The sequence below is a fragment of the Balaenoptera borealis genome, assembly GCF_965194805.1.
Source record: "Balaenoptera borealis genome assembly, chromosome: 14".
NCBI classification, from domain to species: domain Eukaryota; kingdom Metazoa; phylum Chordata; class Mammalia; order Artiodactyla; family Balaenopteridae; genus Balaenoptera; species Balaenoptera borealis.
In genome coordinates, this window is record NC_138875.1 from 48,801,553 (window position 1) to 49,022,528 (window position 220,976).

General features: G+C 43.1%; 1 protein-coding gene and 1 long non-coding RNA gene across 6 annotated transcripts; both read left to right on the plus strand.

Moving 5' to 3' along the window:
* Positions 1–18,551: 18,551 nt before the first annotated feature.
* Positions 18,552–201,103, plus strand: KCTD1 (potassium channel tetramerization domain containing 1). 5 transcript variants are annotated; one of them, XM_082355482.1, is made up of 7 exons: positions 109,473–110,633; positions 131,535–131,761; positions 132,073–132,167; positions 156,451–156,629; positions 180,430–180,574; positions 195,936–196,241; positions 200,182–201,103. In XM_082355482.1, exons 3-7 carry the CDS (start codon positions 132,084–132,086, stop codon positions 200,338–200,340), a joined length of 873 nt encoding a protein of 290 aa, XP_082211608.1. In that variant the 5' UTR covers positions 109,473–110,633; positions 131,535–131,761; positions 132,073–132,083; the 3' UTR covers positions 200,341–201,103. The 5 variants fall into 5 exon arrangements, with proteins under 5 accessions (XP_082211609.1, XP_082211608.1, XP_082211611.1 ...); XM_082355485.1 differs by lacking the exon at positions 132,073–132,167; XM_082355483.1 differs by lacking the exons at positions 109,473–110,633; positions 131,535–131,761; positions 132,073–132,167 and adding an exon at positions 18,552–19,206.
* On the plus strand, positions 20,973–24,351 carry LOC309611299. The gene is made up of 2 exons (XR_014234435.1): positions 20,973–21,058; positions 21,663–24,351. It is a non-coding gene; the product is annotated as an uncharacterized lncRNA (long non-coding RNA).
* Positions 201,104–220,976: the final 19,873 nt, after the last annotated feature.

Here is a 220,976-nt window from a genome sequence, read left to right on the forward strand (position 1 = left end):
TTTTGTGAGTGAGGGACATAAAATAGGTCTTAAAATTGATGTCTTCTTGGATTCTATGAAATAGAGTGTATTGCTTCATTACAGAGTCAATGTGGAGAAGCTCTGGTTTCTACTGAAAGTCTCAAACAAAAGGCCCCTTCACGATCCAGAAGAGTAAGACCAATGATAGAGACCAGAGTACAGGAATATGCAAGGCCTGAAAACTTTCTTTCATTGTCAGGAGGAGGCCCAGGGGTAGGCGACTCACCCTCCTGTTCAGCTGGGTAGCAGAGGAGAGCCTTGAGGGGCGGGGCTAGGTCAAGGTAGCCCCCCGAGGGCTGGGTGCCTTCCTCCTTACCTAGAAGGTGTGGGTATGTGAGATTCCTGGAATGCATTCTCACTGATAAAGTTGAAAGACTGGCCAAAGTTCACAATAACAAAAGCCCAGAAGCAAATTAAGAGTTAGAGTCTGGTACGTCCCTCAGATGAAAACTCTCCTTAATTAGAGACCATCTCCTGGAAAAAGGACCAGGGCTTATCAAGACTTCCTTATAACAATACTAATGTCTCTAATCAAGCTTGCACTTAAGCTAATATATGGTTACGTTTAGTAAGAGATGTATAAGCAGAACTGTTGTTATTTGATGATAAGGAAATCATATGCAGCCTAAATTCATGATCTTTCCTTTTCTAGGAGTCCTGAAGACTGAGAGTAAAGTTTAGAACAGGCAACAGCCTAAGACTATAATTCAAGTCTAATATTCATAAACCTCACAGCCTCTCACAGACTTTTCTCCAGGTATTTGTGGACTGACTGTAAGAATGAATCAATGGAAGAACGAATCAATGAGATGAGACGAACAGCAATATTCTCAGAAATCCAGGATGGGAGATGGTTTAGAGGAAACTGTTCAGAGTCAGGTGTTCTGAGATCATTGCTGGTCCCAGGAGCAGGGACATCTGGTTGACCTGAAGGTCTAGGAGCAGGGTCATGTTCACAACTGCAGCAGATTATATACTGGACCCAAGTGGTAAGTTCAAGATCTCCAGAATGTTCTCAGGCCCTAAAAACTCCAGGAAACCCCGAATATTTTGTCTATACACTTGGAATAGACTGAAAGATGGGGGGAAAAAAAAACTTCTCGCTGGTTTGGGGCTAAGCTGTTCTGCGGGACTGGGAAGTAGTGCCAGGCATTTCTGGAAAGAACGCCCTCTGTAAAAGCTCGGAGTCAAACGCAGAGGTTGACTTTTCAGCTTACTTGGATGACTTGAAGAATGAGCAGAGTCTTGATGCAGTGGTTGGGGCCGGCAGAGAGGAAGATAAGGGGGAAGAAAGCCTACGAATGATAAAGACACTTTGATTTCCAGTTAAAAGGAAATGAGGGGCAACAGTCATGCTTCTAAGAAGGTAAATGGAAGGAAGGAAGGGAGGGAGGGAGCAAGGGAGGAACGAAGAAAAGAAGAAGGGAGGGAGAGAGGGAGAGAGGGAGGAATGGGAGGGAAGAGTTCCCCACAGAATGAAGAAGATTGTTCTAGAAGCCCAAGGTAGCAACTTACTATGACTTTTGCTACCCAGGAACAAGCACCCTTCACCCCTTCACCCATTCCCCAATCTCAACAGCCCAAGTTGCATATGTCTCATAGGGTAAAATGCTACAAAAATAAAAAAGGTTTCAAAGCTCAATCATCCAAAAGATTCCTTTAAATATTATCAAAATAGGCGTATACCGAGTCACTGAACAATAACTTGAGTTGTTAAAACAAATAATAATAATAACAACAAAGATTCTCTGGGGTTTTTCCCTAGGAAGCATTCTAGGTGCCACCGGGGAGGTGATATACTGAAGCCTTATGAACGACTCCTTCTCAGTATGACTTGCTTGGGGGTGGGCTGGCGAGGAGGAGAGGATTCATCGTCTTACAGGCCGGGTACAGTGGGCAGCTGGATCCCCACCAGAGCCAGGTTTGATGTGGTAATTGAGGGTGACTCCCAAGAGAAAGTCTGTAACGGTGAACTTGAGGGAAAAGGGCAAAATCCAGGAATAAGAGGAAAATGGTTAATAGCAAGCTGAAGGGCAAAGAGAAACTCAACATTCAGAATCAGCTGGGGGCGAGTTAAGGCGCTGTGTAGAGGGGCTCAAGGTCTCCGTGCCTCTGAGCGCAAAACCGGAGTCTGCAAGAGACAGGGAAATGGGAGACTGCTAGACAGAAAAGTGTGTAGATTTATGAAAGCAGCCTTGAAAAACCGCACACTTTATCAGAAACTAATGAAACAGAAGAATCCTCCCCCTCTTCTGCCCTATTACCATCGCTAATCAAAAGAACTGACGAATGAAATGAAAGATCGTGAAATTCTGAAGGAGGAAAAAAAAGAAAGAAAGAAAAGACAGACAGGGAGGGTTTGGTAAGTGGAGGAAGAGCATTCCACATTTGAAGACAGAATCCTACAGGTAAGACTGGGGGCGAGAGTTTCCAATAACAGGGGAGGGTGAAAATGGCAGAGAAGATATGAAATACCGTATTTGTGTTTGTTCTGTACTGCAAATGAGGATCTTCCTACCTCAAGGACAATTTTCACAGAAAGCGAGACGGACTGTGAGGGAGGACGGGGGCTCTTTCCGCGTGCACCCTGCAGGCCCCATCAGGCTGATCCGCTCCGGTCCACAGCGCCCACCAGCGGCCGCACCGCGCACTGCAGCCACGAAGAGGCCCGGCTCTGACCACCGTGGGTCCTTCACAAACTAAAGCATTCACCCGGGACCCAAACACAGCTTGAACACACACACCCACGAAGGCGTCTCCTCTTTTGTCAGCAGCTAATATAGTTCTCTGATTTTTTTTCCCCCTGTTCACTCCAGTCCGTGCTACATTCTGATAAATCTGGAAAATTCAATCTTCTCTGCCCTTCCTATCACCCCAAGGAGGCCTCAGACTACATCGCAGGCTGACTCTGAACTATTACACGTGATGTTAAACGATCCACCTTGGCGGCGCCCCCCACCCCCAAATTCTCTCAAACCCACGGCTCAGCTCGGATCACATAGTCTGTGTCTCCTCTGCTCTGCCAGCTTGCTTCTCTCTACTTGTCCGAATACCTCATGTTTTTTAAGATTCACCTCTTTTTTTTTTTTTTCCCCCACAGCTTTATTGAGATATAGTTCACATACCATATAGTTCACTAGTTTAAAGTGTACAGGCATTTAGTACATTCGCAATGTTGGGCAACCACCACCAATATCTAATTCCAGAATATTTTTATCACCCCCATAAGGAAACTCAAATCCATGAGTAGTTATTCTCTTCTCAGGACCACCCACACCATCCCCTGGCAGCCATAAATCTACTTTGATCTCTATGGATGATTCACCTATTCTGGACGTTTCACGTAAATGGAATCATATGATACGTGATTTTTTGTGCCTGGCTTCTTTCACTTAGATTTCAAGGTTCCCCCATGTTTTGCGTGTATCAGTACTTCATTCTTTTCTATTACTGAATAATATTTCACTGTGTGGCTACACGACATTATGTTCATCCATTCATCAGCTGATGGCCATTTGGGTTGTCTCCACTTTGGGGCTATTAAGAATAATGATACTCTGAATGTTTGTGTACAAGTTTGTGTGTATATATGTTTTCACTTCTCTTGGAGTGGAATAGCTAGGTCATATGGTAACTCCATGTTTAATATTTTGAAAACCTGCCAGACTGTTTTCCAGAGTGGTTGCACTATTTTACATTCCCACAAGCAACGCACGAGGGCTCCAATTTCTCCACATCCTTGACAACTCTTGTGATTTTTTTAAGATTCACCTTTAACAAGAAACACACTTATATAGCCAATTTGTTGATCTCACTATGTGCCAGAGTCTGTGCTTAGTGACCTATATATGTTATCTTGTTTAATCTTTAAAACACCCTGAGAAACAAATATTTTCTTCTTTTTGCAAATGAGGTGATCAAGGATTAGAATTTAGTGAGCAGACAAAAACTACTGGTAGTGGTTCCAGGACTCATTCCTATCTGCTGCCTCCAAAGCCCACTTTCAAATACTACCTTAGGGAGCCCCCCAAGATGCCTTTCCAAGCCAAACCCCGCCCCTAGGACCATTTCTTCTGAAACGAGAGCTAGTTGGTAACGGCTTGCATACCACCTCGTATTGTTCTCTGGTTGTTTACTGTATAAAACATTATTTTCCCAACTAGACAGTAAACACTGTTGGCTGTAACTTCTTTCCCTCCATTTTGTACTGGGGAAATAAAATGTTTAATTAACACTTAATGAGTTGACAAAAACTTTTGAGAATTTTTTGTTTGCTTTCTTTATTCTGAAAGGTGAGGGATACGTTGAAGACATACGATTTCCCTTTCAGCTTGTTTCCATGGTGTTTGAGTGAAGCAAGAAGGAATAGACCATGACGATGCTCATACTCAAACTCACATACCCCTAGAGACTGTGGAAATCTGTGTTTCAGAGAGTGTCACCTGTTTTTTAAAAAAAAAACAAAAAACAAAATAACACAAGACTTTATAATGGAAAGCCTTGTCTTTTTCCCTTTGGAACCCAACACACACACACACACACACACACACACACACACACACACCCCACCCCATATATACACACACACTCCAGGCATACACATGTACATATATGTACATACACATGAGCAGTTTTTGCACGTGTATTACTTACCAGGGACTTTATATATGTTATCTCTTATCCATCTAACACAACTGCAAGGTAGGTATTAATGACTCCCATTTTATACATAAGCAAACTGCTGTACACAAGTTCATTTGACCAAGGCTACACAGCTAGTCAATGACAGAACCGACTTTGGCCACTAAGCTGATGTTCTTTTCACTACACCATATGCCTCTCTCAGATGTCCAGGAAGGAGGCATGTAGCTTGGTCTTGGAGCTTCAGTAATTCGTCTCCTTGTCTTCTTTCAGCACTTACCCCATGGCCGCCACAACCCGCCCCGCAAAGTCCAGCTCGGTGTAATCTAGCTCTGCGTTCCCATCACTGCACCCTCCACAACCAAACATCCTGATCAAACCCCGGAGATTTACATAAAAACATTCTGGGAAAAAGAGCAGGTGCAGTTTGGATTTATGGGCCTGGGACTTCGGGTTTTGAAATGATGCACTAGGACTAGACGTTGTTCAAGTAAACTCTTTTTATTTATTTATTTATTTATTTACTTAATTACTTATTTATTTATTTATTTAGCCACGCCGGGTGCCTTGTGGGATCTTAGTTCCCCGACCGGGGATCGAACCTGGGGCCCTGGCAGTGAGAGCACCGAGTCCTAACCACTGGACCACCTGGGAATTCCCCAAGTAAACTCTTAAAAACTTGCGCAGCCTCAATGGATTCCAAAGTGTTACCCAATAAACACTGTGGGAAGGAAAAATAATAAATTCCACAAGTTAAAATGGGGTCAGCTTGACCACGTTCTCATTAGTTACGTATCCTAGACAAATGGGAATGAGGACCACGGAAAGAACTTTCAACTAAATCCAGATAGCTTGGTTTTAATCCAGTGTGACATTAGTCACTAATTTCCCTGGGCTTCTGTTTCTTCTACTATTAAAAAAAAAAAAAAAGTTTGATTGAATTACATGATCCCGGAAGTCCCCTTTAAATATGAAATTATATGATTCTTTAATAATGAGCAAGGGCCTCTCTGGGGGGAAGAGGATCAAGAACAAGATAATTTACCTGAAGTCTACAGATGTACTTCAAGGGGACAAGAACCCCCGCAGAGGAAATGCAGAAAATTGTGTGAGTTCTTATTGGAAGAGAGAGGATTCCTGGTTTCCTTGGATTCTCAATAGAATCAGTAACCTGCCAAATCTGCCAACTACTGGCTGCAGACTGGGACTCAAAAGTGGTTTTGGAAAACTCTTTCCCCCAGAGGACTGAATTCATGTGGAGGGCAACTTCAAAGTCCTCTCCTTAACCGCTTACAAATACATAGTTCAAGACAAAATATTTAGACAATTCCCTGGCAGTCCAGTGGTTAGGACTCGGTGCTTTCACTGCTGTAGCCCAGGTTCAATCCCTGGTTGGGGAACTAAGATCCCGCAAGCCAAAGAACACAGACTTAGCTGAGCTCTCTAAGCTCTCTCTGTTCCTCCTCTAAGGCGGTGAGTTAGACCAGCAATGCTTGTGTGTGATGAACAGTACATAAGTCACAGGGTAGGGACTTCCCTGGTGGTCCTGTGGTTAAGACTTCGCCTTCCAATGCAGGGGATGTGGGTTTGATCTCTGGTCAGGGAGCCAAGATTCCACATGCCTCACGGCCAGAAAACCAAAACATAAAACAGAAGCAATTTTGTAACAAAGTCAATAAAGACTTTAAAAAATAGTCCACGTCAAAAAAATCTTAAAAATAAAAAAATAAGTCACGGGGTATAATTAGGAAATATAGTCAATAATATTGGAACAACTTTGTATGGTGATCAGTCTTATTGCCGTGATCATTTCATAATGCATAAAAATATTGAATAACTATGTTGTACACCTGAAACAAATATAATATTGTCTGTTAATTATAACTAATTTTTTAATGTCCTTACATGACAGTTTTGGACGCAGATTTTCACCATCACATGACAAATTTGCTGGGTGAGCCTTTTCAGGGCTGGGATCCTGGAAATCTACAGGGGATTTTTATCCATGTTGGAGAGGATCATTCTTCATCCGTTACAATGTTAGAGATTCATATACTAGCTATACTCCTTTGTGCATAATCCTAAGGAAAGTCTAGATTTGGCTTTAAACTGTCTTTTGGATTTTAGTTTATCTCTATTGATAAATAATAGATTGGATCTGAGAGGCAATTAAACTTACAAATTCGGAAGATGGAACACTGAATCAGGTAAGAGTGAGACTTGACGTCAGCGGCTGGATGCAGGAATGGGCCAGTGTGTGAGAGTGAACAAATGCCTGAAGCAACAACATCAAGGGAGTTGTTGACAAGAAAATCCTAATAAAAGGAAGTGATAACATGAAGAAGAATAAATCCATTTTCTATTATTTCAGCCATGTGGCTGACAGGGTCTTGGTGCTCTGGCCAGGTGTCAGGTCAGAGCCTCTGAGGTGGGAGAGCTGAGTTCAGACATTGGATCACCAGAGACCTCCTGGCCCCACATAATATCAATCGGCGAGAGCTCTCCCTGAGATCTCCATTTCAATGCTAAGACCTCCAATCAATGACCAACAAACTCCAGTGCTGGACACCCTATGCCAAACAACTAGTAAAACAGGAACACAACCCCACCCATTAGCAGAGAGGCTGCCTAAAATCATACTAAGTTCACAAACACCCCAAAACACACCACAAGATGCGGTCCTGCCCACCAGAAAGACAAGATCCGGCCTCATCCACCAGAACATAGGCACCAGTCCCCTCCACCAGAAAGCCTACACAACCCACTAAACCAACATTACCCACTGGGGCCAGACACCAAAAACAACAGGAACTACAAGCTTGCAGCCTGTGTAAAGGAGACCCCAACACAGTAAGTTAAGCAAAATGAGAAGACAGAAAAATGTGCAGCAGATGAAGGAGCAAGGTAAAAACCCACCAGACCAAACAAATGAAGAGGAAATAGGCAGTCTACCTGAAAAAGAATTCAGAGTAATGATAGTAAAGATGATCCAGAATCTTGGAAATAGAATGAAGAGAATACAGGAAACGTTTAACATGGACCTAGAAGAACTAAAGAGCAAACAAACAATAATGAAAAACACAATAAATGAAATTAAAAACTCTCTAGAAGGAATCAATATCAGAATAACTGAGGCAGAAGAACGGATAAGTGACCTGGAAGATAAAATAGTGGCAATAACTACAACAGACCAGGATAAAGAAAAAAGAATGAAAAGAATTGAGGACAGTCTCAGAGAGCTCTGGGACAACATTAAACGCACCAACATTCAAATTATAGGGATCCCAGAAGAAGAAGAGAAAAAGAAAGGGACTGAGAAAATATTTGAAGAAATTATAGTTAAAAACTTCCCTAATATGCGAAAGGAAATAGTCAATCAAGTCCAGGAAGCGCAGAGAGTCCCATACAGGATAAATCCAAGGAGAAATACACCAAGACACATATTAATCAAATGATCAAAAATTAAATACAAAGAAAAAATATTAAAAGCAGCAAGGGAAAAGCAACAAATAAAATTCAAGGGAATCCCCAAAAGGTTAACAGCTGATCTTTCAGCAGAAACTCTGAAAGCCAGAAAGGAGTGGCAGGACATATTTAAAGTGATGAAAGGGAAAAACCTACAACCAAGATTACTCTACCCAGCAAGGATCTCATTCAGATTCAAAAGAGAAACTAAAACCTTTACAGACAAGCAAGAGCTAAGAGAATTCAGCACTACAAAACCAGCTTTACAACAAATGCTAAAGGAACTTCTCTAGGCAGGAAACACAAGAGAAGGAAAAGACCTACAAAAACAAACCCATAACAATTAAGAAAATGGTAATAGGAACATACATATCAATAATTACCTTAAAAGTAAATGGATTAAATGCTCCAATCAAAAGACATAGACTGGCTGAATGGATACAAAAACAAGACCCGTATATATGCTGTCTACAAGAGACCCACTTCAGACCTAGGGACACATACAGACTGAAAGTGAGGGGATGAAAAAAGATATTCCATGCAAATGGAAATCAAAAGAAAGCTGGAGTAGCAATTCTCATATCAGACAAAATAGACTTTAAAATAAAGACTATTACAAGAGACAAAAAGATGCAAAATCTGAAAGTGAAATTAAGGAAACACTCCCATTTACCACTGCAACAAAAAGAATAAAATACCTAGTAATAAACCTACCTAAGGAGACAAAAAACCTGTATGCAGAAAACTATAAGACACTGATGAAAGAAATTAAAGATGATACAAACAGATGGAGAGATATACCATGTTCTTGGATTGGAAGAATCAATATTGTGAAAATGACTATACTACCCAAAGCAATCTACAGATTCAATGCAATCCCTATCAAACTACCACTGGCATTTTTCACAGAACTAGAACAAAAAATTACACAATTTATATGGAAACACAAAAGACCCTGAATAGCCAAAGTAATCTTGAGAAAGAAAAATGGAACTGGAGGAATTAGGCTCCCTGACTTCAGACTATACTACAAAGCTACAGTAATCAAGACAGTATGGTACTGTCACAAAAACAGAAATATAGATCAACGGAACAGGATAGAAAGCCCAGAGATAAACCCACGCACATATGGTCACCTTATCTTTGATAAAGGAGGCAAGAATATACAATGGAGAAAAGACAGTCTCTTCAATAAGTGGTGCTGGGAAAACTGGACAGCTACATGTAAAAGAATGAAATTAGAACACTTCCTAACACCATACACAAAAATAAACTCAGAATGGATTAAAGACCTAAATGTAAGGCTAGACACTATAAAACTCTTAGAGGAAAACATAGGCAGAACACTCTATGACACAAATCACAGCAAGATCGTTTTTGACCCACCTCCTAGAGAAATGGAAATAAAAACAAAAATAAAGAAATGGGACCTAATGAAACTTAAAAGCTTTTGCACAGCAAAGGAAACCATAAACAAGACGAAAAGACAACCCTCAGAATGAGAGAAAATATTTGCAAAATATTTGACTACCAATCCACCAATGTATCAGAGCAGGTAAATTCCTCCCAGGAAGCAGCCTCTGTCCATAGAGAGATCATCACAGAATCTCAGAAGACCTTACAGGGGGATGACAGCAGAGAAAGTACAAGAGTCAACGTCTTCATAGAAAAGAGACAGAGAAAGGAGGAGGGAGAGGAGGAAGAAGTCACTTTCCTGTTTCATCATTCAAACCAGGAGCTTAGCCTATGGATAAAGAAATTGGTTGACTTTTTTCTCTTGTTTTACTTGCTGAATATTGTGGCATAGAATGAATTATTTGAGAAGCTCATTCGCTATTTCACTTTATATTTGTTTCCTATAAGAGCCTGTTTTGGGTCTAAGAAGCCAAAGATGAGTTCAGAATAGACCAGATTGAGAGCAAAATGCCTGGTTATGAGTAAGACAAATGCGAGTTCTCATCTGGTGGAGAGAGCACTGGTCTTGGAGTCAGAAGAAGGCTCTTCCTCTTGCTACATGACTGTCTCTTTCTTCATCTTCAATACAACTGGGTAACACTCCCAGTTGAGAGGACCAAAGGAAGTAATGGAGGTGACAGTGTTTGGTTAATTGTACAAATATATCTTCTTATTGTCTCAGTCTGAATGAGGAAAGTTAGAAAGAAAGGGAAGTCTTAAAGGGAAACCAACAGGCTTAGGGTGGAATAATGGCAGAGTTAGTTAAGGCTAAATTTATTGTAGATTGAAATATAGACTCAAATCTGAGAAGTAGGTTTATTCATGCTCCATCACCCAACCCCAATCCTGCTCCCATAAACCTGCAGAGATGTGGGCTGCTTAAGTTGGGTCCGTCCCTTAATTTATTCATTATCAATTTAAAATTTTTTCTTACGTCTCTTCCATAAGGCTTAATTCTTTCTGGCCCAAATACGAGGAAGAACCTTCTATTCTGTTCAAGATTCTCCCTTTTGCTTCTGGGAGACAATTCTGGGAGGAAGAGTTGAATGTCTCAAAAAGACACTTCTCTAAGTGTGATTGTGATAGGCCCCTCTCCCATCAGCACCAACATTCCTTACAGAGAAAACACAGGAAAGAGTAAAAGATGAAGATGAAGACAAGTTTTTAGGTTGAATAGTTTAAAAACTAGTGAGTGACACCGCTATATAAAGAAGGAAATGAAGAAAACAGGAAAAAGCTGTGTTCTTACTCTTTAAAATCTAAAGGTTTCTCTTGCAATTGTTTCCAGAAACAAAAAATTCATTTCTGGGAAATAGAAGCGCACCAATAAAACTATAACAAATTACTACGAGGTTAAAGAAGTGGGTGTTTAAGCTGAATGGACAGATCCAAGCATCTTTGGATGCCACAAGGAAAGAAGCAAGAAAACTAAGGCTGTGGCATATATGGTTGATCCAACCCCAAGAGAAATTAAAAAATAAAAACATGGATTTTTAGTTTCATGAATTCTTAAAACAAAACAAGGCATCCAGTTCTGATTCCCACAACTTCCGTTCCATCCATAACGCAAGGCAAAGGATTCCGTTTACTTAATTATTTCATTAATCTGCAAACTGTTTTAGATGTTGCATTTTCAAGGTGCAAGGTACAAGGCCATGTCTACAGAATGACAAACATATAGGGCACATCTAAAATACTGTCAAACAGCAGGCTGTTTTGCCTACATAATTCCAAGGATTCAGACACAGATGCTTTCTCTTTGATATTTCTCTTGACTACATAAAGATAAATTTTAAATTATGTATTTCTTGCAGGCCAAAGATTGAGGCTTTCCCACCTCCCCAAAAAATTTCTTTAAGTAGGATTTACCAAAGGGAAAAAAACCTGGGAAAATTCAGCAATTTCCAGGGATTTGACCTGACTCAGAATATCCAAGTTTTCATAGCACAGTGAAGGAATCTTCAATGAACGTGGGCATTTTCGCTGAGCTGGGTACAGAATGGTCAGGTGGTCTGAGCTCACACTTGAGTTGGTAAAGAGATATTTGTATAGTTTTTCTTTTTTGTTGAGGTAGTGGTGGTAAAATATAGATAAGTTACCATTTTAATCATTTTTAAGTATACAGTTCAGTAGCATTAAGTACATTTACGTTGTTGTGTAGCTATCACCACTATCCATCTCCAGATCTTTTTCATTTTCCCAGACTGTAACTCTGTACCCATTAAACAATAACCACATTCCGTCCTGTTCCCCAGCGTCCAGTAACTACTGATCTACTTTCTGTCTCTATGAATTTAACCACTCTAGGTACCCCATGTAAGTGAAATCAGACAATATTTGTCCTTTGATCCCCATGGTATTTTGACATGACAGAGCATCAAAAAAATTAAAAATAGTAAACCCTAGGTGTAAGAAATAAAAAGAAAATGACAGATCTACTAATACCGACCATGTTCCAGGTTCTGAGTTAGATGCCTCTTCTTCCATGTTATTTCTCATTCCCACATAAAGATAAGTTTTAAATCAGTTATTTGTTGCAGACCAAAGATTTCGCCCCTCCCACTCCACCCCTAAAATTTCTCTCAGTAGGATTTTTACTGTAGGAGGAACACCTGGGGAAATTCTTGCCGCCGCCCCCCCCCCCAAACTTTGGGAAATGAGGAGTTACAAGATGATTAGAATGCTTTACTGATCAAAAATCTTCAGAAACAAGCAAATAACAGAAAAGACTGATGAGTTACTATCATTATCTTCTAAGCCCTTTCACAGAGCCTTTGTTTTGTTAGGGGCAACAATTGGGGAAAAAAGAGACACACAGGCTTTGTTTTCTCAGCAGGAGCTGCTGTACATTTGGTACAATGGATAGGGGGTGGGTTTTTTTTTTCCTTTTTAAAAAATTAAGATATCCATTATCTACAAAGCAACCTTAGAGGGACAGATCGAGGATTTTAGAATTTCATGTCTCTCATAGCCAGATGGTCTTTACACAATTGAAGTTCCCTCCCATCATTCGTAATTGCTTCTTATCACTACTATCATTAATGTTATTATTAAGAATAATGTTGAAATCATTTCAACCCCCATGTTGATAGTCCTGTGGCTTTCCTCCCCACCTCCCAGTGCCCACTTTAACAGATCAGGCTTATGCTCAGTAGGACTCTAGAAACTGCTTTCTCTTTTTTTTTTTTTTTTTAATTATTTATTTATTTATGGCTGTGTTGGGTCTTCGTTTCTGTGCGAGGGCTTTCTCCAGTTCCGGCGAGCGGGGGCCACTCTTCATCGCGGTGCGCGGGCCTCTCACTATCGCGGCCTCTCTTGTTGCGGAGCACAGGCTCCAGACGCGCAGGCTCAGTAGTTGTGGCTCACGGGCCTAGTTGCTCCGCGGCATGTGGGATCTTCCCAGACCAGGGCTCGAACCTGTGTTCCCTGCATTGGCAGGCAGATTCTCAACCACTGCGCCACCAGGGAAGCCCTGCTTTCTCTTTTGATAACTTTAAAGAAAGTACACAAATTCTTGCTTCCCGTGGCAATTTATTTATAGTGGCTCTTACCACATCTTGAAGAGTAATGTTTGTTTCTTGTTTAATTATCATTTTTTGACCAGACACTTTTTGATACTATTTTTTGACCACATACTTTTTATTGTTGTTCTTGGGTTTGCTTGTTTTCAACTAAAGCATATTCACGATTCTTTTTCTTTTAAATAAATGTTGTTTTTAATCATAGGATGATTCCACTGGATAAGTTTTATAGGGTCATTTTCAGGGGTGGAGCAGGGAAAGGTTTCTTAAAAATTGAAATACGACATCCATATCATTAGAGTTTTAAAGTTAGTAATGTGCTTAAGGCAGATTTTTTATGGTTAGCAAAGCTGAGATGTTCTGACACCCAAAGGATGCACAAAAAGATAACTTTACATAAATGTATACGGTGCCCCCGAGGGGCCTCAGTTGTATTATGGGTTTTCTCATGAACAGTCTTGGTTCAGACAGAAGAACAGTGAAGCAAAGCTAAGTGGCTCTGTACGGGATGGGCTGTGCATGAGATGTATCACACTGCAAATGGAGGAAACTTTCAATTCCAGCTAGTTTACTATGAGGCGCTGAAATATGACATGGAACAAAATATCTAATGAAATGTTTATCTTCTTAAAAATGTTTCCTTAAAAGAACCATTGCATAGCTTTAAAATGGATAGACTATGGAACAGTCTGAAAATGATATGGTCTAAAACTTGGGAAAGAAGAATATACCTAAACTGGAGAATGTAGAAAATTGGGTAATACGATGTGATTGACTGATTGGGCCATTTCTTAAAGATGTGAATCAGCCCTGAAGTTCACCTCTTCTGATTTTCCAAACTGTATTTTCTTTTTTTTTTTTAATTTTGTTTATAAAGCACTTGCTTGTACTGATTCTGTAATTCCTGAAAGGCAAAAAGCAAATAATTATGAAGAAAGAGCTTCGTGGCAGAATTCTAGTTGAGTCCTGTTTCCTATACAAGCAATTATACAAAATGCTTAATTAATTGTTGTCTATGCGTGAGACAGTCTTGTCAAAATCAAGGATCCTCAAAGGAACAAAAAGAGTCTTCCCTCATGAGCAGCACCATTGATATAGGATCTTTCCTAGCTTATTTCCCTTGGAGAAAATCTCATTTCCCCCATTATTTTACACGAAAAAGTGAGGTGCCTGTGTGGTTTCTATATGAAATAATAAAATGAAATTTATTAATCTTTAGGAAAGATCAGCCACAGCAATTTCAATAAATTAGGTGTTTCCCATTGCGAAAATATCCTTCTTCCGTGCTACTAACTTAAACAGTAATACTTTGCTATGGAGTATGTCATTTATTCAACAACTTCTATAAACCACAATGGTCATAATTGCTATCATTTACTGAGAACTCACTGTACACTAGGCACAATTCTAAATACTTTCCACATACTATCCCATTTAATCTCAAAATAAGGCTTCAAGTGGGGAATGTTCTTTCCTATTTTATGCCTACAGAAACAAAGGATCAGGCCACACTGAAAGTTGCAGAGCTACGATTGTTAACTCTATTAGAGTCATAGCACCTACTTGCAATTATTTATTTGAAATATAGAATGTGACTGTCCAGCAAAGAATTTTGAAGGCCAGTAATGAATATAGGTGCTTCCCAACTCTCTTCTTTACACATCGGCTTCCTTGCCAACGAATGTATTTCTCTATCAAATAAGACGAAGTGGCGGTCAGGGTATTCCACGACGCTTAAGTTTTATTTTTGCATTCACCTTCTGTGTTGCTTCATAATGTGAGATTCTAACCAGTGAATTTTGGTAAAAGACCAAACTGATTTAAGGGCCTCAGTACGAGGATCTGGTATCTGCTTCTATTCAGAATCATGGGTGAGATGAAATTGACGCCCATCAGCAGATCTGCCACCCTTAGAAGATCTGTCTTTTCGGAAACTGAGATATACAGACTCTTAATGTGGACAGTGATACAGAAAGCTAATCTGTTTCCAGAGGCTAATTATAAACAGGTGGTGGTTGGAGCCAAACCTCCAGGAATCACAAACCCATTCTGTTTGAGCTTGTTAATGCTTCTATTCAACTCCAGGAAAATGTGCGCATTCCACAGTATTATGGGGAGTTTCAGGTTGGCTGATAAAAAACAGGTGATTTCCTCCAAAAAACTGACTCAAAGATAAAAGAACATAATTTGCTTCCTGTGTTAAAGGGCCTGTCGGTGCAGTTTATAGGTGGATCCCTCTGGAGCCATGATGGAAATATCATCGTTTAGTGACATAAAGGGAGAAAAGTGTGGTGATATCCATGCCTGCCCAGGCTGAACCCAAGTGCTGAGGCTCCTTTCTTCCTCCTAATGGAAAGTGCAATGGAATTTTTAACTTTTATCTGGGTGTTTGGCTGCTTCAGTGGAGGGCTCTTCAATTTCACATTTCATCTCAGCAACTAATGTCCACATCTTGTCAAATGGCCACCAAGACTGTCCCGCAGGGCTACCCCTGGACAAAGCCATGATTTCTGTGCAAACGTGTGATATGAGGGTTCGGTGAATACGAGCTGTCCCCACGTTAATATTCCAAGGGGCCATTGCTCCCCTTAAAGAACATCTCATTTTCTCTTCCTCAGAGGTCCTAGTGCTAAACTTTTTTCCACCAAGCTCCTGGTTTCAATTCAAACTATCCTATCATTGTTTTTATGCCTTTAAAAACGGGTGGAACTCATTCTGAGAGCGAGACCCCCGGAAGATGGAAACAGAGGCCTGTGTTTTCTTTTTGATTGTTTCCTTGCTGACAATTTCATTGCCACTGTCTTTCATGTGGCTGATGGTTTTTAGGCTGCTGGTCTCGCTTCAACTATTTATTGAAAAAGAAGGTTGGAAGGATTTTTAATATACTCTTTTTCCCAGTTTCTTAATGACTGGCCAAAAAAACAAAACACAGTAGAAATCACAGAATGCAGAAGTTCACTTGCACAGGTTTTATTAATTAGATAAAAATTACTTTGGGTAATGTTATGATTGCAGGATTGATTGAGATAACATCAGTAAGTTCATATCCTATACTTGGCAAGATATGGACCCTGCTGTTCACATGCCATTTCATTAAAAATCTATTTTAAAATTTAAAATAAATTCTCATCATCCTTGATTTCAAGGTCGTGACGTTGGTTCATCTGTTTATATTGCACAGGACAAAATAACTTTTCACTCTGAATCCCTATAGTCTCAACTTTGAGTCTCCCTCAAAATACAAGAACGTAAAGGTCCTCACCACAATAAAATAAGACCTTACTCTGCAGGCTATTTGCCTCTGGATTACCACAAATTCAGGGATCAACTGAATAGGGTGGATTACTTTAAAATGTCACTGACCTAATGCCCAAAAAGTGCATCTTTTGGTAAGTGATGTCATTCTGAAGCAAGAAAACATCTTAAAAACGAACATTTCAGACCTCAATTTGCTCAAATAAATATTATTCCTTTCCAAGTAGCTATCCTGGAAAACAAAGCCCCAGTAATTCTACTGCTTAAAACATTTTGAGAACTGTCTTTAATCCATTTAAGTGCTAATAAAAAAACTGGCCTCATTGTTTTTAGTCATATTTTCTTTTCTGACTCTAAATAGCAAAAACTGTCTTCATCATTCATTTATTACTCCCCAGACCTGGTACTAATTTTTTTTTTTTTTGGTTGGGCAGGGGTGGGGGGAGAGGCATTGTTTCCCAAAGTTAAACATCAAAGGGCAAAGATTTGTTGACATCAGAGATATTAAAAAGAACAAGTTAATAGGCTTTTAGGACAATTCCAGGAAGGGAATTCCGAAAATATGGCTTAAGCCATGTCAGCAGAATTTGGAATGCTGTAAGGTTTCTCAAGGTGAGTGCCTTGGTCAGGGAAGGGGGAACACCATTCACCTTTCTTTTGTCCTGCCTCTTGTGGCCTCGTCTTGGCCCTGTCAGTGGCTGGCTTATGACCTTGGGCAAGCTGCTTTCCTCTCCTCATCTGTAAAATGATGCAAAGGACCAGATGCCCTCCCACAAAGGGTCTTCCCAGCTCCCACATTCCAGGATAATGATACACAGTTCTCCAGACTTGGGTTAAAAGTCACTTTAGGCTACACCTTTAATGTATTAAGTCATATCAATGAATTGAGAATGTTTCTTCCATGGTGTCTTTTCTTCTCATGTTCTCCTATATTAAGATTTAGAGCCATTTGGGGGCAAGAACAAAGTTTTTACTCAATTGAATTTGGGGTTTTGTAGCCATTAAAAAATTTTTATTGCAGATCAGAGACTATATCTACCTTGTGTGTGTGTGTGTGTGCGTGTGTGTGTGTGTGTGTGTGTTTAGGGGGAGATGGGGAGATTGAAAGAGAATGTGCAAAGAACAGCATAATTTTGTTTTGGGTTGTTTTGTAAGCCACCCTTTTTTTCTTTTTATAGGGTATTGATATTCTCAAACCAGATTCCTATGTCATAGGAACTTGTTATGTTTTTTTTTTTTTCAGTCTACCAATATCCCTGATTCTCCTGATGACATTAATCTCATGTCATGATAGAACCGATCTCATCAACTATATTTTTTAAAAGCTTGGCCCTTCCCTTTCCTGCTGGTATCGCAGGAGTTACTACCTTCAAGGTAAAAAATACTTCCTGTGAAATCCTGCCAATTGCAGGTATTTGCAGAACATGTCTGGTTCTATTTAGGGTCCCCCCTCCATTTCTTTCTTTTTTTAGTATCCTTGGCCTTACAGCCTGGTCTTTTTCGTAAGAAATGTCAGCAAAGTCTTTGAATTAATGAATTGTGAAGTGCTCAAAAAAAAATACCATTTCAAAAAGTATGCTGCGTGGATATAACACTAATGGGAGGTGATCCTTGAGTTAAAACCAAATATCCCACTCTAACTAAAAAGAATTAAGATAATGACTGGCTCCAGCACAATCTCTTTGAACAAAGACCCAGAGAGGAAGGAGAAGTGATGGGGAGTGGGGGAGGTCAGAACCAGGGTAGCAATCTGGGGAAATGTGTTTATGTTAGAGTCTCTTTAGCTCTGTTGAACAAATAATGGAATTATACAACCCCCCCCCCCCCATAAAAGATACCAGGTGGAAGGAAGCAAAGACAAGGGAGCAGGGGAGGTATGTTTACAACGTTGATCAAATAAACCTAAATGTAAGGTCCTTGGCTACACCTAATGTAGGTTTTGTTTTCTTTTAATTTTGCTATTTAAAAAAATGCAGTGTAACTCCTTCAATCTTTTTGCAATTCTGCATGGTTGAACATTTGAAATGAGTTTGTGTATCACCCCCAGGCGCTGATTCAGACTTGATTGGGGCAAAGCAGACTGCATGTGCTTATTTTTATCCACGTCATTTGGGACGTTATGTCGCCAAAGGAACCAAAAATGTGCTGCTCTATTGCCAAATTATCACCTATCCTTTGATCAGACAGGGCGGTGATCCTCATCAACAAGTTGCGCGACCTTAGTGTAACAGCAATGTCAGGTCAACTTGAGAAAGTGAAGAGAGAGCCCTAAACACAAACAAAAAGAAACAACCAACAATCCTTGTAATTATCATCATCTGCTGCTTTTCCCTCTTTTGGCAAAGAAACACTCCATCCATTTGCAGAAATCGCCTGCGGAAACGTTACATCAAAACTAATCACAACGATTAAAATCAGCTTTTCTGTGCAAGAGGAGGGTAAAAAGGAAGTTGGAGGCTGGAATAAGACTGTTTTTCCACCAAAAAAAAAAAATCTGGAAAAAAATTTCCTATATGTATATTTATCTATACGTCTATGTAGAGCTTTATTTTTGAAGGAGATCAATTGTCTGCCCTGTGATCAGTTAATTTGATTTAAGTTTTATTTTGGAGATTGATTTAGACTGGAGGTAGAGGCATGAGCTAATTGTATCCTGATCCTTGCCTTGAGGGGTTTCAAAGCCCTGGAGCAACTCTTCTCTGTATTTTGTTCTGTCTACCTTAGCCAAGCTATTGCATTTCTCTCTGGTGTGGCGAGCCGAGCAGATCGCTGGGAGAGAAATCGGAAAAGGGGGGAGAGGAAAAGGAAAAGGGGACTTGGAGAGAGACTTTGTGCTTCAATGTTTCAGGTAAGATCTGACGGTTTGGGTTTGTTATTATTTGCTAAGGAGGGTATGGCTGGGACTTTGGGCGCAACTCGCTTTTACGCATGTGCCAGGCATGGGGCGAGAGCGCGGCACACTCGCGCACACACAGCCCGCCGCGGCGGCTCGGGAGCCGCTCGGGCCGGCGGCGGGGCAGCGGCAGCCGCCTCCTCCGGGGCGGCTCCCGCTGCTCCTCGGCGTTCCTTCCCGAGAGGGAGCGGGCGCGAGCGGGGCGGAGCGGGCGGCAGGAGCGGTGCGGCCGCCGGAGCCGGGGCCGCGGCGGCCCGCGCGCCGGGGCCGGGCTTCCGGATTTTGGGGCCCGGTTCCGGCTCTCGGAGCGGAGTGGTCGCGGCTCTCGGAGCCTGTGCCAGCGCCGCCCGCCCGCCCGCCGCTCGCGCGCCAGCCTCCCCGGCGGCTGCTTTGCAGCCGCTCTCCCCCCCGCCCTCCCTCCCCCGCCCTCCTCGCCCGAACCGCGCGCGTCCCTTTCTTCCCCGGCGCCGAGCTCCGCTCCCGCAAACCGGCCCCGCCGAGAGCCTCCCAGCGCCGCGGGCCCCCACCCGCCGCCGCCGGCCGGAGCGCCCCCGGCCGAGCGCTGGGCCCTTCGGGGCACGCGGGGGCGGCGGCGCCCGTGGCTCCGCTCCTGCCAGGGGGCACCGCCGGCGCCTCCCCGCATCAGCCTCGGCGGCGCCCCCGGACGCCCCGTGAAAGACGCCATTGTGGCTGCCGAGTGGATTGGGTCCCGGGGCGGTTTTTTCTTCCCCCGGTGCCCGGGCCGGACCGCGCCGCTCCCCTTTGTGAGCGGCGCCGGGTGCCCAGCGCTGTCCGCCGTCCGTCTCCGGCCGGGCTGATCCGGATTCGCCGCCTCCGCCCACCCGGGTGCCTTTAAAGCCCCCTCCCACCACCCCCTCCCTTTTCCAGCCCCCCCCCCCCGCCCCCGCTTTGGGTGCAAATGTTTCATTTATTTTTTAAAAAGCTCTCATTCCTCTTCCTCCCCACCTCCTCCCCTGATAATGGGCATGGCACGTGCTCCGGATTAGAAGTCTCCTTGGGAGGCGGGGACCGGGGAGGGGGCGCCGGGGTGGGGGAAGAATGTGAGCTCTGCAGGTAATGGCTGTGGCTTTGCTGCGCTCGCCTCTGCTCCGCGGTGCCTGCAGCGCAGAGTCCGGAGCCCGCATCCTTCCCTCCCTTCTGGCGGCCGAGGTTCCCTTAAAGGGACAGAGTTTCCTGGCCGCCTCCCCTCCGCCGTCTGAACCGGCGCTTGGGGCACGGAGGTGGGCGGGAGGGATGCAGTTTGGCTCCTTTCTGACCTCTTCTCCCCGCCGCCAGCCCCCCACCCCCCACCCCGCCGCCCTTCTTTACTGAAATGTGAAGTATGCTTCCTCTCCCGCCCCCAAGAGGGACTTAACTGGAAAATAGAGTCCGCGCCTCCTGGAAAGTGAACCGGGTGGGGGGCGCGTTCTGGTGAATTCGCGTGAAAAGTGAGGTCGAGCCCCCAAAACATCCAGGAAGAGGAGACGGGAGCCGTGGTGCAGGAATTCCTTACCTGGACGCGTGCTCCGCGCCGCCGCCCCGAGTACCGCAACTTCCTAGCTAGCGCGGGTCGACGGTGTCTGCCTTTGTGCTTTCGAACACTTACACTGCCGTGGAAATGATTTTCTGGTATCAGAATGTTTTCACCGTGACTGTGCTTCGGGGGCCGGCTGGGCGAGAGCCAACTAAGTGAGCAAAGTTGGATGTCGGCTTTGTGCGTGGAGAAAAGCACGCAGGAACTGTCCAGTATAGCTATGCCATTGGCTTCCTCGCTCAGAGGTGCACCGCAGTGGGCAGAAGTAATTTGGTACAAACGCTGCATTACCTTTAAGATCATAGAATGGGCTGCTTTCAAGCAAATCCTTGACGGGTGTGTGTGTGTGTGTGTGTGTGTGTGTGTGTGTGTGTGTCCGTGGTGGAACTGGGAGAGACATAACAGTTTAACGTACTCATTCTTTAAGAAACGTTTGCCTTCTGTTTTCAATCAACTAAGCTGGCAGCTAGAGATACAAGTTTATTTGAGAATACCCTCTGGGTCCAAGCATGCTTGGATTGTTTAGCAAATTAAAAATGAGCAAAATGCTTTTACCTTCTCAGCAGTAGACTCCTTAAGAGACCTCCTGTTTTGTGTGTATGTGTGTGTTTTCTAGAGAAACATTTTCTATGTGTATCTCAAATGCGTTTTTAATGGGGAAAAGGAGAAAATAAAAGAGTTTTAAAGGCTGAGGCTGATGCCATCGAATGATTCATTAAATCTGATTTTACATCAAGGCATTTACCTGCATATATGGGAATCTGTGGAAACTAATCGCTAATCTACTTGGTGAATTTGAAATAGTGGTGGATCCATTTGTCTCCCGGATAACGGGCAATGTGCCGATCTGTTCCTTGTGTTTATGTTTGTGTGGCAGTTGTCGTACCATGAGGGGCTGGTGTTCAGAAGACTGCACACTGACTACAAGAATTTGGCTCAGGAGTCCTGCTGCTGCTTGAATGGAAAGAATTGTTAGCAATTGTTCTGATGACAGTAGGTTTCGTGTTTAGTAATTAGGTTGCAAAGGTGATCGTTGAATTTTAAAACTTTGCATCCCGGAGAAAACTTCATTGATAAGTTTATGTTTATAAAAAGAAAATCACTCATTAGGCAAAAATATCATACATTTGCTGGGAAGAAATTTTGAAATGAATCGAGCGTGAATGATAGTTGGCAAAAAATCTCCCACCACAGTATTCAAAATGACTGCAGTGATTTTGCTGTGTTAATTATGCCTGAAGCCCAATATAAAGTTCTCTAACACACACTAGAGGTCTCTCTTCTAGCTGTAAGATTTTCATGTTTGTAATTCTTTGCCAGGGCATGCATGCATCGTAGGGTGGGAAATGATAGCTTGCTTCAGACTTATTTATGTAATAGTGATTTACTGGCCGTTTACATTACTCTGATGTGAGGTATTTATTTTGGAGAATATTCAGTAATTATTGTACAAATTATACCACCTAAGTACTAGGAAAGTTACTGTAATGAGACTTCTACTACATGATGATGAAAACAGCTTATTCAATTTGTTGAATAGCATTATGGACCTTTTGGCATACAATTATTTATCCAGAGCAATTTGGTTTTAAATGTAAAAGTAATTAGCAAAAGATGTATTATATTGGAGAACTTTCTGAAAATTAAACTTTCATTTACCTCTAGGTTTAGGAGTAAGTTGCTTGCACAAATGCTTTTTTGTCTTGACATTTCTAAAATCAGAATGATTGTTTTCTAATCCTGAAATGTGTTGTTTTCTGCTAAGATATTTTCATTTACATTGCTTTGAGTCATTCAAAGGATGTTTGTGAACTATCAGTTCACCAAAGCTTTTATTTTTTTGTTTGTTTGTTTTGTTTTTTTGCTTTTTTTTTTTTTTTTGGCCACACTATGTGACTTGTGGGATCTTAGTTCCCCAACCAGGGATCGAACCCTGGCCCTCGGCAATGAAAGCACAGAGCCCTAACCACTGGACCGCCAGGGAATTACCCTCACCAAGGCTTTTATTTAGTTGGATCTTAAACTGCATTTCTGAACCTTCTTTGGGACTGCAATTTATAATTTTCCAAGCAAGTGAAGCTTTTATTTTCTTTATCTTTAGGATGAACCATCTTGGGGGAAAAAATGAAATGTTTGGATGCAAGCATGTATGCTTATTTTAATAGCTCATGCAGAAGTGAGGAAAAGTTTTTAAAAATTAATGCAGAAGTGTGAAACAATTCAGTTTTCTTTGGCACTGTAATAGTGTTCTGGTTTTTCATTCATAAAAACGTACTAGATGTAAATCACAGTTATGCTTGTTGATGACTTTGGTTTGAGATAATCGTGCAGAGAATGAAACAGAGAGATTATCCTTTAAGAATAACAAGCCAGTATTCATCAAGTTCATTCATTCAACAAATATTTATTTGTGCCTTCTGTATGCAAGGCACTGTGCTAGATGCCAGAGAGACACGATGGTGAGAAAAAGTATGCAGAGTCCCCAGTCTCCTGGAATTTGTGATTCAGATAGAGAGACAGACGTTAATCAAACAGTTGAACAACAGACAGAGAATAGTGCTTCGAAGGAAAAGAAACTAACCAAAGAGGGGCAAAATTGCCAAGACGGGTCAGGGTTCTGAAGGAAGTGTTACAGACTGAGATCTAAGTAAGTGATGAAGAAGCAGGGCAGGAGAAGCAGAGAGAGAACAGGAAGTAAGTTCCAGGCAGAGGGAAGAGGGAACAGCATTTGCCAAGCAGGGAGGGGCATGGCAAATGGAGAGGAACTCAAGGATTAACTAGCTTGAGCTGAGAGAGGGAAGAGGAAGTGATGAGAGAGCAAGTTGCAGGGAGAGACCTCTAGTCTTAACTCTAAGAGCAGAGTGAAGGGGCTTGGCCAGTATTGGCAGGAGGGCAACAGTGACATAATCAGACTTGTGTTTTGCAAGGATAATTCTGATGTCATTGTGGGCAGTGAATAGAGGAGCCCAGAGTGGATGAAGTATAGCCCTTGGAACGCTATTACAGTTGTCCAGGCAAGAGAAGATACAGCTGGGGTTAGGGCAGTGGCAGGGGAAACAGAGGGATGGGAGATCTATTTACAAGGTGAAATTGACAGAATGTAGTAAAGGATTGGTGATGCATAAACAAGGAGAGAGAAAGAGAGATGTCAAGTGGACTCCTAGGTTTCTGACACGTTAATAACTGAATGGACACTGGGATTCTGCAGACTGCATAGATTTTGTGTTTTTCACTTTATTTCTGGTAGACAGAATGAGGAGCAATGACAAGCCTCATTCACATCCTGTGTAACTGAATTCACATGGGAATTTGATCACCAGTCGTGTATGGGGCACCTAGTGTGTCAGGCACTGATCTCCCTGCTCTTGTCCTGTTGTCCAAGATGCCTTTTCGTTTATGAACTGCACCGCAAAGTTTCATTTCTCCAATTCCAGCTGAGTTGGAATGCATCATTTGAATAGCCTGTGTTTAACCTTCTGAAACAAAAATCAAGTCTGTACCTTATAGTGCAAATTAATTGTGCTTAAAAATATTATAAACATAAATTAAATGACTATAAAAATGAACTGCTCAATCATGCTTTCTAAAAGCCCATTTACATACAAATAACTGGCACAATTATTGTGAATCACTCATTGGAAAAAAAAACTTTTAAGGACCGTAACACAGTAAAGTTTGTTTGGTCTGACTTGAGTTTACTCAGCTCTGCTTTCTCCCAGTTAGTTAGATTTTAGTATGTTTGTCCTTCCCATGTCTCTAACTTTTTGTACTGATCCTTGGCTAATCTTGTCTCAATGCAACATTTTCATATTTTTCTTAAGTGGACATTGTTTTTGGTATTTCTAATATCTTGTCCATGCTTTCCATTTGTTCTTATTTTTCTAAAACTTTTCCCCTCACATCTGGCTTCACAGACATGTATAACAATAGGGAAATAGTGTTTTGGTGATTATTCAACACCAAAAGAACACTAGTTGATGAATAATTGATTAATTTTATTTGTGTGGGGTTTTTTTGTTTTTTGTTTTGCCTGTGTTGGGTCTGTTGCTGCGCACGGGTTTTCTCTAGTTACAGCAAGCGAGGGCTACTCTTCGTTGCGGTGCGTGGGCTTCTCATTGCGGTGCCTTCTCTTGTTGGGGAGCACGGGCTCTAGGGGTGCGGGCTTCAGTAGCTGTGGCACTTGGTTTCTAGGGCACAGGCTCAGTAGTTGTGGCTCACAGGCCCAGCTGCTCCGCAGCATGTGGGATCTTCCTGGACCAGGGCTCGAACCCGTGTCCCCTGCACTGGCAGGCGGATTCTTACCCACTGCGCCACCAGGGAAACTCTGATTAATTTTAGAATAATCTAAAATGAGGCATTCAGTTTTTCTTTCAACATCAAAACTTATTAGAAAGAGGATTTCGGGAAAAAAAATCTTCCATGAATGCTTTATAATTGCTTTTCCCCTTTCTGGTTGTACTGCTTCTAGGAAATTCCAGGTGGGAGCTCCTTCCAAGAAATTTGGGTTTTAGTTATTTCCAGGAAACAATTTGAATATCACTCTCTGTATTGGCGTTTGAGATACAATTGCAATTCCACAAGATACTTTTCTTGGTGGTTCTCCTATGGGTGGCCCTGAGGGCAGGCTCTGGTTGGAAAAACATCTTCATTTTAGCCAAGTCACCTGGGGATCCATTTCTTCTGTATATATGGGAATGATTAATATCTCTCCCAACCTGCCTTATAGGATTTTTGAGAGGAAAAATAAGAGTACATATGGCAAACTGATGTGCAAATAAGTAGCATCAAGCAACCCTAAAGGGCAGTTTTTCTGAAGGACCTCCCCCCCTCCAAATTCTGGCCCCTTGCTACAAGTAACAGAGGCCAGCCTGAACTACCTCACTTGAACCCCCAGAACAACCCTGTGCGGCAACCCCATCTCACAGGTGAAAGAACTGAGGATTCGAAAGATCACGTGACCTGCCTGAGGTCAAAGTCTAGGCTAGTGGCAAAGAGCAGGGATTGTAGCCCAGCAGGCTGACGACAAGCCCCTAACCTGCCATTAGGCACTTTTTTGGCCCTCCACACTCCTGGTTCTTTCTGTCCAGTAGATAGCATCTTAGCACTTTCACAGGCGTTTTCTTCTCTGCCACCAGCTGCTATTCCTCCTCTCCTCTCTTCTTCCCTCCCTCACCCCGACACCCACCCTGGTGTCATCTCCCCACCAGCACCCTCCCTCTTACACCAAGAGTGAGAAAAAATAAAAAGCAGTTTGAGGTTGGTGCTGTCAGACATCTGAATTGCTCCCAAGTTCGTGCTGAGCAAATCCATCACTCTCACATCTCTGTCATGTTGACCAATATACAGATTTGTTTTTCATCCAATGAGAACTGACAACAAGGCAGGTCTCGCTATACCAATGCTGCTATTAAGAAGGAGAGGTATGAACTGAAAAGAATGTTAACTAGATAGATTTCAAATGCTTGCTAGAGGAAGGGATAGTCTTCCTGATAAATCTTCCCAAAGCATCTACTCCTATCATCAGTTACTGTTTTGTAGCACTTTCACTTTGCTGGAAATCTGCTTATAGAACAGAAAGTGTGTGTGAAACCGAAGACCCAAGCTCTCTGTGTGGAGGGGAGCGGGAGGCCGCATGTTATCAACACTTCTCTCTTCTACATACTACCTCTACCCCATGTGCAAATGCCACTCCCAACTCTTCCTAATTCTATTGTCTTGAATAAACGAATTCAATCTCTCTAAGCTTCAGTTTTCTGAACTGTAATTGAGATAGTAATAGTCACTATAAATGAGGTAATAATATGAGACAGTTATAAGTGAGATAATAATAGATTCTAGGGTTGTTCTGAGGATTGAATTAGATTTTATGGGACGTACATGCCTGGCACATAATAAGCACTCAGAAAATATCCCTATAACATTATTAAGAGCAGGAACTATGTTTATTCATCTTTGCTTCCTCAGTTCCTGACACAGTTCCTGGCACACAGGATAAGTGCTCGATAAATAATTGTTGGGTACATGAACACAGAATTTCAGCGAAAGCAAGAATAAAACCAGCTGGTGATTTCACTTCCCTGTAAGTACTTTTTGCCTTTGACGGGAGGGTCCAGGTTCTGCCAGATGCCCTTGCCGAAGAGTTATGGGCTTTTCCTAACCAATTAGGTCAACTATTTGGGAGCAGACCAAATCTGATCTGGAGAAGTATTAATGCTAACTAGGACATTGCTTCAAAGATGTCGTCAGTTTACCTTTTGATGACTCACATGAAGGTCCTTCTATGCGCAGTTGTCATGAGATTTCCAAAATACGCAGACATCTAGAACTGATGCTATGAAATGATGAAGCCACTAAGTTCTGAACCCACAATGGGAATCAGTGAATTTGTTTATTACGCAGCAAGGAAAACATCGGAAGTGGTCTGATACCCATTCCATCCAGCAGATGGCAGCGCTACACATTCACAAGCCAGTTCTCAGAATAGCCTCTGGTCTTTCTCTTAGTTTCTCACTACTGCCCCACCTTCAGTGGAAAAGGAAGTCTGAACCAACTTTAAAAACCTCCCTTGGCCCCTCCGCAGGAATAACTGGGCAGCTGGAAGAATCTGCACCTCGGAGTTACCCATTTCCCCCTGTGCTGTGAGAAAGCAGGTACCGGGGTCTATTAGAATCCACTCACTCCCACAGATAAGTACAGAGTCTGTTTTGTTTGCTTAAAGCAAATCAATAGAAGGAATGGAAGTATGCAACTAAAGACCCACATGTAATGTGCAACTAAGGACCCACATGTAATCCTCTATGTAGGGTAGTGAAATGAGCTTTGGTTTTTGAGTTGCTTAGAACTGTGGACTCACTGTTAGCTGTGTGACCCTAAACCTTGGCTTTATTATCTGTACAAATAAGGATACTGACAACCACCTCAAAGGGTTGTTGTGAGAATTACATATGTAACACCCGTACAACGCTTCTACGTGCCAGGCTGTTTTCCAAGGACTTTACAATGTAGTATCTCATCGAATCCTCATCCATCATTCTAGAGGGCAGTATTCTTGGTATCCCTGTTTTTGAAATGAGGAAATCAAGGCAGGGAGAGATTAAGTATCTTGCCCAAGGTCACATAGTGGTGAGTGGGAGAACTAGGATTTGAATGATGCACTCAGGCTTCAGAGTCTGTGCTCTTAGCTCCCAGGCACTACTGTCTCTTATTAATGATTGTTACCAATAGCCAATAATTATTAAAGTACTTTCCCTGTGCTAGGAACTTCACGTATGTTAATGCCTCTCAGCCACCCTAGAAGGTGGATGCTATTCTATTACTTTCCGCATCTTATCAAATGAAGAAAAAATGTGCCCCACTCTGTGAGAAACACAGGAAAACAAATTAATGGTGAGACTGTAATATGTTAAAGCACTAAATGGTGAGTCCCACTGTAATTGTCACAGTGATTTAGAGATAAGAGAAATTAACAATGAAAGTATATAGGGTTATGTTCCAACTGTATATGATAAGGCACGTGGAAAAATGTTAAATGTCTAATCCTTTAAATTTTCCATCAGGGCCCTTAGGTATTTATAGCCTCGGGATCCTTTTCAGAAATGGTGAGTGGCCAGCAAAGATTGGGGTTGTTCCCACTCCTGTTTAGCACTGCTTTCCTCTCCTGAGAGTCACGGCTCATTATTTTACGAGGTAGGAAGATGCAGGTGCTTTGCTAAATGGCCATCGCCTTCCTCTCATACATGAGGGCCAGCTCTTAGCACATTTCGTTTGCCTGTGAGTTCCAGGAACTCACAATGGTGAAAGAAATTCACCTGCAGCATGAACTCGCTCAGCTTCTCCCTGATCAGAAACGCCATTCCAGTCTGGGACGGAAGAGAGGTTTTAGAGTCCAGAATATAATGACTTTGGACTCTACTTTCTGTAAGATGCTCAAATGAAGTTTGGGAGAACAGATAGCTCCTTTAGCATGAGGGCCAAATTTTTAGAATGAAGGCTTCCTCAGGTGGCTGACAGTACTGTGTTTCAAAAATCCAAAATATCTGAGAAGTGGACCATTCTAAGGTTGCAAAAGTCAAACTAGCTATATAAGAACTGCAGGTTCTAGACCTACCTCCAGTGGCGATCATTCGTAGAAACAGCCACAGAGTTCACGATCCATGGTGTCACGGGGACCCCGCCAGTCATGTATATTGATGGGCGGTGAGCCAGGGCTGAGTAAGTGAAAGATAGGATAGGAGTTCTACAAACTTCCACCTTAAGAAATCAGGGACATTTCTTATCACTTTTTTTCTTCCAAATAAGCCTTTGTGCTCATGCAAATCTTTGCATAATGTTATTCTTTCATTTCTGATTTGTCTTTATGTCTAAATGCATTAGAAATTAAGAATATTTCTAGCTAAAGCACTCAAAAGCTCAATCATTCAGCTCTGCATAATTGTTCAAGGGGCCTTCTTTGTTTCTTTTTCTCTCTTAAAGAAAATTGAGTCAAATGCATTTTTAGATTTAGACTTAGATTCAAATTTTTCTTTTGAAAAGATGCACCAAAATTCCTTTTATAGTCATAGTTTTTTTTCATTGTACAGTTGAAGCATTCATATATCCGAGTTTTTTGTTTTTTGTTTTTGTTTTTTTGGCTGTGTTGGGTCTTTGTTTCTGTGCGAGGGCTTTCTCTAGTTGTGGCAAGTGGGGGGCCGCTCTTCATCGCGGTGCGCGGGCCTCTCACTATCGCGGCCTCTCTTGTTGCGGAGCACAGGCTCCAGACGCGCAGGCTCAGTAGTTGTGGCTCACGGGCCTAGTTGCTCCGCGGCATGTGGGATCTTCCCAGACCAGGGCTTGAACCCGTGTCCCCTGCATTGGCAGGCAGATTCTCAACCACTGCACCACCAGGGAAGCCCTAAAATATGAGTTTATATAGCCACATATATAACACAGATACTTAGGCTCAGTTTTGAGGTGATTCAATAGCTGATGACCCAGTTTCCATATGATCTATCTTCTCTTATTCTTTTCCATTGCTGTCTGCCTTTTGGCCTCGTAATTACTTTTTGGTACCCCTGTCAAAGGATGGAGAAGGGGGAAAAACCAGGAAATAAATTTCAAATTTGTTTCTCTTTCTTTCCCTCTCCCTCACACAACTTGACAATGTATGTTGGTGAGGAATCAGCTCTTGATTCCTGCTAACGGAGAGACATAACAGAATGAATAATCCAAAGGAATCGGTGATCCAGAGTCATTTTTATTAATATTTTGATGCGACTTGTAACTAGGCTAGGATTAAATTTTGCAGTCTTCACGTGCACATTTTCTTCTCCGTTTCAACTTCTGCCGTCTTGCTATATGATTTCAACATTAGTGTGGATGACCAAATGCAACCCTTAATGAGTAGTCTTTCCCAATTATGAACATGCATCAGTCTTTTCCAAAGTATTTTCTAGCTCAGTGGTTCTGGACTTCGGTTTGCAGCAGAAGCGCCTGGAGAACTTGTTAAAACACAGATTCCTGGCTCCACCCTGAGTTACTGATTAGACAGGTCGGGTGCAAGACCTGTGTAGTTGCATTTCTAACAGGTTCCCAAAGGCTGCTGATGCTGCCGTTCTAGGAACCGCAGCTTGAGAATCTCTGTTCTTGGAAACGGTAGACCCTAGAGATGCTCCCGGAGGGAAATAAAAAGGCTTCATCAGTCACATAAATTTAGGAAACGACGTCCCTTCTCTTGAAGTCTTTTTAAGCATTGGAAAGATTTGTCGAAGTCTTGCAGTACGTGAATCAGTTTTTAACTCGTGTTTCCTAAACTTATTTGACCATAGAGCCCTTCCTTCTGTTGGTACCAGTCAACTCAGAATGACTATTCCTGGAGCACGGTGGTGCCTCCCTGGTGCCTTGATGGCTACACTTCAGCACCTCCCACCTGCCAGTTCCTGTTGGCAGTCACCTGCCGCAGACACAGGACAGTTTCATCACTCAGCACCTCTCCAACTCGGCAGTCTCCCACTCAGCTTTCTCCTTTTGACCAGAGTATCTCATCCTCCTACTCACGCCCCACTCAACCTGCTTTTGACGCTCCCACACTTCCTCTTTTCCCACCTCTCTGGTCCTCCCTGTCTTCCTCGTCATCTCTCCCTCCTTATCCAGTCCAGGCTCACTGGCACCCTTAATTTCTCCCTCATCTTGCCCTCTCTGTCATCCCCACCTTGCCAACACTCAGTCCTGGGAAACCTTTCTTTTGCCACACTTTTGACCCTGGGAGCCCAGGTGACACTGGTAGAAGGTCAAATAATTCTTCTCATTGGTGCCATTACAAAATCATTCAGCCAGCCGAGGCTTCTTTGGATTTTACTGTACCAGGCACTACCCTAAGTTTTAGAAATACAGCCACAAGCAAGGCTGAAAGGTCTAAGGTCTCATGGAGCTTACATCCTATTGAGGGTGAGTAAGAACTGAATCAGATATGATTAAGTACTATGCAGAAAATTAAAACAGGGTGGTCAAGCGAGACTTCCATGAAGAGGTGACACTGGAGCAATCATGTTATCTCAGTGTGACTGGCCCTTTGATATTGCATGGCAGTCCCCAGTCCACTTCTTTTTTTTTTTTAATTAATTAATTTATTTATTATTTTTGGCTGCATTAGGTCTTTGTTGCTGCACGCGGGCTTTCTCTAGCTGCGGCGAGCGGGGGCTACTGTTCGTTGTGGTGCGTGGGCTTCTCATTGCGGTGGCTTCTCTTGTGTGGAGCACGGGCTCTACGCACGCAGGCTCAGTAGTTGTGGCGCACGGGCTTAGTTGCTCTGTGGCACGTGGGATCTTCCCGGACCAGGGCTCGAACCCGTGTGCCCTGCATTGGCAGAAGGATTCTTAACCACTGCGCCACCAGGGAAGTCCCCCCAGTTCACTTCTTATCTCATTGCCCCATGGAGGCTCTTCTGGGTCTTTTTACTCTTCTTAAATTACAAACCCTTCCCCACTTGTCAGGAAAACTGGCCTCATGATTTACTGAGAAGTCGTCCACTCCCTGACACCAAAACTCCCATCCGTGGCTCTATGAGGCATCTCTTCCATTCCCGCTGTCCCTTCCTCAGTGTCTGATTCTTGCTCTCTCCACTGGCCCCTTCCCCTTAGCTTTTAACCACTAAACAATCCATCTGTTTGTGTCCCCCCAAAATTCCCAGTTTCAAGCCCTAACTCCCAATGTGACTGTACTTGGAGGTTGGGCCATTATGGAAGTAATTAAAGGTAAAGGAAGTCAGAAGGTAGGTCCTGATCTGATAAGATTAGTTTCCTTATAAGAAGAGACACCAGAGAGCTCGCTCTTTCCTCTGGAGCACAAAGAAGTCATGTGAGCAACAGCTAGAAGGCAGCTGTCTACCATCCAGGAAGACAGCCCTCATCAGAAGCCAAATCAGTCAGCACCTTGATCTTGGGCTTCCAGCCTCTGGAACTGTGAGAAATAAATTTCTGCTGTTTAAGCTACCCTGTCTATATAGTATTTTGTTATAGCAGCCTGAGCTGACTAAGGCACCATCCTTCATCGTGAAACAGAAAACTCCCTGCGTCATGCTTCTGCTTCCCTCGCCTCCCCTCACCGCCAGCACACAGCCACTTCTGCACACACCCCACCTACCACAATCTGGCTACTCACACCTCCTTCCTTCCTCTCCTCCCGCGCAGGTTGTACTTTTCAAATCACCTTTTATTTTCGTGCATGCTCCTGTGTCTTTTCAAAATGGAACAGCGTTGCAAAGCCTAGGATGTTCTAGAAGCCTTTATTTTTAACTTCTCTTGGGATCAGAACGTCTGTAGTCTTCCTGTGCTTCATGCCACTTAATTGTCCTTAAACACCAGATTTAATCTCTGCTTGTCCCCCAGACGCAATCATATTTCTCAGTGAAGTTCCCTTTTTTTTATTTCCTCACCTGAATGTTTTTGCAAACAATTTAAGGAAATAGGGAGTAGTCATTGCTCGATTTCGTATTTTTCTACATCAACACTATTGGTTTTCTGCCACTTTCCAACTGAAATGGTAATAGCCCTAAGTAGGCCTGGAAGTTTAAAAGTCAAGATTGGGAAGACGGTTTCTTCTTTTTAAGGAAACTTTCCCTGAACTCTGTCTTCTCTTTTAAATTTAATTAGAATTCCATCACGCATTGCTCATTTAGTGGAATATCGTCACAGTCACATGCCCCACAGGCACCGGATCTCTGGGGGAAAGTCAAATGTCATTACTTCCTCAAATCGACCTGTGGCTTCCAGACCCCAGTCACTCTCTCTGAGGGAAAGGTGATAAGAGGTAGAGCTGAGGCAGGATCAGGTTATCTCACTTCACTGCTGCCATGGATTTCCTCCAAAGCCTCCAATGCTGCTCATGGAAAGTTCCTGGGTCTACTCCCATCACATCCGCAAAGGGAAAGCCAAAAATTCGTATCTAACATTGCAGTGATTTAAGAGCAACCCCAAGATTCCACAGGGCGTGAAAGAACAGCAGTCAGGGAAGGGGGGATTAAGTGAAACAATGTCTGTAAAGCACTTTGCATAATGCCTGGCATGTGGTAAGTGCTCAGAAAATGGTAGTTATTATTATCAACACCATTGTCATCCTAAGTATCTCTGTGGCTCATCATACACACATGCACACCTATAGACACATACATACGTGATATGAGTGAGGATCCTCTCTGGCTTTACGTGGAACCTATGAGTCTTGAAGGACCTCAAGATGAAGCTGTGAAGCTCTTGGTGGAGATCTGTTACCTGCCACCCATTATAGTTGCCTAGAGGGCTGGGGAAATATCGCTGAGTTCTGTGCCAAAAGAAGGGGCATAGAGCACACTAGTCCCTCCTTAACCTCATCAGAGTTACTTGGTTACAAAGAGTCAAATGGTTAGGCAAACGTGGCACATGGGAAGGAATGCACCGTAGGTTCTAGGATGAGGCGATGACGTAAATTGGGAGTGAGGATGATTGAGGTGCGACTGTGATACAAAGTAGCGGGGAAGTGGGAAAAGGAAAGTGAACAGAAGTTGTCTCAGCTCCCGGGCGCCTGTGAGCCTTCAAGTAGCAAAATGCCAAGCCAACAGGGAAGAATCTGCCATGGGAAGAATCCACGGAGCTGGGACTGAGCTAAAAAGGGCAGAGGAGCTTCTGGTGCAGAGAAAGTGTATTTTCAAAAATTCAAGCTATACAAGTAAAATAATATGCTCTCTGCTGTGGGTTATGAACATCTAACTAATCAGCACCTTTTTGTCAGGCACTGTGGGCCTCCAAGGAAGGCAGAGCCTTGGCCCCAGATGCTTGGAATCTTGGGGGAAACAAGATCTATGATTGGGGGGTGCGCTTGTCGGGAGAGCACGTGAACAGAGAGCTGGAGGCTCAGTGGAGCCGGCTGGGAAGGCTTGCTGGAGGAGATGACAGTGTAAATAGGCCTTAGAGACGCAGAGGCACAGCACGACAGGCTGGGACAGTAAAGTGAACCAGAGATGAGTATGCAAAAATAATTCTGAAGGCTGCTGAGGGGTCAGCCCGAAACTGGGGTTTGGGGAGGAAAACAGTGGCTCCAGTGGCCTCTTCCTGTTCTCATCCCATCCTGCTCTGTGCTCTCTGAGTGTTGATCCCTCTGGAACCTAACCATCTGGCTCTGCTGTCCTCTCTGCCCGTGTCCCCAAGCTTCCTCTGCAGATCCCTTCTTTTTATTCTGTCCTTTCTTCCCAGGGAACCTCACGTCCCTCGACTTCAGTACGAACGCGCAGTGACTCCCCTCTGCTTTGCCCCCTCTGCCTCTAACTGCCTGGAAACATACCCACCCAGCAGCCAGCACCCTCTCATGGGGTCTCAAGGGGAACTCATCACCTTCCTGGTCTCCCCAACTCTTCTCCCTCCCACCCAGGTGCTCAGTAAAGAATCTCCATGATTTTCCTTCACGCCTTCCTTCCCCTCGACTCCCGCCTAGACACACGCAGACACACACGCTCTGAGTCATCAAGGTCTGTTATTTCTACCTCCTAAAGGTCCCCGTGTGCATCCTCTCCCCCGCGCCCACCCTTGCTGCATCACCCCCGTTCGTCATCTTTCACGTGACCTTTGCAGCTCCGTCCAGCTGTCTCGCTGCCACCACACTTTCTGAACCACTCCCCACCTACACAGCTCCTTCAGGCTCTCACCAAAACTCTTTTTAAAACCCCAATCCAGAAAATTAGGGTGCCAAACTCTATTTTAAAGGAAACTTCACCTCTCTCTGCGCATGTGTGTGTGTGTTGACTGGGTAATCGCCGAGCAGCTTAGGGGTTCAGAACTCAGGGGCCGGAGCCCCACAATCTGGTCCAAAGTCCAACTCTGCCACGTACCGACCGCAAAACCCAGAGAAGCTTCTTAACGCTTCCTCACCTGTTAAAAACTCTGTCTACAGCAAGGAGTTGTGGTGAGGATTACATGAGGCAAGCTCTCTATGCAAGACTCATCATGCCTGGTACAGAGTTAGCCCGCGGTCACAGTAGCCACGATGAGAGAGAGAGAAAGAATAAGAAGTAAATACAATAATGTCATCCATGTTTATCTCTGGGCCATTAAATTTTTATTTTCTAACTTTTACTTTTCTGTATTTTTCCAACGCTCTGTGAAATCCTTTTATGACCATTAATCTGATCTTGTCTTTGGAAATTACACGATGTTACACCCTTGCTTAAGATTGTTCAGTATCCTCCCACCGTCCACAGTCTTACAACCCAAAGCCCCAGGCTGGCCTTGGGAGTCCTGCGCCGCCCGCCTCAGCTCCACTCCCACCGCCCCCCATCACCCCAGGCTTCAGCCTCTCCAGCCTTCTTTGTGTCCAAATGCTGTGTCCTGCCATCATCTCCTCTTTTTACTGTGTCCTTTCTTCCCAGGGGCTCTCATCTCCTGTGACTCAGGCACACCCAATAGCCCCCTGTTCACCGGTGGAGACACAGTTCAGACCTCAGCCCCCCTGGGGGCATGCGTTTCTAACTCTGGGCTACCCTGGGACTCTGGGCCAGCACCACACCCCGCCCACTGGAGCGAGTGCTCCCCAAGTCTGAGGGCTGGGTCGCAGTCCTGTTGACATCTCCAGATGTCTGCAGGATCCCCAGATGTTTGAAGACAGGTGGAAGGAGGGAATTGTGAGGCTCTTCCAGGCGGAGCTCTCCACACAACACTAGTCAGGAGGGAATTTTTGAAGATTTTTTGAGTCAAAGGACAACATGCTAAATGTCCCATTTTAGAAAGAGAAGAAATTGGCAAAATAGTATGCAAAGTGTAAAATGTGGGGAGGCCAGAAAGATGAGATGAGGCTTTGCTCTCAGGTGGACTGGCCATGCCGCTCCTGGTCCTGGGCGCCTGCCGAGGGCCCCCCTCTGCCAAGTCCTTCCCCGCTTGGGCCCAGGGACCCCCACCAGCCTCGGGCAGGTACTAATGTCATCCCACATTACTGACAGGACTTGGTCACATGGCTGACTGCTAAGCAGGAGTGATATGATTCAAACTAGATACATCTGACCCCCAAATGAGGACTGCTGTCTAAGCTTTTCACACCCTAAATGGCCCCCAAAACACCTTCAGAACAGAAACACCAGGGGTGTTAAAGAAAACGGGAAGGTGTACTCAGCCCTGGAGTATTCTTGCAGGTGTACTTTAAGAAAGTCTTAAGGTTACCCGAAAAGCTGAAGTGAGAGATAAATAAAATGTTTAAAGAGGAAAAAGAAGATGTTCAAGTGTCTAGGAAATGATCAAGGTTAGGAAGACAGTGAACTTGGACCCATTCGCCATTGAACTGTGAGAGTGGGAGCTTTTGGGAAGTGAAAGAAGCTTCTATTTTACATAGCAGGCTGCAGAGCTTTTAAACTTTATTACGTGCAGGGATGATACAGGCTGGAAATAGAAACTGGGTGCAAAAGGTTTGGACATATTGATGGATGATTGATTTGAAACTGTTTTTTCAAAACTGACTACACATACGTGGGAGGTATTCCCCCAACTTTTTTTTTTAAAATTAATTAATTAATTAATTTTTTTGGCTGTGTCGGGTCTTCGTTTCTGTGCGAGGGCTTCCTCTAGTTGAGGCAAGCGGGGGCCACTCTTCATCGCGGTGCGCGGGCCTTTCACTGTCGCGACCTCTCTCGTGTGGGGCACAGGCTCCAGACGCGCAGGCTCGGTAGTTGTGGTTCACGGGACTAGTTGCTCCGCGGCATGTGGGATCTTCCCAGACCAGGGCTCGAACCCGTGTCCCCTGCATTGGCAGGCAGATTCTCAACCACTGCGCCACCAGGGAAGCCCCCCCCAACTTTTTGAAGTGACACCAGGGAGAGCCAGCCCGTGATTTCAGACTGTCCTCCAGAAGACCACATAAGATAAAAAGAATAATAATAGTAGCTGCAGTGTCCCTTGTATCAGGCACTGTACAAGCATCATCTTATTCAATCCTCACAACAACTGTTTGAGGAAGGAATTATTATCCCCACTCTTCAGATGAGAAAACTGAGGCACAGAGGGTTTGTGTAACTTTCACAGGGTCGCACAGCTGCTATACTGGCAAAGCTGAGATTCCAGCCCAGGTCAGTAGACGCCAAAGACAATGCTGTTTCCATTACAGACACTGCTTCTAAGGTAGACTCAACACTGGACTCACACAGAGGAGCCTTCCTAATAGTTTTGTGTTCTAGATTCTTCCAACAGCAGAAAACAAGCCTCATCCCACTGAAGCAACAGGCCTCACTCTCTCTCCTGAAAGAACACGGAGCCTCTTAGTCATGGGCAACCTCCCCGCTGTTTCTAGCTCTTGCAGCCGGCAGTGGGGAGGGTGACCACCCTAGATGGGCCGACCCCATAATAGAAGACTTAACGCACCTCTCTTTCCTGCCCACACTCAAGCACCCCCTCCTCACAGCTAACCTCCACACCACCCCCAGCCATCTGGAGAGTCCCCGTGCCATTCGAGAGAACATCCTGAGCTGTTCCCAGTCTCTGCTGTTCACAGGAAGCCCAGGTTAACTCTGTAGAGTGTTTCTATAGTCCTGTGACGAGCCTGGACTGGGGCTTAGAAGGCACAGGTGGGGGTCCCTAACAGTATCAGTTCAAAGGACGCGCAGTCGGGAAGAGAAAGGAGCAAAAGAGCAAAACGTGGAAGATGCAGGGAGATTTCCGAGTACCACGCAGAAAAAAAAAAAAAAAATTTAAAACCATTTAAGCGATTTGAAAAGCAGAAGCAGTGCTCCATTTGTTTATTTTTGTGTTTATTTTCATTACTCTCAGAGGGGGATCAAAAAAAGATCTTGCTGCGATTTATGTCAGAGAGTTTTCCTCTAAGAGTTTCATAGTATCCGGTCTTACATTTAAGTCTTTAATCCATTTGGAGTTTATTTTTGTGTGTGGTGTTAGAGAATGTTCTAATTTCATTCTTTTACATGTAGCTGTCCCGTTTTCCCAGCACCACTTATTGAGGCTGTCTTTTCTCCACTGTATATTCTTGTCTCCTTTGTCATAGATTAGGTGGCCGTAGGTTCGTGGGAGTGTTCCACACGTCAGCACAGTCGCTGGGGCAGGACTCATCCGAGACGCCCTGGCAGTTGGCGGGTGGGCGAGGGAGGGTGTGGGTTGGAGCACCCGCCCCAGGAGCAGATACTCCGGAGTCCACGTCCCTGCTGCACCACCACCAGCAGCTGGAGAATCGCTGGGGAGTGGCTTAAACTCTGTGAATCTCAGTTTCTTCTTCTTTGTAATGGGGGCGACAACGACTGAGACAGTGAAAAATGGCCCCAGGTAGCTGCTGGCTAGGCTGTGATGGGTGCAGCCCTTAGATGTGTGGAGCCCCAGGCAAATATATTTTGTGGGACCCCGTCTATATAAGCAATTTGAGTGGAGTCTAAAAAACAAAGTCAAACTCATAGAAACAGAGAGAAGTGGTTGCGGAGATGTGGCGGGCAGGGGATAGGGTGGGGGAAATGGGGAAATTTTGGTAAAAGGGCACAAACTTTCAGCTATAAGATGAATAAGTTCTGAAGATCTAATGTAGAACATGGTGACTGTCGTTGAGAACGCTTATTTGTGTAATGAAATTTGCTGAGAGAGGAGAACTTACATGTTCTCACAAAAAGAGAGAGAAATATGTAAGGTGATACATGTGTTAATTAAGTAGATGGGGGAATGCTTTCACAATGTCTGCATATATCAAATCATCACGATGTACATTTTAAATAGCTTCTAAGTTCATTTGTCAATCACACCTCAATAGAGCTGAAAATTTTTTAATTAAAATAATTAAAATATGCATTAAAAATAAATAAAACACTACATGTAAAAAAAAAAAAAGGTTACTCCAAATCAGCAGCATTCTGGCAGCTCAGTTTCACACAGTTCTGCAAAAGGAATGCTGTTATCAGCCCATGGGAACTACCTGCTCACTAGGCTGCCCTCATGGGACAGGCGTCCACACACAGGCCACGGATGACCACGTGGGCATGAGTCCTCGAGCATCTCAGGGCATCAGGATGATCCCTGAGCAGGGCAGATTCACAGGGTGAATCTCTGAAGGGGAGAAACATGAGTACGAGGCCAGGCTCAGGGCGCCCGGGCGTGATGGCACTGCAGCCCTGGCCGGTCTCGGACACCAGCAGGGACTCAGAAGATCCCAAGGAAGTTACTCCCACATGAAGGGGGCCCAGCCTGGGCAGGTCTGGACAGCACTGGCTGCAGTGTTCCTAAAGGCACATAAACATCGCTCACAGAATAAAAACAATAATCAGACAAGGTCACTCCATGACTATGTTGGAGCAAACCAGCAACATGGTCACTCGTGACACAAAACAGAGATAAGGGCACTCTGCAGACACAAACAGAATTAATACCCCCCTCTTCTGACCAACTACTCCTCTGTAATGGCGGTTCTATCCACGTTAACCCTCTGTCTTCCTGGGTCAAAAAGAAAAAAGAAAAAAAATTACAAGGTGCCCAATCATCAAGTTGCCCTTGTGCCTGGAGGGCACCCAGGTCAGAACTGGCGCCCCAGCCCTTAACCCTCCTGAGATTCCCCCAGTGCAAGACCAAATCCCATAATAAACCCCTCCAACTCCCTCACACGGTCCCTGGGTGTGTGTTCAGCTTGCAGCAAGCTGAATAAATCTTTGTGCAACTAGAGGTATGTTCGTGGTGGTCTTTGGCTGGTGGGTGTCAGCATAACAGAATCCACCTTACAGGGCTATCGTAAGGTTTAAAATGCTCACAATGATGCTGGTGGAGAGTGCGCTTTCATTATTTTGGTGCATTTTAGTTTTTCTGACCCCTCAGCACGTGCCCTGACCGACAGCTCCTTACCACACAAAACAAGTAAGATCCACGTACCAGTACCATGGGCATCAGCTGGGAGCTTGTTAGAAATGCAGCCTCTCATGCCCCATCCCAGACTGACCGAGGACCGAGTCCGAATGTGGTTTTGAACAAGTTTGAGAAGCACTGCTCTAGCTTAAGAGGTACCTCCTTGTGCCGCGTATTCAGACGGGGGGGCAGCGTGACTGACGATGACACTTACCTCAGGCATAACATTTAAGGGGGCACCAAAAACATTTACAGCACCTGAAACTAACACAACATTGTAAGTCAACTATACCTCAATATAAAATAAAAACTAAATTAAAAATTAAAAATATCAAATTAAAAAAAATAAATAAATATCAAAACCCTCAATAATCAAGATAAATAATATTCCAATGCAATATTAATGTAATTAATCAAAAGTAATGTAAACATATGTATGATGAACAAAGTATCAAATTTTTCAATAAAGACAAGGTCCAGTGGAGCTGGGATTAGGGTGAGGCAAGTGAAGCCAAGCCAGGCAAGTTCAGGGTGGGATCTTGTCTTTATTTAAAATTTTGATGTTTTTGTTCGACGTGGATTATTTTTCACTTTTTTTTCAAATATTATTTCTCCTGCTTTCAGAGTCTCTCAGCACCCCTTTAAATTGTTCCCCGAGATGAATGTCCCACTCGCTTCTCCTAAACTCTCAGAAAGCATTTAACAAATACTGAGAGTTGTACACGTGGCTTGTGGAGTTAGGCTGCCTGGGTTCAAATCCACGGTTTGCCATTTCCCAGCTGTGTTTGTTTGGGCAAGTCAATTACGCTTTACAGCTTAGTTTCCTCTCTGTAAAATAGAGAGGGCTAAAGTTCAATTCAATGTACTTTACTTTCAAGTGACAATAAAGAAAGACTGATATGATGTAGTCCAAATACATAGTTCCGAAGTTCGAGTTTAATCCAATGATCAAATTTAAAATATGTGCAAGATGGACAGCATTTTCTTTGAGTAGTCCTCTGCAAATATCAATTTTAAATACACAAATGAACAAATGTAACCGTATATACTGTTGTTTTTAGCTCATTCTTTTGTCTTTTAGCTTGATGCCCTTTCCTCCCTCTTTTCCTTCCATTCCCCACCCCTTGTAATTCATGTTAACATACCTAATACGTTATCTTCCGTATCTTCCTTTGTATTCCTGTAATGAGATACAGACACTACATCACAGGTATATACATGGATACACATTTAGATAGGGGGTGGAGTCATTGTTTTACGAACATGGGATTATATTGTTAATGCTTTTCTGCCCCTTGCTTATAAACAATACCTTGTAGAAACCCCTCCAAGCCAACTGGTACACATACCTCTATTCTTTTTCATTGTCTGTGTACTCGTCCTTGATGTGGATTACCTGATTCAATCAGTCATTCGGTATTAATGAGGATTCCGTTTCTTTCTAGTTTTTTTACCACTCTGCATAGTGCTGTGATGAAACACCTTGATACATATGTCCTAACACTGTAGATTAGTTTTTCCTGCTTTGGAAATTGGCATAAATGGAATCATACAGTCTGGACCCTTTTGTGTCTGGATTATTTTGTTAGCGTAATGGTTTTAAGATTGAACCATGTTGTTGCATGTAGAGTAGTTCCTTCCTTTTTATTGCTGAGTAGTATTCCACTGTATGCATAAACCACAGTTTGTTTACCTATTCTTTTGAGTATGTATATTTTAAATGTTAATAGATAATGCTAGATTTCTTTCCCCAAATGCTGTAAAATTTACATTCCCACCGGTCACATATTTTGTAGTTGTTTTTAATTTTGACTGGCTGATCATGACGTGATGTCTTATTATTACTTTCATTTGCATTTCTTCAACTATGGTAAATTCAAGCATCTTTTTGTATGTTTTTTGCCTATCAGGATTTGTGCTTCTATAAATTGCCTTTTCGTATTTTTTGATCATTTTTCTACTGGGTTGCCAATTTATAAAATCTTTCCATATTATATAAGTTAAATTAATCCCTATATTAATTTCTATGTAATTAATTTACACATAATTTTCTATACTATATGAAGTAATATAAGTATTATATAAACCAAATACTTATTACAAGTATTTTTTTCACAAATCTATCATTTGAGTTTTGAATTTGTTTATGTCTTTTACCATACACATTCTTAATGTGGTCAGATATATCTTTTCTTTTATAGTCTCTGGGTTTTCCAATCTTGTTATGGTTTCCTTGTCCCTAGATTGTACACAAAGTTTCCTAGATATTGAGGCAATATTTTGTTCTGTTTTGTTGTTTACTACTAAGATTAATCTCTGGGGAATGTATTTTGGTATATGGTGTAAAATAAGAATTTTGTTTTATTTCTGTTGGATAGCAGTTATACTGGTATCCTTTTAAAAATAATTTCTTATTTTCCCACTAAATTGAACTACCACATTTGATGTATAATATATATTAAATTCTCATATACAAGATTATTTCTGGATTCTCTTTTCTTTTCCACTGACCTATTTCTCATTCTCATACGAATACCATGTTTATTTCATAATGGCTTAATAATATACTCTGATGTCTGGTAAGGCAATTCCCCTGTTACTGTTCTTTTTTATACACTTGAACATTTATTCTTTCATATAAAGTTTAAAATCATTTATCCAGTCTCCTCTCTGACTCAAAAAAAAAAAAAAAGAAAACCTGAGCAACTGTAATTATAATGGCATTATATTTATATATTTGGGGGGAGAATTAATAATTTTGTGATATTTCACATTCTCATCTAAGAAGGCAGTATATCTTTCCATTTGTTCAGACTTTGTTTTGTGACCCTTAATAATATTAGTGCCTTTATTACTAACTGTATTCCTTGATATTTTTGCTCACTGTTTTATGAATAAAATATTTTCCCTTTTCCATTTCTACATGTTTATTATTAGAATAAATAAAAGCTAATATTTTATGTGTATTTATCTTATATCCTCTGATTCTTAAATTCTCTTATTAATTCTAATGCTTTAAGAAAACAGGATCGCTTGGAAATTCATATCATCAGCAATAATACCTAGTATTCATTTCTTTTCAAGTATTTATTTCAGTTATTCATTTTTTAAAATTGCATTCACTAAATCTCCCCAGATGAAGTCAAATTGTCATAACAGGCTTTCCTGTCTAGATCTTGATTTTAAATGAAATGGTTTTAATATTGCCATTAAGATATTTGGTGGAGGGCTTTATTTGGAAATATTTTTATTATATTTAAGCAGTTTCTTTGTAGTCATATTTTAGTGAGTTTTATTAGGAATATCTGCTATGTTGAATCAAATGCCTTTGAAGTATCTATTGATAAAGTCATATTAAATTTTCCCTTAATTTGTTTAAGGAAAGATATGGTAACCAATTTTATGATATTAAAATACTTTTTCCATTCTTGGAGTAAACACTAACTGGTTTATTGACATGGTGTTTGCTTCTATTCCAATTAGAATTTTTGTCTCTAAATTTATAAATATAATACAGTTTTCCACAAAGGACATTTTAATAAATTTCCGTGGAAGAATTAGAGATTATATTGTCTAACAGCTACCTGGAATATTATCACCATCAATTTTATCAGAAAGTATTTATAAGTATTGGGAAGATATCAAGATCACAGTAGCAGATAGGAAGGAGTCTTCCAAAATTCTAAAATTTTCACATGGAAGCTTGAATTTTATCATTGGCAACAAGTACACGTGTCGGTTGCTTTCCTTAAAGTGATAGGTATCCTTCATTCAGTTTTAAGCAAATGGCTGCCAGCCCCCCACGTCTTAATAACCATGGTTTGCCTGCTAATTATTTTTTCAAGTGTAAACGGCGTTCCTTGAAAAAGTAGCGAGTGCATCTCACAACTCAGTCGCACAGATGCTTTGTCTTGAGACAAACTTCATACTTCGGTGCTCAGCAGGAGTGCTCTCTACATACTTTCCAGTTCTGAACACAGAATATTAAAAAGATTTGTACTCAAGGGTCAAGATTTAATAAAGCTAATGATTTTTATTGCCTCATCAAGGACATTCTTAAGCAAACAGGCACTTTTTTAAACCGAGTGTGTGGCAGTGAAAAACTGCGGGGACTATTCGCTGTACTTTATTATTGTAAGGCACCAGCAATCTTACCCACCCTTGCTTTTGCACCATTCCTATAAATGTCAACACACACAAAAAAAGCAAATAGCAAATATCTCAGTGTTATTATGAACACAGTTTTGACCTTGCCGACTTCCTGACAGGGTCTCGGGGACCCTGTGGACCGCACTTTGGGAACCACAGCTCTAGACATCTTGGGCTCCTTTTTGGTTCCTTGGAAGGGCCTAGCTCTTTCCCACCTCAGGGACTTTGCCCACAATGTTCCCTCTGATTGGCATCTGATCCCACAGCACTTCGCCTCGTCAACTTTCCTCCTCATCTTTGAGATGCCACTTTATTTTATTTACTTACTTATTTATTTATTTGGTTGCACTGGGTCTTAGTTGCAGCAGGCGGGCTCCTTAGTTGTGGCATGTGAACTCTTAGTTGCAGCATGCATGTGGGATCTAGTTCCCTGACCAGCAATCGAACCCGGGCCCCCTGCACTGGGAGTGCGGAGTCTTAACCACTGCACCACCAGGGACGTCCCGAGATGCCAGTTTAAATGGCTCTTTCGCAGGACAATTTTTCCTGGGCCCACTGTTCAGCTAGACTCAGTCCCCGCATTCTGTGCTCTCAGTAAACCTTGACATTTCTATCGTAGCTCTTATTAGTTCTTAGTTTTAATTAACGTATTACCTGTATGTTTATCCATTAACGTCTGCTCCCCCGAGAAGGTAAGCTTCTTGATCCTGTGCACCTTTTCTGCCTCAGTATCCCCTTCACCCAGCACATTGCACTCAATCAAGATTATTGAGTGAATAAGAACCTACTGAATAGCACAGGGAACTCTACTCAGTACTCTGTAATGACCTATATGGGAACAGAATCTAAAAAAGGGTGGATATATGTATATGTATCACTGACTCACTTTGCTGTACAGCAGAAACTAACACAACGTTGTAAATCAACTATAAAAAAATAGTGTATTGAGATTTGTGAGTTGAGCTTAAATTCTTAAGGGAAACTGGGTCTTAAATATGTAATGTTAAGTAGATTTATTAAAAATTTACAACTTAAAAAAAAGATCATTGAATGAATGAATGAATGATTTGTTTTGCCTGTGACTGGTTAGCTCAGTGGGTTAACTTGAAAGGCTGAGGCTAATGTTGTGGGTTGGACCTACCTTATCCTTTTCCCCTTTACTACTCCAGTCATCAGCTTTTATTTCCCAAGCCCACACTGCAGATGAACTGGGATGAAGGATGCAGGTAAATAAGGGCAAATCCATCACCATTAGTAGGAAGAGAACTCAAAACGTCCTCCCTAATAATGTGTCGTGGATTTGTTGTCATCTGCAAAGCCAGAAAGGCAAGTACAGCACTTCCTGATTATCTTCGTGATCTCATCTCATCTGAGACCTACTTAAACTTCCTGAGACTGTGAAATCTTCCTTATTTATTCATTTGCTGCAAGTCGCCTGGTCCCCCAGCAAATACACACGCCTCACAGAACCTCGGAATGTCATCGCAAACTCTCCAGCAGTTATGAACCATAGTTTAAAAACCTCTGAACTAACAAAATTATCATTCCGTCCCAGATTTAAACTGAATTGTGGTGATTATAGCGTATACTCTGCAGTTCTGGTTGAGAGGGCAATTTAATTAGAAGCCTCTATCTTGAGGCTCTTATAACTCCACCCCATTCCCCCCACCCCCAAAAAAATAATTCTTTAGGATGAAATTTCTAATGCTCTCTCTCAGCCTAAAGGTATGTTTTCTTGTAGAAATTTGAGTAAGATTCCATTTAGGCTATTTTTAAAACTCAAGAAAAAGGGCAGAAAGGGAGATTTCACCACTTAAGAAATCACTCAGATATTTTTTTTACTATTTTTTTTTCCCAAATGCAAACTGCTTCCTTTAGAACTTTCGAGTTGTCCTTCTTAGTGCCTTTGGCATGTTTGAAGAAATTTGGTTGAGCTGTAATGAAGTTGTTCACAGAACGTGTGTTGCTCATATGAAGATTTATTTCTACTCTTTAAAAGAAATTTGCAAAGAGATGCTACATGGGGAATTATGATCCAAATCAGGTCTATTAATAAAAGTGTGTGTGTGTGTGCACGCGCACGTGCCTGTATCTACAAGACGTGCGTTCACACCTTACCAATAAAAAGTTATTGGTCAACCAAATGGTATTTGCTAAAAACAAACTTCGAATCAATGTGTAATAAAGTTGGTCAAAATATATATATGAAGATTTATTTCCACTCTTTAAATGAATCTTGCATGGAGATGTTACATAGGGAATTACAATCAAAATCAGGTCTAGAATTAAATATGACAGGATGTAAGAGATAGGAAAGAAGTAAAAACAAAAGATTAACCAGATTTGATGACTGTTTAGATATCGATGATGAATAAGAGGATTAAATGAAAGATGACCTGCCAGGTCCCTGAGAACAAAACTGTCCCTAGTTGGCCCAGAGGGCCCCGTGTGCCTCTTGCACCTACATCTTGTCCCTGTCTTGCTCACTCACTGCCCCGTGTCATCCAGGCCTTCTTTCGACTCCAGATGCTCCTCGGGCATCCCCTCTCCAGCCCCAGGGCCCCTGCAAACATTTCACCCTCCCGTTTCTGCAGCCCTCATCCTCCTGTTTCAGGTCTCAGATTAAATGTCGCCTTCTCAGAGAAACCTTCTCTGGCCACCCAAATTAGGTCCCTGTCCTCTCACAGGCGCATGTGCTCGCAGGCGCGCGCGAGCATTGTTTTCAATTGGGTCTTTTTTTTTACCTTTATAGAACTTATGACCATTTATAATGGCCTATGTGTTTGCTAACCCCTTATTGTCCTCCCTCACCAGACTTTAGTTCTAGGGTCAGAGGCTGGGAAGGATGCCTGGGTTTAGGTCTAGGTGAGGAGGAGGGAATTTAGTGAGCTGTCACCAGGCGAGGATGCTGGGAAAGACAGACATTTATGGGGAGAAGATGGCAGCTTTGATGTGGGGCAAGCAGAGGCTCTGGCAGACATCTAAGTGAAAATATAAAGTAGGAAGTACTAGAACGTCAGAATGTAGAGCTTGAAGAGACCTTAGCCCAGGGTTTTCCCGAAACGAGGCGCATCTTTCTCAGCCCAAGCCCGCTCACCGCCTCTACTCTTCCCCCTAGCTCATTATGACTTGGTTCCTCTTTGCCTTCCTCACCTCTTTCTTTTTCTTACTCCTGTGGTCTTTGGTAGAGAACTTAGATAGCTTGCAATCCACAGTTTTATTGGATTGAGAAATGTTGGCCCTAGTAAGTCCTTTTATTTTGCAAATAAGAAAAATATGTCCCAGAGATGCTAAATGACTTACTCAAATCCACACCGCTAGTTAGAGAGAAAACCTGGACTAGAATCCTTTTTTTTTTTTTTTTTTAATTACAGTTCACTGTCCTTTCATTACCCCATGCTCAGTACAGAAGTGTAGGTCAAGCCTTGGGAATTGACTGCCTGAAAAAAATCCATGGACTTCCTGGTTCCTTTCTGGAACCAATTTAATTCTCCTACGAGCCACAAAAAGTAAACGAGGACCCTCAAATGCGTATTTTGTTCCTATTTAACGTGGATTAAATGTGCTTTCTGGAATGCACGATGACACTGTAAAAGAAAGATTTGGCTATTCCAGTGCCTTTTAATAAAAGAAGGTGGATTTGCAACCAATTCCGTATTAACAGGTATTATTAAAAAAATAACATTACCAAGGATCAAAATATTCAACAAGGGGCTTCCCTGGTGGCGCAGTGGTTAAGAGTCCACCTGCCAGTGCAGGGGACACGGGTTCAATCCCTGGTCCCAGAAGATCCCACATGCCGCAGAGCAACTAAGCCAGTGAGCCACAACTACTGAAGCCCGCCCACCTAGAGCCCATGCTCCGCAACAAGAGAAGCCACCGCAATGAGAAGCCCATGCACTGCGACGAGGAGTAGCCCCCGCTCGCCGCAACTAGAGCAAGCCCACGCGCAGCAACGAAGACCCAACGCAGCCAAAAATAAATAAATAAATAAATTTATTAAAAAAAAAAAAAGTCAACAGGTTGGCCTTCACTGCCCATCTGAGCTGCCCCCTTGTGTCTATTTCATATTAGTGCATTTTGTTAGAACAGCGGACAGGGGATGGGGGTGAAAGTGGGATTCTTCCTTTGCCTTCAGGTCCTCCTCTCCCCACACATCAACCCTCCTTCTCCCGTTTCTCCATCTACAGTCCAAATTACAGAATCAGTTCACGGACAACTTGGATTTTTGTGTGACCCTGAATTCCCCCCTCAGTTTTTAGCCATCATTCAACAAATTGTGGAGGAACTAGAAAGTGCTGAATTCAGGGGTTGAGGGCAAATGTGGTCTCTGACTTCACAGAGCTTGCAGTCGGTCTAACAGGGAAAGCATATACAGAACAAGTGGTCACTGGCAAGATTGCTGTTCTGAGAAGAAAAGGACAAAGGGTGAGGGGAGTAGTTATGAGGGGGCTCATCCACATTCATCCAAACTAGTAAACCATATATTTTTAAAAAATGAATTCTTAGACACAGCTTTGTGAAGAATTCTTTTTTCAGTGAGGCATGGGCATAAGGATGAGTGCTACCCAGCACACGAAGTCACACCACGACCTTTCTCTCTTCTTTTAATATTGCTTAATATTCAATTATCAGTTTTGACCCTTATCATCACACAGTTTCAGGTTAACATGTTGTCATTTCTCCCTAAGATTTACCTTCACCAAATGCAGGCCCAGTGCGACTTTGGTAAGCACAGCTTTCTATAGAACAGCTGAGGACTCTATATCCATGCTCAATAATTGTCACCTACTGTCGGGTGGCTTTTTGGTCATCAATTTCCTCATTCCACAAAATCTTAGTGCCTGCATTGTGCCAGATATTGTACTAGGGTCTGAGCATGAGGGCAAAAACAAACGAAACAAAACAAAACTCACAAAACAAAAAAACCAACGAAACCCCTAATCTCTGCACTCAAAGAGCTCAAAGTCCTGTGGGAAAGAAGCAAACCAATCATTCCAATTTTGCAGGGTCTGCTTTTGAAGACTATTTTATGACAAGGAAAGTACACACAATATACTACTGAGAGAGTGAATGCATGGCGGGTAGGATGACTTTGGCTATAAGTAACAGAAACACAACTAAAAGTGACTTAAACAAGGCAGCCACTTGTTATCTCACAAAACAGGAAGTCCAGAGATGTCATTCTGGAGCCCGTGAATTGGGTGGCTCATCAAGAAGGGAGGTGCCCTTCCTTCCTCCATTCTGCCATTCGCAGTGCTGACATTGTCTTCCCTGATGACCTGAAGATGCAGAGTGCCCCCGTCAGTGAAGAAGGGGCATTCCCTCCCATGCTTCCATTTTACAAGCCTCCACCTATCTGCAGCTGTCTCCTCTGGTCCCATCACCCAGGCCTTAAGGCAATCGTTGGCCCAGCAACAGGAGACCTGAGAGTGGCTCCAGCCAGCCCCCTTCAAGCACATAGCTTTGAAAAACGTGAACACAACCAAGTTCTAAAAGCAATGAAGATGGGGAGAAATGGCCGTCTTTAGAAAACCTGTAGTATCAACCACACCACATCTGTATCACCTCCACAAACAGGCAGACGGCATGCACCAAAGTGTTATCAGTCGTACTGCTGGGAAGTAATAGTATGGAAAGTTTTCATTTTCTTCTCTTTACTTTTCTATTTCTAAATTTCCAAAAGTGAGCATATAGTCTTTTTATAATCAGAAGTAAAATCTATTATAAAAGTCAAGTAAAGAAATAAGCAGTACTTGGGGACAATTGTTAAGGAAACAGTCTAACAGGAAGAATGGAGTAGGAACACAAGTAGCATCTGATATATTTCTTATCTAAAAGGAGTTCAGTTGTTTGTAACAACTAGAAGGTTCTGCACTCAACTCCAATGTGTGGGGCTTGGGGATTTCCCTACACCAACAAGCAACTCTCAGATATCAGCTGGGTGTCCTGTAATTCAACTCAACTCTACTGGGAGATAGTATCATATCCCGCAGGTGAAGGGCTCAGTCCTACAAGATTGCCCCCTACCTCCCCCCATTTCAGACGCTAGTCACAATCCAGCTTGTCAACCTCCTCTTTGGGTTAGATTAATTTGCTAGAATGGCTCACAGACCTCAGAGAAACATTTTACTTACCAGGTCACCAGTTTATTATAAAAGGTTATAACTCAGAAACAAGCCAGATGGAAGAGACGCATAGGGCAGGGTATGTGGGAAAAGGGCACAGAGCATCCACGTCTCTCCAGATGCACCACTGTGTCAGCATCTCCACATGTTCACCAACTCGGAAGCTCTCCGAATCCCATCCTTCTGGGTTTTTTGGAGGCTTCATTACATAAGCATAATTGAAGAAGTCATTAGCCACTGGTGACATATTCAACCTCCAGCCCCTCTCCCCTCCGAGAAAGTGTCACCCCTCTAATCATATGGTTGGTTCTCGTGGCAACCAGCCCCCATCCTTAGGTGAGGCCCAAAAGTCACCTCATTGTCATAACAAAAGACACCTTTATTGTTCTTATCACTTATGAAATTCCAAGTGTTTTAGGCTAAGTGCCAGAAATGGGGACGAAGACCAAATATATATTTCTTATAAATCACAATATCACAACAACAAAGGCATATATTTATAACATATCTAGGCTAAATTTTTTCTAGTACTGAAAATTAGTATCAATGATGCTAATTATGGCAACTAGACAATAATTGTGCAAGAATCCAAAGAAAGCAGAGGATGTATAGAACGTCCATCTATGGCAAGAAGAAATAGGCACTGGCTTTTCATGGAGGATTGTAAAATACTGACCTTCATATTCTTAAAAAAAAATTGAAAAGTCATCATCCAAACAAAAGTGCACTTCTTCTATGTATAACTCCCCAAACGTCAATAGAAATGCAACTATACTTTAATTCTAAATAATAACAATCCTGATTTGGAAAACAGTTGAAACACTAAATGGATTTGCAGCCCATCAAGTCCTGTATAGGACCTAACAGAATGGGTCCACAGGGTCATTCCTGAAACAATTTCTTAAGGTCCTTTTCCATTCACATTTATCTTTGTCAGAGGATCTGAGTGTCTGAGAAAGATGAAGATAGAGGCATTGTTTATTTGATAATGTGTTTCCTTGAGTTCTCGATTTGTGGTCCTTTGAAGATGGAGTTAGAGGTGGTAGGTGGAATACACTGAGTCCCTGGAGTATGAGGTCCAGTCCGCTGGGCAGGTTATCTGAAATCACGTAGACACCATAATTTATCATAAAGGAGTACTGACCAGACGAAGTAGGCTGCTTCATCTCCCTAATGCATTCAGTTAACTTCCTTGAAGGTATATCTTCTGAACCTGTGAGAATCCCTCACACTTGTGTAACACTTGAAAATTTCCAAGGGCACTCACCTAGTCTGCACAATCCCTTGTAAGATAGTTGTCCCATCTATTGTACCAATGAGAAAAAATACGTTTTAGAAAGAAAAAAACAATTTGCTCCAGGTCACGTGGCTCTGAGTGGCAGAACCTATTTTTCTTAACTGAGGTTTTCTTGTTCATCCAAGTTCAGGGTTTGTTCCTTCATTAACATAGTCTTGATACACAGACTTAGGGAAGCAGTCCACAGAGAAGCACTAGGTACTTGGACTGTGTGGAGGAGGGTTATATTTCAAAAGTTCACATAGGGCTTCCCTGGTAGCGCAGTGGTTAAGAATCCACCTGCCAACGCAGGGACACGGGTTCGAGCCCTGGTCTGGGAAGATCCCACATGCCATGGAGCAACTAAGCCCATGCGCCACAACTACTGAAACCTGTGTGCCTACAGCGCATGCTCTACAACAAGAGAGGCCACCGCAATGAGAGCCTACGCACCGCAATAAACAGTAGCCCCTGCTCGCCACAACTAGAGAAAGCCCACACGCAGCAACGAAGACCCAACGCAGCCAAAAATTAATTAATTTAAAAAAAAAAAAAAAAGTTCACATAGACTTTCCTTCTTCCTTTCTTACTTTTTTTTTCCTTTCTCTTCTCTTTTTTCTTCTCTCCCTCCCTCCTTGTTTGTCCCTCATTGTTTAACACCAAGCTCAGAGCTGCAGTGTTTGGGATAAAAACAAGTACATTAAGCTAAGTTCTCTTTTCCACCCACACCCTATTATTGCCTCATCCAACTTTTGGTTCCATTACAACCAACATATGGGAGACTTGGACACCACATTCTAAAGGCCAAAACCATTCTCTGCCACACAGGAGACTGTGGCATCGTTTGAAAAATTAAACACATTAAAATTATATTGTTGGCTCCTTAAAATAGCTCTCATCATTTATAAAACATTATGCCCTTTGGTTTCTCTTATTTTTAGCTTTGTAAGTATCCAGTGGACCAAAAGACACTTACTTATTTATCCTGACTTTCCCATATCACATTTCAAAAGCTAAATTGTAAGTTACCCTACTGCAAGACTTTCCTCCCTGGACAAAGCATGGGAGAGAATTATGTTGAGAAGCTTCAGCTATGATAGGCATCTTTGTACAATGGTTGACAGCATACATTCCTCTTGGCTGATATAACTAGCTCTGTGGGTTATTGCAATGCCTGTTCCTTGACCCTGAATTAACTGTACTCCAGACATAATCTATTTCTTGAGCAGTGTTTTTGAATGGACTCAGCCTGGAGAAATGACCTTGAAAGATTATCTTGGAATGTCCAGTTTGTTTACAACACATGGGTCCACCACTCAAAGGTGTTAAGTGAGCAGAGAAAGACAAACTCAGCAATTCCCACCTTCTTTCCCTTCCTTCCTGCACCAAGTCAAGGTCAAGCAGGGTATACATAACAGTCTAATAATAACAGGACAAGTTTTGCTTGTTCTCCACATTGGTGAAATACAAAGAATTGAATTTCTATAAAACCCTACTGGACTGGATTGAGTTCCCACCAGGCATTCTCTAGGTCATGACTGGGAGAATGGATAAGTAAGGCATGGTGGAGTTCTAGCTTGCTCTAGAAGTAATGGATTAGACATAGACATAATATAATGGATGGGCCTTGAAGGAATAATACAGAGTGCAAAAAAGAAATAGGCATATAAAACAACAATCCATAATCCACATCTGGCAAGAAGGAGTACAACAAAGAAATACATCTTAAAACCCCTGAAGAAGGTGGTCTGTGGTGGGAGGGGATGGAGAGAAAACGTGCTCGATCAATGCACTGGTCACCCAATGGAGAGAGGGCCTGGCACAGACCCACGATGGTGAGCCAAGAACTGAAGAGTACAACTAACTTCAACTCAGCACCTGAGGTCCAACTAGGAAAAGAAGAGGACAAAAGAAAGAAAAACAATTTTTTACATTATGGTCTTCCATGACAATTAAAAACATTGATGATTTCCATTTCTACTGCTGTAGGCTAGTGCTGCAATGTTTTCTTTTTTTTTTCTTGCCACGCCGTGTGGCTTGTGGGATCTTAGTTCCCCGACGACCAGGGATCGAACCCGGGACCTCGGCAGTGAGAGCTTGGCGTCCTAACCACTGGAACGCCAGGGAGGTCCCCTGTAATATTTTCTTTAGAGTCCAGGGCGTATCCCTGGAATTTCCTTTTGTTTCTATCCAACAAAAATACTCCCATTTAAAAATAGGAGGGTGAGTGTTCAGTTCCAGTCACAGTGGAGTAGGATACTCAATCTCAAACTTTTTAAGTGACCAGTACTTTAAGGGGACAGAGTAGTAAGCCTGGAAAAGCCTATCCAAAGCAGACATTTCCTTGACATCTCCTGATCCAGATTTAAAACCCAAGTAGATTTTGCACTCCTAATCAAATAGGTCCTCACCTGAACATTAAAATGCTCAATACTACTAATTTCTTAAATTATTTAACTCCTCTCTCTCCTGCTCCACTAACTGTCCCCTCTCCAAAACTCTGAGTAAAACCGACAGACTAGAAAAGTGATCACTTCCATGCTGTGGTTTCCAGTAGCTCTGACATAACCCACTTGAGCCACAGAGATGAGGGGAGAAAGAGTTCTGACCTGATTCAGGTTTGGTTCAGCCTCTGAGCAGCTGGGCACCACTGGCCCCACCATTCCGCCTGGCTGAAGCTTAGGTTCTCATCTATAAAGTGGTGGCATTGCTTTGATCTGGATGGGGCTGGGAAGGGATGGGAAGTTATTTACAAAGCTCTGATAGTCTATACATTCTCCATCGGCTCATAATCTTTCCCTGCTTAGGTGGGGAGAATACTATGATTTATGTCCCCCTTCACTGTTCAGTCCTTCTTACATCGATTGCATGGACTTCACTGGGCACATGTAACCAGATCCAGAGGCTTCCTTGAGAAAATGCCGGGTTCATTTTTATGCCAAAACATAAATGAAGATCCCATGTAAGGTAAGTTTATTATTTAAAAAAAAAGAAAGTAAATAAATCAATGAGCAAATTGCCAATGAAAGCCCTTAATTACGCTTACAGTGGTGCCACACTTTTATGGTGTATCCTTGCTGAGAGAAAAGGTGTCAGTACATATGTGTAGGGGATCATGATAAGCATAGTCACCACATTAACGAGCTCAGGTTCAGTGATACGCTGATAAACACCCAGGTTTCCTGGGTAGGAGATGGACTAGCTGAAGATGGCTTTAAAATCCTACCTTACTTAATGCCTTTAAGATAAAATTCAAAAGCCTTTGCTGGCTTTCCATGATCAGGCCCCCAACCCTCCATTCTTGCCTCATCTCCTGCTACCTCTTCACAAACCGAAGGAAAACAGGCCTCCCACTGCCAGGACCCCAAATGCCTAGGACTCACTCTGTGTCTTCAGGATGGACTCCCCAGCCCTCCCCTCTCTGCCCATCAAACTCCTATCATTGAGGGTCATTCTGCCTCCTTCCTTTGTGCTTCCAAAATACATTATTTCATCCATCCTTCTGCTTTGTCCTGGATTTTTGTGCTTGTCTTCCTCCTGGAAGATGAAGTCTCCAAAAATAGGAATTGGGGTGATTCATACCATAGTCCCTCCAGGGCTTTTGCACAGAGTAGGAAAGCAGCAAATATTTGTTCATTCACTCAACAAATATTTATTGAATGCATACTGTGGGCCGGACACTGTTCTAGATGCTGAGACTATAGCAGAAATGGTTTCTATTCTCATGGAGTCTATAGCCAGGCAGGGGACAGACAATAAATAAATGCATATGTGTTGGATAAACATATATGCGTACTCATACATACTTTTTTCTGACTGTCAGATGGTGAGTGATAAATGTAAATGAAGAAAATAAAGCAGGGTAAGTGAAAAAAAAAGTCACATGGAGTAGGAGTGAGGGGCTGAAATGCTCTTTTGATAGAGTCATCAGGGAAGGCCTTGCTGAGAAGGTGACCTTTGAACATAGGCTTGAATGAAGTGGAGGAGTGAGCCTTGTAGATAGATAATCTGGGAGAAGAACAATCCAGAGGGAACAGTAAGTGTAAAGGCCCTGAGGTAGAGACCTGCTTGCTGATTCTTGAATAAATGTACAAAATTTTGTTATTAACACATTCTGTCAGCACTCTGGTCATATAAAAGTGCCTCTTTTCTCTTTGTTGAAAGTGGGACAGAAATTCCTGCCTGCCTTGTAAATGTTATATTAAAGCCATGAATCTAAAGCTATGTAATGCAGTTTATACTTGGAAGATCTTAGACCAGTTTCTCGTGTATCTTTGCCTCTCAGTGTACAACTTCCTTTAGCATTACAATAAAAAAAACAGTTTTTTAAAAAAATTTATTTAATTTATTTATTTTTGGCTGCCTTGGGTCTTCGTTGCTGTGTGCAGCCTTTGTCTAGTTGCCGCGAGCAGGGGCTACTCTTTGTTGCGGTGCCAGCGCTTCTCACTGCGGTGGCCTCTCCTGTTGTAGAGCACAGGCTCTAGGTGCACGGGCTTCAGTAGTTGCAGCACGTGGGCTCAGTAGTTGTGGCTCACGGGCTCTAGAGTGCAGGCTCAGTAGTTGTGGCACGTGGGCTTAGTTGCTCTGCGGCATGTGGGATCTTCCGGGACCAGGGCTCGAACCCGTGTCCCCTGCATTGGCAGGTGGATTCTTAACCACTGCACCACCAGGGGAGCCCCGAAAGAACTGAGTTATTTTTGAATCTTCAGAAAGAAACCAAAAAATCTGATTCCCTGTTACTCCTTTCATGCCCTTGTCTGGGAAATCCTGGATACCAAATAGCATTCCATCCTTCTTTGAAAAGAGCTGAGAGAAAAACAGAAATGATAGACTGGAAATCCAGATGAGCAGTGACAGGCTGTTCATTTTACTTCACAGTCTGTGTGGTTTGGGCCCAAGAATTCCTTCCACAGCTCTGTGCTCTAATGTATGTGGCTGTTAGTTTTGAAAGGAAATAGTCAGAGTGTCACTTCTTTGAAAACAAGATGGGAACAAAAATATTTTCGTTTTAGGCTATTTTTCACCACTAAAAGTAGCAAGTTGAGTAAGAAATTTCACATCCATTGATTTTCCATCATGAGTCAATCCTCAGTATGCTGAGTTCAAGGAACCAAAAATATGCTGGTCAACTCAGATGTGTGTTGCACTTTTGTTGTGTGTGGGGCACTAGCCCAGGCATTGTGGTCGGTACAAAGCAGTATTAGACGTGGCCTCTCATCTCAAGGGCTGTGATCCCATTGTCAAGGATATGATCACAAGAATATTAAAAAGTGATAGTGAGCACCACGCAATCAAGAATCAAATGAGGGTCTTCCCTGGTGGCGCAGTGGTTAAGGATCCGCCGGCCAATGCAGGGGACACGGGTTCAATCTGTGGTCCGGGAAGATCCCACATGCCACGGAGCAACTAAGCCCGTGCACCACAGCTACTGAGCCTGCGCTGTAGAGCCCGCGAGACACAACTACTGAGCCCACGTGCCACAACTACTGAAGCCCACGCACTTAGAGCCCATGCTCCGCAACAAGAGAAGCCACCGCAGTGAGAAGCATGCACACCTCAGCGAAGAGTAGCCCCCATTGGACGCAACTAGAGAAAGCCCGCACACAGCAACGAAGACCCAACGCAGCCAAATATAAAGAAATAAAATAAATAAATTTTAAAAAAAGAAAAAAGAATCAAATGAATGAGGACTTCTGCTTCCACCTAAGAGGGGACCAGAGTTCCCCTTCCGTTTGGAACAACAACAAAAAATCAAAGACGCTGGTTTTTAAGACACTGGCTATCAGACAACAAAGGACTGTGATCCCTGAGAGATGGGAAACTTACCCTATGATTGTTGCAGTGTCCTGCCTTGAGTTTCTAGAGCACAGTGCAAGGAGGAGGTATTACTTTCCTAGCACTGCCTTAGCGAAGTATCACAAACAGGTGGCTTCACGGACAAATGTATGGGTCACAGTTCTAAAGGCTGGAAGTCTGAAGTCATGTGGGCAGGGTTGGTTCCTACTGAGGGTCATGAGGAGCGTCCAAGACGGCTCCCTCAGATGGCGGGAGGCTCGGCTAGGGCTGGCTACTGGGGTGCCTTCAGACGGTCTGGGCTTCTCAATGGCATGGCAGCTGGGTTCTGAGAGGGAGCATCTCAAGAACAAAAAAGTCAAGAAACCCAGGTGGAAACAGTAAGGCTTCTTGATCTAGCTTCAGAAGTCCTGCAGTTTCTGCAGCAGCATACTTTTGTGCGAAGCAGGTCAGAGGCCCAGGCCAGATTCAAAGGGAGCGAGAACAGACCCCACCTCTTCCTGGGAGGAGTGCTAAAGAACGCTTCGTCACCTTTGATTACTATACCCTCCGTTCCCTGACACCCTCCCATGTGCATTTATATTTACTTATCCATAGGGTTACAAGGTAAATATGGACGGGAACCACGCACATCTTATGTCATGCCTCATTCTCTTGGCTTCTCAGATTTTTAAATAAAGCACTTTTGAATGAGTTGTTCAATGTTTAGTAGAGAAAATACTCACAAGGTGGGCATAGTGCAAATATCCCCATTTTGCAGCTTACAGACCAAAATCAGCAAGTTGACTCATTATATGTGTTTCAGAGGAGAAATTTAGCTCACTCTTGGCAATACCATTTTAGAAGTTTATGTCATTGGAGCCTCTGGAATTTAAATGAACGATACCAAATGAAAGGCAATTAGTTTTATGCTTGTAGAAGTCACATTTAGAAGGCTTTTTCTAGAATTTCAACCACTGAGAGAACAGAATATCCTGTTGGTGGTTAGATTGGCAGACATGTTAACAGTTTAAGCATTGGAGTCGATCCAAACTACCCCATTTAGAGCTCAAAAGCAAGGCTTCCATACCATTCTGAGAAATAATCTTAATGAGAAGAAAATCAGTCCATGATTTAAAAAGTAAATTGTATCCCGAATTTTAAAGAGCAAAGAACTTTATGTACAGAGAGACATCCCTATCCTTCAACTGTTAGCGAGATCCCACTTTTAGATAAGGTGGTCCATCACCAGGAAATATGGCCCCATTAACCTCCTGAGGGCTGAACTTGGTACTTGAGCAAGAAGCCTTTTGCTTCAATGCAGTTGGCTTGATCTGCCCAGCCTGGTGGTGTACTGTACCAGGGATGCAGGAGCTGAATTCATTTTAAAATCACAGCCCTTTAGAGAGAATTAGGCCATGTTGCACTAGTGCCAGGCACTTGAGATGTTTCCTCTTTTCATCAAATTTTTTTCTTCTTAAATATTTAATGCTTAGAAATTTTTATTTAAATGTATCAGACAAAAATGCAACGGCTGATGTGGCAGGACTTTTTCATCACATTATGTGAGGTCTTGGTACTATTTAAAAATTTATCCTATGAATCCAGAGAGGTCTAGTGGACGGGGCACAAGAGTCATCACCTCAATTTTGACATCATCTTCTCAGCCTTGGGCAAGTCATTCATCTCCTGTCTGTGTTTTAGTATCTATAAAACAAGCATCGTAATTTACTGAGCCTCACCAGAATACAATGGAGTATAACTAATTAGTGTTTACAGTCTGGTTTGATGAAAGGCGTTAAATGCTATTGTTGTATTTTTACGTAAATGATTGTTAACTTTGACATCAGAAACAATTGGCTTGTGACAGCAAAGCTTTCTGGTGAAATCAGATCTTACAAGAGGCACACAGAACACTTCTTGCCAGTAGAGTTCCTTCTTCAAAATAATTAAATATACTGTGTTCAATATAAAGTCAAAGAGGTATCCCTGCATAATAAGACATAGGACGAGATTAATTATATGTTCAGATGTTTGGGGACTGACACATAAAATACAGTCATGGGTAATGAAGGGGCAGTGGTTTGGGCTGGCAGCACAGAGGAAGAAGAACAGCCCACAAAAGTCCTTCTCGAATGTGGACCGGTATCTACTCCCAGACTCCTTCCAGGAATGCTACGGTGATTAGCAGGATCATTTTCATGCCTTTGTTCAGGTCCATTCTGTCACAACTTTATCATTTTGCACTAAGGACTGACAATTGAGCCATGTCCAACTGGCATATCACAAATGAAGGAATGGGGTGAAACCTAAAGAATTGGAAACCACAGGTCACAAAATCCTACCTAGTTGCCAATAAACCTGTGGTTAGAGCAACTTACTCAACCATCACTACTCTCACTTAGAAAATTAGTGAGGCAAAACAGATGAGAAAGCAAACAGACCGGGTGACTTTTAATCACTTTTAAAGAAGCTCATGGTGGGACATTAAAAGCAAATGTGGGGGCTTCCCTGGTGGCGCAGTGGTTGAGAATCCGCCTGCCAATGCAGGGGACACAGGTTCAATCCCTGGTCCGGGAAGATCCCACATGCCGCGGAGCACCTAAGCCCATGCGCCACAACTACTGAGCCTGCGCTCTAGAGCCTGCGAGCCGCAACAACTGAGCCCGCATGCTACAACTACTGAAGCCCGTGCGCCTAGAGCCCGTGCTCCGCAACAAGAGAAGCCACCGCAATGAGAAGCCTGCACACAAATACTAAATAAATAAATTTATTAAAAAAGCAAATGTGTACATTTTTAGTCTATTTATGAGGATGTGTGGTGAATGTGGTTGACAATTCAATTGAGCAATTGAGAAACTTTAAGGATTTGAAGTTTTCGGAGAGTATTTGTAAGTAACATGACTGTCCAATATGGGAAATCACCAATCGAGGAAAATATGGCACTGCATAGACTTAAAAGCCACCTGTGGAAAGGAAAAGAGGCATAAACGCATCAGCCGGCATGTGATAAATGACTGAAATTTGGGGGAAGCGTCACAGAAGGAAGGACCTAGGCAAAAAAGAAAGCATATTTATAGTTTGAAAGAAATAGAAAAGAGAAAGCATTATATATGCTTAGCACTCTAGCATTTGTTTATTCACTCACACAACAAATTTTTTTGGTACACATCATATGATGGGTCATCCTTGCCCTCACCTAGCTCAGCCTAAAGGAAAGACGGATGTGGGAACAAGCAACTATATCTTGCATGCTATAACAGAGGTGTGAAGCTCATTAAGAAAGTGGCTAGATCTGCCCAGATGGGGACAGGAAGCATTCCCACTTAATATTATATTTGATCTGCATCTTGTTAGATGAATTTAGATGATGACTGGACTCAAAAAATAGGCCTTTCAAGGCAAATGAATAGCACAAGCAAAGCACTGTATATTTGAGCTATTGCCACATGAACGTTACGGACAAGCCTTCCCAAAACTTAGTGGCTTAAAACAGAACCATCTCATGAGTCTACATGTCAGTGAGGCCATTCTGCTGATCTGAGTGTGGCTTGGCTGATCTTGGCTGGGCTGGCTCACTGGTCTAAGGTCAACTGGCAGGTTGACTGAGGGCTGGATGGCAGAAGCAGCCTTGGCTGGGATGACTCAGCACCACGCCACTTGGGCTCTCATCATCCACCAGGCTAGTCCAGGCTTGTTCTAACGGCAGAGACAGAGCCAAGAGGCAGCAGAAGTGCACAGGCAGCTCTATAGGCCTGGGCTCAGAACTGGCACACAGTGATTTCAGATATATTCCACTGGCTAAAGCAAGTCACAAGGCCAGCCCAGATTCAAAGAGTGGGGAAATAACCCCCATCTCTTGATGAGAAGAACTACAAAGTCACGTTGTAAGCAGAAAGGGTTAAAAAGTGTTGTAATCAATCTACCACAGTTACTAAGATGTAAAAGAATGTGGTATACTCAGGAGAAAGCCAGAATTTAGGTATGGCTTGAGCATGAAGTTCAAGTAGAGAATGAGATGAACAGAAGCTGAAGTTGTAAGCTGGAGCTAGATCCTAAAAGGACTTCATTCAGAAGTAAACCACATGTAGAAGATTGGATTTTTTTTATTTTTAAGGCAACTAGAAAGTTATCATGCAATTGACATGATTACATCTGTATTTTAGAAGAAATATAATACACAATTTTCTAGAGGAAAGAAAGACAGGAGTTGGAAAGACCAGTTAAGAAGCTACTGTGTGGGCTTCCCTGGTGGCGCAGTGGTTAAGAATCTGCCTTCCAGTGCAGGGGACACGGGTTCGAGCCATGGTCCGGGAAGATCCCACATGCCGCGGAGCAACTAAGCTCGTGTGCCACAACTACTGATCCTGCGCTCCAGAGCCCGCAAGCCACAACTACTGAAGCCTGTGTGCCTAGAGCCCGTGCTCCACAACAAGAGAAGCCACTACAATGAGAAGCCCGCACACCGCAACAAAAAGTAGCCCCTGCTCACCGCAACTAGAGAAAGCCCACGCACAGCAATGAAGACCCAACGCAGCCAAAAATAAATAAATTAAATTAAATTGAAAAAAAAAAAAGAGCCCTCTTTAAAAGTCATGAGGGACACAAAATAATTAAAAAAAAAAAAAAAAGCTACTGTGGGGGATTTCCCTGCTGGCGCAGTGGTTAAGAATCCGCCTTCCAGTGCAGGGGACACGGGTTCGATCCCTGGTCCAGGAAGATCCCACATGCCGCAGAGCAACGAAGCCCATGCGCCACAACTACTGAGCCTGCAAACCACAACTACTGAGCCCGCATGCTACAACCACTGAAGCCCATGCGCCTAGAGCCTGTGCTCCACAACAAGAGAAACTGCCCGTGCACCGCAACAAAGAGTAGCCCCCACTCACTGCAGCTAGAGAAAGCCCACGCGCCGCAGTGAAGACCCAACACAACCAAAAATAAATAAATTAATTAATTAATTTTAAAAAAAGAAGAAGAAGCTACTGTGGGATCACCCTGTGACATCTGCAAGCCTCACAATTCAGAGGCAGGCAGAGCTTCCAGTTACAGGTGAATGGAGCGCAAATCCCACACTCCTCACATTCCCACGGGAGGGAAGAACTTCCCTCCACCCTATGACTGGTGCTTCCCAGTGGCAGAGAAACGTCCTTGAGTCTCCTCACAGACTGTATATTGGTTGCAAAGGGAAAAATAGTAGTCATATGGTGGAGAAATCAGACAACCCCTTGACGGAGTGGGGTGATCACGATCAACACCACCAGGGAGGGGTAGCTGGGAACTGGGTGGCTCCAGGAGGGACACCCTGAGCCAGTTACCAGGTCAGCTAGGTAATACTGAATTCCCTCCTGACCACGACGAAACGGCAGTGAGCACGAAATGAAGACAGCTTGTCTTCGTTTCTAAAGGTGGGGGAAATCTATTCTGCAAAACTGTCAATGTTACACCAGACAAAGGAAGGCTATGAAAGGTTTTCAGGTTAAGGAAGACGAGAGAGACCCAATAACTAGATGGAAAACGTGGCACTAGCCTGCACGCCCCCCCCCCCCCCCACGGAGGAAAGAATCAAGGACATTATTGTTGGGTTAATTGTCGACATTGAAATACAGACAGTACCTTAAATAGAAGTACCTAATCCAAGCTAACTTGACCAAAGTTGATCAATACTCTGGTTCTGTAAGAGAATATTCTCATTCCTAGCAAATATGCACTGGAGTATTCTAGGGTAAAGGGCCACAATGTAGGCATTGTGTTTCAGAAAAAGAATTTTAAACATCTTAATAGCAAGTGAATCTCAGTGAAATGTGCTGTCCTCATTTTTATAACTTTTCTGTAAATTTGGAATTATTTTCAAATAAAAAGTTTAAAAAGCAACAACAACAAAAAAGAAGCTACTGTGGTAATTTGGGTGAGAATTGACTAGGGTTTAATACAAGGGAAGGAGGAATGAAGAAGAAAATGGGGGGACAAATTTGGGAAATTGTTGGGGACAGAATTGACAGATTGAATGTGTGGTAGGAACTACTTGTTATCTCTCCTCTTTTCCTGCAATAGTAAACCTCCTAATTTTCATGATCCCGTGTCAACTCAGAATAAAGACCACATTTCCCAGCTTCTCTTGCAGCTAAAGGAGACCATGTGAATATATTCTAGTCAGTGAGATGTAAACAGGTGTGTCATGGGAATCCCCTGGCAGTCCAGTGGTTAGGACTCCAAACTTTCACTGTTGAGGGCCCGGGTTCAATCCCTGGTCGGGCAACTAAGATCCTGCAAGCCGTGTGACATGGCCAAAAAAAATTAAAAGCAAACAAACAAACAAAAAAACACGTGTGTCATATAGCAGTTTCCTGGAACCTTTACTAAAAGACACTTGAGGCTTGCCCTTTACCTACTTTTTTTTCCTTCCCTTATCTTATTGCCTGGAATGCAAACATCCATTTTATATAAGGGGTGAGGGCTGCACTTGGGAATGGCAGAATAGTGAGCTAGAAGGAACCTGAGTATCTAAAGAGTTAATTGAATGAAGCCACCATACTATCCCTGGGCTGCCTGCCCACTTTCTGACTTTTAAATGAAAAATAAATAAACCACGATCACATTTAGGCTTCTATATATTATTTAGCGTCTCTGTTATTCACAGCTGAGCCTAATATGAACTGATACAGATGTGGAAAGGAGAATTTAAGGTTTGAATTGTGACGTTATTAGGCCAGGAGGAGGGAAGTTCATGAGTTCTACCATGTAGCTCATAAGTTTATAATGCCTAGGGAAGAAACGATAAAGGTCTTTATTCTCTGGGAAGAGGAATTGTGTGATGAAAACCTGAAAAGATTTATCTGATACTAAAAACATTTTGGTATCTTTGATATGTATTTTGTAGCATTTGCTTGTTTTACCTAAGCATAAATAAATATCAAGTGTCACAAACACTTCCAAAAAATAAAAGAGAACGCTTCCCAGCTCATTCTATGAAGCCAGTATTACTCTGATACCAAACCTAGATAAAGACATCAGAAGAAAACGACATCAATATTCCTAATAAATATAAATGCAAAACTCCACAACAACATGGTAGCAAAACGAATCCAGAAACATATAAAACCACAATAAAGTGGGATTTAACCCAAGAACGCAAGCTTGGTGTAACATATAAAAATCAGTTGTGTAATACACCATATTAATGGAATAAAAGACAAAAGTCACATGATCATCTCAACCAACACAGACAAATCATTTGACAAAATTCAACACCATTTTATGATAAAAACATTAAACAACTTCTTCAACTTGATACATAAAATTTTTATGGCTACATCCATAAAAAGCCCACAGTTTAACATCATATTTACTGGTGAAAGACCGGATGTTTTCTGCCTAAAATCAGTAACAAAACAAGAATGTCTGCCCTCACCACTTCTATTTAATATTATACTGGAGGTTCTAGCAAGGGCAGTTAGACAAGAAAATAAATTTAAAACATATGGACTGGAAAGGAAGAAGTAAAATGCTCTCTATTCTCAGATGACATGATCTTGTATATAGAAAATACTAAGGAACTCACCAAGAACTATCAAAATAAATGAGTTCTGCAAGGTTGCAAGATACAAGATCAATATACAAAAATCAATTGTATGCACTAACGATGAACAATCTGAAAATGAAATTAGGAAAAAAAATCCATTTACAATAGCCTCAAAAAGAATAAAATACCTAGAATAAATTTAACATATGAAGCGTAAGACTTGTACACTGAAACAAGTCTGCACAACAAAATTGGAAATTTTCTTTCCAGTGGAAAGATCCCATGTTCATGGATTGGAAGACTTAATTTTCTTAAAATTGCAATTTTCCCCCAATTGATCTGCAGATTCAATGCAATCTCTGTCAAAATCACAGCTGGTTGTGTTGCAGAAATTGACAAGCTCATCCTGAAATTCATGTAAAAATGCAAAGGATCCAGAATAGCCAAAACAGTCTTGGGAAAAAAGAGTAAAGTTGGAAGATTCACACTTCTTGATTTTAAAAGTTAGTACAAGGCTCCAGTAATCAAGATAGTTTGTTACTGGCATAAGGATAAGATATAGATCAATGAAAAAATTAGGAGTCCACAAATAAGCCTTACATTTATGGTCAATTGAATTTCATTGATTGCCAAGACAATTCAATAGGAAGGGATTGTCTTTTCAACAAATGTTGCTGGGACAACTGGATATCCACATGCAAAAGAATGTTACAAGAAAATTAAACAAAAGGTATTCTTCCTCATACCATACACAAAATTATATACATACCATATGCAGGATACCATATATACAAGTTAACTCTTACACCTAAATGTAAGAAATAAAACAGTAAAAGTTGTAGAAGAAAACATAGAACTAAATTTTTGTGACCTTGGATTTGGCTATGGTTTCTTGATATGACAGCAAAAGCATAAGAAACAAAGGAAAAAATAGGTAAATTGGATTGGATCAAAATTAAAAATGTTTTTGCTTCAAAGGAGACTGTCAAGAAAGTGAAAAGACAAACACACGAAATAGGAGAAAATATTTATAAATCATAATCTGATAAGTGACTTGTACCCAGAATATATAAAGAATACTTACAATTCAACAATTAAAAGATTAAGAAAACAATAAAAAGGTAAATAAACCAGTCAAAAAATGGACAAAGGATTTGAATAGACATTTCTACAAAGAAGATACACAAATGGCCAATAAGCACATGAAAAGATGTTCAACATTAGTTATTAAGGAAATGCAATTCAAAGCTATAATGAGACACCACTTCACACCTAATAGAATAGCTGTAATCAAAAACACAGGCAATCACAAGTGTTGGTGAGGATGTGGAGATTTTGGAAGTCTCAGATACTGCTGGTGGGAACATAAAATGATGCAGCTGCTTTGGAAAACAGGTTGGCAGTTTCTCAAAAAGATATAACATTACCATATGACCTCACAATTTTATATGCCCGAGAGAATTGAAAACACATGTCCACACAAAAACCTGTACACCAATGTTCGTACCAGCATTATTCATAATAGAAAACAGTGGACACAATCCAGATGTCTGTCCATCAGCTAATGAATGGATAAACAAAATGCGGATTATCCATACAATGGAATATTATTCCACCATGAAAACAGATGAAATTCTGATACATGCTGTGACATGGATGAAACTTGTAAACATTTTGTTAAGTGAAAGAAGCCACACAGAAAAGGCCATATGTTGTTTAATTCCACTTATGTGAAAAGTCCAGAACAGGCAAATTCACAGAGACAGAAAGCAAGTTATTGATTGCCAGGAGCTGGAAGAATCAGAGAATGGGGAGCGACTATTAATGTGTACAGTGTCGTAATCAGCCATTTCTCCAAGGAGTCCTGGTTTCTTGCACTTGAGAATAGTATTTAGAAGCCAAGATCTCAGTGCTAGGTATGCTCATTACTACTGGAATGGTGTTGCGCCCAGACAGTCTCAATATAAAGAGGGAACTCATGTATGTACACACACACACATAATTTGCATCTATATTTATTTCTGTATCTACCTATGTTGAAAAACTTGAGATTATACAGGTACCTTCAATCCCAATTCCTCATCTCAGGACTCCCCTGGTGGTGCAGTGGTTAAGAATCGGCCTGCCAATGCAGGGGACACAGGTTCGAGTCCTGGCCCTGGAAGATCCCACATGCTGTGGAGCAACTAAGCCTGTGCGCCACAATTACTGAGCCTGCACTCTAGAGCCCGCGAGCCACAACTACTGAGCCTGCATGCCACAACTACTGAAGCCCGCTCGCCTAGAGTCCATGCTCCGCAACAAGAGAAGCCACCGCAATGAGAAGCCCGCGCACCACAATGAAGAGGAGCCCCTGCTCACCGCAACTAGAGAAAGCCCACACACAGCAACGAAGACCCAACACAGCCAAAAAAATTAATTTTTTAAAAAGTGTGTAGCCAATCCCTTATCTCAGGGTAGTTTTCTCCCTTCCCTTATTTGTTAACTCCCTTCTCTGATGGTGAGAATCAACTCCCTTTATCCTTAATGCATTTACTTATGTGATCAATCCCTTATGTGCAGTCAATATCCAATCACCACTACTGCCCAACCCTGCATAGATACGCTCCTCTCAGTTTTCAGCACTTCAAGGCAGTCTACCCTTCCCACACGGATATCCTTGTCACCTTGCTCAGCCTCTGACAACCTACACCAGGTCACTCCTTTGCAGAGCTGCCCTCCTGCCCCAACTCCAGGCTCCAGCTTCCATCTCAGGCTTCCTCTCTCTGGATGTGTCCTCCTCAACCCTGCTTGGGCTCCAACAACGTGCGCCAATCTGCCTCTCCCTCCAGATGACCACCTCACCCAGCTGGGGCTCTAGTTCCTGAGACTGAGGGTGCGAGAGATGGAGATCGAGGCTTGAAGAGAGAAGAATGTTTAAAACAACCATTATGGAGAATAATAACAGTAGTAAAAACAATAGCAATGGCTACCTGTTATCTATTAAACCATTCCTATGTGCTGGGCACTTCGATTTAATTTAGTCTTCACAACAACCTTGTGAGTTGGATATTAATTATTATCTCCAATTTGCAGAAGAAGAACCTGATGCTTAAAAAGGTAAAGCAACTTGGTCAAGGTCACTCAACTCTCAGAGACAAAATGGAATCCAAATGTAGATCTACCTGAATTCAAAGCATGAGCTGTTTAATCGCTAAACTCTCTTGCTAGAAATCCCTTACCAGGTACAGTAGTTAGGATTAGGTTACACTGCATCTTTAATATTAAAGGTGTCTCTTCTTAAACATAAACCTTGGGGAATTCCCTGGCAGTCCAGTGGTTAGGACTCCATATTTGCACTGCAGGGGGCACGGGTTTGATCCCTGGTCGGGGAACTAAGATCCCGCAAGCCCCGTGCCACAGCCAAATAAAAACCCCAAAAGACATAAACCTTGGAACTAAGAGGCTCTAATTAAAAGTAGACGGAAGCCCAAGGTGTCCAGTGGTGTTGAGCTCAAGGTAGATGACGTTGCCACAGTGCTGGACACCCAGGCTTCTTCTGTGTGATTGCTCCCCTGTGCACGGCTTGATTGTCCCAGTCACCCCATGGAGATTGAGCCATCACATCTGCATTCTGCCAAAAAGAAGGAGGAAGGAAGACAGTGCCCGCAAGCTGCACAGACCACTTCCTCTCACACCCCATTGGCCAGAACATAGTAACAAGGCAACTCAGACCTGCAAGGGACACTCGGAAAAGTAGTCTTTATTCTAGATGGCCGTGTTCACCTAAAAAAGTAAGGATTCTGTTTCTACTGAAGAATGGAGAAAGGTTATTGGCAGTACACTAGCAGCTTTTGCCACACCAGAGAATGAGGAATCCTAAAGAAACTGAGGGCTGAGCTGAAGCCGGAAATGAGAAATGTACAGATGCTCGGAGCCTGTCACGGGGAGAGGGAAGCGGGGAGGGGGAAGACCCTATGCCAGGCCTGACATCATCATGAAGAGCCTCAGATTTAGACTTTATGTCTATAGCTATACACAGGGTCTGTATTAATCAGGGTTCTCCACAGAAATAGAGCCAATTTGATGGAGAAAGAGAGAGAGAGGGAGAAAGAGATTCTAAGAAATTGGCTCATGTGATTGTGAGGGGCTGGTGGGTAGGCTGGAAATTTCAACAGGAGTTGACATTGCAGTCTTGAGTCCAAAGGCTGTCTGGAGGCAGAATTCCTCCTCCGTCTAGTCTTTACATTTAAGGAACTAATTGAATAAGACCCACCCATATTATGGAGGATAATCTGCTTTACTGAAAGTTCACTGATTTAAACGTTAATCACATCTAAAAAATACCTTCCCAGCATCTTGACTAGTGTTTGACCAAACAGCTGAGTACCACAGCCCAGCCAAGTGGACACGACAATGAACCCTCCCAGTAACGTGAGGTTACACTGACAAGATTGAAATAATTCACCCAACAGCGTTTGTGCTGCAGTCTTCCAGATCTTGCTACCTAGAGAACCTAGAGTACACTGCAATTTTTTTTTTAACTTTATTTACTTATTCATTTATTTATTTTGGCTGCGTTGGGTCTTTGTTGCTGCCCGCAGGCTTTCTCTAGTTGCGGTGAGCGGGGGCTATTCTTCATTGCTGTGCATGGGCTTCTCATTGCGGTGGCTTCCCTTGTTGTGGAGCACGGGCTCTAGGCGCACAGGCTTCAGTAGTTGTGGCACGTGGGTTCACTAGTTGTGGCTCACAGGCTCTAGAGCGCAGGCTCAGTAGTTGTGGCGCACGGGCTTAGTTGCTCCACGGCACGTGGGATCTTCCCAGACCAGGGATCAAACCTGTGTCCCCTGCGTTGGCAGGCGGATTCTTAACCACTGTGCCACCAGGGAAGTCCCACACTGCGATTTTTGTTTCAATTTATCTATCATATGGATAGCACGATCATAATGCAAGATATGTGTATATATTTGGGGGGGTGCCAGTGTTTTTTTCTCTTCCAGTTTTATTGAGATATAATTGACATACAGCACTGTATAAGTGACTTACATACATCATGAAATGATTCCCACAGTAAGTTTAGTGAACATCCACCATCTCATATAGATACAAAAGAAAAAGAAAAAGAATGTTTTCCTTGTGGTGAGAACTCAGGATTTACTCTCTTAACAATATGTAACTTATAACGTACAGCAGTGTTCATTATGTTAATCACGTTGTACATTACATCCCTAGAACTCGTTTATTGTGTAACTGAAAGGCTGTACATTTTGACCACCTTCATCCAATTCCCCCATCCCCTTTTCTGTGAGTTTGTTTGTTCTGAAGTATAACTGACCTACAACGCTATGTTAGTTCCTAGTGCACAGCATAGTGATTCGATATTTCTGTACATTACAAAATGATCACCACATAATGCGCTATGTTTTTAACATTAAAAATCTAATTTGTGGGACTTCCCTAGTAGCACAGTGGTTAAGAATCCGCCTGCCAATGCAGGGGACACAAGTTCGAGCCCTGGTCCAGGAAGATCCCACATGCCACGGAGCAACTAAGCCCGTGCGCCACCACTACTGAGCCTGCGCTCTAGAGCCCGCGAGCCACAACTACTGAGCCCACGTGCTGCAACTACGGAAGCCCGCACGCCTAGAGCCCATGCTCCGCAACAAGAGAAGCCACTGTAATGAGAAGCACGAGCACCGCAGCGAAGAGTAGCCCCTGCTCACCGCAACTAGAGAAAGCTCCCCACGCAGCAATGAAGACCCAACGCAGCCATAAATAAATAAATAAATAATAATTTTTAAAAAAAAATCTAATTTGTTAAATACGAACTTTAGGATTTTTAAGGGAACCTAGAAGTCTTCACCTGACTACTAAGCATCGATTAAGAAACAAGAGTCAGCATTTGGATGCTAAAATTATACCTTTACTGCTGAATGCCCTTCTGTCGGGGAATGCGTCATACAGCCACAGGTGAATGAGCTTCCTGATGTCTTTCAGGCAAATTTACCCACGCTGTCGCTGGCAGCACTTGACCTAGGCCTTCCCCAGTTGGAATGGGTGGAAGCAACCCCTTTAAGGTGGTGGTTTGAAGGAGCACAGGGAAACGCCTGGAGGACAGAAAAGGAGGAACTGCTTCCAAACTCTCCTAGTTGATAAATGGCCACTTGTTATGTTAATGGAGTTTCTGGACCAGGGAGGGAATATTTTCCCAAAATGTAAACATTTAAATAGCCCACAGTCTTTGGACTTTTCTGTCTCCTATTCCTATTCCTCTCTGTACCCTTTCCTCTCCTCCTTCCCTCCCGCCTCGTCCTCCCTTTCCCCCTCTCTCTCCCCCCCACCTCTCCGTTAATAAATATATGAGAAGCTTCAAAAAACAGAAATGCCTAGGACCTCCTGGCCTCGCTGAATGCCCTCGGCAGTCAGGGAGCAAGAGTGAGCCATGGAAGTGGGGCATCTTCCCAGGGGTAAGTGCTAACCAGGACCAGGTGGTGAGACATCAGAGGAGAGAGTGAATAAAATGACTGACTTTGAAGCCCAGGGGGGGATGGGAGACTGGAAGGGTCCCAGGACCTGCCTTGTCTTTGAGATCTAAGAATAAAGTTGTAGGTGTGAGCACTGCAGAGAGTGAAGGGGAGGGGAGAAACCAGCTTTACTGAGCATCAACTAAGTGTCTTGCTTGGTGCTTTCAGTCCCAGGATTGTAACCCACATCACAATGCTGCAAAATCGGATGTTTCTCTTTCCCACATAAAGAATGTGAGGCTCAGAAATATAAAGTCATTCGCCTGAGGCTACACAGCTAGCAAGTGGTAGATCCAGTATTTAAACCCTCTTCTCTCTGGTTCCCAAACCCGTGTTTTATTTGCCCGTTATATCAGCTGCCTCCAGGGACATGAGAAAACTAGAAAATAGGAAGTTGCAGAGAAAAGAGGATTATAATGTTTAAGCTTTCAGAGCTGGAGCAGTTTCCAGTGAAGACAAACTCAAGGGTATGGCCTTGGGGTGGTTTGCTGAAGTGGAGTGGAGGTCAAGGTCAAGCTCTTTGGAGTAGAGAAGGTCACCATGATGGCTCATGTTGAATGGACTGTGGTGAATCAGCCTAGGAGGCTTGTCCAAGTAGAGACAAGTAACATGTCAGGTAGAAACCCCAAACGTATGTTGAGGAGGGAATTAGAGGTTGGTAAGCACGGAATGATGGGCACAAAACCCTTACACCTTGGTGATATGGTAGCCATGGAAATATTGTAAATGAACACTCCCGAGGTAACCACGGAATTCCGAGATTTTATCCTTTTCATGTTTTTCTCTGAAAAGGACATGTTTCAGTCTCACAGGACCACAGGCATCTTCATTTACTTCACTGCAGGAGAACTAAACGTGTTCTGCAATGAAGAACGGAACAGTTTTGAAGAATTATTTAAATCATTTTTCCAGCCAAGGCGGCGGGTGCAAGGGGGGAACCCTGTTTCTAAGTTTTTGTAATATAAGAGATTTTTTTAAAGGATGGGTTTTAAGAATGAAGATAATTCCACTCTTAACAGATAGAAACTGAGAGCTTAATCCTTTGTTACTGGAGTAACAAAGTAACCAGTAGTCATGGTTACTGTGTAAGTGTGTGATTTTTAGGCTCTAATGTTAAAAATAATTCATTGTCCCAGGATCTTTATTTAATTGCTTTCGATAGATAGGATGTAAGGGTAACTAGAGAATTAGTACAGCTGATTACTGGGTATGGAGATAATGGAGTTCTTTTCTTCTACCCTCTCCTTCTGTGTACCTTTTGAACAGTTTGCTACTTATTACAATTTCTGTAGACAGGAGACCATGGTGAAGGCAAGGGGGTAATTCTAGCATGCTGGATGGAGTTTGGGGTGCATCTGGGCTCTGCAGTCAGGTGAACCTGGAGTTCAGTCCCAGTTCAGGGCCTCTCCTTTACCAGCTGGGAGGCCTAGGGCAATATGCTTTAGTTTTCATCTTCAGGTACATTTGCTGAAAGAAGATAAAATAAGCCTTTAAAGACATGTAAAGGAGGTTGCAAAATAATTTAGTTTTTCAAAATATTTTGATATACTTTAATCAGAACCATTGATCTTTATATTCCCCTTAGTGTGAATATCAACAGTTAGCTTTCCCGGTCTGTCAAATAAACCAGCAATGACTCAGAGTTTACCATCAGGACTGTTGGACGTGGAAAAAAAATTTTTTTAATTAGATTGTTTTCTTTTAAAATTGGTCCCTGTAAAAGAGAAAACATGGGATCTGGCCAAAATCTATTGCACACATGACAAAATGGATATAATAGATCCAGATTTCTGGAGTGAGAACTACCAAAAATGCATAAAGGCAATTTTCACTTGTTAAGGAACATAAATAGTAACTAAATAACTGAATATCTGCAGCTGCATCATGTAACCTTTTAACATTGTTCTGCAAATATCAATTCGTTTTTCAGCAGGTACAAGGGTACCAGATAAGCAGAAAAGAAAGCCTGACTGAGTTTATATTTTCTAAGAGAAACCTTGCTAAAACAAAAGGAATGTATATTTTTAAGGTATTGCTTGATCAGCTACCTTTCTAAATAGATAGGGCAATACATTATAAGTAATCATGTCATTTAGGATGCTTTGGGCTACAAATAATGAAAGACTCAAAAATGATCTAATACATTTCTAAGTAAGAAGAATGTATTGTCACTTAAGAAGGACAGAGGTTGGGTGGTTCCAGGGTTTGCTAATTCAGCAACTCAACAACAAAAGCTTTGCCTCCTTTCAGTTCTGCCTTCTCAGATCAGCTCCCCTCGTGGTCACAAGAAGGCTGCCACAGATCCGGGTATCACATGTAGAATGACTACATGAAGTGGGAAAAGGGGCTATTTCTTCCCATGTAACTATTTATCAGCAGGAGCGTATAACATTCCTCCAGGAAACATCTCGTCATATCTCACTGTCCAGAATTGCCTTGTGTGCCTGTATCTGAACTGTCAAGGGGATGGAATCACCCTGATGGCCTTAAACCAGTCAAGATTGGTCCTTTAGGGTCAGGGAGGGGCCCAACCTCCCTTGATATCTGATGGCCACCAGATATCAGAATAAAACTGGGGTTCTGTTAGCAAGAAAGAAGGGGAATGGCCAAAGGGTAGCCCATTAATAGTAACTACTAGAATGACCAAGGTATTTTGAAAGCATTGTTGCCATGTCTTTGATAACTTTATTCCAGTTTATTTAAAGTCTGAAAGACTTTATATGACTTGTTTTCCTTGAAGATTTCAGAAACTTGGTGCTAATAATATATGAATATTGATTTTTTTTAAAGAATGTAATTTAAAATACCAGGACAACACTTAAATGGCTTTTCTAGGGCTTTCCTTAACCACTTATCACTTCAGAATTGTTTTTAATCACAATCTTTTTTTTTTCAGCTTTATTGAGGTATAAACGGCAAATAAAATTGTTATATATTTATAGTGTGATTTAATGTGACTATTTGATATTTTGTTACACATATACATTATGAAAGTATCCCCACCATCAAGCTAATTTACACATCTATCACCTCCCATATTTACGTTTTGTTTGTTTGTTTTTTTGGTGAGAACATTTTTCTCTCTTAGCAAATTTCAGTTATACAATACAGTGTTATCGATAACTATATCATCATGTTCTATATTAGATGCTCAGACCTTATTCATCTTAGAGCTGAAAGTTTGTCCTCTTTTACCAACCTCGCCCTATTTTCCCAGCGCCCTGGCACCTGGCAACCACTTTTCTACTCTTTGTTTCTATGAATTTGACTTTTTCTAAAATTCCACATATAAATGATACCATGCAGTATTTGTCATACAATCATCTTCTGTTGTCTTGGCTATGGCCTAACTACATTTCCAAAGCTGTGTCTCCAGCTCAGCCTCTATCCTGCTCTCAGTTTTCTGACTCAGGGCACCTCCAATTAGATGTCCTATAAACACTAAAGATTATATGTCGAAAACTAAGCTCCCTGAGGGCAGGGACCATGCTCACCGCTCTGTCTCCTGTGAGGTACTTAGTGGGCGCTTCACAGATATTTGTTGAATGGATGGTTGGAGGAATGGTAGAAACAGCAAGCTCACCACCATCCTTCCTAAACCAGGACGACTCAGTGCTTAAGAACAAGGGCTCTGGGATCACATTACTGAGTTCAAAGCATGGCTCCATTGCTCACACCCGTGCGCCTTTGCTCCAGTTATTTAATTCCTTCAAGCTTCAGTTTCTGTAAAATGTAGATGGTAATAAAACCACGTAGAGGCTTTGTGAGGGTTAAACAAGATCATCCTTGAAAAGTGCTTAACAGGATGCCTGGCATATAGTAAAGTTCTCGGTGCTAACTGTTACTAACCCTTCACTCTTCACAATGTCCTCACGTGGCCAATTGGCTGGCCCAGCGTGCAAGACTCAAACGCTGAGCCCCACGTCTGAGCCCCATCTCTCTGTTGCCATCCTATCCTCTCCCAGCTCCGGTCCCGCAGCCAGGGGTCTGGTCGGAGCCTTTAATTGTGATGTAGCCTCCCATAGATGTGCCTCCCTTCCAAGCCTTCCATTCCCTGTCTATCTCCCCCCGACACGGGCTCAGGGGAAGGGAGCCTTGGACCAGACACTCAAGAGTATTTACCGGTTCTGCTGATGGTTTGCAGTTAGATCAGAAGCCTCAGTTGTGCTGAGTATGTAACCCACCTCCTCACCCCACCCCTTACATGCTTCAGAGGAAGGCAACCCTAGCCCACATTTCAAGTTTAAGAAGTCCTGATTAATTTAAAACAATCAGAGTAGGGTTGTTCCCTTTGTCAGTGATTGGCTTGGGGCTTGACATGTGACTCTCTTCTGGCTAATGAGATGAGAGGGCAGGTGGGCTGGGGTTAGAAGTTCTTTTTGTATTTTTTTTAAAATAAATTTATTTATTTATTTTTGGCTGCGTTGGGTCTTCGTTGCTGTGCACGGGCTTTCTCTAGTTGCAGTGAGCGGGGGCTACTCTTCGTTGCGGACTTCTCACTGCGGTGGCTTCTCTTGCTGCAGAGCACAGGCTCTAGGCATGCGGGCTTCAGTAGTTGTGGTGTGCTGGCTCAGTAGTTGTGGCGCACGGACTTAGTTGCTCCGTGGCACGTGGGACCTTCCCGGACAAGGGCTCGATCCCATGTCCCCTGCCTTGGCAGGCGGATTCTTAATCACTGTGCCACCAGGGAAGTCCTGGGTTGGATGTTCTGAGAAAGCTTTCATTCAAACTCCTAAAGGGGCATTGGAAAAGACAGAATCCCTGGATTTGATGTTTCTTGGATGTGATGCCTGGAATAAGTGCATCATCTTGTGACCTGAAATGACGAGGTGGAGGGACTGAAGAACCAGAGCCCATGATGACATGATTGAGCCACTGGATTCACTAGCCTCGAAGTTACCCTCCCTCACTCCAGACTTAGCAGGTTGGAAAGCAGGTTCCTGTATTGTCCTAAGCATTTTGAGTCAGGGTGGTATTTCCAGATGAAGACATCAAAACTGACCTCATCATGTAGCTGAGAAGTGGCAAACCCAGATTTCATCCCAGGTCTGGCTCTGAAGCCTGTGTTCCTTCCACTTCATTCTACTATTTTTCAGAATGTGAAATTGTTTAAAACAAGGGCTAGAAACTTCTGAGTCCTGTGGGGGACGAAACAATGGCCATTGTTCTAAACCACTCAACTGTCTACTCTAGCACATTCTTCATACATTTGACAATAGATTTAGCCACTGCACAGGTAGATGTGCAGTAAGTACAACATAATGCTTAAGTATATTTTGTATTTTCTTCTGTACTGTCCCTATCTTTCCATATGAATCATAAGTTCTCTGAGGGCAGCACCCATGTCTTGTTTTTCCATAAATCTGTATTTGTCAGTTTTCTTTTCATTGCAAGTGATAGAAACACATAGTGAATTAACTCGAAAGGTGAAAAGTGAAGCTCTGGCTCCTGTAACCAAACCACAAGAATGGTGAAGCTGACCTCATGCATGAATGGGCCCAGGATTGGCTTGTGACTCATACACAGTCAGGCCTCGCTGCAACTCACAAGGCTTTCCATTGAACTTTATGCCTTCACTTTTCCCTGCTTGGCTGGGAACATGACTGCTGGCCACTTCCAAGTCACAAATGCACAGCTGCTAACAAGTGAGAAGTGATAAGGGTTTCTTCAGCTTCTACAGAAACCTCCTGGAGAAGCCTCCTGATTGGTTGGACTTGGGTCACATGCGCATCCCCGGACCAGTCACTGTGGCGAGTGTACCATGATTGGCCCATCCTGGGCTCTGTGTCTGCTCCCGTGTTCACAAGGTTGAGTATGTTAAAGAAAAGTATTCTGGGCAGATAAGGAAACGGGATACCCTCCCCTCCCCCAGGGCTTCTTTTCAAACTACTAGCTGAGTGGTGGGTAAATAGTGGTCACTCTGCAAATACCGAGAGAGCTTATGAAGACAAACTAGTCTCTCACTGGTCATTAATGAACACACACACACACACACACACAGTGCACCCTCACCAAGCTCTTTCCCAACTTCAGAACTCCATGCAGACACCATGGGAAGAGCCCTAGCTCTTCCCATATGGGTGCTGGGGCTCTTTTTTCGGCCTTAAGTCCTCATGTGTATTTTATACTTACAGCACATCTCAATCTATGCTAGCCATATTTCAAAGCTAGTGGCTACTTTATTGGACAACGTAGGTAGATCCACTCCAAGAAATTTCTGTCCTAGGATATTTCCGGGATACTGATGGCCCATTATAGCTATCCCTCCAATCCCAATATTGCTTCAGAATCCTGGTCTTCCAGACCAGGAATGATCTCAACCTTCTGGGCTGGCACCAGACTCATCTGGCATCTGGAAAATACAGAGAGGCCACTGTGTAGGACTTGCCCTTTGATCTTTGGACTCATGTCAATTCGAGGATGTAAAAAACAAGCTAAACTCAAAACTGAGGAAAGCCTGACGTTCATTTGGAGGGAAACTGGGCGGTGTGCTGTCCTGTACGGTGAGAAAGTAGATACCATTATGGAGATTATCATAATCTTCCTCCCAGGATCCTTATGAGCTGATTTTGTATTTTGTTAGACTGAGAAGTCCGACAACTTTTCCTAAACAGAAAGGATATTTCTAAATTTCCTAAAACAACTGTTAAGAAAATGTCATGTAATCAAAATAATAGCTGACGTGACTGACTGGTGACCTCACTGTATCTTTGTTGTGCCAAAGATTGAGACATAACAAGATCAGATGAAGGAAATTTTATCCATTTTAATTCAATTTATCAACGGCCAAGTGCTTGTGAATTCCTATAAGGTAAAGCAGAATGCATTAGATAGTACCCACTTGCATAGAATAAAGTCACATGGAGCCAAATTACATATTTTAGATGATATGTAAATCATATTCAGAGTATATTCATATACTCTGAATATGATTTACATATTTATGATTTAGTACTTGAATAAACAGAAGCCCATGCTCACTTTTGCTGTCTTACATCTTCATTATGACTTATTTTTTAAATTACTATCCACTGTTACTATCTATCCACTATTAAACATTATAGAAATATATAATTCAAAAGTGAAAGTTCCCTATAATGTTAATTGTGTACATTCTTTCAGATTTTCATATGTATATTTGCTATTTTTTTAAAATTAAATTCATACAATTCATATTTCAATGTTAATTACATTTATTAAATATGATATAAAAGGATCAAAAGGTATGAAGTAAAAGTGAGGCTTCCTTCCTCCCTGTTCCCCAGCCAAACAGTTCCCCTTTCCAAAGGCAACCACTGTTACCACTTCTGTATTTTTCTAAAGATAGTCTATGCAAGGAACTCCATATAATTCCTTTTCTTTTCTTTCTTTTTAAACAACTGGTATCATTCTATACATGTTCTTTTTATCTTTCCCCTTAATATAACTTACAGATCCTTCCATATCTGTACATGAAAAGCTGCCTCATTCTTTTCTAGGGCTGCCTGGTATTTTTTAGCCTGAACATTCATTTATTTCTCCTATTGATGGGTTATTTCCAATATTTGGGGATTGCAAACAATGCTGCAATTTAAAAAAATGTGTAATTGTATCATTTCAAATGTGACTGTTTCTACAGGATGACTTCCTAGAATTAGAGTCAATAGGTCAAAGGGGATGTGCACTTTAAATTTTGGTTAGACATGGTCAAATTGAACTCCCTAGAAAACTTTGCCAGTTTACAATTCCACTAGTACAATGTGTCTTAATTAGCTGAGAGATAAGATGGACATTTTTAGTTAAATTTGTTTTTCTCTGATCAGTAGCTTGATCATCGATTTGCTGTTTCCTTTTCTGGGAATTGCCTGTTAATATTCTTCATCAACGTTTCTATTGGGTTGTTGATATTCTTATGGATTTGTAGGAGTTCATTAAGGAATAGACTCTTGGTGCTTTTTTTGAGGTTTACCAGTAGTCTGTTGACTGCTCATGGTGGTCTCACCATGCAAAAAATATGTTTCTTATTTTTTAAGTTTTTATGTAGCCAAAGTTATAAATCTTTTCTTTTGTAGCTCCCTAGATGTTGCATTATATTCATTCATTTATTCATTCAACAAATATTTACTGGGAGTGTTCCATGGATCACAAGGTTCTAGGTACTGAGGATACAACAGTGAACAAAACAGACCAAGGACTACTGGAGAACCCAAATGTATTGCACTCAAATTGTTTCCATCTGTTTTACTTAACATATCACAGACATCTTCCTGTGGCAATAGATAGAGATTTATCTCATTCCTTTTCATGGTTATAGTGTTCTTTTTTTTAGCATATACCATAAGTGTTATAGTCAGTTCCTTGCTGAGCCCATACTCTTAACCAGAGGTCAGCAGACTTTCTTATAGGGCCAAATTGCAAAGACTTTAGGCTTGGTGATACAGTCTCATCACAGTGTTCAGTTCTACTGTTGTAGCATAAAAGCAGACATGGACAATACCTAAAAAATGAGCATGGCTATGTTCCAATAAAACTTTATTTATGACTGCTGAAATTTGCATTTCACATCATTTGCACATCACAAAATATATTTTTAAAATTTGTCCCAGGCATTTAAAAATGTAAAAAAAACAAAACAAAAAACTTAGCCCATGGCCATATAAAACAGACATAAAAACAGACAGTGGGCTGGATTTGGCACGTGGGCTATATAGTTAGCTGATCTCTGCTCTAAGCCAGCAGTGGGTAAGAACAATCGTTGTAGTAATAACCATAGTAATAAATCACATCCTCAACTGCAGAAAACAAAGGCTTGTTCCCAGCCACTGTTGTTTGTCCTGCAGTGTTGGTTATCATAGTGTGCCTTGTCCTTACTAAAATGTAGATCTGATTAAATGATTAAGGTGCCAGGTTCATTCCAGAATCACTGCTCATTGAGACCTGCGGCCACGGGGCACCCCAGGCTCCTTCCTTTCCAGCAGCAATCCCCGCCCACCCCTAGCGGTTTCCCCTCATCTCTATCCACCAACCTTGCTTTGTTTTTGCTTGTTGCACTGAATACAATTGACACCTGACAGTACATTATATATTCATGTGTTTCTTGTTCATCTCCCCCACCAGAAAGAGGGCAGAACTCTGCCTGCCCTACTCGCTGTTGATTCCCAGAACCTAGAACCAGGCTTGGCATACGGTGGGTGCTCAGTACTAATTTGTTGACTGAATGAATCACCTCTCCTCGCAAGTCACCCACTTGGCATTGGCCAGGTGGAGCCGGAACTCTCATAAACATAGAAAGTCTTGCTACAAATGGAACTTATCTGCTTCAGAGAGAATCAGTGAGGACCAAGTTACTGTTGGCCAGCATCTCCAGACAGCCGGAGAGAGGAGGAGAGGGAAAAACGGGGGCAGCTCACATTTTCTTCATTGTCCTACACTTCCTCCGTGACTCAAAGGATAAACAACGCTCCTCCCCTTGTCCAGAGACCTAAGCACCAATGATGAAATAGTTCAGAAATGGCCAAACTAGAGCCTGAGAACAATAGGTAGGCAACTAAGTGCTTTGTTTTGACTCAAGCTAGAAGGAGAAAACCAAAGCAATTTCTCTGGTTGGGCCCCTGCTTAGCTTTTCTCCTTTCAGCTTAATAGTGAAAAACAAAGCACTTAGGTGCCTACCTATTGTTCTCAGGCTCTGGTTTGGCCATTTCTGGACTATTTCATCATTACTGAATGTTTTCGCATGATAATAAAGAACAGGAATATGAAATTTCTTTTGTCTTGCTCACCTTTTTTTTAAAATGAAGTATAGTTGATTTACAATGTTGTGTTAGTTTCAGGTGTACAGCAAAGTGATTCAGTATATATATACACACACACACACACACGTTATATTCAGTATATAATATATATATTCATTTTTCAGATTCTTTTCCATTACAGGTTATTACAAGATATTAGAGTTCCCTGTGCTATACAGTAGGTCCTTGTTGTGTATCTATTTAATATATAGTAGCATGTATATGTTAATCCTAAACTCCTAATTTATCCTTCTCCCCCCTAGTCTCCTTTGGTAACCATAAGTTTGTTTTCTATGTCCATGAGTCTGTTTCTGTTTTGTAAATAAGTTCATTTGTATCATTGGGAATATGAAATTTTGATGATGAGAAATAACTTCTGGTTTTTGCATGTAATTTATGGGAAAATCTCTTTTCCAAAATATTTCTATATAATATTTATATCTTAAGTAGAACACAACTAAATTTGAAGAAGAAAATTAAGCTTCCTAGAGGAAGCAGTACAGAAAACCCTAAGTAAACTTTATGTAAATCAGGTTGCAAAACAGTTGTCCAATTTAATTAGTTCCTAAGTTCATGCCAAAAAATAAAACAATTACCTATCACCAAATAGCTTGTGATTGCCAAGTGTGTAAGACATTTTTGGAGACTAACTGGGAGTAAATATAGGTGAGGTCCAAGGCAGATACAAGAGTAATGTTTGATGATGTCTTTGCCTACAGGGTTACTATAGCCAAGTGGAGATTGTAGAGCATAAACCTAGGAAAGGGGCTTTTTGGCCTTGTAGTCACATTGTCACACTGAGCCTTATCCATACCCACTGTGAAATTTGGTGGGGGGGCAGTAGATTGTTAATCATTAAAGTAATTTCCAACTCTAGGGACTTCCCTGGTGGCACAGTGGTTAAGAATCTGCCTGCCAATGCAGAGGACACGGGTTCGAGCCCTGGTCCGGGAAGATCCCACATGCCGCGGAGGAACTAAGCCCGTGCCCCGCAGCTACTGAGCCTGCACTCTAGAGCCCGCGATCCACAACTACCAAGCCCGCATGCCTGGAGCCTGTGCTCCGCAGCAAAGAGAAGGCACCGCAATGAGAAGCCCGCACATCGCAACGAAGAGTAGCCCCTGCTCGCCGCAACTAGAGAAAGCCTGCGCACAGCAACGAAGACCCAACGCAGCCAAAAAATAAAATAAATTTATATTTTAGAAAAAAGTAATTTCCAACTCTAAAACTTTTTATAAATTTAAATGCCACCCTAGCATATTCAGGCCTTTGGATGCTTTTTTTTTTTTTTTTTTATGATGGCAAGAAAAAGCTCACACTGTAAAAAAATTAACTTCCTTTCTACTATATTTCTACTATAGGTATTTTAAAAATCCAATAGTACATTTAGAGCACCTACAGCGTGCACAGCTCAGTGCTGGAGGTACAATGGAATAAGACAAGTAACGAGTTTGCGGTCTAGTATGTTTCTTATTTCCTATTTCTTTGTCTTCCATAGTATTCAGTATTTGGTGGAGTAAAAAAAACAAAAAAACAAGTAAGAACAGATCCTGTGGGAGCTATAGGGGACACATAAAATAAGCCTGGCTTTGTTGAAAAGCATTCTTATTTCCTATGCAATTGGCATGTGGTAATTATATTTGCTTTCTAATTCCTAATGAGCACTTCTTGAGTAATTGGCACCCTGTTCATGCTCCCCAGAACTAAGAATTACACTGGATAACCCCCACGGAAGTGGTGTGTGTGTAATTTGAGGAACTGGAAGGGTAAAGCATCCACTGTAATTGAAATCAGTTTCCCTGTCGCATTTAATATTGGCATACTAAGAAGGGGAAGAGAAGTCATGTATAATGATGATTAAAAGGGAATTTGTCAGGCATTTCAAGGGATCCTTCATACAGTGACCTAAGGAAGAAATGGGTGAAGTCTTGCTATTTGCATGGCATAGAGACCAGAAGTCTGCAGTGGAGAATCTACTGAATCGGTTCAGTTAAGTTCAACAAACCTAGTCGAACACCAAATACATGGCACGCACTTTGCTAGGTTCAAATTAAAAAAAAAAAAAATTGGGAATTCCCTGGCAGTCCAGTGGTTAGGACTTTTCACTGCTGGGGCCCAGGTTTGATCCCTGGCCGGGGAACTAAGATCCTGAAAGCTGCACGGTGCGGCCCCCTCCCCCCAAATTAATAAGATGCAGCTTCAGAAGTTCTTCGTAGGGGTGGGGCGAGGGATAAATTAGGAAGTTGGGATTAACATATACACACTACTATATATAAAATAGATAACCAAAAAGGACCTACTGTATAGCACAAGGAACTATACTCAATATTTTGTAATAACTTTGAGGGAAAAGAATCTGAAAAGAAATACACACACACACACACACACACACACACATATGTATAACTGAATCACTGTGCTGTACACCTGAAACTAACACAATAGTATATCAACTATACTTCAATAAAAAAATAAAATAAAATAATAAAAATGAAGCAACAACCAACAAAAAAAGTTCTTTGTGATTCTTCAAAGAGTCTACTGTCTACTTGGGAAGACAGGACATAAGAACAAATGGTGACAATAGTTTGTGATACAAACCATTTCAATTCCTTGGTAGAGTTTTTGTTTTGTTTTGTTTTTGTTTGTTTGTTTTGTTTTCTGTTTTTTGGCTGCACTATGCCAGATCTTAGTTCCCCAACCAGGGATCTAATCTGTGCCCCATGCAGTGGAAGCCTGGAGTCCTAACCAGGGGACCACCAGGGAATTCTCAATAGAGTTTTAATTTTAGTGTAACTATGCTTTCATTAAAGCCAGTTCAGTTCTTTTATAAACAACATGATGCTACCAAAGTTTGTCCAAGTGATTTATGGAAGAGGAAAAATGCATCATTATTTATAGAAGAACTTTGCTGTTATTGCTTATTAGGAGGCAAAGTAGAGATAAATAGGAAAAGCTGTGGTGAGTACAGTGATGGCATGGAAATAATAATCTTGACTGACATCTTTCCAAATCCTTAAATCCTTTCTAACACAATTCAAATCACATACACAATTGTACTTACGGGCAATTAGAGTTAAGAGATGCTAATGAATTTATCTGAAAGAAACAATTACATTCAAAAGAAGCAAAAGAGCCCAGTTCAAGATGGCAGGCCAAGTACTTATCTCTGCTACCTCCCCAAGCCCCATCAAATAATAAAAAAGATATCCTAAAAAGAATTGGTTTTTAACAACTCTAACAACAAGATAGGTGTTATTAACAGACAAAAAATCTCATCTAATATCTGGATGCCAAAAGCAGAGTACAGGAGAAATGGAAACCATTAAAGCCCAGATATAAACATCATAGACCTTGACAGCAATGGTGTAGATGAGAGAAATTTGACGGAGTGGAGGGGTAGGAAAGTACAGATGCTCTAACATCTGCCAAGCACCAGCAGAATACCAGTATTTGCTGTCTAAGGTTCAAGCAGCAAGACAGAATTTTAAGGAGTTTATATAAGGTAATCAATATAACCACTAAAATAACTAAACACAAGGACAGAAAGAAAATCAGGAGGTGGAAGGGGGAATGAGATGGAGTGAAAGCACTAAATTCCTCAACTTTCTTATCAAGGAGTTGATAGATACTATCTAATGTTGAGAAATCAAGAAGTAATTTGGAGTTGTTGGGATAACCACCAAAAGTAGTAAAACTAAGCACGATTACAGGTGTTTGCCTCTGAGGTATGGAATGGCCAAAAGGATAAAGACAGTTTTACTTTACATTTTATGCCTTCTGGACTGTTTGACTTTTCAAGCAAGTATACTGAACATTTTTATAATGAACAAATAAGAAGATAAATACCTGAGCAAAGAAATATTCTGAGTTTAAAAATAAACAAGAATGAGATATTTTATATATTAGGTAGAAAAAAAGCAATACACAGAACAATATCTGAAATATAACCCTGTTGTGTTTCTTAAAATATTTTTGTTTTTATATTAAATATATGTTTATAAATGCAAAGAAAAATCTTTAACAGTGGTTTTCACTGGAGGAATGGAGTGGGATCGATGAGAAGAGATGAAAGGAGAATCAGTTTTTCCTCTTAATATACTTTTGAATTATTTGAAATGGTTACCAGGGGCCTCTGTAACTCTTGAAAGCTCAAAAACAATTTATTAAAATGAATACATTAATCAAGAAAATGGCAAAAATACATTAAAATCTTAATATAGGTCTACACACGTATGTATCCATTCGTCCACTTAACAATCGTATACTGAATTCCTACCATGGGCTATGCATTATACTAACCACAGGTGAAAGGGCAATAAACAATACAATCTCTTGCCTTCAAGGAATTCATTGTCAGATGGCTCAAAGGACAACAAACACACAATTACAATATGGCGATAAGTGCTTTGATGTAGGCAGAATGCTCAAGAAGGGTATAAAAGGGATATCTACCTTAAAGATAGATGGGGGGGGAGGGGGGAGGGGCAGTGTTAGTAAGCCTTCCTGAAAGTGAGGATGTCCAAAGGGAGGACAGGTGTATGAGAGTCAAGGCACACATGAAGGGTGCACTTCTGTAGGTATTTTATGCAGTAGTATTTGTATGAAGTAAAAGCAAGCAAGCCATGCCAACAGCAGGGTGATTCCATATATTGCCATGGCTGACATTAGAGCCTCAACCCTTGGCTCTGTTTTGGGAGCTCCAATGACCCCCAAAATAGGTGTGTTCAGTGAGGCTTTGGGGAGGGTCTAAGGGAGAGAAGATAAATTCTCAAATTTCCAAATGCTCCAAACTCCCTGAGAAATTTGGGGCCCACGATGAGGTATGACCGGCACAGCCTAAAAAATGAACAAATGTTTTCTTAATGGTTGAGTCTTCCCTTTGAAGATCCTAAAGCACTTTTGCAAATAAAGACTCTCCTCTTACAGATGGTGAGCCTGAGGCTAAAAAAGCCATTTCCCCAAGTCACAACAGACAGGCACTTGGAGAAACAAAACAGACCACACCATTTCTGGCTTCCCTCTGGTGTTGAGATCAGGCCCCTCCCTCCGCCACTGAAGACACGGAGAGGAAAGTTACAAGTGGTCCTGCTCAGGGGGGTGGTCACAGAATTTGGTGTTAACAAGTGTTTCCTGAGCCCTGATCGCACGCACACCTAGTTCTTCGGGACACGCCGCGTGTGGTTTCCGAGGAAGGCAGACCTTGGCAAAGCACTTAGTGTTTCAAGTCTGCACGAGCACCCAAGTTGCCACAATCGGCAAGGCTTTTCCGGCAGGTTAGTTATGCCCTGCAGTACTTTCGGTTGGCTTTTCTGATCTTTAAAGCCACCAAGAAAGTCATTGGGCCTGGAATTCAAAGTTCTGAGATATTTGACTCTGTTGCTGAGATTTCAGTGTTCAAACCTGTTTCTTTTTGCAACAGGAGTCTCAGCGTTTAAGACAAGATAAACATGATAAGACAATGGCAGAGGAAATTGTGGGTTTATGTCTCCAGGTGGGCTAATTTCCAAATTACACTAGGGAAAATTGCTCAGGATAATTTCACAGGTTTCCTCCATGGCTCGCGGTGGCAGGATTGTTGCACCTGCAAAATTTAATTACGGGTTTATTTATTTTTTTCCACAGCAAAGATATCACTATAATTGGGAGTTGCTTGCCTTAGCCAAACTTGTTTCTTGTAGGGCCCAGGAGAAATAGTTTTATCCTGGGAATGAATAAGTGATGACGTGAGGCTATCTGGCATAATTAATCTGCAGATTTCAGGTTAGTTCATTTTATCTGCAATGAAATCACTGGAAGAATACCTGCATGAAGAGTTTTGATCTTCATCACAACTGACTCATGTTTGTCTTCACTGATTGTAAGATGATGTACTTGAAAGTGGATCGTACATTAAAGTTCCATCTATCTGGAGGAATTGAAGCTAGGGTGTTTTGATTAATTTAATATTGGTAGTGACTATAAATATCTTACATGGGCAAATTCTAATCATTTTCATAAATATTTATTGAGTGCTTTCTGGGTTCAAGGCTACATGGGAGGCACTGTGAGAAACAAGAAAATGGAGAAGGCCTGACTTCAGGGCATTTGCATTCTTGAGAATTACATTTTTTTTTTTTTTTTTTAAGTGAAGAGACAACAGTAAAAGTTTGTGTTAACTCAGACCCATTTTGAATTTGAGTTAATCTTCCTTAAATGACTGGAGGTACTTCAGGTCACTGCACTTGCCCAAAGGCCAGTGGTGAGGAGTCCCTTGGCAACGTGCACCAAGAATTAACTTTTAGAACCAGTATCTGATATTGGCTTGTTGGTCACCTTTTATAAAAGTAGAAAGGAGAGTGTTTATTTACGATTCTCTATTATTTGGTTTTCAGCTAATTGGGCAATGCTCTTAAAAGCCATTTTATTACTTATGATCGATAAGAGAAAAGAGAATTATGAGCTCCAAGAAGGAGGAAATCATAGCGGAATGAGAAATCTTGAGACAACATCAGTGAGAGTGTGACTGGGTCTGGGGCACAAAGGATGGTCAGCATTTGTCAGTGGCTGTCCAGAGGAGGCATGATGAAATTTGGGGGGACTTTTGGTTGTCACAGTGACTGTGGGGCACTACTGGTATTTGGTGAACAGGGGCCAGGGATGCGAGATGTCCTGCAGTTCTTGGAACAGTCTCAAACCACAAAGACATATCCTGTGTCCTTCACAACCCAATATGTAAGTGAAAAATCTGCTCATAATTATCCAAGGATCCAACTTGTTTTACATATAAACACAATGTATCTTTGCATGATTCTAAATATGCTGAATTTACCCCAAATGCAATTCCCACATACATCGAGAGAAAATTGTGCTTTGTTTTGTGAACTTCCTGAGAGTCCTTCACCACTTGGTAAATGCCATCCTCAGCGTCGCTGCTCTGGAAACGCACATATCAGACCGAATCTGTACCACTCACATCATGATGATTCCATGGATAGCTAGCTTCTAACCAACTCCTTATGTTTTCTAACATAGGTGTGGCCAGGCATTAACTTTTTGTTATTTGTATTATTTCAGAATAAATTACTATCCCTTTATTTCTCTTGTACATTACAAGTAGGTCAACATAATGATTTTTTTTTAATTGTGGTAAACTACATTTACCATCTTAGCTACGTTTAAGTATACAGTTCAGTGATATTAAATACACTCACATTATTGTGCAACCATCACCACCATCCATCCATGAAACTCCTTTCATTTGCAAAACTGATACTCTATACCCATTAAATAACTCTCCTTTCCCTCCTTCCCCTACCCCGCTGGCAACTACCATTCTACTTTCTGACTCTATGAATTTGACTACTGTAGTACTCACAGTATAATTTTTCAGAGTCTGTGTGTAGATAGGTTATAGTATCCATGACTTGTGTTGCAGCAGGACAGTAAGGAGGAGTTACAAGATATTTGTTACAAAAAGGAGGCATTGAGTCTGATAGGGTTAGAACTACCAGTATCTATGAATCAGCTAACAGTACATTTGCATGGTCCGTATCTTAGAAAATCAACCTTTAACTTAGTAACATGTTTAAGATAAAATAAAATCATTTCCTCCAAACCTAAGCTGTTTTGAGGAGGGCCTTTGTTTACTTGAGCTTTTCCAGTATTGTTTCAATTCCTACACTAGCTTGATCTGATCTGAAATGACACCCATCTTGAAATTGAATTTAATCAACAAAAATGGGAGCTCCTTGCCTAGACTGTGGTCTACTTTATTTAGTACCTCGGGGTTCTCCAGCATACTGAGCCATTCCTGAATAAACAATTGCAGTGTGGTTGACTGAAAGACATTTTAAAGAGAAGAAAACTGGAGTGTTTGGCAGCCCTAACCCAAAAGGCTCATCAGTATCAATCCGTATCCCACTTCGCAGTTCCCGCCTTCCTTGTGTTGTGACCCCGCACACTGATCAGTTTGTTTTTTGTTTTTTTTTTTTGGCCGCGCCTTGCAGCCTGCGGTTCCCAGACCAGGGATCGAACCCACGCCCCTTGCAATGGGAGTGCTGAGTCTTAACCACTGGACCTCCAGGGAAGTCCCCTGATCAGTTTTTTGTTTTTTTTTTTAATGTATTTATTTTATTTATTATTTGTTTTTGGCTGTGTTGGGTCTTCGTTGCTGCACACAGGCTTTCTCTAGTTGCGGTGAGCGGGGGATACTCTTCGTTGCGGTGTGCGGGCTTCTCATTGCGGTGGCTTCTCTTGTTGCGGAGCACGGGCTCTAGGCTGTGGGCTTCAGTAGTTGTGGCACGCGGGCTCAGTAGCTGTGGCTCGCGGGCTCTAGAGTGCAGGCTCAGTAGTTGTGGCGCACAGGCTTAGTTGCTCCGCGGCATGTGGGATCTTCGTGGACCAGGGCTCGAACCCATGTCCCCTGCAATGGCAGGCGGATTCTTAACCACTGCGCCACCAGGGAAGTCCCTCCCTGATCAGTTTTAATAGGAGCACAGTACTGTCACAGTCATCCTGATGTGACATCCCTTAGGCCCTCTGATAACTGTGGCTCTAATAAATTACCACCCAGAACCAATAAAAAGAACTTGGTATAATCTGACTCATGCACTGGTTTGTACCATGCCTGTGACTTCACTCTCTTTGAATTACCCGAGATGATTTTCTCACATAGAGAGAAATCTCATTTGTCATTCTTTAATGGCGCCAGCTAAGAATAAAAAACCTTACCACTAGCATGAGGTTCGATTTTTTTAAATGGTTGCAGAATTAAGTACCATCTACTATTTTGCATTCAGTGTAAACTCACTCAGTGAGTTAATTTGTTCTTCTTGGCTACTACATCAAACATTTCATGCCCTTTTTTTTAAAAAAAAAAAAAGACAATATGGAACATTATATATGTAGGTACGTTTTAGCAAAGCTTACATTTGCTATCCTGTGATTTTTTTCTGGGTTATATTATGACTGCCACTTAATATGCATGATCACCATAAATGATTCCAGAATACCAATATATATAACGCTAACTTTTTCATTCAGATGTGGGCATTTTTAAAAACTGCAACATGGAGTGTTCTTGATTGTGTCTCCTCTTTTTGTTAAGGCTATGCCAGTTTTCCCAAAGTTTGGAATATCGGATCTCTGTCACTCATTTATTTATTCCTCCCTTCAACAACATTCATTCCTGTTAATGCACAAATGAATGGGACTCAGTCCCTGCCCACCAACCAGTGAGAGAAAGAATTTTTTTTTTCTTATTCGGTGGTTACTTGAAAATTTCCTGTTGAGCCCTTACATTCTGTAAAGGAAAGCCAGGGAATTTTAGATGCAACGGATATTCAACAGTAAAAATAGTTTATGATTAGTAGCAATAGAAGCAAAGAATTTGGAAATTTCATCTGGCAAAAATATCCTTTGAACTACGGTAGTGCCTGGAGCCCACTCAGAGCGTAATGGACTTATACCCAGAGTATGACTGGACATCTTCGCAGGTAATGGAGTTACTCAGAGGATGATTAAGACATCCTGACAGAGTAAGGAGCTACCAATGACTGGGTCATCCCCACAGAGTAATGGAGCGATATGCTCAGAGCCTACAGGGTATCCTCAGAATGTAATAGAGAGTTATAATCTTAGTAAGACTAGAACATTCTTAGACAGAATGGAGTTATACAGTCCCCTTGATGAGAAGCTTATTTTCGAATTTCCTCCTTTCAGTCAAGTGAGGCACCATTTTCCCTGTCTGCAAGGTGTGAATCACCAGAATCATAGAATTCTTTCATGTTAGAGAAAGAAGGCAACTTAGTCATTTTCAGATGAAGTCCAGAAAGGCTTGATTATTTGCCCGAAGTCAGAGGTCACATCATAAATAGGGAGAAAGCGCTCATGTTACAGCCCAGCTCCCCTGAGGAAGATGTCCTCACTGGATTCCTTCTAATCAATCGTCTGTTCTAGAAGCTGCTCCTTGCAATGTTCCTCAGATTTTGCCCTTCCTCATCTCTGCTTCTCCTAAGCATCTTTCTCCTCCAAATTTCTCTGCACGTTCCTACAAAATTAATACTCCCGGAACACAGCTTTCTTTGTGTCACTCCCTAGTGTGAGATTTACAATGACCTTAGCAAACACTTCCTGGAAGAGTAACACAAAGCCCTCCCCGCCTCCATGAAGCCCTCCCGGGTTATTCAAAAGTGTATTTAGTTCACCCTATTTGGAACTGAGTTGCTTTACTACCTAGCATGTGAGTACAGCCTGATTGGTATTGTGGGTCAGTGATTTTACTAATATGTCTTTTCTCAGTATTGTTGTCAAGGATCTTTGGTTTCAGAGAAGTTAAAGTCTCACTGCACAGGGACTTCCCTGGTGGTCCAGTGGTTAAGACTTCGCCTTCCAATGCAGGGGGTGCGGGTTCAATCCCTGGTTGGGGAGCTAAGATCCCACATGCCTTGCGGCCAAAAACCAAAACATAAAACAGAAGCAATATTGTAACAAATTCAATAAAGACTTTTAAAAAATGGTCCACATCAAAAAAAAATCTTGAAAAAAAAAAATTCTTGCTGCACATGGATTGTCTGTTCTGACTCATGGGCCCTTGGCTTCTCCCATAATTTTAACTTGCATGTGACTTTGGTTGGCCGTGGTGCCAAATCTCCATGATCTTTTCCTTAATTGACTGCTAATATCTAATGAATTTAGTTTCTCAATGTATTACTCAGTTATTTGTGAGTGGATAACTTTATAAGCTATGTGTCTTTCTGTCCAAAACTAAGTTCCAATCGGTGATTTCAGGTCTGAGCCAGGAGAGGGTTGAGATCCAGTTAGAGGAATTATTTCATAACCAGAGGTGAGTCGGGAATTTTCTGTTCTTTGTGAATAATCTGTGTCCTTACTTCCCCCTCAACAATGAATGCAAGTTTAGTTGCCATTGCCATGGGAATCAAGGCAAAGTGCCCTCTCCTCCCTGATTGGAGTCCCAAATGCTTTGCAAGAAGAATCTGACAGCCTGAATTGAAGAGTGTTGTCGGGGGCGGGAGAAAGGCGAGAGGGGTAGGAAGTGTTCCTTTTCCCTGACATTTGAGCTGTGAATTGTCAAGAAGAGAGAGATCTTGAGTGGGTTTTATCACTGAGTGAAGCTCTGCTCAAAGCACTAAGCTTATTTCTCAGAGCCCACGGGATGCTGTAATTTTTTTAGGTGGTAGCTGTAGTAGTGAAGGAATACAGGATTTGGGATCGAAGTACTGGGGCCACTGCATCTTAATACCTGGGTTAAATAATTTGGGGGCAAACTATTTAAATGCTCTCTGCCTCCGTTTTCTTCTGTGTCAAGTGGGGAATAGCAATAGCACTCCTTGGGATTTCCCTGGCGGTCCAGTGGTTGGAACTCTGTGCTTCCACTGCAGGGGGCATGGGTTCGATCCCTGGTCAGGAAACTAAGTTCCCGCATGCCCCGGGGCATGGCCCCCCAAAAATCCAAAAAACTAAAAAAAAAAAAAAAAAAAAAGCACTCCATTCTTTGTTGTGAAGTCGAGATGAGAAAAAGCATATGAAAGTGCTTTGTAAACTCTAACACATCAAAGATCAATGACACATTATTAAAGGTGCCTCAGCTCTGTCTAGTCCGTATGATAAAATGCTGTTTATGCAATGGAGGTGGGATCGATGAACAGGCTAATTGCCTTTTTTAAATGTTAAACAGTAATTCCTCTCCCTTCCCCCCAACCCAAAGCAAATTTTTATGTGAAAAAGAAGAATAACACTGGTATTTTCACAAAGAAGATACATTTGGAATGCAACTTTTGGTTTTTCAACAGTACCAGCAAAGGCCCCTTTAGCACAAGAAGATATCAGGGCCGTTTGCTGGGCTCCCGGGGTTCAGCTTCCACGCTATCGAGCTCAGTCTCAAAAGTATATCAGTAGCAGCAAATTAGTTACAAATTAATAGGGAGCAAACCCAGTGTTGGCCTTGGTTAAACTCTCAGTGGATCCTGTTAATTACTCTATTTTTTACTTGTATTATTCTACGGTGTAATGGTTTTAGATGGAATGATTATACAAATGGACTGCCTTTACACCTTACCTACCTACCTCTTTTTTTTTTTTTTTTACTGTGAAGGAAAAAAATCATTTAAAAACGCATGAGCTGGTTCATTTATATTGTTAACTTCTCTACTCTTTCCCCCTTGATAATTCTACTTATATTACTTCTGCTGTATTTGGGGTTTCATTTAGCACCACCTCTTGGAATCTGTTAATCATGCCTTATTAAGTAGAGACGAAACAGGTACAGAATGAATTTTCAAGTGGTCAGAGAAGAAAACAATCTAAAATATTCTAACTTAAAATCCTACAAATGTTTAAGAAAGTAAGGCCTGGGTTATCTTGATTTTGATTTCATAAACAATATTTTTCTGAAAAGATATCATCACTTCATTGTTGGTTTTCTTCTCATGGGGTCATAACACACACACAGAGACAACTGATTTTTTACATAGGTTAGACGAAATCTTAATCATCATCTTCAAAGTGTGTATTCAATTCCTATTTGCTATGGATTTTTTTAAAAAATTATAATTGACACACAATATTATATTAGTTTCAGGTGTACAATATAGTGATTTGGTATTTTCATACATTACAGAATGATCACCATAAGAAGTCTAGTTACCATCTGTCACCATACAAAGTTATGACAACATTATTGACTCTATATTCCTTATGCTGTACATTACATCCCCATGACTTATTTATTTTATAACTGCAAGTTTGTACCCCTTCCCCTACGTTGCCCGATATGATGGGTATTTTAAACGGAGAAGTACTAGATCTGTGTCTCTAAAACAACAGCAGTTCCCTCTCATCACCCCTAAGACAAGTCTTTCTTTGGCGTTATAACAATGCCTCTAGCCCCTTACTCTCAAGACAAAGTGAGAGAGTGGCATGGACATATATACACTACCAAACCTAAAATAGATAGGTAGTGGGAAGCAGCCGCATAGCACAGGGAGATCAGCTCTGTGCTTTGTGACCACCTAGAGGGGTGGGGAGAGTGGGAGGGAGGAAGATGCAAGAGGGAAGAGATATGGGAACATATGTATATGTATAACTGATTCACTTTGTTATAAAGCAGAAACTAACACACCATTATAAAGCAATTATACTCCAATAAAGATGTTAAAAAATAAAAAGAAAGCACGTTGGAATTGCAAATAGATTCCAGGGTGGTAGTTATGTAACTTGTATGTAAACAAACTTCCAAGTTCCACATTTTAGAATTAGTAACTCATTTCTTGAAACAATGAGAAATGCCTGGACATTTCTTATCCTTACACAGAGATTAGCAGAAACCATCCAATTCTAGAGACACTGATGTTTGGATACATCTTTTGTAAAAATAGTTTGTGGACTACTAGGCAACTAGTGTCAAGGGAAACCTCAACAGCATTTGAACTCCACTGGGAGACAGTGGGTTTGCAGGAGACCCTCTGAGTCATTCCCCTTCTTCCCTGGCTCCCAGAGGGCCTCCTGCAGCAGGGAAAACGTTCCCTTGATCTTTTGCCTCAGGAAGTGGCCCTCTGTGGCACCAACCTCTAAGCTGTTGCCTGACCAGCCCGAGGACACGGGGGCACAGATTCCTGGGCGGAAAGGAACAGATGGCTTTGTCACAACCCTACCATCTCCCCTTCAAGATCTGGCTTCCAAAACAGCACTTGGGGATTATTGTCTAAGATTCTGCAAGCCACCACGGGAAATGGCAGCTGTGCGGGCTGTGACTTTGGAAGCAGACCACAGAGCCTGTAGAGTCCAGGTGAACCTCCAGGTGCCAGCCTTGTGGATTTCGGCACAGAGGCTGCTCCAGCAGAATGTTCCTGCAGACGCTCCACGAACAAGCTCCCTCCCCCAAATGCAAATTCAGACCTCCCCAGCAGATTCGTCAAGTTGGAAATCTCTACATATACCCACTGTCACCCTCTGTAGGCAGGAGCAATTTCAGAGCTGTCTTTCTCAGTGAATTGTTAACCAACTCAGAGTGCGGCAGTGCGCCCGAAGTGGCAAGCTTTTGTTGGTTTGTTTTAGAACAGCCAGAAGGAGCTCGGTGGAACTGGTCTGGTGCCTCTGTAGTGCAGGTGTGGACCTGGGTGGGCGGGGAGGGGGATTGGAAGTGCAGCCAGGGAGAAAACTCAGGGCAGCAGACTGGGCAGATGGCAGCTGTCCTAGTGGAATCCGGCTTCCTACTTCCCTACCCAGGCCACAGATATAGCGCTGGGATCCTTGGACAGACTATGCAAGCTTGAAAATTGGAATTTCAGGAAGAAAAATGGTTTAAAATGCCAAACTTCTGAGTTGACTTAATGGAAGAGGAAACAACATTTAATTACAGCTACTTGATCACATTTCAAAATGGCAAGTCATTCAGATTCAATTCAGTTCAACCAGTGGTTGTAGGTCCCTACTACGTGCTTGGTTTTATGTTAGGCACTGGGTAGGAAATGAAGAAACAGACAGACTGTATCCCATAGGGTTCATACACTACTAAGATAAAAAGCTATTTTGGGTACAAAATGCAAAGAATACTTGTGAAAGAAACATATTTTTCCTAAATAGAACTTAAGATGTCAGAAATCCAGAGAGAAAATTATTCAATAATAAAATACTCTTTAAATGGTAAATTCCCACAATAATAACAAAAATGACATGTATACTTAGTGCAGATCTAATTTTGCCTTTCATCTAATGATTTCAAAGGGTTTAGCCACCACTGCTGAGTTAATCCTCAGTGCTAAACCTGACTCTTCCATTTTCTTTTGAAAAAAAAAAAAAAAATTGGCACTAACACTTAACATCCCACAGGGAAGAAGTTCTGGAAACAAAGAATGCTCACCCCCACAAAAGCATCAAGCAGCGAATTAAAGATAGTCTAATGTATTCAAAAAAGTTAGCTGGGACTCAGAAGAATCAAACCAATGCCCACAAAATGAAAGTCACTGGAAAAAGGAGTGCAAATTGTTCTTGCAGATGGAAATGACCAACTTTAATGTACTTTTAGACATTCTTGTTGGGCTTTCTGTATTTCTCAGGGACCTAAGGTCCTGAGTATATTCTGAGAAGTCTTGTTCCATATTCAGAGAGGGAACTGCTTCCTCCTGTTTTAAAAACAGAATGGAAGATAAAGATTTCATTTCCATAACATAATATATAGAGGCAACCTGATTCAGCTGATCTCCAAGCCCTTTGATGGGTCCCCTTAGAACCATGTTCATATGAAAGGAAAGGTTATGAATGAAAGAGTTCAATTGTCTGCAGAAATAAAGTGAGAGTCTGCCAGAGATGGAGGTGATCTGGAACAGATCTGATGGCTAATTACATAGTAAACTGACACTTAGCACCCTCACCTGGCAGTCTTCATCTTCAAAGGATCGGACCAATACTAATGAATTCTTCACCTCCTTTCCTCTTATCTACTCCCAAAATAGCTACTCTTTCAAGAAAATTGGTCTAACTTTTTAGCAGACCTGACTCTCATTAGCATATCATTCTAGGATACAGTTACAAGTATCTCTTTTTCCTTTTGATGTTCTGTGATGTTGCCTTTTGGCTTGTTTTGAATAGATATTGTATAGTCTATGACCGTGTTAAGACTGTTCTTAAAAAATACACACACATATAGGCACACTGGAGCCTCTCTGTGGAGATATTATTCTGACAATAAAATAATATGCAAGTATTAGCATAGGACAGAGATCAGAGATGGCTTCATGAAAGCCTCTAAGACATGAGCTGAGTCAGATAAGTACAGATCAGTGGGAACGTGTCAAGTAGGAGGGAAAGGCATCCTAGGCAGAGCGGAGTTGCACAGACAAAGGCCCAGAGCTAGGCACAATGCACTGAGCTAGAGCCCAGGCTGTGGATGTGGGTAATGTTAATTGGAATGAGACTGGAAAAGTGAGTTGTTCAAGGTTACCCAGCTCGGAAGTGACGCAGCCATGATTTAAAGTGGGCTGTCTAGCTCTGAGTCCACGCTCACGCTAACCTATGCCTCACCGCCCCTCCTTATTCAAAGAGTAAAATGGGTGCAGGGAGCTCACAGACTAATGGGTGGTGCAGGCAAGTAAACTCATATTAAATTAAATTCATTATAATACATGCAACAGACATCTATTGAATATCTTCTATGTGCCATAACTATGCCAAGCAAAGTGAGTTAAAAATAAAAGAATCAAGCTCCTTTCTTTTAATGAAGGCAAGGAGTCTGATTAAGGAGAGAACAGCAATTATAATACATGCAAATGCTAAACCACAGGTCTGTCCAAAATACCAGGAAGCGTAGGGAGTCAGAGAAGGTGCCTGGGAGGACTTGAGTTGGGAATGGAAGACTCGCCATTCAGCAGACGGGGCCATAGGTCCTGCGCAGGGTCACCATCAACGCTCACATTTATTAAGCACTTACAGTGTACCAGCCACTGTTCTGAGCACTTTGCCCATATAAACTCAGTTAATTGTCACAACAACCCTCCATTCTGCAAACAAAGACACAGGCATAGAACGGTGAAGAATTTTGCCCAAGATCACATAACAGGTAAGCAGCAGAGCCAGAATCTGATCTGAGTTGTTTGGCACCAGAGCCCAAGCACTTCACACCCACACTACACTCTCTTGATACAGAGAAAGAAAACCCAAGCCTGCTGAGTCAGGGCAGGCTTCCAAGAGGGGGCAACATGTGAAATCATTCCCAAAAGATCTCTGGGAGTTCAGCCACTGGGGGAGGGGATGAAAGAGATGTGAGGCCAAGGGAGTAGGAGCTAAAGTATGCGGGAGGAGAGACAAGCGTTCAAAAAATTCCTTCCTGGTAGGTGGAGGGTGGAGGCAGGTATTGGGGAATGGGGGGCCACTCACATTGGTTGGTTTTCAAGGAAGAGAAGCTTACACAAATAAGCCAAGTTAAAGGATCTAAAGGTATCCCGTGGACATCTCAGGACAAGGCACTAATCCCAGCCTGGACCCCAGTGGAGGCTGCTCCCTTTTCCGTGGTTGGCACTGCCTCAGTCTTGGCTTCTACTCTGTTCCCTAAATCACAGAACTGTGGAGGAGATGCCTGGATTAGGATGAAGGCATTGGAACCGCAGAGCACGGGCTGAATGAGACGGATAACACGAGGGAACAGTGATGGTGACCGCTGGGTTCCTAGCTTGGGTGCCCTGCAGAGACAAGAAATATAAGGAAGAGCAGGTCTGGAAGGTATCATGGACTGAATTGTGTGCCCCCAAAGCCATATGTGGAAGCCCTGATTCCCAGTGTGGCTGTATATGGAGATAGGGGCTTTAAGGAGGTAATTAAGTTACATGAGGTCATAAGGGTGGAGCCCTAATCCAATAGGACTGATGTCCCTATAAGAAGAGGGAGAGAGACACCAGAGATTTCCATCTCTCTCTCTCTCCACACATGCACAGAGAAGCAGCCAGCCGAGGACGCAGCGAGAAGGCGGCAGTCTACAAGCCTGGAGGAGAGGTCTCACCAGAAACCAACCCTGATGGCACCTTGATCTTGGACTTCTAGCCTCCAGGACTGTGAGAAAATAAATTTCTGTTGTTTAATCCACACTCGGTCTGTGGTATTTTGTTATGGCAGCCTGAACTGACTGATATAGAGGGAAAGACAGTGAATCCACACTTGGATGAAGATGGATTTAAAGCTAATGGTGACTTAGAATTAGCAGGTCTTGGTGCTTCGCTGGAAGTGGAGGGTGAGAAAGAGAACGAAGGAGGAAGAAGGGGAAGGGATGTGGTCTAGGTTGCAATCTTGGATAGAGGATGAATTGTGGGGACTTTCTGAGTCTGAGGCTTGGGAGCTGGACCTGGGCGGAGGGTGAAGGTGTAGATAGGATTTCTTGGTTGTAAGCACGAGAAATTAAGTCAGGGGTGATGAACCGTAGGGATGTAGTGTGCTTGTAATGGAAATGGAAGTTCATTGAAACCCAAGGTCAGGATTCCAGTAGGGTCACCCCCCTGGAGTCTGGAGACAGAGCAGCTCCGGGGCTGTCAGCAGACGCTCACTCCACGAGCAGGGCTGTGCTGCCTCAATGGTCTGTCTTCTCCCTGCTGGCTGACTTACTCTCATCATAATTCCTAGAGAGATAGAGAGATAGTTTGGCTCAGGAGTTTCAATGCTGGCTTCTAGATAGCTTAGGGATTGGTTGTATAGGGACCTATCCTTGATCCAATCTGTTAAGGCTGTTGGTCACGTGACAGAATGAATACTTGGCTTGGAAATCTGTCCCTTCATCAGTGGCTGTGAGCAAAGCAGCATCTTTTAGAAAGGTCTGGGGTATGCCAAGCAGTGTCACTGAAACATCTAGAATGGGGGGGGGGGGGGTTAGTAAGAAGATAATTATTTTGGTTTTAGGCTTGTTAGGTACATTCATAAAATGTGCATGTATCATTTTAGTTCAGTTTTTGCAACAAATGAACTCATACTTTACATTAATGTTCTTCACTCGTTTAATAAAACGTCTTGGAGATCTTCCACTCAGCACCTACAAATCTATGTTATTCATTATATCTGCAGCTAGTATTCTGTTGAATAGATGAGACATAAATTTTTTTATTCACCATCCACCTCTAGAGTTAGATTGTATCTGAGTCTTTATTACAAACAATGCTTCAAGAACATCCTTGTACATTTTTCTTTGTGTGCAGCCTAGATTCCTAGAAATGAATTGCTGGGTTGAAAGGGATGTGCATTTTGCATGCTGATAGCTACTGCCAAATTGTCCTCAAAAGACACTGTATCAGTTTATACTTCTAGCAACAGAGCATGCATGTGCTTATTTCTCCACATCCATATGAATGTTTCTTCAACTATTTTGAATCATAAACCCCTTTAGATTCTGCTGAAAGCTATGAATCCTTGTTGTAGGAAAATACACAGATGTACATATACAGAACATTTTGCATACAATTTCTATGAGTTCACAGACCACCTGAAGACCACCCAGGAATCCCAAGACTTCATATTAAGGGCCTCCGAATAGACATGTATGAATGGGTCTCCCAGTCTAGGTCAGTGGGTCTCAATCTTACCTGCACATTTGAATCACTTGGAAAGCTTTGAAAATTCCCCATGCCCAGGCCACTTCCCAGACCAAGTCAATCAGATTCTCTAGAAGAAGATCTAGGTATTAATAAATTTTTTGCCAGTTTTCTAGATGATTCTAACACATGCTCAATGGCAAGAACCACCTCAGTTTAGGAGAGGCCTAAAGAAGGATAAAAAGAAGTCATTTGAAGACAGAAAACCAGAGTCTACAAGGGGCTCTAGGGACCTCAGACCTGACTGCAGGTGTTTTTATTTTCATGGGTCGGTGTGGGGGGCAGGAGGGACGAGGACCTGGCATTGATACATATGTTCTCACTGAGAAAATGTTCCACATACACAAAAGTAGAGAACCTGAACACCCACATGACCTAAACTGAACACTTATTAGAATTTTGCACATTTGCTCTGTTCTTGGGAGGGCGGCGGTGGGTGAGGGCTGACCCTTCTCCCTCAAATAATTCGGTGATGTTGTTACTTTTTAAAAGCTGCCCCTGGTGATTCTAAGGTGTAGCCAACGTTGATAATCACTGTGCGTTGTGAAGCCTCCCAAAGAGAAGAAACCCCAAGAAATGAGAGTAGAAGGAAGAAAAGCTAAATGCAACCCTGAGAACTTGCGACTCAGAACCAACAAGCAGAGCAATACCCCTGTGGGTGGCACAGACAAAAGGCCTCAGCCAGGGGGGTCAAAAGCAGGGACAGTTGGCTTCAAGCTGCAAGGGTGAAAGAAGGCTTCATGGGGAAGGAGGATTTGGAGCTGGCCCTTAAAGAATCCAGACAATTTAGATCAGCAGAGGGGATGAGAAGAGGAGTTTCCCAGTCGGAAAGGAAGCTGGTAATTAGGGCTGGTTCAAGCCTCCTAACTGTTTCTCCCATTATAGGCTTAATCATAGGAGTCATATGAGAGGTTCCCTCCCCCCTGATCCTGCCCAATCAGCTTAGGGGTGCTCACCAGGTTCCACACCTTCAACCTCTAACCCCATCTTTCCTCCCTTCCTGCGCTGATTCTTCCCATTAGAAATGTTGATCTACCTTCTCCTAGGACGGTGGTTCTCAAAGTGGGGTCCAGGAACCAGCGCATCCGCGCACCTGGGAGCGTGCACATTCCTGGGTCCCAGCCTTGACGTGCTCCATCAGACACACAGGAAGGATGGGGGGCGGGGTCCGACATCTGTCTTGACGAGCCCGAGCCCTCCGGGGCATTCAGATGCACACTCAACTTTGAGGATCAATGTCGTGGGGACTCCCAGCCACATCTCCAGCACTGTTCTCTCTGGAGTCCTTCCCCACAGAGGGCTGGACTCGCCGTAGGGAGACGCAAGGAAGGACGTTGGGAAATTAGCCTGGGGCAAGATTATGGGGCGTTTGGACTTGAAACTAACGTAAGAAAGGAGCCATGAAGACTTTTGACCAGGGGAGGAAAAGTAGTCAGATGGTGCTGGAGACCACGCAACAGCGTTTTCAGAATGCAGGTGGCCCCCAATCCCACCCCACCCCCCCGAAATGGTAGGCAGAATTCAGTGTGAATGTGCATCTTCTGAGGAAGAGGTTTCATAACTTCCGTTCAATTTTCAAATGAATTATGGCCCCCAAATGATTTAGTAATCATTGCTATAGAGAGGAAATTATTTTATTGCTTGCTAAATTATATTAGCTTTTGAGGCCGTGTTTCTCAAAGCATGGTCAGATTAGTATCAGAATTATCTGAGCTGTGTGTTAAAAATATACCTTCTTGGGCTGTACCCTGGACCTACTAAATCAGAATCTCTGCAGTTGGCACCAAGAATCTGCGTTTTAAAAAATGTTCCCTAGGTGATTCTGGCTGATTCTGATGCATTCTGAGGTTCATGAACTGCTTCAGGCTTTAAATTCAAAAGCCAAATAATTCTAGGAAAGCTAAATTAATAATGAGTTTGGAAAGCATGTGAGCCATTAAAGCATGGTGCTAAGGCACAAAAAGTCTTACGATGCCCACAGTCCCACAGAACTGGGAACAGTAGCCAGAGCAAAGATTTTCCTGGGCTGTTCAGTGATCATTTAAAGCTAGGTTCTATTGGGAGTTTGGGAATGACATATACACACTACTACATTTAAAATAGATAACCAACAAGGACCTACTGCATAGCAAAGGGAACTCTGCTCAATATTCTGTAATAACCTAAATGAGAAAAGAATTTGAAAAAGAATAGTTACGTGTATATGTATAACTGAATCACTTTGCTGTACACCTGAAACTAACACAACATGGTTAATCAACTATACCCCAATATAAAATAAAAATTTAAAAATAAATACATTTGAAATAAAAAATACATAAAAATAAAATAAAATAAAGCTAGGTTCTATGTGTATTACTATATGGATGGCAAAAAAGATCTGAAGCGAGATTCATCCTCAAATTCTGAGTCCAACTCAACTTCCCACTGTTGGATAAAGAATAAGTTAACGTGTTTTAGGGACTTCCCTGGTGGCACAGTGGTTAAGAATCCGCCTGCCAACGCAGGGGACACGGGTTTGAGCCCTGGTCCGGGAAGATCCCACATGCCGCGGAGCAACTAAGCCCATGCGCCACAACTACTGAAGCCCGCGTGCCTAGAGCCTGTGCTCTGCAACAAGAGAAGCCACCGCAATGAGAAGCCCACGCACCACAATGAAGAGCAGCCCCCGCTCGCCACAGCTAGAGAAAGCCCATGCACAGCAACGAAGACCCAACGCAGCCAAAAATGAAAGGAAAGAAAGAAGTTAACGTGTTTCTTCTGTGGCAGATGGAAATAAGGCAGAAGGAAAACTCTTGACCACCTGGACCTACTGAAGGTTCACCCCTCCCTGCAGTCAGACCAGACATGTTCCTGGAGAGAATCTTCTGCTTATCCTGCCTCGTAGCATATACTTGGCAGTTTGCCAAAAATCCACTAATTACATATTTTGAATTACAGATTTTGAAATATGTAGTACTTAAACAGAAAACCACATAAGATCAAATTCATGGAAATATACTCGAGTAAAAAGAGTGTTTTTTTTTTCTGAGCAATGGAAAACAGAACTGAAGGACCTGTTCTGGTGGATTAAGAAAGTGTGTGTGCTCAAGTCTGACCCTCATTAGCTGTGTGATGTTGGGCAAGTTATTGAAACTCTCTGGGTTTCTCCTCATCTGGAAATTGGGAACAATGCTCACACGTATTCATGAGAATGACTTGAGAGTGTTAATATAAAAAACCAGACCTGCAGCGAGCACTCTCTAAACCTTAACAAGAACGAAATAGGGTGCATATACATTTCTCCAGATTTCTAGACTTTCTGAACCTGAAGACCCACTGCTTTTACAATCGGGAAAGAATGATAAACCACAGTTTTGCTGTGTTGTTGTTGTTTACTTGAAAGTAACAAGGAGCCGTAAAGAGAGAAAGGATAGTGAAACAAACAGATGCCATCACAGTCAGATGAGTCAGTTTTTATTTGGAGTAGTGACAACATGTAACCCCCGGAGTATCCTAATCTAAGCACAGATTGTAGGAAGAGTAAACACCAAGAATGATGAGTTCTGTACTGGTATCTCCCATGCCCTGGCTCTACAAATTTAGATCCCAAAATAGAGGGGTTAGGTCACAATGTTTCCTGCTTCCCCACCCCTCTCCAAGGCAGTCTTCTTCCATCAGGTTCAAAGCCTGTATTTCCAGCATCAAATTAAAGAACTAGAACAAACCCATCCCAGGGCTTCTTTAAATATTCAGATAAACCCATGTGCCCCTATCGGTTAAATTAAGCTTTCCTAAGAAAAAGTAAGTCAATTAGTTCAAAATGTGGGTTAGTGCTTCTGGGTATTTAAAAGGGGATTTTTTTTTTTTTTCTTTTTTAGTTCATTTAGAAACAGCCACGGGGCAGGTACATACCTACTCCTCAGCACGTCCTGTGAATTGCCATGACATACCTAGATACTAATTTCTGATATCTAGAGCTTTAAAATCTGGTCCTTAAACTTTCTCCAAGTCATGAAGATATTGAAATATGAGCTTTAAAATGTATCTTGCTTTGCCCTTTTAGTTCATATACTTTATCTTCACCTTCATTACTGTTATTTGTCAAAGAATGCTTGGCATTGCTATATAGAACATGAGAAGACAGGATTCTACCCTAATTGAACTTCTTCCTTCCTTCATTCAACAAATATTCTGTTGAATATTTGTTGTTCATTCAACAAATATTCTAAATGTCTATAAACAAAGGTCAGTGTCCAAGACACAATGAAATGTAGTTCTAGAGCACACTTTATGACGTATACTGCAAAACTCATTTGTCCGAGTGGTCCAGATGCAATAAACCAAACTTTACCAAAACACAATTACATATTTCTTAAGAAGATGAATTTCCAGAAGCAATTTCTGGGTCACAGAATATGAACGTTTTTGTGGCTTTTGAGAGGTTGCCTACTTGCTTTCTTAAAAGGCTATCTTAATTGATATTGACAATAAAAATACATAAGAATAACATTTTCATACCAACATTTGGGGATAGAGTGATGTTTGACATTTTTGTTGTTTGTTTTGTTTTGCTTCTACTAATTTAATAGGTTACTTTTTTGACATGTAGCTAATAGTTTCAGGAATATTTTATCTTCTGAGACAACTGTAAATAGCTCTTCCATTATGTAAAATACATGTATTAGTTACATGACATTAACACATATCTTTATCTCCTTTTCCACCTTAATTAGTATTGTAATGGCATTGAAATAAATGTTATTTAATACTAGGACTAACATCCACTTCAATCCTACATGCTCTTTAAATATATATGACTAGAAGATAAAGAAAGAAATGACTATCATTATTAATTTTATGTTTGACTTATCTTTGACAGACTTTACGTTTGACTTCTTTATTAGCCAAGAGGAGTTTCATTGTCAGAATATCATAACAAAGAGGAATAACAACACACTTTTAAGCTCTACAAAAACACGATTCTCTTACGGAAAACTACATTCCTCTCATATATTATTCGTTTTACAAACAGCGTAGGAGACTGGTAGGTGATTATTAGGTGGAAAGATCAAGAATTATAGTTACCAGGTGGCAATTAGAAACTAAAAATTCTACTCCTGCCAATCTGTGTGGTAAGTTCACTCAGACCTGTTTTCTGACAAAACATCAAAGATAAAAATAGGTAAAGCCCTCCTTACCCCCAGGAGATTTATGCAGGACAGCCCAGGGTGTTTCAACAGAAAACACCTAATTCTAGTCTGATTGAGTTTGTGGGTGTTCCTTTTGCCTCTAAAATCTTCACCATCATTTCTTCTAAGACACAAATGGGTCTCTACTTCCAATAGCCCAGGAAAATAATCCCAGTTTTTTAGGTGCCAAATGACAAAGGTGACAGCTTCTCAGGCTATTTCTGCTGTGCTCACTGTCCGAGGACTTGGCTTGGTACTGTTCTAGCTTTCCAAGATTCCCAAATCAAATGACACAGAGAAGTATTTTAATGATAGGAAACTGTTCCCTTGAAGATTTTTATTTTTATTTTTTTCATCCTTTGGTTTCTAGAAACTGAATGTGGCCCGCTAAGCTTGGGCTACAGAGCCAAACTTCCCTGCCCTCAGGAGGCCTGGGAGACCTTGGGCAAGTGGCTTAACTTTTGTGAGCCTTTCTGGCCTTGGTTTTCTTGTTTATAATCAAGCCTGGAAAATACTAGAGTCTTAATAACTAGGAGCTAACAGTTGAATGTTTACAATGTTCCAGACACTGTATTATGTTTATTCATATTAACCCATTTAATTCTCACAACAACCCTGTGAGTTAGGGGTCATTATTATTATCATCCAAGATAATAAAATAATGAGGGCAGCTGGTAAGGCCAAATTAGGATTCAAACTCAAAGATGCAATTTTTAAGCACGCTGCTCCATGACCTTTTGTGGTGGTTAGCTCTCTCCCCACACATAAATATTTGTATGTTTACTGAGTGTCTACTATGTACCTGCCACTCTGCTAAAATATGTGAAGGAACTGTACTGGAAATGAACCAGAGTTGAAGTGATAAGTAAGACACAGTTTCTGCTCTTATGGAGTTTTCTTCCACCTCACAGAGTTAGATTACATGGGTTCTATTTTCATCTGAGTTCAGAAAAACATTGCTCAAGACGATCTTCGATTAAATTCAACAGAATTTAGTAGTAATACTCTGAAACAAAGACATGTCAAAACAGCTTCAATTTGAATTCATATTTAACCTCCAAAGTTCTTTATGAATCTTTTGGTAATCAAATCAAGAAAGCATGACTTAAAAGTGACGAACTAAAAACAGTGATGAACTAAAACATGACTTAGACGATGAACTAAATGCTTTTTCTGGCCTCTGCCCTCAAGAGCCCACAAGATTTCTTGAATTTATCCATCTAAATCCTCCCCAACTCACATCTCTTGATACATAGCTACCTCCCTTCCCTGGTCCCTTGCTCCTCCAATAACTTCCTATAATGTGGTCCTCTAGAGAGGGAACTAATGGCAGGAAAATATTAAACCAAAGCAGGCATTACATTCATTTTAACTTGTAAACATTATTGCAAACAGTAATGTTGCCTTATGGTTACTTTTCATCCTACGAAATTTTTTTAATATAGAAGTTCAGATGCATGATATTTCTGATTTTTCCTCCACGTGTTTCTTCCTTAAAATAGGGGTTAACTAAGCACAGATCCTGTTCATGCATTCATTCATGAAAAACAACTGGAGTGTTCACCGCGTCCCCGGCACCAGCCTAAACTACACAGGTATATCGGTTTAGGAGAGGAAACATCAAAAGCAACTACATCAATTACATAACAGATGAGGTCAGAAGGCTGCAATCAAAGAGGAGGAAGAGGTGACTCTGTTTCTTTATGGCGTAACCTTTCATAAAGTGTGAACTGAATGGGAGTAAGTAGGGGGGTTATAAAATGAGGAAAAAACATTTGCAGTTTTTCCTTCCAAAATAACCATGTCACTACTTTCAAGTAATCTTAGAAATGGAGAAGCACGGATGGTACTTTATAATGATAATGAAAGAGACAAAAAAATGTGGAGCATCTTGTTGAAGTTGCAAACCTCTTAGGGTCGCTTACAGTAAAGAGTTCTCTGACAGTTACATCATTGCAATCAGTGTGCCACACAGTACTGGGATCGTTTTTATATAAAGAAGATATGTGTTTTATATGTGCAGAAGCTGTTCTACACAAGAAATAACTGTCCTTGCAAAGGAGTGAGGGACAGCTGTCAGTTTCAAGTGGCGAGCTAAAGGGATTTCATGATAGGGCGAAATCAAAGTGGAGGAATCAAGGCTGGGCTGATAGGCAGAAGATAACCAATATTGCCTGTCTACCAAAATAATTAGAAGAAAGCTCTTTTGATTCTGTCAGTTTGGAATTGTGTGGAACCACAGGATGTTTTTAAGGAACCATTTATTAAAGCTGGAATTGAACTCCTGTATGAACTCAACTGTAATTCTGTGTTATTGGGTTTTAAAAATTAAGCAACATTTGGGTGGGGAGCGTTGGTGTGTGTGTATGTTTGGGGGGGGGGCGGTGAACAGGTTTATAATTGCTTGGTTTCCCTGGGTGTTCTTCCTGGTAAATATTGTAGGTACTAACTTGAAGAGGTCTTTTCCAATATTTGATGAAGTATCATTACGGGGAAAGAATTCTGGTAGCGTTTCAGGAGCTGGTGCCACGAAGCAGATTCACAGTCGCCTGATAATCAGTCAAGGCGTACTTTCCAAGGTGCGTTTTTTCGTATCTAATATTAGCGGGGGTCCTGCCCGTTGTTTGCAAAGTATCCAGGCAGCCTCTGAAGCTGCTGTTTTTCCAACTCCGTTAAAAAGATATTTGTGCTTGGGGTTTTTTGGTTCTGCTTTTCCCCAACCCCGCCCCCTGGCTTTTGCCAGTAGAGACCTGCCCTGAGGGGGAAGGGGGGGAGGTTTGTCCTGGGAGCACAAAACCATTTTCTTTCCTGGAAATAAGTTGACGTCAACTGGGAGCTGTTTTTGGTTGCTTTGTTTCCCGGAGCGTCCAACCCAGCATACTGCCTTCGGCAAATTGCAAGCAATTCAAAGCAGCTCGCCCAGCAGGGAGGGGAACCGGGGAGGAGGGAGCGGGGAACCCCCGCCGCCCGCAGAAGTGGGGAGACCTGGGAAGCGGCTCCGCTCCTGGACTGGAATGTGGGTCCGAGTCCCCAGGCCGAGCCGGGAGCGCAGCCCCGAGCCATCGCGGCCCCTAGGTTCACTGCGTTGGCGCTGAGGGCCGCCGGGGAACAGCCCCTGGTAGGTAACTTGCCGGGCGCCCACCTGAATTCTCAGAACCGCTGAAATGCCCCGCCGGAGAGTTCCGGCGGCCCAAAAACCTGGCAACACCCCGGCACGAAGAGGCTTCCGGAAGTAGCCGGTGCTACTGGTGTGTGCCAACTCGTGTGCGCGGGCCCGCGTGTGCGACTAACTTAGCTGCCTACTGCCTTGGGCTCCTTTCTACACATTTCCGGGGGACAATGTATTTTGAACAAAGCGGGCCGCACCTCCGGGACGATTCCCGAGGAATGCCACCTCCGGATTCCTCGCGTCCCGAGACGGTTCTCTGCGGATGAGAGCGTGTGTGTGTGTGTGTGTGTGTGTGTTTCCCCGAAGAGCGGGAGAGGGCCCGCGATGCAGGGACTTGCTCTAACTTGTTCACACCTGGCGCGGTTTCCCCAAAGCTCGGCAGCGTCCAGGGCCGAGGAGGAACACGGAGAGCGAGGACTCATCGCTGGGGAGACAGTCAACTCCCACTTAGACGCCCAGGCGGCCCAGAGACCTAGTCTTCTTCCCTTCCTTCCTCCCTCCCTTCCTTCCTTCCTTCCTCCCGCCCTCCCTTCCTCCCTTCCTTCCTTCCTCCCTTCCTTCTTACAAATGGACAGATGGGTTACTTTTGATGCGCAAAGTTATAAACTGCCCTGAAAGCAAGACAGAGGGCCCCGGGGAGAGGGGGTCCTCGGGGGACCGGCAATTGACAAGACTCTCACAGCGGAACTGCTGAGAATTCAGACTCGGAAGGAAATCCGAGGACGCCCTCGAGGAGCTGGCGAGGCAGCCTCACAGGCTGGCCGGCTTGGGCCGCGCGCCGCTGGTACCTGACTCCGTAGGTTCCCCTAGCCCCTGGGACTCGGAGTTGACTAGCGCGCGGGGGGACACTCAGGCTGCCCGAGGAGGAGAAAGTTAGAATACAGGGCGAAATTCGTAGGTGGCCGTGGCTGTGCGTCCAAAGAAATCAGTCGAGGCCTCCGGAGGCTCTGGGGGCGCTGCCCCCGGGCCTGGAGACCTGGAGGCGGTGACGAAGACGTGCCCGGAGCCTGGGCGCGCCGGGGGCGGGCCTTTGGCTGGAAGTGGGACAGTGTCTCCGATGGGAAAGCGGGACCCGGGCGAACTCTTTGGCCGCCTTTCCAGTTTCGGAGGTGCCCGCCCCCGCGCGCCGAAGGCAGCGCAGCCCTGAGGGCAAACGAACGGCAGTTGGCAAACTTGGAACTAGAGCACGCTCCGGATCCCAATTGCCGGAATTGTGGCGGCGGCGGGGGCGGCCGAGACCCAAGTTCACTTTTTCCGCCCTCCTGCCCGACGGATCTTAGGGACCGGCATTGCTCGCTCCAACTAGGTGGAGCGCCTCGCCGGAGGGAGTTGTGTCAGTTTGCTCCGAGGCAGGAGGGCGGTGGCCTGGGCGGGTGGGGACGGTTCCCTGGGGTCCCCAGCGCCTCTTCCCGCGTCTCCCCTCCCACCCGCCCCTCCCAGTTTTTCTTCCTCGCTCCTTCCCCAGGCTGGCTGGACCGGCGCGGACTTGCCCCAGACCTACGGGGAGCGCCCCCGGTCTTTAATGACAGCTTAAAAGTGGCTGTTGGAAAAGTCGAAAGGGATGAGGCTGACGTGGGGCGTGTTTTGCTCCTTTGCAAGAGTCGGAAAGGGAGCTGGGAGCCTTGCGGCTGGCCGCAGGCCCCCGCGCCTCGCCCCCAGCAAGTAGGTGGGGGAGTCGCCGCTGCAGGCAGCCCCATCCCGCTCCCAAGCCTCGCCCGCTGCGCCCTGGCCGCGGGCGCAGAGAGGGTGCGGGGCCCCGCCGTGCCTCCTCCACCCTACTCATTAACCTGCCTGCTCCGCTCCGCTCCGGGCGGCCCCAGACACGGGCTTCTCGAAGTAGCATCCGCGGCCCACCGGGTGCTGCCGCCTCCCGGAACCCCCGGCTCCGGGGGGCAATGAGGGGGCGGTGGAAGGGGCACTGCTCCTCGGGCATTACTTAGAGAAGCGAGACCGCCCCTCCCTCCCGCCGGCCCTCCCTCTCTCTCTCGCCCGGGCCCGCGCGCCACTCCGCCAGAGGGTAAGTTGGGAGTGTTTCACCCCCACCGACAGCTCTCCCTCCCCTTCCTTTTTTTTCCCTTCAAAGTTTTCTTCGGAGTGGGGAGAGAGGTGGGGGAGGAAGAGGGTCCAGCCAGCCTCGGTCCTTACGCTCTCCCTGTCTAATTTACCCCCGCCTCCCTACCCCTCCATCCCCTGCGCGCCGCTGCCCCTCCGGAGCAGCGCTCCGAACTGACAATTGGAGCGCGGCTCCTTTAAGAGCCCGGCTTTGCCTCCCGGTAGCTGAAGGTCATTAAACACAAAAGCTCTCAGCGCTGCGGTCCAATATAGCGCATGCGCCCTGCCCGAGGACTGGCAGAGAGACGGCAATATGGCGAGAATGCCTGGCAGCGGGGACTGTAACACCAGCGCGGGCGGCAGCGCCAGCGCCGCCGCCGCCGCCGCCGAGAACAATGGGGAGCGGGGCGAGGGCGAGCGCGGTGCGGGGGGCCGAGGCCGCCGCCACGGCCGCCCGCACTACTGCAGCGCGGGCGAGGAGGAGGAGGAAGAGGAGGAGGAGGACGAGATCCAGGAGGTGCAGATAACGGGGGACGAGGAGGAGGACGGAGGTGGGGGGCTGGAGGAGGAGGAGGAGGAGGAAGAGGAGGAGGAAGAGATGGGTCTGGACTGGGACGAGCCCCTGGAGCCCGAGGACTCGGCCGGGGAGGAGCTGGAGCCGGAGCCGGTCCATATGATCAATATGGACCAGAGCGCCGCGCTGGAGCCCGAGGCGCCGCCGCGGCTGCTGGCGCCCCGGGCCCGCGGCGGGCCGCCTGGGGACGGCGCCGAGCTGGACCCCGACGTGCTGCAGCGCCCCGAGCGGGCCCGGCTGAGCGAGAACACCCGGCTGGCCACCCGCTACGCCGTGCGCATCTTCCGGGAGTACCTGAGCGAGAAGGCGCAGAGCCCGGACTTCGAGACCATGGACAAGGGGGCGCTGTGCCGCGTGCTGCGCTCCTTCTACGCCGAGGCCCGCTCCAAGAGCGGCCAGCTCTACAGCAAGTCGTCGCTCATCAGCATCCGCAGCTCCCTCAACCGCTACCTCAACGAGCCCCCGTACTGCCGCACGCTCGACCTCACCAAGGACCCGGAGCTGCGCAGCGCTAACCTGACGCTGGCCGCGGTCATCCGCAAGCTCGAGGAGCAGGGCGCCGGGCCGGTGGTGCAGAAGCAAGCCATCACGCGCGCCGACCTGCGCAAGCTCTACACCTCCAGCGTCTTCAGCACCAACACGCCCTTCGGGCTGCTCAACAAGGTCTGGTTCGAGACGTGCATGTACTTCTGCACGCGCGGCCGCGAGAACCAGCGCGAGCTGGAGGAGGACTCCTTCGGGCTGGCCATGGACGAGGACGGCCGCAAGTTCGTCTACTTCAAGTCCCTCGGGCCCTACCACAAGTCGCGCTCGTCGTCGTGGAGCAAGAAGCGCGCCGAGAGCAGCGACGAGGAGAACTTGCCGCGCATGTACGAGACGGGCACCGAGTTCTGCCCCTACGCCAGCTTCGTCAAGTACCTGTCGAAGCGCAACCCCCTCTGCAAGGCGTTCTTCCAGCGGCCCCGGGACCACTGCAGCGAGGGCGATGTGACCTGGTACGAGAACAAAGCCATCGGCAAGAACTTGCTGGGCACCAGGATGCAGATGCTCTCCAAGGCGGCCAAGCTCTCCAAGACCTACACGAACCACTGCATCGGCGCCGTCTCCATCGCCACGCTCAACAGCATCGCGGGCATCGGCACCAAACTGGGCTCGCCCGCCCCGCAGGGCTGCTACGCCGAGGCTCTGAACGGGGCGGCTCGCCACCACTCCCCCCATCCCCCCACCCATCCCTCTCACCACCACCGCCCCCAGCCGCCCTCGCTGGGGAACACCTATATCCTCCCCAGAGACAGCCAGGTCGGGCCCGACGTGAAATCGGAGGCTGCGCCCAAGCGCGCCCTGTACGAGTCCGTGTTCGGGTCGGGGGAAATCTGCGGCCCCTCTTCCCCTAAAAGACTTTGTATCCGCCCCTCCTCGGAGCCTGTGGATGCGGTGGTGGTGGTTTCCGTGAAACACGACCCCCTGCCTCTTCTTCCAGAAGCCAATGGGCACAGAAGCACCAATTCTCCCACAGTAGTTTCACCTGCTATTGTTTCCCCCACCCAGGTAACCAAACCAAACTCTATGCATGAAATGTTTCTCTGGTACCACTTCGAGACTAACTTGTGCTAACGCAGGTCTGGGTTGGGGGGAAGTTTTTCAAAGTAGCAAATATGCTGAGTCGGATTTGATTTCACCCTTAGAAGCTTAACTCTCTTGATGCTTTTCAGGACAGTTTACACCTAACCTTAAAGGCTGTGAGAGGGCAAGCTACCTAACAATCCCTGCTGCGCAGTAACGCTGAAAACGTCAAAGTTCGCAGAACAAAAGGGTCAGCTCAACCCCCGCAGCCTCTCTCCACCGAATGCCTGCGTTTATAAGGCAAAGAGTGCAGGAATACTGTGCATATAAATGAAGCAGTTACTTAAAATATCTTTGAATAAAGTAACCATTAAAATACTGTATTACATATTCGCCCTAACTTATGAAGGTAGAAAAAGTTATAAATTATTAAAAAAGAAAACATGCCAATCCTACTTACTGTAAAGGGGCGGGTTTTGGAGAGCCTGGCAGTTGAGTGCCAGTTTATACCGGAAGGTGTAGTTGAATGTCAAGCAACGTTTGGGATGTAGTTTTCATAAACTAAAGTCACTTGTTAAAGTTATGGAAAGGTAGTATCTCCACTGCCAGCCAGGCTCCCAACTGGAGCGTGCCCCATGGTGCCCAGCAGAGTGGGCACTGAAACATTGCTGTCTTTCCTAGCACCATGGAGCTCTCTGTCTAGGGGGCAGATAAGTGGTGGGAAGACAGACTACTGAGATAACAACACAGTAGAGTGGAAAGAACACTAAAGTAAGAGTGCTAGCCCAGAAGCTGAGCCACCTTGGGCAAGTCAGTTCACCTCTCTGGACTTCAATATCCTCAACAAAGATAAGGAAACTGTTTTTACACAAAAATTATTTATTTCTAAGCACTTAGAATTCTGGGTAGAGATTGGGGATTCAATTGGATGCTTGTCTTATTATTTTTCCTGGAGGAATATATTCATATTATTAAAACTAGATTCATCTTTTGGGTACTGTGCTGTAGCAGCCAGAAAGCAGAGGTCCTTGGGGGCTCTGCTCTATTCTCCAGGCAGGAGTAGCCACTGGGGGTTTTACAGCTTTGCCCTCCCTGCCATCAAGCAGAAGTAGGAATTTCAGCTCTAAGTTTGGAGGTGTAGTGCAGGCCTTTCAAGGAACAGATGTCAGGTACCTCTGTGCTTTTTCCAAAGTGGAAATTCCAGTTCTGGACACACTGACCCTTTCAAACGTTTACTTGCTAATCAGCAAGCCTCAAGGCCAACCGAGAAAGGGGCTGTGAAAGGTACTATAAACACCAAAGTTCTCTAAAATACACGAGACCCGGAGGCTATGTGTCTTTCTGTACTTGTAGTGTGCACAGTAGTTTCTGACAGACCAGGAGGTGGTTGTAGGGAGTTGTAAGGATGGAGAGGAGAGTTCTTTCTCCTCTTTGGAGAATTTGGGTTTGCTTTTTCTTTGAAAGCAGAAATAAATGATCACATTCTTCTGTTAAAGTAAAAACCCTTAAAATGCCCTGGTTTCAAGTAGCAACTGATTAATTAAGAGTTAAAAGCCTAAGAGAGTTTATTAAAGTATCTATCTGCTTGAATTTAACAATGAAGCAGTTTGTCCCCTGGCATTTGTCTACTGGTTTCTTGACACCAGTGTCACATAGAATAATGACTTAAGATCCACGAAAGATTAGGGGGGTTTGTTTAGTTGGTTTGGTTATGTTCTAAGAATTGCAGTCACTCTGTCACAGTCTTTCATTTTAACTGAGTGAGATCAATCATTTCTGTAAACCTGAACACTGATTCTTTTATTCTTGAGTGATTGTCAGGTAACTCCCAGGTTAAATGTAGATTTGAGGGTCCATATGTTGGTTATGTTATCATTATGCCTCTCAAACAGTATCTTAGCTAAGTCTCTTGCAGTTAAAACACTACAAAAAGTTGCTCTCTTTGCTTTCACTAATGTTAGAGTGGACAATTTTTTTATCAGCATTAAGAAGTTTAAGGGAACTCTTTAGTAACTCCTGTAGAACTCACTTTATGAAGTCTGAGCATTCTAAGTATGAAACAGGTGTTTAGTTTAAGTACAAAGCTGATATTAAACTTTTTCCTCCTGTATTTACTAAAATCACTGTTGAGGTTCAGGGCATTTCCTGGGGATGAATGATTGGCTGGGGTTACTGGCCGGGAGGCTTTGCTTTAGGTCGGCAACTCCTTTGACTGGTCATTAATCCCCAGGAAATGCCCTGTGTACCTTGAACTTTGGTCATTAGCACTTAATTATAAACATAGGCTGTCTAACCTTAATACAGGCTAGACCCTCGTCAAGTGGAGTGGCACAGAATTCCACTAAGGACCACTTGATGCCACAGTCCCACCCTGATGTTTGATTCTTTTCTAACATTGCAAGTTTCTCAAAAAAATGAAGAGCCTATTGCTATAAATGCATTTACTGTTTTTACTTCTTGAGGGTGTTCATAAGTGTATCACTTATGGGACTGGTTGAAAAATGAATGCACTCAAGGATTAATGAAGATTATGGAATTTGTGATTTTTTTACTCATGTGAAGTGCCTGGTGTTAATTGGTTTTGGAGTGGGTGGAGGGCTTGGTGGTTGTGATGGTGACCTTAACTGGTTCACTCATGAATTCTCTCGAAGGTCTGTATTCAAAGTAAGGGATGGTTTTAGTTCCCTCCCCTCCCCACCCAAGGCTGTTGTGATTTAAGATGATCCAGTTACTAGTACAACATCTAGCTCCCAGGTGGAGATAACGTGGTTCATGTGTAAAGGCTTAGCAAGTCCCATATCCTACCTCTTCATAGCTGTTCTCTTTGCATGAAAATGCAGCATTTTTCCTGCCTCAGTCAACAGTACTTCAGCCTAGATGGGATGATAGAGATCTGTAACTTCAGTCTTTATCATTTACAGAAAAAAGAATCCTAGTAGGAGTTTAGATCCTAAATATCATAGTTTTGTTCCTAAAGTTTTTATGGACTGTACCTTTCTCGGTACCAAACAAAAATGTGAAAATTAGCTCCCTAAAATATACTTGGCAGCATTCGTAAGCTTGTGACAAAGGTGCCTTCAGTTGGAGCTACTTGACCCTAACCCAGATTACTTCCAGAAATACTTTTAAGGAATTCTGTAAGTAGGAAATCTATTCGTGGAGAGATTTCTGGGGTTGATGGTGCACGTCCAGTGTTTCTGTTTCATCGACTTCACTAGGGGCCAGAGTCTGTCCTTAGAGTCTCCAGGCTGGAAATTAGAGCAGCTTCCCTGTGAGGCACACCCAGTGGTTCATGACCTTGCCTTTGAAGAAGCCAGATACTGATAGCACTTGGGAAACCAGTCTTCATTCAGGTGCTGTCATGTGGGAAGGGAGAAGGAATATTCATTCTATCTACTTACTAGAAAAAACATGCATTTTATGTATTATTGAAATTATCACCAAAATCTTATTTTGAATTTGGAGACTAGGCGGGAGGGATACACTTTTTTTTTTTTTCTTAAAGATGGAATCAAACTTCTGTAAACGTGACAGGAGAGTGTGTTTAACAGCTATGGCAATTATAGGTTATCTGGAGCAATTAGGATTAACCACCTTGTTTAAAATGGGTATTTTCCTGATTTTTAATAATATTTTGTGGCTGTATTATTTTTTCTGATGCAGGAATGTTTGCTCTCCTTTACAGAAAGTTCAAATTGGTGAAGAAACTAAATGGCATTAACATAAGTGTGGAACTTTTTTCATTCATTCAGGAAACAATTACTGAGCACCTACTATTTTGGCTTTGGTACCAGAATTTGGTGAGGATTAAAGGAGACCACGTAGCCCACTATTTTGGCTTTGGTACCAGGAATCTTTATAAACTAATCATTTCCCACTTGGCAAGTGGTCTCATTGGCAAGATTTTGGCCTCATTAAATATTAAAACGAGATTAAAATAAAGAAGGTTAAAAGGTGACGCACTCAGTGCAACAGTCACTTGGGAAAGAAATCTGTAGTTTTACTCTTGCATATTCATATTGCAGTGAGTACTCAGGTGTATTATTTTAAATTGATATGAACCTACATATATGTCAGCTCACTATCTATCATATCTGATCCAGGAAATAGAAAAAGAAGTATTTGCCGCCAAAGGAAAAAGTGGATGCCGTTCATCTAGAACGTAAACCCTGATTTAAAATCTGGTTCCCCTAACTAATGTCACCTAAAAGGCCATCCTCTCGTCATTGTAGATGGATTTCAAGCAAGAAGATCCCCTTCTTCAAATAGGACTGTGAGTTGTATGTGAGACCTCTTAGGTTTTCACCTTGATTTAGGCCAAAGCTCCACTTCAGTGATTTAATAAAAAGTTCACTTTCAAGTTATCTTTTGGTATCTCCACTGCCATTTCAAAAGCAGAATCGATATAGGAGTTGCTTTGTGGTTACGTATGTTGAAAATCTTAGGACCAGACATAAACTAGTAATCTAGAACCTATTTTACTTCTCTTGATTGATCTTTCACTGCATTGTACCAATTAGTCAGGATGCCATTTGAAAGACTTCTTTGGAGAATTTAGATAGGGGATAGGTAGTGGGAATTAATTGGTCCAAAAAGGGAGATTGATTGACTTTGATAAATGAAAATGAAAGAAAATGGAGCTTTAGAATTTGAAACCTTGTGCTGGTAAACATTTTTATTTAACACTAGTGATATTCTAAAGAAGCTGAATTCAACTCAACCATTGTATTTTGTTGTTGTTTTTCTTGGCCGCACTGCAGGACATGCAGGATCTTAGTTCCCTGACCAGGGATCCAACCGTGCCCCCTGCAGTGGGAGCAAGGAGTCTTAACCACTGGACTGCCAGGGAAGTCCCTCAGCTCAACCACTGTTACCTGAACCTCTTGCTACCTGCTAAGTACTGCCGAGAGGAGCAGGATTCAGTTTTCGCCCTCGGTCAGGGTTTGCAGAGGACGGGCTTCCAAGCTGAAGTGATTCTCTGCTTGATGCATGAACATCACAAGGGAAACAGATGAACTTGTAAAGTTTTAGGCCCTTTGGGTTTCCAGATCTGTGAAAGTTTCTCTTTGCCTTCTCTTCTCTTTCAAGAGAGGATGGTCTCTGAATGGTGTCGTCTTCATAACAGAGACTGAGCTTCTATATGGTCTAGAAATAAATGGGCATTTAAGCCATTCAAGGTACCTCGCTAATATCAGCTATGGGCTGAGATTGAACCTGCATGTGAGGGGATATTACCTAGCGCCCATGGCTGTGAACTAGACACTGGACCCCAGCGCATCCTGTCAGACTACCGGAGGCCCAACCTAATTAGACGTGTTTTAGGTTTTCAGTAATTCTGTTCAACACTTTTTTTCTTTACTGTTAGACTTTCTTCCTTTCAGCTTATGCTATAACAATCTGACGGAGCCTTTTTTTCCTTAAAAAAAAGATCCATTTATATCTGACAGCAAACTTTCCTTAGTGACTGATTTTTTTTTTATTCATATCATATCCTAAATTTGTCCGTGTCTTGGGTCACAGAATTTTCAAAACAAATGGAAGTGGAAACCATCTTCCAGTATTGGAAGGCCAGAGTGTCTGAGCTTTAATTGTAGTTTTCGTCACAGCAGTTTGCTCTTGGGCAGCTTTGCAAACCCCAGTGGGAACTTCCTTTTTTCTGGAAACCCACTACTTTCTGAGATTTGTGATTTGTGTTTAGCAACTGGAAACAGTTCAGCTCTTGTGGGCCCTCCAGGTAGTTAGTTTGGTTGTTTTTAATATGGGACCGAGTGGGGGCGGGAGGGGGCGGGGGAGCGGTGGGGAGAGGGCAGGGGGAGTACAGGGAAGTCCCACAGGCGTAAAGGAGCGGGGATGGGGGGCCGTAAGGGTCTCCTATGTCGAGTCCATTTCTGGAACCCTGGGAAACTGCAGGAACCTGGGGAGGCCTTGGAGGGAAGCCCCGGGCACCATCCAGGGCCACTCAGTTCTTCCCCCATCACCAGCCCCATCTCCACCCATAGACATTTGAAACTCATCTTTGTAATGCAAGCCTTTCCTGGGAGTGTCTAGACTCCTTCACACCCTGAATTACTGCTTTCCCCTGATCACCTGGCAGTGAACCCTGGCAGATGGGCGGTTTGATCCGGTCTGTAAGGAAGGAGGCAAAAATGTGCTACCTACAAAGGGCTGACAGATTTAAGAGATCCTTAGGCTGTAGGCTTCTGGGAAGAAAGAGGAATTCGGAAAGGAATGCCGGAGAATGACAGAGATAAGTGTTGCTTCCTTTGTGATAATTGGGTTACCGAATGTCAAGACTAGTTTGGAAGCTTGTAATTATCGATTTCTAGTTTTAACTACATGTCCCCAGTCCAGGGTAACTCAGTCCACGGTCTCACCGCTCAGTCCCCATCCTTCCTCTCTTAACACAAGACAAAGGGAACTGTTATTTTTAGCACCGGGTCCCATAAGGGCTCTTTCCACCACGTTTCTTAAGCTTGTGGATTAGTTTTGATACCTAAACTTGCTGTGGCTTTTGCCATGTAGTTTTTGGTTTTGGGGTTTTTTTGGCTGCGGCGCGGCAGGCAGGATCTTAGTTCCCCAACCAAGGATTGAACCCGCGCCCCCTGCATTGGAAGCGTGGTCTTAACCACTGGACCACCAGGGAAGGCCCTGCCATGTGGTTTTTAAGGAACTTAACATAGGTGAACCGTTTCACCATCCTGGCTTCTTCGCTGTTCTGGGTCAGGGAATGGACATTTGGACCAGATCCACGCAGGAGTGAAGGGAGGGAGCGCGCGGCCCCGAGGCTGCCATTTCACTGGGCTGCAGTCCAGAGACAAACGCGATTCCCTCCTCGAAGAGTCTCACGTCAACTGTCCCAGCCTCTAACTGACTCTGTAGTTAGGAAGTGGAATGTCATCATGAATAATAGCCAAGACGAACAGAGGGCTTTAAAGTGGTCCCCCGACCGGCAGCCTCTGCATCGCTCAGGAACAGTGGGCTACGTGGTCTCCTTTAATCCTCACACAGTCCTTCCAGGAGTTATGGTTATTATTTCCATTTTACAAAGGAAGAGTCTGTGAATAGATGTTGACTTAATTTACTGAAGGTCCAGCAACTGGTTAGTGACTATGCTGGGATTTGAGTCCAGAACTGTCAGATTTCAGAGTCTGCTTTTAAATCCATGGTCTGTTGATTCCAAAATTCTTAACTGTTCAAATAAAAGAATCCATTAAAGAGAAGATGATATGACATTAGATTCATATCACTGCCTGAGGTGCTTTCCTGGAGCAACTTAAGAAGAGCGAACTTGTTAAAATGCAGCAAAAAAAAAAAAAAAAATTGGGAACACAGAAGAATATTTCCAGTACTTAACATGCTTCCATTTTGCTGTGTGTGGTCCCAGCCTCTGACGAGTCTGGGGACAGTATCAGCCTCTTTTGAGAAGCCCCATCACATAGAACATGTTAAGAGTAGACTCCAGGGCCAAAGCTCAGCTCTGCCCAGAACCAACCTGGTCTTCAGTTTCCTCCTGGGTCAGATGGCGACACTGGTCATACTCACCTCCTAGGGTCGTCAGCGTTAAATGAATTACTGTTTAAAAAGTGCTTAAAACAGAAGTGCCCGATGAACGTTTTCTATCTTTTTATTATCTTAGCACAGAATGTGTGACGTATGAAAAACGGCTGATCTTGCTGATAAAGTCCCAGTCCCAGTCTTCAGTGTTTCTCTTGTGAATAGGTCGTCCAGGTGCTGCGCAGGGGCCTTTCTGCCGTGTCTCCTTCTGGGGTGTCTGTTGCCTTGGGCCAGTAGCACCCCCTCTGGTCTCCTAGGAGATGGGCAATCTCAGGAGGCCTCTGGCACTGTGGCTCACCCAGGCCCCCTCCCTCTCACTGTCACCTCAGACAGCCCATCCAGGCAGATGCTTTATACCAAAGCTGGTTTCTCTCCCCTCTACTTTTCTTTGAGATTTAGCCCCACAGCTTCTTCTAAGTTTGTTCTGCAGACCCTTCCCATTGCTAGAGGGGGTAGGGGGCACTCTCTGAGGGGCATAATTGCTGCCCAAACTCCAGGGGATTCACAAAAGTTGGCTTAGAAGGTGATTGACAGCTCTTCACAAGAGTAAATTTTATTTGGAATGGTTTGGGATTAGGGGAGCAGTCATAATACTGGGGTTCTTAAAACATTATGAAGGTCGTTATGGCAATGACTTCCGTAAGTTTTTTTTTGGGGGGGTGTAATTCAGATTTTATTGCTTATTATGTCATTCCATACAACTTTAAGTAAACAGACGTTGAGAAAATATACTGGAAGTACTAAACAGATGATGGCAATATTGGTGAGAATGTTCAAGTGTTTTACATAAGGTCGTAAGAGGCACCGCTGCCACTATCACCCCCCCTCCGAAATTTGTACATTTCATATAAAAAGAGTAAAAATAGTTCACTGGCATTTAACTAGCATTATTCTTTGTAATGACTTTCATAAATTTTAATTCCAGTATTCTAGAAGTAGGGCCTGTATTTGGCTAGATCTTCTGTTATGTTGTTTGCATTTCCCTAATGCATAATTGGATTATAATTTTCTAATTCCTTTTTTTTTTTTAATTTTCTAATTCTTAACTTCTGTCCTGGAGACTATATAAAATCAATAGAAGTTTTACTTGAAGTTGATGGGTACTAATATATGCTTTGAATAGGCTGCAGAATCAGGGTAATGGGTTGGTGTTCTTTTTTTTTTTTTTAATTATTTATTTATTTATTTATGGCTGTGTTGGGTCTTCGTTTCTGTGCGAGGGCTTTCTCTAGTTGCGGCAAGTGGGGGCCACTCTTCATCGTGGTGCGCGGGCCTTTCACTATCGCGGCCTCTCTTGTTGCGGAGCACAGGCTCCAGACGCGCAGGCTCAGTAATTGTGGCTCACGGGCCTAGTTGCTCCGCGGCATGTGGGATCTTCCCAGACCAGGGCTCGAACCCGTGTTCCCTGCATTGGCAGGCAGATTCTCAACCACTGCGCCACCAGGGAAGCCCCTGGGTTGGTGTTCTGATGCAGCATTGCTGACCAGTTAATGACCTCTTCTGACTTGTTCTTAGTTTGACAAAGCGAGCACTCTTATAAAGTAGAAACGATTGCTGTGATGATGTAGGGATCTGTCACCTCTAATTTAGTTTGCTTTTCAAATAATCAGTATTCAGCCACCATATTCCCAGTAGTATAAGTTTGTGGGTTTGAGAATTATATTAATTAAATTAATTAATTATTTATAGCTTTAATTAATAATTCTATTAATTTCATTAAGCCAGCTCATCTGGAATGTTGGTTTCTATTTTGTGACTTTTTTTCTGACAGAATTATATATAAATAGATTTTAGATATTTTCTTTCCATCTTGAACAAATATCTCATTGTTTTTTACTCCAGAAAAAAAAAAGACTGGCAGAATATTTACTTTACAGTGGAAAGCATGTTGCTGCAGAAACACACAGACCTAAATAAAAGTATAACAAGAATATTAGAAAACGGATTATGCTAGCTTCATTCTCTTTTCTTCTCAACGTGGTGTTCATTCACACGTTGAATTTTTATAATTAACAGTAGGATATTCATAGTGCTGGTGATTTCACTATTTTCAGGATTATTTTACGGGTGGGGTGGTAAAGTTCAAGGTATGTTTCTCAAGTTTATGTTTTTAAACTTATGAAGAGGATCATGGAATCCTAGATCCTATTCATAGCATTTAACTACTATCTCAAGTGATGTATTTTAGTACCACCTCTTGGGATGTGAGTGATGATCTGAGAACAGTCAAGATGAAGGAGACTGCTATACAGAAAAGCTCTGAAAATAGGATTCATTTATTGAGCACTTACTGTGTGCAAGGGCAGGAATTTGGAGGTAAAGTATAACTTAGAAATAGTTAAGATGCTGGAGAAACGACAGTGGGAATACCTGGGGCAAGTCAGAAGGAGGACCCAATGGAGAGGACGAGGGTCTTGTACCATCTAATGACTGTTCACAAGTAAAGCCTGGGTAGTAAACAGTGTGTATTACTTTCTAAGAAATGGGACCGAAGGTGGCCCGACCAAACTGAAAGACTAAACATTTAAGCCTTAAAAGTGTGTGAGGAGAAAATGTAAAAACTCAGAAGAAATAAAATCTTGCTTTGTCAAAATGTAAGCCTTTTCGTTGCTGTGACATTGATCTCTCTTGGGAAGGCCTTAGTATACTACTCTTTTAGATGTCCCAGCACGACGTAGGCTGCCACATCTCTCTCCATGTCAGCCCCTCTAAATGTTCACCCTGTGTTAATCCACGTGTTTTAAGACTGAGTATTTATGTAATAACCCAAAGAAATTCAGAACTGGTACTGTGTCCTAGTTTACATTTCAGTTCCAGCTCTTTGAATTACTAAAGCCTGGCTCCTTTGGTACCCAGCAGTATTTCTTTCACATCTCCAGTCTGGGACCATACAACGAGTAATCAATTACTAAGGTACATGAGAATAGTACTTAACGATTTGCAAACGGCTTTCTTGTATGTGACTTCATTCTAAGGAAGCTTTGCAGGGCCCTTTGTAGTATCAGATACTGGGTTAGATAGATGGTGCGGGCACAGGTAAATTCCTTGTCCTTGGAGGACTCAGTCTCGTGGAGGGGGCAGACAAGTAACCTGAAAGATAAACCCCGATGTGTGATAACTCCTGTGATACTCTGTACACACAGTATAAGCAAGCTGAAGGGGGAGGGGAGGAACTGTGATTATACCCATCCTACAGATGAGAAAAACTGACCCTCAGAGAGGTTAGGCAGTTTCTCAAGTTCACCTCACCACTGAGGAGTGAAGTTCCAAGTCCAGGTCCAGGCCTCTTTTACAGTGCTACTTTGGGGGCTGTCATTTATAGCTGAAGTTTTATTTTGTTGGTTTTTTTGGCTGCACCGTGTGGCTTGTGGGATCCTAGTTCCCCGACCAGGGATTGAACCCGCACCCTCGGCAGTGAGGGCACAGAGCCCTAACCACTGGACCGCCAGGGAATTCCCTAGCTGAAGTTATAAAAGAAGTGCAGTTAGGCATTAAAGAAAGAAAGAAAAAAAAAGGACCCTGAAGCACAAGCATGTGGATGGATGTGTCTTTTAAAAACTAAAAGAGGCTTAATGTGATTTTCATGCTTTTGGTGTTTCAGGACAATCCAAGGGAACATTCTGGATTAGGGTGAAATAGAATGGCCCAGCACAGGCTCCAGACATCAGTGACTGACAGCTCTAGCCAGACTGACTGGGGGATCTTTCCTTACAGTGAAGCCAAGCTCCTGGAACCCTTTCTGCAGTGGTTGAGGGCTGACCCCCAAGGGGAGCTGCACAGTTCTGTCTGATCCCTGACTGGTTGGCAGTTGAAGACCAGCTCCCCAAGGCCTTCAGTCTTTCCCACTTCAGCCAGAGCACTTAATTAAAACAAAAAGTGAACACAGCTCTGATGCAGGTATGGCTAGTAAAAAGAACCAATAAAAATGACAGTGAAGTGCCCGCCAAATGGAAGATGTTAATGATACTAAGCCGCTTCATGGGGCAAGTCTGTACCTCTTGGCACAGGACAACAGGCTGCCCACAGAGGCTTTTCCTCGCAGCGGCCCTTGGCCGCCAGCTCCCGCCCAGACTGCATGGGCGAGCTGCCCGGGCTCTGCTGACCTGGGGCCACCCGACTTCTCCCTGCAGGAACATCGCTGGGAAGTGACCACCACCGACATGTAGCCCTTTTCACTGGTGACAGCAGATAACACAAGGTTTCAAGGATACTTTGGTGACACGGGAGCAAAAAGGAGACAGGGAAAAGGCACAGGAGCAGAAAAGTAAAGGGGAGGGAAGTAGCCAAGTTACCTCCAAGTTTACTGGACATTTGGAGCAAACCCAGCATTCTCCATCAGTTCTAATTAGACTTACCAAAGGGCAGACCAAGTTAAAGCTAAGAGAATAATAACTCTGAATTACCCTTGGGCAAGTTACTTAGTTTCCCATCTGTTAGATGGGAAGAATGGGAATCCAGTTTTTCCTCGGTATCCTTGGAGAATTGGTTCCAGGACCCCTGCAGATGCTCAAGTCCCGTATGTAAAATGGTGTAGTATTTGTATATAACCTGCACACACCCTCCCTTATACATTAAATCATCTCTGGGTTACTTATCATAACACCACGTAAATGCCATGTAAGTAGTTGTAAATACAATGTATTGTTATAGTTATAAACACAAATACTATTATAAATACAATGTAAATGTTATGTAAATAATTGCTGGTGCATGGCAAATTCAAGTTTTGCCTTTTGGAAGTTTCTGGAATGATTTTTCCAATATTTTCGATCTGCGGTTTGTTGAAACTGTGGATGGGGAACCCATGGATATGGAGGGCTGACTGCACTCCAGTTGTGAGTGGTAAAAGCCCATAGTAAGTGCTCAATAACTGACAGCTTTAAAAAAATTTCGATTGGTTAGAGATTGCTGACAGGCTAGAGGAAAAGTAGAGGGATTGTATACAATTTCCAGCTGATCCTCAATATTCTCTTTTAAAGCTAAGACCGTGGATCCAAAAAAAAAAAAAAAAAACCCACAAAATATTTATAAACACAGGTGAAAGAATGGAAATATGCAAAGAAACCAGCTGGAGGACCCACATCTATGGTAAGAACAAAATAACGATAACAAAAAGGCAAATAATAAAAGAGAAAAATGTGTATTAAATTCTAGGTATCCCTGTTTGAGCCAGTGTATAACTCACTGAAGTATAAAAATAAAATTAAATCTGCAAGCTTTTATTCTCTCCTTTATACCATGAAGAGGATAATTTAAGTATATATAAAATGTTTAACGGATTAATTTTGGACTACCTTTTAAGTAGATCTTAGAAAAAAGTTGAAATGGCTTACAAGTATTGACAATATGTCTTCAGTGTTCAATAAAATTATCCATCTCATTAAAAAATACACAATTTGATTTCTTTTAATTATAAGCAATAAATTTATAGAAATTGATCTCTTTTTATTTGTAATTTTCATTAGAGTGTCGTGATTCTAGTAAAGTATATTCTAAATTGATTTGAATAAACAAAATATCTTAATCGTATAGAATATGGAACTGAGATCTTTTAAACTTTTATCATTAAAAACAATACATGTGACCAGATGATAAATTGCAGGTTTTGTTTTTTGGGTTTTTTTAATAATAGTTTTAAAAACATTCTCATGGCCACTTTACAACCAGAAAAGATCTCATCCAGATACAATAAAGAATATGAAACTTTCTGGCAATGTATTAAATAGAACAGTGGCACTCTTTGTGTCAAAGTGCTAATTTGAGAGACTATGTCATGCTTTTAACTCTCTTTTCCGACGTGGCAATAAAGTACTTGCTCAACTGACATAAATCATCAAATATTTCACATTTTAGTCTTAATTTAGTTTATACCAACATGTTTAGAAATGAAGTCAGTAAATATTATTTGCATCATGAAGTACGGATTATAATTAGATTATTAGCCTTCAATGCATTGCCTTTACCAAAGATACACATCTCATTCCTGAAGAATTCGTCCCCGTGATCCATCCAGTAGCTAACACATATGTGTGGAACTTGTTACCATACATACTCAGCATACATGATTCGATCCAATCGCATAACAATCTTGTACCCTAGAAAGATTAAGTAGCCTGCCCCAGGAAGTTCAGTTAGTAAATGGCAAACTCAGGGCGTATCCCAGGGCTCTCACTTGACCATTTATTCAACAAATATTAATTTTTTTTTTTTTGACTGCGCCACGCAGCTTGTGGGATCTTAGTTCCCCGAACAGGGATTGAACCTGGGCCCTCAGCAGCGAAAGCATGGAGTCCTAACCACTGAACTGCCAGGGGATTCCCATCAACAAATATTGAGTACCTACTATGTGCCAGTCACAGACAACCCAGTAAAGAACAAGACAGAAGGTCTCATTTCTCATAGACTTGACATTCAAGTGGGAGAGACAGACATTAAAACCAACAAGAGTATCATTGAAATAGACTGAAGTGACTGGGGGGCTACTCCTTCTCCATCAGTTGGGTCCCACCCGCAGAGGAGCGGGCCACACACACTGAGCGCAGGGGACCTCCTAATCCCAGAGGAGGCTCTGCATGAGCCCAGCGCAGACGGACCCGTGACTGGTCTTGTCCACTCTTCCAGGTACAGGTGGGCACTTTTAAATCAGACTTATAGTTTCCCTAATTAAAATACTGGGTTGGCCAAAACATGCGTTCGGGTTTTTCCCGAACGCACGTTTTGGCCAACCCGATGTTAGGGGAAGGACGGTAACCTGTATAGAACAGGTCTTAGTATCGTTTCTTAAGAGCTCAGGGCAGACAGCACATCTGAGCACCTCAGCTCGTTAGGCAGGGAGAGGATACGGAAGTCCAGAGAGATGGGTAGCAGAATCCGATCCAGAAGTCAGGAAGCGCTCCTTATTCATAGGCTCAGAATCTCCTTCCTGGTCAACAAAGCCCCCTCTTCTCACTTGCTAGGTTATGTGCAACCCTTACGATGTGTTAGTTTCAGACTTTATTCAGTTGATTCCCATCCCGGGCAAGGTCCTCCCATGCCTTCAGAGGACTGGGGTCTTTCTCTCAGGGACATACTTCCCCACACTGCCTCACTGAGGATATCTGTCAGAAAATCTGTGCTTTTCTCCCCACTCCTATACTAGAAAGCAGCCAAGGTATTATTGATGGAATCAAAAGAAAATATCAACATGGGTGGGCACTTGTTAGTCCATATTTGTGATGCTGAAGGATCGTGGGATTAGCATTTGAGAGTGAGATCACCTGGCACGGCTGCTGGTTACTGCCCTCACCTCACTGGGTGTTAGTCTAACTTACCTAAACCAATTTATGAGAAGTCCTTCTTGATGAGACAGGCATTACCGGAATACCTGGTCAGGTGATCTTGAGAATCCCTTCTGCCCTAAGAACCTATGATTCCATCCTGGCAAAAATGTCTGCAAATCAAAATTTTACAAATCAAATGTTTGTAAATTAGATCGCAGTTGAAAGACACTGAGTGAATTCTCTTTTGGAGCCCTCATTTGTCCTCGATGTGAATTCCGTTATTGGGTCAGGCTGTTTAGTTAACCATACCTTGGTATACTTTCTAGTGTCTGTTGCCATTCCTGGTTGGGATTTATGTTTCAAGGATGTATGTCTTTTTCTACAATATTCAACTTAATGTGATGTATAAAGTAGTGTATCTGATTTAATGTATCTCAACCTGCGGTTGAAATTTTCTTACTGGTTTAGGGTTGTTTCCTCTTTTATTTGCTGTATGCAGAGTAGCCTCTCAGAAACTAATGGTTGAATATTTTTTAAAGTGAGAGTTAATATTTTCATGATTTTTATTCATTGGACCCTTTGCATAAGGACCATTCCTGGGACGTTGCTTCCTTTTCTCACTGCTCTATTCTCAGTGCCTGGCACAGTGGTTGGCACATTTTAGGTGCTCAAAAGTATTTGTAGAAATGAATAAAAATATTCTGTAATAACAATAAAGGTGAATTTATAATCTTTGCCCTCCTAGCCTTGAGCAGAACGGGTCTAAATATTTTACTCTCATTTGAAAAAATGAAAACTAATTCTTCAGCTGTGAAGTTTAGAAATAAAAAGCTCCTCCAATGGCACATACGGAAGAAAAGTTTCCTTAAATATGTGTGGCACACCTACTGTGTGCCTGGCACTGTGCTGTGCTCTGAAGGTCAGATGATTAAGACAGTGCCCTGAAGATTAAATCGAGTTCTGTCCTGCATATGCTGCAGAAGCAGTTTGTTCTCTTCTGTTGATTTCTTAGCACACGACAGGGATCACATACAGCCAAATAAATCAGCAGCTAAGTTAAATGCAGTGGTGGTAGCGGTGCTGTCCTAGTAGAGGTGCAGGTCTGGTTGGTGAGTTGTGCCCTCTGGGGATGACGGTGGGGCGAGACGAAGATGGACTTGCCCCGAGGTCACCACACCTGGACTTCAGCCCATTCTGTGCTTTAGGTCTGGACTAGTGTTCACCTCTCCACCTCAGGCCTACACAGGTTTTCTTTTCTTTCTTTTTTTTTACCCCCAGAGCCCTCATTTCTCCTCTGCCTTTCCCTGGCTCCAACCCCATAACAACTAAGAGAAACCCTTTTACAAAGGAATCCGTTTGATTTCGTAGAACCATCCAATATGTAGTATTTGCTCAAATTATAGAGTTGACAGTGCACAACTGCGAAATTCTTAGGGAGGGGACTCCAACTTTAGGGGGTCAGTGTTATAATTTGGATTTAGGGAAAAGAGTTCCTTTTGCTTGTCTGTCTGTCCAGTTGTCTACATTGGGCTTTTGTGGTTATTCTGCCTCTTCTTGCTCTCCTATGTTAATTCTATCAATATTAGGATGTATCATATACTGTATTAGGAAATATCAATGACTATTGTCACTAATACCATTTTTCTTTTTTTTTTTTAATTTTATTTATTTTTGGCTGGGTCTTCATTGCCGTGTGCGGGCTTCTCATTGCAGTGGCTTCTCTTGTTGCAGAGCACGGGCTCTAGAGTGCACAGGCTTCAGTAGTTGCAGCATGTGTGCTCAGTAGTTGCGGCACATGGGCCCTAGAGCGCAGGGGCTTCAGTAGTTGCGGCACATGGGCTCAGTAGTTGTGGTGTGTCGGCTCAGTAGTTGTGGCACATGGGCCCTAGAGCACGCAGGGGCTTCAGTAGTTGTGGCATATGGGCTCAGTAGTTGTGGCACGTGGGCTCAGTAGTTGTGGTATGTCGGCTCAGTAGTTATGGCACATGGGCCCTAGAGCACAGGGATTTCAGTAGGTGCGGCGCGTGGGCTCAGTAATTGCGGCACGCAGGCCCTAGGGCATGCAGGCTTCAGTAGTTGTGGCGCGTGGGCTCAATAGTTGTGGCTCGAGGGCTCTAGAGCGTAGGCTCAGTAGTTGAGGCACACGGGCTTAGTTGCTCTGTGGCGTGTGGGATCTTCCTGGACCGGGGATCAAACCCGTGTCCCCTGGATTGGCAGGCAGGTTCTTAACCACTGTGCCACCAGGGAAGTCCCATTTTATCTTTTATGAGATTTGATCATGGACTCCAGACGCCTTTTGATTGATCACAGATACAGAAAATAAAATCAGTGCCCTCACAGTTATTTAATTCCGGTTGAGAACTTATATCTGTTCTGGCTTAGGCACAACCTCCTTGGGTTACGTTTTCTTTTAAACTTAAAGAATACTGTCTGAGAGGGCAAAGTACAGTTAGTAAAGGGATATAAACCAAACTGTCTGTTTTTCCTTCTTGGTGCTTTTTTTCAACTTACCTATTTCTCTTGGTTCTTATTCTCCCTTGGGCTTTACTCCTAGTTTTCACTTCAAGGGGGTGTAGAGAGAACAGAGAAGGGAGGAAGGAATTTGATCTGAGCGACGTGACACAGGGAGGTGACACAGGGAGACACAGGGAGGTGTGTGAGCAAACACCCGTGATGGGAAAGAGCATGGTTCATTCCAGAATATTCCAGAACAGAAAGGAAGTCTGTGGGCTTTGTGCATAGAGTGATGGGGACGGGGTGAAAGAGAAAGCTGAAGGGTTCGGCTCCAGCGCTGTGGCATCTAGACCGTGTTAAAGGTTTCAAACCTCATCTGTGGTCGGGGCAGTTGTGGAAGGGCTGTAAGCAGTTGTGGAAGGGGTGTAAGCAGGACAGGGTTCAACTTATTTGCCTTGTTTTGTTTTGTTAACAAGTTCTCTTTGGTTGAGAGATGTGGACCTTGGATTGCAGAGGAACTAGAGCAAGGGAGAGGTGACGGTGTCCAGGGACTAAGACAGCAGTAGCGGGAGGGGGGAGAAGTAGTAGATGGTTCCCAGAAATATATGGGTGGTGTACTCCATGGGACATGGACGTCAGTGTCCGGGGGACAGGAGTTCAGGTGATGGACAGGTGAATGGTGGTGCTACATATTGAAACAGGGACCCCTGCGGGGGCGAGCCCTTGGGGTAGAAGGTGAGTTCTGCTTGGGAGATGTTGGATTTGAGAGGCTCTGGGACACCCGAGGGGAATGTTGGCTAAGCAGGTAGATAAACAGGTCTGGCAAAAGTGGTCTGGAGGATAATATTTGGAAGTTCACCAGTTTGTGGATGATAATTGAAGCCACTTGGGGTGGATTATTTTGCTTTAGAAAGAAATCCTAGCTGGAGAATAAAAGAGAGCCCTAAGAAACTTGAATATCGGGTAGAAGGGTAGAGAAGGGGGGTGCTGGCATAAAGACAGGGGGGCAGAGGGCACTGGTAGGTTGTAGTGTATTGGGACCAGAGGGAGTAGTGGGCTTTGTTAATGCGGCTGAGATTTCCGGTAAGATGAGACCATGGTGTACGTCCTCAGGCTTCTCTGCAGAGCAGTTCTGTGGGGTGGTGGGCAGTGGGCAGAGGCCATATGGAGGGACCCGAGGGAGGGAAGAGAGGCGAGGAAAGGGGAACAGCTGGGCTGCTTTCAGGTTTGACTGTCCAGGAGAGGGGTCAGGAGAGCGGGAGCTGGAGGGAGCTGGGGCTGGAGACGAGTTTGTGGGGGGTTTTATATATTTTTAACATGAGAGACACAGGAGCATGTTTACATGCTGATGAGGAGGAGTCGACAGCAGGAAGGAGGGGGGCGGGGGAGTCCCTGAGGACAGATGAGGTGGCAGGTTTGTGGTGGTCTTGTTAATATTTTATGTACTTTTCTAAAATCACAGAAGGAAAACACTGACCCAGGTTAGACGCAGATGACACTGCGACCTCAGCTCCCCTGCCGGCCCTCAGAGCCCCTCCTCCTCCATCTGGCCCACCGTGCTCCCCAGGGAGTCTGGGATCCTGGTCCTAAAAGATCCTGGCTCCCACTTCAAGGGCATTCCTCATTCAACCGGAGAACATCCTTTGTGTTTTAATTGAGTCAGTGACAAAGTGGAGGATCACATTCAAGGTAGGGGCCCATTTTATCGAAAGGAAAGCTAGATAAAATAGGAACACTGTCCGAAAATGTTTCTCAGCCAGGGAGGGAATGAACAAGTTGCACGAGAATGAACGTGCTGGGTCTCAAGTTTCATAGCATGAAGATGGGCGCTTTTTTGGCATCACTTGAACTGATGTCGAGTATTGTGCATGTGCAGAGAGAGTTTCTAGATTTCAGGCTTCTATTCACTGGCTTTTTTCTAGGGGAAAAATTACTGTGACTTGCAACAAGTGTAATTTTTTAAATTTGTTTTTTTTTAATTGATAAACTTTATTTTTTAGAGCAGTTTTAGATGCCCAAGGAAACAGAGCAGAAAATTCAGAGAGTGCCCACGGATACCATGTCCCACACAGTACAGCCTGCCCCACTATTGATGGTACGTTGTTATAATTGGTAACCCTCCACTGACACTTCCTGAGCACCCAAACTCCATAGTGTACATTAGGGCTCATTCCTGGTGTTGTACATTTTATGGGATTTGACAAATGTCCAATGACATGCATCCACCATGTAGTATCATACTGAGTAGTTTCACTGCCCTAAAAATCCTCTGCTCTGCCTGTTCATCCCACCCTCCCCTCTATTTATTTCTATGTGTGTTTGTTGGCTTGTTTGCAGCCATCTTCTTCCATGTAAGCATAGCAATTAGATTTTCAGTCTCTCCTTCTGAAGATCTTGATAGAACCTTAATAACAGCTTTGTTTGGGTTTTGAGTACTTTTGTACCTAAAAGAAAAATTCAGTCCCTGACCTGGAATTATGATTTTAAAGCAATGACATCTAATTCTGGCTTTATTCTCCTCTCTGCAAGTATTCCCTGCCCTACTTTTTAAGCTCTCTGTAGTTAACATTTCAAGGAAAGTTTTTTTTCCGTTTCTTTGCGGGGTGGCCAGGAGAGCAGAGAGATTCACCCTTGGCCCTCCCAAACCACCACAGGGCAGCCAGCTGAGGAAGTGTTCTGGGCCTCTCCTGAGTCTTGCAGAGTAGATTTCTGTTCCTAAAGGGCCGGAGGAGAAGCAGAGAAGTAGCGCTTCTTAAAGGTACTGGCAACAATGTTGGCAGCAGGGGCCTTAAGAGATGGAGAAAGGTAGTTTGGGGATTAAGGGGTTAAAGTATTAGCGTTCAGGGCTCTGCTTTTTACTCATTGCTACTTTGTGCAGAAAATATGTTGCTTTAAAGCCTAGGGAAACTGGTCATTGTAAATTACGCGGTTTGAAAACTGTTGGGAAAAAATCCCAAAATGTGCAGGGAGAATTGGACTGAAAATACCAGTGCTTCAGAGAAGAGCCCCCTGGGCGTTAAGCTTCTTGATCCTCGCATTGTGTTTCCATTACCAAGGCTTTACGAAGGTCATCTCGGTTTCCAACATCCCTCTGGATGCCTTGGAGGAGACGGGGTGGGGCTGTAAAGTGGGGATCGCTTCTCCGACGTCGCAATGCAAGGACGTCGTGACTTTTGATGTTTCTCGTTTCGCCAGTGTTCATGTTTACCTGGCATTTTTCCTGACTATTTCCACTCATCCCAAGTGACAGTAGCCACGAAATCACAGGTTTGATGTGCTAGCTGTATATTCTAATACTCACTAAAACATCCAGAACTATTTAGAAGCAAGAAGATGCACGGTGCCCTGTTTGGGAACACCGGTGTCGACCACAGCCTCATAGAGCTGGAAGGTACCCCCCCCCCCGGATTTCCTGAATCCCATGAATCGAGGCCCCCCCGGAGGTTCATCGTGCACGTGAGGCACGGTGCCCCTTGTCCAGTCGCTCCCCGGTGCCCAGAAGTGTCAAGGAAGGGCTGCTTCCTTGCTGGTCTCTCCTCACATTTGGCTAACTCACAATTTTGTGCATTCTTGGATTTTTTTTTTTCTTCCCACGCAGAGGAAAATGCTCTCAAAGACTGGTCTCCAACATCCAGGATTGTGTAAACGGAGGGCCCCGCCCTGGGAGGGTGGAGCTTAGAGATACCTAAATCATTTGCATATGTCTCAACTACTCTTAAACACCTACCCGCAGGTGCTGCGTGGGCCCTGGAAAGGACAACTGTCCGTCAGACTGCCGAGGACGAAGCCTCTCCTCCAGCTTATATAGTCTAGGGGGTGAGACAGACGGAAAGGGGAAATAGGAAACAGCAAGAAAATGGGATACAGTAGCAATATGGTAGCATATAGTCGGATATGTTCTACAGAACATGAAACCCTGGGGACATGACAGGTGGTTATGGGCACGCGGGGCCACTTAGATGGGGCACGAAGAGACCCACCCTGGGAAGAGTGTTTTCAGGCAGAAGGAACAGCGTGTGCAAAAGTTTTGGGAAATCTTTGGGAAATGCAGGTTAGGTTAGTTTAATTCTGGGTTGCCAGGAAGAGAATGAGGTAGACAGTAGGTCGGACCTTACTGGAGGCAGTGGGGAGATAGGGACACCGGCTTACACAGGGTAATCATGTCCCAGAATTTAGCACGGGACGAAGCAGATCGCAAAGCGGACCAGCGCACGCGCGTTGGTGCAGTGTCTGCGGCCTGAAGCAGGTTATTGACCTCTAAACTGCACGTGATCTGTCCTGGCTGCTTACTAGCAGGGCGGCCTCATGCAAGGGTGTCTGTACCCCGCTTGGCACAAGGCCTGGCACACTGAAGCCCCCAGCTGCAAAGGTTTTGCTAGCCGAATCTTCCTCTTAACCCGGAGGCCTTGTGGAAAGTCCTTATGGGTAGAAAGAGATGCACGGTGAGAAATAAGCCAAGATTTAAAAGTTGTTTGGGTAATTCTGCTCCTTGCCAGCCTCATCAAAGGAAGGCTCTGGGGAAGAGTGCCTGGTATTGGCTGGGTTTTATAGGAGAGAGATTTTTTTTTTTAGGGAAATGAACTCTTTTGATACTCAGCATTCTTTCCAGAGGGCCTTTCTGGGCAGAGTTTATCCAGGCAGTACATATAAACAGTGAGATCAAGGCATTTTGTTTGGGGAAGAGTAAAAGTCGTGGCTCTAACAAATAAGTCTGGAAGGGCATATGTGGTTTTGTGTCTTTAGATTCTTTTCTTAATTTAAAGAATGTTTTATAATTTAACACATGCGCATATTAGATTTTTTAAATATGCCATGAAAAACGGCCTTGCCTCCTACTCCTGACTTCCGGTTCCCCACTTTCCTCCCTAGAGACGGCCACTGTTACATTTTCTTACAAATTCTTATGATTCAGCCATTTAATACGCGTATTCAAATATATTGCATGCATCCCATATGTGTTTTGAAAGGTAGTGCTTTCTTAAACGTTTGGGTGTATGGCAGCTACTCAAAGGTTTGGGTAAAAATCAGACGACATAGAAAGAAGATGGAATAATGGGATATTATTATTGGGATATTGATTCCTGAGCATGAGTGAATTTGGGGGTTCACATAAGTAATACAAATCGTTGCTAAGGGAAAAAATTAAAATCATATGTACAGTACAATGGAGCTCATTCTATCTGGAGAGACAGATTGTTTTGGAAATAAAACAGAACCTTGAATATTCTGGTTATGTATATACTCTTGGGGAATCTTTTGGAGTCTTTTCTTCTCTCTCTCACCAAAACCTGAAAGCGTTTGAGGTGCTCGTGAGTGCCTTCATCTTGGCCCCTACAGCAGGCAAATGTGGTCCACGAGAAAGTGGAGAGGTGGGCCTGGGAGCTGTCCTCAGGCCCCCTGCTGGAAAGCAGGCAGTTTGTGCAGGTGAGGACCAGCATCCTCATACAGATGTTAGGGTGAGCGCCTCACCTCCTGGTAGCCCCTAGGGGATGCTCCAGCTGGTGATCTCAGGGCATTTGCATTAGAAGCCACCAAGGTAACAGCTGGCAAGCTCGTGAGTTAATACCTCCCTGCCCCCCAGCGTTGTGTCCAGTGCAGCTCCTGAAGCCCTCAAATCCTGTTCGGCTGAGGTGTTCCAGGATTGCAGCTTCCAGTCTGTTCCCTGCTTGGAACCACCCTGCTACAGCTGGGTTCCAGTGAGAGCGGGCAGACCCCGGAGCCCGGGGGTGGTTCTGAATGGCGCCAGCCACAGTTCCATCACCTAAACCTTTATCCTTCTTCCACAAATGGCCTTTGCCAGTCTGCTAGCAGCTTTTCTTAAATTAGCAAAGAAGAATCAGCAGTAGGTAAAGGCAGATCTCCCCACCACGATTTTTCCAAACTGAAAAACTGGGTTAAATACAGGTAAGTAAGGTTTTTCACAAAACCACTCAAGGCTTGCCTTAAGTTTATGATTTTTCAGATTTTAATGTCCTTTCACGTATATTATATAATTTGACCCCGACAACAACCCGTCGTGACCATAAAACATTATTATCCTCCTTTGATAGATGCAAAAATCGAGTCTTGTAGTAGCCAAATCCCATAGCAAGTTCGAACAGAAAGTAAGACATTGTACACAGTGGACTTTCCCCAGAGGAAATGAAGGGAAACACTGGTTCTACAATAGGTTCCTAAAAAGTAAGGTTTCCAGGTCAGGTGCATTTGGGGGAACATTGCCATCATCTTGAAACCCTATGTAAGGAAAACTATTTAATTCAGTGTTTTCCAGATTTATTTGAATTAACTCGTCATCTTCCCCCACCTGGGATAACTAACACTACTACTTTTCATAACATTTTGGGAAACACAAGTCTACGTCACCAGGGAAAATGTAATTTTTTTGCAACTTTAAAAAAATGCATCTCTGTATATTTATTTGTACTATTTAAAATAATTTTAACTTTAATAATTTAGAAACTGCAAAAGATACCCACATGGCTATCAGCCACCACTAGTATTTTCTGATTCAAGGAGCAGTGGACAAGCTGTGGGAGATGCTTGAAATCTCCTTTGGTTCTCAGCCACTTACTGGCTTTGTGACTTGGCCAAATTACTTAACTTGTCTAAACCTCAGTTTCTCTGTCTGAAAATGGTGTTATATTAATTCTTTTTTTTTTTTTTTTGGGGATTTTTTTTTTTTAATTCAGACAGAAAGTCACAAAAATTATACTCATCCTCATCAGTTCACTCAGTCCCATGTAATTAATTTTTTTTATCTTGATCTTTTGTTAGCACTTTTATGAGTTCATCAGTTTTTCATTAGAGATCTGAAAATGCTTATTCATTCAGTTCAGCAGTACAGTCAGTTACCAGAAACCTGTACTTGTCCGAGTCTTTTCCATGAATTTCTTGAAGATGAAAGCCTTTTATAGGAACATATTTGCAAAAGCATCAGAGTACACCCAGAACTGTCTGTAAATGACAAAAGACTTAAAAATGACCACTGTTAAAGATTTGATGAAAGTTCATAATAATGCAGTTGACAAGAAAATTAGTTATTTCTGAGATATACATTTTAAAGTAATAACTAGGATTATTACTTATAACATTATACCAGAACATATAAGATTTTTAGAAATTTCATGTAATGTCTGAAACATTTATATTAACATATTTCCATACATATTTCCATACAAATACAAATATAAGATTTTTAGAAATTTCATATAATGTCTGAAACATTTATATTAACATATAAAGGCTTCAGTAGTTGTGGCATGTGGCCTCAGTAGTTGTGGCTCGCGGGCTCTAGAGCGCAGGCTCAGTAGTTGTGGCGCACGGGCTTAGTTGCTCCGCGGCATGCGGGATCTCCCCGGACCAGGGCTCGAACCCGTGTCCCCTGCCTTGACAGGCGGATTCTTAACCACTGCGCCAACAGGGAAGCCCACTTGTCTAAACCTCAGTTTCTCTGTCTGAAAATGGTGTTATATTAATTCTTACTTTAGGGTCATTGCAGAGATTCAATGAGTTGACTCACGTAAAGCACGTGGCACATAGTAAGTGCTCAGGAAACACTAACCTTTATTATTCCTGAGATCCACGCAGATTGCTGTTCAGCAGAGTCTGGTAGACTCTTGTCTGGGGGATAGATGCCATCAAGATTTGATTAAACTTGAGAAAATTACAGCTGAGTTTCCTAGGGCTGCCATAGCAAAGTACCATAAACTAAATGACTTAAACAGCAGAAATATATTATCTCACAGTTCTGGAGGCCAGAAGTCCGAGATAAGGTGGGTATCGGCAGGTCTGGTTCCTTCTGAGGGCTATGGGAGAATCTGTTGCATCCTGCCTTCTGGCTTCTGGTGGTTTGCTGGCAATCTTTGGTGTTCCTTGGCTTTATAGTCACGTCACCCCGATCTCTGCGTTCGTGTTCACATGGGGTTCTCCCTGTGTGCTTGCCTGTGTCCAAGTTTCCCCTTTTTCTAAGGATACCAGTCATACTGGATTAGGGCCCACCCTACTGCAGTTTGACCTCATCTAAACTCATTACACCTTCAATGACCCTATTTCCAAATAAGGTCACCTTCTGAGGCACCATTCTGAAGTTAGGGCTTCAACATATGAATATTTGGGGGACACAATTCAACCCACAACACCAACATAGTAGGTCAGTCCCACTGAGAACGTGCAAGAGGAAAGAGATCTGGTTAAATATTTGGTTGTGAAATTTTGTACTTGCTTTTTTTTTTTTTTCTTGGAACTACTTTTTTTCAATTACCTTCATTTTTTTTTTTTTTTGTCTTCATTGAATTTGTTACAATATTTCTTCTGTTTTTTGTTTTGGTTTTTTGGCCCCGAGGCATGTGGGATCTTAGCTCCCCAACCAGGGATGGAACCTGCACCCCCTGCTTTGGAAGGCGAAGTCTTAACCACTGGACCACCAGGGAAGTCCCTCAATCACCTTTATTAAGGTGGGATTACATACAACAAAATGCATCCAGTTTAAGTGTAAGTTCAGTGAGTTTTGACAAGCGTATACACCTGTGTAACCACCACCCCAGTCAAGACATAGATCATTTCCAACATCCTAGAAAGTTTCCTCTGGTCCCTCCCCAGTCAGCCCCCTGCCATAGCCCAGCCCCTAGGCAATTAATCCCTGGCCTGCTTCCTGCCACAGTGGATTAGTTATAGTTGTATCTTTTCTAGTCTTTCACATAAATGAAATTTTACAGTATATATATTCTTCTGTGCTGGCTTTTTTGCTTGTGTCTGCTTTTGAAGTGAACCATTAATCCACAGGAATCTAGTGTAGAAGTTTTTAGTAACTATAAATCCAGCCCTTAGAATTCTGTAGCTAGATGGAGCACAATTTTGATAGATCTTTTTAAAAAAACATTATTTCCTTAGTATGCCTGTGGTTCTTTATTAGAGACCTTATGCCCTCATTAAATCCTTAGATCAGCCTTGTGAGGTAAGTATTCCTTTCTTCGTTTATAAAAGAGGCAGTTTCTTGGTGCTTTTTTTTTTTTTGTCTTTGATTACTGCTACCTGGAAAACGTGTTTAGTTGAGGGAGGTCGAACGTCAGAATATTGGAATATGGCTGTAATGGCATTTTTAGTGAAATGTCACAAGGTCATTATAAAGATTAAGTGAGATCGTACGTGTCGCGTGTTGGGTATAGTGCTTGGCACACAGTGAGGGCCCCCAAGTGCCTCTTGTCGCTATGGTTATTAGTGGGCTCAGGGGCTGTCACAGCTGGAGCCCCTCTATGATAATCCAGGCCCAAGCTTTTCACCCTTCAGGGCCCAGGGAGGGGTGGGCCTGGTGGACAGAAGGTGGTCCTGTCCCCCCTCCCTCTCCCCCCTCCCCCAGCAGCACTGCCTTTTTTCTGCTTTTCAACTGCAACTCAAGTGTAAGCTCTCTTCTGAAAAGTAAAGGTTCCACGTGAACAAATGTGGGCGCTCCCCTGAAGTTCAGCCTCCTCATTGTATGGCAGGAGAAGGTTTATTGACTTCAGGCAGCAGGAGCACTTGAACTCAGCTCTCCAAACTTCCAGCCTTTAGGAAATTAAAACAGGGGTAATGCCAACCCAACACTGAGATGGTAACATTGTGCCAGTTCAAAACGAGGACTGTTCTCACCCATCTCGGCATTTCCCGTGCCAGCCAGGCTGGAGTAAACATTGATAGGCATGCATATTGAAGTTACTCACCTTGCAGTTTCTTGTGTGGGACGTATTAAACATTTTAGAGCTAAAATATGGAACTGGCTGACACCATCTTTTTAGCAGTCATTTTCATTTTGTTTTTTTAGTTCTAATTTGTCATATTTTCCTCATCCCTTACCCTTCATATCACTTTTGAAATACGTGTGAATTAAGGTCAATTAGCGTGTGTGTTGACACCCAGCTCCAACTAGATCTCCGAATTATCTTCATATCCACCTTGAAGAGGTGGTAATTTCAGCTTAAGTGGCAATTAAAAAGCAAAGAATTACACTTAATAACCTCCGCGGGGGTACCTGAGGTCTTCTGCTGTGGCGTCTCAACAAATGCTATTGGTCATCAATAATTTAGACGGGATAGCCTGTGACTTCCATGTAGTTTTACAAGATTACCAAGGGCGCCACTTCTCTCTGGGGAGATGGCAGAGAGGAAAGAGCCGTGTTGAAGCCCTGCTCACCGGATGCTTCTTAGCTGTGGGTCTGAAGCAAGTCTCCAAGTGTCCCTGAGCCTCAGTTTCCCTTTTTGGGGAAAACAATCACATACCAGCTCTTTTCCAGCCCTGAGGTCATTTGCTATTATATTATCAAAGTAGTAATGTACAAATTCTGTTTTAGAGCTGCTACCTCAAATATGATCCCATGTTACGGGATTAACAGTAATTTAGTTAAGCGTATTGTCAGAGTTGACAGTGAGGATATAGTCATGCTAATTAGAATAGGTACAGTGAATAGGATCTCGCTAGAGCTGTCTCATTAAGACTGAATTGAATTGATTTTGATGCTTTTTTACAGATTTTTAAATTAACAGTAACAAATGGCAGCAATTGGCTCCAAGTATATAGACTTTTATCTAGAACAGCCATAGTCCCTCTCCACGATGGTTATTTTTTTTACATTTCAAGGATGCTAATTTCTTACCTCCTATCTCCTTTTTTATCATCCAACTAAATTTATTAGTGCAACCGAATATAGCTTTAGAGAGAGACGTGGTAATCACTGCTTAATTTAACATTTTAATTTCCGTAGTCCAACTACATGCAACAGGATATATCAAGTACATTATAAGCAGATAAAATAATTCCACTGATGAAATTTATTTTGAGTCTTATTTTATATAAATGGTTGAGTGAATATTAATACTGAGATCATCTTCCCCATTATTACTAACTTCCTTTGATTACCTTTTAGTTTGGGATTTCCATTAGAAGGCCAGCACGTCTTTAAATGTGAAGATTTAGAATATTTATTTGTTTCAACATAACACTTTCCCGTACAATACTGGACTGACTTACAAACAAGTAATTACTATTTTAGCATCACTCTCATACCAGACTCTCATCTTTTGCTTATTTGTCATACATACAAGCTGCAGAAGGAGGCATGTTATCTATGTTTGAGGGCACTTAATTCACATGGGAATTCTTTAGGTGGGCTAACTAAGCCCCTCATCAGAGTGAGGAGTTTCTGAAGACATGTGAAAAGCAATCTTGTGGGATTTATTTTTTATTTATTTATTTTTTTAATTTTATTTTTATTTATTTATTTATTTTTGGCTGTGTTGGGTCTTCGTTTCTGTGCGAGGGCTTTCTCTAGTTGCGGTAAGTGGGGGCCACTCTTCATCGCGGTGCGCGGGCCTCTCACTATCGCGGCCTCTCCTGTTGCGGAGCACAGGCTCCAGACGCGCAGGCTCAGTAGTTGCGGCTCACGGGCCTAGTTGCTCCGCGGCATGTGGCATCTTCCCAGACCAGGGCTCAAACCCATGTCGCCTGCATTGGCAGGCAGACTCTCAACCACCGCGCCACCAGGGAAGCCCCAATCTTGTGGGATTTAAATAACATAATTGTGAAAGTCGGGCAAGTTTTCATTAACCAAGTGTCTTCGTTGAGCTAGAAGTTGTACTTCAACAGATTTGAGAATAAAGTAATAAAAGTAATAAAGTAATGAAAAATAAACTAAAAGCAGGAAAAAAATGAATTTACTGCTTACTGTTCTTGGCAGTTAATAATATCAGAAGTTCATCAATATACACTATGTGTATCAGTTAGAGTATATTCTCTTTTCTTAGCAGAAAAGATAATACTTGTAAAGTTTAAGTTTCTGGGTATTTGGATAGTACTGCATACTATGCAGTATAATGTAAGCTGGGACCTCACAGCAAGTTCAGAACCACTAAACAGAGGGAATGAGAAAGGTTGTATGAGCGACATATGTGTAAACAGGTATTTTGTAAGTATCTCTTAAAATAATCATTAAATCCTTTAGAAATAACATCATTTGTAAAATCTTTAAAACCATCATTAAAAATAATAGCTTACTTGTGGATTTCCCTGGAGGTCCAGTGATTAGGACTCCACGCTTCCCCTGCAGGGGACACTGGTTTGAACCCTGGTCAGGGAACTAAGATCCCACAAGCTGCGACGTGCTGCCACAAAAAGAAAAAAAAAATAGCTTACTTTTGTTAAAGGTTATATTTCAGGCACTAGGTAAGTGCTTTTCATAACTGTCTACTCTTATACATGAATTATTGATTTTTCACAATAATCACAAAAAGCATTATTATTCCCTTGTTAAAGATGGGGAAACTGAGGCAGAGAGTGGTTAAATTGCACAGTAGGCACGTGATGGAACTAGGATGGAAGCCCAGCGCTCTGGCCCTGGAGCCCTCCATTCCATTCTGCCTCTGTGCACCATTGCTGATGTGTTAGTAATATTTTTCTAAATAGAATTTAGAAAGAATAGCTGTCAATTCATAAGATTATACCGTAAAATATTTTACTTCATTTGCAAATGTTATTCTATTACCGAATAAACGTTCACCTAAGTTATTCGTAACATTTCTCATAGTGTCTGTGTTTAAATAATGTGCGGCTCTATGTTGCTCTATTGTGTTGCTTGAAGCGTTCTGCCTGTTCCAGCCCCAGGTTCATTTTCTGTTTCCCCTTCTGCTTCTATTCTCTGTACAAAAGTGGTTTCCAGTCCCTTCCATGATTAGCGCAGCCATGGTGCTCCCATCTTTCCCAGCCCCTCCTGGAATTCAGTATTAAATTATTCATCAAATGGTGGTTAGTGCCTGGTAAATGCCAGGCTGTGTGCTGGAGACTGTCAACAAAACACTGTTCCGGTCCCCGCGGAACCTGCAGCCTGGTTGATTTCCAGGGGTGACTTTGAGTACATCTCATTTGTGAAACGCTTCACCCCGGACTGGGACTTGGTGGCGTTTGACTCTCTACTCTTGTCCAGCCTTACCCCACCGACCCTGAGTCTGTACGTCGGAGCTGCAGGAACCCAGAATCAGCTCCACAGAGCTGGCCACCTTGTCATTTTATGTAAACCTCAGCAATACCAAGACTCCTCATGCCCTGCTTCTCCGAATGTGGACTGCTAACCCCCGAGGTTCCTCCCAGCGCCCGTGTTTTTATTGCGCTGTATGGCAGCATCGAGCTTCTGTCTTGGGAAGTATGCGTTTACTTTATTTCCACAAAATCCCTATCGCCTCATTAGTGTTTAATTTTTCCTTAATTGACATTTATGCCTATTAACACCATGGGATGGTGGGTTTTGTCTTTTCTTTTTTTTTTTTTTTGATGGATGGGATGGGTAAATAACAAATACAAAAGTGTTTGGGGCCACGGCCCAAAGGGAGAAATCACTGAGGTCATTTACTGGAAGGCGAGCAGAGCTCTCAGTGATGGAGCCTTATAGACTTGCTTTATCATCATCAGTACTGTTTATTCATTTTCTACTGTGTGCAAAGATAAAAAAGTGTTTCATTAAGTACTGCGGGGAGTTGGTAGGAAAAGTAACTGGGCAGGGCTTACCCGCCTCATTTCACTCTGATTGTGGCTGTAAGCTTTCATTTGATGCCTGTGATCTTCCATCCTGCGGGCTGGAGCCGTTGATCTGCAAGCTCATATATGGGGCCAGCTTTCCATCAGGGTCAAGGATCTATCTACTTGATTCTCTAAAAATTAGGCTTCATCTCCACAATCTTCAGAAGGAAGCAATACATAGTGGGATCATTCAGACTGATTATGAAGGAGACCAATGCAAACTGTAGGACCTAGAGAACGCTTCAAACCCTCCCCGCAAACCTCTCTCGCTGCTCCCCACTTAGAGGGATTAAGTAAGATCTACTGTGGAATAAACAAGAGGACCTGTGGTCCAGCAGCTGGGCGTTAGAAACTGACCTCCTGAATAGAAAAGTGGATAGGTGGTTGGGAAATGAGGAGATGAAACTCGTCCGATTCACCCCACTCTCCAAACACACACACTTTTCTTCCTGTCTCTTTCTTCCTGTCTCTCCAGCATTTCCCTTTTCATCAATTTCTCTTCCCGTCTCCCTCCCACATCACTGGCCTTTTCTCCCTTCCTGCCCCTCCTCCATCCTTGTCTCCTCATTTCTTCTTGGCCTCTGCTCTTGGGCTATTTTCTGTTCTTTTCCTGCTGCCCTAATGGCAACCGCTTTTCCCCTTAGACGACATTTCGTTACGCACCTCCTCACTCCGCCACCCCCTCCGTCGCTGTGGCATTATATAGTGTCTTGTGGTTAAATAACCATCTAATATACAAAATTGAGCCGGGGCTTTTAAGACTACCAAAGGCGTTCTGCTGCACGTTGCACTTCCTTAAGTGGAAATGCTCCAGTGCAGTGCTGTCTGCTGCTTGCAGGCAAACCAGAGGGCAAGAAAGGATGGAAGAGGGGCAGGAAGGGAGAAAAGGCCAGTGATGTGGGAGGGAGACGGGAAGAGAAATCGATGAAAAGGGAAATGCCAGAGAGACAGGAAGAAAAGTGTGTGTGTTTGGAGAGTGGGGTGATTCGGACTTGTTTCATCTCCTCATTTCCCGACCACCTGAGTCTGACCCAAGTGCTAGTGGGTCAGGCGCTACCAGATTGCCCCAGACCGAGGCAGCACATTTGAGAGGGGAAAATGCAAGCTTAGATCCCGGAATATTTTGCTTCTGACTTTTTAATCAACTAACTCTTTATGACCTCGGGCAACGATTGGGCCATCTGAATATTCCTGCTTCAGTTTCTCTTCTTTGCAAAAGACAGTATCGGCCTTCCTTCCTTCCTCTCTGGACCTTTTGGAAGGCTTGTGGGTTGTGATTGTTCATAAGGTCTTTGGAGTTCTGGGATCTCATAAGTTAACTGCTTCTTAGGCATAAGGCACTATGTTAATTCCAGGTATGATTTTTTTTTCTAATGCATTTCCATTTTTGTACCATACTTTTCTTGCCAATCAGGTTGATCTTTAAAAAGTTAGTTTGTTTTTTTTACTCTTATTGGTATTTATTTTAAGATACTTCTCCAAGAACACAGACGTCTCCTTCTTTATCGCGTGAAAACTGTAAGCAATAGCTTGTTGCAATAAAATCCGGAGGAGGGTGGCCGCCTTGCTGCTGCCTTTACTGCTCATTCACTTTCTTCTGAATCCGTGCTTTCGGTGCTATCTCCTCATCCATGTGCTCCTAAGCAGGAGGTTTCATCAATCAATGTCCCCTCTAAAATTTCCCAAGAAACAACTCTCATCCCAGGACCAGCAGTTCACCTGTAGGCACTGCTGCGCCTCCCAGGGTCACTGGCCACCGCTGGCTGCTGCCAGATCCGGCTTCAACCACGTCATCAGGGGCAGAGCCAGAGCAATCCACAGAGTCACCTCCACTCTTACTTCACACCAGTTCCCACTGGCAGCTCAGATGGGACTCATGGAACTCAGAGTCAGGATGACCCAAACAGCCAGAATCCGTCTCCATCTTCTGAGGACAGATATTCCACCTGGCACGAGATGTCACCCGGGAGAAGCATTTTTGGCAAGCCACTCGCCCTCTGGCATGCCTGTCAACATGACACGCCACCCATTGGTTCTAGTGTGGAAACATTGAGACTGTTACTCTCAATTGCCCCGATTTTTTTTTATGACTCAATACGTCTTTTTGAAAAGATGACACTGATTCTGCTTATAAGAGATTCTTACTTTATTAAAAAGCATTTGTTTTCTATCACTCAAATAACTGTTTTCTATTCTATAAGGGAATCTCAGATAAGCTGCTTTCAGACCACTCTAGTATTTTAGAACAGTATTGTTTATAAATATATAAACAATACTGCAGTAAAATATTGCACCAAGGAAAGAATATCTCTGAAGTAGGCATTCTGCTCATTAAGCACCATATTTTATTGGTCATTTCCTCCTGTCAGTGAAGGCAAATAAAAAGCAGTAGTGATTAAAATGTAATCTTCCTAATCAGCTAGAGAAAATGCTATGATTGTTAAGAAATCTCTCTGTGTTGGCTTCTTCTTCTTCTTTTTATTTTTGCCCTCATAGTTTTGGAATGCCTTTCATTTCATGACCAGTTCTTCTTTCTTTCAAAAGAATTTTGAATTCCAATTCTGACCTCCTAAAATGCTAACTTTCTTAAAACATTTGAATCTCTATGGTTTATATTTTTAAAAATCATAGAATTATTTTTAAAAAATCAGGATTGAAAAAAGCACTATAGACCAGCTGGTTCAATTGCATCTATTACAAATGGGAAAACTGAAGTGAGAAATGAAATAATTTGCCAAGGCCACATAACTCATCAGTAACACAGCTCAGACTAAAACTTGGGCCTCCACTCTGTCACATCCTCAGGAAAACATATCTGAGTTTAGAAACTTCAGTCGATGTCAACACTGTTAGAAACACTGCAACTGGTTTCCTTTTTAAAAGATAATTGGGTCGAAAATTAGGAGTATGATCCTTGTAATGTGGAATTACTAAATACAGGTATGTCTTATTTAAAAATAATGTACTCTGGACTCATAAAACCGAGAGTGATTCATTCCTTACTGTACCAAAGTAGTGTTTGCCCTCCGAATGATTTGCTTAAGTAGTTCTCAGGACATTTAAAATATAATTTGATTTTTTTTTTTTTTTTTACATGGGTCTCTCTTGTCATCAGGAATTCCTTGTGTATATGGTTTATTCCTAAATCAGACTCTTACTCCCTGAATTGTTCACTTCCACAGTACCCTAGCCCGGCACCAAACAGATTAGTGAGCCAACATTTTCTCAGCGAATGAACAAGTGAGCAAATGAACTTTTTGAACACACCTAGTATGTAAATGAGAGTAAGTCAGCATACTTACAAATTTGTGTATCTTTTTTATTTTTTAATGCATAAAGGTCGAGCAGGGCTTCCCTGGTGGTCCAATGGTTAAGACTCCGCGCTTTTAACGCAGAGGGCACGGGCTCCATCCCTGGTCAAGGAAGTTCTGCATGCCATGAGGCACGGCCAAAAAAAAAAAGAAAAGTGTTTCTCATAAAGGTCAAGCAAATAGGCATCTTAAGAGGAGATTTCTAAGGACTCAGTTAAGGTTAGAAGGCACCCATTTAGCTTTTGACACTCTACCGGACAAGGAATTTTTATGGCCACATCGAAGAAAACAGTAAGTCAAGCTTATTGTTTATTTAGAGGCAGATGTGTCCTGTAGGTAACATCTAGGACGAGCAGTTAGAGCAATCAATGAAATGCCAATTCTCTGTGCCGGGGAAACAGAGTCAGGGGCTGGGGGGAAGGTGTCTGCTTCCTAGACCAGCTGGCTCCTGCCTTGTGCCTGACCACTACCATCCATCCTTCAAACTCTCCAGCCAGTTGTCTTCATCCCAAAACAGACCGAGTGGAAGAATGTGGATGGGGCAACACAGATCTCTCCCTTCTCTTGTGAAAACCAGGGCATGGATCGCCTTGTAGTAGAGAGTGGCAAACTTATCCTGGTACACAATGGCTAGCGTGTAAAATATCACAGTAACTTCATTACTAGGTAATTATAGGCTAAGCCACTTGACCTCAGAGCCAACTTCCTTCTCTGTGAAATGGTGATAATACTTAACATTGTGCAGGGGTTTCTGGTTTCAGACTAGGCCCTCTCTGAGTGTCAGGTACTGTTTCACCGTCAACCTTTGCTGCCATCTGCATCTTCCTTCCAAGAAAGCAGGTGCAGAACCGACTTCTGGAAACACAGGAGGTGTGCGTGTGCAGCTTTTATCATCTTGCTGGGTTTTAGATCTGGGAATGGAGAGGACCTGGGGGAGGGGACAGATGACCAGATAGCTCCCAAGAGTGTAGAAATCATAGGCCCCTGCCCCTTTCTTTCAGGATCAAACTAAATAGACTTGTGTCAGCTAAATATGAGCTTACTGTGACCTGAGGCCCATTTAATTTTCTGTTCCGCACATTTCCTCCCTGGCAAGAAAATAAAGGGAAAGAAAGCATTACCCCTAAGTTCTGTTCCATTTCTGTATTTCTTCATTCAGTCCTTCATTTAAAAATGTCCAAAAAATGCTGATTATGAAAGTAAGATATAACAGTGTGCCAAGAGTATGTACTAATTGATTCGATTGAGCAAAATAGTGCTGTTTTTCTCCTTTTTTAAAATAATATTTTTTTTAATTTTGAAAGTAATAAATGTTCAACACCATAAAGCACAAGAGAAAAAAACAAAAACAAAATTTGCCTGTAACATCATCACCCAGTCCTGCCCCCTACTAATATTTTGGTGCATTTAATTTCAATTTTTTTCATGGTACATACACATATTTTTGCAAAAAAATGGCCTTTCCCTATAGAACTGTGACAGAGCCTGCTTTCGCTTTAATGCTATGTTTTAATTTTTAAAAACCAGTAATATCCATAGTTGAGCTACAGTGTCTATTTTAAAATACTCTGTGATGTTTTAAGTACATTTAAAAATATCCAAGAAATCTAATTTAAAAATTAATCCAGCTATAATAAACACAGCAAAACTCTATCAAAGTGTTCTCTTTTTACAAATTCACTTTGCTTTTGGGAAAAAAAAGCAGAGAAATCTTGGCAAATAGTTGTTCTTTTCATGGTCCCAGCTTGATAATCTAATACAGGAACTTCTTGGATATGTATTTCATTACTGGAGGGGAAAAAGGCACATTGAGGGCACTCACTCCATATCTGGCAAAGATTGTGCATTAAAATAGATAAACAATAGTAACCCCTACTCCTGGCCCAAGGCAAGAAGAGTAACATTTTGCTATTTCAGATTAGGAAGTAATTGCAGATTAATTTAACACAGTTGCTAGTCATTTTGAAACAACTTTGAAGTCTCCTATTTTTGATTTCCGTTTTTTTTTTAATCTGTGAAATTAAGATTTGATCTGAAAAAAATATTAATACAGCTCAAGTGCCATTTCATTTATGAACCTACTGTGATGATCTCATTCTCTACTTCCTTTTATAGGCTTTGTCCAAAGCACGTAACTCACATGTTGTTATGCTCTGTCCTATTTTGTTTTTATTTATCTATATCCCACTATGTAGTACTTTATCAGTGTAAAACGCTGTCTTTCTCACCCATGGGTCTTACCTCCTCAACTGCTTTAAAACTTCTCTATACTTCTCACTGGATCCATAGACATCTTCTCTGTACATCGTGTGTACTGGTGTATTAAATTTCATTTTTCACGTGCAGAAGGAAAGAAACTTCCTTTGTCTTTCTCTATGCCATGCACTGTATTGTATGCCTTCACAAACATCTCACCCACTGCCAGCTTTATCTCTCTGTGGGGTGGGAAGATTCATCCTGTCTTATAGATGAGGAAACTAGAGTTGCATAGGTTTGGTAACTTCTCCAAGATGACACAAAGGCTGAACCTGAACTCAAACCAGGTCTTCAGATTTCAAAAACCAGGGCTCTTTCTCCCGTACACTTGAGGTGTTCTGTGTAGGTGATTTTTTTCCCAGCTATATAAAGTTTCGAAAGTTGTCTTACCTTTAAAAAAAGTTTTTCTTTATCATATTTGGGCAGAAAATTTTCTTCAATATATTATGTACTTCCCAATCTAAGCTAGTCTGGGGTTTGATCTGGGGATGACTTAATTTTGGATGATTCTTGTATAGGCTAGAAAACCAATGACCACACTTGTTATACGTCTCTGAATTAAGAGTAAGCAGGTTCTATGAGTTTGAAGGGAGTTCCTGTGAATAAAGTGAATGGAAGATTTGATATCAAATTTGGATGTTCAGAAGACTTCTCAGCCTAATTCTCTGCTGACTTCAGAGATTGACAGAAACAGTCTTTTGAAATAATGCTAGGGCTTGGTTGTTTTTTTTTTAAACCTATATGAAATTATAAGAAAAGATTTTTTTTCTCTCTCTCTCTCTCCAGGGTCATTCTGCTATTTAAAGTCAGAAGAGACCATAAAGTTTGACACATAGTAGGAGCCCAATCAATACTACTTGAATGAAGAAACAATGAGGGCCCTTACAAAATATGTTGGCTTTATGGTTGAGAGTCTTACTACCCGTTTGAGTAACTATGGTCGGTGAAGGGATGTTTCTCTCTAAAAAACCTTCACTGTGAGTCCAACAGGATTGTGTCAGCTCTAAACTAACCCTCCCAAGGTAACCACAGATTTCCATCCTAGGAATCAGGATCCTGGTCTAAGACACTTTGATTACAGGCTCATGGCCTAAATGGTTGGCCAACTATCAGAAAACAGAATCAATCAGAACACTCCATTCTCCATGCATTCCATATAATTTAGAAGCTACTTGAGTATGCGTGTGAGAGTGTGTGTGATATAAAGACGTGTATTTTAAACCCAGGCTGAAATATGTGGAAAAGTTATGATTTGTGTTGGATTCCTTCGCTGCTCTACTGAATGTTATGAATTATAATATCAAATAATATAGATAAATATTTTACCGTAGCCATGCTTTTCTGGAAGTATCCCTAAGAAACCTGTTTCTTTTCCCAGTGATAGAGGTAATATAGTCCTACCAGATAGTGAAACGTGACATGAGACAGGGGCATACATTCTTAACAAATAAAGTCATTAAAACTTTCAGTTTAAACTTTAGCTCATTTGTTCTAGGCGGTGCCCCTGGGGCTCCTGTTTGAACAGCACACAGCAAGGTTAGATTTAGGAGGCAAAGTTTTCATTAGCTTCTTTTGAAAGATGCCTGAAGTCAAATCCCTTGAAGGACTATCCTCCCCCAAAATCATTGCCGCTCTGTTGGATAGGTGAGATAGATGATTAAGCTACAAGGAAGCCGCAGACTGAAAGCAGCTGGGAAATGGAAATTTTAAAGATAAACTGATCAACATGCCTGGAAAATATCTACAGGATAGAAATGAGGGAAAGAAGAATTAGAAATAGAATTTCAGGTGCTGTTTCATGTCAGGGTATTAGAGTCAGATTTGGTGAATCCTACGAGAGGGAATAATAGACGTCTTTTTGGCTTTTAAAAGAAGACTGTATTTCACAGAAATTTAAATGAGTATCTGAACAGGAAAGTGTTTTGATTGGAGGAGTTTCTTCCGAGATTATTTTTGGTTTATTTTCTTTTTAAGTATAATGTAAGAGTCAAGTGAATAGGGGACTTCCCTGGTGGTCCAGTGGTTAAGACTTCGCCTTCCAATGCAGGGGTTACGAGTTCGATCCCTGGTCAGGAAGCTAAGATCCCACATGCCTCCTGGCCAAAAAACCAAAAACATAAAATAGAAGCAATATTGTTACAAAGTCAATAAAGACTTTAAAAATGGTCCACATCAAAAAAAAAAAGAGTTAAATGAATAAATCTTAGGCATACATACGTATACAACTGTTTAACCTCCCGGATTAAGATTCAGGACTTTTCTAGCTCTCCAGAAGGCTTGTTCTTATCCCCTCCTAGCCAGCTACCCCCCGACCCCCAGAAAAGGTGGCCAGTGTTCTAAGCTTTGTCATCACAGATTCCTTTTGCTGTCTGTCACCTCGGGGGAAGGGAGTCGTTCGGGATGTGCTTTTACGTCTCAGCGCTGGCTCTCTGAGATCCAGAGATGTGTATGCAGTAGCCCCACTGTGTGGTTACTAATCTCTTTTATTTTCATAAAATCAGTAAAAAAAAGGGAGAAATACTGTTAGAAGGGGAGAGGGAAATGCATGTGTTGGGTGGGGGGCAGTCACAGACCATTTGTACTCACTTTAAAATGTCCCTGCTTCTCCCTGAGTGATAAGTTCAAGTTTACCATGATTTGGGCGTCCAGAGATTAAGAAAAATTCAAGCAAGGTTTACTCTGCTGTCCCATATGACAGCCACGAGCCACACTTGGCCTACCTACCTTAAAATTTAAATTGATTAAAATAAATTAAAATTACAAATTTAGTTCCTCAGTCGCCCTAGCGCCACTTCAGGGGCTCAAATAGCCACATGGGGTTCGTGGCCACCCTACTAAATGGTGCAGATATGGAACATTGTTTCCGTTCTTGCAGAAAGTTCTGTTGGACAGCGCTGTTTAGAAAACTGGCTATGAGCTTCCCTCCTCTTCCTCTTCCCCTTTTCCCTTCATAAGGATGTTACGGTGGGTTTACTTATGTTTTCATTGTAAGTTACCATTTAATTCTGTGGTCCTCAGACCATCGTCTTACAAGCTTCTGTTTCCTGCACTTTCCCTCCATACTTGGGAAGAAAACAAGTGGAAGAATTCTCACAGTGTACTGAAGTTTTAATTTCTAGAATGTACCGTGTGCTCTCCTTCCTGCATCCCACTGTGAGTTGACTTCTCATCCATGAGATCTCAGCTTAGACTGTCTCCAGGGAGCCTTCCACGTCCCACCTCCCAGCCCCCAAGACCGGGTTATGTATCCCTGCAGTTAAGCTGCCACAGTAAGCTGCTGGCCTTCCCTGCCTGTTTCCTGGCTTCTCTCTCCCACTGAACAGGGAGCAGCCTGTCCTGTTCGCTGGTGTATGTCCATCCCTGGGGACACTGCCTGGGACTGTGGAGGGAAGGAACAGTGGGCTGCACAAGGAAGGGGCAATAGCCAAGTAACTTAATGTTACAGTGGGGTTCCTTCCCCCAGCCCACCACCTGGATGAGGAGTTCCAGAAGGGGGATTATCAGAAACACATTTCTGTCTGGCCACCCTTCCGAATACACCTCGGTGCTCTGAGCTGTTTCTCCGGCAGTGATGATGGCACATCCAAGACGCTTGCCCTCTCTCTGGTTAAAGTTCATGGTTTCCGTCTCATCAGAAGTGAGAGGCTAAAAGACATATACAAACTGAGATGGTGCTGGGCGAGCAATTAAAAATGGGCAAGTGTAGTTGAAGAATGGTGATAATATGATAGAAAATTCTGCTGCATCTGGCAGCAGGCAGCTGTTCTTGGCCTCACAGGCCAAGTCTCGCCGAGCCGCATGACCTCTTGGGGAGGCGGCTGTATCCAGGAAGGGTAGGAATCAGGATCGGTAGCAGAAATCCCAACTCAGACCAGCTTTAAAGATGAACTTATTTTTCCAAGTATCAGGAAATCGAGAGATTGGAGGCTCAGAGATGGTTGATTGGGTGTCTCAGCAGTGCCAGGGAGGACCCAGATCAGCCATCCTGGGCATTGGCTTCCTCCTTAGGCTGGTAGGGAAGTGGCTCCTGTAGGCTCAGGCATCCCATCCGGGACCTCAGCATCTATAGATAAAAAAGAGAAGGTGTCAGTTCCGGTCACTGGTGAGGGGAAGGAGGTGGCCAGAGTTGTGTCACTGAAGCATCCGGAGTTGATGCAATAGATCCGAGGGTCTCCTACAAGCGCCAAGACCACCCGGCCCAAATATGCTCCCCCACCCCAGCCTATGCATTCTTTCAGCCTGCATCAGTGCAGAAAATACTGAGTGGAAACCCTTAACTCCATTAGCTAATAGCAGTTAATGCCTTAGAAATGATCTAACTAATGGGACAAATATGGAACACAGAAAGCTCCCAGGATGGGAAGAGAGAGCCTCGGAGAAGAGGTAGGAAGGCTCACCAAGGACCAATTATAACACGTCAAGTCTTACTAGAACCAACAAGGACCTACTGTATAGCACAGGGAACTATACTTTATGGTTTGTAATAACCTATAAGGGAAAAGAATCTGAAAAAGTGTGTGTGTATGTGTATATATATAAATAACTGAATCACTTTGCTGTACACCGGAAACTAGCACAACATTGTAAATCAACTATCCTTCAATTTAAAAAAAAAAGTCTTACTAGTCTGCCTGAGCCAAGCCATTAGGAAACTCCCTCCTTGCCCTTAAGGGTTAATCCCCCCACTACCCCTCACCCCCCAACTGAGAAAACACTGGTTTAATTTTAAATTTAGCAATATCTATACATACACGATTTTCAGCGTACATGGTATATATTCTGAGAAATCTGGAATCCTTCAACCGATCAGTTATGCTTTCACTTTTTCCTCCTTCTCCGTAGACCTCACAGAATTAGAGCTGTGCTGAGTGAGGTCACAGTCTAACTACAGTATTAACCCTGCAAAACTGTTCATTTTCGCCCGAGCACCCAGAGGCAGGATATAGAATGTGTCCAACTGAAAAACTATTACAGATGATGCGGTGCTGCGATGGACTGAATTGTAACCGAGACGGGGATGTGTGTGTGTGTGTGTGTGTGTGTGTGTGTGTGTGTGTGTGTGTGTGTGTCTTTAGCCAAGAAATCATTTTCTAAAAGGAAGTCAGGTAGTGCGTAGCTCTTAAAAGTCGAGGTTATATGATTGTATTTTTAAAGGAAACATGCATTTTCTGACACCCAAATTTTAAAATGCTACTTTGAATATTTCCCAGCCTTAACTGTTCTATATTTCCTACCAACTGTGTCCTTGTTTTTTAGTTTTTTCCCCTATCCAGTACCTCTTTCACTTTTCTCTCTGTGTTACAAACATCCCTTGTGTTTTTTAATATCTATTTTGCATTGTTAAAAATATACAGGAATGTATAAAGAATAACACAGGGAACATCCACAAACCCACCACCCAATTTAAGAAATAAAACATTAGCTCTTTTTTCTATGACTGTTCCTGAGCTCTGTTTAATTCAGCCTGGAGAAAAGCACCACACAGATGGTCAACATTTTGTGTAAAGGCCCAATCACCACCCCGTTCACAGTAGATGCGGAGTTTCAGAAAGCACGTGCGTTCCCAGTCTTGCCTGGACATGTGGTTAATGCTAACTAGTGTAACAGTTGTGCCCCAGGTAACTCCTAAAGCTGTATCGGATCATAAAATCTAGAATGTTTTGCAAATTTATATTTCATCATGCTGGGCTTTATGCACAAAAACTAGATGACTTCCCGTTTGTAATCTCCATCAAAGGCATTTCTCAAAATCCCTTTGTTATGCCTTATCACTGGCGCTACCACACATTGTTTGCATGTTTGCAAACAATCTCTGGCTAAATTATAAATCTGCAAGTATCCTTGTGGCGTTCGCCTCGCAGAATTCAGACATAAGTGCTATTTTAGCTTATTCCTCAATCGTAGATTCTAAATATTTGACCCCCTTCATTGAGTGCCAGAGACCTGACTTGACTTGTCTGTGGTTTGGGCTCTAATTTAAAAGCAATCAACCATGTCTGAATAGTGTTTGAAATATTTATATTGTATCCATGGAAAGGATGTCATATTTTATTTTCTCAAGAGTACAGTTTCTTTAGCACGCTCTCGCTGCCGTCACGTGATGCTCCGTTTGCTCCCGTGGTACCTTTGCCTGTGGGGCAGCACATTGTACACGGACATCTGCCTCAGCCCAGCCTTGGGAACTTGATCTCTTCCAGGAGCCCAGCATGCAGAAGAGCGGCTTGCTCGTGGCTCCCAAGCTCATGCTTAATCACTGGAGGGGACATTCTTTTCAAAGTGTCCCCAGCTCCGTAGTCTTATAGGGAGAGAGGCAGGAACCAGATGGGTAGAGTGTGGGTTGATTTTTTTTTTTTTTCATCTGTTGACTGAAGAACTTCTGGTGCCTTTTTTTTTTTTTTTTTTTTAAAGAATTTCACTTTTTTAAAAATTAATTTATTTATTTTTTGGCTGTGTCAGGTCTTCGTTTCTGTGCGAGGGCTTTCTCTAGTTGCGGCGAGTGGGGGCCACTCTTCATCGCAGTGCGCGGGCCTCTCACTATCGCGGCCTCTCTTGTTGCGGAGCACAGGCTCCAGACGCGCAGGCTCAGTAGTTGTGGCACATGGGCTTAGTTGCTCCGCGGCATGTGGGATCTTCCCAGACCAGGGCTCGAACCCATGTCCCCTGCATTGGCAGGCAGATTCTCAGCCACTGCGCCACCAGGGAAGGGAAGCCCCTCTGGTGCCTATTTGCAAGGTTGCTTTGAGTATGTGAGCTGGTGGCTAGACCAGTCATGTCCTCTTCTTCCTGATTTGGAAGATAGAAATTGAAGAAAACATTCTGCAGACCCCAAGTGCCAAAGGTCTGAATTTGTCCCGAGCCCACAGCAATAAGGACGTTTTCCAAGAGAAGGATAAAGCATATGTATTTTATTTAGAGTGGACTGTTTTAAGTGTTATCTTTTCATTTGGAATGAATAGTAGGTTCTCCACATTGCCATTAACCAGTTGTTAAATGTGAGAATTCATTAGTAAAATAAGCCATCACAGTGTGTGGGATGATGTGAGATGAACATTAGCTCAGCTCCTTGATTCTGAGCATGGGAAGTTTTCCTTTTCTTTGTTACAGATTTGGGGGGCTTTTTGATATTCATTACAACAAAAGCGAGAGCTTGCTGATCTTCCAGATTTTATTGCCAAACGAATATCAACACTAGTCACTGGCTTCTTCTGTAGGATGTATGGGTTTCCTTTCTCTCCACAAAAGAAGACATGTCTAAACTTGCTTATCTCTCTATAGGACAGTCGGCCCAATATGTCAAGACCTCTGATCACTAGATCTCCTGCATCTCCACTGAACAACCAAGGCATTCCTACTCCAGCACAGCTCACAAAATCCAACGCACCCGTCCACATCGACGTGGGCGGCCACATGTACACCAGCAGCCTGGCCACCCTCACCAAATACCCCGAATCAAGGTAATCCGAAAAGCCGCAAAGTCACGCTCCAAAGTGCATGTATTTGATGATCTAACTGTTTTTCCTTTGACCAGCTTAGCAGTGCAGCCTCGCCAGGGCCGGGGGTAGGACATGAAAGCGTCATGTGGGCCACCTGTTATGGAGGCGGCTCTGGGACATGACCGTAAATCTCCTACGAGTCAGGGTTTGATCCAGAGCTTAGCCAAGTACGTGTGAAAGTGTCACTGAGAATGGAGTTCTGTGATATTTCACTCCTCTGAGAGCTTCACATTTCTCAGCGTAGTAAACAAAGGATGATGATTTCTACCCCTGACCTTTCTTCTGTCCTCTTCTTCTAAAACACACTTTCTTATCAAGTCTTAGAATTTTATAGTTGGCCCAACTTGTGAACTGGAGAAAAAAAAAAATGAGAGACTCTTATCAGTAGGGCAGTATATTTAGAACAGTTGGCAGAAGTCCAGAAAGATAGCCTTGTCTGAAAAAAAAATGAAGGGCAGTGGAAGTTATGAACGCTCAAGGCAGATAAGCAAATAGGAAAAGGGTATGAAGGGGGAGAGTGGTTTATAAATGGGCATGTACACCACGCTGATGAAAACTCCCCTCCCACACCCCACTCACCCATTTCTTTTTCTTTTTTTAAAATTTTATTTATTTGGTTGGTTGGGCTGGGTCTTAGCTGAGGCAGGTGGGCTCCTTAGTTGCGTCATATGAACTGTTAGTTGCGGCATATGAACTCTTAGTGGTGGCACGCATGTGGGATCTAGTTCCCTGACCAGGGATCGAACCTGGGCCCCCTGCACTGGGAACGTGGAGTCTTAACCGCTATGCCACTAGGGAAGTCCCGCCACCCAACCGTTTCTAAAGGAGTTTCCAAGGAAACAATTTACTTTGCGCCCCAGGACACCCCTCCTGGCTCCACCTAGATCTGGGGGCTGAGGCAGATCCTATTAGGGAATTTATCTTCGGGCCACTCTGCTGGTGGGTAGAGGAAGAGGCATGAGCTCACGTGGGCTAATGTCAGGAGAAAGGGTGTTTCTCTGCTTGTTTCTGCTCAAATGGAATGGAAACACAGCACTTGGGCTTCAGAAAAGCACTCATTGCATTTCTGAGAACCTCCTACAGTATGACAGGTATCAGGTAACTTACAGCCTAAGAAGAGAGCACTGACATACAAATCACTGTCATAACTGCACAAAGACTGCTTTTTTGGTTTTTGTTAGTCTCACTTCACTATCTGATATTTTATGAAGGAATGTGAAGGTTGAGAAAAGATTAAATATTTTCCCTCTCAATTTCCAGATTTAATTTCTACAATAGACATGAAATGTTTTTTAAAAAGTAGATGTTATAAATTCAGTTACCCAAAACACCTGTATATTCGGAATTCCCTGGCGGTCCAATGGTTAGGGCTCCATGCTCCCACTGCAGGGGGCATGGGTTCTATCCCTGGTCAGGGAACTAAGATCCTGCAAGCTGTGCAGCATGGCCAAAAAAATAAAAATTAAAAAAAAATGTATATTTTAAAATGAAATGATCATATCAGTCAGTTGTTAGTATTACTGAGTCTCCACCCTCCCTAAATGCATTGTTATTGGATGCTACAAAACTGTTACATGATGGTTATATTTCTTAAGAGTATCATTATATAAGGAGGTTCTTTTTTTTAAAAAAAGTCTATTTCCATTCCTTCTAACCTTCTAATACCAACATCGACAATAGAAAATCACTGTGCCTCTTCAGATGAACACTTAATTCTAGGGGGCAAGTCACCAAACAAACATGAGTCAAAAAGCAAGTTTCGACGATAGCAGAATGCACTGGTCTGATCTGGTGGCCTTTTGCTTCAGTCTGATTATTAGACTGTGATACAGGAGGGAAGTTAGTCATTACACTATTTGCATGTGACGTAAATGGTAGGTTTTCTTGTGCTCATTGCAGCTGGGTGGGTCTCTTCCCCCTGACTAAGGCCCACCAGGGTTTTGTCTTTTGTGAAGCTCACTGGTGTCACTTGGTGTATTGGCAGTGGTATAAGATAGACAGTGAGGGACTCTGTGTATTCAGTTCCTCTCTCTCAAATCATTTGCCACTTCAATCGTTTCGATGCTTGGCAGTATTAAAGACCTCTGATAGTGTCTCATTTGGAGAGCCTTCCTCAGGCCAACTTTCCATGGGTATTTCTAAGAGTCCCCTTTTTGTCCCTTGTTATTTTCCCCCTGAGACGTGCATCACGTTTCATGGATCTCAGTACGGATCCAGCACTCTCGGTATCTGTACTGTCTCATATGGGAACCACTAGCCACGTGCAGCTTTGAGCACTTGATGTGTGGCTGGTCCAAACTGAAATGTCCTTTAAGTGTAAAATATACACTGGATTCTAAAGACTTAGTGCCCCCCAAATGTGAAATATCTCAAAAATTTGATATTGATTTCATGTTGGAGTGATACTATGATAATATGTTGAGTCGTATAAATAATAATAGAGTTAAATAAAATATATTAAAATTAATTTCACCTGTTTCTTTTTACTCTTTTAATGTGGCTACCAGAAAACACAAAATTACAGACGTGTCTCGCTCTTTATTGCTGTTGGACAGCACGGAACTATATATATGCACAGATTTTTTTTAAAATCTCATTAAACCTCCCCCTCCCCAAACCTGATACTTACATGCATCATAAATTGAATTTCTCTTTCACCAACTTAATTAGAAAAGATAAAATTGTTCATCTTTCTTTCTCGATCTTTCTCTATGCTTCACTGTCACCTCTATGCTCCCAGTGTCCTGGGAGCAACATCAAAAATAATATGTGTAGGGGCTTCCCTGGCGGCGCAGTGGTTGAGAATCTGCCTGCCAATTCAGGGGACACGGGTTCGAGCCCTGGTCTGGGAAGATCTCACATGCCGCGGAGCAACTAAGCCCGTGAGCCACTATTACTGAGCCTGCACATCTGGAGCCTGTGCTCTGCAACAAGAGAGGCCGCGATAGTGAGAGGCCCGTGCACCGCGATGAAGAGTGGCCCCCGCTTGCCGCAACTAGAGAAAGCCCTCACACAGAAACGAAGACCCAACACAGCCAAAAATAAATATAAAAATAAAATAAAATAAAATAATATGTGGTTCATTAGTCCCAGGTTTGAATGCTGACGCTCCCATTTAATAGTTGTTTGGCCATGGATAGGTCCAATTTCTAACTGCCTGTCTTCTGTCTTGTAAAATAGACACAAATACGTCTTCTTCCAGGGTTATTGGGAGGATTAAATGTGATTATGGAAAGCACGACATGGCCCTGTGCCCAACACGTAGTATTGCCTTTATACTTAATCTTCTGCCAAACCCAGCAATTGTTTCTTTTCAAACTGCCTTCCAAATTCCAAATATATACCATTCCTTCATTTCCTAGACCACAGAAACAGCCTCACTTCTGAATACTTGCCTGGATCCGTAAAGGCTCAAGGGCCTCCTTGCCTGCACCTTCTGGTCCTTTATCTTTAATGTCCGCACCTGTCTCGGAACTGCCGAGCTATTCCAAGATCATCTTTTTTGTTAGGAGATATTTTTAAGCCTGTGTCCAAACTTTTGGGAACAAGCCCTACAAGTAATTTCTGTTTCTGTTGCTTACACCTAAAGCAGACGACATTGGTTGGAAGACAATGCTGTGGATGTTGAATGGACCACTGTGTGTTGCTTTGCTTCCTCTTGGATTTGGGAGGGGGTGGAGGGGGTGCTTGGAAAGAAATTAAATGTTCATTTCAAAGCAGCAGTCAGTTTAATGGGACCCGTCCACAACTTTCAGTAGTCAAAGATATAGGGAAGAAATAGTTCTTCATGCTTTTTCCGCAGATGTCAGATGCTCCTTCCAACTTCTGGCAAAATCTCTCACATATATCAACCTTTTGGGGATAAATTGTAGGACATTAGGTTGCGCCTGACCATAGAATTACAAATAATTCCAAGTCGAGTTCTCTAGATCCTGGGTGTCTTGAACACGTCTCACCCTACTGGACCATTCCCTGCCCCCTCTCCCTCTTAGAGCACCCTGGTTCCTCTCTCACCCACACTTTCCTTGGTGTAGCCCAGAGGGGAAAAGGGCTTTTTCCTCGGTTTTCTTTTCTAGGATTTCAGGGGGAGACTTGTAGTGTAAAAGTGCTAAGTTGTTTCTAACAAGTGATCCTAAAAGATGTAGTGTCCTTCTATAATTTCAAAGGTCCTGCAAAGGGCCTTAACTCCATTTTGAAATATTGTGGGTGATTTTTTATTCTATTTCTATTTGTTGTCCTCTGGGCTAAAGACTACCTTTAGAACATTGTCCCCAGAAAGTGGTACATTGGACCACACAGCTAAACATTAGAAGCACCTGCAAAGCATCAAAAGGCCATGAGAGGCCACGCCCCAGACCAGTGAACCGGGAATCTCTGCGATTTTCCTAAGAGATCCTGATTTTAACCATATGGCTTTGCATGGTCCCTCCATGTGAACACAGGCCTCTTACTTAATGAATCTCCCATGCTCTATCATAATGGCCATTCCACCAAAGAAAATACATTTTGATCTTCATTTCTTTAATTAGCAAGGTTACCTGGTTCCACTGTCTGTGCACCCACATGCCCTATTTTTTTTTTTTTTTTTTGGCTTGTAAACCCTGAGTACGGATTCAATATGCAAGTTGACTTTTATATTTTACAACAAGGTTAATTACTTATGTTGTTATTCACTTCCATTATTGGGTGGTTTTTTTTTTTTTATAAATTTATTTATTTCACTTATTTTTTTGGCTGCATTGGGTGTTCGTTGCTGCACGCGGGCTTGCTCTAGTTGCGGCGAGTGGGGGCTACTCTTCGTTGTGGTGCGCGGGCTTCTCATTGAGGTGGCTTCTCTTGCTGCGGAGCATGGACCCTAGGCGAGCGGGCTTCAGTAGTTGCAGCACATGGGCTCAGTAGTTGAGGCGCATGGGCTTAGTTGCTCCACGGCATGTGGGATCTTCCCGGACCAGGGCTTGAACCCGTGTCCCCTGCCTTGGCAGGTGGACTCTTAACCACTGCGCCACCAGGGAAGCCCATTGAGTGGTTTTTTTGCTAACAGGACTGGACATAAAGGCTTCAAATTAACTGAAGTACTGCATACATCCGTGGTGTGGTCTGACTTTACCAACATTTCATGTGAGATGCCAAACAGTTCTTTGGAGGTGTTTATGAGACAGAGGCTGATCCACACTACCTCAGTGAAAAACACTGTTCCCTTTCAGGGGAGCCTACAAGTCTCCAATTCTGGTTGCTATTTTGAATTGCAGTCACCAAGAAAAACACCCAGTTCAGATCTGCAGTAATTTTACATCAAATAAGTAAAACCAAATATATATATATATTTTTAAATAGATATACAAAGAAGATAGAACATATTTAACAATTTGTTACCCTGATTTCTAAGTTGTAAATACCTAGACATGTGGGAGGTGGACCTCACTTGTACTCTTGCCCTGAGCCCCCCAAATTTTAAGGACAGACCTGATTATATCTGACTCAGAAATCCAAGGTACCCACTAACATCATTGGTAACAAAAAATCTAGGTATCTAATTTGTCATAAGTAAGTAATATTGGTACCAAATTACATGGCCTCTTTAAAATCTCCTACTGTTGACAGTGAAATATCTTCTTAGCCACACGTGTGTGTGATATTAAAGAAACGTTCTATGCTTTAAAAGAAGACGTAAGTCTGAGTTCAAAGTTAGGTCTGTTTCATCATTTACTGTCACCTCGAACAAAAACAATATTAACAGCAGTTATGTTGATGGTTATTCAGATGTGGACTTTTTAAAACCAAGAAGTGGGCAGATACTGCTGATTAACCACAGCTATTGGGTGGCAGTGAGGCAGGGGTCTTAGCTAAAAGAGCTACTAACCTAGAGGTGAAAGACACAATCTCCTGTTACAATCCCCTGAGCCATCCCATCTGCTTGCTTGACAGAGCTTTTGTATATTTTAAACCAAGTATATGAGTTAACGCCGACATAAGGAGATTATGCTGAACTGGTCTCTCCTAAATAGCAGCAGAGTTACTAAGCACACTGGCATATGTAGGTAATTGCAAAACTCAAGAGACTCAGCTTTCAACGTTGCAGTCGACACCCATGGCCACCCAAGGGGTGTGTGTATCTGGAGCTTTAGGATGGCGATGCCAGGCATGTGTGCCTTGCCAGTAGAGATCTGGTTTTGGCAGGCTTCACCCCCGATGTGCTGGCCATTCCAGAATGGTTTACGTGGAGCTGCACTGAAGGAAAAGTGGGGCACTTGCAACGTTAAGGGGCTGGTCCGCTGTCTCAGGACAATTGAATTCTAATGTCTGGATTTCCGGGTAACTGCTGGGCACCAGCCCCGGGGGTTTTCTGTAATCCCGCGTCAGGGCTGGGGGTTCTGTGCTCTGATTTCGACTTCACAGTTCCAGTTCACGCTCTGGTCCCTAGACACACATGGTGCGTCCCACGTTGTCATCACACAGGCTCACGCTTCAGGATCTCAACAAAAATGCCCCCAAATTAATGCATCCTGTTTGTTTGCCAAACAGTTCCCTGAACTTTCTTTCAGAATGATTGCGTGGCACTGAATACAAAGCTTTTTATTATGACCTGCTCTTTAGATCAGCATGATTTATAATTCAATATCTATCGCAAGTTTTTAAAAAAATCACAGAATAGGCTATTGGGGGTTTTTAGATGAGTGGACATCAACCTGGCCTATATAGTCTCAGCACAAATGGAAAAAGAGAACGTATCCCTGCTGCTGGGAAAACGCCTGTGGAAATGCGTACAATGAGGACAGTCTAATGGTGAGCAGTTCTGACTGGTTGATCTTAAAAAAAAAGAAAATTAGTTTACGGAGGGATGTAAAAGGAGGAAAAGCACTTGGCCAATGAAAAATGGAAAGTTTCTCCAGGATCACAGGGACAAGTTTTCCTCTGCTCTGTTTCTTCTTTTCATCTTACAATAATGCTTTTCCAAAACTGCTCCTCGCTTATATAGGCAAAGAGTAAATGAAACCAGCTTCAAAAGACTTTTTTTTTTTTTCAAAATGATGAAACTGGATTTTCTGTTTAGTGCTGAAAATCCAGCTTCAGTAACTTAGGCTGCACTGCTGGCAGATTCAGCAAACTTTCTTTGCCACTTGGGCACAACATAGGCCTAGCTTTTAAAGTAATCTAGCTCATCAAGTCTTTTTTTTTTTTTTTTTACAATTTAGAACACAAACTGAGTTTCTAATTTTTTTTTTAATTTTATTTTTTTATTTATTTATGTCTGTGTTGGGTCTTCGTTTCTGTGCGAGGGCTTTCTCTAGTTGCGGCAAGTGGGGGCCACTCTTCATCGTGGTGCGCGGGCCTCTCACCATTGCGGCCTCTCTTGTTGCGGAGCACAGGCTCCAGACGCACACGCTCAGTAATTGTGGCTCACGGGCCCAGTTGCTCTGTGGCATGTGGGATCTTCCCAGACCAGGGCCTGAACCCGTGTCCCCTGCATTGGCAGGCAGATTCTCAACCACTGCACCACCAGGGAAGCCCATCATCAAGTCTTATCTTAGACATTTAAAGAAAAATGCAGCCATATTACAGGTACTGGCCTGTAGTTTTCCCTGTCATGTTCTTTTTTTCATTCTACAGATTTATTCTGTGTTCCTTGTCAACCAGGGCATACACTGGCCAACAAAAGTCCTTGCTCTCTTGTCGTTTACTTGGGGGCAGGAGAGGACAGACAATAAACAAGTAAACAATCAATTAACAATATTTGAGTTGGTAGTAAGTAAAGTAGGAAGAAAAATAAAACAGGATGAATAGCCTTGGGAAGTAGTTTGCTTCCTATGTTAAGTCTAAAGATAATTTTATTCTATGGTTTGTTTCTTCAGGATACATCTTTATTAGTTCGTCTACATTTTCAAGACAAAATCTAGTTTACATTTTAGAGTCGATGTAGAAGCAGATTGTTGTTGCTTCAGTATCACAAGTCACACCTTATCGATGATCAATGGCCTCTTCTGAATTCTGTGATTCACCTCCTGTTATCTGATGTGTGGCAAATACATATGTTCACCCTTCATCTCAGCAGGAGGGAAGTACAGGGTGAAGTCTACTGTCTGGGCTATGGGTGTGGAACAGCTCCAGGCCAGACCATCATCTTCAGATCACCTTGCTAGTTATATTAACCATGATTTTTTTTTATATTAACTCAGTTCAAATGTCACTTCTTTATATTTTATTTATTTATTTATTTATTTATTTGGCTGCATTGGGTCTTCGTTGCTGCGAGCAGGGGCTACTCTTAGTTGCGGTGCGTGGGCTTCTCATTGCGGTGGCTTCTCTTGTTGTGGAGCACGGGCTCTAGGCCCGCGGGCTTCAGTAGTTGCAGCACACGGGCTCGGTAGTTGTGGCTCGTGGGCTTAGTTGCTCCACGGCATGTGGGATCTTCCCGGACCAGGGATCAAGCCCGGGTCCCCTGCATTGGCAGGTGGATTCTTAGCCACTGTGCCACCAGGGAAGTCCCAGCCATGATATTGTTTCTGGTACATTTTCTGTAATTTTGCAGTTGGTGGTGACTGAAGTTAGATTTGGTGTTGACCAAAGTAGAGAGTTAACAGATGTTAAAATAAATATGGGCAGAAGGCCCTGGGAGGTAAACAGTACCAAGGCCGGCGGATCCCTTAGCCTGATCCTTAGACCAGGAAGAAGGTGAGGGCCGCCTTGCCCCCACAGATGGTGCTGGTGCCTTTGATGGCAGAGCAGTAACAGTGGTTGGGGAGTAACACTGGGTATTCAGCGTGAAACAGCTCAGGACAGGACTGTAGGTCACGTTCTCGATTCTTATTAACTTCTCACTTGCCGAGAACTCAGCCTCAGCTTAGCTAGAAACCCTCTTCCTGAAAAACTCTTTCTTACTTAGTTCTCATCCCTGTGTTCTTGGTACCTAGTATCGGGCCTGCCACAGGGGACATTCACAAGTTTGCTTGATATATGGATTAATTACTGGGTAAGATACTGTACCCAGAGGCCAGATCCTCAAAACAATGAAGGTCACATAATTGAATAAAGCTATTCAAAATAGAAAGTTATGTTTAAAGCTGGGCTGGGTTCGTTAGCTATATCATTCAGTGTGCCGCCATAAGCTTACAGGTGGGGCTGTTACTGACCCCAGTTAGCAGATAAGAACGAGCAGCTCTACGAGGCTCAGCAACGTGTTCAGTCTTATTCGGCAAATGGGGAAGAGCCAGGATTCCAACTCCCACTCTGACTCCAGGACCTTGGTTTTTTAATTCTTTTATAGCCATGCTTCTCAACCCTGGGGGCATGTTAGAATCAACTGGGATTCAAAAAAAAACCTGGTCCTTCCCACAGAGATTCTGATTTCATTGGTCTGGACCCGGGCACGGGATTTGCTAACGCTTCCCGTGTTCAGCTATGCAGTGCATCTTCCCACCTTCTGGAACTGTGTTCTAAAGGTGAGCTTTAGCCAAGGGGGCAGCTCATCTACAATATCTCAAGCTATTTTATTCTCAAGGTGGCCTTCACCTAATTCTGGGTCAGTGCTGGGGCGTGTGTGAGCCCTGCCCCCCGCCCGTGGTGCCGGAGGTCCCAGCCTGGTCTCCTGCCGAGAGCAGTCTTCTCCTGCCGCCCAGTGTCATACAAACACAGTGCTATCATTTTCTGTGTGTGTCATGACTTTAAAAAGTCTGCAAAGCACCGCCTTAGACTGGGCAATGGGATAAATGAATCTTGTTCTTATTTGCCTGTGGGTTTCAGGAAGCTCGTTTTTTTCATGCCCCCATGTCCAGTGCACACAGTCATCCCATAGCAAGGGACAAAGTTGGCCTTGGACCAGTGACCTTGCCACCTGCTGATGGCCACTGGGTTGACCTGTGAAGAGAAAATCATTAGCACAACATTCAGTGACCAGCTTTGGCCCCAGCACGCTGTGCCCACGGGAAGGAACGGTCTACCGGATGCCAGGATAGGTAGGGCTGCTAACCAGGTTAGGGGCGTCTAGGTCCACTGATGTGTTAGTCACCGCCTCTCTGCTGGGCTCCTCCCTTTCCTGTTGCTACTGGAGCAGTGGACCCGAGTGCCCCGCGATGCAGCAAACTATCTCAGGTTCACACCACTGCACAAAACACACGTGCCTGCACCAATCAGAAAAATTGTTTTAAAAAGATTTTAAATTTATTTCTAAAACATGTCCTCTAAGCTTACGCTTTAAGTTTTAAAACAAATAATAGATCTACCAGTAGTCTTCAGTGCTTTGAACTGTGCCTGGCAATGCTTGATAAATATTTGTCGAATGTTGAATGAGTTTTGCTTAGTTGAGTTGAATGAGTTTTGCTCTGACCTGGAGCAGCTCAGCCATCACAGGGCTGCTGCAGTGTGAAGGTCAAACATTTTGAATCATCAGGTGCTAACAGTGATGTCAGATCGTAACGGCAAGCCTAGTCCAATCTGGGCAGCAAAGATTAACATCCTTTTTCCTTCAAGGCAGAGACCGGAAAGGGATTTTCTAGTCTAATTACGCTGAAGGGAAAAGGTAAGGAGAAGGGAATAAATCAATCCAGTCACAACCCAGAGACCAATGAGCCAGATTAACAGAAGGGTGACACCTGCCTTCAGAATGTTTTCCTCCAACTGATAATCTCCTCCCTGAGCCCCTCGGATCATCTCCAGATGCTTGAAAGAATGCAGATTCCTTGTCTCCAGCCGCCATCTGTATCCCAGGATGTGAGGGAAATGAGCAGTTTTCATTGGCATGCAGGTAATCCACCTGCATCTCCGAGTTTGGGCCACAGATCTGCAGAGAAGGGCAGTGAAACATCAGTGCATCCCCCTGCAGCATGGTGGGGACAGCGGTGGTGTGGCTAGAGACACAGTGTTAGAGCGAGGCTTTTCTTAGTGCTTCTGGCTTGATTCTCAGCACTTGGGACAATAATACGGACTGTGCTCATTTTGATCTGTCGTGATAAATGGTGTCACTGGGCAACGCCAGCGTTGTTTTTGCCCCGTGTTTGTTATCGTACTTTCATGTTTCCTGCCTCATCATACAAGTACTTTGATAATAAACTATATGTTTTATTTACTTGTTTGAAAAAGTTAATTTGTAGGTATTTCGTAGAAGATTCTGGTAATTTCGTACAAGGTTAATATGTGAAAAATATGCTCCACTTTACTGTGTTCTTGAGAACAGTTCCATCAGAAGGGCTTAAAATTGACAATGTTATTTTCCACAACCCAGCTCACATATCTCCTATGACTTTGGTTCCTTAAATCCTGTAGTTTCTGTTGGTCACATAACTCTGATTCTGGTTGAGTGCTTCGTTTGAGAGCTTTTTTATGGCAGATGAGAACCAACATTAATTTTAGGTGAATTTCCAAAAGACAAACCACATTTTGGCTATGTAGAGAGCTTTGTGGGCAGAATATCACACCCCAGAGCTTGTGCCTACCATATAGCTCTTAATTCCATCTTCCCAGACCGCTATGGTCTACTTTGCAGAGAGATGAAATCTCTCCGTATCTCTCTGTGCAGGATACAGTGAGGTGTCTATGCTGTGTGTATTCTTGCCTGGAATAAAACAATGCACAAATTATTCTAAAGTTGGGGGAGTCCTTTTTATTAAGCCAATGCAGAAAATAAACTTCCCCTCCCTTAATTTCTGAAGAGAAGCATTTATTCAAAACAAAATCACATGATGTTATAATTTGCATGTAAACTCTGAGGACTTAAAACAAAACTCTGAAAGTCACACTGAAGGATCCCTTATGGGTCCACTGAACACCCAGATGCCCTCTGCTGAAACTTGAGCTGTGGTCTTAGAAGAGTCCGTTTCACTGCATCTGCCATGTCTGGCAGTTTGTTCTATTATCAGTATATAAATAACCCATTAAAATGCCATTTCTTTTCATTAGAAATGCAGGATTTATTGACTCAAGTTGATGAATTATCAATATTATGCTTCTGAATGATTACTCTCAAGGTGCCTGGAGATAGAAAGTAGCAACAATTTGTCTCCAAAATAGCAAGCTGAAGTGGATGCATAATGCTTTACGTGTGGCTTCTGAATGTGCCCAGGGTGGTCCTGGTGGGAGGATGAGGGATGTGAGAGGTGGTGAGGGATGAGAAGTCAGTTGTGCTCTTACAAGGCGTATGCATTTCATGTGGTCATACTCCAAAGGCAGACACCCAGAAGTTCCAATTGGGTGGCAATTCCATTTGCAAAAAAAAAAAGTTAAAAAACAAAAAAAACACTTTCTTCAGTCCCACAGTTATAACAGTTTTTTGCTGGACTGTCTGAATCTAATCAAGATGCAGTGTCAGTAGAAATGACACAGTCACTTGGATAATGGCTTCCTGCTGCCACATAAACGCCATGTGTCGGTTTGCTTAGTAATGACCTTGCTGTTTATCTTTTTTGGTGGTAATGATTATTTTTACTCCTGTGCAAATTTTCTTATTGTGTTCCCCATATTCAGAAGATAAATTACAACTGTGCATAACAGCTAACCACCACTTTCAAACAGTGGCGGACCTCACCAGGCTCAGAGAGCTTCGTAACCGAGAGGTGAATCTGACCTCACCCAGACCTGTTTCCATGATTTGAGCTGAACGTGCTCCAGAACTCCCACCCAGCCTCATTAGGGCTTGGCTAGGTGCCTGCCACCCCTCCAAAAATTGATTTTTTTTTTTTTTTTTAAACAGCTTAGAAGGCCCTGAGGGCTTCAGAGCTTACCTAAAAAATGAAAACACTTCTAGTCTCAAAGCGGTGCAAAAGAGTTAATGTCACAGAAAAAAAGAAGGATCTTTTAAGTGTATCCTGCTGATCCGTAATCTTAGTGGTACGTAAGGTACTTCATCACAACATCACCATTTTGATGATACGTTACAGAAGGGACAAGGTGGCATGAAGGGTGGAATTCAGAGAAAATTGTTGGACACGTTAAAATGGGCTGGAATAAAGGTTATAACAGTGAAGCAAACCTGGGGAGCCATGATCAGTGTGAATGAAGCTCTGGTCTCCACTCTGGCAGACATCTGTGACGATTACAAAAACCCAACAGTGATGACACAGTTTGTATTTCCAAATACACGTCCTGACGGGCTCTTGAAGAACCCATTTGTAATCCTTTATGTGGATTTAAAAACTTCGAGAAAGTAGTTATTTGTAAAAGAAGATTTGGCTTTAGTGCACTTTCACTCAGGACTTGCAAATGAAAAGTTATGTGAACAAAAGATAGGGGAAGCAAATGGTTATCAAATGACTCCTGCAGTCTGTCCAGTTCTGTATATGATCACAGAAAGGAAGAAGAAACATGAGAAATTCTTGTCATTAGCTGGGATACTTTTGTTTCTTTAAACATTTTGCAGGTCAGGGCTTGGTTCTGGTTTTTGTTGGAAGGGACAGGGAGAAACATCGATAGATACACCTACCGCCCAGCGAGTCTATGGACCGGCTTGATGTCTTTGGGTAAATTCTTAAACTGTGATAAACCAAGCCTGAGCCCCAGAAGGGCGTGGACGATTACACAAGACACTCAACTATGACAGCACATTGTTGACCGTGGTACAGCCAAAGGCAGGTGCTGTCAACAGCCACTTTCCTTATTTCTCAACCCCACACACCCGAGAATGTTGTCTTTGAATCATGAGCTGATACAAACTTCATATTTTTCACATGTCATTTTTGATTTGGTGACTATGTAAATAACGTTGCGACATAAATTCGAAATCTTAAGCTTCTCAGAGTACAAAGCCAACCAGGTACATCATCCATCGTGGTTTGAAGAGGCAATTAGATGGTGTTTTCAACGAAAGGGTAGGGTGGACATTTTATGTATTCTTTAAAATGTTTAGATACTTCTGAAGCTCTGTAAATATGACTCTGGTCCAATTAGCAGCTTTCTTTCCTTCTTCTAAGGAGGTATATAACTCACAGTCCTGGGGCTAAATCTCCTCCCTTTGTCTTTGTCATCTCAAACTCAAAAGCCTAGTTTCTGAAAGTGTTTTTAAACCTCCTAGTCACTCTGAAGTCATACAGTGACAGAATAATTCATTTTCATTCATCCAACCACTTTTCAATACTCCTGAGTATTTGAATGATACTCTAAGGCTCTTGAACGGTGTCGGTAATGATGTGTGTGTGTGTGTGTGTGTGTGTGTTTGTGTGTGTGTGTAGCAGGATAGGTGTACAAAGGACACAGTATAGATTCACTTACTTTCTTCCATACATCTTCTGTTAGGTTTTCAAAAAGCATTTACCTCGCCTTTAAGTAAATTATATTTTTCTTGTTCTTTCTTTTTATATTGAGCACTACGTGAAGCCTCTGGCTTTTTCACTTTTAGGTACTAAGCAAAATATGTAAATACTTCACTGTAAACTGCTGTTTTGCTGGCTCCATTACAAGTAGGAAAAAATTGTTAAATTGAAAATAGAAACAGCTGGCTTCGCCCTAGCCCTCTCCTAGTGTCATATAATTAATAGGATGCTTTTATTTGAAAGGACTGCTGTGACGTACGGTAAGCCAGTTCCAACAGCCTGGGATAGTAAGATACCAGAGGAAATAGGGATGGGCTCCGTTCCGCATCCTGTTTTTACTGATAGCCTCAAAGTATGGTGGAGAGAGTGGGGCCACTGGGAGAGCACAGCCACATGGGGATGGGCTGAGTTCATGCCATTTGTGAGGGAGATTGAGGGCACAAATGGAAGAGTCAGGAATGTTTCATCATATAGGAAGGCACTCCTTCAACAGTTGGGGCTGCTAACACTCAGAATCCCAGGAATAAGAACAGTCACTCAAAAATAAGTTAAATTCAACGGGAACACATGCAAAAGAGTTTGCTTATGTAACAAGAAAACTGGAGTGGCGCTGCAAGATGCAGAAAGGTTGGCAGGAGGTGTCTGAGTGGGAAAGGAGCAGGAGTTCTGGGACAGACGGACCCTGAGAGTCGGAGACAGTGTCGAGGCTGGGCTGGCCCCCCCTCTTCCAGGACGGGAGGTTGCATAGTTCAGCAGTGACCTGGTGGCTCTGCGCCTCAGTTTCTCCATCACTAACATCGAAGTATCAGCTATAAATACTCTACCGTTGCTGTGAGGATTAAAGCAGATAATCCAGAGAGTTTTTAGCAGAGTGCCTAACACAGACTCAAAAAATGTTTTATAACATTTTTTCTCTGAATAGTAATTATCACTGTAAAATGGAAAACATATTCTAGAGTTTTAAGTCAAGAGAAAAAAGGAGTGTGTCACAAATACCTCCAAATATAGAACAGCCCGTTGGGAACAGTGGGGGTGACCTGGGGGGCCAACTCGTGCACACGTGCGGGCTCGCCTGCCCACAGAGAAAGCAAGAGGAAGCCTAAGCAAAAACCGCTGGAGCCGAAAATACCAAAGTGGGTTCCCATGGGACACCATGATGCTCTGATCCAGGACTGACCTTAAAAAGTAGCCCTTTGCCCTAGAAATCATTTTAAAACAGACACTTGCTCAAACCAAAGAGCAGGACCAGGTGATGTAAAATGTTGTCTTCCGGGACTTCCCTGGTGGTCCAGTGGCTGAGACTCCGCGCTCCCAATGCAGGGGGCCCGGGTTCCATCCCTGGTCAGGGAACTAGATCCCACAAGCCGCAACTAAGAGTTCAAATGCCGCAAGGAAAAGGTCCCGCGTGCCGCAGCGAAGATCCTGCGTACCACAACAAAGACCTGGCGCAGCCAAATAAATAAATACTTTTTTTAAAAAAAAGGGAAAAAAATAAACTACAAATTGTCTTCTGGGAGTTACCTGGTGGTCCAGTGGTTAAGACTCCGTGCTTCCACCACAGGGGGCGCAAGTTGGATCCCTGGTCTGGGAACTAAGATCCTGAATGCCCCGGGGCACAGCCAAAAAAATAAAAAGTCTTCCGATTCAAGATGCACAACAGGATTTTATATACCATCGGATTCTGTTTGGGCATTGCACGTCGTCTCCAAAGGATGAAAATCTGTCAACATTTACGGAGCCCAGGCTTAACCGAGGGGCAGAGCGACCACTGGGCAGTAAGGGAGCAGCTCCGAGCTGGACTCTGCAGTCCCACTGCCTCAGCGCTGGCAGACAGGCTGCAGTGCCTTCACCTGTAAGACGAGGGTGATGGTGTCTACCGAGCAGAGTCGTTGTGAAGGCTCAGTACCGTGCCCTGCATGTAGTGGACACCAAGTAAACGTAGCTCGTATTAGACATCCATTTATTCCTCATAAGAATTCTTTGGACAGGGTATTATCCCATTCCTCAGATGAAGAAATCAAAACTCAAACCGATTTGGTCCTGAAGATGGTAAAGCCAGGATTCCAACCCAGGCCTGTGAGTCAGAGCTGAACATCCAGGGGCTTCTGAGATATTACTGAAGGCACCGCGGCCAAGCTCTTGTGCCCTCACATGCTCTGCTCAGGTTGACCCTTTGAGAGAGATGCTCCCCACTTGTTGGTGCTGCCCACCTCACCCATCAGGCTCTTTCTTGCCTGAAATCCCTTCTCCAAGCCCCTGTCCCTTCCCCTTACACCTGGTGATCCTGAAGACCCAGCACAGGGTTGCCTCCTGCAGGAAGCCTTCCCTCCCTGCCCTGGGCTAGCTAGGTCCCTGTCCTCTGTCCTTCCATAGCACCCAGCAGGACCACATCTTGTTCATTTGAAGAGACCCGGCAGAGCACCAGGAACATGGTAGGCATTCAATAAATGTAAGAATAAAAAGGCTACTTTTGTAAATTCTGGTGTTTTTTTAAAAAAATCAAGTTAATTATAATACATTTTTCATAGTAAGCAGTTAATGTAATTTCTCCTAATTTAAACAACTTTCCCCATGAGTCAGGGGAGGACCATGAGATTCTTGGAGGATCTGCAGCCCCCCGAGTGGCTCTGGGCTCCCTCTGAGCCATCAGTATTGCCGTCAGCGATCAATTCTCCAAAACGCCGAGTTCCGCGATTGTTGGCGCTCTCATACATTTTCTTATATTTTAAACTTGCCTTTCCTTTCTCCCCTACTTTCTTCAGCTCTATGTATCATTAAAGAAAATGATGCTGCCACGGGGAACAGGTACTGGAAACGCTACTTCCCCATAAGTAGATATAATTTGTTCTGTTTGCTTTTACTTAGAAGGTATTTTCTTCCTTCTCTTAAATTACTTCCATCCATTTCTATAACAAGCTCTGAATTCATTTTTATCTGTGTTCATGAGATATAGACGAAACTTCCCAAGTCTGGAAACTATAAAGAACTATTTCTAGAATTTTGTTAACAGTTATAAGTGAATTAAATGCTGTGTGATAAGTAAGGTTTCAATAACAGTAAGTTAACTGGTGATTTTTTTTAACATTATAATAATACCCAGCTTAGCAATCTCCCCCTTTTTTTAAGAAAAACTTTTTATTATGGACATTTTAAAATATATGCTTGGACTTTCCTGGTGGCGCAGTGGTTAGGAATCCGCCTGCCAGTGCAGCAGACACGGGTTCGATCCCTGGTCCGGGAAGATCCCACATGCCACGGAGCAACTAAGCCCGTGCGCCACGACTACTGAGCCTGCGTGCTGCAACTATGTGGCATGCGCCTAGAGCGTGCACGCCTAGAGCCCGTGCTCCGCAACAAGAGAAGCCCCTGCTCGCCGCAACTAGAGAAAGGCCCGCGTGCAGCAACGAAGACCCAACGCAGCCAAAAATATAAATAAATCTAAATATATATATATGCAAAAACAGAGAATACGATATTGAACCCTCACATTTCAAAAAGTTTGAGATATCAACCTAGCACTTGTCTTCCCTTCCACCCATTTTGTTTCCTTCCTCTCCCATCTCAGCAGAAAGGAGGGAAGGGGACCCACTGGTTGCAATGCTGACTTTTCTGTCCCCATCTCCTTCCTTCCCTGCTGTTCCGTGTCCAGGTTCCACTGCAGTGACAGCTGCCCACACACCTCTCGTTTGTGTACCCACACCTACAAACACAGACCTCACACACACACACCCCCACACACGCAACTGCACAACACAAACACACACACCTTCACCCAGCCCTCTACCTCATTCACCATCTTCCTTAGGTATATGATATTAGGACAGAAACTTGGTTGGCAATCTACTAACTTGAGTTAGTAGACATGAAAAAGTATAAAGCCACAAGTGCTTCTGAAAACAAAATTACTCAATAGAAAAATACTCTGTAGATCAGATTTTTTAAAAAAGTAACATCCTACTGATCGGTGGACTCGTGGGCGGGTGTCCCCCATGGGCTTCAATGTGACCGTCCTCTGCCCATCCCCCCAGGGGCAGCATGGAGGGCTTACAGCCAGCTCTCTGTCTAGCCAGCTGTGCATCCTTGAGCATTACACTTCTCCATTTGTAAAACGGGACGTTGATCTAGGCCATCCTGGAGATTGTCACCTCTAAAAGTGTGGTTGGCTATTTAAGAAAAAGTGCTGTGACAGTTCAGAGTGACAGAATGACTAACTGAGAGCATCTCAAGTCGGCGGCGTTGACTTGCTCCTCTTTAGTCTCTCTGCTCATCCGCCTTTGCACTGGTTCTCAACTCAGCTGTTCATTAGACTTCCTTGGGGAGCTTTTTAAGAGATGCAGATGCTTGGGTCCCAAGCCCGACCAATAATTACATCAGAATATGTGGCACTGGGCATCTGTATCTTTTAAAAGGTCCCCAGGTGATTCCACTGTGCAGCCAGGGTTAAGAAGCACTGCTCTATACAAATGACAGTCAAAAGCAAAGCAAAGGAGGCAGGACTTGGGTAAGTTACAAGCTGCATCTGTGAGGAGATGTGATTTCAGATAAAGTGTTTTGATTGTCTCACTTCTAAAGGAGCTCTTGTCCTTAACATCGCTGAGAGCATAGCCTGACATCAGTCCCCATCGCCCTCAGAACCAAATCCAAACTCCTTGACCTGGCTTACGCAGCTCTTTGTGATCTGACTTTTGCTGATTTCTGCTGCCCCAGCCTCATTTTTCAGTTGGCCCCAGTGGAGAGTAATCACATGTCTGGTTTTTTCCAGCTTCAAGCCTTTGTATCTTCCCTACCCCTCTCCTTTCTTATCTAACCTTACCTCCCACCCCTGTACTTGGCCAACTTCTGCATATCATTCAGGTTCTCCAGTGGACTTTCTTTTTCTTCCCTGTGTACTCCCATAGCCCACTCTGCATACCCACTGGCACACTCAATCACACTGCACTTGATTCCCAGCCCCACAGACTGTTAAATTCCACAAAAGTCAAGAGTGTGGCTTATTCTCCACTGCGTCCCCTGTATTTCACATGGCCAGGTTGAGTGAATATTGGTGGAAAGAATGAATGAATAACTGAATGACTACACAATAAAAAAGGAAAGAGAAATTCTTAAGGAACTGAGTCACGGTAAATTAGAGAAACTAGGTCCTCTAAATGAATGACTACACAAGAAAAAATTCTTAGTGATTGATTCACACTAAGCCAGGTAAGTCAGGTCCTATCCCTATATTCTCTTTTATTTAAGACCATTCTTTAATGCCAGGGAGAGGGGGAGCCACAGTGAGGAAGCAGACTAACTTTCCACCAAAAGGAGCTTAATTTCCTTGGAGATTTGGGCTGCATTATTTCCTCCATAAACAAAAGTAGTCAACAGAGTTAATACCAAAAAGCAAAAAAGAGGAATGTATTTTAATATCCGTTAATGCATTTTTTTAGTGAACCTTTATAATTCTTTTAATTAATGAAATATTTGCAGATAAAAATGATAGTATGTTTGCAATTTACTTAAAAACTCCAGAGGGGGGACTTCCCTGGTGGCGCAGTGGATAAGACTCTGCGCTCCCAATGCAGGGGCCCAGGTTCGTTCCCTGGTCAGGGAACTAGATCCCACATGCATGCCACAACTAAGGAGCCCACAAGCCGCAACTAAGGAGCCCACGTGCTGCAACTAAGGAGCCGGCAAGCCGCAACTAAGGAGCCTGCCTACTGCAACTAAGACCTGACACGACCAAATAAATAAAAATAAATATTAAAAAACAAACAAACAAACAAAAACTCCAGAGGGGGAGAGGGAGGCATAGAGGTACAGGTGAAACAAGACTGGACAAGAATTTATAGCTTTAGAAGCTGGGTGGACACATGGGGGTTCATTATATTATTTCCTCTGCTTTGGCATAAAGTTTGAAACTGTCCAAAGTAGAATGTTAAAAAATAAATGTCAAAAAAATAAACTTGTAGAAGGAAGTTTTTCCCTGCATTGCCACTTGGTTCAATGAGTGCTAAAAAAAAAAAAAAAAAAAAAAAAAAGGCAGCCATACATCATCCGGAGCCAGCTTGGTCTTGGTCAGTTGAAAAACAGGAATGTTCTCCAAGGTTAGTAAACTGTAATCAGTTCCACATAGTTTTCAGGCACCAGAGTTTACAAGTCACTGCAGTTGATTTGTAACTCCATTCATATGTCCACAAGAAATACAGCCTGTGTCGATGTTCCCCTCTATTTGCTTAGCCAAACAATGCTTTTCCACAGCACATTCAATCTCGAAACCGACCCAGGACCCCATTTTACGATCACTGGCACCACCCTGTCTTTCCGCATTGTTTTCACAAATTCAAAACCTCCTCTTTTTAAAGTTAGCAAAAATCTGCAGCAGTGTCTCTTTTTATTACTTCTAACATTTGTTGACCCAAACGCAGGGATTCTTTCTTCTCCCAGGGGCCTTTCACCGCAGCCAGGAACGTGCATCCATGTGGCCACGGGTTCTTCCTTCCCGATCCCGCCGTCCTCAGCTGCAGCTGCTTCCGCCCCGCGCAGAAAGCGGGAGGGTTTTCCCACCTATTTCAGGCCACGCCCTTCCCACCTTCTGGTCCGCAGAGCGCGCCCTCCCCAGCCTGGCGCAAGCTCGGAGCGAAGGTTCCGGGCCAACACAGGTTCCGGGGCTTCGGTGGGTTTCTCATCTAACGCGGGGAGTCCAGTCCTTCCCTCCAGCTTCTCACCCCCTTTCGTCTTGAATGATTCCACCTACAGACTCCATTTTTCCCACTGCCTCGCCCAGAGGTCGCAGTCACCTCCCTGCCCCCACCTCCCCCCGCGCTGGGTCTCCTTTCAGATTTCCCTCCTCTTTCCTTTGCCTCTTTTCCTAGTTCATCCAAGTCAGATCTGAAGGCGCTTCTGATTGCAACTATGTGCAATTTCCCGTGTCTGCTGGAGGTGGGTTTTGTTTGTTTTGTTTTGATGGTATCCTAAAAACCACTTACGTGACACGTTTCTCCTGTCTTGGAAAGGTCTGTATCAGTACACTTAAGCCAAGATTGTTCCTTTTACTTCTTCAATCCTGTACTCTACTGTGCCCGTAGGCTTCTAAGAACTGTTTTCGTAGACATAGTAGTTTCGTAGTTTTCGTTTGCTACTTTGGGGTACCTTCTTTTGCTGTGTTGTTTTTGAGCGTGCCATGACTCTTTTTGTATCTTTCATCAACCCTGAGAAAAAGGGTACTTTTATAAAAGAAATGGAGACGCAGAGAAGTTGATTCACTCAGATTACAGCTAGTGACTGGCGGAGCCTCATTCCCCTCCTCACTCAGTCACTGCTTTACCCATTCACTCCGTGAAGATTTATTTAATCACTCATTCTGTGCTGGCGACCTTCCAAGTCTAGAGTTTGAGAATGAGTCTTTAAAAATTAAAAGCCTGGGATTTATTTAAGAATAAAATATTTACTTTTCATCTCATTAGTGAAGCGACTTGTAATCTTTGATATTAATTTATTTCAGGCCACAAAAATCATCAGTGTACACGCTTGGATTTCATTATAAAACTTTTGCTGAACAAATGTAAGGTAGAAATGAAAACCCTAGACCGAAAGCTTTCATTCAGTAGTGGCAATTCTTTTCATTCCAATCATTGTAGGGAGGCCCCTTTAAGATCAAACAGACTGTGCCCAAATCCCCCAATGCTACTTAACTAGTTGGGCAAGTTACTCATCATTTTGAGCCTATTTCTTCATCTTTAAAAGGAGGATAATGGATTTGTTGCATACATAAAGTGCTTAGGCGAGTGTAAGTTATCTGGAAAGCACTTAATAAATATAGTTCCCTTTTCTTCCCCTGTCAACTGTAAATTTATCATTAACAGTGAAGAGTAGAATGTTTTCATAATAGGCAAACAAGTCTTATTCTTTCCCATCCTGCACCAAACTGTCCTGGAAACAGTATAAATACGTGACAAAATGTGTTTTAGTTTCACTGCCTCTTCTTTCTATAGTCTACCATTTGATTGATGTGTTTATGAGAAATGAATGACAAGGTAGCATGCGGTGGAAGGATCCCAGGATGGTTGTAATCTACACCCTGGATGATCACCCTCAATTCGTGGAAAGTTGGATGAAAATAGTAGTTGAGAAAAATATACTGAGTTTTAAAAATATGATCTGACTAGTTGCTTTCTTCTTTGCGCTTACTACCTTCAGGTAGGACATGAGTTTTCTAATTATCTTTAAAAGATTTTTACTGAAACAAATTCACAAGTCTTTCTTTTTGGGGAGGGAGGGGAGCAGCTTTCCTATTTGTTGGTTGGTTTGTTGTATTTTAAGAGGGATGGAATTGTCGATTTACCATTACATCTGTCCCATTTCAACAATAAGATTAGAAAATGTATGATTTCAAAATCATCTTCAAATCAAAATCATCATCAAAATAATAAAGTGGTGTTCCAGATCAGAGAGAGACTTGTTATGAGTTCTACAAAATCTTTTCTTAAAAAATGGAACCATTTTCCAGCCTACACTGTTCATGAAAATCAAATGCACCTCTTGGCAAAGGAAGAGATTTCAAGTGTGTAAATTCTATTTTCTGATACAGGATATTTATTTGTCATTAGCCAGCACTCTACCTGTTCATACTATAGATGTGACTGCTTTCTATTCTGAGTATATACTAAAGTGTATAGTTTCAGCCTTCCTTAAACAGATAAATGATAATGGATACAAAATGCTTTAACTGTAGCACACTTTTCAAATGTTAACTGTAAAGAGGAAAAACATATTATAGATTCCTGTTTTTAAAAATTACCCATAGCCACTTATGTTCCAGAACTAGGTCATATTTTTTGGGTGGTCAAATGTTTATATTTTATAATGATTCCTGGCTGTTACAAATGATTTTTGCTGAAACCTAGGAAACCAGACTGCATATTGTTAATGGAAAACATATTCTCTTAGGTGAGTGATATTCTCAATTATTGTTTTTTATAATTAAATGTAGATGTTAGCATATAGGCATTGCTTTATTTTTAGACAATTTGGGATTCACGGGTAGGGAAAGCTCAGAAAACAGATTTCTTAAAAACAAAATAGCTTTTTTTGTAGAATCTGTTTAAAAGACACTTTGGAGCAATAATATATATATATATATGTATATATATATATATATATATATATACATATATACATATATATATATTTTAATGGCAGAGAGGGTTGTTTTAAGTAACACAGAGGGAAAGGCATGATCTTCCATTACAGTGACAGCACTTAGCCATAATCACCATGTCAGGACATCTTCTTTACAGGTAAAAGACATTGAATAATAGAATTTACTTGAGAAAGGCTGAGACTATTTTGAACTGTCTGGTCTTGAGATATTTATCAAGCAGGGGCCAGTACTTCTCAGAGAACCATAACTACTTAGTGGGTGATTTTCCCGGACTGCCATCTTCAAAAATGCTACCTTTGACAGTGACACAAAACAGTAGCTCTCAGTCTTAGCGGCCGAACAATTGATTCTAATTGTCTTCACTGTTCCCTCTTTCCTATCGCAGAATCGGAAGACTTTTTGATGGTACAGAGCCCATTGTTTTGGACAGTCTCAAACAGCACTATTTCATTGACAGAGATGGACAGATGTTCAGATATATCTTGAATTTTCTACGAACATCAAAACTCCTCATTCCTGATGATTTCAAGGTGAGGGATTCATATTAAATTACCAACAGCATAAATATGTGCTTTGTTTTGATATGCTCCAAAAAATATTTCCAGTTCTACGTTTTTAACATACACCAACTCTAATGGCATCAGAGGTTTCTGACATGGTTATACTGTCTTAATGAAATAGAGTATATGGTCATTAAAGTTTTACATGGCCAAAAGAGGACAACTTTTATGTGAAGAATAGAATTACAACTCATTTGAATACACTGAAAATAAGTTGGTTAAATTCAAAGCTTATTTCTGACAAGCCTTAGGTAGAGAATAAAAGGAAACCTTACCTTAATAAAGACTTTCTCTCCCAGAAATTTAAAGGAAGAATTATACTTATCAGTAAAATTTTAGAAATGTTCCCTTTTAAAGTTACTAACAAGTGTTAAAGTTAGTCCTACATGGTGCTGGCAACTCCAGGCAATGAAATTAGACAAGAACAAATAGAAAGTGTTAATATTAGAAGGGTGTATACAAAAATGTTATCTTTGCAACTGTTAATACTTCTCTAAATAGAAGATTCTAAGGGATCAATTAAATACTATTACAACTAATAAAGAACTCATTAAAGCATCCACATTCAGGGTCAATATATTACAATCAACAGCTTACCAATAGAAGACCGAAAGCCAATTATAAAATGTAATGGGAAAATGTACCACTAACAGTAACAACGAAAATTATAACACCCAGGAATAAACTTAAGAAATATGCAAAGCCTGATTAAGAAAACTGCAAATCTCTACATACAAGTTTAAAACAAGAATTGAATAGATGAAGAGACATCCTCTGTTCCTGGTTGGGAAGCTTCAATATTGTAAAGATGTCAGCTATGCCCAAATTAACTTATACATTCAGTGCAAACCCATTTAAGTCACAAATTTTTTTAATGAAATATGACCCATTTATAAAGTTTGTGTAGAAGAAAAGAATGCTTAAGAAGAGCTAAAAAATATTTGGTGGTGATAGTAATGGTGGGCAATAGTGGATGTGTCCTACCAGACATCACAACATACTATAGCGCTACAGTGATTAGAAAGTGTGATCCTGACAGGGCTAAACTGTACACATAGATCAATGGAGAAAACAGGGTTTGGAGACAGATGTGTGTGTATGTAGGAATTTGATATATTATAAAGGTGGTATTTCAAATCTGTGGGAAAAGAAAGGAGTAGTCAGTAATTGGCACTGAGACAATTGGCACTAAGACCTTTGGAAAAAATGTAAAGCCAGAGCCCTATCTCTGTCATAAGGTCACCAAAATTCCAGGAATAAACATAAAAATTAAAGCTATAAAAGTATTGGAAGAAAATAAAAAGGAACTTCCAAAAGTATAATTTTCAGGCAGTGAGGGCCTACTTAAGCAAGACTTACTACCCAGAAGCCATCCTTAAAAAAAGAAAAAAATTGTTGAACTAAAGACACCATATACAAATAAAAGACAAGTGTCAGACTAGTTGAAATATTTGCAACAAAAAATTAATATCCATCATAAAAGAGCTCCTAAAAATCTATAGGAAACATGCAAACAATCCAATGGAAAACATTTAAAAATGTAAACAAAAGCTTCTCAAAGAAAAGAATAGAAATTGCCAATAAACATTTGAAAAGATATTCAATCTCTCTAGTATCAAAGAAATAAAACTTAAATGAGATACCCCCTTTTATCCATCAGATTGGCAAAGATTAAAAAATTGGTAATATATAGTATTGGGGAACATACAGTGTGGTTGGGAGTGAAAACTATTAAACATTTTTGGAGGACAATTTAGTGGTAGTTTTAATTTAGTTTTGATTTAGCAATTCCATGTCTATTAATTTATCTTCTAGAAGTAACACATAAATATGCAAAAATATATGTACATAGAATGTTTATTATAATTATATTTGTAATAGTAAAAATTGGACACCATTAACAAATGTTCAACAATGGCAGATGGTTACAAATATTACACACTATTCATACTATGGATTAGTTGATGTATGGGGGGGAAAAATCACCAAGATTTTATTCAGTGAAAGCATTAAGTTGCAGAATATGTATAGTATGTTTCTATTTATGTAAAAAATTATGGGTATGTATGTGTCCATAGATAGAAAAAGATCTGGAAGAATAGATCCCAAATTAATAGGGGTTCGGGGGGCTCTCATCCATCCTCTCCTTCAGGACTTTGACCTGTGGGGTAAGGGCCAAGGGTGACTAGCCATATGGAAAAGGGAGTGTAGAAGGGTCATATCATGTACACATTTCTCTTGCATGAAAACAATATACACTTGGCAGAAAAATAAGAGAATCATAACTGCAACGAGTGTGTGCAGTGCCCCCGCAGCCCTGGAATGAATCGGAGGAACTCTTGTGACCCTGCTGTTCCCCAGCCAGTTGCGGGTTCCCGGGGGCCTCTCACGGTGCTGAGCAGGATTCCAGGGTTTACCCGACGTTGGAAGTTGGTTTGTGCAACGTGGCTCCTAAATGCAAAAGTCGGCAACTTTACCAAGGATGGTCTCCTCCAACTCAGGAAGGAAAACGTATTGCGAGTCTCTAATACGGCGCCTTCCTAGACGGTGTCCAGGGATGCTCTTCAACGTAGACACTCTTCTCTCCACTTGCCCTTTCCTGCCTTCCCCTCGTGCCACGTCATTCGTCTGCGAGCATCTTCCGCAGTGGCCGCAGGGGACTCTCCGGGCTCCAGCCCTCAGTCTAGAGCTGGGGACCCACCTGCTTAGACACGAGGGCAGAGCGAGCCGGCGGATTTAGACAGCGGGCCCCTCGCTGCAGGGACCCCCCCAGCTGCAGAGTTGACAGCCGGCCGCTTCGCACGCCAGCTGCAGCGGATCGGGAGCTCGGAGGGAAGTCTTCTAGAAAGCGGGCAGAGGCCCTACGTGGAGATGCGAAGCGGGGCTGAGTCCTGCACTGGGCACAGAAGGGAGGGAAGGAGTTGGGGGGGGGGGGAGAGGCCTGCTGCGCGTGGGCGGGGGCTTCGGCGGGGACCCCAGCCTCTCATCAGACCCGGCGCCCCGGGGGGCAGGCGTTCGCTCCCGGGTTAGGGCTGGGAGAGCAAGTCGGCGAGTAGAGAAAGGGCTGAAAGAATGAGAGCCACGGTTTCCTTGCTCTCTGGTGTTTTCCTAGAAGGAAGGCACTAGGAGTGGGAAAGGTGGTGGAGGAAAGAAATTTCACCTTTAGCTCTATTTGAAGGTGATTGCATTTCCAGACGCCCACTCAGAACATTGACCTGGGTAGTTCACTGGCTCCGTAAACGAGCTGCCCACCCAGGAGCGGCGGGGCCCACCTCCTCCTCCCCGCCGCCGCCAGCACCGTGAAACCCGCGCCTCTCCCCTTGCGTCCTGTCCATCGCAGTGAAAATGCCAGAATCCACCGTCCTGCTCCAGGCCCCACCCTCCCACATCCATCCATCGGTGGCTCTGTCTAGAGCACCCTCCAGATACTTCTCGAATCAATTCACCCCTCTCATCCCCCCTCCCTAGTCCAAGGCCCGGCAACTCTCTGGATGACTCAGGGTCGCTTCATAATTGGTGTCCCGTCCCCACCCTTACCCCTTCTCATCCACTCTCCATGTTGAAACCAGGAGACACTTTTTTCCATTAAACTTTTTATTTCGAGATCATGGTCGATTCTCATGCAGCTGTAAGAAATATTGGAGAGATCCTGTGTTACCCAGTTCCCCCCACCCCAATGTAACATCTTGCAAAATTATACTACAACCTCACAACTGGGATGTCAGCATTGTCACAGTCAAGGTACAGAACATTTCCATCATGGCCAGGATCCCTCCTGTTGCCCTTTTATAGCTATGCCCTCCTCCCTCTCCCCCTCCTCCATCTCCCACCCCATCCCTCACCAAGGGACGCTTTTAACAAACATCGTGTATAGTGACTTGCTCCTGCTTCAAACTCTGCAGGAGTTTCCCATTCCTCGTTCATGGAGCAAAGCAGCACATCCCTGTCAGAGCCCACGAGGCCCCTGCCCACCTCACCCGGCTCTTAACTTACACGTGTGCCACACCATCTTCTTGTTCCCCTTCAGAGCAGCCCGCTGTGTCTGTCTGATGCTCTTTCCCTGGCCTTTATTTGTCACTTAGGGCTCATCATATTCATCACTAAGCCATCGTGTGCCTAGTCTAGCTTAGATTTGCCTGTATCCCCTCTTCTCCGTGGTCACACACAGTGTATTTGTAATTATTTGTCTCTGTTGTTTAGCACTATGTACCCAGCTGTATGTTAGCAAATGCTTTCAGCTACAAGTGTTGAAATAGCCAATCAACAGCACCTTAAACTAATGGAGATTTGTTTTTCTCACATAAGAAATCAGAGGTCCATGGCTGTTGGCAGTGGTATCTGCTCAGTGATGGTATCAAGGACAGGACTCTCTCTTTTTGTTTTGTCACCCTCAGTGTTGACGTTCTGGCCTCATGCTTGTCACCTCAGGGTCTTAAGGTGACTGCCACAGCTCCAGGCATCACATCCTCATTCAAGGCAGGAAAAGGGGACAGAAAGCTTATAACTCACAAGACTTCGTCCTTGTCAGAAGATTCCCAGGTTCTCTTTATATCTCATTGGCTAGAACTGAGCCTCCCCTAGCTGCAAAGGAGGCTGAAAAAGTGAATTTTTTTCTTTTTCAGCCTCTACAGTGAGAGAAATGGGCAAAGGCTAAGGGGTTGGGAATAGCTTTTGGGGAAGCTAGCCAGCAGTGTCTGTCACACTTAGCTCAGCCCTGCACGTAGTAACATGTAAATATCTGTGGCATAAGTGAATGCATACACGGATGGATGAGTAAATGAATGAAATGAGTCTCACATTCAAACCAGATTCTCATTCATACCTGGTCATATACTTCCTTATATGTGAACTTTGGATATTTTGTATGTACATCCTGACTCTTTAAATACTTTGTAAGAATCTCACAAACAGGATCATTTTTATGTTTTTCTAGAGGACATTGTGTGCTGGACACGTAATAATTACTTAGTATTAATTAATTTAAACACAGCTGAAGAAGGTCAAAAGAGTCATAGGAGACCAGAAACTAACTATAAGTAGGCAGACTACACTTCCATTTAAAATCATATAGGACTAAATGGAAAATATAAAACATGTATGTATGTAATATCATCATCCTAAGCTACTTGTCAAGGTAGTATATTAATTTATAATTTCCATGATTAAAAGAGATGCAGACTCCAGGGAATATAAAACAATTTATGGGGAATTACAGTCAGAAAATGATAATAGCCATTTGTTTTTAGTTGCTTTATGTTCCAGAAACAGAGCTAGGTGTTTTAAACACATTTAAATGTGGCAGGCATTATTTTTCCTCCAAGAATATTCAGGTTGGATGCTGGGGAGAGAAAAACTGCATGGGAGATAAGCTGTGGCCCATTCCAGAGGACAGTCCCTGAGGACTCACCCAGTCACCACCCCCCCACCCCCCACCCCCCCCACCCCCCCCCACCCCCCCCACCCCCCCGGCTAGGATTGGGATGGGTGCTTCTCTGCTCCTTTGGTGCCCCCTTGGGATTCCAGAGCTCTGAAAGACCTGCTGTTCATCAATTCTAAGCACAGAACACGCCCTTTAATTGCCTAAGGTTCTAACTGTAGCCCACACTTGGGGGAAAAAGACAAAAAGCATGTCAGATGAAACTCACGTATCCCAGGGCCCTGAAATGTTTCCCACAGAACCTCTGGGTGACAGGCTGTAAATTACAGGGAGTCTGGAACCTGGCAGAGCAGCCAAAGAGCAGGTGATGATGGAAGTGCATCCACCGCAGTCTGTGCGAATCACAAACGCGGGCGCACACAGATGGGCTCAGTCTGCCCGTCCCTGAGCAGTACTATAGTGCTTTCTTCCTTGGCAGAGTTTATCTCCTGCCCTTGGAAAAGGGACACGGCATTTGGCTTGTGGAGAGAATCTCTCTTACTGGGTTTGCAGGGAGAGCATTCCTTGATGAGCTGCTCCCCTCTCCAGCTATTTAACGCTGGGTTGAGCAAATGCATGAAATCTTGAAATCACAGCATGCTACGACCCTGAAAATCTCGTTCTGCAAATGTGCCGTCTGAGCTAGATACCCATTTAACAATTTAGATAATTTCATACTTCAGAACACCACTTAAGTGGCAGCTGCTTGTGCGCTGCTCCCACTGAAAGGCGTTGGAATCTGTTCTCTAGATAAGTGATTGTAGAACTTCTCTGCCGTGTTTTATTATGGATAATAATAAAACTTCCCTTCATTTCCCCTCACCCCTAATTATACTGATTTGTTCACTGTTGCTCTGTCTTCTGCTCACTCCCGGACATGCATGGGCGTGAGTGGGTGCACACACCCATATACACACGCATGCACACAGCTGGCATTCCCAGCACATCAGGAGTCCAGAGCTTTGGTTCCTTTTTTGACGGGGAACCACAAAATTACCCCTCTCTAGGCTTCTATTCTGAACCCCTTTGGTAAGTGCCCCCATGTTGCTAACATCTTTTGCGGTCTCTGGATAGATGTCTCCCCTTCTTAGATAAAGAAAAATTTGCTACCAGACAGCCTCCAGCTTACCTCTCCCTGGCTTAAGTTCAAAAGTCTATTAGTTATTTCTAATAACCTTTTAATATTGCAGAAGAAGTATATGTACATTGTAGGAAATCTGGAAAAATAGACAAGCAAAAAGAAAAGTTTCAACAGTATATTCCCACCACTCAGAGATTGCCGATGTTAAAACTTTAGTGCATAGGCTTCTGGGTCTTTTGCTATGCTTATTTCAGACAATATCTCTACCTTTCCATTTTAATAAAATTTTATTTCCTCTAATACTGCAACCATATTCAGATTTCCCTGGTTGACCCCCAGAATGTCCTTTCTATGTGGGTTTTTTTTTTTTTTTTTTGATCCAGGGATTCTTTATTTTATTTTTGGCTGCGTTGGGTCTTTGTTGCTGCGCGCGGGCTTTCTCTAGTTGTGGCAAGTGGGGGCTACTCTTCGTTGCAGTGCGCGGGCTTCTCATTGCGGTGGCTTCTCTTGTTGAGCACAGGCTCTAGGCGTGCGGGCTGCAGTAGTTGTGACACACAGGCTCAGTAGTTGCGGCTCGCAGGCTCTAGAGCACAGGCTCCGTATTTGCGGTGCCCAGGCTTAGTTGCTCTGTGGCATGGGGGTTCTTCCCGGACCAGGGATTGAACCCCTGTGCCCTGCATTGGCAGGCAGATTCTTATCCACTGAGCCACCAGGGAAGTCCCTTCTGTGTGGTTTTTCCAAGCTGGTATCTGATCCGAGACCTCAATGAACCTACTTATGTCCCTTCCTTTTATTATCTAGCATAGTCCCTTTTAATATGATGCTGACTTGCTGAAGAGACCGGGCCAGTTGCCCTACACAATGTCCCACCATCTGGATTTGTCTGGTTGCTTTGTCATGTGAGCTCATTACGCTAACCTCTCATTTCCTGTAAACTGCAACTTGTATCTAAAGACTTGATAGGTTTAAGTTAAATGTTTTGGTGAGAATACATCTCCAGTGATGTTGGGTACTTCATATTATGTCACATTAGCAAACACATGTGGTTGAATCACCATTAATGATGCTAGGAGTGACCATTCAATCAGGGTGCATTCTGTGCTCCTGTAGTTGCAACAAAAATGATTCCTGTCTAGCTCAGAGTTTCTCAGCTCACAGTATTAACATTTTGAGCCACAAGATTGTTGTGGGGGCTGTCGCGTGCATTGTCGGATGTTGAGTGGCATCCCCGGCCTCTACCCACTACATGCCAGTAGCACCCAACCCCTCCCAGTTATAGAACCAACAATGTCTCCAGACACTGCAAAATGTCCTAGCTTAAGGAAAAGAGGAAGGAAGGATTTATGGGAAGGATTCTCGTTTATCTCACAGAATTAGTGGGAACATTCTCTCAGGGGTGGAAACACCAGGGCAGCTCTGACGACCTCGTTTGTGGGAGTCTGTGGGCTTCTAGAATGCTGCCCTTAACCTGGCTCTGCCCCAGCAATGCCCAGGGTCTCTCTCCCCTTTTTTGGTTCCACAGAGAGACCATCTGATTGGCTCCAGTTGGCTCCGATGCTGGTGCTTTAGCCAATCAGCTGTGGCAACACAGACATGGCTTCTAGGTACTCATTCCTGAGGAACGAACTTTCTCAGAGGAGGCAGAGTGCTGAGCTGGGGAGACCCCCCCCGCCCCCCACCGGAAGTTTCTTCTTCCCTAGCACCTGAGAGGGTGCCCACTCAGGATGTCGGCCCCCGCCCACAGTCTCAGCTCTGCCACCTAGAGTTTGCGTCCCTGCTGCAGAGACCGTTGCTCCTGGTACGCCTGCCGAGGCCCACTTCTCTCCCTCTCCCCAGGACACCCCCTCCGAGGCAGGACAAGCTGCAGTAACCAGAGGTAGCAGCCAGCGCCAGCGCCCTGTCAGATAGCATCCCAGCCCTGGCCACACGCCAGGGTGTGGCTTCCAGATGCACATGCATCTGCCATCAGCACCCTGTCATTGTCACCTGTGGACACCTTAGCTTTTCTCTGGGAGAGTCAGAGAGTGGGGGGTGGAGACAGTGGCCGGGTAGAGAAGGGACCTTGCCACCTCTCGCGTTACCTTCAGTAGCCATCAGGCCTGGGCATCCTTGGCCCAGGAAAAGGAGTGGTCGGGAGGAGCTGGCAGATGGTGTTCAGATGGTGCTGAACAGGGAAGAAGCCTCCTGGCCAGAGGTACCAAGTGGTAGCAGGGCAAAAGGAGTGAGTGGGCCAGTCCTCCTGGGCTTTGAAGAAAAGGAAGGGGTTTGGGGGCGGGGAGAGCAGACTAGGCGGAGCACAGAGGAGTTTTAGGGCAGTGAAACTACCTTGTATGATATTATAATGGTGGATACATGTCATCAGACAGTTGTCCAAACTCACACAATGTTCAACAGCGAGAGTGGACGTGAGGACTTCGGTTATGATGTGTCAGTGTAAGTTCATAGATTGTAACAAATGGACCAGTCTGGTGGAGGCTCTGGGTAGCCGGGGAGGCTGTGCGTGGGTGGGGGGAGGCGGTATATGGGAAGCCTCTCTACCTTCGGCTCAGTTTTGCTGTGAACGAAACTGCTCTAAAAAAAGAAAATTGAAAGGAAGGAGAAAAGGAAGGAAGGGAGGGAGGAAAGGAGGGTTATAGAGCCAGGGAAATTAAGAACCTTAGAGGTCCCAAACCTCAAACACTGAAAAAACTGTGATGGCCCACCTCCCCCTAAAAAACAAATGTTTTTAAAGCAAAGTTTTATAAGGATCTGTTTTTGTTTCTGATGACTACATGGATGCTATCGCTGAGATGTAAAATATAAAATCCTTTCATTTCCCCTCACTGTCTTGGCGCCTCCTCTTTGCAGGTGCCCAGATACATACACACCCTGCCTTCTGGGGAACCAAGCACGGCCCGGGAGACCCCGGAGCAGGATCCCCTGTCCCGAGCGTGGGTAGGAGAAGAGCTTCTAGAGCTCCGAGGAGGAGTTGGATGCATTCCTCGTAGAAAAACCTTCTTTGTGCCCACGGTACCTAGCATGGCCGCTGCACATAAACAGGTCTTAAAATGAATGAGTGAGTGGCTGAGTTGCCTTTTGAGTGGAAGGACCTGTGAAACTTCAAGTACATTAGGCGTGAAATAAGCCTTTCAACGGTTTTGTGGAGCTAGAAGCCATGTGTGGTAGGCTGAGTAATGGCCCCCAAAGGTGTCCACATCCTAATCCCCAGAACCTGTGAATGTCACCTTATGTGGCAAAAGGGACCTTGCAGATGTGATGAAGTTTAAGGGTTTGGAGATGGGGAGATGATCCAGGATAACCCAGGTGGACCCAAGAGAACCACGGGAGTCCTTAGAAGTGAAAGAGGAAGGCTGGAGGGTCAGAGTCAGAGAAGATATCAGGAAGGAAGTGGTGTGATGGTTAGCCACGAGCCAAGGAATGTGTGGGCAGCCCCTGGAAGCTGGAAAACACGAGGAACCTGATTCTCCCCTAGAACCTCCAGAGAAAAAGGCAGCCCTGCCAACACCCCATCTTTGTTCTGTGAGACCCGTTTCAGACTTCTGACCTCCAGAACTGCAAGAGAATAAATCTGTGCTGTTTTACACCACCAAATTTGTGGTAATTTCTGACAGCAGCAGTAGGAAACCAATACACTGTGTATATCACTTTCCTCTCGGTATGGAAAATGTCTTCTGAATTCAAATATTTAATCAAGAAATAAGCTTTTGAAAAATGGCCCATCTGCCTTTTGGAGTTCACCCACATTTACTTTCCTGTTCCGTGTGCTTCTCTCCAAGGTCTCAGGGAAGCCCAGTGTATTCACCTGTAAAATGAGATCTTGATCTTTCTGCCTCTCAGAATTATTGCAAATCTCAAAAAAAAATTTTTTTTTATTTTAAAAATATGTATTCTAGGATTTTAAATTATTTAAACAGGATAATAGGTCTGTGAATAACCTGTCTTTTACTGAATATGAGGCTAAGCAAGAGAGATGGTTGATGCTGTCTTAACGAGAGAAGGTGAAATCAGCGTGGGAGCAGAGAAGAGTAATGGCCACTAGAACATTCTGGACCTGCTCTGCTGAAAGCAGACACGGATGCTTTGTATTCACTTCCTTCAAAAGAAGAACTGGGGCCAAACCTGCTGCAGCCCCATAAACGCCTGCCCATTTCCACCTCGTCCCTTGGGAACAAGAGGCTGAGTCATCTAGAGTTTGTAAAAGCCAATGAAAGGAAAGCGGGCATCATCAGATCGGAACTGAGTCTGCAGGGAAAAAGACTTCAAAAGATTGAGATACCAGAAGAGATGAGCACAAGGCCAGAAAATCTAAAAGGAAACAGGATAAACCCTAAACAACGTGAAATGTAGACAGTAAAATTATATGATCCTGATGGAGGAAGGAAAGGAGGACGAGGTTTCTGGAGAGAGTGGCCGTGGAGACTGAATCTGTACTGCAGGGAGTTCTCGGATGAGACGGGAGGCGGGCGTCAGGAAGCAGAGAAGGACGGATGTAAAGGAGCCTGCCATGAAAAGAACAGCCAGTGTGAGCTTAGCTGTGCAGAAGATGGTTACAGGGTGACCTTTCTGGTGCTCGGGCTGGTGGGGGACGATGCTGGGAGGCGAGTCAGAGTGGGGAGACAATGGCCACGCCAAGCGCACGTGCTCGGCTGTTCTCCAGCCTTCGCTCCCTAGCGCAGGGGGCGGCCCTTCCTGCAGACCAGATGGCGCAGCGGTAAAGGAAGAAATGGAGCCAAGATAGTCAAGAGACAGTAAAAGAACACCTGGCAGCTTGAGGTAGTTCAAGGCTAGGCCTGTGAGATGACGTCCCAGGTGCAGGATGACCTTCAGGGGAGCCCTTTTAATCCTTCACTTTAACGACCGCTAACTAGCAGGGTCCTTGAGACGTCGCTGAGCAGGGCCAAAAGGCTGATAAGGGCCAGTGTTTCCCTAATTTTCCAAGAGCAGCTAATGATAACTGTGAGCAACCTTATGTAGGGAGGGGCTGTCAGTCCATGGGCGGACTTCAGAGTGGATTATTACACACTTGGTTTGTGAACTCAGAGGAAAAAAGGAGGAGGTCAGAGTCCGCATAGGGGGGACTTGTAACCCAGGCCCTGTGAGTCTCATTACTTTGGGGTTATGGTAGACAAACTGGTAGATCAGGGCATTGGCACGGACACAGGCTCATACAGTAGCAGGGCTGGAAGCAACTTGAATGCTATTGATTCCACTCGCTTGACAGGTAAGTAGACTGGAGCCCTAAACAGTTAAGGGGACTATCTGGCAATATGGTGACTTGGAGCCCCTCCCAGACCTCCAGCCTTTCCCCTGGAGTCCCACCCAAACACACAGTATTTCAACAAGAATCTAACAAATGCCACAGTTATGGGCTGGATTACAGATTGTATAACCACTTGGCAGCCAGAATCCAGAGACTTAATTTATTACCTGACTGTCAGCCTGAACAAAAGCCTGTACGTAGCCCTGTCCTCTCAGGACTTTTAGAAATGATTCACACATAGAAACAGGACACCCAGTTCAAAATGACACAAAAACGAGAGGGAGACCGAGAACATTGGGTGAAAGAATTTGAATTTTTCTCAATACCTTGGAACAAACTCAGAGCCTACAGTATGTCATTTAAAGAGGGATAAATAATGGAGGACTTAACATTTTTCACAAACGCTGAATGAGGAAGACCTAGCTCCATAGCAGCTTGGTGAAAAAGGTGTAGGGATTTCACCGTAAGCCAAATAAGCAGAATGTGAATAGCGTGATGGGACTGTGGGGGTGCCAGGAAAGCTAATGTGACCTTATGCCATGCGGTGGGCAGAATGATGCCCCCCAAAGACGTCCATGTCCTAATTCCTGAAATCTATCACTATGTCACCTCACACAGCAAAAGGGATTTTGCAGACGTGACTAGATGAAGGGTCTTGAGATGGGGGGATTATCCTGGATAATCCAGGTGGACCCAACATACTCAAAGGATCCTTACACGTGAAAGAAGCAGGGGAAAGGGTCAGAGTAAGAGGAGGAGACGTGACAACGGTAGCAGAGCGGGGAGTGATGCAGGACCAGAAGCCAAGTGATGCAGGCAGCCTCTGGAAGCTGGAAAAGGCAAGGAAATGGATTCTCCCCTAGAGCTTCCAGAATAAACACAGCCTCAGTGACTCATCGTGGACTTCTGATTCCCAGAACTATAGGAGAATAAGTTCATGTTGTTTTAAACTACTAAACCTGTGATCATTATTACAGCAGCAACAGAGAACTAATACAGACTGCATTCATAGCGGTTACAGTGTCCAGCCAAGCCAAGGTGGTGCAGTGCACTCATGAGATCACATCTGAAATGTTAGGTTCCATTCTGGTTTGGGTTTTAGGCAGCATGTTGACAAATTCAAGTACAGTTGACCCACGGACAATGCAAGGATTGGGGGGCCAACCCTCCTCGCAGATGAAAATCTGCATATGATTTAGTCGGCCCTCTGTGTCTGCAGTTACACATCCGCGGATTCAACCAACTGCAGATCATGTCGCACTGTGGTACCTATTTACTGAAAAAAGTCCACATGTTAGTGGACCCGTGTAGTTCAAACCCGTGTTGTTCAAGGGTCAGCTGTACGTACTAGATGTTGAAGAACTTCGAAGTCATAACAAATGAAAAGGAGCTGAAACGATTGGGTATTTTCAGCCTGAATAATATTTAGACATAACAGTTGTCTTCAAATGTTTGAAGGGTTAACATGTCAAAGATTAAGATCACTGAAACCCCAGAGGGCGGAATTAAGAACAAATATGTTGAAGTTACAGGAAATTCAGGTCATTCTAACAAAGACATTTACAACAATCACAGCTTCAAACAAAGTAAATACTGTGCCTTGTTAAGTAGTAAGCTTCCCATCTCTGGAAGCATTCAGTCAGAGGCTGAATGATCACTACTCAGTGATATTAGAAAGGATTCCTCCATAGGGTCAAGGTTGGTCAAGAAGACTGCTGTGAGCACTTTTAAGATCTGAAGACTTGATGGCATGTTTTTCACCAGAGTCCAGATTCTTTTTCATGCTAAAATTTGTAATTAAACCTCACAGGAAAATAAAAAGCAGTAGCAGAAGTTCTCACTTCTATTGCTTGTGTAACTCTCAGTACTGTTTACCTCTCCTTGAGAGCTGTCATCTTGATGAGTAAGTAAGATATTAAGGTCAGTATGTCACAGTTGGTGGACTTCAAAGACGGCCAGGGCACAGTAGTGGGGTCCCCAGGTTGACCAGGAGGAACCTGCAGTTCCCTCACTCCTACCCTCAGGCTGGGCTGGTCTGGGGGGCTCGGTTCTGCCCTCAGAGGGACCACACCTCAGCTTGGCTCTCAACACCTCAAATCGAGCAGTATCTCCTGTGAGACAGGAGGCGAAGCAGGTGAAATGAGATGATGGGAGAAGTGGGCTGCTCTCCTGCAGGGAGCCAGGCTCCTGTGGTGATGGGGTTGCTAGGAGACGACAGAGCAAAGCAGCATCCCCTTCTGCTGACCAGCGTCCAGGTCATGTCTTCCACCTGGCCCGAGTTTCTCAGCACGGAAGGTAGACGATCCAGCTAGGGGCCCACTCGTACTTTCTTGCCCCTCCACACTGTTTTCTGTGGAAGCCTTGAATAATGCTCCAGCTGTTGATTTGCAAGAAAAAGCAAAGTGCCAAATAAAGCAGCTCTCCTGAAGTCATGACCTCCTATGCTCCGTCCCGAGGCCTCTGGCGGCCCTCAAGCCCTGGGCTCAGGCATTGGCTCTCCTGCAGGCACCAGGCACCGCCTGCCAGCTCCAGCCCGTGGAAGGAAGGCGAAATGCGTGTCAGTTGATTAAAATGTTCTCAACCAGCGTGTCTGGACAAGTGTCCACGTACCTCACAGCCAGAGATGATTGTGGCCATAGCTACGTTTAGACATAATATTGACCTGCTTGATAACATTCTCCCTAAGCTGCTGCCTCCCCGTCATCCTCTTCTGTCCTCCCATTCAGTGGCTTGTGTGTGTTTTAATAGATTTTTTTTTAAAGACAAGAGAAAAAGAAACCACGCCCGAAGACTGGGTGACTGCATTTTCAGAAGTGGACTAGCTTCCTTTCCTGCACATCTGTCTTTCGGGAGCCCAGGCCTGAGGCTCTCTCACTCTGTTTGCCTCTCTCACTTCGTGATGGGGGCACCGAGGGCTGGTGGAGGGCAGTGGGTCCTCCATCAGCCTCCCCCAAACCATCACCCATCCCGCAAGTTTAGGTAATAACAGCATGCGTGCCCTCCAGGTGCCCATCCACCCGCTCTCCAGCCCCACCTCCACCATGGCCCTGCCCCTCCCCCTCCCGTGAGAAGTTCTGGAGCTGCCACTGAAGGCAACAAGGAGCATAGGCTCCTGGTGAATGGTGCACAGCTATACCTCCCTCGCCTGGACCCATATAGGCGTTCCATCCAGCTGCCATAAAGTGGATTCTCACGGACACAAACTGTAAACACCCAAAGGCATTTTTCTACAAAAAGAGAAAAGTCTTGGTGAATCCTTTCACATCCTAGTTTACTCATCTGCAAAATGGGAATAAAAATGGTTCCCAAGTCACTGGGCAATTATGGGGATTTCATGAAAGCACTTAGAAGTGTCCCACCTGCCCCTTAATACCCTTAGCTCCTATCATAATCACTGAATGAATGAATGAATGAATGCAAATTGAGTCTGTATGAAAGTGTTATAAGTGAAAAATTTACACCCAGATTTGATTATTGAAATAACAGGGGTGAAAAATTCACGTCTCACATGTGGACATTTTTGGCAGCTTATGTTTGCATTTTACACTGTGAAATACCTTTTTTTTTTTTTCAGGACTACACTTTGTTATATGAAGAGGCAAAATATTTTCAGCTTCAGCCCATGTTGTTGGAGATGGAAAGATGGAAACAGGACAGAGAAACCGGTCGCTTTTCAAGGCCCTGCGAGTGCCTCGTGGTACGTGTTGCCCCAGACCTCGGAGAAAGGATCACGCTCAGCGGTGACAAATCCTTGATAGAAGAAGTGTTTCCAGAGATCGGCGACGTGATGTGTAACTCCGTCAATGCAGGCTGGAATCACGACTCAACGCACGTCATCAGATTTCCACTGAATGGCTACTGTCACCTCAACTCAGTCCAGGTATAGTGTCGTCACACACTGTGTGTTATGCTGTTATCTTGCCTTCATGTGGTACCCTTCCTCCAGAGAGCTGGAGAACCCTCACATGGTTGGGGGGGCGTAAACTGTTCACCCCTCTACAGCAGTCATTCAGTCATTCCACAAACATTTATTGAACATCTACTGTGTGCCGGGTGCTGGTATGAGCACTGGAGATACAGAAGGGAAGAAAACAGACAACAGCCCTCTTTTCATGGAACTTACGTTACGGGAATGGGGGTGGGAGGGTGCAAACAATACCCAACCTAAATGATGGGCAGGTAGTGAGGAGAGGATGCCTAGGGCAGGGTATCCTGGCAGGAGGAGCAGCGGGTTCTGAAGCCCCCAGGGTAGGAGCCCGTGCTTGACATACTGAGGAGTATCAGGAAAGCCAGCGTGGCTTGAAGCGAGTAAAGGTGGGGTGGGTTGTGCAGAGCCCCCCCCAGGGGCAGATGGTGGAGTACCCCACAGAGGGTGGGAAGAGCTCTGGGATTCTTTGTTTTGGTTTCTTTTGGGTTTGGTTCCCTTGCTTGTATGAGTCAAATGGAAAGCCATTTGAGGATTTTGAGCAAGAGAGTGACACGTTGTAACTCGTATTTGAAAGTGAATATTCCAGCAACAGGTGGAAACCAGGGGGAGCAAGGGGACCAGTGAGAAAGCTGGTCCAAGCGATAACTGAGAAGTTTCCGACTCTGAATATCTTTTTTTTGGGGGGGAGGGGCGCTGCACTGCGAGGCATGCGGGATTTTAGTTCCCCGACCAGGGATTGAACCCATGCCCCCTGCAGTGGAAGCACGGAGTCTTAACCACTGGACTGGCAGGGAAGTCCCAAAGTAATCTTGTTTGTTTGTTTTTTGTTTTGGAGGCGCCGCACAGCTTGGGGGACCTTAGTTCCCTGTCCAGGGGTTGAACCCAGGCCCTCGGCAGTGAGAGCGCGGAGTCCTAAGCACTGGACCGCCCTGAATATCTTGAATGTAGAGCTGACAAGGTTTTCTGACAATGGCTCTGGGTTGTAGGACAGAAGCCAAAGATGACTAAGATTTTAGATGGAGGAACTGGGTGAATGGAATGAGTATTTTCTGAGATAGAGCAGTTTATGGGAGAAGAAGACTTAAGGGCAGAATTCAGAAGTTTGGTTGACAAGGTGTGAGGGGCCACGTGCCTTAGACGATGGTGATTGTGGTCACCGTCGTGACTGACGCGTGCCAGCCCTGGGCCAAGCGTTGTCCGTGCTTGTCTTCTTACACCAACCCTGACAGGTAAGCACTGTTAATTCCCTGTCTTGCTGATGAGAAAACGGAAGCACACCTGGGTCTTGACTCCAGGTCTGTGTGATTCAAAACGATTTGAAGTCAGTGGCGTGAGGGTTTGGGGGTTTTCTCTGTCTTTTTAATTGGAATGGGTCCATGGCTTTATTCAATATTGAACCAACAAAACCCCTTCCCAAACTCCAAGACTAGAAGCACCCACTCCACCATTCTGCCTCTTGAGGATGGTTTCGCAACTATTTATCATTTTAACGTTTTGTGATCAGGTGTCTGAGAGCACAGCAGCAGGAAACTGGCAGACACTGAGCCCTGGGCACGCCAGAGGAAGGCACACACCCCAGCAGGCAGCGGGTGGCCCCTGGGCTGTGCAGGCCCAGTGTCGCACCCTGAGCTGCCCTGTGCAGTTCCTGAGCGGGGCCTCAGCTATTTAGAAAAGCCTCTAGAGCCCTGAAAGCCTTTGCCCTCCTCCCCGCGCCCTGCCCCGCCCCCCTCCCCCAGCTCTCTCTAGACAGCATTTCGTTGCTTCTCTAGGGCCCCACCCCTCGGGCCACTGAATAACTATCAGAAATTCACAAGCCTGACATGTTTCCCAGTCATTCGAGTCTGATCAGATGTGGCTTTTCATCTGGATTAGTTTCGTCCTATGACATGGCCATACGGGCTCCTGCTCCATCTAGAGGACAGGCACCATCCTCTAGGCATTCAGAGGCTTTGGGAGAAGGCACAGGAGCCCCGATAGCTACCCAAGTGATTTTAATATTCCCAAATGATCACTAACTTTAAGGAACTTTGCTATTAACAAGTTGTGGCTTAAAAAGGAACGGTCAAGAAGCATAAGCTATCTGCATTACACTGGAATAAGCTTTACCATCTTCAGGGTAACATTGGATCATATTGAATAATTATCATATGCATATTAGACCCTCTGGGGAGGGAGCTTAGGGACTTCCTTATATTAGCAATTTAGCGACCTAACAACACTGAAAGACAAACGATATCAGAGTTAAGTTCTTTATTGTTCAGCTTCCTCTACCTTTGTAATTTCTCTCCTGATCAAGGCAAAAAATCCTTTCCAGGGCGGTGGTTTGGCCAAGCAGACTGGGGTGTTTCTTGCTGACAAGCTACATTCCTGCCTCTACCGGGGAAATCTCCTGCGAGAGAGCTATTCACCTTTTTATTCACCTGCCACCAAAGCACATCTTAATGTGCTTGATTCTGAACTTAGAGATTGTTTTCTTCATAGTGTCCTTTTGCTGCCTGGTGTGCATATGCATTGTGAATTTATGTACAGAAGTAGACATTGCAGGGAAGAGTGTTCATTTTGTTCCCGTAAGGACTTGTTTTTTTTAATTTGCCACCATTTGAAGTTTTAATTTTTAGAATGCATACTCTTGCTTTCCCATCCCATCTAGTTAACTGTTTTGCAAAATAGCAGATTATATTCCATGCAAAAGTAGCCAACCAAAAAATAATAATTCAAAAAAAGACATAGTAAGGATTCACTGTACATTACATTTTGAGAGTTATTTGGTAACATTTCACTTTGTTCCAAAAATTTTAAAAATTTGAGCCAGGCATTTTTTTCTAAAGTTATGATTGAGTCGTCTTGCCTTTAGAGTGGTGTAGATATAATTTAATTATATCCACAATCCTGGCAGGGAACATTTGCAAGTCTAATATTTGTTGGATTCCTAAAGAAACAGCATGCTCTAGATCAGTTTCCAGTATTTCTGCATATCTAAGAGTTGCAGGAAATGTTTCCTGCATTCAAGAGTGTCAGACAAGTAGTGACAAACCCAGGGATCTTTCTGGCATTAGGTATTTGATTTCAAAATCAGAGATTATATGGGTTATGTTTGTATGAGAAGTTTAGAACATCTTTATTTTTGGATATATTTTCTAATACAGATCATGTACAACCATTGCATTTATTCTTGCCTCCCTGGATGCACACAAGGCAATAGAACTATTTCAAAAGCCACAAACTTGAAAAGCTGTAGATAAACCTCGACTGTCTTTAATAGTCCATTTCTTCTGCTGTTGAAATTGCATCAGTCTTTCAAGCTGAAATATATTAACTCAGTATCAGGAAATTTGAACAATGGCCCAGTCAAGAGTGAATGAGTTGAGGCTACATCACCGATGGAGTAAATTCAGATAATATCACTGTCTCTCCATAGTCTTTATCATCTCATCGAATATATGTTAGTGGTAAATGAGCTTTGAAATGTGAACCCTCTCTTTCTGTAGAGAAGGTGGAGTTGCACGTTGCAAAAAACATGGGATTTGAGGCCAAAGAGACCTGAGTTGGAAACCCAATTCTATCACTTACTAGGAGTGAGCCTCAGTTTTCCCATCTGTCAAATGGACTAACTCCACCCATTATGCAAGGTGGTTGTAATGAGTAAATGAACTTGGCATGTGTAAAGCTAGCGTGTGAAGGAACATTTTAGGTGTTAAAAACGTTTGCTCGCTCCCTCCTGCCCTGTAATCCGGAGCTTTGTTTGAAAGCAGAAAAACAGAGAGATTTAAGGGTTGGATAAGATGAACCAGAGCTGCGCATGATCTCAAACTTTGGGACAGTCTTTGGGCTGTTTATGTGGCCAAAGGACCTAGCTCACCCCTAACTGCATGCTTGTCTCGGCCCCTCGCAGGTCCTCGAGAGGTTGCAGCAAAGAGGATTTGAAATCGTGGGCTCCTGTGGGGGAGGAGTGGATTCATCTCAGTTCAGCGAATACGTCCTGCGGCGGGAACTGAGGCGGACGCCCCGTGGACCCTCCGTCATCCGGATAAAGCAAGAGCCTCTGGACTAAGTGGACATATTTCTTATGCAAAAAGGAGAAAACATACACAACAAATAATGCAAACAAGAAAGGGACATTTATGTGCAGTTGGGACAGCAAACCAAGTCCTGGACCTAAAATTGAATAAAAGACACATTTATATCCAATAGAGACCACACCTGTATTCATATGGGAACAATTGGAATAGTGATATCCTCAAGGTGTAAAAAATATATAAATATATATATATATATGTCAAAAGGTAGGAAATGCAAAAAAAGAAAAAAAGAAAAAAAGGTGGTAGCTACAGTTGGTGCTGTGATGGCCTTGAAGTGTCCTGGGCCTCCCGAGGCCTCTGACCAATAAACAAGCCATGAGCAGTGAGGACGCATCTCCTTACAGTTTCCATTGCCAACAGCCATCCATTCTTTCTTTTTCCTTTGTCCTTCTTTTTCCTTTTTTAAAAAAACAAGAACACTTAGAATCGCATTTCTTTGCATATGGAAGTTTCATGTCTCTCTTTAGACGGGGGACTAGGCAGGACTTCAACTCTCCTGAGCACACTGCATTCGAAAGACGATAGACATGAAATTTTAAATGTAGTTTGTACAGAAGTCACACTTTTTCGTCCGCCTCACAGATGTGAACATGACTTTGTTTTTAAACCGATCAGTTTTGCAAAGGGGCCAGAATTATTACTTGTTAGAGTTGCTCCAGTTTGAGTCTGCTGCTTTCCTACAATTTTTCAAATTTTATAATGTATTAAATACAATAAACTCTGTTTAAAAAATAAGGTCTGTGTGAAACACACGTGTTGGGGTGAGGCTGTATTAAAACGGAATTTTTCTATTTTAAAACTTTCTGTGTCGAACATTAAAAAGAGGCCTAAAAGCTGAGGCCAGTGTTGAGATCCAAACCCACTAAAGGATAAGGATGTCGACCCTCATTCTGAACAGTTCTGTTCCTGCTCTGGAAGTGTTAGCTCGAGTGCTTTGTTATTCTGCATTGGTTAGCAACATAAGCCTTCCTTCCTGTGAGTTTACAAATTTCAGTTCTCTCTTGCTGCAGAGCGAACCACGCCCAAACTTAGCAGCTTACAACATTTTCTTCTGTCTCTTGATTCTGTGATCCTCTTGGGTGGATTGGCCTGCGTGTGATGTCATCTGGGGCGTGACCGGGGCGCCAGTCCCCACTGGCCATGGGCCTCTTCATGGGGTTTGGGCATCTCCCAGCGTGGGAGCTAGGTTCCAAGAGGGAGGAAGGAAGCCACGGTCCCCCGGAAGGCCAGGCCTGGAGCTACTCAATGCACTTCTGCAGGAATCTGTTAGTTCAGCAGATACAGAGCCAGCCCAGATTCAAGGAGGGGCAGGGGATAAAAACGCACCTCCTTTAGGGGAGAGTGCCAAAGAAGTTGTAGCCAAATTGAATCTACCATAACACCTGTCCAAAAAAATCCAAAAATTAAGGCATTAATGGCTTTGGAAGAAGTAGGGAAAAATCTCAGGGCCAGAATGATCACTTTCTTATTAGCCAGAGAGGCGAGAAGCCGGAGATGTCAGTACCACTTTGGAATTAGGCCCTCAGCTTTTCCAGGGTATTAGTGATTCTGAAGCCTCCTCTGTCAGTGCTGCCACCACCTTTCTTCCTTACTTCCTCTTCCTCATTCCAGACACTCAGAATAAACCTGGCATGATGATAAGATTGACAGGTAAACTATAATGTGTTTCTGAGGCAGAGATGTTCCTGTGGTGATGCACTATTTCCAACCTGAACTTTCTTTTTTTAAATTAAAAAGTCTATGCCTGAGGACACTAGTAATAAAAATATTTGGGGCTTCTGAAACTAAAGGTAAGCTGTTAATGGCTCCAATCACCCCGCTGAAACACAGAGGCAGCCCAAACACTGAATTACTCTAATGACTGCCAGCCAGGCTTTCACGTGGTTGTTTAATTTTCCCCTTATTGGCGACTAATACACACCACTGTATCAGATGGAGACAGCCAGGGCTGCTCCCACTGGCTGCTTGGTCATCCGCATCTGCTGAAAGGGAAACAAAATTGCTCTATGATTTTACTGGTAATCCATTCTCAGTGGGTAAAATTTCCTAAAAGCAATAAAGCAAGGGCCCCACTTTGGGACTTTGTGCTGATTATTGTCATCAGTGAACATTTACCCAGCACTCTCTCTGGGCAGGTAGTATTGTCCCAATCAAACACTCCACAGAATTATGTGTACTGTGTTCTTTTCTGAGCTCTTACGCCCATTGATACAACTACAACCCAGTTGTGCATTCTTTCTACAGAAACTCCAATCAACAGAGCAAACACGTCAGATGTTATGTTCAACAGAGCAAACACGTCAGATGTTATGTTCATGTTTTTAGGTCTTACAACGAATAGATTCCCAGACACCAAAGTACTTCAGGAAAGAGCTGGTCAATCAAAATATAATTGAGTTACAATCTTATTTTTTTCCCCTACGTTTAATTATCCAGTATATAGGGTTATCCATACTTCACCAGTTGTCCAAATAAGGATCTTTATAGCTGTGCTTATTTTCCCCACAAAGGATGGGATCAAGGCTCAGCACTGCATTGATTATTAATGTCTTTAGACCCTAATTTAGAAAGGTTTTCCCTTTTTTTTTTTCTTTTTCTTTCTTTCCTTCTTTTCCTGTGTTCCATGACATTGGTCTATTTGAAAAGCAAGAGTCAGTTGTTCTGGGGTTTGTTGCACAATCTAGATTTATGTGCTTGGTAGAGTCAATTTTTTTTGCAAGAATACTACATAGGGATGTTATTTCCTCATTATATCACATCACAAGGGTCTGTTTGGCCCATAATGGTGATGATAATTTTATTTATATTTTTTGTTTTTATTTTTTGTTATTGTAGATCTTATTGCATGTCAGTTGTGGTTTTTCTTTGGTGGCGGTAATTCTGACCCCTCAGTTGAGGTGACAGTCACCAAATTTCTCCAATGTAAAAGCAGTTCGTCCCTTTGTAATTAATAACTAATCTATGGGATGAAATTGTGAGATTGTAAATACCCTGTACCTCAACACACTTTCACCTGATGGTTTTAACATTCATTGGTAATCTCTTCCTGAATCAGTCATTACCTTGGTGGTTATAAAAGTGTACTCTTAAAAAAGCTACTATTGCTTGAACCTTTGGTATTTGAAATAACCATTTTTTTTTTTTTGAGCAAAATACATTTCTTTAGTCTAAGTCACACAAACTATCATCTTTGACCTACTCTTTACTAAGAAGTATTTTTAGAAAAAGTAGAATGAAGCAAAGCCAGTTCTGAACTGGTTTCTAAATATTAGGTGAGTTTTCACATAGTAATAATAATCGCCATGCACTTGATGTCTGCTCTGCCCAAGGCACTGTGCTAAGTACTTCACCTGCACATAACTCACTGAACCCTTATGACCACACTAGAGGTTGTATTATCCCCGTTTCTCAGTTAAAGAAACTATTAAGCCGTCAAGTAAATGATATGATAAAGGCTAATGTTCAGTTAAGCTTTCTAAGGAGGGCCCAAAACAAAATATTTGAGAAAAAGTAAGTTTTCATGTTGTAGTAGGATGAGGAAGAAAGTAGATTATGAGCTAACAGCATTTTCTCCTGAGGATGGAGATGTATTCCTATATTTAAATATTTTGATCATCCCTCACAATATATTGGGCTCTTGGTTTTGGTGATACTCTGAGAATCGTGACATGGTTTCTGCCATGGGGCACTGGGGGAGGGGGTGTTCCCACACATCAAGCAGCAGAATTAGGGCCCGTACCCAGCTAACCACTACGGATGTGCGTCACATTTACAAACCAACGATTATAGAAATGCCATTTGTCATTTACAAAAAAAAAAAAAAAGAAATGCCAGATGATAAGGTTCACATCTGGCTGGGGAAATCAGAAAAGCATCACAGGGGAGGTGGCACCTGAAAGATGGGTAGGCTTTCACAAGGAAGGGGTATAGAGGGAGGGCGGAGGCTCCACGCTGGGAAAGAAAGATGCAGGTTCAGAGAATGCTGTGGGTGCAGCTGGCTTAACTGGGGTGTGAAACATGGCAGAAAAGGACAGTGGACTTGGGGTTATCTTGAGTGCCAGGCTGGGGGGGTGGACTTGATTCAGCAGCTTTTGGAGGATCATAGGAGGCAGGCACTGTGGATATTCACCTGCGGGGTCTGCGGACGGGAGTGGCTGGGACAGTGTCGGTGTGAGGGGCAGTTGAGTGGCTGTTTTTCCAGTTTATCCATTTATGACTACTAACCAGGTTAAGAGCTGAGAATTCAAAGATGTATGAGAAAATAAGACGTCACCTTGGGTGTCAGGGTGACAAACTCAGATGCCTTACAAGGGCCAGGTGAGTCGCAGAAATTAGGAAGCAGACAAGCAGGAGCGCGTGCGCCCCATTCAGAGGGGCAGCCCCTCCTCCACTCCAGCAGGTACTCCAGCAGGAGAACAAGAAGCCTGTATCCTTCAACTTCTCATTTTTCTAGAAAACCTGGAAATCTAGATTTTTGTGTGAAATCTCTAGCTGTGAATGTTAGAACAAACTCATTTTTTTTTCCAAGTGTACAGACCAAGCAAGACATCTGCAGAGTTTGTAGCTCTGAAAGTTATGAAAATAATAAAAACAGTTTTAGACATTCTAGAAAAATTCCATTTGGGTGGAATCATAAGTGATGGCACCAGAACTAAATTGTGTGAGAACATGACTTTTATATAATACGGAAATTTAAGGCAAGCTTTCAGTCATATATCATTTGATCATAAAGATTTAAACCCTGGTGTATAAATGATAACAACGATTATAAGCTACCTTCATTCCGTGCTTTCTACATGCCAGGCGCTGTGCTCAGGGTTTTACAGATGTTCTTCAGTCCTCATACAAACTCAAGGAAGTTGGTGTTATTATCCCAATTTTACAGATTGAGAACATTGGTATGTTAAAAAAAAAAATGTGCCAAACTCCACAAGACACTTGGAACAACACGTTCACACACACACACACACACACACACACGTTTGATGAATACCTTGGACTCAACTCTTTCTGGTTTTCTAATTCATGCAAAAAATGATTTTTCTCTGTCATTGGCAACTTCAGTAAGTTCATCATAAAGGCACTAGACAAAAGTGTCGCTGCAGTAACTTACTGGCTCTAGGGTAGGAATTACTAAGCCCTGAGGAGAAGTGTTGTCTCTGACTTTGTAACCATCAAGCAACTCTTCTCAATAAAAGTTTACATTGGTTATGTCGGGGCTCCCCCAACTTGCTGGCTCTTAAGACACGCAAAAGGCACTTGTTAAAGTTACAGTTTCCAGTCCCCCTCCCCAGCCCCCCGATCTCCCCACCAATGTCTTGAATCTGTCTCCAAGTGAAGAACCCGGGAAGCTGTGTTTTAACAATGCCCATCACAGGAGACATTTCGATTAGGCAAGTTGGAAATTACTGGGTGATATCACTGTGTCCCTCAACCTAGACTAAGAATAGTAGATGAGAACCTTCTGCGGGTGCTTTTGTGACTTGGCTTTTTATGACTTCGTTGATGTTGATTAAACAATAGTTGGCCTCTTCCATTGATTTGAAGGCCAGATTGAATACTTCCAATGGAGTTAGTGGGGGTGGGGAAGTACTTAACTGAAATTTAACCTGAGGGCCCTCATCCTTTCCTAATTAGGGGAGAACTACCTGATCCTGCGGAAATAGTCTATCAGCTACAGAATCCTTTCACCTCCTCTTAACAAGCTACCAGAGGTTTGAATGAACAGAAACCTTACAGGAGAGAATTACCGCAGCATTTGCCACGTGTAAAAATAGCTGACTACAGGTGTGCAGGACTCCGACGTTTCCCGTATATTTTAATTTGTGTGAGTTTCTTTGAAATTTAAATGATGATTTTTCAACCTTCAGAATTTGAAGAGGTATGTAAATCTATAACCCTAACCAGTTTAACACAGACGTCCTTTGCATATGCTTTAAAAATGCTAGATTCAGAGAGCTCAATCTGACTGTATTTCACACAACTCCAAGTTCATTCTCTCTCTCCCCACCCCCTCAGCTTCCTCTTTCTCCCTCACTCTCAGGGTGAAACCCAGTGTTTCATCACTCCTCACGATCTATCAGATCGTGCTTGTCAGAATTCGGAACAGACAGTACAGGTATTAAATTATACTGTTGACTAACACGACTAAAAAAGCCAGAGCAACGCTTGTTGTGCATTCCACTCAAACTCTGGAACTTGACTCAGAAAGCCTGTTCTGGAAGCTGAAAACCAAATCTTTGTCACAGAGGCCTCACCTTAGTTGGAAAAGAGGCAAGATCAGTAGGGACAGTTGATTAAATCAACTGAGGAGGCCCAAAAGGATCATTTAAAGATCGGCAGCTTGAGCCATCTATTTGATGCCACTGGTTCTTTTGGCTACACCGAGTGGCTTGCGGGATCTTGGCTCCCTGACCAGTGACTGAACCCCCTGCCCTTGGCAGTGAAAGCACAGAGTCCTAACCACTGGACCGCCAGGGAATTCCCTCCACTGGTTTTCCTATTAGTCAGCAATAATGGGCAACTAGATTGGCAAGAGAAAATGATGGGAGATGGATTGCTGGTGGGCCTTAACGTTTCAGTTTTGCATCCATTATTGCTCTGTATTTGAAATGGTATTGTGTTATTTAAAATATTGTTGTCCTACAGTCTTATTCTCACATATGTGGTCTCTTAATATATATAAGTACCAGAAAATTCAGAGTTCTGTTAAGTAGGTTGCATATTCATGAAAACAATTCAGTTATAGCTCTTACTTTAAGCAGGGTAGATGTATTTCTACAACAGAACACTGACCTATATAATCTTTTCCCTACTGCCATCATAATTGCAAAATCAGAGTTATTTCTCATAGCTCCAGAGTCAGGGGAACTACATACACATCCCCACATCCTTCCTTCCTGTAGCTTTTTGCCTCTGTCCAGTCTGCATTAACCATCCTTCATCCCCCTGCCCACTCCTTGGATATTTTCTTCCAAGCAGAGATAGTCAAGTGGTGGATCAAAATATGTCTGTACAATCACTAAAAGCTTTTGTGTTAATATTTAAAATACACAAAGGAAATGACTTACCTAAACCAAAAACGCTGACAAAGCAGGTGGTATTTCATGGCGTCCATAGGAAAGCCCCATGGCAATGTGAAGCCAGGTCACTCATTTCTCAAATTCTCACCCCAAGGTGTGAACATCTTTTTCTGTGTGTCACTGCTCTTCTTGGGCTCCTCTCTCTCCCTGGGTGATCTCATCCATTGATGGCTTCCCCATCACCTATGCTTCAGGTCCAACTTAGTCCAGAGCTTCAGGCAGGGTGGGCAGCTGCAAGGACACAGTGACAAGTAAGCTATGGTCCTGCCATTCGACTTTCGTTAGGCAAGTGACTAAGATGTAATCAGATCACTTCAATATATTCTGTCATAGCAATGACAGATGTAGTGTCTGTTCAATGTTTCCCTTTGACTATCCAGAACTGAACTTATTTTAACCCCAGCCCTGTCCTTTCTCCTTTTAAATTTCCTATCTCAGTTCAGGATGCCCTCTTCCATCCAAACCAGGCATCCATTTTCTGCCCTCTCCATTCTAGTTGGTCACCAAGTTCTACAGAAAGTATCTCCTAAACATTTCTCAAATCAGTCTCTTCCTCTCCATCCCTACTACCACTTCTCAATGTCATATTATCAACTCCTCTTCCATGGACTATTTCCATAAGATCTTAATTGGTTTTTCTGCCAGGAATTGGGTGTGTCATCCCGCAAATGCTTCTTCCACTTTGCAGCATCTCACTCCCCTGTTAAAAGCCCAGCAATGTTTCCTCATTGCTTTCAGAATCATCTTGTTTCCTTAGCATGGCATCCAAGGCTCTCCTAGACCTAACTCTCAGCCTCATCGCCTGCATAAGTACAGGAGCTTTTAGCTCCCCCATGTGTCTTATTGTTTTAAGTCTTCCTGCTTTGAAATATATTTATCATCTTATTTGCTTAATCACCTTCCCCTCATCCTTGAAGATTCCCTTTACCTATTGCCACATTCCCATGGGCCCTTCAGCTGGGCAACCCTTCTTTATGGTCCTAAAGCATCCTATTTGTACTTTTATTATGACATTGATCACATAATACTGAAATATTTATTTACATGTCTACATCGAATGACCAAACTTAAGATCGTCAATGGGAGAAATCTGACTTATTTCTGTCACACCTAGTGGGTGCTAAAGAAATTATTTGTTGTGACAGATGAAATAAACAAATGAAGTCTATTATTCCTAGAAAAGGCAGAGTCTGTGTTTTCGTGTTACTAACCCCATCACTTGGAGAGATTATTGATCTGCATAAGCACTAGATTAAATGTAAATTATTTGTAAAGGAACAGGCATACAATAGGGAATCCATTACTAGTCATATTAAATCCCTCAAGCACTATAGGTTTTTAAATGTGTACTTTGGATTTTGCCCAATTAAAAGTTATGGTGGACTTCCACATTTGACCAGTATGGAATAACAGATTTACTCTACCACATGAAACAACTAAAAAACTGGACCAAATATATGAAACAGTGGTTTTCAAGACACTGGATATCAGGCAACAGAGGACAGTGATGTCTGAGAGGTGGATAACACACAGCGTGATCAGACTTCCCTGGTGGCGCAGTGGTTAAGAATCTGCCTGCCAGTGTGGAGGATGCAGGTTCGAGCCCTGGTCTGGGAAGGTCCCACATGCTGCAGAGCAACTAAGCCCGTGTGCCACACTACTGAGCCTGCACTCTAGAGCCTGTGAGCCACAACTACTGAGCCTGCATGCCACAACTACTGAAGCCCGCATGCCTAGACCCCGTGCCCCACAACAAGAGAAGCCACCACTATGAGAAGCCCGCTCACCACAACGAAGAGTAGCCCCTGCTTGCTGCAACTAGAGAAAACCCACACACAGCAACGAAGACCCGATGCAGCCAAAAATATAAATAAATAAATAAATTTATTTAAAAAAAAACAAACAAGAAAAAACAGGGTGATCCCTAGATTTGCCTGGGCATGGTACAGGGAAAGGTAACTCAGGCAGAAGCCAGTGGTCTCCTTGAGTTGGAGAGACAGAGCTGGCAGTCCAGGGAAGCCAAGACATCTAGAGTTTATAGAACAGAGTAATGGGGAGATGAGACCTGCACACAGAGAGAGTAGGCCAAAGAACTGAAGAGGGTCTTCCTGGAGTCTTCAGCTGAGTACTGATCAGTGCATGTGGCTGAGGAAACTGCTCAAGGTTAGGCAAAGAACTACGTAGAAGGATTAGAAAAACTATTGCTCACACAGGGCCAGCGATAGTTCCTATTTCCACCAGAGTGGAAAACCTCATAATTAATGGGGCATTGTCTAGAATACTCAGAATGCCTTAGTGGTAGGAAAAAATTAGCCATAAATTAAACATAGCTCTGATCTCACCTAACAAAGCTTAAAAGCAAATCCCAAAGGGATCAAACTATTTCCAAGTAACTCAACCTCATGCTAAAACAAAGTTCAAGAATATTTATAGGAATACAAATATATCCAGCAGCCAACAAGGTAAAATTCACAATATTTGGCATCTAATAAAAATTACCAGGCACGCAAAAGAGCAGGAAAGTTCAACCCATAGTAAGACGAAATATCAATCTATCTAAATCAACCTAGAAATGATAAAGATGATAGAATCAGTGGACAAAGACATTAAAACAGCTATTAAACTATATTCCGTATGTCCAAGGAGCTAAAGTGAAGAATGAACATGTTAACTGGTGACACAGGAAATATAAAAAAGAACAGAGTCAAATTTCTAGAAATAAAAATTCCAGTGCCTGGAAAATTCACCTGATAGAATTAATAGCAGATTATACATTAGAGAAGAAAAAATTAGTGAACTTGAAGATATAGTAATAGAAACTATCTAAAATGAAACACAGATTTCTGAAACAAAATGAACAGATCATTGCTGAGCTGTGGGGCAACTTCAGTCAGCCTAATATACATGTAATTGGAGTCTCTCTCAAGGAGTGAGGGGAAAGAAACAGAAAAATATTTGAAGAAACAATGGTTGAATATTTTCCAAATTTGAAGATGACTATCAACCCACAGATCCAAGGAGCTCAATGAACTCTGAGGAAAAGAAATATGAGGAAAAACACACCAAGGTACATCATAACCAAATTGCTTAAAAACAGTGATAAAGAAAAAAATCTTAAAAGCAGCCATGAGGGGAGAATGAAGATACATTATAAACAGAAGTAGATAGGATGATAGCAAATTTCTTGTCAGAAACAATGCAAGCCAGAAGACATTGGAGTAACATCTTTAAAGTACTGAAAGACATAATCTGTCATCCTAGATTTCTATACCTAGTAAAACTATCTTTCAGAAACAATGGCAAACTAAAGACTTTTCCAGACATACAAAGGCTAAAAGAATTCATCACCAGCAGACCTCTCTACAAAAAATGTTGAAGGAAGTCCTTCAGGCAGAAGGGAAATGATACCAGAGGGAAACCTGCATTTATACAAAAAAATGAAGAGCACTGGAAATGACAACTACCTGGGTAAACATAAAGGGCTTTATTTTTTATTGCTTAAATATTTTTAAAAGATAATCGACCATTTAAAGGAAAAATAAGAACACTGCATTGTAAATTTATAGCATATGTAGAAGTAAAATGTATGACAATAGCACAAGGAAGAGAGAAATACAAGGTTCTCATGTCACTTCACTACTTGTCAAGTGATATCATATCACATGAAGGCAGACTGTGATATCTGAAAGATGATACTATATATAAACACTAAAACAGCCACTGAATCAATGAAACAAAGAGTTACAGCTGATAAGACAACAGGGATGAAATAAAATCATTAAAAACACTCACTTTATCCAAAATAAGTCAGAAAAAAGAAGAAAAGCAAACAAAGTGCAATGGAATAAGTAAAAAGGAGCACCCAACTAGAATTAAGCCATATCAAGAATCACATTAAATATAAATGGCCTAACACCTCAATTAAGAGACAAATGTTGTCAGATTGGATGAAAATACAACACCCACCTATATGATGCCTACAGGAAACCCCACTTTCAGTAAAAAATAGGTTAAAAGTAAAAGGATGGGAAAAAAATATACCACACTAACACCAATCAAAAGAAAGCTAGAGTTACTGTATTAATATCAGGCAAACAAGATTTCAGAGCAGAGAATATTACCAGGGATAAAAAGGTCATTCCATAATTGTAAAGAGGTCAAGAGGACATACTTCTAGCCTTTTTTTTTTTTTTTTTGGCATGTAATAACAGAGCATTAGAGTAGAATAGAATAGGAACTAAAAAATGATAGAATTGCTGAGAGATATAGGCAAATTGTACTTACTGCAAAAGATTTCAACACAAATCTTTTAAGAACTGATAGAGAAAGTAGACAGAATATTAGTAACAATGGAGACAACTTGAACAACCCTAACAACATAAATCAGAAATGAGTTAAGTCATACTAAGGATGTTCTCTAACCATAATGGAATTAAATTCGAAATCAATAACAGAAAGATCTCTAGAAAATTCCCAAATATTTGAAAAGTAAATAATACATTTCTAAACAACCCATGAGTCAAAGAAGAAACCAAAAGGACAATTAGAAAGTATTTGAACTGAATGAAAATGAAAATACAACATATCAAAAAGTGTGGGATTCTGCTAATGCAGAATACTCAGGGGGAAATTTATATCACTAAACATCTATATGAGAAAAGAAGAAAGGTTTCCAGTGAATGACCCAAGCTTCTACCTTAAGAAACTAGAAAATGAAGAGCAAATGAAATCCAAAGTAAGCAGAAGAGCAAAAATAACAAAGATCAGAAAAAAAATCAACAAAAAAAAAAAAAGAAAGAAAAAACAATAGAGAAAAACAATGAAATCAAAAGTTTTCTTTGAGAAAATCAATAACATTGATAAACCCAGCCAGATCAATCAGGGACAAAAAGCAAGAGGACACTTATAGTCAATATCAGGGATAAGGCAAAGAGTAAATCAATGAAGGAGCCCAGATTCCAGCCAGGTCTGACCACCTGTCACACCCAGGTTCCATGGACTCTTCAGGGTTCCGAGAGGCACACTAGATTGGCAAACAGGTTGGGCGAGGCTTGTGTAAAATTTTTTCTGGGCCCATAAAAGTATCTCTAACAAGTTTAATAACCCTCCAAATTACACATTTGCAACCCAAACACTTCACAGCAATACTGTTATGTTAAAAAATTTATATTTTGTAAAAAATTTTTTAAAAACATTATTTTTTTGGCAATTCATCTGACTTTCAAAATTAATTTTTTAAAATAGATTCTTAAATTCTGTACATCTTTCAAACTAAGAGTATTTTCCAGAAAACAAAAATAATTATGGCTTGTATTTCAAAGACGCTTTACATATGGCAACATGCTGGAACTCTGGCTATACTGGTTTGAGGTAGCGCTGTCTCCTCTTCTTATAAGCATCAGGAAGTAACTATAGGGTTAATCAGAGTGATGGAATAGCGGTGGAGAAAAGAGACAAAGAGTCTGATCTTTCCCTCTGCCTCTCCAGTCTGAATGAGCTGATAAATGAGTTCATCTACCACACAAAACAGCCTTTGTTTTATCCTGTAGTTTACTGGCTTTACACTGCTAAGAAAAGAAAAGAGGTAACATGGTTTGCCCCAACTTGCCTACTTACCACCGGAGCTTTTCGTTTTTAGGCTTACAACACAGTAAAAATTTGCCTTAATTTCAATGTTAATCCACTCTTGCCTGAGCTTTCATTTGAAAATATTCAAACCTACAGAAAAGTTGAAACGATAGTACAAATAATACCCTCCACTTAGATTCATCAGTTGTTAACATTTTACCATGTTTGCTCTTCCCACTGGTCTCATTGTGTGTATAGTTTCTGATGAACCATTTGAAGATAAATTGCAACCATCACGACAATCTAACCCTAAGTACTTCAGCATGAAATCTCCTAAGGAAAAGAACATACTCCTACATAACTCTCAAGAAATTTACCATTGATGCGATAATATCTCATATGCACACACCCACATGTGTAGGGTCAATATTCAAATTCCCCCAATTGTCCCAATAATTTATTTTAGAACTGTTTTGTTTGGTTTGCAATTCTGGAACCAATCAAGGCTCACACGTTACATGTAGTTGTCATACTGCCAAGCACTTTCTAACCCACACTAAGTGTGTCTGTCTGATTTGCCGCTCCCACCAATTAGGAAGTCTCAGATAAATGAAAGCTTGATTTTGCAGTTAATTTGGAAGTAATAACACTTGAAGTAAAGCCCTAATACCAGACGCACGATTCCAAAAGGCAGAAGGAGCTATTTCATTAAATCATGCTTTTGAATAAGTGACGTAACTCATTGGAAAATGGTGCAAGGCAGCGAACATCGAGCAATCCGCTCACAGCCATGCTGGTGTTTGCCGGGTGGCTGGTGGGGGACATAAGGGCGTCAGTCGCTTGCATCCTGTCATCATCTGCACAGTGATGAACACAGTTGGCAGAAGGGTCTGATGTCCAGCATGGGGCCTCCTGGCGATCACAGACACTCAGAGCCAGGGCCCGGAAGTATTCACCTCCGCGGCACCCCTGCCATGATCTTCCAGCTTCTCCTTCAACACCTTGATCATGGGAAACTCAGGGAGTCCATCAGACTGGAAACCAGAACACCTGGCTTCCAGTCTTAGCTCTGCCACTTGTGAGCTGTGTGACCTTGGGCCAGTCGCTTAAATGCTCTTTCTTTAGCTGTGCCGTTCCTTTGGCTGCAACGAGAGCACATCATCCTCTGTCTCAACTCTACCCAAAGGCTGTGTGTGGAACAGATAAGAAAGAGAACATGAAACAGCGAAGCCCCGCACGAGCATAAGTGACCGCAGTTACGGGGAGCTCGCCACGGTCAGATGCCACATGCTCTTGTCACCTGGACCACCTTTACCTTGGTCCACTGGCCTCCGCTGTTTGAAGAAAGGCATTGAATCCACCCTTCATACTTTCTTCACCAGATCCAGCAGCCCTATTTTCACGTGAACACTGCCCCCAGCTTAGTGCAGCCCAAGAAACAGACACCACCCTGAGCTTGACTTCCATCAGGCCACGTATCCCACATCCCTTGAGCAGTTGATCATTTGTAACCAAATGAAGAACTTGGCATTAGTCCCAGTGAACTTTCACGGAACTGGTGTCTGTCCTTCATCCCCGCCTCTCGGGTCCCGGGGGAATCTTGCCTCTGTCCTCCAGGAAGCTCTTCACTCTCCGTCCAGTCTGAATTGTCTGGGAATTCTGTGATCCTGGCCTGTTTCCCCCCAAGCCACGGATGTACTTGTCCAACTGAAGCACCATCCAAGTTCTCTCTCCAGCATGAGGCCAGCCCATTAGTCAGTATTCTGTGGGTCAGCTGTCTTTCCTGACAGCTTTTCTTTTTCTAGACGTCACCCTCAGTAGGGCTCGGACCCCACTGCTGCCGCTGCCTTCTCCAGGCTGGGAGACCGCACCCCCCCAGTCCCCACCGCCTCCCCGGCCACAGAAGGCAGTGCCCTGCTGGCTAAAGAAATAAATGTTGCCGCCCAGCAAAGAGGGAAACCATCTCAGTGGGGCTTTTCACGCTGGAAGTTCTTTACAGTGACATGGGCAGGGGAGGGGTGTTCTCTCATGACACCCAAATCAGACAGCCTTGGTAGGCGGCAGAGTTGAGAAGCTGCCCCTCCTCAATCTCTCCTTAATTTTCTGCTACTGAAAAAAAAAGAAAGAAGTGAAATAAAATTTACCAAAATGGACTCGGAGAAACTGGAGGTCCTAACCAAAGCAACACTTACAAACTCACATTGGGTTTTTCCTAACTATTAGCACTGCCATCTAACAAGCAGTGCTCGAAGTAGGAAAGGGGAAGGAGGAAGGGAGGTTCATTCTTTCACTCGTTGGCCAAGCCAGAAGGCGGGCTGATGTGCCAGCCACTGTGCTAGGCACCAAGGACACAGGCAGAAGGAGACGGCGTCCTGCCTTTGAGGAAGATGCATCCAGCAAGAGAGGCAGGTGGCCTGCTCATATAGCAGCAGGGTTGATAGATGCCCTGACGGGGGGTGTGCAGACAGCCCTGGGGATACGGAGGAGGGGACAACTCATTCATCCCAGGGAAGCCAGAGGAGGCTTCACGGAAGCCTGTAGGATGAGCCCACCAGGAAAACAAGGGAGGGGGAATGGGAAGCAGAGGGTGTTCCAGGCAGAGACAACAGCCCAAGCAGAGCAGAGAGGCTGCAAAGCACAGAGGCTTGAACAAGCAAGATGCCAGTGTACTAAGAATAGCACATTCCCCGTGGGGCAGGAGCAGGTGCAGGGAGGACAGCTTCCAGACCCGCCCGGGGAAGTTAGGAAAGGAGCTCCTTTTTACTGCAGGTATCCAGGCCTCACCTAATGACTCAGAATTCCTGGGGTGGGCCCCCAGGAATCTATCTCCAGGTGACCCTGGGGCCAGGCACCCTGTGTGGGAACCAGCCATAGGCAACAAGGAATCAGTGACGTTTTAAAGCCCAAGAGTGACGCAACTACATTTGTTTTTAAGAAATACTATTTTTTGGTGGCAGAATGGAGAAGGAAGTGGAGCAGACAGAGACTGAGAAATAAATTGGGAGATTATTCCAGCTGTCTCGTGGAGCTATGATAAATGAAAGCAATCGGAAGGTAGAAGAGGGGGTGAATTCATGAGATGTTTCCAAGGTAGAAACAACAGAACTTGATGAACAATTAGATGTGGGTGGTGAAGGAGAGAAAAGAATCAAGAACGATTCCAAAGTTTCTATCTCAGGCTCTTAAGGGTTGGGGAGCCCTTAAGAGGAGGAGGCAATGGAGGCCAGGCAGAAGCTTGCATTTGTAGGGCAGGTAAAGAGGACACTCAGTCGGGTTTGGTTTTGAGCATGTGGCGGGGAGGTGTCTGTGGGCAACCAGATGTCCAGACTCGGGGCAGGAGGGGTGGGCTCTGGGGGGAGGAGCTGAGCTTAAGCACGTGGCTTTGGCATGGTGACTGCCAAGAAAGTGCCCGCAACGCCCAGGGAGAGCGTAGAGAGGGGGCGTGGTCCCCACGTGGAGAGGCCACCAACACCTAGAAGTGGTTGGGGACGCAGAAGGAACAGTCAAGAGGGAAAATGAAAACCAATGTATGATGGGGTGGGAAATTGGGGTGGAGGAAGAATTTCAAAGAAAGAATGAGCGTGTCCAGTGCCGGAGCGAGGTCCAGCAGCTCTGGCAACTGCAAGGCCATTGCTGACCCTAGAGAAAGCCATTGCGGAGTGCTGGGATCCAGAACCAGACCACGGCAGGCTGAGGAGGGAATCAGAGGCGAGGAAGCAAAGACAGTGATTGTCCATTATTCTTTTTAAGAACTTGTGAAGGAAAAGAGAGCCAGGGCAGCAGCCAGAAGGAAAAGGCAGAGTGAAATACGCAGATCCTCTTCTTTTTCGAACTTTTTACTTTATTAAAATGGCATGCCTTAACACGAGTCAGTTGATATAATTATTGTTTTCTACATTCTGTAGACCAAGAATTATGAGAAATATTTTCTACACCAGCAATTCCTAATGATGTATTTGCAAAGGGTACAGGCTCAGCAAGTTGGGGTGTTACTATTTTTTCAGCTGGAATATTCGAGAACCATATCTATGCATGTCATCTCATATTCTTGCAGTGAAAAAAAATTAATGCCAGGGTTACAAGTGAGCTTACATCTTACATGATATTTATGAGAAGGGATGGTAAGTGATAAGAATGAGGCTCAAAATCCATGCTCCTTGTGTAACTCTTGCATCACAGATGTGTTTCTATGAAGAGCGTATGACCCATTTAATCCTCACAACAGTTCAGTAATAATATAAATAATAGTAAACATTTATACGGTGTTTATTATATTCCAGGCAGTATCCTAAGTGCTTCAGTATATAAACCTAATAATTATAACTTGGGTATATATTCATATGAATATATGAAATATGTTTTTCCTGGTTTTTACTGTTTTGGTGATACGAATTGAAAGAAGAAATATTACTACCACAAAGGAAGAACCCCAACCAAAGAAATCTGAAATATATAGTAAATGCTTTTTTCCCCTTTTTTCTTCATTTTAGATGCTGGTACTAATCTTCCAAGTATCATGATTTAAAAATAAATTTTATGCCCTTCTTATTTATTTCTAGGATGAAGGGAGGATAATATTTTTTCTTTTCTTATGTGACTTCCTTTGAAAATGTGCAGTATGAAGGTCCTCAAAAATAAAATTTTTACCCTTGAAAGGAAAAAAAAAATACCCAAAACAATTTTATGAAAAAGATGCTATTGCCCAAAACAATACCTGAAAAAAAATCTTATAAAAAAGATACTATTATTATCCCATTTTACAGATAAGGAAGGAAACTGTAGCTCAGAGAACCTAAGTAACCTGCTCAAGGTCACATAGTAAGTGGGAGTGAATTTTTTTAAATGATTGTATTATATTTAGGAATTAAGGGAAAACAGCTAAATGTAAAAGAAGTTAAAAACACAAAAAGTCCAAAACCAGAAACAATCCAAATGTCTTCTAATGAGAGAGTTGGTAAACAAATTGTGATTTATTCAAACAACAAAATATAGTAGTCAAAAAGAATGAACTACGGGTACATGCAACAACGCAAATGAATCTCAAAAAAAATTATGTTGAATGAAAAATCGAGCAACCAAAGGAATACATACCCTATGGTTCCATGTATGTGAAGTTCCAGAACTCGCAAAACTAGTTTCCAGTGATAGAAGTTAGAATAGTGGTTACCTCTAGGGTGGAGGCGAGGGGGTGAGGGCTGGTGGCTAGAAGGGGCTCGAAGGAACTCCCTGGGGTGATGAAAATGTTTCCTATGAGGGTGGTCATCCCAAATCTAGTCATATCTAAATACATTCTAGAAAATAGGAAAAGGTTCAGAGCTAACTGATGGAGCAAAGCTGGGGAGCAGGCTGAGGGGCTGGGTTCACAACCAGAGATGCAGGCTCAGCTCCAGACAAGCCACTAAGGCCTGAGAAGGAGGACGAGTCAGCCCAGGGTCTGGGCAGGGCCCAGCTGGGGGATTGGCAACCGAGGCTTATGTGTCGTTCAGCTGGACGAGTGAGCACAGGGAGAATTCTTTTCCAAGGGCGGAGGTTCTTGGGGTTAAGGACGTTAGGGCTGGAAGAGAATCCTCTCTTTATAGATAAGGACCCAGTGTTAGTGACTTATTCATGGTTCCACAGCTAATTAGCCACAGAGCTGGGATTAGCATTTAGTTCTTTAAGCATCAATAGGATAAGTCAATTGGGGGAGTGTAGGGCTTACCTCACCTCCATTGCTAATGAGGGCTCTGACCCTGGCTTACACACAGCAAGGAAGGACTTGCAGTCATTTCTTTCATTTAATACACATTCATTAATCACCTCCCATTGGCCAGGTGCTCTCAGGTGCTGAAAATGCAAAAATAAAAAGCCACTGCCCCTGTCCTCAGGTAACGCAAGGTTGGTTAGGGGAGGCCCACGGGAATAGACAACGCACTGTAGTATGAAAAGCATTAAGAGGAGAGGGGATAAGATTTACTGGTCAAGCAATTCTGCTAAGGTGCTGGGTTGCAAAGTCTTCATAGAGAAGATATTTAAGCTTCTGAGAGGATGAGACAGGCTGAGGTTAGGGGAAATGAGGGAGGAGTTGAAGAATAAAATAACTGCATTGAAAGCACGAGGAAGCCCATGTGCAAAGACACGGGACCCTGCCCTCCCCCGTTCCCACCCAAGACCCCAGGCCCCAAAGGCAGCCCTTAGCCAAGTGCACCAGCCAAATGGACCCATCACATCAATCAACCCCAAAAGTGCCCACGAACAGACTGACATATACACCCCTGAAAATAAATGCAACAGAAGCTGGACCTTATTTTATAGATAGAATGTCCACGATAGAGTTAGGACTGAGTTTTGCTGAGTGGAAACCTGGTGTTTTTAAGCACGTTTTAACCAACGTAATGGTCTTAGAACAGTCACCTAAACCGGTTCCACAGGCAGTAATCCTGACAGGAACCTGCTGGTTTTATCAACCACTATCTCCTGAGTCCAAGAAACATGCACACTGGCTGAAATGCAGGCTAGGGCTCCACCAGTGATGGATAGCAAAACAAAGGCAGCACTAATGAAAAATTAATGAAAATGGTTACTTCCATAAGAAAAATGATCTGTTCTCTCCCACCTTTGTATTGATTTTTGACCAGCCCTGTAATTGGAAATGTATGATTTTATCCTAAGGTAAAGGCAGGCAGAGGGGCAGAGTATGGGAGGCCTTCAGCCACCCAGCCAAGCTTCACCCTGGGAGGACAGCCCGCATCCCTCCCCTGGTCTCTCTCCTGGAAACCTGACCCTCCCAAGCCCTGAAGCCTGAGTCATTTGAAGGTTACTGATAATAAATGACACCTGAATGTTCCCATGTCCACCAGCCTTTTGGGATTACCTTTCCTGTGTTATTCAATTAAGATAAATACAAGCCTCAACCTACATAATGCAGGAGGCCCCACCTCTCCCCCAATTTTTTAGGAATTCCTTGGGAAGGTATTTCTCTTTTATCAGGTGGTCAACTGTCACATCTCAATTCCAGCCTCACCACTCCCACCCCTTCTTAGCTCACCTGCCCTGTCTACCACACTGGGCCACAAGCTTGGATACAGCCCACCTTCTGGCCTTGCCAAAGACACTGATCTAAAGCAGTACTAGGTTAGGTTAGTTAAAGCAGACTTTATTGGAGGTTGGAGGACGGACACCTCATTTGCTTTGCTCACCACTGAATTCCACGTGCCAAACTACCTCTTGAGTCATCATAGGAGCTTAAAAATAATTATTGACCTAGGGTCATCAAATTTATGGAGGCAGAAAGTAGAATGGTGGGTACCAGGGCCCCGGGGGGATGGGGAGTTATATTTAATGGGTATGGAGTTTCAGTTTGGGGAGATGAAAAGGTTCAAGAGATGGATGGTGGTGATGGTCGCACAACAGTGTGAATGTGCTTAATGCCACTGGACTATACACTTAAAAATGGTTAAGATGATACATTTTGTGTTATGCATATTTTGCCACAATTTTTTTAAAAAGTTGAATGAAGTACTGATATTATAAGAGAGGGCTACAACTCAGAATAAATATAACCTAAAACTTGACCTCAGAATTTCTAAATTTCCCAGCTTATAGGGTGGCTGGTCCAGAATTCTCCAAAGTGAATGTTCCAAATCTATTCCTAATATAATTCAACTGGGGAGAGGAAAAAAAATACTGGAACTTCTATGTATATATTTGAATTCATTCTTTAAATTTTTCTATTTGGGGATAGATTTAAATACACATAATATAGAATAGTATAAATGCACATGTATATAATTTATAAATAAATAAACTTACAGAGGAGGAACAGTATCAAAAACTTTGTACTCCTGGGTTGCATGGTCAACAAACTCTGAAGACCACCATTGGGGTGACTTTATAGTGTCTGGCTTACCCACTGGGCTGTGAGCTCCATGAGGGCAGGGGTCTTTATGTTTTGTTCAGACATGTATCCCATACCCTGG

Coding starts and splice junctions, on each gene's coding strand:
- KCTD1 (XM_082355481.1), top strand. CDS start 110,982: ATGGCGAGAATGCCTGGCAGCGGGGACTGTAACACCAGCGCGGGCGGC. Junction 156,630..180,429: donor ACCAAATACCCCGAATCAAG/GTAATCCGAAAA, acceptor TTCCTATCGCAG/AATCGGAAGACTTTTTGATG. Junction 180,575..195,935: donor TCATTCCTGATGATTTCAAG/GTGAGGGATTCA, acceptor TTTTTTTTTCAG/GACTACACTTTGTTATATGA.